We start from the raw sequence: 232,080 nt of genomic DNA, 5'->3' as shown, positions 1-232,080 counted from the left end.
GTCTTGGATGCGGCTCGGATCCCGTGTTGCTGTGGTTGTGGCAAAGGCTGGCAGCTGCAGCTCCAATCTGACTCCTGGGAATCTCTATATGCCACAGGTGAGGACCTAAAAAGAAATAAAAGGCGGCGGGGGGGGGGGGGGAATGGTCTCAAAACCAGATCACATCACTTCCATGCTCAAAACCCCTCCGTGGTCCCCACAGACCCTGCAAAACCTGGTCCCTGCCCACTTTGCTGGCCCTTATCCTCCACCAGCCCCAGCCTCACACGTGGGTCCACAGTGGCTGCTTTTGGCTATTTTCTGGAGAATGATGCTGCTCCCTCTCTGCCTCAGGACATTTGCACCTGTGCTTTGGCTTAGATCTCCTCTTCCCTCAGCTCTTGGGGTGCCAGCTCCTTGACATCATGCAGAGCTTAGCTCAAAGGCAGCTCTCCAAAGAGAACTTCCCGTTGCGGCTCAGTGAAAATGAACCCAACTAGTATCCATGAGGATGTGGGTTGGATCCCTGGCCCAGCTCAATGGCTTAAGGATCCAACTTTGCCGTGAGCTATGCTGTAGGTTGCAGACATGGCTTGGATCCTGCATTGATGTAGCTGTGGTGTAGGCTGGCAGTTGCAGCTCCGATTTGACCTCTAGCCTGGGAACTTGCATCTGTTGCAAGTGAGGTCCTGAAAAGCAAAAAAAAAAAAAAAAAAAAAAAAAGGATTCCCAGACCACCCATCATCCTTAGGTCAGTTCCCCCGTTACCTAGTCTTCATCGCTTTGTACTGTGTGCTCCTTGAGGATGCTCAGTAATGACTCTGCATTTTGTTTACTTGTTTATTTTCCTTCAGTCTGTCCCAGGAGGACGAGAGCTCCTGGAGGCAGGGACAGTGCCTGTTTTGTTCTCCCACAGTGTACACAGCTGTCTAGGAAATGATGGGGGCAGGTGGCTGATGAACACCCTGGTACCGTGAGCGGTCACAGGTTTAGGGCTCCTTAGGTTGGCCCCTCAGAGGCCCCTCTCAGGCTCCAGATGAAGGAGAGCCGAGATTCCAAGAGGGCAAGGAACATGCTCGTGTCTCATGGAGGCTTGGCTGGGGTCCCCTGCCCTTGGTTCCCTGCCTTCCTGCTTCTGGGTGTTTCCTGGAGGGGCGGACTTGCTGGGGCCCCAGAAGCTGGAATCAGGCTGGAACCTTCCTCGGCAGTGGCTAGATCATGGCCCTGGCTTCTGTAGACCTGCCTCTGATGGTTTTCCCCAGCTGCTCCCTAGGGCTTTAGAGCAAAGACTCTTCTGAGGGGCTGTGGGAGGTCTCCTGCTGCCTTCCCACTGCCTTGGGCGTGGTGGCCTGGCTTTTCGATAAGCTAATATTGCTGTATCGGGGTCCTGACACTTTCTGGACGATCTTCGAGGGCGGATCTTGCCCGAGTGGTCAGAGTGGAGGCTTTGTCACCATCCAGTGGTATCTGTTCCCCCATCACTTGGGGGCTGAGAGCCTGGGGGAAGTGGAGACTTGAACTGGTTGAAGCTATGACTCTGGACAGCCGTGACCCCTGAACTCCCAGGAAATCACCATACATATGGCTTTGTCAGATTCTGCCACAGCCAAAAGCTCATTCACCCTGGCCTTGCTGGCCTCCGATGGCCAGGGCATCCAATAAGGTAACTGTGAGAAGCCCAAGTCCCCAAAGACCCCATGCCTTGCCGTGGTCCCGATCCTTTTCCGGTGCAGCTCCTTCTGCCTCAAATGACTTTTTAGCTCCTGGGTGTTGAGACTCACTGCCATCCTAAGGTCCCCCGAGAAAGTCACTCCAGGCAGTTATGGTGCCAGGTCCCACTTGTCCCGCCCCCTCTGCCCCTCACTTCTACTGAAGCCCATTATTGCTCTCTGGTGACAGACACCCTGTTAGGCTGTTTGGTTACCAAGGTGGAGGGGGGGGTTCAAACTGCCTTTCAATCTGGGGTATGTGGTTCTAGAGCCCAGCACGGGGCCTGGCACAGAGTAGTGCTTGGCAAATGTTCCTAGGAGGTGACGGAAGGAAGCAGTGACAGTAACACGGGATGAGGAGTGTGGAGCAGGAGGTGCGGGGTGAGGCATGTGAGCACGTGATCCTCGGAGGCGGGGATGACCGAGAAGGCGGCCGAGGATCCCTCTCACTGCGGTGGGGGGAAGGCGTCCAGATATTCCTCAGACTCCCCCCCTTCCCAAGGAAGAGCAGCCTGGGCCACACCCACCTGCCTGTCCCTCCCCAGACAGGGAACCTGGCCCGGAGACCCCCACACAGGAGACAACTTCAGCCAATGCTCAGATGCAGCGTGAGAGACACAAGGAGAAAGCAGGGACCCTGCAGGACCGCTGGGGGCTTCAGTCGTGAGGCCGAGTGGGCTGTTTCTCTGGGGCTTCCTGCACACGCCGCTGAAGGCTTCAGCTTCCGGTGCAATAGGGCAGAGTCCCTTTTCTGCCACGTCACTGGGGGACAGTGTGGCTCTGAGGTCAAGCCTGGGCTTTGGAACCCCTTTGCCTGTGTTCCCGTCCCCACTCCGCCAATGTGTAAGCCACTGAGCCTCAATCTGCTTTCCTCTCTGTGGAACGGGTGGCTGATAAAAGTACCTGCCCCTGCTAATCTGAGTAAAGCCCTTAGCGCAGAGCAATGCGTGTCCACTAACGACACGCTCTCACTAAGTCCGTTCTTCTGAAACCCTGAGTGCCTTCACTCAGGAGAGCAATGCAGATGATGACAAGCAACTCTGTTCCGGGATCAGCGCAGCAGCGAGGAAGGCGGCGACCACGGCCACGGAGGGTGTGGGGCGGCCGTCACGCCGCTGGCGGAAGGAGGGCGACGTGACAATACATACCACAGTGAGAGACGTACATCCTCTCTGACTTAGTAGTGCAGCTTGGGAATTTAAACTCACACACGTGTGCGATGACGTCCTATGCGAGGATGTTCACTGCAGCCCTGTGACAGCCAAAGATCGAAGACAACCTCAATGTCCATTCAGGCGATTAACGAAATTGTGGTACAGCTTTGCAATGGAACCCGGCTATTAAAGGAGCAGGGGGACTCTGTGCATTGGGGAGGTGGAGATGGAGAGTGAAAAGCAAGGTGCAGAACAGAGGCCAGAATATGCCACCATTTGTGTTAACTATATTTTTATTCACCTGAAAACACCTAGGACTGCCTCTGGAAGGTGCACCAGCTCATTAGCAGGGGCTGCTTGTGGGGAGGGGCCTGGGGCGCCCAGAGACGCAGCTGGCAGGGAGATTGATGCCCTGAATCCCCTTCTGCACCTTGTGAGGTTTATGCCAAGGGCGTGTGGTGCCTAATCAAGGGAAAGGTGACGGGAGGAGCGCTTGCCATTTCCTCGGCACAGATAACGAAGGCCCACTGCTGTGATGCCAGCCACTTTCCATGTGTACCAAGGAGCAAGACAGATTGAAAAATGTGGCTCTGCTTTTACCTCTACTGTGGAGTTAGAAAATCTAATCAAGAAGTTTCTGCCTTTAGGAAAGCGAGTCTCGTCTCCCTGTTGACACGAAATTGACGCTCTTGGTAATGGCACAAGATGCCACCTGGGCACTGGTGCTACTGTGGGGGTGACTGAAGGAGGCCTTCCAGCTTCCCTGACAATGCATTTCCAGCAGATAAAGAAGGAATGCAGCCTGCATGCAAATCCCTCTAAATTAGACCTGGCCCATCTTGCCGCAGCGGAATTCAGGCCGACCACCACAAACAGAGCAGCAAGCTGTGAGGGAAGAGGAAGATGAAAGCCTCAGCCCTCGTGAAGAAATTCTGGCTAATATGCTTACAGGCTATTTCACTGCCATGTGTGGGTAGGAAAAGGGATACTGTCCCGCTGGGGCACAAGGTCCTGGACTCAGCTGTGGACCCAAGGATGGACACCAGGGGCTTGGTTGGGAGGGGAGAGTTTGGGAAGCTCCAGGGTGGCTGACGCAGAAGCCAAGTTCAAAGCCACAGGGCAAAAGGGGCCTTTACTGAAGCCCAGGAAGTCCTCCTGGAGAGGTGGGCAGACCCAGAGGGAGGACCACACCCCAGGAGGCTGAGGGTGAGCAGCTGAGTAACGAGGGTCTTCCCCTTGTTCTCCCAGCTTTTCTCAGCCTTGAGAGGCGGGTGGTTCAATCAGCAGGGGTTTAGAGATTTCTCCTCATCCCGGTGTCTTGGGTCTCCAGACCCTGGAACTGTCTACCCCCTTTGGATCCTAAGGGATTATAGCTCACGTTCCCTCCAAGCTCTCCAATCACAGAACTGATGGGAAAGATCACTTCCTTTCTTTTCTTTTCTTTTCTTTTTTTTTTTTTCTTTTCAGGGCCAAGGCACAGCATATGGAAGTTCCCAGGCCAGGGGTTGACTTGGATCCATAGCCGCCGCTGGCCTGCACCACAGCCACAGCAACGCGGGATCCGAGCTGTGTCTGCAACCTACACCAGCTCATGGCAATGCCAGATCCTTAACCCACTGAGCAAGGCCAGGGATCAAACCCGCATCCTCATGGATACTAGTCAGGTTCATTACCACGGAGCCATGACAAGGACTCCAAAGACCACTTCCTTCCTTGAAAGTGAAGGTGCACATCCAAACCTGCTTTTAGTACAGGCACTTATGGGAAAAACAAATCTCAGGAGGCAGCTCAACACAGGATGCAGGGCAAAGTGGGGTGACAGTATTTATTGATTTTTTTTCTTTTTAGGACTGTACCTGCAGCATATGGAAGTTCCCAGGCTAGCGGTTGAATTGAAGCTGCAGCTGCCAGCCTACACCACAGCCACAGCAACGTGAGATCAGAGCCGAGTCGGCCATCTACACCACAGCTCACAGCAATGCTGGATTCTTAACCCACTGTGTGAGGCCAGGGATCGAACCTGCATCCTCATGAATACTAGTTGGGTTTGTCTCCACTGAGCCACGACAGGAACTCCAAAGTTAAGGGAGCAGCTGTTTGATGCTTGGTAGCTGTTACAATGATAGAAAAGTGAAATAAAGAAATAACTAAATTCAAAATGTGACTGTACAGTAACTTTGACTTTGTAAACAGGCCCTGTGACATGCTCTCGCCCCCTCTGTGGGGAACACTTACCTCGTGGTGCTAACAGGAGCGCTGTCCATCTTCCTACCAGGCTGGACCTGGGCACCAGGAGGGCAGGTCTTACTGCCCCATCACCAGCCCAATCCATCTCATTCTGCGTTCTTGGTGGGGCGGTGAGGGTGGGGGGAAGGGCCCTGCCTGGGATGGCAAACAGATTTTGCTTGGCATGTCACCTCAGGCTCACAGGCCCTGTCAAACGGGAGAGGCTGTGATTCTGAAGGACAAAGAAGTGAGATGCAGGATGGTCCAAAGTCACTTATCCAAACTGCCGCAGGTGGTGAACACCGCAGCCGGGGTTTGGACCCAAGGCCTGTCTCCTCTAAAGTGGCGGCTCTCATCCTGAGTCTCAGGATCATTTGGGGGCTTAGAGCCATGCCAGCGCCTGGGTGGCCCGGGGACTCCGTTCTCTCCCTTCTAGGCTGGGGCCCAACATTGATCTAGACTTTTTTTTGGCCGCATCTGCAGAAGTTGCCAGGCCAGGGATCACACCTGCACCACAGCAGAGACCTGAGCCACTGCAGTGACAACGCCCCCGTCCTGACCCGCTGAGCCCCCACGGGAACTCCCCGATGTGGATGTTGAAGTCCCCCCTCCAGGCAGAGTGATTCTGACGAGTGGCTGGGGTTCAGACCGCTGCTCTGGGCACCGAGCACTTTGTGGCCGGCCTCGCAGCCACGGAAGCCCTCCCTGGGTTCCTCTGCGTGAGCCCCATGCCTCCCGTTACGCGCCCAGGCTCTGTGTCAGGGCTGGACGCCCCAGAAAGGCCCCCAGTCTGTGCCTTCTCCTTCCCAGCTGCGACGGACAGCCTCACTGCAACCCCCGGGGCATCCACAGTGGACACTTGACCACCGACCTGCCACCGGGCCTCAGTTTCCCCATTGGAAGGGTGGGGTCAACGACTAGCTTTCTCAGACGAGTCCCGTGAGCGTGGTTAGGAAAAGTACTGGGTTAAGGTTAGAGGGTACAAAGAATGCCAGTCCAGGAATACCAAAACTAGCTTTAATTTCTCCAAAAGTCATGTTGAGCTGCATAAAAACTGTTTCCGGGGGAGGCCCAGAGAGTCCCTGCCACCCAGGCCAGGTGCCCCTAGAAGTTCTCCAGCAGGCCCAGAATGCGCTTCTGCTCGTTCTCCCGGAACTCCGGGCTCCGGCCGTCCCCGATGTTCTCCGCATACTCTGGGGAGACAAGGGCAGGGTTAGGGGTGGGGTCCATCGTGCCCAGGTCACTTCAGACCTCTCCCTGAACCCCAGCTCCCATGGGTGCATGCTGTTTTAACGTCTCCGACGGTACCCACAGGGGCAGCTGTGGCCAAACTTGAGGCCCTCGGTGGAGGCGGCCCAGCTCCCCTCTCCTGCCCACATTCCTCCCCGAGCGCAGCCTTTATTCACTCAACACACACAGTGGATGCTGCTGAGGGCAGGTGCTGCCCAGATCAGTGGTTCTCAGGGCATTCGACCCCCAACCCACAGCAGCAAGGTCACCCAGGGACTTGTTAGAGACGCAGACGTGGGCACCCAATCCGGACTACTTATGAGGAAGTGAGGAGGAGGGGGCCCAGCAGGCCGGCTGAGCAAGTCCTCCAGGCAGTGCTGACGCTGCTCAGTCTGAGAACCACTGAGGCAATGCGGATAAAGCCTGATCAAAGCCGGTGAAAAGCTCTGAGCTTGTGGAGTCTACTTTCTAGTTGGGGAGACAAATGGAAACGTAAATAAAATACACAGGGTGGCTGTCAGAAGGCCTCACAGAGCTGGGGGATCCCACACCCGCAGCAGGCGCGTGTGGGAGCATCTGGGAGAGAGCGGCAGAGTGGCCAGCGGTGCAGGGGTTGAGAGGGGAGCAGGCCCGTTCCCTCGGAGGGTGAGCAAGGGGACTGGAGTGTGGAGTGCGGAGCCAGGGAGGGGGCGAGCTGCTGCCTGGACTTTGGCCTTTCCCCCGAGATGGGCAGTTACAGCATAGAAATGGCATGATTTGGCTTTTAACCAGCTCACTCTGGCTACTGCGTGGAAGATGCCCTGAAGGGGCCATGGCAGAGGGGAGCCTTCAGATTTGAGATGTATGCCGACAGACTGGAAACGGGGTGTGAGAGGAGATGCGGATTCTGAAGTCACCAAGAAATAAGTGGTGGAGAGGGTGGTAGTGAGCCCCAAAGTCCTCCAAGGAGTGGGGGGATCAGTGCCTGCACTACCAAGGAGGGTGCTGGGGTACAGACCACTGACATGGGATTCAAACAGATGGATTTGGGGGGGCAGGGAGGGAGAAAGAACGGGTCTGGAGAGGCTGGAGGGGAGCAGAGAGGAGCCCTCCTCTGTCTCCACTGGTAGAGATCGGGCGGGAGGAAAGAGGTACCAGGTGAGAGGGCCCGTCCCAGGAAGAGGCGGTTTCAGGGAGAGAGGAAGATAGAGGACATAGGCCCAGAGACGGTGGGAAGACAGGCGATGCTGCTGCTGCTGCTGCGGACAGGTTTCTAGAGGACACAGTCAAAGAGGGTCAAGGGGGGTAACTGTGCGGTCGCGCTTACCCGGCTGTCCCAGCATGATGCTGGACACCCCTCCGTTTTACTCTCCCAAGTGTCCCAGCCCCCGCCCCAGATTCCACGGTCACCCGGTTTTCGGAGGCAGAGAGGGGTGGGCTACGGCGCAGAGAGGATGTGTAGAGCTTGGGATGAGAGGGCAGGGCCTGAGTGGTGAGGGGGCCCCGGCTTCCTGCTTCGACCCCACGCACAGGAACACAGAGCCTGGTGGACAGGGAGGGAGGACAGCGACCCGGCTCCTCTGTGTGCTGACCCTGCCCTGCCCTCGCCCTCCGAGACGGGGGGCAACACCGTGGGCCCTGCTTGAACACTGACCGACTCACAGTCCTAGGTGGCCTTGCCTGGTCTCCTCTGAAAATGCACGTCAAGAGCCTAGAAACAGCACGCGCTCAGGAAACACTTGATCCCTCCTGAGCTTGCTTTGCTCGGGCCAGCAACGACTCTCACGAAAATGCCACACATCCCTCAAGGACCTTCTTAAAGGACACCTTCTCCTCGAAGCCCCGCCTGGTCACCTCTGACTCCTGCTCCCCCGTCCTCAGGCCTCTGTCCCCATTGCAAGGCTGACTTCTAGATCATTCTCTAGTCTCCCCTCTCCCGCTGGACTGGCAGCCTCATGAAGGGAGGGGCTTTCACCGGCCAGCTCAGTGCCAGCAGAGCCTGGCTGAGAGCCAACTCCAGGTTGGGTGCTGTGAATATGCTCTCAGAGCCTGTGCATCGCCCCCAGCTCCTTGACGGGGGTGGCCCAAGAAGGAACAAGAGAAGAGCTTTCTGCATAATAAAACACCTGCAGATCCACATCAGACCCAGACTGGGGGGAAGAGAAGAAAGTGTGCAGACCCTCCCCCACCTCCCGACCGCACCCCGCCCGCCGGGGAAATTATCTTGCTCCTGCCACTTCGTCATGTCTCCTCCATCCTCTTTATTACTTTGGACATGCGCCGGAAAATGGGATTTGGGTTTCAGACATGTGCCAGCTGTGTGTCTCCCCCCGGAAATCATCCCCTTCTGTGAGGCCCATCCATCACCTCCAGCAGCACGGGGCTGCGGTCCCTTCTATTAAGGCTCCTCAAAGGGCGGTCTGGGGGGACAGGAGAGTGGGAACTGGGCTGCAGGACAAGGTTAGGGGCTGTCTGTAAGTGCTATCTCTTACTGCCTGAGAACGATCTAGTCGCTGCCCCGGGAGAGAGAAATGACCATTACAGCATTTAATACCCTCAGAGGGATGGTCTGAAAGCAAGAGTCTTAATGGATTGAACTAACACTTTGTTCTCCTAATGTATTCTCAGACCCAGGAGAGAGGGAAGAGGAGAAAGAGTCTGATCCTTTGGGGCAGAGTGATTTTCCAAGTAAAGCCAGCTTCCCTGGAGGGACCTAATCTCTTTCGAGGGATGCGCAAAGTACAGAACCAAGGCCTGTATCCATCTCCTTGCTGAATCACCCCTCCCGAGGCCTTAGAAAAACACGTGCCACCACTGAAACCAGAGCATCCGCCCGATGGACGGGTCTCCTGTGTTGCTCCGAGTTCGGGGAACAAGACAGTCAGGTCACCCGCTGTCTGGAAGTGGGCCGTGAAGGAAGTTAGTCAGATCTGGGAGAGGGGCTGCCTTGTATTCGGTGGAGAGGAACTCATACGTAGTGAACACTGATTAGGGGCCAGGCATTTATACGTTTTTATATTGTCTCGTTCAATCTTTGCAGCCTTCCTCCAAAGCCCAGGCACCATCTCTGTTTACAGGCGGGGAAACGGAGGGCTTCTCAGAACTGAAGCCACCCGCCCAAGTCTAGGATGCAGAGGAGCTGAGAGTCAAACCAAGCCTTGTGTGCGGAGTGAAAAGGGCACCTCAAAACCACGGGAGGGCGGGGGAGCTGGTCCCTGCGGAGGCAGCCTCTCACCTAAGCAGTCTCCTACCCTGCCTGTTCCCCTCCTGGGAGGGGAGAAACCTCCAAAGCAGCCCAGCCCTGGCAGGGCATCTGGCTACAACACCTCATAAAAGGTAAGGCCCTGGAGGGAATGGCCAGAGGTAAAGGGGCCTCAGTGGTCAGAACAGATGTGGAGGGGGTTGCCGAGGCCACGGACCCTCAGGCCGGGTCACCAAATGTCAGGGCTGGTGGGGCCCTCAGAAATGTCCCACAGTGAGCCAGCCACAGAGCCAGGCCCAGAACCAGGTCTGGCGAGCCCCTGGTGCTCTGCCACTGGCCCTTCCTTTTCCACCCCTTACCCCGCATCCTCCACCCCTTACCCCAACTCCTTCTTTGTTTCCAGAGTAGAATCCTGTTTGGAGCAAATCTTGGTGGAGCCAGCCATGGCTGGTTATTATAGCTGCTGCAGCACTTTATAAATATTGAACAGATTCCTCCCAGAGGGGTTGGGAAAGAGTTCTCTTTGCTGGGTGTGCGCACACACATGTGCGTGTGTGTTTGTGTGTGTGTGTGTGAGACAGGGAGAGAGAAGGCAGGAGAAAGAGATGCTAGATGAAGGGAGAACTTTGGGGTTGGGGAGGGAGGCAGGCGAGTCCGGCCGGAGAGTGAGAAAGACGGCGTTCACATCAACTCCCGTCTCCACTTCCCCAGCATTTTCAAATGCTCTTATAACAAAGGCTTTGATGGAGCTCAAAAACAGGCAGCAGTGCTGAACGCATACATATTAAAGCAAACTTCAGACAGCAGGTTTACTCTTCAGACATGGAGGACAAGCTGTTCTGTTTATGTTAAGAGGGAGAGGGGCGCCCGGCTGGCGGGAGGGCAAGGACTGTCTTCCGGGACAGGGACTAGGACCAGGGCTCACACAAGCCCGTTTAGGGCCCTGGACCGTAAGCCTTAAACACGCACCCATTACATTAAAAAGTGCAGGGGGAAGAGGGAGCAGGGAGAAGAGGAATGCCCATATTTTTACACTGAAAACTGTGGAAGACATGGAAATAATCACAAAATACAAACGGGAAAGTAAAATCCTTGAGGTCTAACAGAGCTTCCTTAACGCCAGTGATGAACATGGAAGCGCTAAGGTCACTTCTCTAGGAGAAGGCTGTGTTGCGGCTGCAAGTGGGGATAGAGGTTTCACCAGGGGGGTCATTCAAATGAAACCCACTTAAAAAAGAGAGGGAAACTTACCCTTTGCTGACGATGCTAACAGGGCCACACTCCCAGAGTCCATTTTCCCAAAGACGCTTGAGCTGGTTGGAAAAGCACCACCCACCCCGCCCACCCCCCGCCAGGCCCCAAGGAGTGTGGTCTGGGTACTGGGCCACGGGCCTTCCTGCCTGCATCTGAGTCTAGGCTACTGCCAGCACTGGCGGAAGGATGAGGCCAGGGAAGGGAAGGAAGGAAACTGCCAGTAAGTATTCTGTTCCGGGCCCCAACTGTATCTCAAGCTCACCTGCCTGAGGGCAGCATTCACTTTGGGTTTGTTTTCCACAAAGGAAGAAACCGAGGCTCAAACATGTTATGTACTCACTCTCCCCAAGTTAGAGGGCCAGAATGCATGCTGGTCTATGCCTCTCAGCCTACTTCTTCCCTCAGGAACCGGACACGAATCCCAACAGTGAAGGCAGCTGACGTTATCGGGCGCCTATTATGTGCCTCATCTAATTCTCACAGCAACCTTCCAAGGCAGGTCATCCTCGCCTTACAGCTGCAGGGACCGTGGCTTAGAGAGGGGCAGGCCCAAGGTTAACACACAGGCCTCTCTCCAGGATCCTTTTCCTGCCTCCAAAACCCCAGAGGCCGTAGCAGCTGTGACCTGGTCCAAGGCACACACACACCCACGTGCCATCCAAAGGCAAATTCCATCAGCTTCTGCAGCTGTAAAATCTCAGGTTACCAACAGCCCCAAATCAATATGGAGGTACATGTTTATGAACTTCTCAGAGAAGACGTCGAGCCATAAAGCGCACACGGACATCAAAGGGCTGGGAGGGAGCCAACCTCTGAAAGCATTCCGGAGTCTCTGGCTCAGTCTTTTCGCCACCAGTCAAAGAGTTTTGAGTGGGTAATCCTCTAAGCGGTCCTCTGCCAAACAGCCCGGCACCACATGATCTTCCAACAACTTCCACCAGCGACTGAAACATGCAGGAGACGCACCAGAGGCTTCCATGGCAACCCCCTGGCACCAGAATTTGTACTAAAAGTATTCCCAGGTCACAGCTCCCACTCCTCACCCAAGGAGAGGACCACTCAATGTACACCCGCCTCTGTCTGCAGAGGTCCTTCACATGCTTCGAGAAGGCATGTCCTTACTCAAGACTCCTCCCGTCGTAGGGACAGAATGTACAAGGGTGGCTGCCCGGGGCTGAGGGGGGCGGGAATGGGGGGTAAGTGTTTAATGGGTAGGGTTGCGGTTCTGCAAGATGAAAATAAGTTCTATGGACAAGTGGAGGTGAGGGCTGCAATAGGTAAAATGTAAGTCCTAGGCATATTTTAAAAAAACAAAAAAACCAAGCACCTCCTTCTATGCAGCTTCTCTGGATCTTCAAGAGCCTTTTTTAATCTCCAGCAGAATGAACTGTGCCTTCCTGTCATATCTTAGCACCGACTTCCATCTCCTTTTTTTTTTTTTTTTTTTTGTCTTTTTGGGGCCGCGCCTGAAGCATATGGATGTTACCAGGCTAGGGGTCTAATTGGAGCTATAGCTGCTGGCCTACACCACAGCCACAGCAACTCGGGATGTGAGCCTGTCTGTGACCTACACCACAGCTCAAGGCAGCGCCAGATCCTTAACCCACTGAGCGAGCCCAGGGATCTAACCCACAACCTCATGGTTCCTAGTTGGATTTGTTTCTGCTGCGCCATGACGGGAACTCCTTCAATCTCCTTTGTGTTGTGGTTCTTTATTTCACCTGTGGTGGGACCATATTCCCCTGGGGACAGGGCTTCCTAAGTGTCTCATTCATCTAAGGAGCCCACCTAGTGCCCTGTGATGCCACTGGGTGCTCTGGTAAAGGTGCACACCCTGAATTTTCTTTCTTAAAAGGCTGTAGGAGTGTATCAGCCCACTGGCACAGTCAGAGCTTTCCTTTATGCCAGATGATAGACTGACTGCACACAGTCCTGAGTTTGGATCCAGTTTCCAGCACTACGGGTGACTTGGGCAACATCCCTTAACCTCCATGGGTCTTGGCTACCTTCTCTGCAAGCTGGAGACTGTGATCCTGCTTTCCAGGCTATTGTGAGAACCAGAGAACATACACCGAAAGCTTGGCACAGAGGATGTGTCTGGGAGTGACTGCTCTGCCCACTGTGGTCCCGATTTCTGGAATAGCACAAAGAAGCCTAAAGCACCACCCCAGCAGCATCCCCAATAAGCAGGAGCTGAACCCCTTCTCTGGGCCAGTTGTGGGCCAGGCAGGATGATTGTCACTGCCCGTGAGGAGCATACGGTCCTTCTCTGGCAGAGACTACCATCCCCGAGGTGGGCAGCACAGGCCTCAGGCCAGAGCTGCTGCCAGTTCCAGGCAAGGCTGGACTTTGGGAGCACCGAGTAAGCACTTTGCAGAAAGAGGCACTCTAATGAGCCGTCAATTATTCCCAGCTCTCTTGCCACCCCCAACAGAAAAGGAGGGAGGAAAATTGTGAGAAGGGGACCGAAATCTAACGGGAAGAGTCCCCTGCTGGGCTTGCCTCATCAGCGTTTTCCTGAGACCTCGAGGGATACATCAGCTGTCATCCTGCCAGCAAAACTTAGGAAATATGGAGGCCATAAAATCAAAGAAAAAAGCTTGCATCTAATTAGTACGTTAAAAAAAAAAAAAAAAAGGAAGCAACCCCAACTGAAAAACAAAATTAAAATCAAAGAGGACAGACTGATGAGCTGGTTTTCTTTATGAGGTTTTGTTTTTTCATGCATTTTGATGGAATGAAGGGTAGAGGGAGGAGGGGGAGGGAGTGAAGGCCATAAGAGGTGGGCCTGGAGCAGAGCCCAGCCCCCATCCGCCGGCCCTGCTGTAGCCTCAGCCCTTTGCAGCCTCAGCACCGTCCTGGGGCTGCTCAGAGGGGGCCCGTGGTCCAGCTCCACCACTCAACACCCCAGGCAGGGGGCTTCCCAGGGTCAGTCAGCGTGAGCCCCTTACCTTACCCTGCCTCCTGCCTCCTGCAGAGAACTCTCTCTGTCCTGTCTCTCTCTCTTTTTAAGCGGTCAGTGTCCTGTGAGGGCTTCTTTGAACCGGGCAATGGCATCCAATTCCCTAGCTTTAAATATCCCCTCTGTGCTAATGACTTCAAATTGTCATTAGTCACAATGAGAATGTCCACTCTCTGCTGGCCAGCAAAGGGATGAGGGCCTACCCGCACCCCAAACTCGCCATGTACCCACCAGAACTCGAGCACGTATTGCTCAGCAATACGGCCAACCCTGCCCAACTCTCTAGCCCTGCCTCCCACACCCCACTTGCCCTGGGCCTCTGCTCCCTCTGCGGGGCTGTGCCTTTCCTTCCCTGGATTCCTGGGTCTGGCCGGTGCCTCCATTACTGCCTCCTTATCACTCCCTTAACACCCTGCTCACAACTTTAAAGCAGCACTTATCACATTGTAATTAGCTTCGAGGATTTCTCCCCACTAGACCGTGAACCCTCAAGGATGAGGATCTTAGTTATTCTTCCTTGTATCTCTAGGACTGGATTCAGAGCCTGGCAGCCAGCAAGGCTAGCTGAGAAGTTGCTGGAATGTGTGTCTGGCTTGGCTTGAATGAGCGTTGGCCATTTCTGCATCTCTATCCCCCAGAAGAGCATGAGCTCCATGAGGGCAGGCGCCGTGGGACCTTAGCAGTACAGTATGTAGGGCCATGCTGAGCCCTGGGGAGAGTCTCAGCAAACATTTGCCAGTTTAACTCCACACGAGGGTGGGGTTTAATTCAACATTGCTGGAAATATTCACCAGGTGTCCATTATGTGCCTGGCATTGCTCTAGGTGCAGAGGAGACATGGGGAACAAGCCACACAATGTCCCTATGTCACAGAGCTTACATTTTAATGTATGAGACACACAAAACAAGTAAACAAAGACATAAATAATTACAGACTGTGATAAGGGCTAGGAAGGAAATAAACTGGGTGCTGTGATGGGAGATAACAGATGGAGAGAAGTGGATGATGGATTCAAGGCACAAATGGCAGATTTACTAATGGACTGGCTGTGAAGGGCGAGGGAGAGCGAGCTGAAGGGCTGGACCTGGTCTGGAGGGAGGAGCCCGAGAATCTGGACAGAGACGGGGAAGAAAGCAGGGGAGGGGAACAAGAGCGGGGCAGGGGATGAACGCGGCATCTGTGTAGGTTGCTCGCCTGCCCAGACAGTCAACCAACAGATGTCTATTCAGCACCCAGAATGTGCCTGGCACGTTAACAGGCACTCAGGGAATAACCCAGGATCTGAGTGAGAGAGAGTCTGGTTCACAGTATCTGGAAGGTATATGTGCTAGGATTTCTGAAAGAAAAACATCCACCTACTACGTGTCAGCACCTGTTAAAACACCCTTCCTTTCTTCAAAGATCACTGTTTTGATCAGAGGGATGGAGGTGCAGGGAGAAGCCTAAATGCAAGAGAATAGAGCTGAGAGTAATAAAAAGTTCTAATTGAACATGTGGGCGTTAAAAATAAATGCCATTTAAAGGCTGGGGTTGCAAATCACCACAGCTGCACCTTAGGGAGGAGATGGCATGACACTCTGAGGAGTAATTCATGCGAATGTGACACTGAGAATGAGACGGGAGCAGCCAGGATGCCACTATGGGGGATGCTGGGCCAGCTCATGAACCGGTTCCCCCTGTCCTCTCTCTGAGGGAGAGGACCACAGCTTCCAACGCCTCAGATGCTCCGTCTGCAAAATGGGCACAATGGACCCATTTTCCAGTCCTGGGGCTTCGCTCCCACTGTTCCTGGGTTTTGGGATGCCCTTGTGCCGGCCTCTAGGACCAGCTCAATGCTCCTACCGCCACAAGGCTTCCCATGGGATTCAGCCACGTCTCACTTCTCATCCTGATGATGACAATGGTGGTGTCACAGTTTATACTCACAAGCGCTAACGTTTACTGAGAACTAATTTAAGGTCAGACATTTTCCACGTAGCATCTCATTTAGTCCTTTCACCCCTTCTATGAGGTTCCAGGGCCACTGGGTCTCTTGCCTGTGGTATCACAGTAAATAGCAGAGCCACGATTCAGTTGCAGGAGCCGAAGCCCACAGCCCCTCTTCACTGTATCATATGTATCATTTATTTCCCCATTTCCTCTCCCACCTGTTGTGGGAGTTAGAAGCCACGGACAGGAGAACCCTCTGAGTAAATCTACCCTAATCCCTCACCTTAGAAAGAGGGCAGAACAACGGTCAGAGAGAGAAAGATGTGCCTGCCGCTCTGTCCATCACAACCCTCTCTGAACTCTGACGTTATCAGTACTGTAAAGTCCAACACAGGCCTCTATGTAGACGGCCACGGGAGTCTGTCTGTGCTAAAGGGCCTGGGGGAGGGCCTGCATCTCAGGGCTGATTGAGAGCTTGCTGGCTGACTGGAGGCCAACTGGGAACCATTCCAGCAGAGTCAGGCCCGGATCAAAGATGCAAGAGTGTTTGAGGGACTCCTAGGGTAGGTGAAGCAAGCTCACCTGAGCGCTTTCTGTGCCCAGGCACTGGAGTGGATGCCATCATGCAGTATATCAGGAACCTTTGCAAAATTCCTTCTAGACCAAGCTCACACGGCTGGGGGAAAGTAGACCAGCTAGCACTGGAAGGCAAGGGTGCTCTTCCACTGCACCACACCGCCTGCCTCGAACTCACTTCCTTCTGATTGCACAATTCCAGGGAGTTCTTGTTACTTTCTTGTTTTGTTTCCCTAAGAAAGCAATTTCCCTCCACTAAAAGCAGTTTGAAACTGGATTTTTTTGTTTCTTGTTTGGTGCGTTTTTTTCTTTTTTCTTTTCTTCTTCTTTTTACATTTTAACAAACATTTCCAAGCCCTGGGTGCTTCTTATTTGTTATGTGTTTTAAAAACGCTAGAACTGGAGGGTCAGAGGCAGAGAATAACTGGGCTAGTCACCAGTATTCTAACCAAGATGACCTGGTCACACAGTGAGCCGGACAACACACTTAAGCCTGCAGGGCAGAGAATGAGGCGCACCAAATTCCAGGGATACTGACAGAGACAGAAAAGTAACCATCGCCTAATTCTCTGGAGCCCCAGACACAAGCAAAACGTCCAACTCACCCTTAATGATGTGCCTGACAATTTTGATGGAGCTTCCTCGCATATTTAGGATTTGGTGAACCCTCTGGCGAATCTAATGGGAAAGGGAAAGAGTAGAGAGAGAAAGAAAAAGCATCATTTGTCCTGGTAGCTGCAAAAATATATCGTATCGATAGTATTCACCTCACCTTCATCCCCCAAAAAGAGGGACCGTGTAGAGTGAAGGAATTCAAGGAAAGTGTGATCCACCTCTTTCTATGGGAGTCTCTACTTAAGCAGGTGGCAAGGGAGGGGCGGGGATGCTGGGCCCATCCAGGGGCAGTGCCCGCCTACCTGGGGCACATTGGCATTGCAGATCTCTGCCATGATGTAGCAGATGTGCTGGAGAACAAAGAGCCCTGCATCCAAGCGTCGGAGGTAGAACTCATCCTCGATGTCGTTGTCTATGATTTCTCCACGTCGGACCATGTCCTACAAGGTAATGAACACGTGGGCATAAAAGCTGAACAGTGAGCAGAGGAAGAAAGAATAGGTTTCCAGTCTGCCCAGAAGACACAAAAGAAGAACAACTACAACGACAACAAAAGAAAACCAGTCTGCCTTGATTTGCCTCCTGCTCCTCCCATTACTCTACAAAGTACCTTTTTTTTTTTGTCTTTTTTTGTCTTTTCTAGGGCTGCTCCCGTGGCATATGGAGGTTCCCAGGCTAGGGGTCCAATCGGAGCTGCAGCTGCCGTCCTATGCCAAAGCCACAGCAACGCGGGATCTGAGCTGCGTCTGCCACCCACACCACAGCTCACGGCAATGCTGGATCCCCAACCCACTGAGCAAGGCCAGGGATCGAACCTGCAACGTCATGGTTCCTAGTCGGATTCGTTAACTACTGCGCCACGATGGGAACTCCCTATAAAGTATCTTTCTTGTTGTTAATGGACTAGAGGCCCAGGGAGTCAAGATTAAAGCCCCCCCCCTTTTTTTCCTATACGATGAGTCAAGGCCAAAACGGTCTCATCCACATACTCAACCTGAATAAATAAGCAGATGGGAACACAAATCTAAGCCATTCATCTGCTCGTACTCCTTCTTGACTCTTTGGTGCTGGCCTCCAGAAATAACCTCTCCACAAGACATGCTTAACACTCTTTCCCTTCCAAATCAAGCTAGTGCAGGGAAGAGAGGTCCCCCTTCCTCCACAATTCTGTCTTGGTACCCTGGTGAGGGCACAGGTACCCAATCTATGTGTCTCTTTTGTCTTACATTTTGGCAGATGCAAAATGCTGCCAACCTTTTCATCTCCTTCGATAAGTTCAACACTCCTTCAAGGCCAAAGTCCCTAATGAGTGACAAGGGCCTCTCTCCTAAACGTTTGTTACCCCAGAACTATGAGGTTTGCTGTCCCCATCCATGTCTATTCCTCTCTCGTGGATTCTCAAAAAAAAAAAGCTTTATTTCGATAACAGATCACCCACCATACAATTCACCCATTTAAAGTGTACACTGTAGCAGCTTTTAGTACAGTCGGTGTTGTGCCACCATCGTCACAGCCACTGTGGTACATTTTCTTCCCTGCCACTCCCACAGCCCCCCACCTCTAACAAAAGAGCTCCTCCCCCCAGCTCAAGGCCTTTACTGCCTTCTTTCCTAGAGATTCTGGGGTACCACTCGAGCCAACACTATTTTATTTAATTTTTTAATTAATTTTTTTTTTTTTTTTTTTGCTGCATCCATGGCATGTGGAAGCTCCCAGGCCAGGGATCGAACCCGTGCCACAGCAGTGAACTGAGCCTCAGCAGTGACACTGCCAGATGCTTAACCTGCTGAGCCACCCAGGAACTCCACAGTCAACACTATTATTATTATTATTATTGTCTTTTTAGGGCCACATGGGTGGCATATGGAAGTTCCTAGGCTAGGAGTCGAATCAGAGCTGTAGCTACCAGCCTCCACCATAGCTAGACAGGATCTAAGTCACGTCTTTGACCTACACCACAGCTCTTGGAAACATCAGATCCCTAGTCCACTGAGCAAGCCCAGGAATTGAACCCGCATCCTCATGGATACTAGTCGAGTTTGTTACTGCTGAGCCACGATGGGAACTCTGCAAGGCTATTTTTAAGGTAGTGCTAACCGCAAAGCCTTCTCTGATTATTTAAGGAAAAGACCTCCTCCTTTCCAAAATTCCTGAGAGCACCCTGGTGGGCCGTTCCATGACACAACCTCTTCTTGCGTATTCACGCTGCTTTCAGGCCTCATCAGCTCTCCTTGTATCTATCACCCCTTTGTTTCATGAGAGTAGACTGTGAGCTCTGTAAAAGGACTGGTTTTGTCTTCACATCCCCAGCTCAGTAAACATCCATGCAGTGAATGAAAGGAAAAAGACAACTCTGTTTTAGGCTGTCAGCTCTCAGGAGTCAGAACTGGGTGAGGGACTTACTCTGCACGACTAGCAGACTGTCTAGGAAGACAGGTGCTTGAATACACGCTTTTGATGACAACGATCCATTTCTTAATTCTGTCAGGGGGCTTATGGCCATGGTTTCCTGACAGCTCAGGCGCCCGTCAGCGATAGGAGCCCCTGGGACCCTGCTCTCCACTCTCCCGGACTGCAAGGACTTACCACTGTGGTCATCAATCTCCAACCGGAATCCCTCAGAGACTGTTTAGACGCAGATAATGGGCTTCTTTATTTGCCCAGGGGGCCAGCCTGTAGCAACACAGGCTACTTTTCATCTCACTCCTAAAGGCCTCTGTCTGTGAGGCAAAAGAGGGCTCTAGACTTACCAGGCCCTCTCCACGGCCTGGCGAGTCACCACCACTAATTCACAGCTTCATTTAGTAGCAAATTCCTTGGTAATCTGGCAATAGCGTTAATGTTCACGAGGTAGTCATGGAGCACTGGCCTGATGTCCGAGGAGTTTAAAAATAGAAGGGCCTCTTTAGTTTCTCATTTACTCGTAATCATAACTTCCTGCTCCAGAACTCCTAAGTGCTCAGCAGCTGGGGGCACAGGAAGGAGAATTACTCCTGACTTCCACTCATGCAAAAAAGCATTTGCTGCTAAGACTTCACATTTCTATGATGCTGTAGAGTCTAAAGAGTTATTATATATATGGTCCTTATTACCAAGTTTAAAGAGAGCAGGGAAGGGGTTATTAATCCCATTGTACAAATTAGAATCCAAGGCACACAGAGGTTAAGTAAGTTGCTCATAACTACATAATTACCAGTTACTAGAATACGGACTCCCAGGGGACAGAATCCTGTCTCATTCATCTCAGAGACGGAAACGAATACCACGAGGCGGAGTGTTCAGCTCCGGACACGGCTTGGTGTCAAGTGCTTGGGGGCAGGGACACCCTTCTAGGGATTGCGTTAAGGCAGAAAAGAAATGAAAATGGAGGTATGGGGATACCCTGGACTTCACTGCCGAGGGGCTAGCCACTCTGGAGGAACAGCTAATTTTTACTGAGGGCTTGTTAATTAAGTGTCAGGCATCTACCCCGACTCCTTTCCTGCTCACAGATAGCGGGAGGTAGGGGTTAATAGCCCCCATTTCAGGTGAGACAACTGACTCAGGTGGAACAACCTCCCCAAGGCTAACGGGTAGCAGAACAGGGATTCAAATCCAGGTCTGCTCTTTTCCTAACACCATGTTTGCGTAGGAAGATCTCAGAGCTGTTTGGAGAACACAGGAAGATACTAAATAAGAGCGGTAAGAAAGCTTAGGGATGGAGTTTAGCGAAATGAAGTTTCTCCAGTTAGGTCAGAAGGGCCCCGGTGCTCGTACCTTTAGTGCACTCTTCCCCACAATCTCCTCTTCTTTTAACCAGACATGCTGTACCTTCCAGTTTCTCTAAATACTGTCAATGTAGAAAAGATGGACCCAAGAGAGCACTGCCAAACTCTATTTTTTCCACTCTCCTCAGAACTTCAAGACTCTGACAACATTCAACTCGACATTCCACTTTTAGACACACGGCCACATGATTTGAAAGTGAAATTTTCAAATGCAGATCTGAGATGTGACTATAGCTCATCTCCAAGAAAGGCATCACCATCAGTGCACTAAGCATGCACAGAGATGAAACAGAGATTGGCTTCTGAGACGAAGTTTCTGCCCTGACAGTTTTAGGAGCATCACAGAAAGCAGCATGCAGAGAAGGTGACTGCTGTCAGGATAGCACCTCATCCAGCCTGTTACAACTCGGTGGCATGGAATATGTACTGCTGAGTGGGTTCAGGGAAGTTGAGCACAAATGCGTTCTCCATGTTTAAAGGGAAATACAAGAAGCAGGGTATGCATTATTCTGAGGGAAAATAAGCATGCTTGGGTACAGTTTTTTAGGCACATCTTCTCAAGTTTTGGTCTGTCTTAAATAGAAGTGGGGTGGTATGTCCCCTTTATTATCCACCCCTGTCTTACTATGAGTGACCAGAGTCAGCTTCTTATAAGCAAATGAATGAGTTTCTGGTTCCTGTTCTGGGTTTCTAAGACAAGAGGTAAAAATCTGATCTTGAGATAAGGGCGTGATGTGGTTCTTTGGATTTCGGAGTGTGAGGAAGAAGAACTACAGCTGACAGAACCAAGCGGATGGGATCAGATCCCAGCTCCAATACCACCTATGCGTCTTTAGACCAGTCATTTAACTCTTCTTGGCCTCAGCTTCTTTGCTTGGATATAAGAAGCTGAACCGGATCAGGGAAGGGAGAAAGGGCTTATGAGGGCCAGCTCTAACCCACGGCACGGCTGTGGAGGACCACGCCGGAAAAGGGTTGTGAAGCCAACTGAAGCTCAGTGGGCGAAGAACACTGAAATCACTCCGCACTGTTGACGCTAACTGCAGGTTGGGGAGTCTAGGGGGCTGACCTTTGTTTTCCCTAATCTAGTCTTCTGGAAGGCTCCTTTTAGCTTTGATAACCTGTGGCAAATCTAGGCCTGCGGCACCTTCATAACCAGATGGAGTGGGCTTTCGTTTGCATGTGAGTCAGTGGGTAGACTGAAGCCGTTGACGGACAGTGCCCCTAGACAGTCAGAAGGGCCACTGTGAGAAATGCCACAAGGAGGAGTCACAAACTGTCACCTCAACAGGATGTGACAGCTAGCACTGACAATTAGCTCACCCTTTCATCAGTAAATTAAACTTCCTTCTAAGAGACAACCTTTGGATCTGCTGTTACAGTAGACAGGCTATTTTAAAAACAATTTGGGCATGTACATTGAGTGCTCTTAAAATGGGAATAAGATTAATAGAGATTAAAGAGAAATTCCTGGAAGCTCCTGTAAGGCACAGCAGGTTAAGGATCCAGCATTGCCATAGCTGTGGCACAAGTTCATCTGTGCCATGGGTTTGATCCCTGGCTGGGAACTTCCACATGCTGTGAGTACAGCCAGAAAAAAAAAAAAGAGAGAGAGAGAAATTCTAAAAAATCAGTAACCTCCTTAAGTATTGCAAAGATATTGATTGTACTTTATAAAATTTCTAAGTGAAAATCTATATATACATTGAATTGCATTTGAAATAAGACAGGAGAGTTAAGATTTAAAGGATGTCTTCGACAAATTAATTCATTCAACTCTCAGCTTTGAGAAGATTGAAGGTGACGTCCTCTTTGTGAAGCAATGACAACTCAACATCCACATACAGCATTTTCCACTCTTCAAAGCAGAGTATCTGCATTAACCTCACTTGCCAGGTAAGCCCTGTGTTAGGTACATACAGCAAACATCATTTTCAGAAAAGTTGAGATAGATGTCAAATGACTGTCACTGAGTTTCAGTTGGAGATTTGACTGGAACATGCTTTCCTAGTCCAAGACCTTTATCTGTTAGCCCTTTCACTCTGACAAGGGATGGGTGGCGAAAATGGAAGAATAACAACAGCGAAATTTCCTGGGTGCTTACTCTGTGACAGGCACTGTGCTAAGCCCTTTCATGGATTTCTCCTTTTTCCTTAAATCTAAAGAGGTAAGAACCATTACTATGTCCACTTTCAAATGAGAAACTGAGGCTTAAAGAGGGGAAGACTCTCCTAAGGTCACAAAGCTCACAGCTGAGTAAGTGTTGGTGACAGGATAAAAACCCACACATAGGCTCCAAGTCTATGACAACCTCCATAGTTCAAAGAAGGAAAAAACCTTTGTTTTACAGACCTTTTCGGATATCAGCATGTGAGCAAATAGAGGCGATCTTTTTCTTTATGCCAACCAGTAGCATTAAATGTAAGGTCATCTAGCTTCTTGTCCTGTCTTTTTCTACATACTGAAAACACTTTTTTTTTAAATTTCATGGTTGCACCTGCAGCATATGGAAGTTCCTAGGCCAGGGATGGAATCGAGTCTCAGCTGCTGTGCCATAGCTGTGGCAACATCAGATCCTTTTAAGTCACTGTGCTAGGCCAGGGATTGGAACCCCCCCCAGCCCCCCCCCCACTGTAGTGACCTAAGCTGCTGGGTTGGATTCTTAACCTACTATGCCACAGTGGGAACTCCAAGAAACTTTTAAAAAAGAGGGGGGTGAGAATCTATAACTAGATCAGAAAATTCCACATGCAATTTGGAAGAGTTAAAAAAAATGAAAGATGCTCTGAAACGTTTTATTTTGTTCATTCCATAAGAGAGGGCTAGAATAAAAACTTAGATGGTAATTCAGTGAATAGCGCATTAAGCAGAACAGATTGCAATTCACAGCAGCAGAAACCTGTTTGGAGGCTGCTAAAATAAACAGATTCATCTCTGAAGATACACAAGGAGGTGGTATGTGTGGCTCAAGGTGCCATTTCTGCAGGGCTGTGTGTGTGTTTCTCCCCTCCCCCAGCCACATCCTCACTTTACATATTATCAGTCTTCGGGAGCACTAGCAAATCACTGCCTTTCCAGGCGCCTCTATCTCTCTCCGCAGGCAAGTTGCAAGCCTCCAAATGAGCGTGTGGATGCCGTCTCTAATCTGCCCCTGACAAGCAGCGAGCTGCTCCCGGCTGATGGAAGGAGACAGTCATAAAAGAAGCTGCTATGACGCCAACAGGAATCCCTCTTTTCTTAACAGGGGAGGGCAGACTCTGAACACCAGCAGGGGTCACAGTCACTGTCTGTAGTCATGGGCAGGAATTGCCCCACCATTTAGCAAAGACCAATTTTCTTTTTTCTTTCAAAGCATGGGGAGAATTTAAACCACGTGGTTTCCCATTGCCCCCCCCCCCACCTTGCTCCTCTTCCTTTCTAGTCTGGAAACACCCTATGTGTCTCTTCTTTTTAAGGTTCAGCTCAAATTATTCCTCATCCACAAAACTGTTAACACTTAACCTTAAGTGGAGATGGGGGAGACACACACACCGGTAAGACCAAATCTTCTGCCAAGAGCTTCTAAGACATGGCAGACTGTTGGAGAGGGCGCCTGGGGACTGCAGGCCATTTCCTGTGGGGAAACAGAGGCTGGAGAAATAGTCAAAGAGATTTTTCCTTCTTTCTTTTTTTTTTTCTTTTTGAGACCACACAGCTAACTGAGAGCATCTCTGATAAGAATCCAAGGATACAGGCCAGAGTCTGCCCACAGAGAAGAAAATGACTAGGTGTTATGCCAGCCTTAACGCACGAGCGTGTGCCAGGCTTTTACAAACAATCTCATTAATCTTCAAAACGACCCTCTAATAAAGCGACCATGAAAACTAACACACACAGGGCACAGCATTTCCCCCCACCAAAAAAACCAGAATTTGTATGGGGGCAGAGGTGGGACTTCATTTTCATGGGTTCATGTTCCTTCTGTGGTGCCATGATGCCTCCATCACAGATGTGCCTTCAACTTTTTTTTTTTTTGGCCTTTCTCTAGGGCCGCTCCTGTGGCATATGGAGATTCCCAGGCTAGGGGTTGAATCGGAGCTGTAGCCGCCAGCCTACACCAGAGCCGCAGCAACACGGGATCCAAGCCAAGTCTTGCAACCTACACTACAGCTCATGGCAACGCCGGATCCCAGATCCTGAACTCACTGAGAAGGCCAGGGATGGAACCCGCAACCTCATGGTTCCTAGTCGGATTCGTTAACCACTGCGCCATGACGGGAACTCCAGATGTACCTTCAATTTCTAAATTTACTTTAAACAAACAAACAAAACAACCAGACTACTCACTTGAATTCTGACAACATATATGCCAGCCAGGAGCGAACAGGGCTTCTGCAAAGTCAGAATTAGGGGTAGGAAGTGTGGATTCCACCGAGAGGGAATGAGAGAAGCTCAACCGAGGGCCCCAGGCCACACTGCAAGGTAGGTGGCAGAAGTGACAGACCAGATTCAGGTCTCCCAGCTTCTCCTCCAATGGTAGAAAGGATGACGTGAGAGGGAAAGGGGCGGGCAGACAGGCAGGAGAGAGGGAAACACTCCAGCACCGCCCCCCGCCCCCATCTCTGGCTTCGACTGGCTGTAAGCTGTGTTCTGCCAAATTCGCGGGCTGAGAAGTTTGAGAACCACTGTTTAAAGAACAGCTGAGAGGAACTCTCAGCAGGATTCCCCCTTTTTTAAGCTTGCCCCGGAGCTTCCAACGCAGTTAGCAGAAGAATAGATGGCAGTCTCACACGTCTTCTGTCACCACACCTTCCAGTGCTTCATGAGCACGTTTCCCACACGTTCATTCCGGAGCTTTACCCTCTTTGTGCAAATCTTTAAATGAGTTTCAAATACTAAGGAAATAGTCACAGTCTGTTTCAGACATCAAGTCCTGTGGATACTGTTTCATTACAAGGAGCCCATCTTTCTCTTTCCAGGATAAAGCCTGGGATGATTTGACTGTGGCAAAATTAGCATGCAATTTGTAAGTCATTACGGTGCAAAGTATGTGGCGAGAACACTTGATGGAACAAACCTGCTGAGAGTCATTTTCCCAGGAACTAAAAAAAGGAAAACCTCTCTCCAAGGCTGTCCCTTCCTCTTGTAAAATCCCTGCCAGTACCTATATAATTATGGCTTACTTCTGACACTCAGAAGCCTGGCATCTCCATACACTTAACCAACACAAGCCAGAAGGAATCCCTGCGAAGCATCTTCCCGCAAGGGGGACCTTGGTATTTTTTGGGCTTCATGTTGCTTGGAGAGTCAGGTGAAATCTGCTGAGACAAGCACCCTGGGTATTTACAGATCACAAAGAACTGCTGCTCACTAGAAGAGTTGTAAGAATTACATGCCCTTTAAAAGTTCAGGTCAAATCTTGTTAACTGGGAACCCCAAGGGTATGTTCAGATATGCTGTGGCCTTGCAGTCACATGGACACTGAATATAACATGAAAGCAGTGGGCAACTGCCCAAGACGTGCAAGTCTTTGCTGGTGACAGATTACGGCAGCAACGCGATTTGAACAGAGTGGGTATAAAATTATGAGTAAATCCTGTAGACTCTTCTAAAAAGGAGTGTTTTTCTGTTATACCATAGAATCTACATAGCTGTCTTTGAATATTTTTGATGATTGTGCTAATCACAGAGAAAATAAAAATTAGGGTTAAAAATGAGAGTTTAGATAAGATGTAAAACACCCAGGACCCTCTATTTTCTTTCATACTCATGGACAGATATTAGTTTTATCTCATTGAGTAGTAGTCCTTCATTTACTGCATGTTAATCACCATGTAAGTCCTACGAGTATGATGAACAAGAGAGATTACAGTCCCAGGGACGGAGAAAACAAATAAGATAATTACAGGTTATGCAGAAGCACGGGTGATGGAGGCGCTCACTGAAGAGCTCTCTGAGGGGGTGACATTTAGGCTGAGATCTGCAGGAGGAAGGAACACTGGCATGAAAAGAGGCAGGACAGAGGGAGAAGCGAATGCAGAGGAGGAAGTTAGCGCTTGGCAGCAGGAGAGGAAGTTGGAGATGACACCAAATCTTTTTTTTGGTCTTTTAGGGCCATACCCGGGGCACATGGAGGTTACCAGGCTAGAAGTCTAGTCGGAGCTGCAGCTGCCACCATAAGCCACAGCCACAGCAATGCCAGATCCAAATTGCATCTATGTCCTACACCACAGCTCATGGCAACACCTGATCCTTAACCCACTGAGTAAGGCCAGGGATGGAACCTGCATCCTCATGGATATTAGTTGGGTTTGTTACCACTGAGCCATGACGGGAATTCCAGATTACACAAACTCTTTTTTTTTGTTTGTTTGCTTTTTGGTCTTTTTAGGGCCGCACCCATGGCATATGGAAGTGCCCAGGCTAGGGATCTAGCTGGAGCTGTTGCTGCCAGCCTACACCACAGCCACAGCAACTCCAGATCCAAGCCGCATCTGTGACCTACACCACAGCTCACAGCAATGCCAGATCCTTAACTCACTGAGCAAGGCCAGGGATAGAACCTGCAACCTCATGGTTCCTAGTCGGATTTGTTTCCACTGTGCCAAAACAGGAACTCCAAGATTACACAAAATCTTGAGGTACCAGGGAAGTAAGAAAATATGTGTTTATGTAGTGGGGTGGTGGTCTAAACAGTCTTTACAGAGAAAAGAAAACTAAAGTTTCTCTGCCCACTTCTACAGGCCAGGACCTGTGAAGGCAGCTTTGACGTGTGTTATATCAATGTCAGCAGATTCCTAAATAAGTCATTTCTCACACTTCTGCAGCTTGGGACATATACCTTAGAAAGAAGGAAATAAGGCAAGAAAGCTGGGGTATTTAGGCTATCTGCCTGCAGCTGCAGAACTGAAGAAGCCTGGCTCTAAAATCCGTGTTGCCCCCTCATGCCTTCTGCTCCTGGGATGTAACATCACACGCCCCAAACTTAACGTGGTTTCCCATTGCCCCCCCCCCCCCACCTTGCTCCTCTTCCTTTCTAGTCTGGAAACACCCTATGTGTCTCTTCTTTTTAAGGTTCAGCTCAAATTATTCCTCATCCACAAAACTGTTAAGACGGCCTCCCCCTGCTCCCTGGATTCCCCTAGCTCTCAGCAGTGGCGGCGCTCCTGGGCCCATTCCTCTTTTGGCACGTCCACCTGTGCCCACCCCCAGCCTGTGCCTCGCCTAGGGCCTTGCACAGAGCAGGCGCCTGAGAAACGTTTGCCAAACGACTGGATTCTTTCCAGTGAATCTTGGTCAAGTGCAAACCACACTTGCACTGTGCCCATGGGGGTGTGAAGTTTACAGGGAAGAAAGTGGCTCTGAGACGCTAAAAATGCCAATACCCGATCGCTCTTATTGTGGTCAACACCTGACCTTGTTATTTCAAGGGTTTTTTGTCGTTGTCGTAGACTTGGCACAAAGTATCTGAGATATTTATTCATTGCTCATCTGACAGTCAATGTCATCAAATGCTGGAGAAATAAGTATTCAAAGTCAATGAATATTTGCTGACTCCCCAGTGGGTACAGGACATCCTGTGGGAGGTGGGGTGAGGCAACAAATTATTTACGACTGAAGAGAGAAGACTGCGTGAAGGAGAGACGGGAGAGAGGTTGTTTTGTTCTGAGTCACTTTATACCTGCGAGGTGGCTTCATCTGGCAGGATGGAGCCTGAGTGCTGGCCCAGAGCACTGCTCACAAATGCATCACTCACCCCCCACCTGCCCTGACTCTCTGAGCAGCACTGAGGCTGCTGAGTACTAATAGCCTGGGAATGTTTGCCAGGGCCCAGCAAAACGGCCTTGGCATCGAGGAGACAGATGTTTGTCAGGGAATGGCAGGGGCCCCACGCCTGTGGCACACAGAAGCGCCGCGGATGCTGGGGGGAGGGCTGCAGTGATTATTCTCCGTCAGTGCTAATCAATTTCACACCCTCTTCAATGCTGGTAATAGATAATCTTGTGGGAAGCAGGCCAAGTTTCCTAACTTGCTGCATGCAACCTGCTCCCTGACACCCAACAGTTTACTCTGGTCATCCTCAAAAAAAGAAAAAAAGAAAAGAAAAGAAAGAAAGGAAAAAAAACAAAAACAAACCAACAAACCACAACCAAAAAACAAAAACTAAAGCTGATTCCACCTTCACCTTACATGAGGCATCTGATGGTACCAATGCTCTGGTCTGCTAGGACAGCTCCTTCTGGGATATCCGGCAAGCAGGATGCTCTTAGGACTGCCCGGCTCACTTAAAAGTTACACAAGGCTCCAAAGGAAGCTAGGGAAATCCAGCAAGAGAAGCAGCTCTTACTTACGGAGCAAGCTACTTCACATACGTCATGTAGTCTTCATCACAGCTCTCAAAGGAGGTGTTATGTCCATTTTACAGATGATAAAACCAAAGCTCAGAGAGGTCGACTCATTTGTCCAGGGTCTCAGAGCTAGGAAGTGGTAGAGCTCAAATTCAAATCCAGGCTTGGGAGTTCCCGTCATGGCACAGTGGTTAACGAATCCGACTAGGAACCAGGAGGTTGCGGGTTCCATCCCTGCCCTTGCTCAGTGGGTTAACGATCCGGTGTTGCCATGAGCTGTGGTGTAGGCTGCAGATGCGGCTCGGATCCCAAGTTGCTGTGGCTCTGGCGTAGGCCGGTGGCTACAGCTCCGATTGGACCCTTAGCCTGGGAACCTCCATAAGCTGTGGGAGTGGCCCTAGAAAAGGCAAAAAGACAAAAAGACAAAAAAAAAAAAAAAAAATTGAGGCTTATCTGACCCCCTGCCTCACTCGCATCTTTTCTGCCAGGCTGCTGCCCCTCCACACAGAAGACAGTCGCTGATCAACCTCTCATTGTACTTCGAATCCATTCCATGTTCAAAACAGTTACTAAAGTGTGTTCACCTGAATCTGGGGTGGAGGGGATGGATCTGAGAGATCGCCTTTGCTGACACCGCGTTATAGCTAAGAACCGGGGGCCACGCCAGGCACGGTGACAAGGAGTGGCGAGGCAGTGATGGCGAGGTGTTGCCTGCACTAAATTCTAGTCATCTGACTCCTAGGTGTTCCTTCTACCACCCTGAAAAATTTCCTTTAGCAGACAACATGGGGGATTCCTTCAGAGCTGGAGTTCTAATTGTTTCATGGCTGTTTCCCTACAAAAGTCTAGGGAAAGTTCAATTTCTTTCTAATTATCACTCTGACAAAGAGAAGGAATATACTATACTACTCTGGCATTTTCACAAGTACTAAGTGTCCACCATGCACAAGTTACTGTCAAGGGAAGGAAAGATGGAAAAGGAAAATTTCATCAAAGAACAAAATGAAGAGGGAGAGGTGTGTGGAATGACAGGACTGTGTGTCAAACGTGCTGGCATCCGAGGTCGAGCCTCAAAATTGAGAGGCTCTGCCATTTACCTTGTAGTAGACTCACCACATACGAGAAGAAAGTCTCCATCAATCCACCAACCACGCAGCAAACATCTGAGGACTAACCAGGTGTAGGAGCACAGGGAAACCACGGGAGCGACCAGCATGGTTACCCATCTCCCGGCATTCATAAATGAAGGTCTGTTTTGTGAGAGGGGTGAGCGGATAAGAAGGGCACAGCCAAGCTCTAGTCTCTCACCCGGGCCTGAGGCACAGCTTGAGGGAAACGCGAGTGGAGTCCCCAGGGTACACAGCTCTGCTGCGGGGCTGGATGGCCCCAATATGGATGGGACGGGTGCGGAAACCGGCTCTCCCACCAGTGAGGTTCAAAAGCCTCAAGTGTATCTTTAAGGCAAGAGGAGTGAAAAGAAAATAGTGATCCAGTAAATGAAGACCACAAGGAAAATGAGGTCTGCTACAGACTGCAAAAGGCAAGAAAAGGAGCGCTTGCAACGTGACCAAAACTGAGGCATGTCTTGTAGGGAAGAGAATAGAAATCGGACATTAACCAATATGAAAACGTGCCCTGATTAAGGAGACAGATGAGAGAGCTACAGAGGCCAGAAAAGGCAGAGAACAAAACAGAAGCAGGTGAAAAATAGAGGCAGTAGAATAAGCACAGCCCCTCAAGGAAAAAAAACAACAAAACGCCCAACTAGCAGGTTTCATCTCCCTCAGCGACCATAAGCGGGTCAGTCACGCTGAACCTGGCAGGCAGGCTCCACCGCAATGCTGCGCTTCCCTCCCTGAGGTGCCCAGGTTTTGTCTGTAAATGGGGGAACTGGATTCGATGACCTCAGAGTTTCCTTTTAGCTCCTATACCTGTGGTCACCCTCCCTTCCCCGGCTTCACCACGACTACAGAAGCCAGCAAGCGCGTGTACCGAGCGCGCTCTGCCAGTGTGGGACCAAGTCACAGCACTGCACTGTGGTCGGATTTTCAAAGAGAGGTTCTTTTTGTGTTATCACCCAGACCCTGGGGCAGACCTGGCTTAACCTTCCACACCCAGCCTCTTGAGGGACTTTACTCCTGTTAGAAGAGCAGTTAGAACTACCAGCCGTCTGTCAGCTGCTCAGCTCTTATGACTTGTCAGGTGGCACACGAAGGTGGATGGCACCTTTGCCCTCGCCTGTCCTGTGGGGAGGTACGAGGGGCACAAGGGACCCAAACGGAGCGCAAGTCAATGGCCGGCAAAAGACAGGCAAGGATACGTACGTGTTTTTCCCCTTCAATCTTCTTGTCGGCCACCTGCATTGCATCCAGATATTTAAAATGCAGTTCCATCAGCCTGTCAACCTGAAAGAGAGATATTTCACAGGCATGAGTGAGAAGGGAAGAGACTCCCGAGGGCAGGAGAAGAGTGGAGCTCCCATTCATCTCACCATCACGGCTCACAAAGAGAGAGCCGTGCCACCACTTCTTACACTGGATCTGAGCTTCGCTTAGGAAACCACCTGGAAGGGCTCAAAGGGCTGGGCCAGAGCAAAGCAAACACTTAGCATGGATGCAGTCTGAACACAGGCCCATTCCCAAAGGACACTGTGCATTCCTGGCATTTAGGATGTCCACGAATTCAAGTTGTTAAACAAACAAACAAATAATAAAAATCCAAGTCCCTTCTTGCAAAGAGAAGGAGTTTGGAGTTACATACTTGATATTCACTTAGAACTTTACAGAAATTTCTTTTTTCAAACTGAAACCTTTCATGTTCAGGTTCTGCCCCGGAGCTGATCTTTTTTTAAAAAGGTCTGAGTAAAATCTCTTTAGTTGCTTTTGAGTCAGAAGAGACTGCAAGAGAAACTCCTTCAGCAACTTTAAAAAAGGCCTTGACTTTTGCTTAGCAATATCCTAAAAATAAGGTTTTGCTTTGTTTTTTAAATCAGTTTTAAACTTGGCAAAGTCATGCTTCAAACACGGCCTGAGGAACACTGTGTGGGTTTGAAAGTTTCATTTTCTGCCCTTAAGACTTCCAAAAGATGGAAGGCACACTGTGAAGCCAACCTGGACCTCTTAACCTACCTTTTTACCGGTTGGCACCGCCATGGTTCTTGGCAGCCCTGGTATTTACCCAGGGGCTGGTACTGATTAACAGCAGATGGTGCTTCAACATGGCATCACAGTGCAGGAAGACTGTGCCCCAACCTTCGCTGGTTAGCAATCATGACCCTAAGATCTTACATGTTTCAGTTTATGAAGTATTCTCATATCTATTATTTCCTTAAACTTGAGAAAAACGTGATAAGGTGGGCAGGGAAGAAAGAGAGCAGCTCTGATTTTAAAGATGAGGAAACTGAAGCACAGGCATTAGATGATGTCACCACAGTGACGTGACTGCTAAGATGTTCTGCATCCTAACCTGATGGTCGATGGCCTTTTCTTTTCTTTTCTTTTTTTTTTTTTTGGTAAATAAAACATGCATTTATTCATATTAACTACATGGTTTCACTGTATGTTGAGAATTTTTAAAGCACTGACTTGATCTTTTCCTCCTCATCTTAACAAACCATAATGGTATGTTGTTGCCTAAAGAAATAGTTTAAAAATAGTTGGGGTTGAGGGGGGAGGGATGCCTTTAGAGATGAGAAACAGAATAATCAGAGAAAACTTTGAGATCCAAAGCAATGGGGCCAGATACTGGAGAAGAAATTTTGGGGCGGAAATGCTCAAGCCAGCACCTGCAGATCACATCAGGTAGAGAGCCCTTCTCTCCCCGCCGGTCCTCGTCCTATCTTTACAGTCCAACAAGCACCCACCTTCTCGCTGTCATTTTCTGTGAATTTATTCAGAAGCCGGGTTCGCTGCTGCCCTCTCAGGTTCCGCAGGAGGGAAGCCAGGATCGAACAGACATGCTCTGGGTTGGGAAGGAGAAAAGAGAACATGCTGTGATCAGAGCAGTAATTATTACCTCTCTTCAAGCCTGGTCTGGTTCTATTGAAGGAGGAAGAAGTAGGCCTTCCCTGACTGCTGCTATTGATTAATAAGACACGAACCTAAATTGTGTCAATGGAAAACTCAACTGATTTTCACACACGGTGCCAGAAACATATTCAAAAGGGATGAGATCCTCAAGGACAACTTGAGCAAGTGAATCAAAACTAAGAAGTTCTAGTTTGCCTGGAATTAATTGAGTTTTATTGTCCACAACAGAACTTCAAACTAATCCTCCCATTTACAGGAAAAAAAAAAAAAAATCTGTGACAAGAGTATGAATACTAACCATGAGGCAAGCACATAATGAACAAATAAGACATGTTCTATAATATTCTCAGATTACCTTATAACTTTCCCAAGTAAATATCCCAGAATTAAATGAGAAATATGATAGGGTCCCGGTGTTATCTCTTACATTCCAGTGCGGCTAAAATCCCCACCTCAGGTTTAAAGGCATCTGGACAGTAAGTACTTCAAAATGATAATACTGTTTTTTTGAGTTCACATAATCCATGGGCTTCTATTAGGAGATACTATTCTTCTACCCAGAGAAGAAGAGGGTCATTGAAGAGTTTATTATGGGCTTCAGCTGTAAAGAGGTTCTTTTCTTTAAAAAGAATTTTTAAAAATCAAGAATAATAACCTTGAAAAGGAGATGGCAGAAGTCTACCCACGGAAGATGGGCAGACTTTCGTTTGGGCAACAAAAATAATTCTATTTGAAAACTGACTGAAGAACATTTTCACAGCAAAGTCCCCTTGAGTTCTCAAAAAGTCACTTGACTATTAAACCCACAAGTAGGCATTCCTATGGTAGCAAAGACATAATTTTGTCTTTTTCCCCCCGACTTTTATCAGAAGCATTCCCTACAATTTCATTTCCCCAGTCTCTTAATGCTACAGTCCTTCAGTCCTTAGACGTCGACCATTCACCTCCTTGGGGATCTCATCTAGTCCCACGGCTTTAAAAACCATTTACAAGCTGACAACTCCCAAACTTGTGTCTATAGGCCAGTCCTGCTCTCTGAATACAGACTCGTGCATGCCCCTGTTTACCCGCTCTCACCGGCTGGTTGCCTAACAGGTCCTTTAAACTGAACATGCCCCAAACCAAGCTCCTGACCCCCCTCCTCAGACCTGTCCTCAGTCTTTCCCACTCAGTTAACGGCAACCAGGTTCTCCAGTTTCTCAAACCAAAAACAGTAGCGATATCCTTGATTCTCTTCTTTCTCACTGTCCCAGAGAAGCCTTGACAGCTCTATCTTCAAACTGCGCCCAGAATTCCGTCTCTTCTTACTACTGCCCCACTGCCGTTACTCTGGTCTACACCAGCATCATCTCTTGCTTGGTCTGCTCAGCAGCTTGGTTGTGGGTCTCTCTGCTTCCGCCCTTGCCCCCTTTGGCCTGATCCCCATAGAGCAGATGACCCTTTAGAATAAAACCTAGTTCAGACTCTATCACTCCTCTGTGTAAAACCCTCCAATGGCTCCCCGGCTCATTCAGACTTAATACTGTTTCTAATGTCAGGCATGCTCCTGCCTTGGGGTTTGTACTTGCTTTTTCCCCTGCTGAGATGCTCCTCACCAAAATATCTGCATGGTTCAAGCTTCAAATTTAGTTTTACTCAGCCATCATCTTCTCAGTGAGGTTCTTCCTTGACCATCCTATTTAAAAATGCAATGCCCCCTGCCTCCCTGCAAAGCAATGCCCCTATTTGAAAATGCAATGCCCCCTGCCCCCTGCAAAGCAATGCCCCAACATCGCCTTTTCCCAAGTCTTATCTACTTAACTTTTTTCTTCAACATTCACTATCTTCTAAAATGCGGTATAATTTATTTATTTGTTTTATTCACTGCTGTCCTTCAATTACAATATAAGAGATTTTAGTCTGCTTTGTTCATTGGTATATCCCTGGTCCTACAACAATGCCTGGCACATAGTAGGTGTTTTGGAAATAATAAATGAGAAGAAAGCAGGCTCTCAACACAAGTTTTTGGTGGTGGTGGTAGGGGACTGGACAAACTACTCTTAAATACTGGGCATTTTTCAAATGTCTTTGAATAGCTTTCACCTTTTGTATGTAGTGCCTTTCCCAAGTTCAGAGTAACAGCATTTTTGCATTGGTAATATGCTCTCAAACTATCAATTACAAGATGGTCTTTAAAGATATTTTGCATTTGGGAGTAAATGGATGGCTCTTTCTTAGGGAGCCATCAGTTTCAATGAAATATATCTCACTGGTAAACTCATTTTTTTAAGTAGAAAGTTTTTCTTAAAATATGCTATAGAGGAGTTCCCATCGTGGCGCAGTGGTTAATGAATCCGACTAGGAACCATGAGGTTGTGGGTTTGATCCCTGCCCTTGCTCAGTGAGTTAAGGACCCAGATTTGCCATGAGCTGTGGTGTGGGTTGCAGACGTGGCTCGGATCCTGCATTGCTATGGCTCTGGTACAGGCCGGCAGCTACAGCTCTGATTAGACCCCTAGCCTGGGAACCTCCATATGCCGCAAAAGCGGCCCTAGAAATAGCAAAAAGACAAAAAACAAAAAACAAAAAACAAAAAACAAAAAACTATAGATATATATATCTATCTATCTATATATATATATATATATCTATATATATGTGCTGTAGAAAGAGGTATTATATACATTCTCAAGACCCCAGGGTCACCCTAATATCTTTCTCTTAATTTTTGTTGTGAAGCTAGGATTGAGGTGACATAATCTCCATCTTGAACAAAAGGAAGGGGTAGGGAACAGGAGTAGGATGAGATGAGGGTATAAAGTGGAGAGTGGACAGAACAGGATCTGTCTTCATAGGAAGGGAAAAAACATCGAAACCCACATGAAGGACCATGAACCAAGGCAGCTCAGCTCAGGGTGACAAAGAATAAAAAGGGAGGTCTTAGAGTTCCCTGGTGGCTCAGTGGGTTGGGTATCTGGCATTGTCACCTCTGTGGCTCTGGTTGCTGCTGTGGCATGGGTGTGATCCCTGAACCCCCCACCCCCACCCCAGATGTTGTATGCTGAGGGCACAACAACAACAACAACAACAAAAGGGAGGCTCTGGAGGCTCACGTCAGGCAAAGTCCTTTGACTTCTGTGCATATCAAGGAGTGAAGGTTAGAGGAAGGAAAAGTGGGGGAATTAATCAGTTCTGCAATCTTGAGCCAAGCAATTGGATGTGGCTCTGACCTCTTCAGCTGATGAACAGATGTGGGACAGGCAATAAATGCAGTGAATTTTAACAAGCTTAGTTCTGAAACTTTGAAATTACTCAGCATGACAAATGGTAACAACCTTCATGAGTATGTGTGTATATATATATAAATATACAACAATCTGACAACCATAAAGGAAAAAAAAAGTCTGCCAGAGAGTTCTCATAGATTATTTGGGCCAAATCTCTTACCGCATCCATGGAAAAATTGAGGCCCAGAGAGAAGTGACTTGTCCACACAACTAACTGGTGAAAGAGGCAGAACTCAAACTTCAGATTACTTAATCACTTACTGACCACTGACCACTTATTTCTGTGCCTGGCCAAGGACTTGATGGTCAGGGTCCCCAAGTCACACAGGATCCCTAACCTTAAGGAGCTCCTTATGTAACGAGGAAAACAAAACAATAATTACAGTGCAGTGTGACAAGTTCCATCACTGAGGTAGGCAGAAGGGAGCTGGAGAGCACAGAGGAGACATAGCAGACCTAGAAGGAGTCCCACTGGAGGTAATAAGCAACCAAAAATCTTAAAACAAAAAAGCCATGGCTGACAACGAGGTAGAGAAGGTAGAGCATTCCAGGCAGAAGGAACAACGTATGCAAAGGCCAGTTTGGATGAAGAGTCACATACGAGACGGGGAGGAGAGGCCAGTCAGGTGGGGAAAGGTTGGAGAGAAAAAGTGATAAGGATCCACCAGCACATTTTAAGCTGGAGAGAGACAAGATTAGTTATGAGCTGAGATCAGTCTTTGGCAGCTAGATTCCCTTTAGAGATCAAGATCAGGAAAATGTTTCTCTTTCTTGATTTTCGGTGCTATTTACCTGGGTTCCCTCTTTGCCTTGGCTATTGAGGAAGCTCAAGCCTTGGCTATTTATGCTCAACCATAGGAATCAATTTCTTTTATTGCTTCATTATTGATTTCTTCCATCCTCCACCAGTGGATTTTAAAATAAAAGCAACAGATGCATATGGTAAAAATTAAACTATACAAAAAAGTGTTCTCAACAAACATTTACTGAGCACATACTAGTATTTTTCTTTTCCCACACCCTTCTCACTACCCTATATACTCTACTGTCTCTTTCCATATCAGCACATATTTCTTTTCTTTTTTCTTTCTTTCTTTTTTTTTTTTTTTTTTGTCTTTTTGCCTTTTCTAGGGCCGCTTCCACGGCATATGGAGGTTCCCAGGCTAGGGGTTGAATTGGAGCTGTAGCCACCAGCCTACACTAGAGCCATAGCAATGTGGGATCCGAGTCATGTCTGCAACCTACACCACAGCTCATGGCAACGCCGGATCCTTAACCCACTGAGCAAGGCCAGGGATTGAACCCGCAACCTCATGGTTTCTAGTTGGATTCGCTAACCATTGAGCCACAACGGGAACTTCCATATTTCTCGTTTTTTAAATGACTATCTAGAATTCCACTGAACTTATTTATAATCTAACTAATGCCCAATCATGGATATTTTAGGTGGTTTCCAGTTTTGGGTTGTTTGTTTTGTTTTTGCTATTAGAAACAATGCTGCAATGAACATCCATGTACACATATTCTGGCATGTATACATTTATTTCTGGCACAGGAATGCTTTTGCATGCACAGTCTTATGGCAAATTCCTACCAGTGGAATTAGCGAGTCAAAATACACACTGACATAAAATGCTGTAAGACATAAAATGTTGTAAGACAAAAACTGTCTTCCAAGAAAACTACTAATTAACTTCCATTCTCGGTATGTGTGTATATGTGGTGTGTACATACAAAAAGCTTTAATGATTACCTTTGAAATTAGTCAGAACGGCTTGTGTTTTGGAATCAGACAACATGTGTTCAAATCTAACCTCTCACCACCTGCTCAAGGACAGTATGTTAATTAACCAGTATGTGTGTTTATGTACGTGTTGTGTGCGTACATATACCACATACACCTATATCATACATATATACATACATACCCCCCACACATACATATACATGTACTGAGAACAGAAGAATAATTTCGTATCCTTATTTTATTTTATTTTATTTTTGTCTTTTTGCCATTTCTTGGAGCAGCATATGGAGGTTCCCAGGCTAGGGGTCGAATCGGAGCTGCAGCTGCCAGCCTATGCCAGAGCCACAGCAACGTGGGATCCGAGCCGCGTCTGCGACCTACACCACAGCTCACGGCAACGCCAGATAGTTAACCCACTGAGCAAGGGCAGGGATCGAACCCGCAACCTCATGGTTCCTAGTCGGATTCGTTAACCACTGCGCCACGATGGGAACTCCCTCGTATCCGTATTTTAAAAGAGTACCTGTTTTCCTATATCCTCACTCAGACTGGATATTATCCAACCAAGAAATCATGAAACTTTGGTAGGTGAAAAATGGGATGTTTCTTTGGATTAGCATGTTTTTGTTCTTGTTATGAATAAGATTAAATACCTTTTTTGATGTTTACTGACCATTTAGAATGCTTTCTGTGTGAACTGACTGGCCTTATCCTTTGCCAATTTTGATTTCTATGTGCTCTTTGTAAAATTAGGAATATTACCCTTTTGTCTTAAACGTTGCAAATATTTCCCCCAGTTTGACATTTGTCTTTTGACAAATTCTTACTCAAAGCCAAGATTTAGTATTACCACATTGTTTTGCTGTAAGTTGTTTCAAATTCCTATTTGAAAGTAAGCAGGGTACAATAATAACTGTCATCGATTTATTGTGTATTGATGACAGTAGGCTTACTTGAGTCTGCACACAATTTTTTTCATTAAACCTTCACTACTAAGCTATGAAAAAGGTACTCTTCTCGTTTCTGTTTGATGTCAGAGCAAGTGGTGGTGGTAGCTTAGATCTGAATCCATGTTTTCTGACTCCCAAATGCAAGCTTTCCCACTAGGTTACATACTTCCCACATATAAAAGGTAATCGTTTCCAAGTATTTGATGAAGGAAGATAAAAGAGATCAGAAACTCAACCACACAAAGCCTGAAAATATGCTGCATGTGGGGGCTCACTGTGTCTGAAAAAGAGACCTTATATAAATGCAGATCAACAAAAAATTCACAGTTCTAATGAGAGGAAAAAGAAGAAAAAGGCCATCTGGAGGTAAGACATGAACAACCTCTCTTTTCTCTTTTACTGGTTTACTCCTTCCTAAAGCACTTTCTAGCAGAGTCCAAATAAAGAAGAGACTTTGAGTTTTGGGTAGTTCCACAAATACTGAACCAGAATTTCTCAAGAAATCTTCCTATCAATCTTGCTGAGTAAGACAGATGAGAAAGAGTTATAAGAGAATGTTCTTTATATACCTCAACAAGATGGGCTGTGGGGTGCTGTGGCAGAGAGAGGGTGGCAGGGGCTATAATTTTCAAAGAGGAAAATGTAATATACAGAAGAATCTTTTTTTTTTTTTCTTCCTGAACTAGATCATATTAGCATGTATTTCTACAGTTCGTTCCAGTCTGGAGCAGGAGACACCTTGGTCAACTGAGGTGGCATACTAAGAAAAAGTGATATTTCTTTATTTGTTTGGGATTTTAAGTAAAGGACAGATTGTCCATTTCAGGAGACCTAGCTCTGTCTATGTTCTTTCCATCTCTCTCCCTCTCTCTCTCTCAGTACTGTGGTTGGCTGTAGGTCACTGGTGCCTGCCAGAGAGGAAAACATTTCATCCACCCCAAGTTTTGTGTGCGTCAGCGCGTGCACACTAACACACGGTTTCATTAACCACTAATAAATGTAGCTTCCCTAGGAACAGATTTCAGCCCAAGGTGGTGTCAATTTTTCATGCACCAAGGAGATGGGGAGAGCTGCTGGCACAGAGAGCAGGGGAGATAACAGGTTTATCTGCTGGCCAACACCACTCAGCTGCTCTGTCATTTCGACAGGATAAAATGAAGGTGAGCGATGGCTATGGAGCTGTCAGTGCAGACAGGGTGGATGTGGAGGCTTCCACCGCAGAGAACAAGCTCTAAGGCAGGGAACAAGCTCTAAGGCAGGGCCCAGGAAGAGCAGAGCAAACGCGTACACACACACATTAAAGGAATCCCCAGGGTTCCTGAGAGGGGAAGGCCAAACAAGCTTATACTTTGAAGTCGCTACCTAAGGGGTCTTGGTGGAGTATTAGAGAGCCAGTAATGAGATTGTATGCCCTGTCTGCTGGGCGTCTTGCTCAACAGTCAGATCACTGGCTGCTTCAGACACTAATTAGTGAAACTGCCTAGAGGGCTGGTTCTGGCTTATTCTTCCCCTAGTTCAAATTTCTTCAGGGCCTCTCAAGAGTGATTAGCAATGGGTATATGCAAGGGGGTAAAAATTTGATTCTCTAGGGCCAGTTAGACCTCTGTAGAGTTAGAGTAAGAATCAGAATATTTCTTGGATTTCGAGTATAGACACAATAGCCCTGATAAGGAATGTGATTTGCTTCTCGTCAAAAGTAACTTTCTAGGAGTTCCCGTCGTGGCGCAGTGGTTAATGAATCTGATTAAGAACCATGAGGTTGCGGGTTCGATCCCTGGCCTTGCTCAGTGGGTTAGCGATCCGGCCTTGCTGTGAGCTGTGGTGTAGGTCGCAGACGCAGCTCGGATCCCGCGTTGCTGTGGCTCTGGCGTAGGCTGGCAGCTACAGCTCCGATTCGACCCCTAGCCTGGGAACCTCCATATGCCTCAGGAGCAGCCCAAGAAATGGCAAAAAGACAAAAAATAAATAAATAAATAAATAACTTTCTAGGCTACAGAAACCTAGATTTGCAATTTGTCTTTTTTTTTTTCAAATCATGATAAACACTTTAGAGAATGTGATGAACCCTTATAATGCTATCCCCTCCAAAACATGTACACAAATGTCACATTTCTTTTTTTTTTTTTCCTTTTTCTTGTTTTAAACAGCCGCATACTCAGCATATGGAACATTGGATCCACTGTAACTCACTGGGCAGGGCCAGGGATTGAACCCATACCTCTGCCACAATCAGAGCCATTGCAATCTGATTCTCACCCCACTGTGCCACAGCAGAAACTCCACAAATGCACATTTCCGTGGAATTTCAGAGTGTTTCCATCTCTTAGGGATGGCTCCTTGAATTAAGAACCCATAGTCTAGTTCAGCCAGATAAGAGGTCTTTCCAGAATGGCACAAGCAGGCTGTGGCAGTCACTCTAACCAGCCTCTTACAGCATGTGACGTTTTTGTGAAGAATGAGGTGGAACAGCATTTCCCATCCTCATTCCTAAACAAGCATGATCCAAATCCCAATAGGTTACCACCACTTTTCTGTGAGGAGAGCTATTCATCCACAGACAGGCCTGTAAACAACCAGGCCTAGCAACGTCCTACTGCTGAGGGGTACACTGACTCCCGGGACCTGCTCCAAGAATGCCAACAAGTGCATTCATACACTTGCAAACTATGCGAGGCTTTAGGATCAGACAGACTTGGATTCCAATCTTGCCTCTGACACTCATGAGCTGGTTAAACTAAACCTTGGGCATACTGTTTAATCTCTGAGGCTCAGTTCTCTTATCTATAAAATGGGGCTTGTCCCTTCCACTTATTAAATCCATTATATCAAGTGAGATATGTACACGGCAGACACTCAGACATTAGTCTGAGATCTGCCATGTTGAAAAGGAGCATCACAAGAGATTTCTCCCCGTGCACCTGCCAGAGACCGCCACCTCGCTCCTTCCATAGTGCATCCTGATCACATGGCCTCCACTGAACACGCTGTAGCTGGCCTTGGTTAGTCTCATTAGCCCCTGCTGAGAAAGACAGGAATGCAGATTGCTTGACTTTCTTAGCCGGTGGGGTTATTTTCTACAACTCCACATTTGTTCTAACCCTAAAATGGACCAAGGCCAACTTCACTCAGACTCTTTAATCCCATAATAAATTGAAATAAAGAGCTTATGTGTGGTTGCCTATAAAGCCAAATAATACAAGATTCTGGGAGACCTGCAGACAGCCCTGAGGAGGATGGTGCCTATTTACTAGTAAGGTGAAGGACACAGCACATCTAAGCAGAGATGGTCCTTCTTTTTAATAAAAATAAATGTACTCTGCCATGGTAATCATTTGCCTTTTGATCTTGCTGCGAGAACCAAAAACACAATACGTGATCTGCAGAGGAAATGAAAAAGACCTTCTCTTTTATGAGTTTTATAACCACAGGACAACTAATTACAGGACACCAGGTGGTATATACACCAGCCATCTTTACTCAGACTTCGGAGTACCTACTATGTGCCAGGCAATGCACTGAGTACTGAGACGGTAGAGATGAACCTGTGCCACGGCAGTGTCCTCAGCCACATTCGTAACCCACCGGGCCACCAGGGAACTCGGACATTTAATTCTTGAAGCACAGATGTGGACCGTATTCTCCAGTCCTGGGACAAACGGACTGCTATTTATATTAACAGGTCTCCCAAGGTGAGGAAAGGGGTGGGAGGTGGGAAACAGAGGGAAGGTGACAATATGCACAGTAACAACTCCCAAATGTGACCTCCTCATCCTTCTGTGCCAAGAGAAGTGCCCCCAGATTTCAGAGGTGTCCTGCCTGCGTCTCTGTTGGAGTTTGGGCCCCAGGAGGTCGGGGAAGATTACATCTGCTGGGAAGGAAGAGGAGGCCCTAACAAGCTGGGCTGGGCCGCAACGGGAGGCCTCCAGGGATCTCTGGCACAGGAACTGACACCAATTAATTCATTTATCCTTAAGATAGAATCCTACAACATTAAAGATACAGTTTGGAGACTGACACGGAGACTATCATCAGACACTGATCCTGCCTTCCAGGTGCTTGGGGTCTATTATGTCTAGACTTGCTTGACAGAAAGTGGAAGCGAAAGGGGAAAGGGGCAGAAGCTACTAATGAAGCAAATACTCTCCCAGAGAGGATACCTGGGGACACTAGCAGGCAAGATGGCACTTGAACTGAGCCTTGATAAAGAGAAGCAGGCAAGAGAAGAGCCGTGGAAGGAGAAAGGACAATGGGAACAATGGTATCCCAAGAAGATGGGTGAGCACGAAGCAAGGGCATCAGCTGGACTGCACAGGGTGCGGGCAAAGGACTGGGAAGAGATCATTGCGGCGGGAAGGAAAGGGGGATGAAAGGTGACCAGGCTGGGAAGGTGGGCGAAGAGTGCAGATGATGGATAAGTATGCACGCTGGACTAGGGAAAGCGGACCCTAACCGACGTCCTGATAGCCTGGCATTTAAATACTGGCCCAGCCTGGCTTGTTGGGGAATGATTTCAGCTCTGCTCTGCCCACTGAGCGTCAGAGCCTGCACCTGCCTTCCAGCAGCTCAAATGGTTAAGAAAGATATGGGTCAGCCCGAGTTCTATTCTTCGGATGGAAATGGTCTCTGTGCTTCAACCATCAGGGCCATGTTGCTGCAAGATCCTGCAGGGCCACTTTAAAATTCAAGGCCATGATGCAGAGCTGCCTTTGTTTCCATGGAACATTTAAGGCCATTAGCTCTTTTGTTTTAAGGAAATCATACGGAAGTGATCTTCCCTCATTCCTAAAATTAAAACCATCTCCATTATATGGCTGAACCTTGCTGCCCACCTCCCCCTGAGCTCCCCCAGATGGAGAGACATCCTGCTTTCTGGTAAGACTCTAGATGCAAACAGGATGTTTAAAATACCCTAATTAGATCGATCTTGACTTCAGCAGTGGTGTGTTGGAATACAGATTAATCTGCTCCACGCCTGGCATTGGCAGCTGAAGTAGCAGGAGGCCCTGTCAAATCAAGCCATAACATCACACTCCTCTGCCTTTATTATTATTTCTTCCCTTTTTACATTTCATTATAACGGACATCTGCCTAGCAGGGGATGTGGTAACCCAAGAAGAGACACGCGTGCGTGCTCAGCCACTCCAGTTGAATATTGATGCAAGTCAAATCGAACACTCTTCTCAAGACAGATGGATCTGTGTTAGCCTCTATATATAGCCCCCTTTCACACATACGCAAAATATATATATTCTGATTCTTCACAAACATTTACTGAATCCTGGCAGGCACTGGGGACCTAAAGAGGCAACATGCATTGTAAACCTACTATGTGCCTATGTGTGTTTTGCATGTATTATTTCATTCGATTTTGACAACAATCCTCTGAAACATGTTTATTATTCTCCCCATTTTACAGTTAAGAAACTAAAGACTCAGCCAGGAAAAGAGATTTGCATCCCAGGGTTTCATAGCTAGGAAGAGATCTAATTAGTTCCACGATAATAAAACTGGATTATTTTCCTCAAGAGTTAAAATAATACCCAACAAGCATATTTGAAAAAGCATTCAACCTCAATAGTACTAGAGACTCATGAGACAGCTTCACTTGTTAAAGTTTTCAAAATTTCTGATGCCCGGAAGGGACGGGGAGGTGAGCTCTCGTACACTGGTGACATAGTACTGGAGCCACTCTTGCCACGTGAATCTCCCCAGTGGATGGCAAATGAGGGTTTGGAAGCACAGGGATATAAAGGAACACAAGGTAGGTCAGGCTGCAGGGCGTGGGTGATGGGATGGCAGATGAGGAAAGAGAAGTGAGCAAGAACCTTGCACACTCAACTAGACTCTGGACTTGATCCCACAGGACCTACAGAAGAGTTGACAGAGAACAGGCAGCATGATCAGATTTCTGCTCCAGAGAGATCATCCTGGAAGATTTCTCGGAGTGTACACCAGAGGAGAAGCAGGACCAGATCCAGATTTTTATAGAAATATATGCCACAAACGAACACGATATAGTGCCTTCGGGTATATCGAACAGTTAACTCTCCCTAAGCAAAACCTGAAAGTTAATGATCTTTCAGAAAGAAGCTCAGGGAGTTCCCGTCGTGGCGCAGTGGTTAACGAATCCGACTAGGAACCATGAGGTTGCGGGTTCAGTCCCTGCCCTTGTTCAGTGGGTTAATGATCCGGCGTTGCCGTGAGCTGTGGTGTAGGTTGCAGACGCAGCTCGGATCCTGCGTTGCTGTGGCTCTGGCGTAGGCCGGTGGCTACAGCTCCGATTCGACCCCTAGCCTGGGAACCTCCATATGCCGCGGGAGCGGCCCAAGAAATAGCAACAACAATAACAACAACAACAACAACAAAAAGACAAAAAAAAAAAAAAAAAAAAAAAAAAAAGAAAGAAGCTCAATTTCCGTGCCCCCTTTCTGGGAGAAGAAGGGGAGTGTGACATAAAGAACACCAGCGTAAAGAGACATGAGTTTCCAGTCCAAACTCTGAGAAAAATCTTCTATGTGACTCTAAACAGGTCTCTTCTCCACCGACTCTCCGGGCCTCAACCTCCTAGATTGCAGAAGGAAAGAAGTGGCTTGGACAATACATTCAATTCAATGACAAGATTCTAGTTATCAAAAACAGATGCAAACAATTAACAAATGACCTAGCAATTCCTCTCCTCAATATTTACTCAAAAGACATAAGACTAGAAAAAGACTTACACAAGAACGTTCATAGCAGCTCTATTCCTAATGACTCCAAACTTGAAACTGCTGATCAAAAGGAAGAACAGAAAAATACATCCACACAACGGAATACTACGACATGGATGAATCTCCAAAACAGTCTGCTGAGTGATAGCTTTACCCTGAAAGAGTCTACACTGCTTAAGACCACTAGTATGAGGTTCCAGGTGAGGCGAATCTATGGTGAAAAACTTGGAACAGTGGATACCTTTTGAGATGGAGGGAGGTATCTGACAGAGAAAGGGCTTGAGGAACCCTTTTGGGAGCAGTGGCAACGTTCTGTACCTTGCCAGAGTATGTATTTGCTCAAATCCATTAAATGTTGCATTCAAAATCTGTGCATTTCACTTTCTGCAATTTTATTTAAAAAAACTGAACTCTAGGTTAATGATATTCATGCTGAGGTGCTTAAGGGTGAAGTGTACAGATGTCTGCAACTTACTTCATGCTTCAAAAAATAAACTGGAGGGTAAGAGAGAGGGATAGATACGTGACAAAGCAAATACAGTAAAACGTTAACAGTGGAATCTAGGTGGTAGGGACATGAACATTTGCTGGACAGTTCTTTCAACTTTTCTACACGTTTGAAAATTTTCTTTAGCAAATGTTGGGAAGGAGTTCTTGTTGTGGTTCAGCAGGTTACGAACCTGACTAGTATCCATGAGGATGTGGGTTTGATCACTGGCCTCACTCAGAGAGTTAAGAATCTGGCCTTGCCTTGAGCTGTGGTGTAGGTCGCAGACGTAGCTCGAATCCCGCATTGCTATGACTGTGGAGTAGGCTGGCAGCTGCCATTCAGATTCGATCCCTAGCCTGGGAACTTCCATATGCTGCAGGTGTGGCCCCCTCCCTCCACCCCCCGGCCTCCCCCCAGAAAAAAGAAAGAAAGAAAGAAAGAAAGAAAGAAAGAAAGAAAGAAAGAAAGAAAGAAAGAAAGAAAGAAAGAAAGAAAGAAAGAAAGAAAGAAAATGTTGGGAGAAAGAAGGTAAGGAAATCAGTGAAAGTCGTGAACTGGGAATATAAATGATGAGATTCCTAAAGGCTATTTTTTCCAGAAAGTAGTTTTTAATATGTTTGTTGTTTGAAATTTTGAATGCATTTTCCACTGAAACAGGCCCCCTGAAACCCATTTAGACTGAAATATAGCCACAATTAATTCAGGGTTCTCATTTTTCGGTTGTGGTGTGATTCTACAAAGTATCAAGCACCTACTGGGTGCAAAGCAGCATGATAGGTGTTGTTTTTTGTTGATTTATTGTCGCTTTCCCCTGGGATGGATTTCTTTCCTTCCTTTCAGAGCTCTAGCATCACTGTGAATTTAAGAAAGTGTTTAAGGGCTAACTTAACGAATTTATAGCCTTGTAGCTGAGGGAAAATGGGCCTTGTAGAAAGAAAGGCTTCTCTCTGCTCTACAATCACTCTCTAAGGATTTGGTGAAAAACCCAGAAGGATGTGGCATCTAACGCTCCTCTCAGGGCTTGAGCTGAAAGCATGACGTTCCCTAGGTCTAGTGTTCACACATTGGGGAAGGCCCATCCCCAGATGGGCTGAAGGAGTGTCCAGGAAGCTCTAAGTGCCTGCCACGTGTGCATGCACCTGTCTCCTGTGGAAAATGACTCCGCTGTGGCTCCTACAATGTGCTTTTGTCAGTGAAAGCAACCCTATCACTCCAAGCAGTGGCAGGGCGGCTTGGGAAATGATGCTGGTCCTGGGGGCACCAGAATGAGCTGGGCACTGGTGACTTCAGAACTCTGGGAAGGCCTGGGTAAGCTCGGCCCAAGAGAGATCTTCTATAGCAACTGGCAGCATCCTGACCGGCTGAGACTGCCCGTCCCCTGCCCTGTTTCTCCTCTGATTTCTTACTAATCACACCTATATTTATTTGATAATATGCCCAGCTTAAAAACAACAACCAACAAACCACTGCTTCTCTTATAGCCAGGTAGGACTGTGAGGCTAACTTTGTGTCAAGACTTAAGATGGTATTTGGGACATCCAGGAAGGGACATGCCCCCTCCGCCCTGCACCCTCCCCCTGTGCTCTCCTATGGTCTGGCATATAGACAATAATAACTAAAACTCTAGTAGCTATCTGAGACCACGAGGCAATCCTGAAAATAGAAGCCAGGCACTTTCACAGGTGCCTGGTGCATATTAACAAGCAAACAAACATGCCTGGCCCTGTGATAAGGAACAGAATGACAGAAGGAACCTGGGCCCCTGATGACACTGTGAAAGGGACAGTCCAGTCCTGCCAATCTTTGGACTGATTTTATGAGAGAACAAAATAAATCTCTATGTGCTCGATTTTGTTTAAACCACTGTGATTCCCAGTCTCTGTTACTAGCAACCAACTACAATCCCTAACCAATGCACTAATCCAGTAAGTTATCTTCCAGGAAGTCCAAAGGGAGACTGCATCCTGAGAGCTTAGGTATTTACCCCCAAGAAAGCTGAATGTACATACAGTCAGTCTCACTTGTTTTTGGAACCAGCCACCCATCGCCGTGGGGAGAGTCCTAGAACCAGAATACCTGCTGGTGAAAAGGGACAGTCCCTGCTTTTCACCGCACTGTCTTGAAGGATCTCCTTAGAACGCTTTTCCATTACATTCTGGAGAACTTGGCTGGAAGGACCAATATAGGTTTTGTTTTTGTTTTTTGTCTTTTTAGGGCCACATCCACAGCATATGGAGGTCCCCAGACTAGGGGTCAACTCGGAGCTGTAGCTGCTGGCCTACGCCACAGCCACAGCCACGCCAGATCTGAGCCGCGTCTGTGACCTGCACCACAGCATCCCTGAGTCCTTAACTCACTTGAGCAAGGTCAGGGATCGAGCCTGCATCCTCATGGATATTAGTCAGATTCGGTTCCATTGAGCCAAGATGGAAACCTCTTGTTTTGTTTTGTTTTTAATTAACCCACATCCTTGTAATGGCAGAAATAAAGTCTTGGCATTTCAGCACCTCTGTTTTCTCTCTGCATTCCCACCAACACTCACATCAGCAACACCCATATTTGGCAGCATTTTGAAGAACTGGTATGAGATGGCACAGATGTGGGCTTTCTGACTCACCAGGCTGAGTCCCTTAGTGAGCCCCCTTGATGAAGTCACCTGAATGTCAGGTGTGCCTGGTTACAGTTTACCTTCCTCGAGCAGCACAGCTCTTAGGAATATTTCCTCTAAATGCATTTAAACTGATTCTGTGGCCTAGAAGCAGGGTTAAAAGGTAAATTAAATAGTCACCACTCCTCTCCTTACCCACAACCTCCCCCAAACATAAAAATCTTCTGGATCCTAAAATGAGACAATCACCACGAATGTTAGCAACCATGATTTTTTAAAAGGGGTCCTTTTCAATAGTTAGCCTATCTATCATATTTCCATGAGAGCCAAAAGGTTAGGAACGCACAGCAGAACCCTGTCAGGGCTCGGATTCGGACACACCCAGGTTAAGCACAAACGCCAGAATTCTCCCCTTCATCAGTGATTTCTTTGCTCATCCGTTTCCCACTTTTCAATTACCAACCTGCCTTGGTGCAGGAGAGCTGATCATCATGGGCCCCAAAGCAAGGGAGGTGCTTGGATGCCTGCTTTAGATTAGAAATTCAGCTTAGGGGGAAAAAAAAAAAAAAAAAAAAGAAAGAAAGAAAGGAAAACGTGTTTCCAGGGCCTTTGGGGAATGATCTAAACCTGCCTCTTCCCTACTTTCATCTTATTCACCAGTCCTGCCTTTGCACTCTTCAAACAGCCACGGGCTCCTCCTCCTATTCTTCTCACATTTAGAGCAAAGTCCTCCTTGAAGCTGCCGCAGCCTCTCCAAGTGTTGGGCTCCACACACTCATCCTCCCGACTCCAGGGCTTCGGCTGATTTCCACAGAAACCAGAAAAACCTGCTCGCAGACACAAGGCGGCCTTATGTTCATTTTCTTGAAGTCTGACTTCTTGACCCTTCTCCCATCAGCTAGTAATACAGCAGCAGACTGAAAGGATGGAGGGAATTTTGGTGCTGCACTAACACAGTTCTTTGATTTCCAGTGTGAGACTAACAAACTCAACCAGTCTATAATCTGGCACACACGAAAAACTACTGGGAAAACAGGCAGTCATCTCTGGGAAAATGATCAGGATTGCATTCTAACAGGCACTGGGCTCATAATAGGTAGGAGATGAAGGAACCCGGTTAATCCCCAAAAACATACCGAGTTCGTGAAGACGGATGCTATATTCTGTTTGACTAACAGGCTATAATCACCAATTGGCAAATAAATACATGGAGTGCTTTGCTATCCTCACCTCTTGCAAGCTAATCCTTCCACACACCCAGGGCAACCAGTTTACAGTTTTCAAATAAAGAACTGAGGGCCTGAGAGATTTATGTGCCTTTCACAATGAGTCTTTCTCCAGAGGGAAAAAACACTGACAGCATCTCGCCAGTTACTGTGCTAGCTGCTCCACCTGCTCTTTCTCACCTTATGCTCATGACTACCCTTGGAGTGACTTCTGCCCATTTTACAGATGAGGAAAAAGGAGGCCCAGAGGGGTTATGTTATGTGCCTTGTCCCAATTCTCAGAGCTAGTAAGAGGCAGAGGCTGACCTGATCAGCTTTCTTTCCACAGCCCCAAATCTGCCTTTTTGGTGGTGAACTAAATTTACTAGCACCTAAATTTCCAGGATCCTCCCTGGCAAACTGAGTTGTGAGACATAAGCAGGGAGCCCATTTTGAACAAAGCTATAAATCGAATGCCCATGTCCCTTTGCTTTATAGAAAAGAGATGGTTTCTGGAAAACAAAAACAAAAACAAAATACTGACTTTGAAGTCGTTTCTGTGAAACAAATCCTACTTGTTTACCACTATGGAGAACCCAAGACGCATTCCCAAGGAAAGAATCCCCCCAGCTGCTTCATCATAAATATTTGGTAAAGGGGAATGATGAGCAGCCTCGGCAGATGCTGGGCATGGCTGCAAATTAGCATCAGTGTGTCCTCGCTGGCAGCAGTATTCCAGAACTCCCCTTAGCCTGGCTTTGTGCTTTGCCCTGCTCAGTGAGACTCCCCTGCCAGGACCACAGGAAATCTTCCTGCTCCTGGGAAGCCTCTGACATCGCTCTGGCAGCCCCCAGAAACTATGTGGAAGAGAGTAGGACACATACTGGCACAGGAATTGGAAAACAGAGATTTTTATTCTCCAGCACGATACTAATAAGCACGGTTAACAATGAGAAAGGCAATCTTCCTTTCTGGGACTTGGTTTTCTTCCTCAACTGTCTACCGAATAGTCCTTCTCAGCTCTCAACCTCTCTAAAATTCCTCCCTTTCTCTTTGTCAGTGGTTCTCAGCGGAGGAATGCGTTGGGAGAAAGATTCCACTACCAGAGATATTTTGCAATTTTTACGTGTGTGTTTGCAAAGTCTGGAGGGTGCTACTGGCATCTAGTGGGAGGAGGCCACGGATGCTGCTGAAGACCCCACAATGCATAGGACAGGCCCACACAGTTACATGGTCCAAAGTGGCAAGCGTGCCAAGGTTAAGAAACCCCGATCTACACTATTTCTGCCTTCTAATGGTATGAGGCGGAACCATGACCAGATAGTAACACCTACATTTAAAATGCCTAAATTCAAAGTTGTCATTCATATGTTATTAATTTCGTAAATTCAAAATTCCATATATGAGGTAAAATTATATGACGTCTGTCTAGAGTTGCCTAAAAATATTCCAGAGGGAGGAAAGGAAAGGGGGAATGAAACAAGCTTGGCAAATGTTAATCACTGAAGTTGGGTGATGGGTACCTAAGTGCTCAATGTCTAGCTTTCTCTGCCTTTTTACATTTTTGAAAATTTCCATAATAAAAAGTACTTTTTTCTTCTGGTTGAATCTGCCTAAAGGGATATAAAAATAAATAAATAAAAGGGATTCCCCGCCTCCCTCAAACACACACACAAAGCATTAAGACACAGTCCCTGACCTGGCAGAGCTCACAGCCGAGTGGAAACCAGCCAGTCAACCACCACCACACACAAGGGACGCTATTTCGGAGCATAAAAAAGGGACTGGTCTAAAAACAGAAGTGGAAAATGAAGAAAGGCTTCAAGGAGGAAGCAGGATAGGGGAAAATTCCAAAGAACAAGTAATCAGTCTCACAGCAAAGGGAGGGAAGAAGTGTCTCAGCTGAGGAAAGCACGGAAGTGTCAAGACCAGGAGGAAATATAAGAGCTCAGGCAGGAAGCAAGAGAAGGCAGGAAGACACGCAGGAAGACACGCCTGGGAGTCTAGACCCCATCCCAGACCTGAATTAAGAAGCACTTAAAGGATTAAGCAGCTTAGGTCGCTGCTGCAGAGGGGGTTTGATCATCCCTGGCCTGGGAACTTCTGCATCCTGCAAGTGTGGCCAACATAAATAAATAAATAAAAGATCCCCAGGTAGTTTGTCTGCAATATAAACACTGAGGAGCACTGCTGTAGATGAGGTATATTTGAGGTTAGTGAAGTTAATTAATGTGCCTAAGGTTACTGTGATACTATGATTTATATTAAGAATATATATTTTGTCTTTGTCCCCATTTCTGGCAGAAAGCTCCTAAAACCCTTAAAATTTCCTAAGTGATGAGAGCCATAAAGGTGTCTTTTTGTTATGTTAATGAGGTAACTTTTCAAGGATGGGGATTGGTTGCTAGGAGAACCACCCAAACGATTCGAGGATTCCAGTGATGAGAAGGCTGCAACTTAGAGTCCCAACCCCAGACCTGGGAGGGGAGAGGAGTTGGAGGCTGAATCCATCACTACTGGCCAATGACTATTAAGTCATGCATTTGTAATGAGGGCTCCACAAAAACCCAAAAGGATGGGGTTTGGAGAGCTTTCAAGGTGCTGGGAGGGATGTGCCTGGAGAGGGCATGGAAGCCCTGTGCCCATACCCCATGTCTCTCCTTATTCATATCTTCCATCTGCGGTTCCTGAGTTATATCCTTTCGTAATATATCAGTAAATAAAATGTGTCTCTGAGTTCTGTGAGCCACTCTAGCAAATTAATTGGACCCAAGAAGGTGGGGGGCGGTCTTGGAAACCTCTGATTTATAACCAGTTGGTCAAAACCTGGGCTTGCTAATGGTGCTTGAAGGGAGTAGGGGTGGGGCTGAGCTCTCAAGCTGTAAAATCTGCTGCAATCTCCAGGTAGATAGTTTCAGAAGACACTTTGCTGGTATCGAGAACTACTTGCAGGTATGTGGAAACGACTCACCTCAAGGTTGGAAACTTGAGTCTCAGAAGACCTAATTTAGTTACACAACCGGTACAAGCTGGGATCTGACTTCAAGTCTGCATGTTCTATAAGTGTTTTCCCCCTACACTGCTATTAAGAACCACGCCAAGCTTACAGCTTAGAAAAATACATCTAACTTAATGTAAAACATGTAGAAAATGTTTATTATAACAAGATTCATTATTTAAAAAATTTAGGTTGATGTTACAAAAAATGTTCACACCCCACATTACCAAAAAACCAAAAAACCAAAAAAACAAAAAACAAAAGCCAAAAAACCCCCCACATTCCACATAATACCAAAAAAGTTTGTAAGGGAGCTTTTTTCTGCCCTGCCAGTATTGTAAAATTTCCTACTTTGTTTCTAGAAATAACTAGAGGTTGCTTTGGTGATTAAGTTATTTAGCTTTGGTTTACAGATGACTTCCTGGAAGACCGGAGCACAAAGAATACAGGCTTTAGGTCCTAGCAGACGTGAATTTTGCACAATTTGAGAAAGTATTTAACTTCATGGGGGCTGTTTTCCCAGTAATCAAACAGGCTAATGATGCCCCGCAGAGAGCTGATGTTAGGGATAATGACATCATGGATATACTGGAACAAGGCCAGTACTCAAAAAATGTGGGACACCATTGCTGCCATCACAGTCAAGAGCAACCTCAGACTGGCTGGCACAACATCAGGAAAATCAGCTTGTTAAGGAGGCAAGCAAACACTGCGATTCCACAAGTTTGCCAGCCAGCAGGCATACTTAACAGAGACATGATTTATTAGTAATCAATACATTTAAGAAAGTTGTAGGCATATTTTTTAGTGATTATCAAAATGATACACTTAATTTATTTTATGGTCACCCCACAGCAAATATGGAGCAAATTAACCATCATTTTTGTTCTACTCTGGAGCCAGTGACAAGGACAGAAAGTGTTTCAAGGAAAAAAAAAATGTGAGGGATGCAGAATAGATCAGAGAAAAACACTGAATGTAAAACACACCATGACCGTATTGTCCAAGTGTCTACTTTTATAGTAGACAAAGCATCTCCCCACACATTACTTTATCCAGGTCTCACACGCTGTGCAATCTCTCTCTTTAAAGTGGGGAAACTGAGGTTCAGAGAGCAAAGGATTTGCCCGTGTCACGGAGCCTGGGGTAGAAACACAAAACCAAACCTTCTGATACCTGCTGAGGGCTCCTTTCTAATAGGCTACTCAAGAGATTTAAAGTTACTACTCGCAGAGGTGCTCAGCTGCAGAAAAATCAGCCCATGACGGTTCACGGCAAGGTTCTCCAACCCCATCCCCAGTGGTGACCTCCCCAGCCCAACACAAAGATCTTTTAATGAACCTGCATCTTAGAGAAAAAAGAGCTGCTTTTCTTTAACACCCCCCCCCCCCCCGCCCATACCTGAGAATCATTTCTGTTTGGGGATCCTTTGTTTGGCCACCTGAAAAGAATGTACAACATCTTTCCAACCTCCTTCTTATGCTAATTACAGTTCATCAGCATCTGGACACCCACAAGCAAAATCAATCTGATGATAAAAGCGAGCCAAAGACATTTTCTTACCACAAAAAAACCAAACAAGAAAGACTGCAAGTGATTAAATACATAGAACATTTCCCAGCAACCTGCAAGCTGCTGCATATAAAAATCACATCCAATATCACAACAGTCCAGGAAGGTGGACACTAACAAACATCTCCCACGTGTAATTGTATTCTTCATGACCAGTGAAATGTACACAGGTTTATTTTCAGTTTATCTCCCACATTATATCCACTGTTAGATGCCAACATGTCTAACGCAAAATATTCACGCATTAAAAAACATTTGAAAAGCATCTCCACTTCCTCTTATACTATAACCAATGAACTCAGATGCGTTAGCCTTCAGTCCGCACCTCCTTTCCTTACCATCCTCAAGTCCTAGCACATTCACAATACTGGGAAGAGCCAACATCACCATCCAAGCCCAGCTTCCTTTTACAAACTGCTGTCACTTCTACAACCTAATCATTTAACCGGGAAATCTATCCTGCCTTCTAAAAACAGTCCACTTTCCTAATTGTATTAAAAGACTCAACTCTGTCAAACACGCCCAAGACATAGTGAGTTACAAAACAGCAGGTTACGAAATAACATACACTATGGTTCTATTTATACAAAATTACATGTGATAGGGATGGAGGAGGATAGATACACAGGTAGCTGTAGAAGTCCCAATAGGAGACCACAGATAGAGAGAGAAACCCAGGGAACTTTGGGAGAACTCTGGAGGAAGTTCTTTGGGAGAATTTTGGAGTAAGTTAATAACTGCTCAAGAAAGCCATCAGAACGAAGCAGGCTTGCTTAACTATAAAACCACAAATAAAAGCATTTGCAAATAAATAAAAGGTCATTATGTGAAAGGTAAAATGAGGCCTGCATTCAAGATCAGCAAGACGATGACTCTTAGGACCAAGGGCAGGAGATTAAGGGAAAGATGACATACCAGAGAGTTCCTGTCCTGGCGCAGAGGAAATGAATCCAACTAGAAACCGTGAGGTTGCAAGTTGGATCCTTGGCCTCGCTCAGCAGGTCAAGGATCCAGCGTTGCTGTGAGCTGTGGTGCAGGTCGCAGACGCGGCTTGGATTGCTGTGGCCGTGGTGTAGGCTGGAGGCATATGTTACCGCCCTTCTGCTGATTTGAATAAATAAAGCACCATGACGGTCCTGGTTTGACCTTATGGTGTCAAATACTCTCTTACTGGATACAAAGGAGGAGCTAATGATGTAAGCCTGATGTCTACTTGAAGAAGAAAGAGGAAGAGGTGTTTTTTTTCCCTACTCCCCACTTCCTTCAGATTTTAAAACTGTAGCCCACCTAACATCGGGGCAGAGCCTTCTGGCCTGCCCGCTTGTATCTCTCAAAAGCATCTTATCTTAATAAATCTATTTCTTGCCTATCACTGTCTCTCACTGAATTCCTTTTGTGCTGAGGCACAACGAACCTGAACCTCAGTGAGTCACTTACCAGGTGAGTGATTCTAATTTAAAAACCGTGGGTTCCAGTCCCAATCTGGATTTAGGTTCGAATCACAAGTGTTGCCAGTTTCATATGCACATACATATAACCCCTTCCCCTTACACAGATGTTTCAATGGATGGCGTCCACCCCGCTTCCAGTAATTGGGTGGTGAGACTGGGAGTGAGTTTTACTTTCCCTCCCTTTTTTTCCACAATGCTTGAATTTTCCACATTAGGTTATTTTTATTTATGTTCAGAAAAAGCAATAAAGATATTCTTTTTTTGTGTGTGTGTTTTTGTGTTTTCTTTTCTTTCTTTTTTTTTTTTTGGTCTTTTTGCCTTTTCTAGGGCCACTCCCGCAGCATATGGAGGTTCCCAGGCTAGGGGTCCAATCAGAGCTGTAGCCGCCGGCCTATGCCAGAGCCACAGCAACATGGGATCCGAGCCGCGTCTGGAACCTACACCACGGCTCACGGCAACACTGGATCCTTAACCCACTGAGCAAGGCCAGGGATCGAACCTGCAACCTCATGGTTCCTAGTCGGATTCGTTAACCACTGTGCCACGATGGGAACTCCCTTTGTGTTTTCTTATAAAGATATTCTTAACAAGCTTTCCCCTAAGACCCATCGTGTCAAGAATCTCTCTTGGACCAGAGAGAAAGAAAAGTGCGCTTACCAAGGCTTATACTCTGAGCATTCTGGCCAGTGGGTCCCAGCACTAGCTGAGCAACAGGCTATGGAGCTTCTAAAAAATACAGATGTTTGGAGTTCTGGTCCTCAGCATTCCTGGAGGAGGGGTCCAGGCAGGTGTATTCTGTCAAAGCTCTTCAAGTGACACTGATCAATGAGGGGTGAAAACTACACATTCTCAAGGGGCCAACAGAGGGAGAAAATAGGCCAGAATGCTGAGTAAAGGTGTTCAAAGGCAGGCAATTGCAAAGTTAGCAGCTGGGAAGGTTCAGGAACAGAAACTGAAGACTAAAGCAGTGCTGAGCTTCAGGTACGAGAGGCCAATGAGGAGAGGAGACTCTCAGGGGGCAGCTACACCCTAAAACTGGAAACCAAAAAGGGGGGAACAAAGTGTGGCAGGGCAAAATGTTTGGAAATGACTTCATGCAGTACTGGGGGCAGGACTACTGATTACCTACAAGAAACTTAAAGCAGTTTAAATTAGGCCCACTCGTACTGAGCAACTTTATAATTAAAAGAAGAGGAATTAGAAGAGCACTGCATATGAGTCAATTTTCAGAAGCCATGGAAAAATCTTAGCTTAAAATCCTAGTAAGACCATGTTCGAGCTATGTCTTCAGAACACGGCAACTTTTTTATGCCTCAGTATTCTTACCTGTAAAATGTAGGCAATAACTCACAGGGCACAGGGTTGTTGAGGATTAGGTGAAATGACATAATGAATGTTTTTACCTGACAGGTTTTTGCCTATCAGTACCCAACAAAGCCCCCAAATGGTAACATTAGGAAGCATGTCACAGTAAAGATTACATGTTGAATCACAATAAACCAGGTTATTATAAACCAGGTTTAGCAAACCAGTTAATTTTGCCTAGCCCCTAAGATACTTCCTCATTTTGGCAGCACCTAATGCTAAAGAAATAACCTAAAAAGGTTTGGCTATTTCTTGACTGATGCTTCTGCATTCCTGGTACTCGCTTTTACTTCTATAAAGGAGATACACTGCATACTAAACTATTTCTATAAAATTTAATCAAGATTATAAATGAAAACTAACAGAGACATATTGACAAAATAATAAATGTACCAGTGGAAAATTCTACATCCAAAATAAGAATTCAGCTAATGCTGCCACCAAAGAACTAAGTTTCCACCTGGCAAAATGAGAAGCTCAAAGGAAAAACCGGAGTGATAAATGTTTCTCCATCCTTTCCACCCAGGCCTTCGCTATCAAGATTAGCTAAAATAGTCAAAATAACTAAAATTAGTACTATACCTACGACCCTTAAAAATTTGGGGGGAATTCTCTTTTCTACTACAACATAGTAAAATAACTATAACAACAGCAATAACTATTAACATTAATGAATGCTTACTATGTGCCAGGTACTGCCCTAAGCATTGTACATACATTAACTCTGTCAATCCTCACAACAGCTCCGCAGGGTCCTTCAAGGTCTGGCTTCTGCTTAACTGATCTAATCATCTGTGCCATGCTCTTCTCACCAAGGGCAGTGCCAGACTGGTCTCAGAGGGTACTCGTGGCAAGCTTAACAAAAACACAGATCCACCAGCATTATGCAGATTGGTGGATTCACAAACTCTGAGAACATGGTCCAGAAGACTACATTTTAAACAAGATTCCAGATGATTCTGAGCAGCTCACTGCGGTCTGCCCCCCCCTCCACCTTTTACTTTATACATGCTTTTTTTTCACTTGACATTCTTTCACCTAAGGTCTGGCTCAAGAGCCGCATTTCTAAGGTGGAGCTATTTCTCCCACCGCCCAGGTTAGACTAGGAGCCCCTGCTCCACGCCCACACCGCCTCTCACACTCTCCTCTACCATTTACCTTGTACTATAAAGACAGGTTTCTCTGTCTCCCTAGCAGGATTTGCCTTCCATCTACGACACCAAGCCTGGCACAAAGAAGGGGCTAGCGTATTCATTCTAATAAAAGACTGAATGAAGCCTGCTTGATCTACTTTTAGGGCTCTTATTCATAGCAACAGACCATCTGCAAGAGCATCAAACTGGCATCTTATTCAAGATGTGATGAATTTTGACATGACCAGCACATCCGGGATTGCAACTGAGGGTCCAGATTAGGAGGATGACCCATGATAAACAGTGGCTGACCCAGCTCTTCTTATGACCACACATGGACTCCTGATCTACAACTGGGCTTCCCACCCACAAAAGCCAAGGAGTTTGCACCCTAAAAACTGAGAGCAGTAAAGGATGACTATTTTTGAAAGGAAGCTGATATACAGTAACTTGTTTTTGTTTTTTTAGGGCCTCGGGCACATGGAAGTTTCCAGGCTAGAGGTCAAATTGGAGCTGCAGCTACTGCCCTGCACCACAGCCACAGCAACTCGAGATTTGAGCCACGTCTGCAACCTACACTATACCTCACGGCAACACCAGATCCTTAACTCACTAAGTGAGGCCAGGGATCAAACCCACATCCTCATGGATACTAGTTGGGTTTGTGGGCTGAGCCACAATGGGAAACCGTACAGTAACTATTTCAATTTTTTTCTTGGGCCATGGCGTGCAGTGGCTTGATGTGGGACCCAGTTGCAGACCCCGAACTGCAGCAGTAACAGCGCCAAGTCCTAACCATGAGACTACCAACTCCCTATTTTACCATTTTTAAAAATAGGAGACTATGTTAGAATGCTCATGATCATTATTCTTTACAACAACTTGAGAACAGTTTTATGAGGCTTGTTGATTGAAGAGGAATTCAAGGTCCAGAAAGAGTAACTTGCCTAAGGCCACCAGCTAGTTTGGGAGCAGAGCTGGGATCTGAAATCAGGTTTGTCTCTCACAAAGACAAGCCTCCTTCCCCTACTCTGACACCAGTGAGAAGACCACTGGCTGGTGAAGAACGCTTCTTAGAAGAAGCGTTAGACGCAGACCTAGGCTCAAATTCTCCTTTTGTCACTCACTTACTAAAAGGTATTTGGTAACTAACAAACTCTCTGAGACTCATCTGCAAAAATATGATAGAAGTGCCTAATTTATTAAGTATGCACACCTGTAAAGCCCTGAGTATATTAGTAGATGCCCAATAAAATGTGAGCCAGGCATTATTAAACTGTGTTCCACCTCTTTCCACAAGAGAAGAGCAGTGATAGCAAATACACCCTCAGTGGCCAATGACTATGCTGTGCTCTACTTGGGAAAGGCCTGGGGGTTAATCCTTAACATGACTGGAACCAGTTAGCAAACCAGATGTGCAACACTCAAAATCATCCCCTCAAGCTCAATGAAAGGAAGGAACCCTCTGAACAAACACATTGCTTATTTCAGCATCCTTACATTTTGTCATCTGTGGTCAGGGATGAGACAATCAGCTAAAGGGAGAGAAGAGAAACTGATCCAGAAGTGCTTCAGTTATAAGGTTTTCAGATAGCAACAAAAAACAACAGCCAGACGTTTCCATCTCTTTTTAACATAAAGTGCCTGTTAGTACATGGCTTAATATTACTCAAAATTAAATACCACTTACTCTTGACTTGCTCATTGTTCTGAGCACTATAACCAACTCTTTGGGATTTTCAAGCTTGGGCTTATGAGATATCGGTTTACGTGATAGGGAGTAGTGAAGACCTGGGGCCCCCTAGTATGTCCTCTGTGGGGGAGGTTTTTGTCTCACATTCCACGTAGGACTAGCATGTTTATGGTCCACCCCTACAAATGGCGGCTTCATGGAGGAACAGGATTTCTTCTGGTGGTACTTTTAAAACTGCCAACAAAGTAGAAGGAAGAGGAACACAAATGGGAAACCTCAATGGGACCTAATCAAACTAACAAGCTTTTGCATAGCAAAGGAAACCAGAGAAAACCCCAAAAGACAACCTAATGAATGGGAGAAAATCATTTCAAACAATGTACCTGACAAGGGCTTAATCTCTAAAATATACAAACAACTTATACAACTCAACAGCAAAAAAGCCAACAACCCAATGGAAAAAATGGGCAAAAGACCTGAATAGACATTTCTCCAAAGAAGATATACAGATGACTAACAAGCACATGAAAAAATGCTCAACATCACCAATTATTAGAGAAATGCAAATCAAAACTACTATGAGGTAGTCAGAATGGCCATCATTAATAAGTCCACAAAGAACAAATGCTGGAGTGGAGAGGATGTGGAGAAAAGGGAATCCTCCTACACTGTTGGTGGGAACGTAAACTGGTACAACCACTATGGAAAACAGTATGAAGGCACCTCAGAAAACTAAATATAGAACCACCATATGACCACCAATCCCACTCTTGAGCATATATTCAGACAAAACTTTCCTTGAAAAAGACACATGCACCTGTATGTTTACTGTAGCACTATTCTATTCGCAATAGCCAAGACATGGAAACAACCTAACTGTCCATTGACAGATGAATGAGATGAAGTATAAATACACAATGGAATACTACTCAGCCATAAAAAGAACAAAATAATGCCATTTGCAGCAACATGGATGGAACTAGAGACTCTCACACTAAGAGAAGTAAGTCAGAAAGAGAAAGAAACACCATATGATATCACATATCTGGAATCTAATATATGGCACAAATGAACCTATCCACAGAAAGAAACTCAGGGACTTGGAGAACAGACTTGTGGTTGCCAACAAGGAGGGGGAGGGTGTGGGATGGACTGGGAATCTGGGGTTAACAGATGTAAACTATTGCATTGGAATGGATAAGCAATAAGATCCTGCTTCCCAGTGTACAGCACTGGGAACCATATCTAGTCACTTGTGATGGCGCATGGTGGAGGATAACGTGAGAAAAAGAATGCGTGTGTGTGTGTGTGTGTGTGTGTGTGTGTGTGTATGACTGGGTCACTTTGCTGTACAGTAGAAAACTGACAGAATACTGTAAACCAACTATAATGGAAAAATAAAAATCATTATTAAAAAAACAGGAAAAGGAGTTCCTGTCGTGGCGCAGTGGTTAACGAATCCGACTAGGAACCATGAGGTTGCGGGTTCGGTCCCTGCCCTTGCTCACTGGGTTAACGATCCGGCGTTGCCGTGAGCTGTGGTGTAGGTTGCAGAGGCGGCTCGGATCCCGCGTTGCTGTGGCTCTGGCGTCGGCCGGTGGCTACAGCTCCGATTCAACCCCTAGCCTGGGAACCTCCATATGCCGCGGGAGCGGCCCAAGAAATAGCAACAACAACAACAAAAGACAAAAGACAAAAAATAAAAATAAAATAAAATAAAATAAAAAATAAAAAAACAGGAAAAAAGGGAAACCTATCTTCATCATACCTCTAATATTAGTGAAGCACACGCTGTGCTAAGCACTTGATTTATATTACTTCATCTAATCCTCACATAGCAACCTTATAAGGTAGATTCCAGTATGCTCCTGATTTTACAGTTGGGCAAACACAGGCTCAGAGAAGTTAGGTGACTTTCCCAAAGTTGTACAATTAGCAAATGGCAGGACCAAGACAGCAACCCAAGTCTTATCCTGTGCCTGTGGGTTAATTAGAGTTAAGCATGGTGTTAATTTCTGCCTTGGGTGGCGGAGTAGAGGCTGGTGCCATTTACCAGGACAGGAAGTGCAGAAGAGACCTGGGTGATGAAGGCAATGGATATGATATGGTTTTGAATGAGCTGAGTTTGAGTAGCTAGTGCAGTTGCCTTCTGGTTAATTAGCTACACTGGTTAGAGCTTGGGAGAGAGACAGGGCTGAAGATTTGGGAATCAGTGACAAAGAGATAGTGGTTAAGGCTGCAGGTAGCAGATGAGATCAAAGAGAGTATATGGAATAAGACAAACAAACAAAACAAAACTGGGCGAAGGCACCACCAATCCACACAAAAATAAATGCCTGAGAGACAGGGTGAGGCAAGGGATCCGGAGATGAAATGCCAGGAAAGAACAGCTCCCCCCAAGGACAGGCATTTGATTTTGTTCCTGTCACACATAGGTCTGTTCAATTTTACTGAACACAGTAGGAGCCCCAATAAAAGCCCCAAATGATGCCATGTCATAACCACAGCCCACCAGGGACACATTAAAAATGTTTATTTTCAGGAGTTCCCGTCGTGGCTCTGATTAACGAATCCGACTAGGAACCAGGAGGTTTTGGGTTCCATCCCTGGCCTTGCTCAGTGGGTTAAGGATCCGGCGTTGCCGTGAGCTGTGGTGTAGGTTGCAGATGCGGCTTGGATCCCGCATTGCTGTGGCTCTGGTGCAGGCCGTGGTTATGGCTCCGATTAGACTCCTAGCCTGGGAACCTCCATATGCTGTGGGAGTGGCCCAAGAAATGGCAAAAAAGACAAAAAAAAAGAGTTCCCATCGTGGCTCAATGGTTAATGAATCCAACTAGGAACCATGAGGTTGTGGGTTCGATCCCTGGCCTTGCTCAGTGGGTTAAGGATCCGGCGTTGCCGTGAGCTGTGGTGTAGGTCGCAGATGTGGCTTGGATCCCACGTTGCTGTGGTTGTGGTGTAGGCTGGTGGCTATGGCTCTGATTGGACCCTTAGCCTGGGAACTTCCATATGCCATGGGTGTGGCCCAAGAAAATGGCAAAAAAAAAAAAGTTTATTTTCATGCTTCTTTTGGTTAAATTCCCTTCTTTTCTGCAGGGAAGGTTTTCGGATTTCCCTCTTCCAACCCTGGCAGGTGGTAGGAGCTCTGGTCTGCAATTCCTCACTATTAAGAGTCCAAGAAGCACCAGGCAACTGCACGCCTCCTGACTTGAGTTCACCGGACTCACCTCCAATTCCTTGCCAACAATGTAAAAGTATTCTTTAAAGCAGTGACCTGTTATCAACTGCTGTCACTGTTGATGAGGTAAAATACGAGCATATGCCTAGCATGCACACCACACACCCACACACTGCTCGGTAGCTCACCCCCTTAAAGCTCATAATAGCCTCCAGGGGAACCATGTTAAAACAGCACAATTAACTAGAACTGCTATAAATTCAATAACTCACCTACCTAATGAAGCAATACAAGGAAAATTGGACCTATTTTAATAAGAATTTTTAAAAGAGACAAGAAGTAAAGGTCAAATGCCATTTCTGGATCCCAGCTCTTTTTCTCTTCCCTTCTATTCTGAAGTAGTTAATTCCAAGGAGACAAAATATACTGTGCTATTCTTTATAAAACCAAGGAGGCGGCCAATCATGCTATTGCACCCAAGGGCAATTTTTTTTTTCTTTCTAACCCATCCCCCAAGCTAAGTGCCTCCAGGATCTATTTCTGAAGGTTTTATTATGCAAACCAGAATGGATTTCAATTACAATAATTCTTTTTCTCCTCCATTCCAACTCACAAAAGAAGAACTAAATTACCAGCAATTCTAGGCTAGAAGGGTGGTTTTTGCTTCTTCCCTCCCCTCTAGAATCAGTTAAATCTAGAGCATCTCTTCTCGCTCCCCATTTGCTGGCTTTGGGAACACAGTTGTTTGTATGCCACCCCACTATTTAGCATATCATGACCCCTGACATTCCGGTCAAGATGAGTTTGTCCATTCTCATGTGACTATCATACAGCAATTAGACTGCAGGCCAGTCTGACCAAGGCCAGGGTGGGCAAAACTGGAGTCAGATTTCATAGAGGAGAAAACTTAAACCACCTACTCCATTCTGGGCTCTGTGCTACATTTATGTGTCAGCTCACCTGACCTCACAACCACCTGATGTGGCACATCTAGTCTTTTACAGAAGGGGCAAGTAAGGCTCAGAGAGTTTAGGAATCAATCCAGGATCACACAGTTGACAAGCAGTGGATCCATCTGTACTGCATGAGGCTGTACTGCTACCACAGCAGTTTGGGGGAGGTCCTGAGAGGCGACAGGGGCTGAGACTGGACCAGGATGAACTTCACACTGATAGGGGACAAGCCCCTGAGTTTGACAAGACAGGGAAGAGTGCAGGTCAGCCCTTCAGAGCCCTCTGGACTGACAAGCTGATTCCCAGCCCAGTGTGCTTTACTAGGAGTTGCTGGATTACCAAAAGGAGCTTGTCCTAGGATGGCCTCACCTATAAGGAAGTTCTGTCTATAACATGATTCTTAAGAGACAGGGAGGGGTTTTGCCATAATTTTGAAGCTCATGAGACAAAGAAAAATTGAAGGCTAGAGATCCACTTGTTTTGGCTTCCAGACAAGCTGGGTGAAAGACCACTGACCCCAGGCTTATGACCATCAACCACCAACTGTACTGACTCAACCATGTGGGGCTCTGGGGTGAGCCCCAAATCTCTGTTTGTCTTTTAGGGAAGTGGTTGTTCAGTCATGCAGTCAGTAAACATATACTGTGCATCTACCCCATGCCAAGCATGGGGCTAGGCCCTGGAACCTGCAGGTGATAGGGCCATGTCATTGGTTCCATAATCTTAAGGGCTAGGCCTGGGTCCAAGAATCCATTTAACAGGAGGCTCTATTCTAGCCTAGGAACTTATGCTATGCCTCCTTGAGAAAGTGACATCAAAACTAAGGACTTGAATGATGACTTAAAGGTAGCCAGGCAGACAGGTCAGAGAAAATTGTTACAGATGCAGGCAAGAGCCTGGTGGAAACCTGAGGCTAGATGTCTTTGCAAATACTCCTGATGGTCTGGGGCTATGTGGCTCTGGCTAACCCCACAGACCTGGTCCGCTTGCTTCAGGAAGGTCAGCTCACAGAGAGTCACCCAGGAGATAAGACAAAGAAATCCTGCACAATGTGCCCCTGCTCTGCCCTGCTCCACTCTCACCTACTACTCACAGCCAGGAGCAGCAGGAGCTAGAAGGGGTAGGAATCCGGCCAGGGCTGTGTTTTCCTCTTGGGGTTCACTTCTCTCGGGGTGCTGGTGTATTCAGGATGCAGAGCTCCTCCCATCCTCACCAGCCATTAGGGTCCAAACACGCCTTCCAGGAGCTGTCTTACCAAGCCATTGCCCTCACTAATACAATGTTATCGAATTCCTAACACGGGCACTCTAAAGCAAATGTACTGTTACCAGCATGCCACCGGGCACGTTTTTTCAGAAGGAAAACAGCTGCTCACCGAATCTGTCACTTCTCTTCTCAGCACCATGCACACAGAGCAAGAGCCTGCTAAATCAGGGCTGTTTTCTTTCACTTTCTTCAAGCATGCCCAAGATGTAGCAGCAAGCCTCTCGACAGAACCCAGCAGCTCAGCCACACAGTTCTGGAGGAGTTTCCTGGATTATAGGACAAAACCATGACAACTGAGGCCTGTGCCTCAGGATCTTAAGGTACGGATATCACAGCTTCTAGCTCACTGGTCTAGTTTCTGCATTTTACAGACTGGGAAGGAAAACGTAGTCTAGAGAAGTTAAGCAAAGGGTCTAAAGTCACACAGCTAGGTGGCTATAAAACCACAGCTTGGTTCTCTTCTCACCTGATTTTCTTTGTCCAAAAAAACAAGGATACCTGTGCTATACCAAACACTTGTGATAGAACATGATGGAAGATAATATGAGAAAAAGTATATGTACACGTATGACTGGGTCACCTTGCTGTATGTCAGAAATTGACAGAATAGTGTAAAACAACCATAATAAAAAATAAATAAAATAAAAAACAAGGACACCACCATTTACTTCATGGCTTGTGAGGCCCAAATCAGATAGCACATAATTGTAGCCGTGCTAGGAGTAGGCCAGGTTTTCAATGAATGGTGACCATCTCCAAAATTTTATCTACCAGATAGATTGCTAAGATCACCTTTTCCCTCTCCCATAGTCTCATTCTGCTGAGTTTCCATTGAGGAAAGAACAAAGACCAACAGTGGAGTTAACATGTCCACAGTTGGTGTTTGGTCAGTATCCAATTTGAGGTGAATTGAATTCTATGTGTGCTCAGATCTCCAGTCCATAATTCTCCCCCTGACAGACTTTCTGCTTCTCTGGAGAGGTGATTTGATCAGAGGAGATATCACTGGAGGTGACTGCTGAAGATATGTCACATCACCTTCCCTTTAGCCACTGCAAGTCGGAAGAGATGAAGCCAAGTCAATCTGAGGTGAGAGAGGAACTCTCAAACTTTTGTCTAGGAGGGTAAGGAATGCAAAAGATCCTGCAGATCTATGCTGTTCCACCAATTACTGGTGGGAAAAACCAGCCAAACCAAGGGATAGATGTTAACTTCTGACAAGACAACCAAAGTAGCCAGCCAATCAGCCCAGGTTCTCCTCTTTCACACAAGACTTCCTCAGCCCTCTCTCTGCCCCCTCCCCACACTTTAACCACCCAACCATGTAAATTCCCCAGTGCAAGAGTCTGTTAGCCTCCAGCAGAACTGCCAATGCTCATAAATCTTGGGCTTTCCCGACTGAGCTGTGGCTATTTACTGGGGGGGAGGGCTGCACCAGGCCACTGGACAATAGCAGGAAGAGTGGGGCCTCGCAGTATCCACTCTGCTCACTGCCCTGCAATTCATGGCATTTTGCTGGGAGGGTGCACCATCAGGGGAGAGAAACATAAAAAGGGGAACCTGGGCTGTAAATAGTTTATTTCGGCAATTCCTGATGTTGGCTGAATCATACTTTAATACAGAAATACATGAAAGCACTACTCTGGAGGTGACATGTGTTGCCACCTCATTACTCTTTTCAAAAGGGTCTTCCATCAGAGAGACACCTCGCTACAAATTATAGTGAAGAAAACAAAACCTTCACGCACAGACTTATTAACAGGCCAGAAGGGGATGGAACCGCTAGGATTCAAACAAGCAGAGAACCAGGGCAACAAAGGCCATCAGTGATCGGGAGTCTCTGGGTTACACAGAAAATAAGAAGACGAAAAAGAAAAAAGTAGCACTCTTCTGCGTCAGAGTCGACGCCTCAGCTGCACAACAGAGCTTTTCAAAGTAGCCCTCACTTTCCCCACTTCTCCTAATGCACCTAAATTAGGCTGCCTTCTCCCGTGAACTTACCTTCATGCTCCTTCTCAGTGGTTCCCACTTTCTTGATCTTCCTGGGAGACTTCATAAAAAGGGGAAAGATGGTTCTTAAGCCAAGAATGTCAACAAACTTATGGCAGTTGTCCGTGCCCTCAGGTCCAATCATGGCATGGTCCAGCACCTTCAGGGCACTGCTCCGGGAAATCTTCTTTTCTCTGGGAAGAAAAAAAGGTTTTACATAAAGCATCTCACTGGTATGTTAGTGTTGTTTAAAAAAAAAAAAAAAGTGTATTTACTGCAGTACTTACTATAATGGAAAAAAGAAAAATAAAAACAAAACAATTTAAATGTCCACCAGTGAGAAAATTACAATAGTATATCTACAAGGAATAGTACACACCTATCAACAACTAGCAGCGAGTGTAACAGGATGAACAAATTCTTATAGTCAGAATGGTAACCTCAAAAGATAATACCCAAAATTCCATATAAAGCATTACCTCAATTATGTAAAAATATGCATTAAGAGAGACTGAGAAGACGTAACATGTTACTTCAAGGTGGTAGGATTTTCGATCACCTAGTATTCCTTTTTCTTTCTTTTTAACAGCTCTGTCAAGCTGTACAATTCACATCCCATAAAATTCACCCACTTAAAATGTAAGAATATTCACAGGTATGTGCCCTAGCCAATGACAGGATATTTTCATAACCCTGTCAAGAAATCCTCTACCCACAAGCCATCGCCTGTCTACCTTCCTCCTCCCGTCCCAGCCCTAAACAACCACCGATCTGCTTTCTGTCTCTGCCTACTCTGGACATTTCAAGTAAATAGCATCATACCATATACAGTCTTTTGTGACTGGCTTCTTTCACCTAGTGTAATGTTTTCAAGTTTCATTCATGTTGTAGCATAAATCAGTCGTTCATTCTTCTCTAAGCTTGAATAATAGTCCACTGTGTGGATATGTCCCACTTTTCTACCCATTCATCCATTGAGAGACATTTGGGGTGTTTTTACCTTTTGGCTATTATGAATAATGCTGCTATACATATTCATGTACACATTTTCGTGTGGATGTATGTTTTCATTTCTCTTGGGTATATGCATACCTAGGAGTGAAACTGCTAGGATATTTGGTACTCTATGGTTTTTGCTTTTTTTTTTTTTTTTTGTCTTTTTGCCATTTCTTGGGCCGCTCCTGCACATAGAGGTTCCCAGGCTAGGGGTTGAATCGGAGCTGCAGCTGCCAGCCTACACCAGAGCCATAGCAATGCGGGATCTGAGCCGCGTCTGCGACCTACACCACAGCTCATGGCAATGCCGGATCCTTAACCCACTGAGCAAGGTCAGGGATCGAACCCGCAATCTCATGGTTCCTAATCAGGTTTGTTAACCACTGAGCCACGATGGGAACTCTGTTACTCTATGTTTAAACCTTTTGAGGAACCATCAGACTTTTCCAGTGTGGCTGTTCCATTTTAAATTCCCACCAGTAGCATGTAAGTGTTTTGATTTTTCCATATCCTTACCAATAACTTATCGTCTGAATTTTTGGTTCTAGCTATCATACTGGGTGTGAAATGGTATCTCCTGGTTTTGATTTGCATTTTCCTGACAACTAACAATGTCAAGCATCTTTTCATGTATTTATTGGCCATTTGTATATCCTCTTTGGAGATATGTCTATTCAGATCCTTTGCGTTTTTTTTAGGGCTGCACCTGCAGCATATGGAAGTCCCCAGGCTAGGGATAGAATCAGAGCTACAGCTGCTGGTCTACACCACAGCCACAGCAATGCAGGATCTGAGCCACATCTGCAACCTACATACACCACAGCTCACAGCAAAATTGGATCCCAGACCCTCTGTGGGAGGCCAGGGATCAAACCTGCATCCTCAAGGATACTAGTTGGGTTCATAACCCACTGAGCCACAAGGGGAACTCTCCTTTGTCCATTTTTAAGTTAGCTTAACTCTTTATTATTGAGTTGTAAGAATTCTTTATTCTAGATACACGTCCCTTAGATAAATGATTTGCACATGTTTTCTTCCACTCTAGGCTGTATCTTTTTTTTTTTTTTTTTGTCTTTTTGTCTTTTTGTTGTTGTTGTTGCTATTTCTTGGGCCGCTCCCGCGGCATATGGAGGTTCCCAGGCTAGGGGTTGAATCGGAGCTGTAGCCACCGGCCTACACCAGAGCCACAGCAACGCAGGATCCGAGCCGCGTCTGCAACCTACACCACAGCTCACGGCAACGCCGGATCGTTAACCCACTGAGCAAGGGCAGGGACCGAACCCGCAACCTCATGGTTCCTAGTCGGATTCGTTAACCACTGCGCCACGACGGGAACTCCTCTAGGCCGTATCTTTTCACTTGCTTGACAGTGCCCTCTGAAACACAAAACTTTCTATTAGTCTCTTCTGTTTGTGCTTTTGCCTGAGAAACCATTGCCAAACTCAATGTCACGAAGATTTACACCTACGTTTTTTTCTAAGAGTTGAATGGTTTTAGTTCTTACATTTAGACCTTTAATTCATTGTGAGTTAATTTTTGTATGTGGTGTGAGGTAAGGGTCTAACTTCATCCATTTGCATGTGTCCATCCAACTGTCCTAGTACCATTTGTTGAAGAGACTATTCTTTTCCCATTTAATGGTCTTGGTTTCTTGCTGAAAATCAGCTGACCATAGATATACATGGTTATGGATTCTCAATTGTATCCCATTAATTTATGTCACTACCACATTGTTTTCATTACCATTGCATTGTAGTAAGCTTTTTGTTTTATGGGCTTTTTTTTTTTTTTGCTTTTTAGGGCTGCACTCGCAGCATATGGAAGTTCCCAGGCTAGGGGTCCAATCGGAGCTATAGCTGCTGGCCTACGCCAGAGCCACAGCCACAGTGGATCCGAGCTTCGTCTGCAACCCACACCACAGCTCACGGCAACATCAGATCCTTAACCCACTGAGGGAGGCCAGGGATCAAACCTGCAACCTCATGGTTCCTAGTCAGATTCGTTTCCACTGCACCACAATGGGATCTCTGCATTGTAGTAAGTTTTAAAATCGGGACTTCTACATTGTTCTTTGTCAAGACTATTTGGCTATTCTAAGTCCCTTGCAATTCCACATGAATTTTTGGATCAGCTTGTCAATTTCTGCAATGAAGCTAGCTGTAATTCTCATAGGAATTGTGTTAAATCTGTTGATCACTTTGAGGAGTAATGCTATCTTAACAAACTATTTTCTCATCTATGAATATGGGATGGTTTTTTCCCATTCATTAGATCTTCTTTAATTTCTTTCAACAATGTTTTGTAGTTTCAGAGTAAAAGTTTAACATTTCTTTTGTGAAATTTATTCCTAGGTATTTTTCTTTATGGTGGGTGTGAATGAAATTGTTTTCTTGGATTCATTTTTGCATTGTTCATTGCAAGTGTAAAGAAATACGACAGATTTTTGCATATGAATCTTAGATCTTGCAACCTTGCTGAGCTCATTAGTTCTCATAGTTTTTGGTGGACTCCCTAGAATTTTCTAAAAACAAGATCATATCATTTGCAAATAGAGATAGTTTTACTTCTTCCTCTCCAATCTGGTTGCCTTTTATTCCACTTCACTGCCTAATTGCCCTGGTTATACCTCTCATACAATGCTGAATAGAAGTGGTGAAGGTGAACCTTCTTGTCTTATTGCTCATCTTAGGGGGAAAACACCCAGTCTTTCACAATTAAATATAATGTTAGCTGTGAATCTTTTGAAGATACTCTATATTAAAGGTTAAAGAAGTTCCCTTCTATTCCTAGTTTAAGTATTTTTATCATAAAAAGGGGTTGGATTTTATCAATGCCTTTTCTGCATCTTATTCCTTTTTCTACTTTTCAGTGGTTTTTGTTTTTGTTTTTGTTTTTTTTTTTTTTGTCTTTTTGCCATTTCTTGGGCCACTCCTGCACATGGAGGTTCCCAGGCTAGGGGTCGAATCGGAGCTGTAGCTGCCAGCCTACGCCAGAGTCACAGCAACGCGGGATCTGAGCCACATCTGCAACCTACACCGCAGCTCACGGCAATGCCGGATCCTTAATGCATTGAGCAAGGGCAGGGATTGAACCCGCAACCTCATGTTTCCTAGTCGGATTCGTTAACCACTGCGCCACGACAGGAACTCCCTGTTTTTCTTTTTTTCACAATGAACATGTAGTACTTTTTAAAATTAGAAAAAATTAACTATTTTCAAGAAAAAAATAAAGGTGATTTCCCCTTCAAGTCATAAAATAATCCTGCCACTAGCTACTCCTCTTATAAATACTTCTCTAAGGAATATAATTTTCTATAAAGTTACATTGTTTTAACACTACATGGGGTAGAGAGGAACAAATCAGTCATTTCATATCTTAGTGTAGCTGGTAAATTAACCAAGCCAATATTCAATGTTTACTGAGCACTTACTCAGAATTGTGGTAGATACAAGAGAAAAACAAAAATTAAGACATGGCTTCTGCTTTCAAGAACATTGAAACCTAGTAGTAAATGTCTTGGAAACAAAGCAATGTGAAGTAAGGACTGGAGAGGATAGTTTAGGTTAGGTTATTAAGAATAGCCTCTTTAGGGGTAACATTTGTATTGAGATCTGAGTAATGAAAATGAATTGGTCATACACATTGTAGGGGCAGAAGGAAGTGAGAGTACAAAGGCCCCAAGGTAGAAATGAGCCGGCATGGCCAAAGAACAGTAGGCTGGCATGTTCAAAGCATACCAAAGAGCAGTGTTCCTAGCTCAGATCAGAGAGGGAAACATGGGCTATATCAGAGGCCATGCCACCTGGTCTTACTGTAAGATACAATAAGGCTTCCAATTAAAAAACTGATTCTAAGAGTGGCGAAGATACAATCCAGCATGTTGGTTCTGAGACCTCTATGTGTTGGTTGCTTTAAAGAGAGACAAGGAGATTATATGTATTTTGGGGAATATGAGAAAAGACAGACACATATGTAATATTTGAAAGGATTAAGATGGCTGAGTGTGGGCTACCCATTAGTAAAGCCAAGAGAGTCCATCAGCTTAAGAGGAAAGATTTTTAAAGATTTTTTAAAATTATTATTATTGTTACTATTATTTTGTCTTTTTAGGGCCACACCCATGGCACATGGAGATTCCCAGGCTAGGGGTCAAATCAGAGCTGTAGCCACCAGCCTATGCCAGAGCCACAGCAATGCAGGAACCCAGCCATGTCTGCAACCTACACCACAGCTCACTGCAACACCGGATCCTTAACCCACTGAGCAAGGCCAGGGAACGAACCCATGTCCTCATGGATGCTAGTTGGGTTTGTTAACCACTGAGCCATGACGGAAACACCTTAAATTATTATTGTTAAGAATTCAGACAATTTAATTGTATTTTAGGGTGTCAAGAAGCCAATGGGAATGAGGAAATGGAAGATAGAGGGGAGAATTAATAGATGGAGCAAGGTAAATGGTCAGGCAAAAGGAGAAGCAAGTCTGATCAAAAAAGTGGTAATAACATAACCCAAAGCCTTTCATCCAATTTCTTTCCTGAAAGCCAAAGAAGAGGAATTAGAAATAATATCCCTTTGGATAGTTTTTTATAGAGGAAATGCTATTAAAATGCTTTTAAAATGTCAATGACGGCAAAAGATGCTATCGTGGGTCAGAATAGCCAGCCAGGATTGGGTTCCAACTAGAGAAGGAAAGGGGAGTAGATAAAAAGCTTGCTGACAGTGCCCTTGGGGACTGACGACCCTGGTTTACCTGAGATAGTTCCATTTTTAGCACTGCAAGTACTGCATCCTGGGAAACCCCTCAGTCCTGGGCAAACCGAGATAGCTGGTCATCCTACTACGTGCCAACCTCAAAAGATCAAGGATTATTGTGAATATTCCTACCTTTAGTCCCCTTGCTGTGGGACTAATCGAAACAATCCACAGATACTCACAAATGACATTCAACCCAATGACTGAGTTTAAATAAAAGAAAGGGGGAAAAAAAAGTGACTACTAAGCATGTGCCTCCATGCAGCAGGCACTGCACTAGTTACTAGGAATTGTGAGCTCCCCGTCTTCAACCAATTTAAGAACAGGTAAATAAAAATAATTTCAAAAGCCCAGAGCAACGGAAATTAAGTCCAAGGAGGTGAGAGGTAGAGATAATTAACTCTACCCAGGAGAAATGAGTGAAGGTGTCAAGTGAGATGACATCTGAACTGAGTCTGAAGAATGAGTATTTGCCGGGCAGAGAAGGCGGCAGTGGTGGGCCAGCCGCACGCGCAAAGGTTTAGGAGGTCTGTAAGAACCTGCCACCTGGGGGGACTATGAGTGAAGGGGGTGGAAGGTGACAGAAGGGAGGTGAGCAGGGACAGGTCATGACAGGCCCTGGATGTGCTGCCGGGGAACCTGGCTCCATGCTGTAGATGTTGAGAAGCCATGAAGTGTTTAAGAAGAGAAAGGCACTACATAGACAGATTTTAGAAAGCTTAATCTGGCAGGAGTGCGAGAAAGGGAGCAACAGAGCTTAGGGTCAGGGAGCGTATTTAAGAGAATAAGACAAAAGCATAGAGTTCTGACTCCTGGAGTGGTAAAAAGGCCTTGTTTGTGAGATATGAAATCTTAAGTATCAGGAGCAGGGTAAACAAATGTCTAAATTCAACAGAATGGGGTTTTTTGCACCAAGATGAAATTCTAAAAAGGAAACTAGACAAATAATATATTTGTTTTCACTGCAGCTGATCTTTAGCATCCTGTTCTACAAGCTTAAATTTACAAAGGTTATGACTAGGGCGGATAATCATGTGAGAAGAAATTAGGAAATGGAGATACAATATCCTTGGTGTGTAGCCACTCAGAAAAAGTCCTCTTGAAATGAATGACGGTCATGTAACAGGGCACCTTCAGTTACTGTTCAGCATACACTCAAACCATTTCAGGTATAACACAGAACTGTTTGAAATACTGAAGGTAAAGGACCCTGGTTTAGCCAAGTCACTCTCTTTTTTCCTCTGCCTAAGCAAATTCAACAAACAAAAGATTTTAAAAGTAAAACCCTTCTTCGGGTAGGCAGTGTGAGACACGTTTAAAGGGGGCAGTAATTGCATATTGATCACCATTTAGGCAAGCTGCATGGAGGTGAACTTTGGAATATTCATTGGGCTCAAGTTCAGGCTTTTAGCAATCAATAGCTGTTTGGCCTGACTTTCTTGGGTTGACTTTATTTGAAATATTTATTCTACTTGAGGACAAGTAGTTTATCTTAGTCTTGGCTGGGTACATCAGGTTGTCGATCATGCCAGGGCCAAATTGAACGCCAGCCTCCACAAAATGGGTGGTTGTGGGAAATGACTGAGAGTCACGAAATGCTCCCTCCTCTGCCAAAGTGAACTTTTTATTTCTTTTACCTCCGGCCGTGCCCATGGCATGGAGAAGCTCCTGGGCCAGGAAGTGAACCCATACCACAGTTCTGACCTGAGCCACAGCAGTGACAATGCCAGATCCTTAATCCACTGTGCCACAAGGGAGCTCCTGAACCTTCTGATGAGGAGGAAGGGTGAGGAGAGGGAAGTTTCCATTGAGGTTTTCATTAGCTTATTCTTTATTATACAAAAACTGCTGTAACGAACATGCTTTTGGAGTATAATTTTTTTTTGGTTCTTTCATCAGATATTTTTGAGGAACCTAACAGCTGCCAGATACGAAGTTGAGGATGCAGAGAGAGAGGCACAGCTCATACTCCCGAGGAGGAGCTCAGTTCACAGGGGAGACAGCTGTGCAGACAATGGTATTCTGAGAAGAGTCAAGCACCGCAGTGGAGACATATACCAAGCACAACATGAATGCAGGAAGGAGGGCTGACGATGAGGCAGGGAGGCCTCACAAAGGAGATGATGGCTGAACCAAGCTTCACTGGATGTCCTTCCCAGAGAGGTCAAAAGGGAAAGGGTATTTCACGCAGAAGGAAACAATAGCACATGCAAAGGCAGGAGTAAGCATGGGGCACGCAGGGAAGTGATGCTAGACTATAAAGAGCAAGAAGGGCAGCAGCAAAAAATGAAGCCTGCTGACTTTGTGTATTAGAACGATTATACTTGCCAAGTAGACTGGGCAGTATTGGGGGTGGCAGGGAGAAGAAGCAGAAGAAAGGGAAACTACATTAGAGGCAGAGACAAAGGTTAAAAAAAAAAAAAAAAAGGCAAAGTAACAGCAGACTAAGGATAAAAAGGGTTGTTTCAGATTGAATCTGAGGTGCACGTGGGATGTGGCAATGATATCCAGCTTAGACTTAAGGATTTGAAGTCAAGGAATGAGATTGAAAATAGGGAGAAATGTGTAAGAATGATGAACTCTATGGTTAGTAATCAATGACATGAAGACTAACTATCCTGAAAGGGTACAGAAAATATACAGAAAAGAGGGATTGAACCCTGGAGGAAACTTATTTGAAGGACAAGTAAAAAAAAGAGGTAAAGTGCACTCCCCCCCCTTGGCCAAAAGAGACTGAGGAATTAAAAAAAAAAAAAAAAGTGACAGGCATTCTTTAGAAGATACTCTGAACCATAAACTTTTCTTCTGGCAAAAAACTAGGATAAATCCATATGAGATCATTTTTGTTTGCTTTACAATGTACATGATTAAATTCATTTCCTTTTAGATCCCCAAATATACTATCACTTTTCAGGATCCCAGATTTCTATGAATTAGACTGTAAGATCAATATGACTAAGTTCATAGCTGCTCTCAAGCTACGCGCCAAAGAGCACTGTTGCTACGGCAGATGCTAAGAGAGATCCCACCACTAAAATAGAATAATGATGTCCTTTCTACACTGCCAGATACATTTTTCCATTTCTATTCCCATCCTTTTTTTTTTTTTTTATAAACCACTGGTATCAAGCACTACTTGACTGCCTATTCCAGAAAACAAAACAAATATGTAGAAAACAGAGGTAAGATTTTTTTTTTTGTTTCTAACACTATGGTGGGCTAGATATGCAGAGAAACCAATCAAGAGCATGGCTGAGCAGACAGTGAAGTAAGATAAATTAATCAGTGACCAATAACCTAAGACTCTAGGGAGTACAGGGTAGCAGGCTGGCAAACTTTATTTAAAGGGCCAGAAAGAAAATACATTAGGTTTAAAGGGCCGCATATGGTCCTGTGGAATCTTTTTCTTTGTGTGTGTGTTTTAAAACATTTATAATGCTTTTAAGGGATAAAAGCCATTCTTAGTTTCTCAGCTTGCTGGCCATAGAAAAACAGGTCTCAAACAGATTTTGTCCACAGGCCTTTAGTTGCCAATCCTTAATAAAGAAAATCAAAAAAGACCAATCTGGTTCTTCAAAAAGACTAGTAAAATTGACAAACCTCTAGCGAGAGTGATCAAAAAACAAAAAACAAAAAAAAAAAGGGAAAAAAAGCACAAATAAATAATAATGGGAATGAATAGAAAGAGGAAAAACTGCAGATAGAGCAGGCATTAAGAACAATAGAACACAGGAATAATTTTATGCCATAAACTTGGAAGACAGGTGAGATGGACAAATCCCTAGGAAAATATATATTTACCAACTGACTCAAGAAAAACAAAACAATCTTAATGGAGAACTAGTTAAAATCTTCTCTCAAAGAAAATTCAAGGTTCAGAAGGCATCATATCAAGTTCTACCAAGCATTCAAGAGGGAAATAATTCCAAGTTTACTTAAACTCATACGGAAAACAGAAAAATAAGAAACATTATTCAACTCATTTAAAAAAGCTACAACAGGAGTTCCCGTCGTGGCGCAGTGGTTAACGAATCCGACTAGGAACCATGAGGTTGCGGGTTCGGTCCCTGCCCTTGCTCAGTGGGTTAACGATCCGGCGTTGCCGTGAGCTGTGGTGTAGGCTGCAGACGCGGCTCGGATCCCGTGTTGCTGTGGCTCTGGCGTAGACCGGTGGCTACAGCTCCGATTCAACCCCTAGCCTGGGAATCTCCATATGCCGCGGGAGCGGCCCAAGAAATAGCAACAACAACAACAAAAGACAAAAGACAAAAAAAAAAAAAAAAAAAAAGCTACAACAAACAAACAATAAACAACCTTTGATACCAGAACCTTTCTCAGAGTGAAATTACAGGCCAATTTCATTTGTACATATAAGCATAATATTCCTAAATAAAATACAGAATTCTAGAAAATATAAAAAAAGATGGGCTCATCCCAGGAATGCAAGGTTAGTTCAACATCAGAAAATTCCTTAGTGCAATTTTCACTAAATTACAAAATACCATCTCAATAAATACAGAAAAGGCATTTGATAAAACCGATTGATTAATTATGTGAAATCTGTGACATTATAAAGAGAAATTTCCTTAATATGATAAATGCTATCTCCAAAATACTTAAAGCAAAATTATACTCAATGGTAAAATGCATTCCTTCTTTTTTTTTTTGTCTTTTTAGGGCCGCACCTGAGGCATATGGAGGTTCCCAGGCTAGGAGTCGAATCGGATCTGTAGCTGTTGGCCTAAGCCACCGCCACAGCAACACTGGATCCGAGCCTCGTCTGTGACATATACCACAGCTCACAGCAATGCCAGATCCTTAACCCACTTATCGAGGCCAGGGATCAAACCCGCATGCTCATGGATACTAGTTGGGTTTGTTAACCACTGAGCCACAAAGGGAACTCCATGCATTCCTTTTAATACCAGAAATAAGACAATTTTGCCTTTCATCACTACTCTTACTAGAGGTAAGAAGTATAGCTAGTAAAACTTAAACACACACACAAATACAAATTATTAAAATGAAATTTGATAGAAAATCATCTTTTTCTCAACTATTAACTGCTATTCTCTAAAAGAGGCAGATATCTGGTGGTTTGCAACTAAAAGTTTAGTTCTCCAGGAAGAAAGTACTGATTTGTTGTGTTTGACAAATTACATTCTGTAAATACTCCTGCCATAGTTGATTTTAAGTTACCAACATGATGTCACTAAACAGCGTTGGAAAGAGATGTGTACAATCAGCTCTCATGAGCCTATATGAACCAGCTCTAATATATCACTGCCTATACATCCTCCTCCCACTATAGACATCAGGTTAGCCCATGTGACTTTTTCTGGCCAATTAAATGGGAATGTAACATAAGTGTCTTTAGAGAAGTTTTAAGATTTACTGCATTATCCTATCTTTTTGCTCTGCCATAAGAGAGTCACATTCCATTAAACACTGCTCCTACAGCCTAAATCCCAAAATAAAGCTGTAAGGCAGAGTTCAGACAGCCAGGGACAGATGTACCAGGAGTAAAAAAGAAACATTCATCATTTGAAAGTCCTTGAGACTTGGGGGTTGTTACTGCAACAAAACCTGACCAATATATAACACAGCAAAGTGTTAATAAAAGATCAATACACAAAAGTTAAGTGCGTTACTATCCACACCAGTAATAAATGGTAAGGAAATACAGTTTAGAATGTACTTTTAAAAATATATAATACACAGTTGGACTTCCACTTTGGGCCAAGAAGGAATAACAGGGACTGAATTTACATCCCATCCCATGCCCTAAACAAACAAAGAACAAAATGTACAAAGCAGGAGTTCCCGTCGTGGCGCAGTGGTTAACGAATCCGACTAGGAACCATGAGGTTGCGGGTTCGGTCCCTGCCCTTGCTCACTGGGTTAACGATCCGGCGTTGCCGTGAGCTGTGGTGTAGGTTGCAGACGCGGCTCGGATCCCACGTTGCTGTGGCTCTGGCGTAGGCCGGTGGCTACAGCTCCGATTCAACCCCTAGCCTGGGAACCTCCATATGCCGCGGGAGCGGCCCAAGAAATAGCAACAACAACAACAATAACAAAAAGACAAAAAAAAAAAAAAAAGTACAAAGCAATGGTTTTCAGCCCCTTGACATCAGGTAGCACAGGACAGTGATCCCTGAGAGAAGGAAACAGATGCAATGAGCCCAAATGGCTACTAGGAGAGTTTCTAGGCTTTGGATTAGGGAGAAGACACAGTGGGAAGTCTGGGGAGACCACTGTGGCTGGAGTCACAGGGCACAGTACCAGAAACAAGAGCTGAAGAGAGTCTCCTCTGAGTCTTCAATTGAAAACTGATTAGAACACACATGTGAGGAAACCAACCGAAGCTGTAGAAAGGAACTACATAAAAGAAGAGGAGAAACAATCCCTAGAGCTCACCAGGGCCAGGAATAGTTTGTGATTCCACCAGTTGCAGTGGAAAAACCTTGTGAATTCCCAATGAGGCAGATAGAGTATTCAGAAGAGCATTGCTTTAGTAAGGAGTTATATTTGCCATAAACTAAATACTAGTCTCACCTAACAGAGCTTAAAAGTAAGCCTCAAAAGGAACAAACCATTTTCAATTTAACTACAACCTAGAACAAAGTTCAGGAATATTTATAAGTATACAAAAAAAAATCTAAGTTAAATTAACAAAATATGAATTTCAGTAAATACTTAACAAGCATTCAGACATTCAAAGAGGCAGGAAAACATTAACCATAAAGAGAAGAAAAATCATCAGTAATAACAGAAATGAGAGAATTAGAAGACAAAGACATTAAAACAGTCATAACTATATATGATCTGTTCAAGAAGGTAGAGAAAAAATTATGCATGTTAACTAGAAACAGGAAAGATACAAAAAAGACCTAAATTGAATACCTAGAGAAGAAAAATACAATGTTTGATGAAAAATACACTGGATGAGATTAACTGCAGATTACACACTGTAGAAGAAGACTGAGCTCAAATACATAACAATAGAAACTATATACAATAAAACACAGAAAGAAAAAAAGACTGAAAAAATGAAGAGATCACCAGTGAGCTGTGCTTGGACAATTCCAAACAGCCGAAAATACAGGTGACCCTTAAACAATGTGGAGGTTGGGGCACCAACCCTGTGCACAGTCAAAAATATGCATTTTATAGTTGGCCCTCCATATTCATGGTTCTTCCATATATACAGTTCCTCGACATCCAGATCATGCAGTACTATAGATTTAGGATTAAAAAAAAATCTGTGTGTAAGTGGACCCATGCAGTTCAGACCCATGTTGTTCAAGGGCTGACTTTACACATAATTGGAGTTCCTGAAAGGAGGATGGGGCAGAAAAAATATTTGAAAATATGATAATTAAAAATTTTCCATAGTTGATGAAAACTATAAATTCACAGATCCAAGAAGCTCAATGAATCCCAAATACAAGAGATGTAAAGGAAATGATACCAACGGACATCATAAATTCAAAATCAATGATACAGAGAAAAATTCTTAAAACATCCAGAAAAAAGAGACACATTACATACAGAAGAACATGTGAGAATGACAGCAGACCTCTCATTCCAAACTAAGCAATCCAGAAGTCAGTGGAGCAACATTCAGAGTATTCAAAGAAGAAAACAACTTATTAATCTAGAACACTATGCCTGGTGAAAATAAATAAAAGGTGAAGGCAAATACTTTTTCAGACATACACAAGTTGACAGAAGTCATTATCAATAAACCAGCACTACCAGAGATGCTGAAGGAAGGGAGTTCCCTTGTGGTCAATAGGTTAAGAATCTAGTGTTGTCACTGCAGTGCCCTGGGTCTGCTCCCTGGCCTGGGAACTTCCACATGCCATGGTGAGGCAAAAAAAGATGATGAAGAAAATCATTTGGGAAGAAAAGAATTGACACCCAGGTAGAAATCTTGATCTACACAAAGGAATGTAGAGCATTGGCAATGGCAAATACGTGCGTAAATATAAAAGTCTATTTGGGGGCATTCCCTGAAGGCTAGGATTTAGTGCTTTCACTGCTACAGCCCAGGTTCAGTCCCTGGTCTGGGAACTGATATCCCCACATCAAGTTGCGGCATGCCCCCAAAAGATCTTTTTCTTACTTAAAGAACAACAGTGTATAATGGGATTTATAACATACGCAGAAGTAAAACATTTGACAGTAGCGCAAAAATCAGGAAGGAGAAATGGAAGTTTACTGGAAGGTTCTTACACTATAGCTGAAATGGTACTACTTGAAGACAGTTGTGATAAGTTAAAGATGTATACTATAAACCTTAAAACTACCACTAAAAAGGCAAAGTGGAAGAGCTAACAAGCCACCTCAGAAAATAAAATGGAAAAACCAAAAATATAGTTAATCTAAAAGAATGCAGACAAGGAGCTCCCTTGTGGTGCTGTGGGTAAGTATCTGGTGTTGACACTGGAGCAGCCCAGGTCACTCCTATGGCATAGGTTTGATCCATGGCCCAGGAACTTCCACATGCTGCAGGCATGGATAAAAAAAATAGGAAGGAAGGAAGGGAGGGAGGAAGGAAGGCTGTAGCCCTAAAAAATAAAAAAATAAAAGAAGGTAGACAGAGCAAAAAAAAGGAGCCAGAAAAAAAAAAAGGGGGGGGGGAACCCCACAAGGGTAGATTTAAACCCAACCATAAACCACCATGTCCACAATCACGTTAAATATAAATGGCCTAAACAATTCAAATAAAGGGAAGAAATTGTTACTGATAAAAAAGAAGACCCAAATGTAAACTGTCCACAAAGAAACGTACTTTAAATATGAAGATACATAGGTAAAAATAAAGGATGGTGCGTTAGTCTGCTAGGGCTACCATAACAGAATACCAATGACGAGGTGGCTTAAACAACAGAAATATATTTCCTCACAGTTCTGGAGGCTGAAAGTCCAAGACCAAGGTCCTAGCAAGGTTGACTTCTGATGAGACCTCCCTCCTTGGCTTGCAGGTGGCTGTCTCCTCACTATGTCCTCATGGCCTTTTCTCTGTGTGCATGCACTCACATGTCTTTTCCTCTTCATGTAAGATCACCAGTTCTATTAGATTAGAGCCCTACCCTTATGACCTCATTTAACCTTCATTACTTCTTTTTTTTTTTTTTTTTCCTTTTTTTGGTCTTTTTTGCCATTTCTTGGGCTGCTCCTGTGGCATATGGAGGTTACCAGGCTAGGGGTCCAATCGGAGCTGTAGCTGCCAGCCTCCGCCAGAGCCACAGCAACGCAGGATCCGAGCCACGTCTGCGACCTACACCACAGCTCACGGCAACACCGGATCGTTAACCCACTGAGCAAGGGCAGGGACCGAACCCGCAACCTCATGGTTCCTAGTCGGATTCATTAACCACTAAGCCAAGACGGGAGCTCCTAACCTTAATTACTTCTTAAACGCCCTATAGCCAAATACTGTCATGTTGAAAGAGGGCTTCAGTATATGACTGCTGGGAGCAAGTAGTACAAAATTTAGTCTATTATCCACTGTAGGAGATATACTATGCTAACACTAATCAAGAGAAAGCTGTGATGCCTATATTAATATCAAAGTCAATTTCAGCTCAAATAACATTATCAAGAAAATAGAATCATTTCAAAATGATAAAAGAGTCAATTAAGCAAGAGAACATATATTCCTAAAACATTTAAGCACCTTAAAGAACCTCCATATGCATGAAGCTCCATATGCATGAAAAACTGATAGAACTCAAGAGAAACATATATAACCACAATTATAGTCAGAGGTTTCAACACCTCTCTCAATAACCGATAGAATAAGTAGACAGAAATCTATAAGGATACAGAAGCCTTGAACATTACAGCCAACTTACCCTAACTGATATTTATAGAACATACCACCCCAAAACAGCAGAATATACATTCTTTTCAAGTGCACAAGGATATTTAGCAACACAGACTATCTGGGCCAAAAACAAGTCTCAATAAACTTAAAAAGATTTGGGAGTTCCCTGGTCCTCTAGTGGTTAGGATTCATTGCTTTCACTCCTGAGGCTCAATCCTTGGTCTGGGAATTGATATCCCACATTAAGCTGCTGTATGCAGTGGCAAAAAAAAAAAAAAAAAAAAAGAAATCATACAAAGTATGTTCTTGTTTTTTGTTTTGTTTTGTTTTTTTGTTTGTTTGTTTTTGTGTTTTTAGGGCTGCATCTGCGGCATATAGAGGTTCCCAGGCTAGTGGTCTAATCAGAACTACAGCTGCCAGCCTAAGCCAGAGCCACATCAATGTGGGATCCGAGCCATGTCTGAGACCTACACCACAGCTCATGGCAACACTGGATCCTTAACCCACTGAGCGAGGCCAGGGATCAAACCTGCAACCTCTTGGTTCCTAGCCTTGTTTCCGCTGCACCATGACGGGAACTCCCAAAACATGTTCCTTGATGACAATGGTATTAAAGTAGAAATCAAAAGCAGAAAGATTCTGGAAATCCTCAAGTATCTGAAAACTAAACAACACACTTCTAAATAGCTCCTGGGTCAAAGATGAGATCAAAAGAGAAATCAGAAGGTATTTTGAACTGAATGAAAGTATTTTGAACTGAACATATAACATATCAAATCGTGTGTGACAAGGCTTAAAGCTATAACTAGAGGGAAATTTACAACATTAAACATATATTAGATAATACAGATTTCAAGTCTGAGATCTCAAATTCCCATCTTGAGAAATCAGAAGATAGCAAACTAAACCCTAAGTAATCAGAACAAAAGAAATAATGAAGATCAGAGCAGAAACCATTGCAATAGAAAACAAAAAAAAAGTAGATATCAATGAAAACAAAAACTGATTCTTTGAAAAGATCAACAAAATTAATAAACCTCCAGCCAGACTGATCACACACACACAAAAAGACACAAATGACCAACATTAGGAATAACTGAGGGCACATCCCTGAAGTATCAAAAGGATGATAAGGGAATATTCACAAACAACTTTATGCCAGTAAGTCCTACTACTTAGATAAATGAATTCCTTGAAAGACATAAACTACTCAAGTTTACTTGAACAGAAAAAAAAAAAAAAATCACTGGAACAAATGAAAAAAATTATACTTTATAAAAATTTAGAACTTTTAAATAGACTATGTTATGAAAATGAAAAGGCAAGCTATGGACTGGGAGAAAATATTTGTAAAGCATATCTAACAAAAGATTGTATCTATAACATATAAAGAACTGTTATAATTCAACACTACCCACCGCCTCAAATGGTTAAAAGATTTGAACATATGACACCAAAGAAGATATATTAGTGGTAATATGCACATGAAAAGATAGCCAGTATCATTAGCCACAAGAGAAATTTAAATAAAAACCACAAAAAGATACGTATACACACCCACTAGAATGACTAAAACAGATAATAACACTGACTTTCCGAAGTATTATCGAGAATGTGGAACGAAGGAAGTCCCATACACAGCTGGTGAGAATGTAAAAAAGGTAGAACCATTTTGTAAAACAGATTGGCAGTGTCTTAAAAAGTTAACCATATATGTTCCTATCATGGGATCCAGACATTCAACTGACAGGTATCTATCCAAGGGAAATGAAAAACATGTCTAACCAAAGATTTGCACATGAATATCAATAGTAGCTTTCTTCTTAAGAGCAAAAAACCAAAAATCTAAATGTCCATCAATAAGCGAATAAACAAGCTGTGATATATTCATAAAATAGCACACTACCCGGCAAAGAAAAAGGGAAAAATTGTTGTTGTTGTTTTTTTAAATTTCATTGTAGTTGACTTACAATGTTGTGTTAGGTTCGGGAGTACAGCAAGGTAAACTAGCTTTACATAGACATATATCCATTCAAAAGGGACAAACTACATGCGGCAGAATCTCAAACAATAATTGTAGTGAGTTAAATGGATCACACCATAAAAAGAGTACATACCATATGATTCCATTTACATAAAATTCTAGAAAATGCAAACTAAACTATAATAGACAGAAAGCAAATCAATAGTTGCCTGGAGACACTGAAGTAGGGAAAAGGAGTTATGGATTACAAAGGAGCACAAGGAAACAGGTATGATTAATATATTTGTTATCAAGCTTGTGATGATGGTGTGATGGTCTACACATATTGCAAAACTCATTTCATTGTACACTTTAAATATGTGCAGCTTAACTGGAATGATGAACGGCTATGAAGCTAAAGGAAGAGCTCACAGAGAGGTCCTACACCATTTCCTGCCCGGTAATCTGCCTTCTCTGGCACAGCCCTTTCCCATTTATGAAGAGGCAACATCAGCCTGGAGGGGTGTTGGAAGGTTTACTTTATGCTTTTGAAGCCTCCTTCTGGTTCCAAGAGAACAGGTGCAGACTACTATTATTCATATAAGTCAGAATATTCAGTGAGTGGGGAAACGAATGCCTGTTGGACAAACAGCAACAGGCAAGATCTGTATGTTCAACTTGGAGCACAAATTGGATACAGCTCCATCAGAAGGCAACGCTAACTTCTTAAAGATTTGCCTTATAATTTTGCTTTTGTAGTTGAATCTGGAGACTGAAGATCAGAAGAAAAGGTTCTAGCTCTTAAAGCAACAACAACAATGATACCATCATCACCAAAACAAAACTTTGGTAAAGGACCACAAGAATAAAAATGCAATAGAGTTTAGATCCTCACATGTTCATTAGGGACAAAACCAGTAAAGAACAAAGCCAAAGACATAAAATTTCAAGGTTAAAAACAATTCCCCAGGCTGGCCTACCTACCTATATGCTTCGGTACAAATTTACATGTCAGAATTGGGCCTGCAAAGACTTACTTTACGGATGGCATACATCACCATTTTATTCGTTTCCTTTGTTATAGATTTTTATTTTTTCTCCTTTTTTTTAGATTAAGGAAAATCTTACTGAAGAAAACCTCAAGGGAAGAAAAATTGGTGGTTCTTGCAATGGATGTATCTATGAACTTTTCACTTTCCTTTTTTTTTTTGGCGTGTTGGGGGTACTATACAGTTAATAATCAAGATGGGTGTTCACTGTATTTCTGCTACACAACCCCAAGCTGCAATTGTACACATCCCTTGGGATCACTGGTGGTCTCTTCTTTTTCTAACTGGAACAGGGTTTTACAACAGAAGTAATAAGCTTCATGTCAACAATTTCAAGAAAACTGACAATGTAATTCTCTGTCTCCCACTGGCTTTGTTGTTTCTTAAAGAACACTGAACCATCTGATATAAGAACATACTGTTAAAAAGGGCTTTGTGGAGGTAAGAAGCAAATGATCTGGAGTGGAATCTATAATTAAACCTGATATACTGAAATCTTACATTTGTAGCAACATCTTACCAAAGAGAAACATCTATAACTAAGAACATGGAAATGGCAAACCATTCTCCATCTGGGGGCAAGGAGGGCATTTTTATAGCTCCACCCTCATTTTCTGCTAAATTTTAAAATGGGCCATTCCCACATAAGTTTAATACAGCTTTATTTCTGTGAACTGGATACTCTAATAAATCCCATCACTTGTTAAACTGCACAATAAATTGTAACTCTCCTAAATTTCTCTCTACTATTCTTGACTACCAAAATACCATTCGGTTCACGCTCACATCTTACCTCTCCTGCTGCTATCCAAGGATCCAAGGATCCTCTCTGTACCCTGACTCTTGATTATCAAAACCAAAAGAATGAGGTCAGGCTGCCTGACATTCAGGGACCCTGGCTCTTTCTTCCTTTCAGTGCACAGTTCTCCACGTCCAGGAGGCTCTGGGGCTCCCACCCTCACCTCTTTTCTTTCCTTATCAAACACTCTGGCCAAATGAGAAGAGTCCCCCCCCCCCCCACCTTTTTTTTGAGTTCTTATAGTCTAGGATGGCTACCTGCTGCTTTTTTCTCAGCATGAGTTCCATTTTTAAATATCACTTCAGCAATCTCTTCTTCTTTCTTAAAATGTCTTCATCTGTCCGTTGGCAGAGAGAGAAAACAAACCAAAAAAATTGCCTTTTTTTTTTCTTATTGATTCTGTCAAGCACTGTGAAATCCAGATGCTCTTAACACGGGAATGGAAAAAAAGTCACCTGACAACTGAACTAACCCTGGGGTGCAAGAGAAAACCAGAGGGAAAGGCCTGTGAGGCAAGGGCAAAGCCGTATAGACAAACAATCCTCTGAAACAAAGGCAGAAACACTACAAACATGCACAAAGGACTTCTTTGAATCTTGAGTAGAAAGGTTGTAAAAAATGAGTACCTAGGGAACTATACTCAGTATTTTCTAATAACCTATAAGGGAAAAAATTTGAAAAAAGATATATGTGTATGTATAACTAAATCACTTTGCCGTATACCTGAAACTAACCCGAAACTGTACCTGAACTATACTTCAATTAAAGAAAAGAAAGACATGAATATCCAAGCCATAGCCATGAAATACCTAGGAGGAGGATGGAAGGAGACTGTGGAGAGGGTCAAGCGTTCTAAAGGGGGATAAGCTGAAGTGTGGACACTTGTGCTGGCTTCTGCCCTAAAGCCCAGCATGGGCACAGGCCAAACAGGGCAGTGAGCCCAGTGCCACAGCTGATGCCTGGCTTCCCTGGAGCCTTGAAGATCAGGTTCTCAATCACCCTGTGGCTTATGTTATGTTCTTCACACACTAAAAAATTTCACATAGGAAAATAGGACTAAATATCTCCAGGCAGGAGATTGCATTCTCATCTCCATGGTTTTTAAAAGTCACGCCTAATTCTTTGGATCTATTCACGGGATCTGTCAGGAATTCTATGATCCAATAATTGTAAATAGCAAAAATACCCCAGATTTTTTTTCCTATTCATTTAGAAAATACTTACTGGGGAGTTCCCATCATGTCTCAGCGGAAACAAATCTGACTAGTTTCCATGAGGATGCAGGTTCGAGCCCTGGCCTCTCGCTCAGTGGGTTAAGGATCCGGCATTGCCATGAACTGTGGTATAGGTCGCAGACAAGGCTCGGATCTGGTGTTGCTGTGGCTGTGGTGTAGGCCGGCAGCTACAGCTCCGGTTCAACCCCTAGCCTGGGAACTAAATAGACCAAAAACAAACAAACAAAAAAACAGAGAGAGAAAATATTTACTGGGAGCCTAGTATATATTATTACTACATTCTGGGGATATAAAGAGGAAAACCTGGTCTCTGCTCTCAAGTGTCTTACAGAACAGTCAGGAACAAACAGATGCTTACCACACAGGGTGGCAAGTGCTCTCACAGAGATGCATGGGATGCCAGAACCTAATCTCAAAATCTTGGTGGGATGGGTGTAAGGACAGGGCTAGGAGAACTGATATAGGGACAGAGGCTTCTTAAAGAAGTTTAGCCTAAACATCAAGGGTGAAGTCACCCAGAGAAAATAATAAAATCTGTTAAGGAATCTTAAATAGTTTAGAGAGTAGAATGTAAATGGGTGGAAAAAGGAGAATGAGAAGTGATGGCCATAGGAGAATTAGGCAGAGAACAAATCCTAAAAGGATTTGGTATTGTTTTGAACGTTGATAGACAAATAAATAAAGCCTCATTTTAAAAAAAGTAAATTTCACTAACAGAAAAGAAATAATTTCCATATTTCCACAGAAAAAGGAAAATGATAAAAGAATGAAAAGACAAAATAGAACTATCAAGGAAATCATTTGAACAAAATAAACAGGCCAATTATAACCGTTATTGCAACCGAAACAAGTGCATTAAACTCATCTACTTAAAGACAAACTCTCACATAAGACTAAAATCCAAAAAACCCAGCTACATGCTCTTAACAAGAGTCACATATAATAGAAAATGAGATAAAAAGTTAAAGATAAAAATGATAGCAGAGTTCCCGTTGTGGCACAGTGGAAATGAACCTGACTAGGAACCATGAGGTTGCAGGTTCGATTCCTGGCCTCGCTCAGTGGTTTCAGGATCCAGCATTGCCATGAGCTGTGGTGTAGGTCACAGACGTGGCTTGGATCTGGCGTTGCTATGGCTGTGGTGTAGGCAAGTACCTGTAGCTCTGATTAGACTCCTAGCCTGGGAACTTCCATATGCCACAGGTGCGGTCCTAAAAAAGGACAAAAGACAAAAAAAAAAAAAAAAAAAAAAATAGGAAGGGATACAATAGATAAATACAGAATTATAAATGAATTCAAGGCAAATTTATTACCTGTAACAAAGAGGGCTATTTAATATTGACAAAATATACAATTCAAGAATAAAATAAAACTAGCATTTATTTGCTGAATAAATGAGTTAGAATGTAACAAGCAAAAAATTAAAAAAAAATATGGAGTTCCCGTGTGGCGTGGCAGGTTAAGTGCTGAATGTTGTCTCTGTGAAGATGCAGGTTCAATCTTTGGCCTCATTCAGTGGGTTAAGGATCTAGCACTGCCACAAGCTACAACAGAGGTCACAGATGTGGCTCAGATCTGGTGTTGCTATGGTTGCGGCATAGGCTGCTGCTCCCATTTGACCCCTAGTCTGGGAGCTTCCATGTGCCATTAGGTGTATCTGTAAAAAGAAAAAAAAAATATTCAAGAAGTATGAAAAAAATTCCCACAATTATAGTGAGAGACTAATACTACTTTCAGAATTTGACAGATTCGTTTTTTTTTTTTTAAAGATACAGAAAAGCTAAAATGTATTTTAAAAATTGATTTAGGAGATACAATACTTTATACCCCAGGAACACAAACTCTAAATGGCCATGGAATATACTCCAAAACTAGCCATAAGGCCAAAAATATATTAAGCCTAAAATTCAGAAAAGCAGATATATTCCAGTCTATATACTCTATAAATATAATAAGAAAATAAGACTTAACCACTTTAAAATATCTGATAAAGCTAAGCAATTTTAAGAGGAAATTTTTAACCTTAAGTGTTTTTATTTTTAAAAGCATTAATCATTCAATTCAGAATTTTGGAAAAAAGGCAACACAATAAATGGAAAGAAAGAAAAAAGAGTTAAAGACAAAAAAAAATTACTGAGAAGGCAAAAAATGTACAAATAAACGAAATGCCAAACCAAAAGCAAAAACAATCTCAATCACTTCTACCTAACAAATCTGACTAAGGAAGAAAGCAGGGAAATTCAAATAGAAAGCATTAAGAATTATAAAACAAATATAAAGTAGAGAAAATGAAGAAGAGGAAATGAAATGGAAAATACAGAAAAGAATTACACAAATACAAGGACAAGTTGTATTAATAAACTTGAGAGTCTATGAAATTGAAAATTTCTAAGAAAATATAGAATATCAAATTGTCTTAAAAAAATCAGAACACTGGAGTTCCCGTCGTGGCGCAGTGGTTAACGAATCCGACTAGGAACCATGAGGTCGCGGGTTCGGTCCCTGCCCTTGCTCAGTGGGTTAACGATCCGGCGTTGCCGTGAGCTGTGGTGTAGGTTGCAGACGTGGCTCGGATCCCGCGTTGCTGTGGCTCTGGTGTAGGCCGGTGGCTACAGCTCCGATTCAACCCCTAGCCTGGGAACCTCCATATGCCGCGGGAGCGGCCCAAGAAATAGCAACAACAACAAAAGACAAAAAAAAAAAAAAAAATCAGAACACTGATGAACGAAATCAGACCTAAATAAGTGAAGAAATATACCATGTTCATGGACTAGAAGACTCATTACTGCAAAGATGTCCATCCTTCCCGAAAGAACCTACAGATTCAGCACAATACCAAGCAAAACCCCAATAGGGTTTTCCTACAAATTGACAGGATGACTCTAAAATTCATACAGAAAGACAAAGGGACTACTGAATTAGAAGTTAAAACTATCTTTAAAAAGATATTAAGTAAAAGAATACAGACCACGCAATTTCAAGACTTAACTATAAAGTCAAAATAGGGTTGTGCTGGAGTTCCCGTCGTGGCGCAGTGGTTAACGAATCCGACTAGGAACCATGAGGTTGCGGGTTCGGTCCCTGCCCTTGCTCAGTGGGTTAACGATCCGGCGTTGCCCTGAGCTGTGGTGTAGGTTGCAGACGCGGCTCGGATCCTGCGTTGCTGTGGCTCTGGCGTAGGCCAGTGGATACAGCTCCGATTAGACCCGTAGCCTGGGAACCTCCATATGCCACGGGAGCGGCCCAAAGAAATAGCAAAAAGACAAAAAAAAACCCAAAAAACAAAATAGGGTTGTGCTGGCAAAAAGATAAGCCACATAGATCAATGGAGCAGAACAGAAAGCATAGAAATAAACCCATACATATAAGATAATTGATTTCTGACAAAAGTGTAAAATCTATTAAATGGAATGTGGATAATCTGCAATAAATGCTGTCAGAACTGGACATCTATACGCAGAAATAATAAAACCAAGAACCTCAATTCAGACCTCACACACCATATACAAAAATTAACTTAAAGTAGATCATAGATTTTTAACTATAAAATCTACAACTGAAAACTTATAGAAAAAATTATGACACAAACACTTTGAGGCCTTGGTTTAGGCAAACACAGTTTTATATATCACATCAAAAACACAACTAAAAAAATTTTTTTAGACTTTATCAAAGTAATTTGCTCTTTAAAAAGACACTGCTAAAAAATGAAAAGGCGAGCCACAAACTAGGAAAAATATTTCCAAAACATGTATCTGACAAAGACTTGTATACAGAACACTTAAAACTCAATAAGACAAACCAAATAACATTTAGACAAAAGGTTTGAACAAAGGCTTGACTTTAACAAAAGATGTAAGAAAGGTCAATATGAACATGAAAAGACTCTCAACAATCTTAGTCATCAGTTACATGCAAGTTAAAGCTACAATACATACTCTAACGGCTAAAACTAAAATCTGCCAGTACCAAGTACTAAGGCAGAAATAGAGCAATTGGAATTCTCATGCCTTGCTGTTAAGAATATAAAATAATACTATTATTTTGGAAAACAGCTTGGTAGTTTCCAATAGTAAATTATATTTACTATATGACCCAGTCATTCTACTCCTGTGTACTTTGAGAGAAATGAAAATATATGTTTATCCAAAGACTTTTTTTTTGGGGGGGGGGTCTTTTTGCCTTTTTCTTGAGCTGCTCCTGCAGCATACGGAGGTTCCCAGGCTAGGGGTCGAATCGGAGCTGTAGCCACCGGCCTACGCCAGAACCACAGCAATGTGGGATCTGAGCCACGTCTGCAACCTACACCACAGCTCACGGCAACACCGGATCCTTAACCCACTGAGCAAGGCCAGGTATCAAACCCGCAACCTCATGGTTCCCAGTTGGATTCGTTAACCACTGTGCCACGACGGGAACTCCTATCCAAAGACTTTTAAGCAGCTTTATTCATAATAGCAAAACAATGGAAACAATCCGAATATCCATCAAGAGGTGAATAAACAAACCAATAGGCTGGAATGCAGAAATGTAATGGAATACTACTAAGCTTAAAAAAGAAACACTACAGAGTTTCCTCCTGGTTCAGTGGGTTAAGGATCTGGCATGGTCACTGCTGTGGTGTGGGTTCAATCCCAGGCCAGAGAATTTCCACGTGCTGTGGGGACAGCCAAAAAAGAAACACTACTCTTATGTGCAAAATGAATGAACCTCATAATCTGTTGAGTGAAATAAGCTGAACAAAACACATACAGTAGGATTCTACTTATATGAGATTCTAGAATGACAGTGGTTGCCTGGGGCCAAAGGTGGATTGGTGGGAACTGACTGAAAAAGGGATCAAGGAAATCGTGGAGGGTGATAAAAATGATCCATATGTGCATTGTCCAATATGGTAGCCACTAGCCACAGGCAGCCACTGAGCATCTGAAATGCAGAATTTCAGATTTAAATTGAGAAACTAAAATTTAAACTTAATTTAAAAAAATTTAAGTTTAAATTTAAAAATTGATACTTGATTCAGTTATTGGGAAACATTTAAGTATGTTTGGAGAAAACTAAGTATGGGAATCCACTTTTTCAACTGAAAACTGTATGAAATCTAAATACACATCAAATACTTTAATGAAACAGCACTGAACTGAGACGTAAATGTAATGTACACACTGGATTTCAAAGACCTAGTGCGAAAAAAAGAGTGTAAAATGGCCTAATAATATTTTTCATTGATTACATGTTGAAATAATGATTTATAATATCTTGTGTTATATAAAACACATTATTTTGTTTCTTTTAAACTTTTTACCATCGCTACGACAAAATATAAAACTATGTACTGCCAATTACAAGTCATCATTTGCCCTCTGCCTCTGCAAGTGGTCACTAACCACTGGAGTTGCTAACCTTCAACACACCCTGAAAGGAGTTCAGGGCAGAGGTAGGAAATGAGGCCCTCTGTGTGCTGGAAAGAACTGGCAGAACAGGAGATTTTTTTGTTGGTATTGAAGTAGAGCTGATTAGTTGATCTACAGTGTTGTGTTAGTTTCAGGCATACAGTCAAGGGACTCAGTTACATATACATATATTATTTTTCTGATTCTTTTCTACAAGTTGTCACAAGATATCGAATATAGCTCCCTGTGCTATACAATAGGCCCCTGTGGTTTATTTTGTATATAGTAGTATATTAATCCCAAACTTCTAATTTATCCCTCACCCAACCCTTTCTCTTTTGGTACCCATAAATATGTTTTCTATGTCTAAGAGTTGGTTTCCGTTTTGTAAATAAATTCATTTGTATCATTTTTTTGGGGTCTCCACAAAGAAGTGATATCTTATGATATTTTCCTTTCTCTGTCTGATTTACTTCACCTAATATGATAATCTCTAGGTCCACCCATGTTGCTGCAAATGGCAATATTTCATTCTCTTTTACAGTTGAGTAGTATTCCAGGTGTGTGTGTGTGTGTGTGTGTGTGTGTGTGTGTGTACATCACATCATCTTTATCCATTCATCTATCAATGGACACTTAAGTTGCTTCCATGTCTTGTCTATTTTAAACAGTGCTGCAGTGAACTCTGGGGTGCATGTATCTTTTCGAACTTAAGAGTTTTCATTTTTCCAGATATACGCCTAGGAATGGGACTGCTGGATCCTATGGTAAGTCTATTTTTAGTTTAACCTCCATATTGTTCTCCATAGTGACTGTACCAGTTTACATTCCCACAGTATAGGAGGAGTCCCTTTTCTCCACACCCTCTCTAGCATTTATTCACAGACTTTTTGATGATGGTCATTCTAATGGATATAAGGTGATACCTCATTTTAATTTGATTTGCATCTCTCTAATACTTAGCAATGTTGAGCATCTTTTCACATGCCTATTGGCCATTTTCAGAGAAACGTCTATTTAGGTCTTCTGCCCATTTTTTGATTGGGTGGTTTGTTTGTTTGTTTTTTTATATTGAGTAATATAAGCTGTTTGTATATTTTGGAAATTAATCCTTCGTCAGTAACATCATTTGCAGATATTTTCTCCCTTTCCGTAGGTTGTCTTTTTGTCTTGTTTATGGTTTCCTTGGCTGTGCAAAAGCTTTTAAGTTTGATTAGGTCCTATTCCTTTATTTTTGCTTTTATTTCTTTTGCTTGGGAGATTGACCTAAGAAAATATTGCTATGATTTGTCAGAGAATGTTTTTGCCTATGCTCTCTTCTGGGAGTTTTACGGTGTCATGTCTTATACTTGTCTTTAAGCCATATTGAGTTTATTTTCGTGTATGGTGTGAGGGCGGGAGAAGATTTTATGAGCATAATTTCCTGCATCTTCTCATATCTAGAAAAACAGTGAAATCATTAACAGAGACATCTGTTCCTCATGACTAACAGCAACCTTCTTGTGACAGGCAGCAACCCTCAGCCAAAATGTGTGCTTGATTGCACATAGCTCTCTTCACCAAAATACTGACCTCCCCATCCCCTTCGGAGCAACTGAAGATATAGTCTTCATTTTGCCCCAAATAAAACTTAACTCACAACTCTCATGTTGTGCATGTTTAAAAAATCAACAGTATCTTGCTTGCATTCCATTATCTTTATTGTGGTGGAAAACAAAGGTATAAGTTTGCCAAAATTAAAACTGTACATTTATTTATTTATTTATTTAACTTTTTTTTTTTAGGACCACACCCATGGAACATGGAGGTTTCCAGGCTAGGGATCCAATCGGAGCTGCTGCTGCCGGCCTATGCCAGAGCCACAGCAACACCAGATCTGAGCCGTGTCTGCGACCTACACCACAGCTCATGGCAACACCGGATCCTTAACCCACTGAGCGAGGCCAGGGATTGAATCCGCAACCTCATGGTTCCTAGTCGGATTCGTTTCCACTGCACCATGATGGGAACTCCAAAATCATATATTTAAAATGAGTGTTTTATTGTATATAAATTATGCTTCTATAAAGGTGAAAAAATATTAAATTGAGTAGTATATGTGTGTGATAATTTGTGTATATAAATGTATGATTATCTTATTGGTGACCTTTCCTTAGCAATAATAAGAAATGCAAAAATAATATTTCACAGGGTGTGGGCATTCAAAATTAACCATTCCTCTTAATAGTTAACACATTAAATATTACAGTTCTTTAATGTCGGCCTCCCACACTAGCTGCTGAGTTTTGTGATGGCAAGAATCCTGCCTTGCTCTTGTCCTTATAAGCCTAGTACTTAACATAGTAAGTTAACATAGCACCTATATCAATGTTTTAGTAACTGCAGAATTGTCCTAATTTATATTGTCTAATTCCCACAAAATCCTTGTAAATTTGGCACTGTTACTCCCATTTTTCAGATAGAAAAAGTGAGAGTCAGAGGAAAGAAAGGTTAGAGTAATGCACCAAATATCCAGAACTAGTAAATGAAAGAGCTATGCTCCAAATCCACATTTCCTTCAACTCCACAGTCCATTCTTCCACACTATATATACATACTACCACCTCTCCAGGTGGGTATCTCATAACTATTTGATGAATGCCGAAATCAAAATAAAGATTAGTATGGGGGCAATAGAACCACAGAAATTTGGTAAACTTCTCCTGTTTCAGCTTCCCAGTCTTTGAAAGGGTTCCCCCGAGACAGAGAGCAACCTTGCTGCTCTTGCTAGAACATCAGGGAGGATGAATCTAGCTGGAAAAAAAAAAAAAAATTCCTTCCCAATTACACTTTCCATTTGGGAGTCTGAAGAAGAAAAATAACACAGAACAAAGAGCACGGGAAAGAGAATCAAAGAAATGCTGAATCTGTTAATATAGCTAATTAATGTGAAAATTAATCTAACAGTAACTTTAGCACTCAAAAATGAAAAGTTAGGAGATCCTAGAGAGGCACAGTTTCTAAGTCTTTCGGAGCTCCCTTTTAATTAGGCTCCCAGAATCTCAGCATTCCTGTTTGAATAATCCATATTTCTGGTTATTTATTCAGCTCCCCACTGCTGCACATTTCCAAGCCATATGCTACAGGAATACATCACCTCATATTTGCACTCAACCATCCAAAGACACTGGCAGTTCAGGCCTTTAAGAAGTGTAGAGAAAAGTCCCTGCAGAGTATAGTTTTAAGGTTAGTAGGCCCAGGAAGCCACATGCATCTTCTTTATACGCTGTTTGCTTGAGAGAAGGTGGGTCATTTCAACAAAAGGACAGGCAATTAGAAGGGTAAAGAAGATAAACAAACAAAAGACTCCAGAGAGTAAAGCTGGCAAAAGTCAGCTGAACACTAAAGGCCTCTGAATAATTCCAATGTCCCTCTTTGCACTTTAAAATAAATTTTTTAAAACAATTCCACAAAGGAAGATTTTTCGATCAATCCAAGTTATACGCAGGACAAACAAAGAGGTCTACTGTGCCCCCGGGCCTACACAAGCCTTTAAAGAGCAGACAATTTGGAAACATATACCTTGATAATCTTAAATACGAAAATAGTTTTTTAAGCACAAAAATTCTAGAATTTATCTTTGAAGAATTGTTTATAACAGCAGAACACTGCAAATAACCTCAATATCAATAACAGAGGAAGACTAAGTAAGCTATATTCCTTTAGAGTCCATTATTTGGTTACTGAAAACTCCAATGAAGATTACATCATGGCATGGGAAACAGCATGTTAAGTTCAAAAAAAAAAAAAAAAATACAGAAAATTACATGTGTGGTAGGCCTAAAAAGCTGTTAAAAACAAGAAAACACCCAAAGCAATCTACAGATTCAATGCAATCCCTATCAAATTACCCATGACATTTTTCACAGAACTAGAACAAACAATCCAAACATTTATATGGAACCACAAAAGACCCAGAATCGCCAAAGCAATCCTGAGAAACAAAAACCAAGCAGGAGGCATAACTCTCCCAGACTTCAAGAAATACTACAAAGCCACAGTCATCAAAACAGTGTGGTATTGGTACCAAAACAGACAGACAGACCAATGGAACAGAATAGAGAATCCGGAAATAAACCCTGACACCTATGGTCAATTAATCTTTGACAAGGGAGGAAAGAACATAAAATGGGAAAAAGAAAGTCTATTCAGCAAGCATTGCTGGGAAACCTGGACAGCTGCAGGCAAAGCAATGAAACTAGAACACACCCTCACACCATGCACAAATATAAATTCAAAATGGCTGAAAGACTTAAATATACGACAGGACACCATCAAACTCCTAGAAGAAAACATCGGCAAAACACTCTCTGACATTTTCTCAGGTCAGTCTCCCAAAGCAATAGAAACTAGAGCAAAAATAAACCCATGAGACCTCATCAAACTGAAAAGCTTTTGCACAGCAAAGGAAACCAAAAAGAAAACAAAAAGACAACTTACAGAATGGGAGAAAATAGTTTCAAATGATGCAACTGACAAGGGCTTAATCTCTAGAATACATAAACAACTTATACAACCCAACAGCAAAAAAACCAATCAATCAATGGAAAAATGGGCAAAAGACCTGAATAGACATTTCTCCAAAGAATATAAACAGATGGCCAACAAACACATGAAAAAATGCTCAACATCGCTGATTATAAGAGAAATGCAAATCAAAACTACCATGAGATACCACCTCACACCAGTCAGAATGGCCATCATTAATAAATCGACAAATAACAAGTGCTGGAGGGGATGTGGAGACAAGGGAACCCTCCTGCACTGTTGGTGGGAATGTAAACTGGTACAGCCACTATGGAGAACAGTTTGGAGATACCTTAGAAATCTATACATAGAACTTCCATATGACCCCGCAATCCCACTCTTGGGCATCTATCCAGACAAAACGCTACTTAAAAGAGACACGTGCACCCGCATGTTCATTGCAGCACTATTCACAATAGCCAGGACATGGAAACAACCCAAATGTCCATCGATAGATGATTGGATTCGGAAGATGTTGTATATATACACAATGGAATACTACTCAGCCATAAAAAAGAATGACATAATGCCATTTGCAGCAACATGGATGGAACTAGAGAATCTCATCCTGAGTGAAATGAGCCAGAAAGACAAAGACAAATACCATATGATATCACTTATAACTGGAATCTAATATCCAGCACAAATGAACATCTCCTCAGAAAAGAAAATCATGGACTTGGAGAAGAGACTTGTGGCTGCCTGATGGGAGGGGGAGGGAGTGGGAGGGATCGGGAGCTTGGGCTTATCAGACACAACTTAGAATAGATTTACAAGGAGATCCTGCTGAGTAGCATTGAGAACTATGTCTAGATACTCATGTTGCAACAGAACAAAGGGTGGGGGAAAAATGTAATTGTAATGTATACATGTAAGGATAACCTGACCCCCTTGCTGTACAGTGGGAAAATTAAAAAAAAATAAAAAAAGAAAACAATTACAGAAAAAAGACTACAAGGAATATGCATCCAAAGATGGGTTGTGTTTGGGTGACAGAGCTGTTTTTTAGCTTCTTGGAGACAGGAATTCTGTCATTCATTTCTGCATAAGCCAAGCAGTTAACACAATATCTTATCAGTGTTTTACCAGTAGTTAAGTGATCTGGAGATTACCAACCTCCATGAAAAAGACTTTAGACTAATGGTAGTAAGCATGATTCAAGATCTTGGAAATAAACCAGAGGCAAAGATTGATAAATTACAAGAAACACTGAGCAAAGAAATAGAGGATTTAAAGATTAAGTAAGCAGAGATGCAAAATATGATAAATGAAATAAGAAATTCACTGGAAGGAACCAACAGCAGGATATAGGAGGCAGAAGAATGAAGAGTGGGAGTTCCCGTTGTGGCTCAGCAGTTAACAAACCCAACTAGTATCCATGAGGATGGGCGTTTGATCCCTGGCCTCAATCAGTGGGTTAAGGATCCAGTGTTGCCATGAGCTGTAGTATAGGTTGCAAGTGTAGCTCAGATCCCACATTGCTGTGGCTGTGGAGTAGGTTGGCAGCTACAGCTCCAATTCAACTCCTAGCCTGGGAAACCTCCATATGCTTTGGGTGCAGACCCCAAAAAACAAAAACAAAAAAACACAAATAAGCAAGGTGGAAATCACTAACACAGAACAAAAAAGGGAAAAAAGATTGAAAAGAAATGAAAACGGTCTAAGAGAACTCTAGGATAATGTTAAACACACCAAAATCTGTATTATAGCGGTGCCAGAACAAGAAGAGAAAGGGCCAGAGAAGATATTTGAAGAGATAATAGCTGAAAATTTCCCTAACATAAGAGAGGAATCACTCACTCAAATCCAGGAAACACAACGAGTAACATATAAAATAAACCCAAGGAAGAATACACCAAGACACATATTAAACAAACTGACCAAAATTAAAGACAAAAACACAGTATCTTATCAGTGTTTTACCGGTAGTTTTGCATCTCTTTTTTTCTAGGTTATATTTAATAGATATGTATCAATTCTAAAATTTTTCAAAGAAATAGTTTAACAGAATTTTCAGTATACATGAATATATTTTAAGACTGTGGACTCTGGCTCAATTTCATAAAGAATTAATCCCATAATGGTTAGTCTTCCAGACGTGCAAACACGCTCTCACATCTCTCAATTTATTTATTTATTTATTTATTTATTTATTTATTTATTTATTTATTTATTTATTTATTTTGTCTTTCTGCTATTTCTTTGGGCCGCTCCCGCGGCATATGGAGGTTCCCAAGCTAGGGGTCCAATTGGAGCTGTAGCCACCGGCCTACGCCAGAGCCACAGCAACGCAGGATCCCAGCCGCGTCTGCGACCTACATACCACAGCTCACGGCAACGCCGGATCCTTAACCCACTGAGCAAGGGCAGGGACCGAACCCACAACCTCCTGGTTCCTAGTCGGATTCGTTAACCACTGCGCCACGACGGGAACTCCACACCTCTCAATTAAAAAAAAAAATCTGTCCACTGACACAATTCCCTCCTCTGGTTAACCCTTCACCCCATTTCTCTAGTCCTCTTCCAAGCCAGGTTTCTCAAAAGAGCTATCAATGACAAGCTATCTCCTATTTACTTTTCACTTAGGATTCTGTGAAATATATTAACATGATAATCTACTTCAAAACTTTAAGGAATTAAAGCATACATAATAACATATACAAAGAAAGTACTATAAAGAAAAGTTCTAGAACTGTCAATACACTTTTATATCTACTATGCTACCACATAGCACATGCAGAATTCATTACCGAAAACCATGTATAATGAAAACTATGAATTATATTCTGCTGTCAATAATAAAAATATGGACAAACATATTGCAGATATAGGTCTGTCTGTGTGGCATATAAAGAAAATGGGGCTAAGTTTAGAAATTAACATAGGATTATGTTTAGAAGTTAATGACTATATTTCCTAAAACCAACACACTAAGGAGCAAAGAACATTCCCTTTGATGGAGTGGTCCTGCTACCAAATGATACAACAATAGGGCACAAATAGACAAAAAAAAAAAAAAAAAAAAAAAAATTGCTGAACCTGTGGCGCTCGCAAGTTCCCAGGCTAGGGGTCACATGGGAGCTGCAGCTGCCAGTGTACACCATAGTCATGATAACACTGATTCTGAGCCGCATCTGTGACCTAGGCCACAGCTTGTGGCACCACCAGATCCTTAACACAGTGAGGCCAGGGACTGAACCTGCATTCTCACAGAGACAACACTGGGTCCTTAACCTGCTAAGCCACAATGGGAACTCCCCAAAATATACCTTTTAAGACCACACACATACCTAAGACTTTCCTGTTTTATATATCTAGGAAATTCAATAAAAGACCATAGCTACATGTTCTGGAATTTAGGCTAACAGTGAGGAGTTGGGCAAAAAAAAAAGGAGAGCTAGGAGATAATGGGCCACAAGAAGCATACCTGAGCATGAGATTCATCAGCTGAAGACCCTCGCCCTTCAGGAAGCGCTCACGATTGGAACTGAGCATTAGGCAGGAACAGAGTGAATCAAACAGATTCTCCATCATCTCCTGCTCCTCAGCTGTGCTAGGATTGTGTCTTTTAAACACCTGTCAAACAGAGATGTCAGAAAGCATAGAACCATGAGAGAATATCTTTTCATCAACCAGCACTCAACAAGTTCCAAAGCCTGTCTACCCCAACAACCCTATAAGTGAAGAAATACAAGCTTACCAAACAAAATACTCATCTGTTTCTATTTCAGAGAAGTTGGACTTTCTGACTCACAGGTATTAAACTAATGGCTATCAGTTCATGCAAAAAACCCAAAACATTCAACTGACCGTTGGATCCATGAGCGATTGATAGCTCCAAGGAGCAGATTTAACAAAACTTTTTTATTGTGAAATATACTCCCATGTAGAAAACTCTCTAAAAGACATGCACAGCTAAATGAATAAGGTGAACACCTCTGAAACCACCATCCAGCTCAAGAAACAACTTTGCCAGCTACCTCCAAAGACTTCCACTTGCCCCACCCAACCACAACCCACTTCTTCCCCCCCTCAGAGAAACCACAATCCAGAAGGGCAAATCTTGGCTCAATATACGAGTTTCCTAACCATGAGGGCTACTGAATTGCCTCCTATACCAGCTGCAGCTCTAAGTCAGGGAAACAGCTGAAAGCAGAAGTCTTTTGTCTTTGCCAGAAATCTATGGCATGTTAAGAAGAAAGACTTTTAACAGTGTATACATACCCATGCAGTCTGCTACAAAATGATCAATAATCTTACAGGAACAGGATTAAGAACTTTCCCAGAATTGGAAGCAGATTCACATTTCAAAGCCCTATTTTTTGGGGTGGAGGCCAAGCCACTCAGGCTGCTGGCACCAAGAGGGAAGCTGTATGCAAACTGACATCTCAGACACTCCCAACACTCTCAACATTTTATCCAAATATCTATTTTCAGCCCTGGTTTTGGAATAGCACAGATGAGATTTGATAGAAGAAATCTTAACAGTATTTTCAGAATGCCAGCAGAACAACATTTCAATGAGATTTACGTTTCTTACAATGAGCAAATGGCAATTTCTAATTTCTTTTTCCAGCCTCCAGTGCCATATCCTTCCCTGTCCTCCTCTATGACCCTTATTCCACTTGACTTTGAACTTGCACTCCTGCAGCTGTGGATCCTAAATGAATAGGCTCCATTTTCGTGGCAGATGGACAGGAAAGAGTGAATAATCTTGGGAGTGGGTCAAACGAAAATGATATGTTATTCCTGGCCCAAGAATACACACTGAAGCAGGAAGCACACCTCTTTTGGACTGACAAATATCAGAAGACTCAGAAAGTCCACACCAGACACAGTGTGACATCTGGTCATAAAGAGCAAATGACTAAGAAAAGGAGGCAAACCTTACACTGCCAACGTGACCTCAACCTGCCAACATACTCCATATGGCTTGCATCACATGGCTTACTCCTTCCCACAATTTCCGGCTCCACCTCCCATTTAAAGAAAGCCATATATCTTCGTGGCAGACAGGAAGCCTAAGAATTACTCACGGATAACTGCTGAAGAAGCACATCGATTCCATCCAGCTCCCCAAGCAATTCCCTGTTTTCTAAAAGGGGAAAAAAAATAGAGGAAGAAAAAAAATGAAGCTAACTGTCAGATTTTACAGCCGTCTAACACTGATACATCAGCAAACAAAATCAATACAGCTTGACGGAGTACAAAAGCTGCACAGAGAGCGAGAGGGAGAGCAAGGGGATGCCAAAGGCAAGAGAGCTTGCTGTCATGATCTGAAACAAGCCTGGCTCCTATCCTAACAGAATATCAATACTGAGAGGGAGCCTCACCATCATTGTCCTGGAGCAATATGGCCAGCACTTCACTGCAATACAGTTTGTTGGCATCGAAAGGCATCTTTGCCTGTGGGGAAATAGGAGAAATGAGAAGAACGTGAGGGGCCCTGCTTCCTTCCCTAGGACACATTTTTCACAAGTACTAGAATCCGAGGTAGAGAGAAATACAAGTTAGAAAGGGAAAAGGCAGGTTAAGGGTTAAAAAACGAGACCAGACTCAAGTACTACATAGCAAAACAGCAAATGGCAGATGTACACAATGGCTCTCACACACCTCACACCCAGACAAGAATGTCACCTCCTCTGGGAAGCCTTCCCAGATTCCCCATTTTGAGTCCAGGGATTATTGTTTAGCACATAGTACAAATTCAAATGTGAACCAGATGAATGATGGAAAGTTTTGAACTTTTACGACTAAAATCCATCATGAGGCTTCATTCACAAGCTAACAATCATAAAATCAGGCTGTCAATTAGCTTATAGATGATCAGAGAAGGTGAAAAGAAAGCAAGTTCTTGTTTAGATTAGTTGAATGTCATCATAACAAAGTAGCTCCTTTTGGATTTTTTTTTTTAATGCTTAAAATTTAATTTGAAATAATAAACCTATCTGCTGGTGGGCCATAATCTGCCTACTATTTAAAAAGGAAACCACATTAAATATGCAGAATTGCGTTAATATTTTAACACCCAAATTATTACCCACAGTTCTTTCCCAGCCTGCGGGCTCTGCTACTTGGAGCTGCAGAGGGGACGCATCTACTGCAGAGCCCATCCTTCATGGTCAGCCACACTGCTGCTTCTATAGCGGTGAGACTCAAGTACCTCACCATGGAGAAGGCCCCTTGGATCACGGGACACAAAGAGGAGCCAGCTTCACTGATGTGTTTTTATTTATCGTACCCTTGATCCTTAATATGTAGGCATAGAGATGACTGTTAATCAGCAGGAGCCTTGCTGCCTATCCAGGTTTTTGAACTGACGAATAATTACTGTACCTGGAAAGGACAGGGGAAGTGTTTATCTTTCAGCTAACACCTCCATCACCTTAGCGCCATTCACAGCTCTGTTTGGACATTGATTTTTCACTTAAGAAGGAAGAGTGGCAACACCCAGCATCTTTTCCGTTCTCTCTGCACATCTTCCTTATCAAGCCTAAGTGCACCCCACAGGGTTTCAGGAGGCTGACCAGGTACGACCCATCTTAGGTTAAAAGATCTGTAAATACAAGGTCTTATGTGTGCTGACTGCAAGGTATGCTCCCTGGGCAAGCTTAAGGCCTTGTTTCAGGAAATTCAGTACAACAGCCAGGGTTTAAATGCAATCTGTGAAATTTTCATTTCAAGAAAAACAGTTTTATACCAGTCAAAACACAAAAGTGAAAAGCCAAGGGGTATCTATATCAGAATGAAGGATTTCCTAATAAAATCACTTAACTCAAATTATTTAAGTTACATGTATTGCTAGTTTAAATTATTTAAGCCACACCAACTTATATGCAGCTTTTCAAGGGTCAAGGTTCTCATGTGAAATAAAATGCACTTAAGTAAAGGAAGCCAAAAGGCATCAGGCCACTAAAGCAATAGCCTTTCTGGTGGTTCCAATGCCTCTTGTCTTTTATTTGATTTTATAAATTCCTGTCTCTAAGGTTTGGGGAGGTTTCCTCTTTCATCCAACAAGCATTTCTTGGGCATTTGCTATATGCAAGACAAATAACTAAACATGACAGCAAATGGAGGAGAATTTGACATGAACCTGGTCCACTGAGGTCATATAAAAAATTACACTGAATCAAAATTAATTCTATCAAGTAATACAGTCACAAAAAAAAAAAAAAAAAAAAGGACATGAATCTAGGCTCAGACATATCCGGATTTAATTCATGAGCTTGTACTACTTATGTGACACAAAGTCTGGAGTTCCCAAACTGTGTGCGAAAGTACCTGGGACATCATACTGAATTCACAGGAGATTCCAAGGATTCAGGATTGCCAAGGAAAGCACAGTGACATCTGACACTGTTCATAGCAAGTGCATTAACCATTACAGGTACTTTTGATGACATCCTTTTTTGGTGCGAAGCTGGGTTTTGGTGGTTGTGGTGGTAAAAGAACTGTGTGAAAATCACTGTGGAATAGGAATGAAGATGCTGATGTTCAATCTGATTCCGAGGTTTAACAGGGTTTGCAGAACTCAAAAGGCACACACATCTATCGGGAAGTAATTGTGGTGTTTCAAAAGGAAATTTAAAAAATATATTTTCTTTCAATTCATACATATTTTTTTCAAATGGCTATTAAATTCTTAGGACATAAATATGTATTGTTTGGACTTTACTTTAAATGGGACTATTAGGTTCTTTTTAGCATAGGAACCTATAAAAACAGAATTACTGAGACACCAATAGCACCATAAATTAAGAATGGTCATCTAGGGAGTTCCCGTTATGGCCAACCTGACTAGTTGAACCAACTTGGATGCAGGTTTAAGCCCTGACCTCACTTGGGAGGTTAAGGATCCAGTGTTGCTGTGAACTGTGGTGTAGGTTGCAGACACGGCTTGGATCTGGCATTGCTGTGGCTGTAGTGTAGGCTGGCAGCTGTAGCTCTGATTTGACCCCTAGCCTGGAAACTTCCATATGCTGCATCTGTGGCTCTAAAAAGCAAAAAAAAAAAAGAAAGAATGGTCATCTGTCACCAAAGTAACATTTCCTCAAGTGTCTTTATCTGTAAAATGGAAATAATAAAACAATATCTTATTTGGAGAGTTACTATGAGAATTAAACAATACAGAAGTACCTAACACATAGTAAGTGCTGCAAGTTTTTCTGATGACTGGTATCCAAAATATCCTGGTCAGAATCTCCATTCTAACAGGTACAAACTATGTGATTTTGGCCAAATTACTCTGCCTCCCTAACCTAGCCTAACCTCCTAACATATCTCTTTTGTTAAGTGAGACTGTGGACTAGATGGAAAAGGAGACTAATGCTTCATGTCTAGCCAAAGACAAAAGTCACCAAGAAAGTTTTATTTGTTTAAATCTCAGCTGAAGGTGACAGCCTTCAAGCCTGGAATACCAAATGGCCAAATTATAAGAACATTTAGTCAAAATCAGGAAAAAGGAGAATTCATTGAGCAGATATAATTGCTTGGATTTTGCAAAGTCAGCCAATGCGAGTTGGAACTTCTGGGGCTCTCTTCTATCCAGGAGCCTGGTGATCCTAAATCTTTCAGCTGTCAGAGTAATTACAGAGTCAGGCATAGGTTTGTACTCAGCATGTACTAGCCTTGAATAAAATTAAACTTCACCTTTTTGGAAGCTGCTGCTTTTTTGGAAAGTACAAGACAATTATGCTACCACCCGCAGCTAGAAGCTGCAGGTTATTTCTGCAGCTCACCTCTGGTACCTGGAACACATGGGGCAGGTTCAAACACATCTATAGCCCTGTACAACTGTCAAAGCAGACTGTGTCCTACAAAATCCTAACTTCTGGTCATAAGAAGCTAAGGCTTTAGCATCAACCAGTTGTGTGTGTAGTATAACGTAGCCAATTCTCCATTCATTAGCTCATACACTGAATATTGCAACTGTTTTTGAAGCAGTGTTTTAACTGAAATACAAAAAAGGAATCTTAATTTTGTTTCTTTAGAAAACAAAAAAGTTTTGGAGGTATTTTTAGCAGTACACAACATCGTTATAAGTTTGTCCTTCCCATTAAGAAGTGAACTACGACGCTGTCTCTCTCACACAACTGTTATCTGCTCACCTGTTAAACCACTGAGTGAAACCCTCTGCAATATGTTTTATCCTTATTAGCAGCACAAATTAGTGAGGTTTCATTTAGTGGATGAAGAAATCCATCAGTATCTCTACATCTGCTAGGCTACCGGTACAAAAAAGGAGACTCACCAGTGTGCCACTCACTGAGGAATTACTTGAGGACTATTGATTAAGCATGGACAGATCGGTTAAATGGCAAGGTTTTATCACGCAATGGAAATATAGGTACTCTAGGATGGGGATCTCAGACGTCAACCTGCATCAGAATCACCTACAGGTTAAACACAGATTGCTGGCTCCAACCCAAGCTGGGCAGATTCAGTGAGTCTGAGATGGGTCAAAGAGTCTGCATTTCTAGAGTCCGCTGTGGTGCAGTGGGTTAAGAATCTGACTGCAGCGGCTCAGGTTCCAGTGTTGCTGCAGCCGTGGCCAGGCAAATGTGCCCATGCCCACAGATGGTAGTATACAGGCTAGCTGAATATCCTCAAGGCATATTAACATATGTCCACGTTATAGATTTAATGGGAACAAAGGGTTAAATAAGTAGGCGTGGGGAAGACCTAGACTGTCAGAGAGGTGGGGAACCGTGGGGCCTATGATATCTTAGGCAGGGTCTTCTTCCTTAGTCCTGCCAAAATAGTGGGGGATAAATCTGACCGGATGCACCTCAGACTCTCTGGGTCTCTATTACACTCTGAAGCACGGCCAAGGCCAAGAATACCTAAAGAATCATGCAAGCAAACACGTGCCTCCTGCTCACTGCAAAGTCTGGAATCCTTCTTCACCAAGATTATTTCAGCAACACAGAAGTGGTCCAAACTGCCCCTCATCACACCTTTGGTGAACACTACTCTGAGAGACGCTCCTGCCTCTCCCCTTCCTCAGTCACTCTATGGGACAGCACTACATGGGAAAAAGATGGATGGCCAAAAGGACTATGTGAGCAAGGAAGGAGAATGAATGATCCAATAGAAATAGGAACTCAGGATAGAAATAGGAAGCTAAGAGATGAATACAAATGGCTAATAAACTGAAAGAGTTGATCTTAAAACTCTAAATTAAAATAAAACGCCAGTTTTCACTTATTACTTAAACAAAAGTAAGTTTGAAAATAACCAGTGTTGCTAGCGAAAATAGACCCTCTCACCTCAGAGGGGCAACCATAAAGGGAAATACTGCAGTATCCACCAGAAAGGCTAACGTGCATTCTGTACTTCTAGGAATTTATCCTATAGATAAACTGCCAAAAGTATGCAAGAAAAAAAAAAATGTGTTGTGCATATGGGGCTATTCACTGCAGCACTGTTTATTTGTTTTGTTTTGTTATCTGGCTACACCCATGGCATGTGGAAGTTCCTGGGCCAAGGATCAAACCCATGCCCTAGCAGCAACCCAAGCCACGACAGTGACAACGCCAGATCCTTCACCTGCTGCACCATAAGAGAACTCCACTGCAGCACTGTTTTAACAGTGAAAAACTCTCTTAAACACGAGAATGGTTAATTTTGGAACCACCGTAAAATGGAATACTAGGTGCCCATTGGTCCAGTGAAGAAAATCAACTTGCAAAAGAAAATCACATACAATTCTATTTGTTAAACATACACACACTCCTATTTACACAGAAGATTTCTGAAAGGATAGATAAAATATTGCTAAGAGTGGCTGTCTCTGAGAAGTGGAACCAGAAGGAATCAGCAGAGAGGAAATTTTCAGTATAAGCTTTCTGTACCACATGAGTTTGTCTGTACTGAAGACATGTTCATATTATTTTCAGGGGTATGAAAGGCTATTTTTAAAGCACATGAGAGAAGAGAAGCGAAGAAAGACAACAGCTTGCCAAAAGATTCCGAAACTAGATCACACTGCCCAGGAATAACCATCTGTGCCAATGACCCAGTGTGGGACGTGCCCAGGGCAAAGAGAGGTTTGAGCTGCTGTCCCACAAAGCCACACTTACCTTCAGCCGCTTCAGCAGCCACTGCAGAAGACCCTGCTGGGCGGCCTCCGTACACATCTCTGGCCGGAACTCTGCCATGTTCTCCACAATAGCTGAAGGGAGACAGACACCAGTCATTTCAGAGGGCAACTTGGTTTCCATTTGCAACTAGCTTGCTCCCCTGGGAGGCATTTTCTTTCTCTTCCCATTTCCCTGTATTCCTCCCAGCCAGATGCTGTGTTGTCATTTGTAGAGTAACCAGGGAGATGTTAACTTTTTTTTTTTCCCTTCAAGTTATGTTACAAGTAAAACTCATAACTGAAAGTGATGAAATTCACTAAAGGAACAAGTGAAAAAATTTCTGTTAATAGAACAACACCACAGCAGAACACACAAAAGTATGACTATCCGTCTACTCCAAAGGCCCTCTTAGTCTCACTGTGCTGGAGTCCCTGAGACCTGTGACTAAAGAGACAGGGGGCCAGGCAGAAGCCTTAAGGAAAGACATCAGACGATGAATGCACACCCTCTTTCTTTCACGACTCATCCGTTTTCAGTTCTCTTTCTCTGGACACTACAAGGGAAACAAGCACGATCTTCACTGAACAAAACAATGTGTATCAGGGGGAAAGGCCTGTATTGTCAGGTACTCAAGAAATAAATATAACCGGTCCGGCTATCTCTTCACAACAACCAAACTGCTGTTTCATAGAAACATTTTATTTTTTTTTTTTTGTCTTTTTTTGTCTTTTGTCTTTTTTGTTGTTGTTGCTATTTCTTGGGCCGCTCCCGCGGCATATGGAGGTTCCCAGGCTAGGGGTTGAATCGGAGCTGTAGCCACCGGCCTACGCCAGAGCAACAGCAACGCGGGATCCGAGCCGCGTCTGCAACCTACACCACAGCTCACGGCAACGCCGGATCGTTAACCCACTGAGCAAGTGCAGGGACTGAACCCGCAACCTCATGGTTCCTAGTCGGATTCGTTAACCACTGCGCCACGACGGGAACTCCTCATAGAAACATTTTAAATAAGGAGGCAAAAAAAAAGTGATTACATGATTATAATACCAAAAAAGGGGACATGAGAAAACAACAACTGGAGTTCCTATTGTGGCTCAGTGGGTTAAGGACCTGACGTTGCCTCTGTGACGTTATGGGTTCGATCCCTGGCCTCAACCAGTGGGTTAACAATCTGGCATTGCTGTGGCATAGGCCGGCAGCTGCAGCTTCGGTTTGACCCCTGACCCGGGAACTTCCATGTGCTGCAGGTGTGGCCATAAAAAGAAAAATAAAAACCCAAACCTCAAGTCCCATTCTAATACATCCGATGCTTTCATTTCCTTCAGGGTCCCTTCCGCTCCACACCCCAGGACATGTTATACCAAAAAGCAGAGGAGTCCTGAGCTCTCCAAGCACAATGACCAGAACAGAGTGGGTCTGAGCTCTGAGGACAAAGGGCTGAAGAAAGCACTCCACTTCCTATCTTCCTCCTTACTCTTTTGCCCGCATCAGCCTCGCCAACGGCAAGTTAAAGAATGACCAGGCAGCCCCTCAAGGAGTGGATGCAGAGCTATGGGAGCAGAGCAGCAAGGACATCCCCAAGAGATGAAGGTCAGTACAATACCTTCAATTACTTTCTTGTATTTTCTAAAAATTCAGCTCATTCATTTTAATCTCCCATGCCTTTATCTTACTCTTCTGCTTAAACTTTGGATGGCCTTCTATCATCTACTAGAATGAAATCCAAACATCTTGCCGTGGTTTAGAAGGTCTTTCACAACCTGGACAAACATACTCCTGGGGTCCCATCTCCCACCACACCTACCTCTTGCTGTCACAGTACCTCTCCAGTCTTTCGGCAAAGCCCTTGCCCATTCACAGCTTTACAAATGATACTGCCCTGCAGGAGGATCTGTTTCACATTTCTCCGTCCAAAGCACCTGTCTTCATACTCAGGCCCCACCAGCTACCTGCTCCTATCCAGCAATTCGGAAACCCTTCCTCTTCACTTCCACAGTGTTCCCCACTGTCTCCTATTATACCATTTGTCACCCTGTATCATCTTTCCTTTCTGTTCAAGACTTTCCCATCCGTCTGCCTCTTGAGGAATAGAACTGTGCCTAGTTCATCTTTAAACCACCCACTGCCTCGCACAGTGCCTGACAAACATCAGGTGCTTAATAAGGGAAAGAGGGATGACTCTCCTGAGCTGATGGTAAGGGATCAAGCAGAAACTAGGCAGCTCTCCATAGCCTGCCAGGCCTGTGCTTTTTCCATTACATCAGGCTCTTTTGATTAACAGTCAGTTAAGACTTTTGATAAGCTTGCTATTCAGCAAATTCAGCATCGGCTAACAGATGGCAATGCCAAATTCCGGCTGTAGACGAGAGCTAACCCCCAGATTACATATCGTTGTATTCTCTCTTCTCTGACTCCCTAGGTGCTATGTCTTCCTCCTTCTTTATGAAAATCTTCACAGTAGAGAGTATAAAACCACAAGAGAAATCGGTGGTAGACACAAAGGAGCTGAGAGAAAATTTAATCTCATCAAAATCTCTGCTTTTGCTGGGCCTTGTTCATTTCTCAAGCTCTGCTTGTAGATATGTCACCTTTGGTCTTATAAATAGCGAACAGTGATCAAGAGGACTACCCCAAAGCACAATTTTAAATAGGCTATTGGTTCAGCAACTTTGCACCAGGAAAGACTGGGGTGACGCAAGAAATAAGAGGAGGAAGGGAAATATTGCAGAGGAACCCACTTAAACGAACATATGATACAGTGGCAGCCAAGTTAACAGCAATATGTCAACTCACAGTTTTCATGGCAAAGTACACATAAGAAGGGAAAGAATCACTAACTCTTTTTCAAATAAAATGTCCTAAAAAGGTACAGGCACACCTCAGAGATATTATGGGTTCGATTTCAGAGCACTGCAATAAACAGCACAATAGAGTCATATGAATGTTTTGGTTTCCTAGTACATATAAAAGTTATATCTATATTATACTGTAGTCTATTAAGTGCACAATAGCATTATGTCTAAAAAAAATGTACATAACTTAATTTTAAAACACCGTATGACTAAATAATGCTAACCATCATCTGACAAGGCAGGGTTCAACCCTCAGTGTGTAAAAATGTAATACCTGCAAAGCACAATAAAGTATGATAAAATGAGGTACGCCTGTACTCAGTTGTTCAAGAGTGTGGAGTTCCACTGAAGGGAAATGGGAAGAAAAACCAAAAGAAGGGGGTTCAGAAGTTGTAAAATACACATTTTCCAAGGGGAAAAAAAAAAAAAAAAAAAAAAGATTTCATCCTGCGTAGAGTTCATCCTAACTTTCAGAGGCAAAGGCAAAGCCCTGCTCAAAGAAGTCAGCAGTTTTTTGTCCAGGAAGGTTACCTACTTAGAGGATTTCTACTTTTATTACCTGTAAGCCAAACCAAAGCAGCAGCTATATGAAATTTACACAAGGGTCTTCATTTCTGAAGAGGCAGTTTGGGAGCAGAAAAAGCGAAAACCTTCCTGCTGTTGACTCTATTATGAAGGAGGAAGGAAATGAGCACCAAACCCCAAAACAAACACAAAGAAACTCCGAGAATGCTGCCCACCCTTCTCCTTACCCAGAGTGTTGTGGACGCCATCTGCCTCTTCTTTCACAGACTCATCCAGGCGCTCGAGATTCTGCACGAGCAGCGCAACCACTTGCCCGTCCACCTTCAGCAACAGAGAAGCAAAAGGAGAAGGGGTTACATATCACAAAACTGTCCCCCAAATTCCTAGTCCCATACTCAATTCTTCACTGAGTGAACATAGTAAACAACCTGCCACTGTGGTTTACGATATGCCTTCCCATCCCAATAGCTCTTCCGGGTCGTGAAGGGACACCAAGGCAAGGAACGGCAGGCATCATCACCCCGAATTTTAGACCAAAGCTTAACTTTAGACAAGGTAAAGTTCAGGGTTACAAAGTTAGTGAGTCAGGTGCTAGCACTTGAACCTAGGCCTTCTGAAATCAAGTCCTGTGCTCTTTCTAATTCTAAGTGATTAAAACACCTGACCAAAATGCCATCTTAAGTCAGTCTTAAGTTCACTCAAGTCAAAAGCATACTTCCAGACCACAGCACCAAGAGATGGTCAGTTGGGAAGTTTCCTTGCCACAATTTTTACACTGACCTCAAAATGTAGGGCTAAACTCAAAACATTCCTAAGTTTCCATGCTAAACTTCTATGAAACTATTACTTTTTTTTTTTTTTTTTTTTTTTTTTGTCTTTTTGCCTTTTCTAGGACCGCTTCCGTGGCATATAGAGGTTCCCAGGCTAGGGGTCTAATCAGAGCTGTAGCCGCCAGCCACAGCCACAGCCACAGCAATGTGGGATCCAAGCCGTGTCTGCGAACTACACCACAGCTCACGGCAGCGCTGGGTCCCCAGCCCACTGAGCAAGGCCAGGGATCAAACCTGCAACCTCATGGTTCCTAGATGGATTCGTTAACCACTGAGCCACGATGGGAACTCCTGAAACTATTACTTTTGATGAACTTCTGACTCCTTCTTGAAAACAATATTAACATAATAAAATGCTTTATGTTTATATCACATAGACTGAATTAAAAAAGCAATCATATTTTTCTCTTATTTAATCTGATTCACATAACACTTATAAGAAACTTAAGTCATACAGATGACACTCGAGAAATTAATGACTTAGCCAAGACCACACAGCTACTAAGCAGTGGCATCAGAAGCAAAAACCAAAGTGAAATAATGCTTATGCCACCTCATGCCACCTTACAGAGACGGCCTTTAGGGAACTCTGAGGCACATCAAGGAAGACAACTAAGGGAGTTCTCATCATCGCGCAGTGGTTAACGAATCCAACTAGGAACCATGAGGTTGCGGGTTCGATCCCTGCCTTTGCTCAGTGGGTTAACGATCCGGTGTTGCCGTGAGCTGTGGTGTAGGTCGCACTCGGCTCGGATCCTGCGTTGCCCTGGCTCTGGCGTAGGCTGGCAGACCCAGATTAGACCCCTAGCCTGGGAACCTACATATGCCGTGGAAGCGGCCCAAGAAATAGCAAAAAGACAAAAAAAAAAAAAAAAAAAAAAAGGAAGATAACTAAGGAAACATCTAAAAATCCAGAAGCTATTATCTACCTGGTAATAAACGTTTAAGTCATAGCCAATAAGTAAACCCTCACTGGAAGGTAAGATCTGCTGTATGCTTGTGGTATATCCTTTCTCTCACTGCCTCAGTTTCTTCGCTTAGGAAATGGGAATAAGCTGTAAAGATTAAATGAAATTATGTGACATGCCCTACCCTGAGTATGGCTCAAAAATTATGTACAGAGGTTGAATCTAATCCTTTATTTCTTCTGATACCTGATTATTCACTGTTCTTATCTCCCACAGGCTAAGAAAAACTCAAATGCTTTGAAGGCAGGCATTGCACCCTTATTCATCTTGGCATATTTTCAAAGTCAAGTGTAATACTACATATAGCAGACATTCAGTAAATTTGCTAAATTTAAATAAACTGATAAAATACTTTTGTGTACAGTAATCCTATATATGTGTGTGTTCATATGTGTCTATATATATACACATACATGTCTATACACATATGTATATATATAGACACATACACATATGTGTGTGTGCATCTCCATTTACTCTCATGTAATCCTTACAGCTTTTACAAGTGAGAAAACAAAGGTCCAGAGAGGTTAATTAGCCTGGTCAAAGTCACAGAGCTTGTGATAGAAGTGACAACTCCAAGACTATTTTTTATCATACCCTGTCACTTCAATGGGGGGAAAAGGGGGGGGGGAAGGAGAGAGAAGGAAATGATCTCATTCGACTCATGATTCTGGAACACTTGTGTACAAGGCACTCTACAGACACAATTCAAACTGAGCCTGAGGATGGAACAATGGCGAGCGAGAGAGAGAGAGAGAGAGAGAGACTGTGAAATAAAGCCTCTTTGCTCTTTCTGGGGGGACCTAAGGGAAGCATCTGGATGGGGAAAAAGCTGAAATTAATTCGTAAAACCTGAATCACAAATGAATTTGATTCTTCTAGGCTCTCCTTTATGCCTGGTGTGAGGGGCAGTGAAAGACATTAGCTGCATATTTGAGGGGCTACTGATACCAGAATTGAGAGCTCCTGTAAATATAAGAAAGAGCTATTTCCCTCTCTTACATCAAGGAGATAGACAATCTTGCTCTCAAATCTCACAGCCAGCAAAAAAAAAAGCTTCACCAAAGAAATCCACTGCAATGTTTTCCCTAATTAATTGGACAATTTGGGTATGTGAGAGAAAACAGAAAAACATCTGGGGGAGAAACATGAGCCATGGCACAGTTTGTTTTTCCCTAAATCACCCTGATTGACTTATAATCTCCCGGAATCCTAAAGCAGCAGACACTGCAACTCCGCTGGGTATCACACTGCTTTGTCAGTTCTGCAAACTGCTTCACCAGTTTCAACTGCTTACTGCTGCATTATCTGCATTATTTCCACCCCCTCCTTCCTTGATTCTTAGTTATGTTACCCGTGTCTGCTGTCTGGGAAAAGTAGTGGAGACAGTGGCAGTAAGCAAAGCATTCAACTCCCAGAACTGAATGATTACGGGTAAAGGGTATCTGGCTGGAGGAAATCTTTTTTCTTGCTACAAAAATCTAACTTCTAACAGACAGCCTTTTTAAGCTTGCAAAGTGTGAAACTTTATGTTTAGCTGGGTTAAATGCAATTTTATCTGACTGCAGGAGGGTCAAAGCAGTCAAAATAGATTTAGCTGAGCGGACCCCTGGAAAAATATTTATGTTATGCATAGCTCTGGATATCATCTAGTGAGAAGCACAAATCAGCATTCTGTCCCTCTACACCCCTGGGTCTAGCACCTTCACGCCTATTTTTTTGGACCTGTGACCAAGTCTGAAACTAAAAACAAAATCCTGCTTAGGGATTAAAGCACCAGCTAGAGCAACCCTAGCCTTGGAAATCATGACTGTCTAAAGCCTGACGTTTTCTGATAAGTCACTGGTTATTTCCGCTTGTTAGCAGGTCTCCCAAACAATATTCCACCAGGTCCTACTGAAATTAAGTTCAAGGGCATGATCAGTCACACTTTTCCACTTGACCAGAGAGGGTAGATACAAGGAAAGAAGAGGAAATAAGAAAGGGACAGATGAGGAGAGATGAGAGGGTTTGAAGGATCCTTTTTTTGTCTTGTACAATCTGTCAATAAGCTTTCTCAAGAGTCGAGTTTTTCTACCTGCTATAGTTCTGGAGATTTCACATTTAAAAAACAATAACCTCCCTCTTTACACACTGAATCCTGACCAAGCAAGTTCTGAAAACACACATGGTGATAGGGTGCAACTTAACCTAATATAGTTTAGCTTCCACTCTTGTCCCTCTAGTCCAACATCTACACAGCTCCCAAGAGTGGTCTTTTTAAAATGTTAGGTCAGACTATGCTACTACTCCCTTGCTTATGATCCTCCAGTCGTGCCGTTCACAATTCCACCTGCACTTACTACAAGGCCTACAAAGCCCAGTGTGGTCTGGCCTCGACCAGCACGTGCTCTCTCCCCTCAGCCCTGCTGCGCTCTGATGGTACCAGCCTTTTTTCTGTTCCTCGGGTATGTCAAGATCACTCCTTGCCCTCGGTCATTTCTGAATGGCTGGTTTCTTCTTGTCATCCAGAACTCAGGCCTGTCCTGACTACGAGTCCAATGAGACTCTGCAGTTGCTCTACAGGACATCACGCTATGCTCTCCATAAACAGAGGTGCAGTTTTCTTGTTTGCTTACTTCCTGTTTCTCCCTACACTAGAACATGAGCTCCACAAAAACAGACTTTGCCAGTCTTGCTCACTGCTAGAGGCCCAGTTCCAGAATCCAGAACATAGGAAGCATACAATAAACATTTAGTGAATGAATGACCAAATGAATTTTACTTGGGAACAAATACAGAAGAAGGTGAGGATGTTAATAGAAACGAGAGGGGATAAAAGGGACAGGATCCAGAAACATACATAAGTACCCTTAGAGCAACTGAAAACCTGCCTGCCTGAGCCTCGCCTGAGTAGCACAGATGCACTGCCCACCAGCCCAAGCCAAACCAACATGGGGCTTCAAAGTTTCACATCTAGGTAGGGCTAACTGAGAGCAAGAATGGGTTTAGGGCAGTCTCCTGGCTCTCCACATCACAGCCACTTCTGCGAAACTTTTTTATAGCAAATGGTGGCTCCCAGCCACACTGCCACCTCCTCTGGCTGAGACGCCTCCACGTCCCCCACATGGAAGCCTCCCTCCAGAGGTCATGTCCAATGCCTGGGGATCTGCAGCCCTGCCTGGTTCTTCCTCATCAGAAGGGATGGCTCCCTCCTCACTTCCACAGACGCTCGCATCTATCACAGTTGTTCTTAATACTCTGCCTTGCATTTGCATTATCGTCATTACTTATTTCATTCTTTTTTTTTATACAAACATCTATCCTCCCATGTCTCATGTAGGCCCACACCCTTCAAATGCTTGAGTATTTGTTCAAAACCCTTTTTTTTTTTAATATTTGTTGAAATGGGAAAAAAAAATGTTGAACTCAAACATTCAGAAATATTTCACTGAGTGGCATGTGATACACATCATTTTAACTTGACATTTATTAAGTATTTAGTAGTCCCAGACATTAACACCTTTATGAAGATAATGGCCAACATTTATTGGGGGTTTACTCTGTGTGAGACACTATTCTAAAGACCAAGTAGCTCATCTATTCCTCACTTCAGCTCTGTGCAACAGGCTCTACTTTATCTCCATTTTACAGAAGAAGGAAATGAGTCCAGAGAGGTTAGGTAACTTTCCCAAGGACACACAGCTGGTAAGCGACAAAGCCATGACTTTGGCCACTCCACTGATGGGGCTCACATCTCAGGAAAGACAAACTTATAAACAGCTATCTTTAAGCCCACGCGGCAGGCGCCAAGACATAGAAAGTGGTAAGGGAACACAAATTCTGCTGAGGTGATGTGTATGAAAAAACTCAAGAGAGCTAAGGTTTAAGTGAGGCTTTAAAGGATGAGTAGGAGTACTCCAGAGAGCCCGGGGAAGCAAAGCTGAAAGCAGACGTGAGCAAAGATATGCAACTGCCAAGCACATGGCAAGTTTGGGGACTAGTGAGCAGGGAAGTGACTGTAATCTAACAACGCTTCTCAGGAGTCCCAAGTCTTCCTCAGAGAGGCATGTGGAGAACTGTCATCACAGCACATGTCCTTGTGTTTCCACTCTTCAGAAAAGAACTCATTCTCCAGGCTACCAAAACAACTTGTTACAAAGCACAAATATTCACCTTTTGCATAAGCAATAGCAGTGGATGTGAACCCAGTTCTAAACCCCAAAGATCCCTGAGAATACCAGGACAGCACTCTCTCCACACAAATGTGCTATTCTATTGCTTAGGACTTCCAACTGGGAAAAAGACCAAGGCAATAACTGCAAACTGCACATCGCAATAAATTCTGTTACATGCCCTCTAGCCTCTGCTCACGCAATTCCAAGCCTCCAATATTGGCCCCAAATTAAAACTACGAAGACAACTCAACCCTTGTAATATCAGAATACTTATCAAACTTCTTCCTGAATGCAGCGCAAGGGTAGGAAAAAAACAGATGGAAGACCACCGATCGGCTCTGCTCTCTGATATTTACTGATGGCTTCGGACTGGCTGCAGACAAGCAAATAATATAGTGGAGTCTAGAAATGTTCAATTGTTTGTGATTCATACCAGCTCCAGCAGTAGAAAGCTGTAAGAGTCAAAATCTTAAAATAATAAAAAAAGAAACTAAACTAAACAAACAGAAACCCCTGTATAGCAGCTACCTAATGGCTCCCCAGGCTGAAGAGGAACTGTTTCTTTCCAAACAAACAATAAAATCTGCAAGACCCAGCTTTTGTTGGTGGGCTTGGCAACACAGAAAACACAAAGGGGGTTTCTGTGTGAATTGCTGTCTCTGGGTTCGTTTTACAGGCAACAGACAGGCTAGCTGTTCCTCTCTCGTCTCCTCTATTCACACAGGCAAAGCATGATAATTAAAATCAGCCCAGGGACCAGGCAGGAAGGCTCATTCAGGGCCACTGTAATTAACCTCTGGAAGGTAAGACTACACAAATGACACTGTGGGGACACAGGGAAGGAGCAAGTGCCAGAGCCTTCCTTCAGATGCTCCTCCAAGCAAAAGGACACCGAGCATCATCTCTTTCTTTCTGCACAGTGGCTCAAAGGGAAAATAAAGGTCCCGAAGTCTGCAAAAGTAGTGGTCTGCTCTAAGAAGGAGCTTGAAAGAAAAATGGCCATAGAGGGAGTTCCCGTCGTGGCGCAGTGGTTAACGAATCCGACAAGGAATCATGAGGTTGCGGGTTCGGTCCCTGAACTTGCTCAGTGGGTTAACGATCCGGCGTTGCGGTGAGCTGTGGTGCAGGTTGCAGACGCGGCTCGGATCCTGCGTTGCTGTAGCTCTGGCGTTGGCCGGTGGCTACAGCTCCGACTGGACCCCTAGCCTGGGAACCTCCATATGCCGCGGGAGCGGCCCAAGAAATAGCAAAAAGACAAAAAAAAAAAAGAAAAATGGCCATAGAAATTTTCATCATACTCAGTCACAAATGGCCCTGCCAGACTCCAGCCTCGCTCTTTTCACATCCATGGGCTCTCAACCCATTCATTCACACCAAATGCCAGCTGCGAGCATAGCACATGGGAACCTTGAGAGAGGGGGTGAGAAGAGGGTGGGCAGGGTAGCACTGGGGTCTCAGAATCATGTAGGGCCCTAGCGCCAGTCATTCTGAGTTAGCAGATCTTGAATGGGGACAGAAAGTAGCCGAAAGAGCAACCCCAGGTGCTTCTAATACAAGTGGCTGCTTCCATCTTTGATGAACTCTGCAAACTGCATCAAAACCAGTACTTGCTAACATTCTTAACCAGAGAGAAAAGACCAGACAGCAGAGGATACAAGAAAGGAAGGAATATCGACAGAAACTTGAGGGAGATAGCATGGTGAGTGGACAGAGCTCCACAGGCGGTATCAGAACTAGAGGCGGGACCAGACTCACTCCGGCCACTGGCCAGCTGTGGGGCCTTGGAGCCCTCTCCTGTGACGGAAACTGCTGGGGGAAGTCAGGACTGCAAGAGCTCTGCTCAGCTGTGACAGGGACCAGCTCAGCGATGCAGGGGAAGGCTTCACTTCCGCAACTGGGTCCCCTCATGTGTAAAGTGAGTTGATGAGACTGCATCAGCTCACCTCACGTGTAAATCCCTTTTGATTGGCTGCTGCCTGGAATGACAGCTAGGAAGATTCCGAGGCTTTGCCTAGGCGCCACAAAAAGGAACAGAGAAATGGACTGACCCTGTCTTCTACAGCAGGGGCTGCTACCCAGCCTGGATCAGCTAGGTTTGTTCTTGTCTTTGACATTTCCCAATTCCCTAGCACTAAAAGCAGTAATAATGACACCTGTCCTCACCAGCGCTTGGGATTATAAAGCCCCAAGGAAAAAAGAAACCCTTTCCTGAAAAACTCTTTGTAAAAAGGTCAGAAGCAACACACTGGGGGCAGGGGAGCAGGAACATGGAGTCAAAGAGAACACGGATTCAAATCCCAGCTGTGTGACCGTGGGCAGGTTGTTCTGCCTCTCTCCACCTCACTTCACAGCCATAACAGAACAGAACAGCAATAATGCCCTTCTGAGAGGATATGGTGAGGATTCAGTAACGTATAAGGAAGGAGAAAAGGCCTGCCTACAGCAGATATTTAATAAATGCTAGGACTCGGAGTTCCCACCGTGGCACAGTGGAAACGAATCCGACTAGTAACCATGAGGACGCGGGTTTGATCCCTGCCCTCACTCAGTGGGTCGGGGATGTGGCGTTGCCGTGAGCTGTGGTGCTGGCGGCTGTAGCTCTGATTCGACCCCTAGCCAGGGAATTTGCATGTGCCGTGGGTGCGGCTCTAAAAGCTAAATAAACAAATAAGTAAATGCTAGGACTCTACAACCCCTTCCCTAATACAGTCCCATGTCGCCTTTTACTTTCTTACTCTCCTCATTCAGTCCAGCCTTGCCACAGAGCGCTCCCTGAGCTAACCCCGTGTCACTCACAGAGATGATGCGGATGATGCCAACACCTCACACACACCGGCAAGACCCGAGGGGGATGTGAAACTTACCAGAGCATCAATGAGTACTTCCGCGCCCTCTTCGCTCTCATGGAGGGTGTCTATGTCTGTCAATTCCTGAAGCAGATCCACCACAGCTATGGACACATGTGAACGATGTTAAGGATTAACATGTACGTACCAAAACCCTACTGACGTTTTATTAAAATATTTGGTTCCCTTCCACTTCCTGGTCAATCACTTCATAGTTTACCTTTAACACACTCTAGTTTTATTCACATCTCTTCAACGAGGTTCTACTCACAGTGGGCGTTCAATAAATGGCGGTCATTGCTTCACTGCATCTCATTCCTTATGCTGCCTTCCTGGCAACTTATTCCATATGTTCCCATATGTTTTTTATAAATTTCAAAACTTCAAATAGATCCCCTGAGAGGTTGCTTTTCCACTGAAAAATAGACCAACACTCTCAATCTTACCTCATAATTTAAATTATTGGAACTCAGTATAGTCTTAACTACCTTACACAGTTCACCTTCAAAGATGGTGATGATTTCTGAGATGAGATGGCTGGTGTGCACCACAGAGTCTTCAGAAATAGGGCATCACAAAACAGGTTTCAAACACAGAGAAAAAGGATTTACACTGGACTGTGCTGGACTCCACCAACCTCCCTTCCCCTTAAATACCATGTAGCTTTGGACATAAAAAGAATGCAAAAAATGATGATGCAACACTAGGCAAAAAATAGAGAGAGAGGTACAAATAATAAAAAGAAAACATAAAGGAGAGAAAAAAAGGAGTGATGTTTAGAATTTGGAAGCCAGAACTAAACTAAGTTTCCCTCCACTTCCCTTGGAGACACACACACACACACACACATCTTGCTCTGTCAACCAGCATTTACTGAATGCCTATGCTAAATAATGCACTGTGATGGTGATAAAGGCAAATCCATCCATTCTGGGTCAAGTTTCCTCATCAGTAAAATGAGAAGTTAAGATAATCAAAGACATCTAAAAAATTATATACCCCAGGCACTTACCAACATATAACAAATGAGGAATACAGAAAACCTGAACTGCAGATGTCCTGAAAAAGGAACAGTCAAACTGAACTGGGAAATTAGGGATCATTTGCTAGAATATGATTGGTCAGAAAATAGACAACTAGAAAGTTGAGGGCAGGTAGGCTAGAAAGCAAAACATCAGGAAAATGGACAGAGACATTAGCATGTACAAAGGCATAAGAAGAGAAGAAAGAAGATTAGGGAGGAGAGGGGAGGAGAGAAGGGAGGGAAGAAAATTATAACTAGAACTATATGAAGAAAACAATATTGTGAAAAAAATCTAACAACTGTGTGCAGGAGGCACTGAAGTATTGCTGAGTGTTGGGGTTGGGGGTGGGCAGATGGGGGTGTGGGGAAAATCTAGCCCTAATGGAGGAAGACCTGTTTCAAAGCTACCACACACAAAAGAAACCCGAAGTGGTATGACAAGGGTCAGAATCAGGGAAGTTTCACTACAAACTGGGAAGAAAAAATAAGAAAGATACAGGATATATTAACAAGAACAATAGGACTTGCTGATTGCCAACGGATGTTCTGGGTATTTTATGAATGTCTTTTGCTAAAAGGAAAACTATTTCAAGGTTCATCTTATTTATCTATAACTGACCAGCTGACCATCATGAATAAGTAATTAAGCTTTTTGTGTCACAGTCTTTCCCACTTCAAAGTAATATTTATCCAAAACATGGGAGTGCCATGAAACTCAATGTGTATAGAGCTTAAAAGTTCTTTGGACAAAACTCCTTCATGCTTATAGAGTCTTTATTAATGAAGTAACCAGAAAGCTGTTAACACAAAAGGCCATGTATCATATTTGACATTTAGTAAACAAGATACATAAATTGAGTTAAAAAAAAAAAAAAAAAGCTACCAAACTAACCCCTAGAAAATCTGACCAGTAGGAATCAAACACTCTCTACTCGCCATCATAATGACCACCATTTCTAAAAAGTCATCATTACACCAAGTGCTGTGCTACTGAATTCTCACAAGAGCATTATAAGTGTGATCTCCATTTCCTGGATAAGAACGCTAAAGCTCAGAGTGGTTAAGAGACTTACCTAAAGGTCACTGCAATAGTAAGGGAGAATGTTAGGCCCATTTGATTCCAAAAACGATACTTTTGTCACCACTCTTCATATTAATGCACGGGGACTATAGAACAGGTTTAAATATGGCTAAATTCTAGCTATCGACCCTTCTGTAATCACAGAGAAGAGGACTGCCTTTTATTTCCATCATAAATTATTAAAGGCCCAGGAAAAAGAACAAAATGACAACTCTCCCTCATACTCCTTACCTAAGAAGCTCCCATAGTTATTCTCTTGAAAAGTTCTTGCCTATGAGATGTAAAAATCTTCTTTATCCACATGCTTATTTAATATGCATAAATATGACCACATTTCATCCATCCACTCATCCATCATCCATCCACGGTACAGTTAGATGTCTACAGGACAAGGATGTGACTTGGGCATGCGGTAAGGACTATCATTATATCCCTTGGATAACAGCATGCACCACTAACTATTAACTAGTATGCAATGACTATTAATTAAACAATAGCCTCAAGAGACAGGTGGAATACATGTGAAAGAATAATAGATGAAGAGTTAAAGCAAACTTGAGGACAGAAGTTTACCTTTCCTTCCTATCTTAGTGAACTGAGCAATCTCCAAATTATTACCAGTTACGTAATCTTGCTCAAGCCCCTTTATTTCCTTATAGCTAAGTTTCCTCATCCGTAAAAAGGTAGCAATGTCTCTGCCCAACCTGTCTCACTGAGTGAGATATATCTCATTTATATAAGGAATAAATGAGGTCATGTACGTCAAAGAGTAAGTCAGTCAAAGTTCTGAGAAAAGAAGAAAGCACTATAATAAAGATTGTTGTTAGTCAAGTCTTCTCACAGAATGGCCAAGACCCTCACTGTTGCCTTCATTTTTTTCTAAAGCCTCTAAAATCTAAAATTTAAGCTAACAATAACAAGATCTGCTCTTTCTGGGTCACAACGGGTTGGAAGATCCGATTTTACATTTCAGCTATGCCACAGACATTCAGATTGATCAAGTCCTTTTTCAGCCTCCGAGGTCTTATGGGACAGGGATATTTTTCTTTGATTACTCTTATACCATGCTCACATATGGGTCACATTAAATCTGGGAACTTTAAAAAAAAAAAAAAAAAAAAAAAAAGGAGTTCCTGTCGTGGCGCAGTGGTTAACGAATCCGACTAGGAACCATGAGGTTTCGGGTTCGGTCCCTGCCCTTGCTCAGTGGGTTAACGATCCGGCATTGCTGTGAGCTGTGGTGTAGGTTGCAGACGCGGCTCGGATCCCGCGTTGCTGTGCCTCTGGCGTAGGCCGGTGGCTACAGCTCCAATTCAACCCCTAGCCTGGGAACCTCCATATGCCGCGGGAGTGACCCAAGAAATAGCAACAACAACAAAAAGACAAAAAGACAAAAGACAAAAAAAAAAAAAAGAAAGAAAAGAAAATTTTATAATGGTGGTGGTTTTATATAGGAATAGAATAAACATCTTTTACCAAGAAAAGTCATTTCATGTAATGATCTCTTTGCTATCTCTTTGCCTACATTCCTCCCTCAGTTGAGAAATCAAACAAGAAATCAGTTACCAGCTACCAGGTCTGGTAAACAAAACAACTCATCAATCCCATCGCTAACTGATTTTACATAAATTCCCAACTTTCACCAAATAGCATCTCAGCAAGGCAGTAATGAGTCCATAATTGTAATCATCAACTCCCAGGTAATGTAATCTGACTCAGAAGATAGAGGTCATCTGAAGGCCAGGAAGAGGAATAGGAAGCGAAACTAAAGATAGACAGATGAACTCACAATCTTGATGAGAAAATTCAGCATGGTCTGCCACCCATCCAGCATTTCTTCCCAAGAAGACTCTGGGCATGGGTGATAGGTTTTTCCACTGTAGTTACGATTTCATTTCACAAGGTAAAAGGCTCTCCCATCCAAGTGTAATAGGAAAACAGAGAGCCTGTCTCTCTGAGAATTACTAAAACACAGTTTTTGATAGCCTATTTTGTCATGTAGGGTAGAAAGGCCAGCCCACTCACTCTCTCTGTACCTGTCCACTTCTGGGGCAATAAGCTAGTACAATAAGAGTTGAAGTAGAAAAGACCAGTTGGGCACAAAATGGTCCATAACACAATGGCTTTGGGGAAAAAAAGAGAGAGAGAGAGAGAGAAATGTTTACTTTTATTTTTTGGTTCTAGATATTTGGTTTTTGGCCTGATCTCACATAGAGTCCTGGGACAGAAATAGAGCATTAATTTATTAACTCCAATGAGATATGTCCATAAGGAACAATTTTTTTTTTTTTTTTTTTTTTTTTTTTTTTTTTTTTAAGGGCTGCACCCATGGCATATTGAAGTTCCCAGGCTAGGGGTTGACTCGTAGCTGAGGCTGCTGGCCTGCCCCCCAGCCACGGAAACAGCAGATCCAAGCTGTGTCTGCAATCTACACTACAGCTCATGGCAATGCCAGATCCTTAACCCACTGAGCGGGGCCAGGGATCTAACCGGCATCCTCATGGATACTGGTCAGTTTAGTTACCACTGAGCCAAAACGGCAACTCCAGTTATTATTTTTTTTAAAAGATAAAGAGGAACAAAATGTATTAAGTAGATGGCTTTTTTAAAAAAGTCATTTCAATGAGGCTTCTTTAAGAAAAATGATGGGTCTAGATTCAGAGTATATAACTGATTTAATGAAACAAATTCGGGGTTTTTACAAAGCTTTTTTTTTCTTTTATTCCTACACTAGACGGTCATTAGATATAGTTCAATTAAAGCAGATGAACTTCTAAACACAGGCAAAATGATTTTTTTCCTTTTAAAACAGTTGGCATAGAACTATCTAGAATGAACTTAGACTCTTAATTTTATCCCAATCCCAAATCAAAAGACTAATGAGGGAAAAAATGTACTCATTCAACCTGTATTAAGTATCTACTAAATGTGAGTGGGCAATATTGTGCCACAAGGGAAATGTCCAAAGCAGGCCACAACCACCCTAAACGTCTAAAGATATGAAATTCAGCTAAAACTCAGTAGTAAGATCAAAAGTTACATTAAGAGGTCATTTTCCTAGATTGCTATTTTGGCACTTTTTACCTAATCTGACTTAGTTCAGAGCACACTTAAACAGCTCAAAAAAAAAAAAAAAAAAGGTGGCTGATCAATACAGATTATCAGAGAAGTTAGACTACTAGAGGAAAAGAAGTAAATTCTTTTCAGTGTAATTTTGAGTTTAGAAATATCAAGATGAGAATCGCTCTTAGCAAAACAACAACTTGAGATAGACAAGTCTCGTTAGTGCTTGCAGGAAAGCACTGGAGCAATAGCCGAGTCTCTCCCAGTCCAATTAGAAGAAAGCCCTTAGGAGGCTCAAATCCTATTCCTATTCTTGCTCATCAACACTGGGTCTCAAATGCAAGGCACCCCTGACTACCGTACACACCCTCTGGGATAACACGGTGTGTCACAGTCAGTTTGCTCCACATTAGCATTCTCGGACCCCAAACTGTTCCAGTCCAATTGATCTCTGCTTGACCCAAAAAACACCGAAACTGTCTGCTCTTTATTTTCCACTTCCATGGTAATTCTTCACACAATCAAACAGGATAATTCTGCAAGTCTTCCTGTCTTTATAGAGTCTGAGAAACCTAAGCAGTAATTTAGAAAAGAGTAGTGCTAACAACCACTCCCTAAAACTATTCCAGACAAAACAGAGCTGTCCCATTGGCACCCGATGACTAACAAACCTCTCCCTTCCTGCATCTTAGTATGCAGCCCACTGTACTGACGCCTTAAGTTAATAGTACGAGACCTCATTTTTCTGAATCACATATGGGTGGAGAGAAAGCAGACTTTGAAAAGCTTTGGTTTAGATTACTCAATATTTTTTATTAAAGAATAGGGCACTTAGCTGGGAAGCAGTAGTCATAATTTTAAAAATAAATAAATAAAGTCAAGGACCCAATATACTTTTAAGCTTATAGTAGCTACACAAGCACATCAGCTTCCAGCATGTGAGGAATGGCCATTTCCACTGCCAAGGCAGAGACTGTGAAAATAAACTTGAAATGCACACTAATCTCCACATCTATCAAAAGCTCACCCATCTCCAATGCCCAATTCCCTAATCACTGCCAAGCCAGAGATGACCTACGTTTTCTCAGAACTCCAATGGCACCTCCTGAGCATAACACTCCAAGGGCACTAACCACAGTAGTGTGAGTGTTTTTGCTATTAACTGGAGTTATTCTTTCTTGTTTCCTAACAGTACCTAACAGGGCTTATCACACAAAGGAGTAACCCAATAAATGCCATGATCTGCCACAAGGACGTTAGAAAGGATCCTACTGACTCATCACTCAAATCAAGAACACAGCAAATGACACACAAAATGAGCTCTTTATGAATTTCCTGCTGTGGTGATTTTTTTTTTTTCTTTTTTTGGTGACAGCAGAAGGGGTGATCAACCACCATCTGGGGTTCTAGCTTCCCCTTGTTTTATTCCCCCTTGTTCCTTTAGGCAAACTGAGTAAATCTGGCTTAAACTGGGCCACAGAACTGACGGCAATACCTTAAGAAAATATCTTTAAATGTACCTTTGATTTGATTTTTCTGTAGAAACACTCCAAAAGGTTCACAAGAAAAGGGCTCTAAACATGTTTGAATGATTTACTTTAAAGGGAAAATTGTGTTACAAAGCAGTATTTCTAAAATGCGGCAGCTGTTGGAGCCCACCTTGTTTTGTGTTCCCTCCTCGTGCATTCAGAGCGACTCTTCGACACTGCGTGAGGGGTGTGCCCCTCCCTCTCTGCCCCTCACCCCCAGAGGTGCTCTTCACAGACCAGAATTCCACTCCACAGCCAGCCGATGGCTGGGCTCCAGCCTCTCAAGGGGAGAGACAGGCACAGAAGCGCTGACAAGCCCTCACCAGCAGCAGTGATGCAGAGCGCCAGAATAAACTCTGAAGCTGCTTCTCACGGTTGAAAGGACGAGGCACAAGCTGTTTTCTCACATCCTCTGCCTCTTAAGGTTACAACAAACCAGACTCTGATCCAATTAAAATCCCTATAGTTTATGTTTTCTCAGAGAAGGACAAAGCAAAGATGACCTGTGTTCGCTGGGAATAGGACCAGCCATGTATGGTCTTGGGTGATAAATGAAGAGTTAAAAAAGATTAAAAATTTAAGTCGTGACTGCCATGAAATTGTTTATTCATGGTAAGGTGTTTCGGGCAGTTACAGCTGTACAACAGTAAATTGTTAACAACCGTTTCCTGAAGAAAAATTTCCATTATAGATCACAGATAAGACAAGAAGCAGAGTGCAGTGCTACCAGGAGATCCACGTTCCAACTGATGGAGGAGATGTTAGGTGCCAAGTTGAGAAGACCTACCCTTTCCTGAAACCACTTTCAGGAAAAATGGTACTTTGAGGAGGATGACATTTACCCTAATTGCTACGTCTAATTAAAATTAGGTAATTGAAAAAATTTCAAATGCACTTTAAATCCGACATAGGGCATAATTACAAATCAGATTTTAAAAAAATATCATTAGGGCAGCCGGGTGAAGGTGAGCAGACAAGAGGGGAAAAAACAGTTTAGCTAGCAGAAAACAGGAGGGAAATGGCAGTCTGTCAAAGTTATTATAGGGGGAGGTTTTGTTTTTTTTTTCCTCTCTCTTTTCCTTTTTAAAGACCAGAACTTAACAACTTGGAACATCTGTGCCCTTGCCTTTCCCAAGTATGCCGATGTCGAGCACACTTCTTGTGTCAGTCTTCTCCCCAGCAGGAACCAGGCTGGTGAATCAGCAAAATGTCAGTATCTTCAGAAAGCTGCCACTATTATTTTGAGTTAGCAGGAATAGAAAAAAGAATGAGAGATGTGTTTCCAGAAACAAAAGAGGTGATTTCTGGATTAATACAGAAGGTTAAAGGCGACTGTGCACCTCTGTCATCCTAGAGGGACGACTCGAGGTGCATTAGAAAGGACACTGGACTGGAAATCAGGGGCCTGGAGTGCCAGCCTCAACCTTGACAGCTGGCTGTCCAACACTGAGACCTCGGACTGACTTGTCACTAGGTGAAAAAACAAGGTACTGGACTAATCCAAAGGTCTGCTTGGGTTCTGAAAACCTATCACTCTGTAGGTGAACTGAAAGGTGAAGTCACAATAGAACTCTTGGTTACTGACTCTGTAGGACCAATTAGTACCCCGAATATGGCCAACCATATGCTAGATACCCACTGTTTACTGATGGATGCTGCTTGAGCATCAGTGCAGCCTATGGTTCCTCGGGGTCTCGCACGGTGCTCGATACATATAAGCACTCAAAGCATGTCTATCAAACGAATTTATGAAACCCCTACCGAGCTCACCCAGAAGCAAGCTACTTGACTAGGGTTCTCATACAACCCAGAACCTCATGGTGAAGCCTGGAGAACATATTTATCAATCTGGGGGCAGACAGAGTGATTTTTAACATTGCCTAACATTACATGAAGTATCAGAAATAGCTTAAGATCACCCGTCAAGAAGCCTGCATTAAAATTATTCACTGATTTATTTCTAGGAGAATTATCAGGCAGGAAAGAATCCAGTTAGACTTGCTCTCAGGAGAGAGATTACCAGAAAGATGAAAATAACATGAAGCAGCAGCAGATTCCCCATGAATATCACTCAAGCAGACTAACTACATTTGTCTCTTATCTTCAGAAATCTGGATTCAAACAGAACAACTATTGGAAGAGAATTTGCTTTAATGACCATAACCCCGACCACAGGCACATCAAAAACCTTTTCCACTAAAACAGTTGTCCCTTTGACAGCGAAGACAAAGTATAAAAAGGTTTTGGAAGTCATGATCACATTCAGTTAAAAGTACCATACGAAGTACCTACTACGTATCAGAAACTGCTCAGCACTTACATGAACTACTTTAATCCTCTTAAAAACACTGAAAAACAGAAGTTTATATGTACAGTTTTCTTTTTCTTACTAAATGCCATCCACGAATATACACCGTATCATTCCCACAGAAGAGTCTAGAGCATTTAGGTATTGAAAACAAGTCACCTTGTTTTAAAATTTTAAAAAAAGAATTCACAGGAGTTCTCTTGTGGCAGAGCAGGCTATGGATCCAGCATGGTCACCGCGGCGGCTTGGGTTGCTGCTGTGGGGTGGGTGCAATCCTGGCCTGGCATCTTTTGCGTATTGCAGGCACAGCCAAAAAAAAAAAAAAGAAAAGAAATAGAATTCACAATTTTCAGATCCTTCAATAATTTAATATTCTATGCCCTGTGGCTGATAAACCTTAAGGTATCCGTGTCTGGTTACACCCAGCAATATAACTATCTACTCTGCACATGAGAAAATGTAACTATCTACTTTGCACATGAGAAAAATAAGGGCTGGAGGGGCACCAAATTTCATATAAGAAATGAAGCCTGGAGTCGAACCTACAGTGTTGTTTAGGTCTAATGCTCATTCAACAAATACTAAATGTTATTGTGTGCCCACCTTTTTTTTTCTAAGGAATTGGGAATCTAGCAGTAGACAAAACAGATTAAATCCCTGTCTTCCTGGACATTCCAATGTGCTTTCCACCAGGGTTCACTGCCTCCTCTTGTCTCAACTCCACTGAACCATCTGTGTGCAGACTGATGTCTAAATCAACAGATCCAAATCCTGTCTGGCCCTGCCTAGATAATGGGCTCCCAAATCAAGATCCTAACAAAATTCATGTTGTTAATATACGAACAGATAACATCACAATGAATTCTAATATTAATAAAGAACAAATATGATAATTAAGGATTACCCAAGACTTATTAATAGATAAAAAAACAGACTTTCAAAGGAGTAAAGAGCAGTGTGTGTTTCAAGATGGGAGATAATCAGAATGAAAACAGAACACCAGACGTGACAGCAGAGATCAGCAGAGACAGACAGGAAAAGGAAGTAAACAGTATTCCCCCAACATGTTCGCCTTCTTACTGAAGACAGAGCTGAAAGGATATCTGTATTATCATGGCCAAGCAATCCAAGAAGAGACTGAACAGCATTCAGCTCTACCAGAAGATGGTACAGGTCTGGCATGGTGGCCACCACATGCATCTCCTGAATGATGTCATTTAGGTCCAGCTCAGATTCCATAAACCTAGGAGAGAAAACAAGACAGCTTCTTTGAAAGGGAAGGGGTACTATTAGCAGTGAACAGCAAACAGCAATATAATCCACACAGACGGACAATCTGTCAAAGTGTCCACAACAGACCAACCAAGAAGTAGGCTCATCCAAACATCATACTGTCACACAATTTCCTTGGGAAATCGATTTCCTCATTACAAAAATCAATCTTGGATTCAGAACTCATTACAGGGTTCCCCTTACTCTTGTAGTCACAAGTTGCCTTTTAGAGGCTCCCAAAGCATTTTGCGGCATTTAATGATCTGCCCACCGGTCCTGTGGATTAGCTACCATTACCCGTTGGTATGTATGGCAATTCCCTCTGCTGCCCTGAACATAGTTACTCTACTATTCCAGAAAGGGCTTCTCTTACTTGCCACTTCAGATCAAGGGCCAACTGTTCCCTTTACCCAAAGGAAAAAACAGATTCTGCTGCCATCGCGAATACCTCCCCCCACCCCGACACACCTTCCAGGGAGCTGATTAAGAAGAAGATACCAAAGTAAAGTAGATCTAGTCTGGCATCCTTCAGTCACCACCATACCTTAAATAGTGTGACATTTTACTCACATTTCCACACCTGAACCTTTCCTCAAACATATACCCAGGCACTAAGAACAGAACTACTTTGCATTCACCTCTGCATGTCCTCCCCCAGAATTTGACATAGAAGAAATGCCCACTAAGCCTTTGATGAACAAGACAGGTTTGTCCTGAGAAGGAAATGAGCTAATCCATGTAAAGCAAATGAATAATACCTGACTGAGAATAATCAGTAGTTAAGCAGGCTCTCCAGCCAGACTACCTGCCTTTGAACCTCACTTGGCCACTTACTTAGCCTGTCTATGCCTCAGTTTCTTCAACTCCATAACAAAGGGGACAATAAAGTTGCATAAAAAGTAAATGAGTATAAAGCATAAAGGACTTGAAAAAATGTCCGTTATACAAAAAGCACTATGTTTGCTTTCATTTCTACTACTACTGTTACACCTTCTACTATTATTATAATACGTCTGCCTTCACTTCTAGAATGTACGCTTCCTAAAGACAGGAATTACATCTTTTGTCTATATTTGTGGCCTCAATTCATTTTGTCCTGCTTAAATGAATTGAGGCCACAAAGAAAAGGAGCATAAGCAGGGACTCTTGAAGTCATGAAGGGCTTGTCAACATCCAGAGGCTGAGGAGCTGGGAAAATACCCCCTCTCCAGAACTCTACAGATTCTACCAGCACAAAATCTGGAGACAATAATGCTTCTTTAAAACATGGCCATATTTTAGACAATAGCCCTTACCATTGTTTTTCTCCATTACTATCTTTAATTTTACCATTTATATATTTTTTCTGATTATAAAATACTACTTTTTATAGAAAACTGGGAAAAGAAAGATAAGCCCTCAAAAAGTAAAGAGAAATCACCCATAATCTTATTAACCAGAAGTAACCACAGAGAATACTCTGGTATGTTTAAGTCATGTTTCTCAACTCAGAGCCTTCCCCCCAATCAAAACTCGCCTCGTGGTATCCAGTCTAAACACAATGTTTGCTGTTGTTAACATAGGCCGAACGATTCCTCTTATCATTAAACATTCTCCTACAACTGGGGAAGCTAGGATCTGACACAGCTGTCAGGCCTTCCTCTCCCAGTATCTCCCCTGCTGAGCCCAGACATGGCTCTAGAGTCCTTCTCGACCTAGTGTTCCAAGGAAAGACAACCCATCAATCACCGAGAGAGAACAGGAGACGAAGCCCATCGGAAATTCCTATTCTAAACAATACATTTTAAAAAGCTACATGGTACGTACGCTCTTGTGTAGATGTACTACAATTTACTGTACCAGTCCCCCTTGGTCAGCCATTCAGATGGTTTCCATTTCCCCTCTTACAACAAATGATGCCTGTGTTCGTAATTACGGTGGTAGGCTAAGTCCCGGGAAGGAAAAGACCAAGTCAAAGAGTGTGCATAACTTAACAGATTTTGATATATCCCGCCAGAAAGGTACCAACGGTGTATGAAGTCCCTGTTTCCCTTCTTGTCCTCTTCAAAACACAGTTATTATCTACATAAAAGCTCCAATTAGAGATGGGAAATGTAACTTTTAAAAATTTCACATTTCTGATACCATGATGGTTAAAATTTTGTTAAGTTTTACCAGCTACTCGCATTTCTCCCTTGCCCATCTTTATAGCAGGGTGCTCATCTTACTTACTGATTTACATGCACCCTTATATATTAAGGAAATTAATCTCTGTCATATGTTGCAAAAAAAAAAAAAGAGAGTGAGAGAAAAGTATCTGCCCTTTAATTTGTGCATTGTGCTTTCTAACATAAACGTTTTAAATTAGTCAAATCTGTGTCTTATGAACTCTATTTTACATGTATTCTGGATAAGGTTTTTTAATGCTAAGATCAGATATATTTTATGGTGTATGTTTAGGTTTATACATATTTAAATGTTTAGGAGTGATAAAACTGAAATTTATTTCAGCATATACTATAGGGTAAAGATCTAACTTTATTTTCTGCAAATGCCTGGCCAAATGCCCCAATACCATAATCTATCTTTTTTCCACACATCTGAAGAAAAGCCACCTCAATCATATACTAGATTTTAATGTGTACTCTAATCTGTTTATGGGCTTTTCATCCCATTTCATTGATTTGTTGGCAAATTCCTGAGCCAGGCCCACACTTCTGTACTGTTGTTGCAGTATATTTATGTCTGTTACTGCAAAGTACCTCCATGTTAACCTTTTTTTGACTGTCTCCTTGTCTATTCTCCCCTGCTTATTATTCCAAGTAAATTTCAAAATAATTTTTGTCAAGACCGCCTTTTTTTTTTTTTAATTCTACAACTGTGCTTACAAATAGATTACCTTTTAAGTCGCTAGTTTCCCATTACCTAAAGTGTGGAAGCCAAATCAGAATCATGCCTTGGAAGGGCTGGTGCAAAATTCAGATATTCCATGGGGCAGTAGATCTATATAATCTTTGAATCTAATTGGCTCAGCAAACTGCTAAGGCTCATTTACCTTACATAGGCAGTTTGAAAAAATATCTGATTTCTTGAGAGTAACTTGACAAAAGATGTTTACAGTTCACCAGGAAAAATTAGCGAGGGAGACTGGGAACCAAACAGTAATAAAATCATGCTGAATCCAAGGAAGAGATCTGGAGACCTGAGTGATAATCAGTGAATGAATATCAGCCTGGAGAGAAGTTCCTGGTGAGTATCCTGTAGGGCTCCATCCTTAGGCCTGTTTAGATCAACTATATTATCTCGTTGTTATTTTTTGATTAACCACTTGGGTGAAGACATATAAAAGCGAACTTAACAAATGTCATATAACAAAGCTTACAGAGAACACAGCTGCTGACAGACTTGATTCAAACAGTCCCTGACAGGCAATGGTGATGGACCAAATCTAATAGGAGGAAAATTATCTAGGATCCAGGTGGAGAATGCACTGAACCAAAACGTCAAGTACAAATGGATGGAGCAGGAAAGATGGAATGTAAGAAAGAGGACATGTGTAGAAAGGACTTGATGGTTTTAATCAACTGGAACCACAATACAAATCAGACTATAAGACGGTTCAGCTAGGACAGAGACTAGCTCTCAGTGTCTCTGGACACCGAGCGCTGGGCATAGTCCCTGGTCCACTGCAGAAATTTAGCAGTTGACTGTCAAATGAAGGAGCAGGGGAAAGGAGCTGCCACAAATGCTGCTGTGCTTTTAGGCTGCTTAAAGAAGACAAGATAAGAGTTATGATGATTAGATGACCCTAAAAGTTTGTGACATTTGCTACAGGAACCATACTTTAGGAGGGACATGGAAACTAATTCAAGAAAGCAATTGAGATTATATGGAGTCTAGATATCCTCTCGTGTGAGGATTTGCTGAAATTCTTATTTCATTCTAGGTTGAAATCTTAAGAATCAGAGCTGCCAAATGATGAAATGGGTTTCTTTGGAAAGTTAGCTCCTTGTCACTGGAGGTAATTAATAAAGGGTGATATAAAAAACCAAGAATTAGATAGGAGAAACGGACCATTCCTTTCAGTCCCTTCCAACTTGGAAATTCTTCTCCCATTAAATATGCAATCTTAACCAAATATCTTTAAGTTTAGGAAGTCAGAAAATCACTAAAACAAAACAAGCAGAACGTCAGCTGTGAGCAGGGAAATATAAAAATACCACTGAGGTCCTGTGTTACATGAGCAGTGGGATATAGTGGGAAGCGCCTGGATTTGGGAATGAGGTTGACCTGAGCTGCACCCCAGTCACATGATTTACTGGCTGTCTTACCCGTAACAGTGTGTCAGTAAGTACTTATGGGCACACACTACGAGCCGGTCACTGTGCTAGGTACTGAGGATATAACAGGTAACGAAGTAGGAGTTCCCGTCGTGGCGCAGTGGTTAACAAATCCGACTAGAAACCATGAGGTTGCGGGTTCGGTCCCTGCCCTTGCTCAGTGGGTTAACGATCCGGCATTGCCGTGAGCTGTGGTGTAGGTTGCAGACGCGGCTTGGATCCCGCGTTGCTGTGGCTGTGGTGTAGGCCGGTGGCTACAGCTCCGATTCAACCCCTAGCCTGGGAACCTCCATATGCCGCGGGAACGGCCCAAGAAATAGCAACAACAACAAAAAAAAAAGACAAAAGACAAAAAAAAAAAACAGGTAACGAAGTAATCCCAGCTGCTCCTCACCAAGCTCCTAGCGTCTGGCACAAATATAAACAACCTATTACCTATAATTAATTGCAAAGATATCCAGTGTTGCCCAAGAAAATTGTCATTGGAACACAGAGTACTGGCCTCTAATCTTGTCAAAGGAGACAAAGAAAATTAACTAACATCTCTAAAACTCAATTTCCTTAATCTTCCTAGTTGAATTATATGAGCATTAAAAGAGATAATAAATAGGAGTTTTCATTGTGGCTCAGGAGGTTAAGGACCTGATGTTGTCTCTGTGAGGATTTGGGTTCGATCCCTAGCCTCACTCAGTGGGTTAAGGGTCCAGTGTTGCCACAAGCTGAGGCATAGGCTGCAGATGCCTAGCTGTGGTGCAGGCCTGCAGCTGCATCTCCAATTCAACCCCTAGCCCGGGAACTTCCATATGCTACAGGTGCGGCTGTGGGAAAAAAAAAAGAGAGAGAGAGATAATAAATAAAGTGCCTAACAATTGTTGGCACATAGTAGGTAATCAATGAATCTAGAGACCCTAAGTTTGCTATGGTAAAACAAAGACAATTCTCCTTTTGCTGACAAAAGTATAAACCTACTCATTTAAAGCACGCACTACAGGAGTTCCCGTCGTGGCGCAGTGGTTAACGAATCCGACTAGGAACCATGAGGTTGCGGGTTCGGTCCCTGCCCTTGCTCAGTGGGTTAAGGATCCGGCGTTGCCGTGAGCTGTGGTGTAGGTTGCAGACGTGGCTCGGATACCGCGTTGCTGTGGCTCTGGCGTAGGCTGGTGGCTACAGCTCCGAAGACCCCTAGCCTGGGAACCTCCATATGCCGCGGGAGCGGCCCAAGAAATAGCAACAACAACAACAACAAAGACCAAAAAAAAAAAAAAAAAAAAAAAAAAAAAAAAAAAAAAGTAAAAGAATAAAGCACGCACTACAGTATTTGCAGAGGGCTAGCCAGGGATTAGGCATACCTTCAGCAACAAGATGACTCTCAGCTGGAGGGAAGGATCAAGTTAGAGGTCAATGGGAAAGCAATAGAGCAACATATTAAAACAGTAACCCAGGCTGAGATGGGGTCAGTGATTCCATCTGGTGTGAAGGCGAATATTCTGCTGGCCTGTCCGTGTACAATTTGCTTCAGACCAGCAGGATGTTCTCCTTCAACTGCAAAAGTGAATGTTAGCAAATGACCAGCAATACTCAAAAATAGCATAAAAGCAAAAGAAACTAATGAATGCTCCTGCAGTCACAAGACCAGCTATAAGTGCCCAGAGAACAGGATGCTTCCTCCACCCAGCTAAATCAGTTCTCAAAGTGTGGTCCTGGAAAGACAAAACAAAAACAAAAACAAAAACGGAGTTCCGGTAGTGGCTCAGCAGAAACAAATCTGACTGGGATCCACAAGGATGCAGGTTCGATCCCTAGCCTCGTTCAGTGGGTTAAGTATCTGGCATTGCCAGGAGCCGTGGTGTAGGTCGCAGATGCGGCTCGAATCCTATGTTGCTATGGCTGTGGTATAGGCAGGCGGCTACAACTCTGATTCGACCATCTAGCCTGGGAACCTCCATATGCCGCAGGTATGGCCCTAGAAAAGACCAAAAAAAAAAAGTGTGGAAGTGTGGTCCTGGAACTACAGGGGCAGGGTAGAGGTGGCTAGAAATCCTGTCAGGGATTGATAAAATAAAAATTATTTTTATACTAACTCCAAAACATTGTTTGCCTTTTTCATTCGTATTCTCCCAGGAGTGTATAGCAGTTTTTCAAAGGACTATACAACATGTGATGATATCACTGCTCTAATGGCTAATGAAATGCTTGCATGTATACTCTAGAATTTTCTAAAATAAGCACTTTGGGGTACTCAATAATTTAGGGGTGCTAAGGGGTCCTGAGGCTAAAAAATCTGAGAACCACTAAACCAATCCTGCCCCTGCAAAAATGAAGAGAAAAACTACTAAAGGACTTACTAGGGAAATAGCAACTCTACTCAATGTGATGTGTGGGAGAAAGATCACACGGTGCAAAGTAGAGGCTGCATAAGGAGAATTGTCAATTGAATCTGAAACGCAGCCAAATGAAGAGAGGCACTTTTTGGTATGCAATCAAAATGACAATTGCATATATGGGAAAATAAATTTGAATGTTTCTGATCTCAACCGGAAAGTTTCATTCAAATATGCTCTAGCAATTTTCATCTTAATTGCACCTCGCTGGTCTAGAGAATTATAAAAAGACACTGCATCAGTAAGAATTCAAGAACTCAAGGTTAAAACACAATGTAGTTTCCTAACTGCTTTTGCACATTGAAAAGAAAAATGTTCCTTATGCATAATTTCAATTTTCAAATGTTTAGATTTAAAAACTAAAATAGTACATAAATTTTGTCTGAATGGAAAACACTGTAGATATTTTTAAATAAAATAACATTTTCTTAAAATCCATTCATGAATTAGAACACTCGAACATCGGTGAATGCAGAAATATTTTTATGATTATAATCTATTCATTTATTACTTATATAATCTAAAGTGACAGAAGTGTACCCACCAGGTGGGCAAAGGCAATACTGGCATTCCAAGAAGTAAACTGGATTTCTTAAAGTTCCAGTGCCATCAACCTATGGCATAGCTGCCTCATAATGTATCCTTAGGTTCCAAGCAGCAGGAATGTAGTAAATATCACATCAACTCTGTAAGATCTCTCATGGTTACTGAGAACCTACAGAATGACAGGTACTGTACTAGGCACTATAGAGACAATAAACAGTCCACCTCCTAAAAGGAACACAGTGTCTAATGCCAAAAGACCGCTGAGTAAAGAAATATCAATCAAACAAATGGCAAAGATGTTAAAGACAGATCGAATTCATTGTGGGCAACAACAGAGGGAAAGAGACCTGCTCATGGGAGAATTAAAGGACACAGTGGGGAGTGTGGGGAGTGTGGCAGTAGCTATCAAAGTTTAAAATGCGCATGCCCTTCAACCTGGGAAGTCACCATTTAGTACGTCTCCTATAGAAATACATGCACATTAAGACACACGTACATGGAGATTTGCTACAGCATTGTTCATAAAAGCCAATATTTAAAATAGCCAAATGTCCTTCTATAGAAAAAGAATAAATAAATCATAACATCTCTATACCATCAAACACTATGCACTGGACACAAAACATAAGGTAAATATGCATGTTACCTATTACATTATTAACTCCTTTTTTTTGCATTCTTCTCAAGGCCCAAAGAAAATTGGCCACGGCTGCCATTTCAATTACAACATTGAAAGATCTTCTGTTATGTAACCAAAAAAATTAAGGTGCAGAATATGTATAGTATGATTGAGGTAGGAGAAAAATTGTATATTTACATATATATGTAAATAAATGTACAGAAAACAATTAAAAAGGATATTCTGGAGTTCCCATCGTGGCGCAGTGGTTAACAAATCTGACTGGGAACCATGAGGTTGCGGGTTCGGTCCCTGCCCTTGCTCAGTGGGTTGACGATCCGGCGTTGCCGTGAGCTGTGGTGTAGGTTGCAGACACGGCTCGGATCCCGAGTTGCTGTGGCTCTGGTGTAGGCCGGTGGCTACAGCTCCGATTCAACCCCTAGCCTGGGAACCTCCATATGCCGCGGGAGTGGCCCAAGAAATAGCAAAAAAAAAAAAAAAGGATATTCTCAGCAGTGTTCAAGGTGCTATCTCTAGAGGAACAGAAAGCGGGTCAGTGCACCGAAGGAGGGCTTTCCTTTTTCATTCTACTAATAGAATACACATTGGTATTTTTTATGATTATAATCTATTCATTTATTATTTATATAATCACACACACACACAGAGAAGTATGACAAATTCAATTACTGTATGGTAGAGGTCAGCACAAAACCTGATAGGACTCTGGTGTTAGAAAAGCTGAGCTCTGATCCAGCTACTCCTACTGTCTAAGGGGGCTGTGGCCCTGGGTCCAGGAACCAGGTTCTCCTCTCCCCACCTCCTCATCTAAGGTACAGAGAGAACACAGTGGACCATACCAGGTTGCCACGAGAACTGTATGCCCTCTGAAACCTCTGTGCCTTTGTTCACGCTAGTCACATTGCCTGGCATGCCTTTCCATGTTTTTCTCAGCCTAAGGACCACTCTTCAAGGCCCAGCTCAAATACCACCTCTTCTGTGAAGCACTCTCCCCTACCTTGGTATTCATGGCTTCTTCCTTCTTGCTCCCATAGAGCTCTACTTATATTTCAGATAGGAAGGGAAAGAGAGATTTAGGACATTAAAATTTGTATAAATAAGAAAATCCAATTACTTAGAATTCAAAACTGATTGCAAGTTATCAGATTCCTCATTAGAGCACTTGACAGTGGTTACAACCATATCAACTATCATTTCCTGAACATTTACTATATGCGAGGTACTGAGCTAAACACTTTCCATTAATCTTGCTTATTCTTCACAAAATCTCTGTTGGGGAGGTACTATTTCTTGACACGGATGAGACACCCAAGGCTAAGAAAGTGATTTACTCAAGGTCATGTGGGAGTCACACCCCTATCTGTCTAACCCCAAAACCTTTGACATTTTTTCCACAGTCAAGCTATCACTAATGGCAGCCATGGTTTTCTTTGGGCCTTGAGAAGAATGCAAAAAAAAAGGAGTTAACATAATAGGCCTGATGTTTAGAAGGGCCTGGTCCTAGGCTGGGACCCGGGACCTACCTGGGACACTGAACATCTGCCTTCCTTCTGTGAGTTTGGAATTTTGGTAGTTACTCCGGGCAGATGATGCCATGATCTGTCTTCAAGAGATATACCCTTGTCTCAGAGTCTCAAATGGGCTTCCCTAAACAGAAACACTGCACTTGTGATGATGTATGTCACTGGTGGAAAAAGTGGCATGTCTGCCTGACTCCTCCCAGTGGGAAGGAGAAACCCAGGAAGCTTGTACTGAACGTCTCCAGACAGCCTGATGTGTCCTTTCCCCCTGCTGGTCCTACTGTGTACCCCCAAGTCCTGTGAGTACTTCCAGTGACTTCCCTAACATGTGGGTCATCCTGGGACTCCTGAGCCAAATCACAGAAACCGAAGCAGACAAGACACACAAAGAGCCAAAGGAAAATAGCAAACAAAACACCTCAGAGGGGAAGGGGCAAAAACAGCAAAACTGAGCCTTACTTCTCTGGATTGTCTGGAAACTTGATCCGTAACTCTTGGTTTTTATACGATCGTTTTTCAAATGTAAGGATCATTTTCTTCACTGAGCTTTCATCCAGTGGTTCCTCCTGGTGCAAAGGGACAAATGCAACAATTTCAGTCCAAAGTGATTTCTTCTTCACTATCACTACTCCTTTCCCGCGGCTCTTACGAGCCATGCTCACCTTTCTGGGTGGAGTGCACAGTACATGCTTTATCTCCCCCATTAGGAAGAGGCTCTACATCACAACGACTTTGCATCAAAACTTTATCTGGAGTTCCCATCGTGGCACAGTGGTTAACGAATCCGACTAGGAACCATGAGGCTGCGGATTCGGTCCCTGCCCTTGCTCAGTGGGTTAACGATCCGGCGTTGCCGTGAGCTGTGGGGTAGGTTGCAGACGAGGCTCGGATCCCGCGTTGCTGTGACTCTGGCGTAGGCTGGTGGCTACAGCTCCGATTCGACCCCTAGCCTGGGAACCTCCATATGCCGAGGGAGCGGCCCAAAGAAATAGCAGGAAAAAAAAAAAAAAAAAAAAAAAAAACTGTATCTCACGTCTAGCACAGGAAGTTTAGTTTAAGGTATTAAAGATGCACTCATTCAACAAATATTTCTTGAGCAGGCTGTACGGTATGGAGTGATCAATAATATTACATGTGTATTTAACTGTTATCTCGTCCTTCTCTTTTGTTGTACCTGTAAGATAACCAGAGGTTTAGAAGAACTTGTTCAAGGTCAAACCCTCCTGAGTCAGTGGACAGTGGGCCACAATCTTTTCCCCACACCAAGGGCTAGCAAACTATGGTCCACAGGTCAAATTCAACTTACAGCCCATTTTTGTACACTCAAAAGGTAAGAATGGTTGTTAATTAGCAAGAGTCACTGCTTTGTGTTTCTTATACATTCCTGTATCGAGTCCTTGCTAGCTGCTGAGAAGGGAATCAGACAGCTACCTGGAATCCCGATATAACAATAAGAGTTGAGTAACTTCATCCAGAGGAAGCATAAAAAAGCTAGTAGACCAAACAGAGTTTTCTTGCTTCACACACTGGAATAAAATCTATAAAGTTTAAAAAAAAAAAAAGTGATTTTTTTTTTTTTTTTTTTTTTTTTGGAAAACAGAATCATTCCCCCCCCAGAAATCTACACTAAAATTTTAGAAATGATTTCTTCTCAGTTTATTTTCCAGTTTAAAGTACTATGCTGTACTACGCTATATACTAGAAACAACACTGTAAATCAACTGTACTTCAATTACATATACATTTTAAAAATATTCAAAACACTACTTTGCAAAATACCTGAGTGCAAGCAAAATAAAGCCAAGATAAATTTTAAATGGAAAATAAAGCATTGTAGCAAAAAAAAAAAAAAAAAAGTAATGTGCTCTAATGCACTCTGACTCTTCAACACTCTCCCAACTCCTAGCTTCACAGCTTCATAGTCACTGACCATAACTCACACCTAAAAGCAATCAAGAAACTGCTATTAAAAGAACCGGAAATAGAATCTTTTCGAAAGCAGTGAATCATCCCATAATTTTTTAAGCACCCCAAAATGCTAGCTATTATTTTACTAAATTTCAATTTTCATATGTTGAGTTAATGGGAGATCCTATAAATTCATTCTAGCCATTCGACACATTTCTTAGATTTTATCAATGACTCCTGGACCTAAGGCACTCTGCTGGACTCTCACTCACTCTCCAGTATCTACAGCTTTAGAGAGAGGATCCCTGACCTGATAAAAACTGAAGTCAGCGCCCTCCCTGGCTCAGGACCCCAGGCTTAGCTGCACTACTTACTAGCCACAAAGCAACATTACTTTGCTGAATATCATCTTTAAATCCTCACCAAGGCTAATTAATTCTACCTCATCAGTCCTCCTGAATTCATCCACTTGGCATTCAGAATCAAATCCCAAGCCCTTCAAATGACCTACAAGAGGAAGATCTGGCGGGATTTGGCCCAGATAACCTCTCCCACCCCAGGCCCCTGGTGGTGGCCCATGTCGACTTAATCACTGTTGACTCTCCAATGACACTGCCTGGTGGAAGGAAGGAAGGGAGAGACGGGAGAAAACATTTCTATCTTTCAAGGTCATAATGATGACTTAAAGAGATGAGGTACATAAAACTTTTATAATCTATATGACACAATTAATGCAAACTCTTACTGTAACTACTAGCACTACTGTTAATGTACCAAACTTAACCACTGGGATTTAACTAAAATAATTCAAATTTCTAGGAAAGGGTTAAATCACTTTCCAGCAACCTCTCAATATCCACTGCTCTTCTTTCCCCTAGCTAATATCCTATCCCCCCTGTAGAACAGGGGAAAAAAAAAAAAAAAACACCTTATTCGTGTTAATAATACAGCTCTCATAGGATTCCCAAAGTCTCAGCCTCTCCAGGGTTTGGCCTTCCCTCCTTTAATTTCTCTCCAGCACTGAGGAAAAACTGAATTATCAGTCTTAGTCATCGGCCACAGCAGTATCTCCAATAGCTCAACGTCAGAAACCAGAGGGAGATTTCAGAAAGATGAATGCTGGTGATGTAGCACAAAAAGGACAATAATATTTTACAAGCTCACGTGACTTTACCAGGGCAAACATCACTTGTTTTTCATCAAATGGGACTTTGGTGGCAGTGAGAAAATAACTCCTGGACTTGTAGCCTTCCATGTGTCATTTTTACAAAGCGATCTCTTTTTCCCTGTCCCTTAACAGAAGGGCTGGTCCCACATTGCATTTCTGTCTCCCAGGCTAGAAAGCATTTACCCATGACAGCTACTATCCTAATCCTCCAGTACCAGCCTTGCCCGACACGGGAATTATACCTGCCAATTAACTGCTGCTGCAGGGCTAACAGATTGAGCAGAAGCTGGGGAGGAGGGAGGGAGGAAGCGAAGAAGGGCTACACACACTGTTTGTCTACGGCTGGCAGGGCTGCTGCCCTCAGAGAGGTGATTCAGGACTGTCTCCCAGCACAGATTTCCAAAGTGCCACCATCTTTTAGGGGCAGACCCCCAAATGAGCACTGGTGCAAATCCTAATGAGGAGAGAGTTACTGTCACGACACAGTAAAGACCTTTTTGGAAAATGAACAATTTTTTCTTTCCTTCTCAAATTCACATTCCAGCTTCATTTTCTTGATCCAAACTTAGCACTTAGCATCATGTCTTTGAGGAAACCAAAAAACAGCTGGCTCTTAAGAATCTATTTCCATAATTCATACTGAACAAAATGCCAGAGTGAAATAACATACAAGTTGCGGAAATAACATCCTTAAGGATTTAACAAGGCACAAAGGTAAGGTCATGTTAATCACGGATAGTTTATCTCCATTCTTTTCAGCTTCATTCATTTATTCATTCAATAAATATTTGTTAAAGGCCTACACCAAGAGCTAGGCATTGCTCTGAGTGCTAGAGATATAACTGTGAACAAAACAGAGCCAGTCCCTGTTTTCAAAGGAGGTTGGAGAGAGGACAACAAAGGAGTGAAATAAACAAATAGGAATTTCAGATCATGATAAGGGCTGTGAAGACAATGTACAGAAAAAAGGGATAAGAGAATGAGAGAAAGACTTGCAGAGCTACCTCAGAGACAGCAAAGACTTCTCTGAGGAGGAAACGTCTCAACTGAGACCAGAATGAGAAGAAACCAGCCATGTAAAGCATTAGGGGAAGCAGAGCACGCCAGCAGAGGGCACGGCAGTGAAAAAAGGGTCCGGGGGAGTTCAGCGGAAACAAATCTGACTAGGATCCATGGGGATGCAGGTTCGATCCCTGGCCTCGTTCAGTGGGTTAAGTATCTGGCATTGTCGTGAGCTGTGGTGTAGGTCGCAAATTGGGCTCGGATCTGGAGTTGCTGTGGCTGTGGTGTAGGCCAGCAGCTACAGCGCCAATTTGACCCCTAGCCTGGGAACCTCTGTATGTTGCGGGTGTGACCCTAAAAAGACCAAAAAAAGAAAAGGTCCAGGGGCAAAAGTGAGTGCAAAGGCCCGAAGGCACCTTGAGGGACAGCAAACAGAGAGGGCCCTGGGGATCTCCTTCCCTAAACCGTATTTTTTCAATCACATCTAAATACCTAATCCCTTAGCTCCTCCTTGAACTTCAATTTTGTTCCAGGGCTACAGCCATGGCCATTCCGACTGCCTGAAAGGCCTTTCTTCCACTTGTTTGATAAAAGTCTAATCCTCTTTCAAAGACTATTAACTGTACTTAAAAATGAGTGCCCTCTACGTGTCCTCAGTACAGGTTAGGAAGCCTCCCTGACCCTCCTCAGCTGACACCAACAGCCCCAGAGTTCAGCGCTTGGGCCTCGGTTATAACACATAATCCGGAATTATTTAAAAACTCTATCTGGAATGGTCTTTATACTTTGCAAAACGCTTTCCCAACTTCATTATCCCACTTAACCTCATGTCAACACTGAAATAAGTATTCTTAACCCCATTTACAGATTAAGTTGGTAAGCTCAGAGAAATTAAGTATTTAGCCCCAAATTACACCCTATAGATACTGTGTCAGAGCCAAGCATCTCTGCTCCCAGCCCATCCCTGCCACCTTACCTCCTCCTCTTCCTCCTCGCCATCTCGGTCAATAATCTGAAGCAGCCTTTTCTTGTCGTCATCCACTTCTTCCACCACAGTCAGTTCTTCCTCCCGGTAGCGGCCCCGCTCTCGAGGACCAGCTTGTCTCCGACGCATTTTTAGTTCTTCCTCTTCATCATCCCGGGGACGTTTTGTGCCCCTGTTGGGCTAAGAAAGAAAAAGAAAAAAAAATAAAATAAATAGGATTTTAGAGCTGAAAAGGATGTAAAAAAGGACATACACACGAAATATTCCAAAAGGTTTCAAGAATTTCCTGACAGAAAACATCAGAGCATACAATTTCTCCCCCCAGACGACGTAAAGCTCTAACTGGTTATTTTTCAGACCCTCAATGAGTCTACGCATGTGATTTCAGTCATCTACAAGGTAGCTGACTTTTATTGGTTACAGAATTTTTTCAATACCAAAGTTTAGCACTTTACAAAAGGTCTCTTATATACAGAAATCACAGGAAACAAAGCCACTTTGAGACGGGGCCACTGGGTTAGGCTCAATTTACTAGTTAGGATTCAATCCCCAACACCAATCCCTCAGTACAGGGTTTTAATTCAGGTCAAAGATTATCGTCACTCACAAGTAGTACACATAGAGAATTTTGCATATATAACTTCCGAGGGTCTATAATGCTCTGAATTCCTACTTTACAGAAGAGTAGAGTAAGGCCCAGAGGCCAAATATTACCCAAGGTCACAAAACCAGCAGCAGCACTGAAAACAGAACTGCTACTTCCTGACTCCTTGTCCAGGGCTTTTTCCACCATCCTGTTAGCATTTGGCTTTGCCTCTGACGGTGCAATCCATGGGGGAGTTTTTACAGTCGCTTGCTATTATATCGGCATAAAACCAGGCACTACTGAAATGGGCTTCGGAGCTGAGAAGAAAGAGCTCTGCACCAGACATCAAACAGCCCAGCATCCCCACTCTTCCCACGGATACTACTGTGGGACTTCGGGCATGTCATTCAACCTCTCTAAGCTTTACTTGCCTCATCTGCAAGTGGAGATTATAACCCTTCTCTCCCTGTGAACTTCAAAAAAGATGCTTTTGTATGTATTTTTAACCACTTTTCAACTGTCTTGAGATATAACTGACGTATATCGCTGTGTAAGTTTAAGGGGTACAGCATGATGATTTGACTCACGTATGTACTGCGAAATGATTACCACAATAAGGTTTGTTTACACTTCTACCACGTCCCATCATTACCTCCCCCCACCCCTGATGGTGAGACGATTTAAGATCTTAGCAACTTGCAAGTAAACAATACAGTATTATTAACCACAGTCACTCTGCTACCCATTAGATTTCCAGAACTTATTTTTCGTATAACTGGAAGTTTATAGCAAACGTTATAGAGTTCTTTCACTAAAAAAATATATAAAATCATTACTGTGAGTTAGTTAATCTGCGTGATTCTGTCTTCCCCAACACAAAATATTCATGTTAGGCTCTTTGATGAGCTTTTTGTTCTCTGTTAAAATCACTGCACACACCAACAGCGTACTAGGTGCAATGTGGTACGTTACTACCAAAGCAAAGAAAATGCTGCATTCACGGCCAGCCTGCTAAGCGGTTTGGTGATAACAGACACATTTCTATTATACACATTACGCATCTCACCTTGTGACTTACAACCCACAAAGTTACTGAACACCACTGTCCCAGGGGTGCAAAGTCATTCCCCTCTATGTTCACGCACCCTGCTGGTTCCACATACCAGGTGCTTCTGTAAGTCTAAGCATATGACATTGCTTAGAAAACTCACATTAGACAATTTGGCTTGTGGGGTACCACCTGCTATTTTTCACTCTGTTCCTGCATCTCCCTGGGGTAGACTATAATTTCATAAGATCACACTCTATTTTCACAAATATGAAAATTACAAAAATCTACCATCACCATTACTGGTATATACTCTAAAAACAAGAAGAAGAAACAAAAAGAAATCAACATGCCAGTAACCATGGAGTACAAGCAGAAAGGAGGCAGCGGTTTTTATGGGAGAAGGGGAAGGAGGTAGCTTGTTCCTAAAGGAGGGCAAGCTTCAAACTAGAAATCTGTAGCTCCCCAGCAGGTGAGGAACTTCAGCCGCCTGGGAACACTAATTCTTTCGGGCTCATAAAACAAGCCCTGCTGTGGTTCTGATTAGCGTGAGCCTGCTGCAGCAGCCAAGTCAAAGCATGAGCTCCACAGTTCTCCACGGAGAGGAGATTTCTGGATTGTTTATCTCAGGGCAGAGGGAAAAGACAATGAACCACAATTAAAAGGAGAAAGCTAAATATTGCCACATTTTAAGAAATACAAAACAGACTGAACAATGCCAATGTCTCTTTTGAACACATCTTCTCATCTTCTTCTGTAAAACATTTCAAAGGTGGGGAGGAGTTTCATCTCTACCACAAATAATTTCCAATGAAATAGCACTTTCCTTCTGCAGAATGTGGAGCAGCTCTTTTAATCTTCGCTCCATCTCTGGAGATGAGAAGTAGTTAACAGTTCTATTCTGTAAGCAGTGAGATGGGATGTCTGAGATCCTTTAATAAACTCTTGCAAAGACAATCTGGTGCCTTCTAAAAGTTGAAACTGATCTCTGGAAAGGTGGCCAATTTTCACGATGCTAGGACCCTGAGACAGACCTGTGGGCTTTTCAGGCAAGAACACATACCCATACACACTAGTCATACAATACCTGGGCGAAGTCAAAATAATATTTGTTAAACCATTTGTTTCATTCAACAAATAATTTATTAATGAATGCCAAGATTAGAAGCTTCCTCAGGTAATCAGCTGGGCCCAGTACCAGTCCCAGGCTTCCATTAGAGTAATGGCTAAACATGGACACCAACAGGAGTTCTTTGGTGGCCTAGAGGTTAAGGATCCAGCATTGTCAATGTCAGGTCACTGCAGTGGTGTGGGTTCCATCCCTGGCCTGAAACTTCCAGAGGCCTTAGGAGTGGCCAAAAAATAAATAAATAAATGGGGACACAGGGATAGAGAGGACCAAAATGGATTCCTGAGACAAGAATAGCTTTGCTAACCTTTAGAAAGACTCTCCGCACATCCCTAAGAGGGCAACCTTCAGGTTCAGCCATTGGGTCTCCAATTTCCTTCCCCCTCACACAGCACATTCAGGTTCGCTCCTCTATGGAGGACGACTCCGTGGCAGAGCACAGCAAAATCCACTGGGATGTTCTGACACGGCTCCTTCACAAGCACTTCAGCTCCCGCCTCCTTCCCAACAGATATACATCAGCTGCCAAAAGGCCGTGATACATTTTACTTCACTGTTTTCCTCCCGCGAAGTAGAACTTCTGTTCTTTACTTCTCGATTCTATTCTTTTTCTGATACTAACCCTCCAAACAGAGAAGGTCCCATTCATTTCTGAAATCTGACCATTTTGAATAATAAAGGTTAAAATTCATTTCTCTAATGAATATAAATTAAGTGCCAACTATATAAAGGCATTGAGCTGGGGACTGGGGAAAATATGTGTAAATAAGACAAACATTGTTTTGCTCTCAAGGGGCTGAATCGTCTGGGACACGGCATTCCAATCAAAATATAATGCAAGCCATAGATGTAACTTAAAATTTTTAGCAGCCAAAATGCAAAAATTAAAAAGAAACAGGCAGAATTAATGTTAATAATATATCTAAAGTATTATCATTTCAACATGTAATCAATATAAAAATTACTAATGGGGTATTTTACCTTTTTTTTTTTTTTTTTTTTAATACTAAGTCTTTGGAATTTGGTGGAGTATTTCACCCTCATGGTGTATCTCAGTACGGACCCAGCCCCATTGCATGTGCCCAACAGCCACATGGGCCAGTGGCTACCATAACAGACACCCCAGACCTAGGGACTTGTCATCTGAAGGAACTTTTCCCTGATAACTTAAAATGAAACTGGCTTTCTGGCAACACAATGAAACATGGACAAAGCTGAAGTTCTATTCATGAAAGATCTCCATGAAAAACTGTGACCCAGAAATAAACTTCTAAATTATATTTACCAATATGCACCACTGAGAAAATGATCAGTTATATAAAACAAGGCACGAATACATTAAGTGGGAAAGAAACTAGGAGCTGTCAAATTGGTTTCACTACAGAAGAGCTCTGGATCCGGAAAGGGAACATAACACTCACAGACTGTCAGAGAGGTCAACAGCTCAGGCCTATGCTCTCCCTGTGTCTTGCACAACCAGTCCCAAGAGGATTAAGCCATTCTCACCAGTCACCTTTGGAGATTAATTTGTTTTGGTATCTGAAAGGTGCTTGGAATCCCTCAAGATGAAGAAATGACAAAAGAAACTGTTCCTAATAAAGTCATTTCTCTGCTTCTGCTGCCCACAGCAGAAATAAATAACTCTTAACTTCTGATGTACTAGAACATCAGCCTTTAAGGATTTTCACAATTTTCTACATCCCCTGCCTTACTCCCAACAGATGGCGAGCAGAAAAAAAAAAACGCTCACTACGCATTTGCCACCATCCATCCACAAAGCTAGTACCCCTTCTAGGATACGCAAAGGAGTCTCACTTGCTCAAAAGCCTATAGGAAGCTCCAAGAATCTATAGATACAGATGTATCGATTTACCTTTACTTTCCAAAAATCTTGAAGCCTAGTGTAGGTGTGATGGATGGTGTATATATAACTATCCCCCTAGAAACAGAAATCAAGCCATCTCCGTGAAAGCTTTGAAAGAGTTAAAAAATTAAATAAGCAATCTGCCTAGGACACTCCCTGCGTACCCAGACAATATCCAACCTAAGCTTTAGGTTTCATTTCCCTCCCTCTCTCTCTCTCTCTCTCTCTCTCTTTCTCTCTCTTAATTAAAAAGCAGTGAGAAGCTATAGCTATAATGAGGGGCTGTGGGGAAGTGCAGTTATATTGGGCTCAAAGCAATGTACCATAGGAAGAGGCTACATCACCAGAACGAATCCTAAATTAAAACTCCACTACGAAACCAACTCCATTTCCTCTGAGCATGCAATCTATATTATCACATTTATGGTCTGTCTCGACCTCAATTAGACTTGGGGGTGGAGGGGAGAAAGGGGACATCTATAATAAACAATAATGGTATCATTATGATAAATTATGAAAATACACAGTGCAATTATTAATGAGAAGAGCATATTTGTACCAGGCTATAACAAAGTAAATGTGTATTGTGGGGGGAATATCTAAATTTAGCTCAATATTCCAAGATACATGGCTAAGACATGGAGTGATTTTCATGAAATGTACTTTCACGTTAGTGGAAGGAAAAAAAATATGTTCAATTTTATTAAAGAAATGCACAAAGTCAAAGGAAATCCTCTATAAACTTTATAATAAACGAGGAATTCTTCTTCTAGCACCAAGCAGCTCACATATCTTCAGAAAAGGGCCTTCCAAGTAGGAGCATGAAGTGCTGTTTCCTAAAAATCAAAAATGGGAAAGACTCAGAAATCTGAGCTGAGAGAGATAATCTAGTTTATCCCTCTCTTTATAGAAACAGAAATCTGAGCTCAGTGGGTTTAAGCAACTTGACTGTGGTGGGCAATAATTCTAATTCCCAATATACTGCTCTTCCTTCTTCGCCATAGTAACTAGTCATTCCCAACCTGTTTGCAATGGTAATATCCTGTTTGGAGAAATGAGTTTTGGAGTCAGATTCTCCTAAATTCAAATCCTGGTCCCTCTACCTAGCAGCCCTGGAGAGTAACTTATGCATGCCAGGCTTGAGCTTTCTCCACCTATAAACTAGGAACAACAATCACTTTCGTGCAGACACATATGTATTTTGCACAAAGGCCAATATTTCTAAAGTGCTAATCACGTTTAGCACACAGAAGACAATACGTGTATCTTGACACACCTGACTCAAAATCAAAGAACTGCAAGGTTGGAAGGGTATTGACCATTAATAAGTTTCAAAATGAGGCTCCCTTTTTTAATGTCAAAATATTTGACAGGCCCACCCCCAGCTGCACCTTTTAGTAGCCAACGATTTAGAAAAGACATAATGACAACAAATAAGCACATTTCTATGTAATTGGTAATACTTCTCTTTGAATTGGGGTTTTTAACTCCCACATTTATGAGAGAAAGAAGACAAGACAAAGAGAAACTAAGAGATTTGATTAACTGATTTTGAGAGAAATTTTGAGAGATTGAGATTCATTCTACAGAAAATGCCTGTCGATATCTGGATTCACAACCTCTTATAAAAACTCTGAGGCACTAGAGACATCCAGACTTGTAGGAAGCCTTGAGGGAATTCAATCATCTTTCTGAGGTTTGAAACACCTTTAAAACATTTCTGCTAGGCAGACGCTGCGGCTTTCCTAACACTTTCGGTGACCAGGACTCCAGTAACCTCCTCCCTAAATTGTGCCCCTCCATTTCTGGATCATTCAGAGAATTCATGAGAAAACTTTAAATTTACAATTTTCTTCCCTAATCCCTAATCTTCCTCATTAAAGTGATATAAAATAGGTTTAGTCTCACTCTCACATTAAAAAAAATTTTTAGATTGTTTTAAGACAGTAATTCTATTTCATTCTTCCTCTCTCACTGCCTTTTCTTTTTCAAAATAAACACTTTCAAAGATTAGGGGGAAAAAGTGCATGCAACACAGGAAAGAAAGGGAGGTATTATATATATATATAATTAAATTCCTCCCTACTTTTATTTTGGGATATCATCATTTTAAAGCTTACTCATACCTCTTCAGATAATCAGACATACGGAATGTCACAAACCCAAGCTTGTGGACGGGTTGGTCTAACCAATTCGAAGTGCTCAGAAATCATCTGCTGTTAACCTCGCCTGATTACATTTTGTCAGAATAAAAAGGAGTTTTCAAACATTCATTTTTACCAGATGGTAGTGAGTGGCCTGACCCAGAAGTTACAGATGAGCTGCAGTAATGAGTTTCCCTTGCCTTTGCGGGCTGCACATTCACTGGTGACATTTTACAACTAGGGCTTCTGGCTCAATCAATATTTGCAGGCATGAAACCTGCCAAAGTTAACATCAGGGCTGCCTTACAAATTTGCTTAAGGCACCAAAACTGAAAAAGCTCACAATCTCTAATGCTGCAACTACCATCAGCCAAAGTTCATAATTAGGGATCAGAGTCATCAGAGACAGAAAATTCTCCCTGCCTTAAATGGTTGTTGTGATGATTAAACCATCTTACAAAGGGGCCTTACATGAATTATAAAGTGATGTATCAATAAAAGGGATCATCATCATATTTTTATAAAATGTCTGAGTGACAACTCCAGATATTCATATACAATTATATATTATGCCTCGGCAAGATTTAAAGCTTTAAAAAATTAATCATGGCAAGTTACCACCTTTTTTTCTGGAAGTAAAACCAGGTACTAAAAACACCTTAAAATCTCGACGCAAAATCATTGCAAATATAAAACTGAACCCTCATTTACTTAATTCCCAATTTAAAAAATTACAAGTACTAAGACCACAGTAATTACTGGAGAATATGGTTTTATCAGTGTCCCCAATTGGGGGGGAGGGAATAAATGTATCAAAAACTAACATCACCAAAGGTTTCACTTATGATCTATAATCTGATTGGCTGCCAAGTAACATGGCTGTGATTTATGATTTAAATCACTAGTCATGAAGACTCTACTTAATCAATTTTCGTAACAAAAAAATTCTTACTCCTTGTTCAAGCCTGAATATATATTCGTCTCACTTCCAAAGGGTGTGGAGCTTTCCTTTTTGGAAGTACAAACTATTCTTTAGCGTCCATGATTTACTCTGACATCTTCTCTGATTAATTCTGCAGCTGCATCAGAAAGCTGAATGTTGATTCGGTTTCTTTATTTTTCAAGCCCAACAGAGGCAGGTACTCGTAAAATCATTGTAAGGTAAAATACCTCCATTTTAAGACATTATGAATGTTTTGTCAGCTACACCAGAACCATGATCATTCATTCATTCACTTAGGAAGTGTTTACTAGGCTAATAGAAGCAGAACATCACTCTGTTAGGTGCTGGAGGGAACATTAGACATCAATCCAAGAACAACAGCAGAATTGCAGTGATCTAAAAGAAGCAACATAGTACAATGCAAAGAGCAGCTGAACAGGAATCAGAAAAATCTGGGTTCAAGTGAATCACTTAAAAGTCACATGATCTTAGATAAGTCATTTGACTTACCAGGACTGCATTTATACAAATGTTCTGCCCCTGCTCTGCTACCTCACAGGACTGTCTTTAGTAAGATAAAAGAGAGTAAGATTAAATAAAATAATACAGCCCTTTGAAAAGAACACAGAGTCTTGGGTTCAATCTCTTTTTAATGACTGCTAACTGCAAAGTCCTATATATACAACAGACTTTTAGAATTACTTAAAATCAGCTTCTGACAAAGAATATAATCATATTTATGATTACAAAAGAAAAAATATGGAGTAGCCCATAAACAGGTAAAAAGGGACCAATCTCATTACAAATTAAGAAAATGCACAAACAAACCATGAATATCATCAGATTGGCAAAAAATAAAAAAGTGAAGTCCGGCAATACCACGTGTTGGTTAGGATATGGAAAAACAAACTTAAAACATGCTAATAGGAGTGTAAATGAGTACGGAGCTAATTGGTGTTACCTAATAATACTAATATTCCATGACCATCACAGCAATTCTACTCCTAGGTATATACACATTAGAGAAACTCTCAGACATATGTACAAGGAGGTGTTTAAAGAATGTTCACTGGAGCATATTAAAAATTTCAATGATCACTGGATGTACACATAAGCAGTAATCATTTAAAAAAATCCATGGTAATAATAATCACCAAATTCAGGGCAGTGGTTGCTTCTAAAAAAGGTAATATATTGGATTAAGGAGGGGTATACAATGAAATGGGACTAGGGAAGGATACACAGGACACTTCAATGGTATTTATAATATTTTTCTTCCTTTAAAAAAAGATCTGAAGTAAATTCGGCCAAATAGTATGGTTATGCACACACTTAGGGGGGAATAAAGGGAGACCATTGGGGGAAATAAAAGGAGACCACTAGAGGCTAGCAAGGAATTACGTGAAACAAGTCAGGCCCAAGTGGTTGTAGTCCCTTGATATTGTTACTGCTGACTGATAAGGTTAAGGGTTTGTAATACCTACAGGTCAACTTCTTCTCAACAAGATCTTTCACAAAGTCATGGAAGCAGGCAGATGGAGAAATGTGGGTGAATGGTAGTACAGATAGGTAGATCCACAATTGGCTGGAATAAAAGAGTATGAGCAGTGCAAGGTCCTTTGTTTAAATTCAAAACAGCAAACAAAATTGGGGTGTAATGATTGCTGTACAACTATAAATGTAATAAAATTCATTGAGTAAATAAATATAAATAAAAAAACTAAAAAAAAAAAATAGAAAATGTACAAAGTCCCAGGAGATACGACTTTAAAATAATTCATTCAGGAAGGAGCTGATGGTTTTAGTAAACATCAAATTCAACAGGATGGCCAACTTATTTTTTTTAAAACCTACTGGACATAAAGGGTGCAATATCAGAAACATAATATCCAATTTGGCTATAATCCCGTAGCACTGAGTTAGCCACCATGCTTTACAGAAATACAAAAGACCATAAGAGACTACTACAAGCAACTATATATCAATAAAATGGAAAACCTAGAAGAAATGAAAAAATTCTTTTAAAAGTACAATCTCCCAAGATTAAACCAGAAGGAAACAGAAAATATGAATAGACCAATTACAAGTACTGAAATTGTATCTGTGATTTAAAAACTCCCAACAAACAAAAGTCCAGAACCAGAAGGCTTCACACAAGAATTCCACCAAACATTTAGAGAAGAGTTAACACCTATACTTCTGAAACTATTCCAAAAAACTGCAGAGGAAGCAACACTTCCAAACTCATTTTTTGAAGCCACCATCACCCTAATACCAAAACCACACAAAGATATCACAAAAAAAGAAAAATACAAGCCAACATCACTGAGGAACGCAGACACAAAAATCCTCAATAAAATACTAGCAAACTGAATCCAATAATACATTAAAATGATCACATATTATGATCAAGTGGGATTTATCTCAGAGATGCAAGGATTTTTTAATACCTTCAAATCAATTAGTGTGATACACCACATTAACAAATCAAAGAATAAAAACCATATGATCTTCTCAATAGATGCAGAAAGCTTTTGATAAAATTCAACATCCATTTATGATAAAAACTCTCCAAAAAGTAGGCATAGAGGAAACATATCTCAACATAATAGAGGTCATATATGACAAAACCACAGCTAACATCATACTCTACAGCGAAAAGCTGAAAGCATTTCCTCTAAGATCAGGAACAAGACAAGGATGCCCATTCTCAATACTTTAATATAGTTTTGGAAGTCCTAGTTACAGCAATCAGAGAAGAAAAAGAAATAAAGGGAATCCAAATTGGTAAAGAAGAAGTAAAACTGTCATTTTTTTAAACAGATGACATGGTACTGGAGTACCATTGAGGTGCAGCAGAAAGGAATCCAACTAGGAGCCATAAGGTTGCAGGTTCAATCCCTGGCCTCACTCAGTGGGTTAAGGATCCAGCATTACCGTGGCTGTGGCATAAGCCAGCAGCTACAGCTCTGATTAGACCCCTAGCCTGGGAACCTCCATATGCCGCAGGTGCAGCTGTTAAAAGACAACAACAACAACAAAACAAACAAACAAACAAACAAAAACAAAAAAAAAGAAAAAGAAAGAAAGAAAAAGAAAATCCTAAAGCTACCAGAAAACTACTAGAGCTCATCAATGAATTCAGTAAAGTTGCAGGATCCAAAATTAATACATAGAAACCAGTGTATTTCTATACACTAATAACAAAAGAGGGAGAAATTAAGGAAACAACCCCATGTACCATCACATCAAAAAGAATAAAATATCTAGGAATAACCTACCTAAGGAGGCAAAAAACCTATCCTCCAAAAACTCTAAGATGCTCATGAAAGAAACTTTAGATTACACAGATTGAACGATGTACTGTGTTCTTGAACTGGAAGAATTAATATTGTTAAAATGACTATACTACTCAAGGCAACCTACAGATTCAATGCAATTCCTATCAAATTACCAACGGTATTTTTCACAGAACTAGAACAAAAAAAAAATTTTTTAATTTGCATGGAAATACAAAAGACCCTGAATAGCCAAAACAATCTTGAGAAAGAAAAACGGAGCTGGAGAAATTTGGCTCCTTGACTTCAGACTACACTACAAAGCTACAGCAATCAAAACAGTATGGCTACAATAATCTACGTGGGAAAGAATCTGAAAGAGAATGGATATGTGTATATGTATGACTGAATCACTTTGTTGTACAGTAGAACTCATCACAGCCTTGTAGATCAACTATAGTTTAACAAAAATTTTTTTAAAAATTTAAAAAGATTTTTAAAAATCACACAGTAAATAAAACCATGAAGATGAAAAAACAACAACAACAACCACCACCAGTACGGTACTGGCACAAAAACAGACATATAGATCAATGGAACAGGATAGAAAGCTCAAAAATAAACACACACATCTATGGTCAATTAATGTATGACAAAGGAGGCAAAAATATACAATGGAGAAAAGAAAGCCTCTGTATTTTTTTTTCTTTTTTTTTTTCCGTCTTTTCCAGGGCCACACCTGCAGCATATGGAGGTTGCCAGGCTAGGAGTCTAATTGGATCTGTTGCTGCCAGCCTACGCCACAGCCACAGCAACGCCAGATCCAAGCTGTGTCTGTGACCTACACCACAGCTCACTGGGCAAGGCCAGGGATCAAACCTGCAACTTCATGGTTCCTAGTCGGATTTGTCAACCACTGAAACATGAAGGGAACTCCAAGACAGTCTCTTTAATAAGTGGTGCTGGGAAAACTGGACAACTACATGTAAAAGAACGAAATTAGAACATTCTCTAACACCATATACAAAAATAAACTCAAATTATAAGACCTAAATTTAAGACTGGATACTATAAAACTCCTAGAGGAAAACATAGGCAGAACACTCTTTGAAACAAATCTCAGCAATATACTTTTGGATCTGTCTCCTAAAGTAATGTAATAAAAACAAAAACAAACAAATCGGACCTAATTAAACTTAAAAAAGGCTTTGCACAGCAAAAGAAACCAGAAATAAAATGAGATGACAACCTACAGAATGGGAGAAAATACTTGCAAACAATGTAACTGAGAAGGGATTAACTTGAAATATATAAACAGCTCACACAGCTCAGTATCAGAAAAATAAACAACCCAATTTAAAAAAAAAATGGGAAGAAGATCTAAAGAGACATTTCTCCAAAGAAGACATACAAATGGCCCACAGGCACATGAAAAGATGCTCAACATCACTAATTATTAGAGAAATGCAAATCAAAACTATAATGAGGTATCACTCCTCTCTGGTCATAATGGCCATCATCGAAAAGTCTACAAATAATAAATGCTGGAAAGGGTATGGAGAAAAAGGAACCCTCTTCCTACCAAGGAACCTATTGGTGGGAAAGTAAATTGGTACAGCCACTGTGGAGAACAGTATGGAGGTTCCTCAAAAACCTAAAAATGGAGTTACCATGTGATCTTACGATCCCGCTCCTAGGCATATATCTGGAGAAAACTATAATCTGAAAAGATATATGGAGTTCCCATTGTGGCGCAGTGGAAACGAATATGACTAGGAACCATGAGGTTGTGGGTTCGATCCCTGGCCTCGCTCAGTGGGTTAAGGATCTGGTACTGCCATGAGCTGTGGTTGTAGGTTGCAGACGAGGCTCAGATCTGATGTTGCTGTGGCTCTGGCTAGGCCGGTGGCTACAGCTCTGATCAGACCCTTAGCCTGGAAACCTCCATATGCCATGGGTGTGGCCATAGCAAAGACAAAAAGACAAAAAGAAAAGAAAAAAAGAAAAGATATATGCAGCCCAGTGTTCACTGCAGCTCTATTTACAGTAGCCAAGACATGGAAGCAACCTAAATGTCCACTGACAGATGAAAAAAAGATGTGAGGTTACTTACATACACACACACACACACACACACACACACACACACACAAACACACGGAATATTACTCAGCCATAAAAAGGGATGAAATACTCCCATGTGCAGCAACATGGATGGATCTAGAGATTATCATATTAAGTGAAGTAAGCCAAAGACAAAATCATACAATATTGCCTATATGTGCAATCTAAAAAAAAAAAAAAAAAAAGATACAAATGAACTTACAAAACAGAAATTGACCCACACAAACTTATGGTTACCAAAGAGTTAGGAAGAGTAGGAAAAAATTCAGAGGTTGGGATTAACATATACATACTACTATATATAAAACAGATAATCAACAAAGACCTGGTATACGGCAAGGGGAATATATTCAACATTTTGTAATAACCTATAAAAGATTCTGAAAAAGAATATATACATATATATATATAGTTTTTTTTCACACACACAACTCAATCACTGTGCCGTACACCTGAAACTAACATAACATTATAAATCAACTATACTTCAATTAAAATAAATAAATTTTAAAAATAAAAGAAATATTACAATCTCAATACTGCATGAGCAGCATAGTATAGGGTCTGGAATCTTGCTATAGAAAAAAACCAGTAAGGGAATAGAGAAGATTGGGAGAGGGACCTAAGAGTCACCTTCAGTTATTCAAATGATGCCTTGGAATGGAGAAAACACATTTAGTGCTACCATGAACAGATCACCTTCCTTTCCCCTTTTACTCCAGCTAGAGGAGTCCTACTCAGCCTTTTAAAAATGCATACTACACATGCATTAATAAGGCTCCATTTCCTCTACTAAATCATAAGCTATGTCTTCAAGGGTAGGCGCCATGAGATCTGACCTTTGCTGCTAACACCCAACAGTGCCCAGCTCATAGCAGTTACTTAACCCAGGTTCTAAATCAATGAGAGACAAGGAAAGAGGACAGCCAAACCAATGAACTACCCAAGAATCATAATTCACTATTAGCAAATGTAAACAATGCATACATATCCTCAGAATTCCCTGGATCATTAGATAACTGCAAACAGGCAGAATTTATCTGTTCTGCATCTACATATTTAATCATATTATGCCACCCTGGGCTATATGGCTTAGCAAATTTTCTAATGGTGACACCAAGTGATATTCAGAGGATAAGAATAGTAAAACTCAGGTTCAAACAAAGACCTCATAATTACAGATGAATAAACTAAGACTCAAGGAAGTAACAAGACTTGAGCCTGAGGCCATACAGCTGGGTCTAGAATCTAACTCTCGCTTTTGCAGGAGCAGTCAGCATATACAACCTCCCAATCTGCTTTCCTTAGTCACAACTTCAGAAACTATCATCTCAAAGGCATGATTTGTATTATTTCCCCTGGCCATCATCTTTCAAAATCCCTCCTGCCATTTTTCTGCCCATGCCGTTAGCCAGGAAAGCTCTTTCCTACAGTTATTCTGTGCCCATTTAGAAGTTCATGAGCCAGAAGAGCCTACTGCCATCTGTCTATATGGAGATTTCAGTAAGATCTCCCTCACTCGGATCATCTGGGGAACCCACACTGAACCCAGGGGTACCTACCATGAATACTAGTCCACTTTGAATCTTTAAATATTAAACAACAAATTAATATGGCAAAGCTATTTTAAATTATTTCTATTTTTAGATCAAGGCTCAGACACAATAAATTCACTTTACTATTTAGAGTAATACAAAGGTAAGATATTTTATAAGTGTATGTCACAGAAACTAGGTAAAGGTGGACTATGCATACAGCCACTAGCAGCTCTGCCAGTTACATGGACATGGCATACCTGGTACATGTAATTACGCTGACAGAGGATGTCCCAGCCAGTGGAATATTGCCTCTAGCAATGGGCAATTTTATTAAGACTAAAGTGGGGGCAAGGAAATCTTTAATTATTTTTTTCTATAAGTTGCCTCTGAGGTCATAGCCAAGACTCAAAACTGCATTCCCCTTTCAAATAGGAGTGGTTGAGGGAAAAACACTAGCAGGAGGATAGAAGGGAAAGAAGAGAGTGAAGATTTAAAAAAAAAAAAGCAAGGGGGGACTATTCAGAGCATACTGAATGGTTTAGGACTGAATGAGTGAGAACCAGATGGAAAGTGAGAGTGAGTCATTGCATTTATTTACAAAATCTATGTCTTCCACAGCCGCTCCTTAATTCTTTAAAGGTTCCAGCATGGTTTTGATCTCTGGAGCCTAGGACATCAGCTGCTACATTATTTCTTTTAAAGCTTAAAACTTACCCGCACAAGTCTGCTACACAATAGCTGCCACATCAAGGAGGACAGAACTCACATAAAACTTTACCCTGAGTATCTTGTTAAAAAGAATATTTTTTCAACAGTAGGGGTAACACTTTAAAGTGTGAAAATGCAGCATGATTTTTATAACATACTTTCCAGCACCAGAGTGCCAACTGACCTATCTTTCTGAGCTTGAATGAAGTATATGGTGTTAGGGCCTCAATACATGCCTGTTTGATGAGTCCATCAAAACAATGAAAAGAGATGGCTTTATGTCTGCTTTTGCCTAAGATGCACTTTATTTTCCTCAACTCAGAGGTCTGACTATTTCTAGAAGCTTTACAAACCCCTACAGTTAGCAAAATACTTCTCTTCCCAATAAGGACAAGGATGGTAAATGAGTTACTCTTAGAGTCAGAAATATTTCCTCCACCCAGAAAACAGAGAACCCCGAACATCTGGCCAAGTGGAATATGATCAAAAGGAATTCTCTGGTAGCCTAGGTGAATGCCTCTTGCCCACCTACAAATTCTACAAGCTCTCTCCCCACAACTACAACTCTCTCAGGAGGGTTATAAAATTGACTATAGGAGCTCCTGTCAATGGCTCAGTGGTTAATGAACCTGACTAGTATCCATGAGGACGCGAGTTTGATCCCTGGCCTCACTCAGTGGGTTAAGGATCTGGTGTTGCTATGAGCTGTGGTGTAGGTTACAGACACGGCTTGGATCTGGCACTGCTGCGACTGTGGCATAGCCGGAGGCTACAGCTCCGATCTGACCCCTAACCTGGGAAACCCCATACGCCACAGGCGTGGCCCTCAAAAGACAAAAAAGAAAAAAAAAATTGATTGCAAAATGACTTCAAACTAATAACTGCTCACTTCAAGATCACTTTAGGATACTCAGATTCCTAGCAATAGCATGTAGTAGACCAAATAATGCAAAATGCATAACTTGCTGGGCAATAAGAAAATCTACAAAGGGTTAAGATAATTAAAATAATTGTCTTATACAGAAAAAATTAGATAAATAGAATAAAATCATTGTTTTGAACTATCTCTCTCCTTTTTAAAGTTTCCTTTGAGGCTTGGCAGGCTTATGGCATCAAAAAAACCTAATTGACTGCCTTTAAAAAAAAAAAAGTACCTTAAAAGAGTGTAAAGACAATAGTTTTTTGCACATGCAAAGACACTGTTACATGTTATAATAGCTTTACTTTCTTATAAATGAAGGCAAAGTGAATTTTCATAAGCAGATTTCCTCTGTGGGTGCATCTCTAGTCAGTTACAACCAACTCAGAGAGAGCCATCAAGACAAACTACCCATTAGCTGTCAATTTAGAATAACTCCAGAAAGCTTGCCCCAGAGCTCCACTGATATCTTTTCAACAACCTCTTAATCTTGTTTATAACACCTGTGTTAAAGCAGCCAGACATCAATCCTACTCACTTGTCTCAGGCTGAAATTACTTAGAAACCTGAGAATCTCAGTAAACACCAAAAAACAGAGAGACACTGAATGAAACACCTTGTCCACAAGGGAATTCAGCCACCTCTTTCAAACAAGGTTGCATAAGCAAGCCAGGATGGGCCTCAATAGGTAAAGTCAGATATAAATCTCACAGAGAGCTTCTTAGGAGGCACTGAGGTCAGAGAATTGCAGGATTTAAAGAAACCATAAAAAATTCCTCCTACAGCTTCCTCACCAAGTGATTACCCAAGCTATATAACAGTGACATTAACGGTGTGCCTATTACATACCTGGAACTTGACATTTCATTACCCTTTTAATCCTCACACAACCCTGCCAGGTAGGTAACACCATTCCCTGTTTCTTCAGGCGAGGAAACCAAGGCTCAGGTGTGGTGGTGGCTGGCTTAGTGAAGGGCCTGAGGTCAAAGAGCTAGAAAATAGTAGAGATGGGATTCAGTCAGCCTAAGCCCACAGCTCCTGCTCTTGCCAGGACACCACACTACTACCACGTGACTGGGAAATCACCCCACCCTAACTGGTTTCTGAGCTTACTAAAGATCTGTTTCCCGAGGCTGCTTACACAAACTTTTAGCAGCTCTACCACTTTCTGCTTTAGAAACCCACAGGGGCTCCAGGCCCGTATAAAACAGAAACTACCTAAGAAATGACGCTAAAGTAGTCCCATTCACAGGGGAGCATGATGCAGGGAGAAGAGGATGGATTTTAATGGTCAAGCACCAAAATTTGTTGTTACCAGTGTGTGACCTTGAGCAAATCACCATTGCCTTGTCCTTGGAAAAAGCTCTCACAATGAGAAACTGCCTAACCCCAAAATAGTACTTAATAAATGTTTAAGAAAAAAAAAAAATCAAATGGAAATGGATGTGCCAGATATAAGCAACATGAAACTAAAACTGATTCTGTTGTATTACCTCTTATTTTTTGCCTATAAGGCTGGGTAAAGAGAAAAGGGCAATTATAGCCCACAGTAGACTTGGCGTAAATCTTTGGCAAATAAATGGATCAGTCAATCTCTCATTCTGGAGTCAGAGAGAGCTCTGGTCTTTAAAAAAAAAAAAAAAAAAAATTCCAACCAACTCTCAGGTTATTTCAGGATTGGAACTGGGCGTTATCAAGATCATCAACTGTTTTTTAAGACAAGTTTTACCGAACTCAGGGTCTCTTATGAGTAGGGTCACTCTCATTGACAAACACAGCTTAATCTCCTCTCCATCAAGAAATAAGAGACAAGAAAGAGAAGGCAAATGTGGAGGTGCTAAGTACTAACATAAAAAGATACCCAGAAGAACTGCAAGTGAATCACTGATTCACTGCTTCATTTGTTCATTCTTCATGCCTTCCTTTCTTCAGTCAAGAGACACTTAAGTATTTGCCATACGGCAGGTACTGATCTGGTCACTGCCCTAGAAAAACTTAAAGTCCCATGGGAAGAAAGATATAGAACCAAGTAATTCCAATAAAGAACTGTTGGGAAAGGCCGTCTCATGCACACAGTATTTCAAACCCTACTCAGCCACAAAGAAATGGGCCTTGAGCCTGGACTACTTCCTTACAAGACATAAGGAGCTCAGACAGCCTATGCCTGGTTTATCACCTTGTATAGGAATATCTTTTCCTGTTTCATGCTCAAACAAGGGTTCCTTTGTTCTGCTTACACATGTGTGTCAATTGCCCTTATGATGCCACTAGCTTTCAGGTATGGGTTCTTCTACTGCTGCAAGAGAGAGAGAGGGGAGCATGCAGGCCAACTGGCTAGCTTTGGAAGGGGGAGGGCCCGCTGGCCACAAGGGACTGAGGTACACTACTGGAGCTGACCTTGCTCTGTCTCTTCTCTGAGTAAAATACTGTTCCATGCAGTGCTTGACTGTGTTGTGTTTTCCTGGGCAACTCCAAGACTAAGATGCAATGGGCAGTGTTTGAAGTTCTCCCCTGGGCTTGGTAACTGATGCACAGTCTTGATCCCCTGGAATTGATAACCAATGTCTGGTGTTCTAGTGAACAAGAGTGATATACATGGCAGGCTAGAGGCAAGTACAAGGTAGGGTGACAGTAGCATTCTGCTGCATTTTACTCTCTAGGCCATTTCTTTTTTAGGCTACCTTCATCCACTGGAGCCCTCTATTAGGAAAAAGATTCTACCACCTACTTCCTGGGTAGCTTTGAGCAAGTCACTAAACCTCTGTGAACTTTCTTTCCTCGTTTATAAAATAGGAATAAGAATACCAGCTTCCCGGGGTTGCCTTTAGGCAAAGGCATTACTGATGGAATAATGTATCAAATCAAACAGCACAATGCCTCCCTCTCAGTGGGCTTCAATACTCCATAGTTCCTAGGCTTCTGTTTTGTTCTTTCGGCTGGGTGACACGGGGAAGAGAAAACACATATTCTTTTATTTCATTAAAAGTATGACAATTTCTACAAGCTCCTCTCTGAGCTGTTTTTCATTAGCTTCAAATCAGGCACATACTAACCCTATGAGTGACCCCCTTCTCCCGCCAACACAATCTGTCAAGTGAAGGCACGTCTGCCATTAATGCAGAGGCAATACTTCAGGCCTAGCTGCACACCTACCTCCTGATATTACCCTTTTAGGCTTGGCGTTATGCTCCTGACAAAAAGCTATACTCGCTGCACTCAGCAATTGAAAGTTCACGTGGTCAGAAGTGCCTCTGCCTCACACAAAGTGAACCAAGGCTAAAAATTGCTCTTTTTTAATTAAAATAGACTGCCTCAACCTCTTGCTGACAATCCCAACTAGAACGTGGAGCCCAATTTCAGTTAACCAACCTCCATTTTGCTCAAATGGTGGTTTTAAGCAACCAGGAAAGGGAGAAGGGAAATTATGAATTTAAACAAAATGTTTAATCATCTGATTATGGGACAGGCTCCATGAAGATAGAAAGTGATTTGCGGTCTTCACTACAGAATCACCACCAACCACTGGCACAAGTCACGTCAGCCAGAAGGTAGACACTATCTCTTCCCCCCCTCCCCCACTGAGCCTTCTGGGTCTTTATGAGTTCTGTGGGGATGGAAAAAAGAAATCTTTGGAAAAAGAAAAAGTGAGGCACAAGAATCAGAATTTGGCTCCCCAAGTTCATTATGTTGCATGAGGTGTAAAGTTCCCCGGTGAGAAGCCAGGGAGATAATATTCAGTGACTGCACTGGCAGGCTTAGCAGCCTGAGGGTCTTTGAAATTCTAAAGTCTTGTAAAAACTGCCCAGCTCAGGTGGTGCTTAAGCAATTCTTTTTATTTGCTGAAAAGTCCTGTCATCAGAGGTAAGAGATGCATAGAAAATTAGGTGGTGCCCACCGATGGCGCCTCTGGTCAGAAAGAAATCTGTTCCTCTGCAGATATGCTTGTACCATTGCTAATTTGTGTTATCTCTGCCCGTTCAGATCTCTATGTGCTAACTCAGGAAAAAAATGGCCCTGCCAACTAACTCTGACAAGTCTGATGGCAGAACTCCCACTGGAGAATCAGCGGAGACAGCAAAGGCAGGCAATTATTCCTTTTCATTAGAGAGAGTTCATTTTCAGTTTGGTTGGTTTTGTTTTATTTTAATTTTGAAAACAAAAAAGTAGCCATGCAGAGCCACTGCTCACTGCAATCACTTATACAACTGGCAGAAACTGAAATGTCCCCCTCAGCCAACTGAGAAAGATGTCCTGGAAGGAACCAGAAATGGCTGTGCCCCTTTAATTACCCACTGTAATGTAAAACCAGACAAGGAGAGGATGGCCACAGCAGATCTGGGCAAAACAGTGCTGATATTTAATCATCAGTCCAGACCATCTGCAACTGTTTTGCAGAAGCACATAAAGTTTACAGATTCCAAAGCTTCCTACAAGTGACCAGGTGCTGAGGGTCAGCTGCATTGTCCTCAGGTCCACTGCAGGCTGCTTTCTCCATTCTCTCCAGGCCAGGGTGCTCAACGAAAGGCACCATGCCCACGTTTTCTGTGCCAAGCCTGGCACTAGGAGAGTGCTGCTTCTTGATTAAGCCAGAACACAGATTGAATGTTTAGAACTGGGAGATTCTGAAAACAATCTAGGCGGGAAAGCAATTATCCGAGGGCGAGCACAGCTTCAGCTGCGGCCCTCTGCAGCACAAAGGCGACTTCTACCCTCCTTGAAGAGCTACCCCGTCAGGTTGCTCCCCTACAATCTCCGGCCATTCCACAGACACAGTGACATTTTAAAACAACCAAACTGTGCCACTCCCCCAGCTTAAAACCCCTCATGGCTTCCCAATGTACTTACTGACGATAAAAGTGAAACATTTTAGGGTTTCCCATCCTTCCCCACAGCTGACCTCTCTGCCCTTATCTCTGTCCCCTCCTCACTGACCATGCTCTAGCCACACTGCCTCAAACATGACAAGCTTGTCCCCACCTTAGGGCTTTTGTAGTGGTTTTTCCCTTTGGCTTACTTTGCTATTCCCACGGCTCCTCAGATGGCTAGATCCTTTTCATCATTCCTTCTCAGCTCAAATATTACCTCCTCAGAGAGAGAGGCCTTTTGGAACCTTCTGGTGAGCCTCCATCACTCGATTACATCAGCCTACTGTTTTTCCTTCACATCCCTATTTAAAATTAACTTGGTTTTGTTTATCTAGTATTATTTGTTTGCACATTTAGCTACTCTCATTTTGTTTTACTTACTTTTTCTTATTTACTGTCTGTCTTGCCTCCCTCGATATAAGTTCCACAAAGACAAGGGACAGCCACTTTCTGGTGTATCACTCTATTCCCAATGTCCAGTAAAACATCCTGCATTCAGTAGGCATTTAATAAATTTGCTGAACAATTAAAGAATGAAAGCCTCAATACGGATTACTAGTTCGAATGAAATATATTAGTCCTCAAAAATCTGGATTGGCTCACAGCCTGACTGTGAGCGTGTGTCATAATACCCTAGAAACATTAGATGGCTCTTCACCAAGCCCTGGTGAGTGACAAGGAAACAATGGCAAAGGGAGGGGAGACCAAGATGAAGAACTGTAGGCTCTCAAAGCTACAGAACTAGAAAATCTGCAAGCCTTTTGGGGAGGGCCTTGCCAAAACTGTCCTTTCACAGGAGGATCAGATGGGCTGGCAATGGTATTACCAATGGGCTGTGGCCATCAGTTGGGTCTTGAAGGTTCAGCTAAGGCAGGGTACATCATATGAGGCACACTGTAAGAGGCAGTTCCAGGCCCAGGCAGCCAGGGTCCTTCTGGATGAGGTAGCAGTTGGAAGCCAGAGAGCAAATGTATATACTAAGCCGAAAGGAACTGCATGTGTGTGTGTGTGTGTGTGTGTGTGTGCGTGTGTGTGCGCGCACGCACGCACGCACGCGCATGTTGGAAGAGGAGAGGGTGGGGAAAGGAGACACAGGAAATGAAAGACAGAGCTAAGAGCCAAGCACAGGACAGGGACTGGGCAGAGGCTTGAACAGGTCAGGAACAAGCACACAGGATCTCAGGAGATTGCTACAATCTAGATTTCACGGGCTGGTGGAAGTGTGAATTTGGATATAAGACTAGCTTAAAGATATAGGGTCAGGGCAATCAATAAGACAGGTAAATGGCTCCCCTACGGAAAGATACGCAGCCATGAAAGAAAGAAACACTCCATAGAAGGCCAAATAAACCTCTATTTGTGAGTACTAGTTTCTCCTGAAAGACTCCTGATTAACTAATTAGTGATGGTAATTCTCAGATATTCTTCAGTCCCCCAGAGGGTAGAGGTGAACAAAGAGAAGAAATGCAAGATGGAAAATGAAGACAAGTTACACTAATGCGATCACTGGTATCATACAGACTTTGATATCTAACAGAAGAGCCCTAAAGTTTTAGAGTTTATCCAAAGATGATCAAGGATTCTGCCTCATTCATCCAAAAACCTCAACTTGCATGACATCGTTAAAAGAAAGCAAAAAAAAGGCCTCAGAGGTTAGATAAAATCCTATCAAACAGTAACACTAAGGAGTGACAACTGACACCAAAGTGAAGCAGGAAAAACTGGAAGTTGGCACAAGAACTCAAAATCTCTCTAACACTCCAAAGTGTTGTAACACAGGAGTAAAAGCTTTCCATACCTCAGGAGGTCATGAGAGAATCTGAGCATATTAACGTGTGTTCATAATAATGATCCTGAGACAACAGTGTGACCCACTGAGAAAGACAAGAATGTATATGTTTTAGAAAGAACTCCATACACAGTGAGGAAAAATTCAAGTTTTAAATATGTCCAGGAGGTGAGAGACCTGATCATGAAAAAAGCACGGCTCTAAACCCCATTTTATCACCAAGTAGTTGGGATTCTGAGGCAAGTCACTTTCCCTCTCTGTGCTCTGTCTTTCCCATCAGTAAAAAGAGGAGGCTGGAATAAATCATGTCTAGGTCCCTCTTGTTCTAGCACTCTCACTCCACTTCTGAGCTTCTAATCTGCTTGTAAGGGGCACCACATTTTCCAAAGACACCAGATAAAAGAGGAGTTAGGGCAATTCAGTGCAACCTATATCATCGTTTTAAAAAAGTAAACTCATTATGGGTTTCTTGCAGCCACAATTCCCAATGCCTTAACGGTACTATCCTTTTCTTGCCCTCCTTTATTGCTGAGTTTCAGCCTTCTGTTGATTCTTGGGAATCTCTATCTTCCCCTACCCAACAGAGCTACCCTGCCAGAGCCTCCTTTCCATGGTTCAGCTTCTCTGTCAATAATCATGTAACTGAAATGCTCAAGTGTCCCTTATTATTAATATGAGGCACTGTTAGCTGTTCCCATGGAAGCAGTAAAGTTGAAAGAGGTAAAAGAGATAACATGGCAGGCACACTGTAGCTACAATTCTTTTCTTTTTATCCAAAGCTGTAGAGGAAATGGTATTCCAACATGATACACCAGCAGAGGACTGATGTTAACTGTTAATGTTTAAGTCTATTAAAGATCCCCCAAATAATTTTAAACTTAGTTGCTCTAAACTGGATGGAAGATCAAATTAAAATGCAATTAATTCTCAACTTTAGGTACTAATAGAATGAGCACATGAATAAGGCCAAAGTGTTCAATAGTCAATCAAACCTGCCTTTGGAATATAGCCAGACACAGCCAGAGAGAACCATCATAATACTCTGTGCTTGATTTCAAATCCTGCTCAGTTTGGTGCATGACATTGGACACTGCTGGGTAGTAGAAGGGAAGTCGTAAGGAGCCACAGTAGACAATCTGACTACGGGCAGCTGATAATCTAAAATGAGTTAAGAGATGAAAACACAATGCAGATTCCTCACTAGATCTTTCACTGAACTAAGGATGAAGATAACCTAGTTTCTGTTTACCAACTCACAATGGAGTGGGTTCTAAAGTTTAGGCCACCACACTTTTAGATGAGTCAGTCCTGGAACTCTGTGGAAAAGAAAATGTTTTTGAACTATTCAGCTGAAATACTGGAATCAAATGGTTGACCTTGGAGGAGGTAAGAGAATTCCTACTGTACCTTTTCCTAATGCCATTTTCTCTACAGCTATACAAGACTCAAACCAAAGCCAACCACTTCCTTCAGGAACCTTAAGGAAAAAAAGAAAAAAAAAAGAAAGGAGTGATTTGTAAATGAGATTCCTGGCACTAGAAAAGAGGAAATATCTTAGTAATATTAAAGAGGCCTGGGGAAAAGAATTAGCATGTTGATGACATAATTCTTGATGTCAATGACTAACTGTGGTAGAAGAGGGTTATACTTTAATCTATTGAGAACAGTTCTATGTTGCGGCATGTGTGGGTGACAAACTGTTCTCATTTCCTTTTATAGCATTCTGAACCTTAAACTCCAAGGGACCAGTGACCTTGGGAATACTCAAGCAGCTTTGTAGAATTTGAGGAAAACATTTTTTTCTTTCTCTGCACCATATGCGTTGTTTATAATTATACCAATAATAAAAATTAGCAGCTAACATTTACCAGGCACGAACTATGTGTCAGACACTATACTACTTAGCACTACCCACACTGTCTCATTTAATCCTGTACCTTAAAAAAAAAAAAAAAAAAAAAAGATGGCAAAGATAGATACTATTATATCATCTCCATTTTAAAGATGAAGACCTGAGGCTTAAAGAGGTTAATAAACTGACTCCAGGTCACAAGTTACCAACTAGCAGAGGTGGGATTCAAACACAGGCAGTTCGTCGGACCCAGAGGTAGTGTTCATCCACTACGCCACATCAAAAGACATCCAAGATGGGCACACTCAGAGGGTACTCCTTTGAATTATTTTCTCCAACAGTGCTGACAAGCTATTTTGAACCATCCCCATTCTCCAATGTAGTCATTTTTCCATGTGAAAACTTCTCTGTTGGGGTCTTATACATTCAACCCCCCAATTTAAACAGTGACACCTAGCGAGAGACTGCAGAAAGGTATGGCTATCTTCCTCAAGTTCACCTCCAAAATTAGGCATCTCAATAAGACCAGTCTCTAAGGAAGCTGAAATAGGTAGGACTGGAGTCTCTGACCAGAGAAGGGTGTTCTGTTGGCACATGTAGGAAATAAACCCATGTTCCTTGTGCCAATATGAAATCCACAAAGATAAAAAGTAAGACAATCTAGAAAGCTACTTATTTGACAAAGTCCCAAGAGTCTAAACTAAGATGGTGGTGGTTGGAACAGAAAAGAAAGGACTTTCCAACTTCCTGACGGCAGAGCTACTCCTAACTCTGCGCCACCACACCCTGCTCATGCCTCCCTGACAGCAGTGGCACTGTATACTGGATTGTCAGTTTCCCAATCTGTGGGATGTGCCCCATTGGACTGCAGGCTCCATGAGCACAAGAACTATAACGTAAGCACTGTCAGATCCTAACACCTTCTTGCCACCTGAGAGAAAAGCTAGCTCTCTGCTCAAAGTCTTGTATTATCCATGAGGAAAAGAAACTTTGAGGCCCTTCATCTTTGAGAAATAGCTCCAGGGCTTCTTCCAAGTCTGCTGAACATCTACACCCCTGACTAAAATGCAAAATCAGGGGTAGGTGATGAGGGCGTGGGAGGAGAGATGCAGAAAATTATCTGATACCAGAATATCTGGCCAGAGTGTTCAGTAAACACAAGAAACCTAAATCATGGCTAGTGCACTAAGAGTTGTCTATATAAAGGCTCTGAAAGACAAAAGAATGGATGAGTTCCTCTAAAAAGATGAGAAACAGGGTTACAGAATCAAATTCTTGTGAAAAGTCAAGAATAATGAGATTCAAGAAAATCTTTGGCAAAGAGGGGATTTGGCAATCTTCAAGAATGTAGGTTTTAGACAGTCTACAAAATAACTAGTCAGTGCTCTTCGAAAACATCAAGATCACAAAAAACAAGGAAAATAACATTTAAATGCAATGTGGGATCCTTGAATAGAAAAAGGACATTAATGGGCAAGCCAGTGACATTTGAATTAGGACTATAGTTTAGTTACTAATATATGAATACTAACTTCCTAGTTTTGATCATTGTACTATGGTTATATAACCTTAGGGGAAGCTAGGTGAGGCGCATATGGAGGCTCTCTTTACTACTTCACAGATTTTCTGTAGGTTTAAAGTTAGATCAAAATTAAAAGTTTTAAAAAGGAGTTCCTGTTGTGGCACAGCAGAAATGAATCCGACTAGGAACCGTGAGGTTGAGGGTTCAAACCCTGGCCTCGCTCAGTGAGTTAAGGATCTGGCGTTGCCACGAACTATGGTGTAGTTTGCAGACATGGCTTGGATCCTGAGTTGCTGTGGCTCTGGTGTAGGCCAGCAGGCAACAGCTCTGATTCAACCCCTAGCCTGGGAATCTCCATATGCCGTGCTGTAGCCCTAAAAGGACAAAAGACAAAAAAAAAAAAAAAAAAAAAAAGTTTAAAAAAAAAAGAACGTAGATTTCATAGCAAAAGGAACAAGACCTGATAAGGAAGAAGAGGACAATTCAGTAACTGAGATAGCAGATTTGAATCAAACTTTCATGAAGTCTAACATGAAAGCAAAGAAATACAAGGAGTTACCGTCATGGCGCAGTGGCTGACGAATCCGACTAGGAACCATGAGGTTGCGGGTTCGATCCCTGCCCTTGCTCAGTGGGTTAACGATCCGGCGTTGCCCTGAGCTGTGGTGTAGGTTGCAGACACGGCTCGGATCCTGCGTTGCTGTGGCCCTGGTGTAGGCCAGTGGCTACAGCTCCGATTCGACCCCTAGCCTGGGAACCTCCATATGCCGCGGGAGCGGCCCAAAGAAATAGCAAAAAGACAAAAAATAAAAAAAAATTAAAAAAAAAGAAATACAAGCCAGCAAAGGAGATCGTAGAACAACAGCTTTCCAAAAGAGCATATCGGAACTCATGTACTGGTTCATTCACTCAGTCATTAACCAACCATTTATTAGGCATCAACTGCAGGTGAGACGCTCCACTAGGTGCTGCTCCTTGCCTCCAAATTCACTGCCCAGTGTGCAAGGAGGTACATAAACATATTTTGTGACTATGAAAAGAACTCACCAGGGGAAAGGGAGAGGATAAGAAGGTTGCAAAGGGAGGAAATGAACCTAAGAAAAAAAGTCACTCAGGAGATGAAACAGAAAACACTTTGAAATGGAAATATCAATGAGAAGATTTCTTTTTTTTTTTTTTTGTCTTTTTTGTTGTTGTTGTTGTTGTTGTTATTGTTGCTATTTCTTGGGCCGCTCCCACGGCATATGGAGGTTCCCAGGCTAGGGGTCGAATCGGAGCTGTAGCCACCGGCCTACGCCAGAGGCACAGCAACGCAGGATCCGAGCCGTGTCTGCAACCTACACCACAGCTCAGGGCAACGCCGGATCGTTAACCCACTGAGCAAGGGCAGGGATCGAACCCGCAACCTCATGGTTCCTAGTCGGATTCGTTAACCACTGCGCCACGACGGGAACTCCAGATTTCTTATTTACAGTTCCACTAACAATAAGTAATTTCGAAAAGCACTAATCCTAAACAATGATGCAAAAAGAGCCTATTTCTTTTTTTCTTTTTTTAGGGCCACAGCATATGGAGGTTCCCAGGCTAGGGGCCAAGTAGGAACTGTAGCCACTGGCCTACGCCACAGCCACAGCAAGCCAGATCTGAGCTGCACCTGTGACCTACATCAGAGCTCACGGAAACGCCAGATCCTTAACCCCCTGAGGGAGGCCAGGGATTGAAACTGTGACCTCCTGGATACTAGTCAGATTCATTTCCACTGAGCCACAATGGGAACTCCAAAAAGAGCCTATTTCGTGATGCTGTAAAATGACATCATGGTTCGGATAATATTCTCAGAGATATAGGTAAAATGGGGCCACCACAGAATGAAAGATATATTTGTGCACAAGTATTCAGGCTTCCAATAATGCTTCTTTCTTTCTTTTTTTTTTTTAGGGCCACACCCGTGGTACAGGATCTGAGCCACATCTGTGACCTACACCAAAGCTCACAAAAATGCCGGATCCTTAAACCAGTGAGCCAGGCCAGGGATTGAACCTGCATCCTCGTGGATACTAGCTGGGTTTGTTACTGGTAAGCCACAATGGAAACACCCAATAATGTTTCTTATACACACACTATCAATAAAAAACACAACAGAAAAGCTCAATATAAAATACAACAATACCTTAAAAAAAAAAGCAGGTAATAAGAAATATAAATGATAAACCCATGAAAAAAATGCTTATTAAAGCAAAGGAACTAACACTTTATGTACGTACTAAATTAATGAGAAAAAAATTAGATTATGACAACTAGTAGTATCAAGACTGCAGCAATGAAGTTCCCATTGTGGCGCAGTAGAAATGAATCCAACTAGTATCCATGAGGATGTGGGTTTGATCCCTGGCCTTGCTCAATGGGTTGGGGATCCAGCATTGCCATGAGCTGTGGTGTAGGTGGCAGACACAGCTCAGATCCCGAGTTGCTGTGGCTGTAGTGTAGGCCGGCAGCTGCACCTCCCATTTGACCCCTGGCCTGGGAACTTCCTTATGCTGCAGGTGCAGCCCTGAAAAAAAAAAAAAAAAAAAAAAAAAAAACTGCAGTAAAATTGGAACACACACTACTGTTAATATCATAAACTGATAAAGGGTTACTTTCATGTGAGCACCACGTATTGCCTGACATACGTGCAGCTGAGGCAACCCCATCATCTCCTCCACTCCCTCCCATCACTCAATGCTCTGAACTCTTCATTCCCATGCTTTTGCTCTCACTAATCCTAGTCAAGAATGACTCTCTTCATCCTCCTTCACTACCCAGAGAATTTCTATCCGTTCATCAGGGCTGAGATTCCAATGTCATTTCCTTTTCTACAATGACCAGACCAAATCCACTGCCATCAATACATCTCCTCTCCAGTCATATCCGAATCATTCCTTCCCTTGTGCTTCCATAATGCTTTTTCCACACAGTTAGTTGTTGAAGGTCTGTCTCACTCCTTAAATTAGGTATTCTTTAAGATCCAAGACCATATCTTAATAATTTTAGTCCATGCAATACTTAGCACAGAAGATGATGGCATATGATAATTACTAATGACAGATGTGAAGGGGGAAAAAAATACCACAGGAATAAAGAAGTCCACCGCAATATTATCGCCAAGAACAAAGCCTGGAAACCACCTAAATAATTTTAGAGGAACAATTTAGGGGAAAATGGCTGGTCTATTCTTTGAGCAAAAAGGATGCAGACATTAAAAACAACATGAAGACTATGTAGAAACAAAATATTTCTGGCAACGGTAAATTAAAACATAGAACACAAAATGGTATAGGAACAATGGTTACAGCCATGCAAAATACATAAGGACTGTGGAAATGCGAAAATCTTTATTAGATTAGGGTGGTACTTCCCTTTTCTCAAATATTGTCTTTTAATACTATTCCTGTCAGATTATTGTTCTGGAAATCCTTTATTTCAAAAGAAGGAAATAAAAAGGGGAAAGGAGAAACATCCTTCCTACAAACTCCTGCAATCCAAGGAAATGCTATATTACTGACTGATAGGTGACAAGAGAAGTGGGTGTCTGCAATATTACCAAAACCAAGGGTCCCTGACCCCAATCTGCCTCAAAGAGAACACTTCTCATGTCATAAAGCAAGTCATTCCCAAGGAGCCAAACTGCACTAAATGTGAATTCTTTACTGCAAAACTTCAGAGGTAAGAACTTTTTCCAGACATCTTTGGAATTAGCATTAATGAGAATGCCCTGGAGTTCATATACACGCCTATGCAGCAGAAACTTCTCAGCCAAGGTACTGCTGGGCACGCTTCTTGATGAGATGTCTAAGCCTGAAGGCATCAAAAAAGTACATTTCCATATTGGGAACATAACTGGTTTCCTCTTTAAGCCTTTTTCCACCACCTCCTGTCCACATTGTAATTCTCCTGTCTTCTCAAATGAATAGTTAACATATGTCAAGGATATAAGGCATATACTGAGGTGCTTGCTGCTTAATTCTATTACTGGAAGAAGCAACCTCAGCAGAAAACTGGAATCTTTCCACCAGATTTCCCCCAAAGTGAAATTCACTAAACACCCTAAAACTGTTAACATGTTTTGACATTATATATTTTCTTTGTTTACTTTAGTCTCCAAATTTTAGGAAAGAACTGGAAGTCCTATAGTTCAATCTCCTCATTTTACAGGTGATAAAAAATGATGTAGAGAGAAAGGAAGTGACTTGTCCTGAGTCATCCAGATAAATAATGATAAAGGTAGGATTAAAACTCAAATCTCCCAGATTTTCAGCCCCAATTCATTCTTCTACATCAAGCTTTTTTAGCCCTTGAAATCTCTGGAGTTCTTTGCTGAATAATTAGTATCACAGAATCTTAAAGCTAGAAGGGACCTCAGAGAAACTTACCTAATAATCCTCTCATTAGGCATATGAGGAAACTGAGGCCCAGAAAGATTAAATGATTTGTACTCAATATCTTAGGTGGCAGGGGAAAAGTATAACTTAAGCTCAAAATACTGCAGACTAATAGCCATGCGGAGAGAGGAAGAATGTCTCAGTTGGAAAAAATTCTAAAAAAAAATTTAGCTCATTCTAGACCAAGGGGTCTTAAAGTGTGGTCCCTGGGCCAGCAGCTTCAGAATTTTGTCAGAAATGCAAATTCCAAATCCATGAAATACTCACTGAATCAAATTCTGTGGGTGGGGACGTTCAAATGAAACCACTTTGTCCCTGAGAAATGAACTTTAGTGGCTGTACGAAATGATCTTTGTAAATGACAACTATAATCAAAAGCACTGAGAATTTATGTATTCTTCTATACATGTACTATACTTCAGATTTTAAAGTTTTTTAAAATCTGAAAACTAGATTTGGGTATCCAGTTGGTTCCAGTTCTGGCTCTGCTCCTTACTGGCTGTTTTATTGTGGGCAGGTTAACCGACCTCTCTGGCTTGAGTTTCCTCTTCTATGAAATAGGCATGCTACCTATCTCAAAGGGCATGGTGAGAGTTACATGTAAGAACATATCTGAAAGCCCGTTAGCTCAGCCTCTGGCACAGAGCAGGCAGGCAGTACCGCACCATGGCTACGAGCTCCAGCTTTGAAACAGGCACTTTTTTGTACCTCAGTTCCCTCATTTGTGCAACAGGGTTTTAAAACAGTCCCTTCTTCATAGGGTTGTTAGAAGGATTTAGAGGGATGTTGTTAGAAGGATTTAGAGGGATGACACAGGTGTGCAATGCATCGTTCACATCTGTAAAAAGTTCCTGTTCTCAAAGAGCTTTGGGATCTGTTAACTTAGGATCATCCTCATGACTTTCCATCAGAGGACAGGCACATCTGATTTACTATGGACTGGATTTCAGACGGTAACATCTTTTAGGAACAGGAGGAGTGGTCACTGATCTGACAGAAAGAAAACTGCATGAACGATGCACATGGGGAACGAACAGAGCTGGAAATAAGATCAAGATTCTGGTTTCGGTGCTGCCATGACCCCACAACCTCAGGAAAGTCCCTTTACCAAAATGGGATTCACTTTTCATTTGTAAACATAAGGGCTGAGTGAGGTAATCTATAACATCTCTCAAAATTCAAACTCTTTACCATGGCCCCAGAGAAAGGCCTACATAGTCTGTCATCTGCTACATCTCCAACTTCATCAGTTATCATTCCCCTGCTGGTTCACCCAGGTGAGCTACACCAATCCTCCTTCTGATCCTCTAACAGGCTGCATCAGCTTCTACCTCATAGCCTATGTTCTTGGCTATTCCCTCTGCCTTGATCATTCTGCACTCTTTCTTTTTACAGGCACATCTGCAGCACATGGAAGTTCCTGGGCTGGGGGTCGAATTGGAGCTACAGCTGCGGCCTGTGCCACAGCCACTGCAACACCAGAGCTGCCTCTGTGACCTATGTTGCAGCTTGAGGCAACACCGGAATCTTAACCCCACCGAGCAAGGCCAGGTATCGAACCTATATCTTCATAGAGACAACATTGGGTCCTTAACCTGCTGCGCCACAAGGGGAACTCCCATTCTGCACTTTTCACAATGACAATGCCAGATCCTTAACCTGCTGAGCCATGAGAGAACTCTGTCAACTATCAGTCCTTTAATGTCCATTCCACAAAGTCCTTCCCAGACCATATTACCTAAGATAATACGTCCTGTCTCCTACTCCCAGGGGTTATTTTCTTTGCAGCGCTGTACAATAAAAATATATGAAAAGCCACAAACAACCCACATATGTAACTTTAAATTTTCTAGCAGCCACATTTTAAAAGTTTTTAAGAAAATGATATTAATTTTAGTAATTTTCTTTAAGCTAATACATCCTAAATATTATCACTTCAGCATGGAATCAATATAAAAATTAATATATTTCAGTCATCTTTTTCATACTAAATCTTGGAAATCCAGGGTACATTTTATGCATGCAACAGGTCTTAATTTGAACCATCAGCATTTCAAGTGTTCAATAATCACATGTCCAGTAGCTAGCTACCACACCAAACAGTACAGTTTTGCAGTATACCCCATATATCCTTTATATATAACTCCATTCCCGTATATCCTTTAAAGCACTTGTCACAATCTGAACTTCTCATTTACTCTCTTATCTTGTTACTTCCCCACCAGACTATAAGCTCCACAAAAGCGAAAACCTAAACCTTGTCTGTTTTGTTCAATGCTGTATACTCAGTGGATACAGTGCCTTGCCCAGTATATATTCAATAAATATTTGTTGAGCAAATGAATGAACCTCTTCTACTTTTAATATTCTGAGTTAATGGGCTCATCTGTAGGCCAAACAGGCATATACCACTCATTCAACAACGCTCCTATATCCTTTCTTCTTCTCCGTGCAATTTCTGCCTTAAAAAGGAAATCAGAGTTCCCGTGGTGGTGCAGTGGTTAATGAATCCGACTAGGAACCGTGAGGTTGTGGGTTCGATCCCTGCCCTTGCTCAGTGGGTTAACGATCCGGGGTTGCCGTGAGCTGTGGTGTAGGTCACAGATGTGGCTCGGATCCTGCACTGCTGTGGCTCTGGCGTAGGCCAGCGGCTATAGCTGCCATTCGACCCCTGGCCTGAGAACCTCCATATGCTGCAGGTGTGGCCCAAGAAATGGCAAAAAGACAAAAAAAAAAAAAAAAAAAAAAAGGAAATCACGTGGCTGTACATCTCCCATTGCTTACAAGTTCTTTCCCACAATGTCTGGAGTCTCCGCAGTCAGTTCTATGTATGCTGGCTGAAGGGAACTGCGTGAATATAACTGCTAACATTTAGTGAACGTTTCCTTTTTGATAAGCATTGGTCTAAACACTTTACATTTCATAATAGCTTCACAACAGATTTATACGGTAGGTACATACCATCAGTGCCCCCATTTATAAGATGAGGAAACCAAGGTATAGAGAGGTTAAGTCTTTTGTTCAAGGTTACACTGGCCAGTTAGCAGCAGAACAGAGATTGTGAGCAATGTGGGACTCCAGACTCAGGGCTCCTAATTACCCATACTCTACTGCAAAGTTGTCCAATGTAAATGTAATGCCAGATATATGTGTAATTTTAGTAGCCACACTAAAACGCCAGTAACTACATTAAAAAGTCAACAGAAACAGGTAAAATCTATTTCAAATACTTTTTACTTCACCTTTACCTAAATATGATTATTTAATCAATAATCAAAGTAACTGATCTGATCAATATGATCATGTAATCAATACAAAAATTTTACCTTTTTTTTCATACCGAGGTTTCAAAGTCCAATGTGATTTGACAAAAGTAATTCTCAATTCAGACCAGTCCCATTTCAAGTGTTTAATAGCTATATGTGGCTGATGGCTAACAGACTAGACATTCAGGAAGTCAAAAGAGGGGGGAAAAAACTTTGAGCAGGGAGCCAGAAGACCTCAACTCTAATCTCAACTCTTACCTGTTGAGTGACTCTGAACAAGTCCTTCCTACCCTCTGGGCCACCGTTTCCCCACAAATAAGTACTTTGAGCAAGCAGAACAAGAAGATTCCTAGGGACCCATTCCATGCTAATATTTCAAACATCTCCCAACAACTGCAGTTAATATGGTCCAGCTTTCTGGTCCTACGGGTCCAAAGGCCTCAAACAACCCTAATGGGTAGTTATTTACTGTCTCCATTTTATTCATGCAAAAGCTGAGGCTGGAAGAGGGTGATATGACTCGTCCCAAAGCCACAGAGCCAGTCAGCGGAGAAGCTAGGGCTCAAATGCAAGACCAGTGCACTCCCACCACGATCACCAACTCAATGACTGGGGTGAAAAGAGCTCAAGGAGGATGGTTGTGAAGATAGTCTGGGGCCTTCCTAAGAGTTGAAGGGAACCAGGCCCCAAGGCAGTGTGAGAAGGGACCCAGGCTAAAGTTGAGAAGAGGCTGAGGCCTTGAGAAGAAATGAATTGAAACAGCCCAGGAGAAACTCGAGGGAGTGACGTGAAATGAGAAACTAGGACCCAGGGTGACAAAACTGAGAGGAAAATCTGGGCCCGGGGCTGAGGTGGGAGGAAGTGTAATGAAGGGGCTCTGGTCCTGCGATTCAGGCCCGGGTGAGAGTACTGTCCCCCAGCCCTCCTTGTCCCTCATACCTGGTAGCTCAGAAGTTCGCCCACGTCCATGGTTCCAAGTTCTGCCAACACGGGCTACTCTGATTCCCTCCACTCACTCCCAAACTGCGGCCCGCTCAGCAGCGGGTCCAGCCACACTGCCGTAAAGCGCCTTGATCAGGAGCAGCAGAGCCAATGAGGTAAAAGTGCGCGCGACGTGTGAGCCGACCACACTGCAGTAAAAGGCCGCGCTACCGTAAAGCGCGCTGCCTTTGACAGTACTACTTCCGCCCGTATCCTAAAGGGGGCGGGTAAGGGGGCGGAGACTTGAAGGAGGGTGGTGCGTAAGAGAAAGGAAACTAATCAAGATTTTTTTTTTTTTGGAGTTTTATCATATATTTTTTTTAATTTTCTTATTGTTATTTCCCCAATATGATTTTTTTTCTACTGTACAGCATGGTGACCCAGTTACACATACATATACACATTCTTTTTTCTCCCATTATCCTGCTCCATCATAAGTGACTAGGCATAGTTCTCAGTGCTACACAGCAGGATCTCGTTGCTAATCCATTTAATCAAGATTTATTAGCCCCCCCCCCCACACACACACACCCCACCCCTACTTCAGGGCAGCATGGAGGGTGTTTCCCTCTCGAATCCATTCAATGACCTAAGTGATTTTATCCTCTTTTTACCCTCATTTCAAAGATAAGAAAACTGAGGCCTAGAACTACAGAGTCCGTACTATACTTACTAACCACATGTGATAACTACTGAGGACTTTAGTATGGCTGGTGTGTATTGAAACATGCCATAAGCGTAAACAAAATTCTCATCAGATTTCTGAAACTTCTATTGATTATACACTGAAATGATATTTTGGGTATATTGGATCAAATAAAATATAAAACTAATTTCACCCATTTCTTTTTAAATGTGGTTGGTAGAAAATGTAAATTGAACCTGTGGCTCTCTTTGTGGCTTCCATCGTATTTCTGTTGGACAGTGCTGGCTCAGAAAGTTTATTCTCCAAAACCATACCGCTATAACTGGCTGTGAAACCACGATCACATTTCCCTCTCCAGGCTTCTGTTTATTCATCTGTGCAATACCCAGTGGGAAAATGGATGATCTTCTTTCTGCCCAAGTAATGCAAAAAGGCTTTCTATAAGAAAAAAGGTTTTCCCTCATTGGAAGAGAACCATTAAAAGATTGCATCTGAGCCTGAGATTTAAATAAGGCTCTATCTTCAAAGAGTGTTAAGCCTCTCCTTTAGCCCCCTTAGACATTAGCCTCTTGCTCTTCATGTTCATATTTGGCTTAGTCCATTCAGGCTGCTATGAAAAAAAATACACACTGGCTGGCTTATAAAAAACAGAAATTTATTTCTCTCAGCTCTGGAGGCTATGAAGTCCTAGATCAAGGTGCTGGCAGGTTCGTTGTCTGGTGAGGGTTTGCTTTATGGTGCATAGACAGTGCCTTCTCCTTGTATCCTCGAATGGCAGAAGGGGGTGAAGAAGCTTTCTCCCATCTCTTTTATAAAAGCACTAACCCCATTCATGAGGGTTCCACCCCTATGACCTAATCACCTCCCCAAAGCCCCCCTTCCTAATACCATCACCTTAAGAGTTAGGATTTCAATTTATGGATTTGGGGTGGGGGAAGGGGAGCCACAAACATTCAGACCATAGCAGTAGGTATAGTCATCCTCTCATCTCATCTCCACTGTCGGCAATTGTACAGAAATTATTTTTATTCTTCAAACTGCCGAATTCTCTCCTCTTCTGCCTAGCCGCTAGCCCCATACCTCAACCAACTCTGTCTCATCCTTCAGGTCTGAAATGTCACTTTCTTAGCCTAACCTTCTTCAACTCACCTTCAGTCCAAGTAAGAAACCTCTCCTCGTATCCTCTTTCCAACATCTCCTCTACCACACATGTATTTCAATCTGTACTTAATGGTTGATTACTTGTTTACTGACAGCCTCATTTACTGGACACGGACTCCATGAGAGCAGGAACTGTGTGTCATGTTCACTACTATATCTTAGTACAGAAAAATAATGCAGTGACTGGTACAGGGGGAAGTCCCACAAATGGGCCTTGGTGGGTCATGGTAAGGAGATTAGATTTTATGCTAAAAGCATTGGGAAGATGTGAAAGCTTTTAGCGGGAGGGTGGTGTGATTGGGTTTATGAGGGTTTTTTCCAATTTTTTTTTTTTTGGCTTTTTGGGGCTGCAACCATGTCATATGGAAGTTCCCAGACTAGGGGTCTAATCGGAGCTATAGCCACTGGTCTATGCCACAGCCACAGCAACACAGGATCTGAGCCGTGTCTTCAACCTACACTACAGCTCATAGCAACACCAGACAATTAACCCACTGAGCAAGGCGGGGGATCGAACTCGTGTCCTCATAGATAAGAGTTGGGTTTGTTAACCACTGAACCACAATGGGAAATCCTGGGTTTATGATTTTTAGGAATCAGCTATGCAGTCTGCTTTGAACTGAGTTATTTGAGTGTCTTTACCTTGCCTACAGCATGAGCAAAGACATAGATGTTGGACAGGGCATAGGGGGTGTAGAGGGACTTGTGGGAAGTAATGCAGGAGTGGGTGGCTACTGAAGATCAGTAAAATTGCCAGATTTAGCACATAAAAATATAAGACATCCAGTTATGTCTGAATTTCAGCTAAACAACAAAAATTTTTAATATAAATATGTTCCATGCAATATTTAGTAACATACTGAAAGCTCTGGGTCGTTTTCTCTGAAATCCAAATTTAGCTGGGCATCCTATATTTTATCTGGCAACACTCATCATGGAGGATCTTTTTGTTTGTTTTTTTCTTTTTAGGGCTACACCTGCAGCACATGGAGGTTCCCAGGCCAGGGGGCCAATTGGAGCTACAGCTGCCAGCCTAGGCCACAGACACAACAACACCAGATCCAAGCTACAACTGTGACCTACACTGCAGCTTACAGCAAAGCCGGATCCTTAACCCACTGAGTGAGGCCAGAGATAGAACCCACATCCTCAAGGATATACTGGGTTCTTAATCCACTGAGCCACAGCAGGAACTCCAGTGGAAGATCTTGAATACGGCATTAAGATATTTAAATTTTACCTTGATGGGAAGGTCCGTTAATAATTCTTTGGGAACCTCCCTGGAATGAAGCTTGGGTCATTCATCCTCCAGGTCTCAACTTAATGTCTCCACATCAGAGGTGTCTTCCTTGACTGTGAGATCTGTGATAGACCTACCCCTCCCCTCAAGATTCTCTATCAGCATTCTTGACCATTATCTTCAGAACAATTATGATTTGCATTTATATACTTTTTTTCTTTTCACTCTATAGGGGTCTGTTTTCCTTTCCATATTCTAAACTCCGGAAGGCCAGGGATAGCTGCATTGCTCACCAGGGATAACCTTAGAACCTAACACAATACCTAGCACTCCCCAAAGTTGTTGATTTAATAGATGAACCAATCAATCTACTGACTGACTGATACATTTTTGGCAATAATGCTGTCAAACACCTTCGGGGAGTTCCCGTCGTGGCTCAGTGGTTAACAAATCTGACTAGGAACCATGAGGTTGCGGGTTTGATCCCTGACCTTGCTCAATGGGTTAAGGATCCGGCGTTGCCAAGTGAGCTGTGGTGTGGGTTGCAGACGCAGCTCGGATCCCCCATTGCTGTGGCTCTGGTGTAGGCTGGCAGCTACAGCTCCAATTTGGCCCCTGGCCTGGGAACTTCCATATGCTGAGGGAGCAGCCCAAGAAATGGTAAAAAGACAAAACAAAAAACAAAAAAATGAACAAACAAACAAAAAAACCACCTTCAAGTCCCTACCCCAGATCCTAACAGGACGTTATTCTAATTTTAAAGATGAGGAAATGGAAGTTCAGAAAAGCTGTGTAGCAAAGTGAAATAAGTCAGACATAAAAAGATAAATAACATAAGATGGCACTATGTGTACTCTAAAATGAAACAAAAATGAGCTCATGGAGTTCCTGTTGTGGCTCAGCAGTAGCGAACCGTAGTATCCATGAGGACGCGGGTTTGATCCCAGCCTGCTCAGTGGGTTAAGGATCCGATGTTGCCATGAGCTGCGATGTAAGTTGTAGACACGGCTGGGATCTGGCGTTGCTGTGGCTGTGGTGTAGGTCGGCAGCTGCAGCTCCGATTGACCCCTAGCTGGGAAGCTCCATATGCCACGAGTGGTACCTAAAAAAAAACAAAACAGAACAACCAAAAAAACTGACTTGAGAGAGAACAGATTGATGGTTGTCTGAGGTGGGGATGGAGGAGCTGGCAAAATGGATGGAGAGGATCAAAAGTACACATTTCCACTTATGCAGTGAACCAGTCATGGGGTTGTAATGTATAGCATAGAGGCTATAATTAACAACATGGTTTTGCTTATTTGAAAGTAGCTACTTGAGTGGATCTTGAAAACTCTCATCACAAGAATAAATAATTTTTGTAATTATGTATAATGATGTTACCTGGACTAATTGTGGTGATCCTTTTGCAATATATACAGATATTGAATCATTATGTTGAACATTAACTAATATTATATAAATAATACCAAATTTTTAAAAAGCTAACAAGGAAAAAAAAAAAAAAAGAAGAGCTCTGTGTTATTCACCAAACAGCCCCAAAACATATGATAATGATGATGATTTGAGTGTGGCATCCAGGAGAGAAATGGGAAAAGGGCACCACCCAAGAGACCAACTGCTGGGCTGTAACCTTTTTAAAAAATGTAATGTGGAAAAATTATTCCTTCTAGAAAGTTTTAAATAGCTGTGGGCTGCCTAGCTTCCTTAAACTTCAAGCTCTATGTGCTCCAAGATGTAATCAGACTTACTTCCTCCATCTTTCATTGCCCCAGTAAATTATTTATTGGAACAGCCTGTAAGAAAATCTCCTCCAAAAAATAAAAAAATAAAAAATAATAAAACCACTCATAAAATATATTTATCACTAATATTGAGCTCCTACCCTGCAATCATGGGCTGATTAGAAACATTTGACAGTGCTGAAGAACTCCAGACTCCTCCATCTGGGCACTGAATGAGTGGGGAAGAATTACAGGGTAGGCAGTGGCAAGGGGGGAATTTTTTCCGGGGAGCAGAATGCAATTTCTGGGGTTCAAGACGAGTCCCTGTTCCTCTGCCTCTCACTCCCCAAATCCAGGTCACCAGATCCCCTCTACCCTAGTATTTTAAAACAGCGAAAACTGAAATGCAGAGGGTTTCGTTACTTGCCCACAGCCATGGTATCAGTAACTGGCAATGCTCCAATCCAAGCCTATCTGCCCATACACTGCAAAGTAGGGATCTGGGCTCAGTTAACGTTCCAAACAGTGCTGACACTTATGATGCAGGCACAGATGATTATTGAATGCTGAAGAGTAATTATCTCTCCTAGCAGACCCTGGACACAAGGAGAATTGATGTTCTTAGACACACTGTGAGCCAAGTAGGAACTCAATAGTCAGCAGTTCCCATTGTGCAGTGGGTTAAGAACCTGACTAGTGTCCATGAGGATGCAGGGTCGATCCCTGGCCTTGCTCTGTGGGTTAAAGGATCCAGCATTATTACCATAAGCTGCAGTGTAAGCCACAGACTCGGCTCAGATCAGGCGTTGCTGTGGCTGTGGCATAGGCCAGCAGCGGCAGCCCTAATTTGACCCCTAAATAATAAAAAAAAAATCAAAAAACAAAAACAAAAACACACACACAAAACACAGGAATTCCTGTCGTGAAACAGTGGTTAACGAATCCGACTAGGAACCATGAGGTTGAGGGTTCGATCCCTGGCCTCACTCAGTGGGTTAAGGATCTGGCGTTGCCATAATCTGTGGTGTAGGTTGCAGAAGCGGCTCGGATCCTGAGTTGCTGTGGCTCCGGCGTAGACCAGTCCGATTAGACTCCTAGCATGGGAACCTCCATATGCCGCCGGTGCAGCCCTAGAAAAGACGAAAAGACAAAAAAAAACCCAAAAAACGGAAACAAAAAACAAGGACTTAGTATATAGCACAGGGAGATCTACTCAATATTCTGTAATAACCTATATGGGAAAAGAATCTGAAAAAGAATGGAATCAGTAAAACTGAGTCACTTTGCTGTGTACTTGAAACTAACACAACATTGTAAATCAACTGTACTCCAATAAAATTTAAAAAGAAACAGAAGTATGGTGGCAGAGAAGCAGCTCATCCCAGGTGGCTGTAGGGACAAATACATTCCTAATGTGGCTCCCTTGACAAATAGCAGGCCCTGCACTCATGAGAGCCTTGGTGCTGTCCCCTCCTTACTCAATGCCAACCAATAAATCCTACTTTCCTTTAAAAAAAAAGTCCTAATCTTTTAAAGATACATACAACAATCTTTGTATGATGTAGTATGATGACTAAAATTTGTTTCAAAATAACCAAGGTGGGGGTAGGTATGGGTGTGAGTGACAGGGTTATTGACGAAGAGGTTATTGGTGAAGGGGTTACTGGTGAATTGATCATTGCTGAAGCTGGTGATGGATGCACTGGAACTCATTTTATCACTCTCCTGGCAACAGAATGATGGCAGCAGTTCCAGGCACGATAGCATCCAGAAAAATAAAAAAGGACCATATTTTCCCAAGTCTTTTTCTTGGGAGGAAGGGAGAAGGAAGATAGGATGTGGGTAGAGACCAGCTTTGTCCATTGCACAAAAAAGGGTTCTCCGGTCAAGATCGTAGGGCTGGGAGTTCTGACTATGGCTCAGGGGTAACAAACCCAACTAGTATCCATGAGAACGCGGGTTCAATCCCTGGCCTCGCTCAGCGGGTTAAGGATCCGGCATTGCCCTGAGCTGCAGTGTAGGTGGCAGATGTGGCTCGGATCCCACGTTGCTGTGGCTGTGGCGTAGGCCAGCAGCTACAGCTCCGATTCAACCCCTAGCCTGGGAACTTCCATATACTGCAGGCGTGGCCCTAAATTAAAAAAAAAAAAAAAAAAAAAAAAAAAAAGAACATAGGGCTGGAAAAGTCATGACTACCATCACTCACAATGGTGCATAAGAATGTGTTGAGTCTCATAAACCCTAATTCTGAGGGGCTCCCCTCATCAATGCCCCACACCAATGATCCTCATGAGTCAGACCTTCCAGAGACGCTTTAATAATGAGATGGAGAGAATCATTTTTTTTTTCTTTTTACAGCTGCACCTGTGACACATGGACATTCCTGGGCTGGGGGTGGAATCAGGACTACAGCTGCTTACCTACACCACAGGTTGCAGCAATGCCGACACCAGATCCTTAACCCACTGAGCGAGGCCAAGGATCAAACCCACATCCTCACAGACACTATGTCAGGGTCTTAACCCGCTAAGCCTCAACGGGAACTCCAAAATGTGCTTTGTTTTTGTTTTGGGCCATGGCATGCAGTGGCTTGATGTGGGATCTCAGTTGCCAGATTAGGGAATGAACTCGGGCTGCAGCAGTGAAAGCTAAGTTCTAACCACTAGACCACCAGGGAACTCCTGAGAATCATTTGTGCGGTCACTATTTGGGGTCAATGAAAGGACATTGGTCAAGACCACTTCTAGCCAAGGAAGTAAGCAGGCTCCTTAGCCAGTAAGTTGAAGAAACTCTTTATTACCCAGCCTTAGCCCTAAGGATGTGGATTAATAATCTATTGCCGTATAGCAAGTTACCTAAAAATGCAGTGGCTTAAACCAACCAGGAACATTTATTATCTCACATAGTTTCTGTGGATCAGGATTTGGAAGCAACTTAGCAGCACCGTTCTGGATCAAGGTCACTTTTGAGATTGAAGTCAAGATGTCAGTCATGTCCCAGATGGCTCAGTTCTACACAGCAGGCTGATGCTGCCTGATGGCCAGAGACCTCAATTCCTTGCCAGGCGGATCTGGCCACCCAAGTGTTCTCAGAACATGATGGCCGGCTTCCCCCAGAGCAAATGATTCTAGAGAGATCAGGGTGGAAGGCACAATGTTTTTATTTTATAGTTTTTTCTCTTTTTATGGCCGCATGCACAGCATATGGAAGTTCCCAGGCTAGGGGTCAAATCAGCTGTAACTGCCCGCCTACACCACAGCCACAACAACATGGGATCCGAGCCACAACTGCAGTCAACACCGCAGCTCACAGCAACCTTGGATTGTTAAACTGCTGAGCAAGGCCAGGGTTCGAACCCTCGTCCTCGTGCATACCAGTAAGGTTTGTTACCACTAAGTCACAGTGGGAGCTCCCACAGTGCTTTATTTTATTTATTTATTTATTTTTTAGGGCTGCACCCATGGCATATGGAAGTTCCCACGCTAGGGATCAAATCAGAGGTGTAGCTGCCAGCCTACGCCACGGCCACAGCAATGCCAGATCTGAGCTGCATCTACAAACTTACAAACTTCAGCACAGCTCACAGCAATGCCAGATCCTTAACCCACTGAGCGAGGCCAAGGATCGAACCCACATCCTCATGGATACTAGTCAGGTTCTTAACCTGCTGAGCCACAATGGAAACTCAGCCACAATGTTTTTTGCTACCTCATCTCAGAAGTCACAGTCCACCATTTCTACAATATCCTGTGTTGTCCTGGTCAGACCCACTCATTGTGTGTGGGGGGGACAACACAGGGCAGGAGGGCCAGGAGCTGAGCATCATTGTTGTCCATCTTGGAAGTGCAGCCTCTGATGTCAGTTCCGCTTTTGGAGGACTGTAACCCTGGCTGACATCTTCACGGCAACCTCATGAGATGCGGGGAGCCCGAATCATCCATCGAAGTTGGTCCTAACTTCCTCATCCACAGAAATAGTGAGATCATAAAGGCTTTGGTATTTTAACCTCCTGAGTTTTTAGGTAATTTGTTATGCAGCAATAGATATACAGAATCGATGCAGGTTAGATGCCAAAGAGTGACATTCCCGTCACTGGCTGCCACTGGGACTTATTGATAAACTGAGTATCTGGATTGATACCCATTAGACTCCCTGAACCATTCCTGGCAAATATCAATGAAGGCAGAGAATTGGCCCCACACCCTGGTGGGCTGGAGGGAAAGATGCTAAAAGTGCACCTTCTCTTAGAGGATCACGATGCGCATTAGCATTTTAAAAGCTCCAAGCAATCTTGCAGGGGAAAACCTGTTTAACTATTTCACTCAATGTTTTCCAAGCCTATTTGACCACAGAAGCCATTTTTCATGTGACATCTGTAGAAGCAGTGTTATGAGAAACACCTTAAAAAAAAAAAAAAAAACCTGATCTATGTCAACTTCCTCTGAAATTTCGGAAGAATCCTCTACTCAGAGTGAAATCTCAAATTTTTCCTTAGAAAAACAATCTAGGCATACCGACGAATATATTTAAAAGACTTAGGATTTCCCTGGTAGCCTAGTGGTTAGGGATCTGGTATTGTCACTGCTGTAGCCCAGGTTCCCTGGGCCAGGAACTTTTACATGCCACAGGTGTGGCCAAAAAAATTAAACATAAATTAAAAAATACAAATAATAGACCTAAATTTTTCCAAGCCTGACATCGTGAGCATGTAATTGATGGTCCATTGACTCTGACTAACATTCTCTGACTCAGAGCTTCTCCCTGCACCAGGAAAAGCCCAGTCCTCATAAATGACTGAGTTCTTCCTGAGCGTGCATAGCCCCATGGATACTCCTGGCTGGTCCTCTCAAGGGACCCTCTATTCTTACTTCTTCATTGGTACCTGCTGCCCCCAAGTTACGTAACAGGAAGCCTCGCCATTGCCGCTGGTGCCCTGCCCAGGGCATTGCTCTCTGGCACTCCAGAAGTTGCAGGACCCTGGAGGTGCAGGACCCTGGAGGTGCCATGGCCTCCTGACTGGGTCCTCACAGCAGAGGCAGCAGAGCCAGACGGTGTCCTGCAGAGATAGGGTGGAGGGTGGCCCTTGCCATGTGGGTCCCAAAGCAGTTCTGCTTGTACCCCACATCTCACTTCCTCTCTGTCTGCGGCATCCCTTCCTAGGAGGGTCAGACTTCATCCCTGAGTCAGACCAAGCAGTAGACACTACCCTGTTCTCCCAATTCCCCATCTACCCTCAGATGCCCACATGTGACACTTCCAAGATTCTTTCCTTTCCCATTGCTCCCCTCCTCCCTTCTCATCCTCCTCTTCCTCCTCTTCTTCATCGCCTCCGCCACTTGGTTGGGGGTGTTCATTGGTCCATCAGACTCTAAGCCCTATTAGAGCTGCTGGGCTTCCCACTTCTCTGAATCTTCCATGAAGAAAATACAAAGGTTCTGTGACTACGTGTTGGGGATGATGCTCTCTGAGCTGTGGGCCATGAGCGGCTTTGATTTTCTTCTTTCTCTTTGTTTGTATTTTCTCCATTTCCATTCTGAGCAAGTATTATAGAATTAAATAAAGTAAATATATAAGACATATAAATATCTATAAAGATAATCAAATAGAACCTTTTTTATGTAGATGCTATTCATTAGTTATTTGTAATGCCGCATCGTGGGCTTTGTAAAATTACATACATCTGTTCCCTTCGGATGCCCTCTGTCCCCCCTCCCCAACACAACTCTAATCATCCTATTTCTCTCCATGATAAAAAACTACTGTTGGTATTTTAAGAATAAGTTTTTTATAGAGCTTGTTACATTTAATATTTATGTTTATTTATATGATTTGAGCACAAAATTATATATTTACTCATTTAAAAAATTAATTTGGAGTTCCCATCATGGAGCAGCAGAAACAAATCCAGCTAGGAACCATGAGGTTGCGGGTTCGATCCCTGGCCTCGCTCAGTGGGTTAGGGATCCAGCGTTGTGGTGAGCTGTGGTGTAGGTTGCAGACCTGGCTCAGAGCTGGCGTTGCTGTGGCTGTGGTGTGGGCTGGCAGCTGTAGCTCTGACTAGACCCCTAGCCTGGGAACTTCCATATGCCATGGATACGGCCCTAAAAACCAAAAAAAATTTAAAATGAATTTGTCACGATTTTGTGGTATTTTGCAAGAAGGACAATGATTAAAAGGTATTTCTCCACCATGTGAAAAAGTTGGGGAAGGCCCAGTTGGTGCTATCTATAAGAATTCAGTTGAGTGGCCTTGCTCTGACCATTGGAACATGCTTTTCTGTCTGCGGAGCAGGTCAGAGGTGCCAGAGAACTAAGACCCCACCCCACCCCCGACTCCAGAATATCCCTCAACCTGATAGGACTTAGTAGATAAACATAGCTACTCACTCCCCAGGTAGGATAACTCTGAGCTACCTGGTGTTCACTGGCTCCCAGAAGTCCTGCCAGTGTTTCCTGGGGTCATATCCCCAAGAAACCCCATACACCTGAGTCCTTGTCTTGGCCTTTGGGACGATCCCAAATAAGATAGTCTATCATAAAGACAATGGGTTGGAGCTCAGCAGGGTTTGGGTGGGTAGACCAGTTGTCAAGGCAGGAGATGCTTGGGACTTGGACTGAGTGGCCTTGGGCATGAAGAAAAGTGGAGGGAAAATCAGCAGGACCAAGCTGTAGGCTGGCTATGCAGGACAATGAAGAGGGCAATGTGAAGGCTGCCTTCTGGGCTTTGTCCTCCCTGGAAGTGGGGGGGCCAGGGGAAAGGTCAAGAATACATATGTTAATATTTTTGTGCGTGTCACCGAACAGCTTGTAACCACCAGATTTTCTGCAACTCTCTGCTGTCTTCTCGCCCTGCCTTGACTCATCAGACTCTAGAACAACCTGGCTGCCATCAACGGGGAAGCCAGCATTTTCTCCTGCAGGGCAGGATCCAATAACAGTGTTCTCATCCAATAAAGGAGGCTGGCGCACAGGGACAAAATATTGAATTAAAAACAATATCAGAGCCGCTGAGCTCATGCCACCCCTGAACTGCCTGTGCGTGCCTTTGCTCTGCAAATTGGTAACGGGACCCCCAGGGAAATACTGTCCAGGAGAGCGAGGAGGAGGGAAGGTGGAGGAAGCGGAGAAGCAAAGTCAACTCTTAGCCACAGTTGGCTGAGCCAGCACCTGGGACCTAGGAGTCAGCTGTTAGAAGCTCGGCCCTGAGCTGTAGGCTCTGGCCTTGGTCCTGTCTCCATGAAGCTACATTCAGGGCAGAACTCTGAGATCCTCTGAGATCAGGCAGTCTTGGGTTTGCAGGCTGCCTCGCCCGTGCTGCTTGACTCTGTGATCTTGGGTAAGGCCTTAGATACTCTGAACTGCAATTTGTTGGTGGTGGTGTTTCAAGGCCTAGGACATGCCCGCACTGTGCTTAGCGCTCATTTAATCCTAACAACGAATCTATTCACATTTTACAGATGAAGGATCCAAGGCTCAGAGGAGTTCGGTAATTTGCCCAGGGTCACACAGCCATGAGTAGCCAGATTTCAGATAAAGCCATGCAACCTTGCACGTGACTTGTTAACCACTTCGTGCTACTCTCCTTCAGATGAGCATTCTCCTATATTTACGGTTGGGGGATCCCCATGCCACTGGAGGTAGGAGGTTCTCTCTCTTTCCTTAACACAGCATCTAGTCTTACTACACCTAGCGATGCTGTTTCTCTCCCTCCTCCTCTCCCCTCTCCTGACTCTTCGTTTCTTTCCTCCAGTCCTTCACTAGCCCAAATTACAAATTCCCCCCTTGGCCCTTGGCCAGAAGTTTCCCACAGCCCTATCATCAACTTTGAATGACCTCACTTGATCTCTTGGGGCATGCTCATATCCACACCCTAAGGAGACTCTTCTGCCTCCAAGGAAGCTTCTCAAGGTATGGCCCCCAGGAGTTCCCGCTGTGGCATTGGGATCTGTGGTGTCTCTGGAGCACTGGGACCCAGGTTCAAGCCCTGGCCCAGCAGAGTGGGTTAGGGATCTGGCATTGCCACATCTGAGGAGTAGGTCACAGTTGTAGCTCAGATCTGATCCCTGGCCCAGGAACCCTGTATGCTGCAAGGTGGCCAAAAAAAAAAAAAAAAAGTATGCCTTCCCAAACCAAGCAGGTGTTTTTAGGAAGGATTCTGATGCCCACTGTTAGCGTGAACCATGAGTCTCCACCATGTTTCAAAAGCCTGAAGCTCAGACAGGGTCCAGCACAGAGGAAGGGGTTTGGGCATTACAAATATACTGGGGTTGTCGAGGCTGAGCCGTGAAAGCGACTGAGGCCGCCCAGGGACAGTGAGTGGGGTAAGGAGGGCTGAAGCCCTGCCAGGGCCTCCGGAATGGGTTTAGACTCCTGGACAAGATTGGAAATGAGAAGATGGATGTGGTTGCACAGACCCTGAAATGGGGAGCGCAAGTCAGGCCCCAGGCAGCACAGGGGCTCGGGAGAGTGGTGGTCAGGAGTTTCGTCACTGGGACAGAAACTCAAACTCATCAAGGCCGAAAGGAGAATGTATTGGCTGCTGACATATGAGAAAAATTGGCTACCCTAGGCTGAGGCCAGGCAGTGGTGCCCTTGGGCCTCAGAAAGTCAGGCATGTGGGCTCAGAGGCTGCTCGGACCATCTTGCCCTCATTTGTTTCTACTTTCCTTGTTCTCTGACACTGCATCCTGACTCCTTCTACACAGCAGGAAGCACAACCACCTGCAGCCTCTAGATTGAGGTACAGCCACAACTCGTACCTCGATAAACGATTGGCTCTGCCTTTAGGTTTAAAAATCCAATGGAAAGTTTTTGGTTGGTTTGGCTATAGTCTGGTGCCTACCTCTGGCCCAGTTAACAATGGCCAGGGGGCAGAGCCAAGTTAGAGGAAGGAGGCATGGATAGAGGAAGGAGGGCCGTGTGGGGAAGGGGAGCAGGTATGGCAAGATGAAAGGAGGCTCAATATGGCAATGGCATCCTTGACACCAGGAAGTCACGGCTCCAGCATTATATCTAAGGGGTACCTCTCAGAAATGAAAACCACCATCGTGGGGAGCCAAACAGAGAATCAAGCAGATCAAGGAGGGAAAGCAAAGGCTCAAGCCAAGCCAAAGAGCCCGCAAACAGTGTGGGGCGGGGCCAGGGCTTAGCTTCTTTGTCCGCTGGCTGCATGGTGGGTAAGGGCCAGATTGGGATGGAGATGCTGCTTTTCTGCCTGGTGTATCCTTCTCCTTTAGTGACACCTGCTTCTCACTGGTACCAAGGCCCTTGGGATGCAGAACAACTTCGTTGTTTGAGGTGCGAAATGTCCCAGCATCCCTGGCCAAGGGGAAAGCCCCTTGGTCCATCCAAGGCTGATCTATGGCCACAGAGCCTCAACCCCACCCATGATATTCCTGCCAGAGCATGTCTTGATACAACAAGTACAGTGACCTGACCCCAGCACCTCCCTTCTCCTCCTCCTGACTCAGCAATGCAATTCCAAGACCTTGAAACCTATACAACCACCAGTACTAAGGGAACTGGATTTGGGTGAGTAGGGATCAGATTGAGTCTAATGGGTATGGATGAGTATAGAGGCTTCCACAGAGGCCAAAAAATTCAGTTATGACCATAGCAACAGCCACCATCAGTATGAAATAGTGAGTACTTATTATACACCCTGCACTTGTGCCAAGCCGCCCTTTGTGTGCATAACTTTATTTTATCATCAGGAAACCAAAAAAAAAAGACAACTTACAGAATGGGAGAAAATAGTCTCAAATGACGCAACTGACCAGGGCTTAATCTCTAAAATATACAAGCAATTTATACAACTCAACAGCAAAAAAAGCCAACAACCCAATGGAAAAATGGGCAAAAGACCTGAATAGACATTTCTCCAAGGAAGATATACAGATGGCTAACAAGCACTTGAAAAAATGCTCAACATCCCTAATTATTAGAGAAATGCAAATCAAAACTACCATGAGATACCATTTCACACCAGTCAGAAGGGCCATCATTAATAAGTCCACAAATAACAATTATTGGAGGGGATGGGGAGAACAGGGAACCCTCCTACACTGTTGGTGGGAATGTCAGCTGGTACAACCACTATGGAGAATAGTATGGAGGTACCTTAGAAAACTATGCATAGAACTACCATATGACCCAGCAACCCCACTCTTGGGCATATATTCAGACAAAACTTGCCTTAAAAAAGACACATGCACCCGCATGTTCATTGCAGCACTATTCACAACAGCCAAGACATGGAAACAACCCAAATGTCCATCAACAGATGAATGGATTAGGAAGATGTATATATACACAATGGAATACTACTCAGCCATAAAAAAGAACAAAATAATGCCATTTGCAGCAACATGGATAGAACTAGAGAATCTCATACTGAGTGAAATAAGTCAGAAAGAGAAAGACAAATACCATATGATATCACTTATATCTGGAATCTAATATATGGCACAAATGAACCTTTCCACAGAAAAGAAAATCACGGACTTGGAGAATAGACTTGTGGTTGCCTAGGGGGGAGGGGGAGGGAGTGGGATGGCTTGGGCGCTTGAGGTTAATGGATGCAAACTATTGCTTTTGGAATGGATTAACAATGAGATCCTGCTGTGTAGCCCTGAAAACTATGTCTAGTCACTTATAATGGAGCATGATAATGGGAGAAAAAAGAATGTATACATGTATGTGTAACTGGGTCACCATGCTGTACAGTAGAAAAAAAATTGTATTGGGGAAATAACCAAAAAAAATTTGTGTGTGTGTGTGTCTTTTGTCCTTTTAGGGCCACACCCGCAGCCTATGGAGGTTCCCAAACTAGGGGTCTAATCAGAGTCATAGCTGCCGGCCTACACCAGAGTCATAGCAACGCCAGATCCAAGCCGTGTCTGTGACCTACACCACAGCTCACGGCAACGCCAGATCCTTGACCCACTGAGCAAGGCCAGGGACCGAACCCACAACCTCATGGTTCCTAGTCTGATTCGTTTCCACTGTGCCACGATGGGAACTCCACAAAGAAAAAATAAATAAATAAAGGGGAAAGGACAAACAAACAAAAACCTCCAAAACTTTATTTTATCATCAAAGTCCTATGACATGAGTATTCTCCTCCCCCAGAACTGAATCTCACAGAATTAACTGACTTGTCTGAGGTCACACACCCAGGCAACAGCTTTGTAACTGCAAAGCTTGTAACCCAAGCCCTCCCAAGCCTGAGCTGTGAAAACCTCCACTTGGCTTGGCATCCTTTTTATCTCTTGTATCAGTCAGAATGCTTTGGGCTGCAAACATGAAACCACCAGAGTTCAAGTCCTGGCTCAGCAGTAACAAACCTGACTAGTATCCATGAGGACGCAGGTTCAATCTCTGGCCTTGCTCAGGGGGTTAAGGATCCAGCGTTGCTGTGAGCTGTGGTGTAGGTGGCAGACGTGGCTGAGATCCCGTGTTGCTGTGGCTGTGGTGTAGGCCAGCAGCTGTAGCTCCGATTCCACCCTAGCCTGGGAACTCCCACATGCCACAAGTGCAGCCCTAGAAAGAAAAACAAAGAAAAGAAAAGAAACCATCAACTTTAGCTGATTAACAATGAGAAAAACGTATCAGCTCAAAGAGTAAGTTCCAAGGTTGGACGGCTTCAGGCATCCTGAGTTCAGCAGCTCAGTCCCTTCCATCCTCCCAGAGCATCACCATGAGTGTGTCGGTTCATCCACCTGGTCGATGGCTGCCACACCTCCAGGCATCATGTACAGATGTGACCATATACTGCAAAAGAAGGACTTTCTCTTCCTGATCAAAAAAACCTTTCCCAGAAGCCCTTGAGAAAGCATTTCTAATATCCTCATTCCTGTTTCCAAGCCAATCACTCACAGGGAAATGGAAATTTCACAAATGGCTTGAAAGCGCCCACAGCCACTTATAGGAGAATGGATTACCCGCAAAATCAAGGTTCTATGAGAAAGAAGAAGGCACTGACCAGTTTGGGGTAAACAAACAAAAACGAATGCTACTCTCTTTTCTCTTCCCAACCCCCGATACCCTCTTTCTCCACCAGTAAACATTTTACTCTCCTCTCAAGAATCAACTCAAATATCATTTCTTCCAGGCAGTCTTCCCTGACTTTTCCCCAGCAAATTAATTGTTCTCATTACTATGCTTCCAAGGAGCTTGCAACATGTTACTTATGTGGCCTTTATTCCATCCTCATGGAGAGAGGTCAGGCTTTGGAGAAATCGGACCCAAGTTCAAATCCCAGGTCTGCCACTTCCTTCGCAGGGCCCTTTGGGTATATTACTCCCACACACCAAGCCTCAGCTTCCTTGTCTATAAGAGTATACCTTCCATTTTAGACAGTCTTGAGGATTAAGGCAGGTAATGGGTCTGGGATTATTCAATAAACTCCTTGGGAGGAAGAAAGGGAGAAAGAAAAGAAACTCTCAGGTTGGACTCGGCAAAACTCCGCTCAGCCAGAAAAGCAAAAGTCATTCCAAGGTGCTGACCACACGGCCTCCTTCCCCTAAAGTTCCCCTCCCCCTGGTTCTCCCAAGAAAGTCATTTTTCATCCCCAAAGTCATTTGGTTTAGAGAGAAGGGGGAGATGCAGTGGCAGGGTCTGCATTGTGCCTGCCCTGCTGCCATCCATCACCCAACTGACAGAAGCTCACCTCCCACAAATAAAGTTATGACAAGCGTCCCCAACCCATTCTTTCAGCCGTAGCCTCCCTGTTTCCATCATCCCTGACATTATAAGCCATCAGCCAAGCTGTTTGTCACGCCTCTGACAGGACCTTGGCATCGCAGGCAGGGGGGCTTTGCTAAGGTACAGCTGGACCCACCCCCACCTGCCACGGGTGCTCTTGAGCTATTTCACATGTGATCTCAGAAAGCCTTTCTCCCGTGAGGGGCAGGGGTCCAGAGGTGGAGAAGAAGAACTGGAGGGGAACTGAGCATTCATTCTTCTGTCCATTCACAGCAAACATTAGTGAATATGCCTACTATCCTGAACCTGTGTTAGGCACAGCCACAACCATGAGGAGGAACCGTGAACAAGCCTTGCCCTTGAGCAGTGCCCAATCCAGTGGCGGAGTGGAAAACAAGCCATATCAACAGACAGTGCCAGCACAGTGATGGCAGAGGCAGTCCAGGAGATTATGGAGACACAGAGAAGGGTGGGAACAGAAGGAAGCCTTCCTGGAGGAGATGGCATTTGAGCGGAGACCCGCAGGGGAAAGACAGGGGAGGGGGCAGAGTGAGGGATTCCTTAAAATGTTCTCTTTCTCTTCTGCAGCTCTGTCTACTCATAAGCCTCAAAGGGCATAGGGGAGTGGAGGTTGGGGAAAGAGAATCGTATTCCTGGCCAACGGCATGGCATGTGCAAAGGTCCTATAATAGTTTCCTAAGGCTAGTTACCCCACACTTGGTGACCCCAAACAACAAATTCTCTCACCGTTCTCGAGGCCAGAAATCTAAAATTAAGGGAAGGGCAGGGATGGCACTTTCTGGAGGCGATGGGAGAGAATTGGCTTCATGCCTCTTTCCTAGCTGCTGGTCGTTGTAGGCAAGCCTGCTCTTCCCTGCATTGCAGATGCATCATTCCAATCTATGTCTTCACATGGCCTCTGACTCTGGATCTCTGTCTCAAATCTCCTCTTTTCTTTTAGAAGAACACCTGTCATTGGATTTAGAGCCCATTCTCATCTCATGATCCTTACATTAATTATACCTACAAAGACATTATTTCCAAATAAGTTCACATTGGCAGTACCTGGGGTAAGGACTTGGGCATATCTTTTTTAGGGGGTGCGTTTACTCCAGTACAGACCCGAGGCCAGAGAGTATGGCATATTCAGAAGACAGAGAGTGTCTAAATGTGGCCGGAACATTTGAGACCAGGCCAAATTCAGATCCCATCTCTGCTGCTAATGAGCCAGATGGCCTAGACCGAAGCCCCTTAACCTCTCTGAGCCCTAATTAGCTCACCTGCAATATGAATTGCCCTCTGGGCCTCTAAGGACACTGGTGAGGGTGGAAGGTAGTCATTGTTTAAAGGGCCAGCTCTTCAGTGGAAGAATATCAATAAGGGAACTTTGGGTCACAAGAGACAGAAGCCAACCCACTGCGCCCTAAGTAAAAGAAGGCTTATTCACTTATATAGCTAAAGAACCCAGAAATAGAACTGCTTCACGCTTTGCTGGATTCAGGGGCCCAGAAGATGCATTCAGGGTCCAGTTTCAGTCCACCTTGCCCATCTGTCTTGTGCTGTCCTGCTTCATTTTCAGGTTTCCCGAGGCCAGGCCGCTGTGCTGAGTTTCCTCCTTGGGCCCTGCAGATCTGCTCTCTACCCTGGTTCACTCTGCTCTGTGGCCTGGAGGCTGACTACATCAGCAAGATGCCTTGCCCTCTGGCTTCCAGGAGGATTCTGCCGGTGGGAAGCAAAGGCAGACAATCAGAGGGAAGGAAACGAAGGTGGTAGACTGTTTCTTTCTTCCTTGTCAGCTCCTTCTACCAAAGGCCCCAGCATCTCCTGCCTCTTGGAGCCACAGCTACTCTCCCTGGATTCCAGTAACCACACACCGTTCTTGCCCTTCAGACCTAGGGGTGCCAAAGGCTCCCCAATGCCTAGCCCAGAGGAACTGCACCATCCTTTGCTGGATTCCCTCAACACTCTTGGAATTCCCCCAATACCTTCGTAAAACCCCCTTTCTTTCACTCCCCTGAAATTACAGCTTGAGTACCTCTGTTTCCTTTAAGGACCCTGCCTGATGCACCCTGGCAGCTCATGGCTCGGCTTAAAAACCCTCAAGTGGGAGTTCCCATCACAGCGCTGTGGAAACGAATCAGACTAGGATCCATGAGGATGCAGGTTCGATCCCTGGCCTCGCTCAGTGGGTTAAGGATCCAGCGTTGCTGTAGCTGTGGCATAGGCCAGCAGCTGCAGCTCTGATTCGACCCCGAGCCTGGGAACTTCCATATACCTCGGGGGCAGCTCAAAAAAGCAAAACAAAAACAACATTAACAAAAAAAGAAACCTCACATGGTAGATTGTAACATGGGTGGCCCTCGGTGAACCATGTCTCTTAGTGCTCCTGCCCTTGTGTGTCCATCCTACATTGAACACTGGACTTGACCATGTGACTGGCTTTGACCAATGGAACATTAGCACATGTGAGTCACAGAGAGGCTTTATATAAGCACTTGAGCCTTCGTGCTCAACGTCTTGGAATGCTCCCTCATGCTGAAAGGATCACTAGGGTATCTTGCTGAAGAGGAGAGACCACGTGGAAAGATCCAGGAAGATGACCTGCCACATGGGAAAAATGGCAACATAGGGGAGAACAGAGGTTCCCCAACTAAGAGTCATCACAAAGGTAATGGGGAGATGGTGATCTGCCTGGAAGGGTGAGGTATTTAAATAACACTAACGTTGTTTAGAATTGCCAGCATCAGGTGATAAAAAGAAAACTGACCTTTTAGTCAGTGTTATTATCATTTTTAAGCTTGCTAGAAAAACGCTGCTCCCATTGCCAGCACCAGGAGTGGGCCATGCCCACCTGCCCCCATCCCAACTCTATTGCTTCCCGGCCCTTCCAGTCTTGCCAAAGGCAGCCACATGAGAGACCCCAGGCAACATCGTGGAAGCAGAAGCACCGCTGTCAACCTGCAGAATCCTGGGAAATGATAAATTGTTGTTGCTTTAAGCCACTACATTTGGGGGTGTTTTGTTACACAGCAATGAATAACCGAAACATACCAGCAGCTCGAGGTTCTACATTGTTGCATGTTCCAGGGCAACTAGAAAGACCAAGATTTTTTTGGCAGCTCCTGAATGAGTCCAGGATCACTCTGATTGGTTTCCCTTGGATCATGTGCCAGCTAGGAACTAATCGCCTGGCCAGGGGAATGTGATGCTCTGATTGGCTGAGTCCAGGGCATAAGCTTTATCCTGAAGCCCGACATGGAGCCTCTGTTGGACCACTGGACTGACCGTGCAGGAGGCTGGTTCCTAAAGGAAGACGAGAGAAAAGGAGGCTGGCTCTAAGGATGCTTTATGGGGGTAAAACTCGGGGAAGATTGATCCTTGGTGCTCCCCATCCAGCTACCATATGTGTTTATAAGAAATGGATTAAAATGGATCCCCAGTGTAAAAGACCCCCAAAGAGGTGACAAGGAGACCATAAGACTTTGGCCATGGACAGCCTTGGCTTCGAACTCTCACTTCCTTTTTGGAAGCTGTTTGGGTAAGCTCAAACCTCTGTGAACTCATCTGTAAAAGAGGGTAGTTCATTCCTGTGCTAATGCGTGGTGGTGAGGCTTCAATTAGATCATGGCTGTTGTGGTCAACAAAGAGAGGAGCTGCCCAGACACCCCTTCAGGAAAGGGTGTGCTGCCCAGCACGGGGAGTGTGGCAGCAAACAGCCTCCAGCTGTCAACCCTGCGAGTCTGCCTCAGCTGCAGACAGCCACCTGGCCTGAGGTCACACCCTCCCCAGGGCAGTATTTAGTCACTGGGTGAGCCAGAGTTTAATAGCTTGGTCATTTTGGCTGATGCAGAACCACCCTGCCAGGCAATGCTCACCCCAGAGTTCCCTGCTGGGCTGGCTGAACCTGCAACAGTTGACTTCTCTCCCTGTCCAATCCTGCTTTCTCCCCTTTTTCTCACAGGTGTTGATCCCTAATAGATACCTTGCACCCCAAACTCTACTTACGGAAATCCCAATCCGTGATAGATGCTTCAAATGCTTAACCCAGAACTTGGCACTTTGTAGCCTGCTGGTAAAGGTCTGCAGAGTGAAAACTGGCTCCTGGCTCAGGAGAATGAGAAATGGGAAATAAGAGCAGGGGGTGACAGAGGCTGGTGTGGGGACGCCAGGTGTCAGGCAGCTGCTGTGGAGGAAGGGGCCTGCGGGCTGGCGGAGGCAGCAGCTTCCTCAGAGGGGAGAGGAGGTCTCCCACCCCCATGCACCTGCAGCCCCCTGCTCACCCAGCAACTGCATCGATTATGAACAAGGTGGCTCACAACCTGGAGGGCAAGTCAGGGCTTTCCTCCAGGGCAGTCCCTGCCCCAAGTGGCCTGTCTGGGGTCCTGAGGACTGGAGGCCCTTGGAGAGGTGGCAGAGACTACTCAAGTCCTAAAGCAGAGGCCCCCTCCTCTTTTTGTAGATTCTTAAGGGTTCTAGAAACGTGGAAGAGGAGTTCCCATCGTGGCTCAGCAGTTAAAGAATCTGACTAACATCCGTGAGGACGCAGGCTCGATCCCTGCCCTTGCTCAGTGGGTTAAGGATCCGGCGTTGCTGTGAGCTGTGGGACGGGTTGCAGATGCGGCTTGGATCCCTCGTTGCTGTGGCTGTGGTGTAGGCTACAGCTCCAATTTGACCCCTAGCCTGGGAACCTCCATATGCCGCGAGTGCGGCCCTAACAAACAAAACAAAACAAAAATAGAAACTTGGAAGAGGATAATCACATTCCAGGACCATCGTCCTGGAAACAATTCCACAGAGTCTGGAAATAAGGGAATCTCTGGTTTAGAGGACCCCAGTATTTTCGGGCTGCAAAGGGCCATGCAGGCTCTTCATCTGAGGATTTCTCTCTCTGAGAACAAACCCTCATCGTGTAACCTGGAGGCAATTACTCCCTTCCTCTAGGTGCACAGAAGAAAAAAAGGACACACATGAGGAAAAAAACAGACCATGCAGGAGGTGGGGACTTTGGAGGGAGGCTGTCACAGCTGGAAAGAACAGTGTGTAAGGTTGGAATGGGGAGCAGCAGTGGGGGGGGGGGGGACTGTCTTTATGAAAGTGAGGATTTCAAACAAAACAACACATGTAAAGCACATGACAGGCACATCATAGATGTTACCTTACTTCCATTTTCCTTCTGCTCACAATTCTCTGTTCCATATATTTCTGTATTATCCACATTCACACTGAAGAGGCGGGGGGAATTACAAGGTTATCTGGAAGGGAGACACTGGACTGATTTTCCCCCTGCCCAGAATGTATGGAGATATGTGCTCAGTACAGGCCAGAACTCTCTGCTATGGGAGCGGGAGGGTGGATGATTGGTCACAGAGAGAAATCAGGAGGGGGATATTTGACCAGGGTTTTGAGGGTAAAAGAGGAGTTCACCAGGCAGAGCATGGTGGTGGGAGGAGAATTTCAGGTACTTTCTGTGCTTACAAAATGAATTGCTAAGGTCTCTGCTTTCTAATTCATACCTTAGAGAGGAATTCAGGCAGCTACCCACTCCAACTTTACAAATGGAAAAAAAAAAAAAACTGTTGGACATAGGCATATCCAAGCAATCTTCACACTTATTTCCTGTTTTTAAATCCCTAAGTCAGGAAGACAAAGAGAATAACAATGTATACTGAGCCCAAGTTTGACCTTGAGATGAAGAGAAGTTTCCAAGAATCAGGGCCAAAATGAGGACATTTTCAATAAAACTTAATTTATTTCACTTAAAGGTCTGTCTTTATTCCAAGATCATGTCCTTTCTACCTCAGGAAGCTCCTTATCCTACGTTTCAGCTTCAGCCATGATGCACGCATGCTCACTGGCAGCATCCCCCCACCCCCACCCCAAGTGCCCACTCAGTCTCTTAGCTTTCCCTCTTCAAGGCTTTCTTGGAGACCTTGGTCCCTTGCTCAGCCCACCCACAGGCACAGCCCAGAGGTACAAGGGAGTTCATGCGCCCTGTGGTGACGCTTAAACCCTGGGGAAAGGGAGCTGGTGGAAAAGTGCCCCAGCCTCCCATCCTTGGGGTGAATGATTCTACCAAGTGCACAGAGGGGCCCAGAGCTGAGCTCCAATTGTCCACAGCAGAGACCACCTCCTTCCCTGTCTTCCCAGCTCCCTCACTCTGGCTTGCTGTGCTCACCTCCAAAGTCCATGACATGTACCAAGCCCTTGCCTCAGGCTCTGCTTGGGGGGAACCAGTCCAAGACAGGCTGGGTCACTCACTTGCATCTCAGTAATTCCCTTTCACTCATTCGCCTCTGAACCCCAAGTTCCAACTGCCCTGCTGTTCCCAGGTGACTCCTGAGAACCACTTGCCTTTGTCAGGCAGACAAGCTGCAGGTCTTAACCATCTTCCAACCTGGCCTTTATTCTGAGAAATTTCAATGAAGGGCCTTGGCACAGCTCGCGGTGGTCCAGGTGCTTTGGAGGAAAGAGGGGAGGAAAAGCCTCTCTACATGAGTCTGTAATGATTAAATTATATCTGCTGTCCCTGTGCTCCTCCCGGTCTTTTGTGCTCTGGCTGAGATGATACATCTAATCCATTATCTTTCCTTTCTTCTCTCAGCCTCTTCAGCCCGCAGGCACCTCAGCAGGAAGGCTGAGCTGCGCTGAAACAGTGGGACATCCCGATGTGGCTCCAGAACTGGATAGTTGACAAAGAACTTTACAGGCCTAGAGCTATTTATAAAGACTTTTCTATATTCATTAGTTTTATTCTCTATGTTTGTTTGCTTGGCCGAGCCTACAGCGTGTGGAAATTCCCAGGCCAGGCATTGAACCTGCACCACAGCAGCAGTGATGCATGCTGGACCTTTAACCTGCTGAGCCACCAGGGAACTCCAATCGATTGTTTTAGGGCCACCCCTGCAGCATATAGGAGTTCCCAGGCTAGAGACTGAATCAGAGCTACAGCTGCAGCAACGCGGGATCTGAGCCACATCTGCCAACTATATACCACAGCTCATGGCAATGCTGGATCCTTAACCCACTGAGCAAGGCCAGGGATCAAACCCACATTCTCATTGATACTAGTCAGTTTCATAACCCATTGAGCCACAGGAACGCCCAATGTTTTGCTTTGTTGTTGTTGTTTTTTTAATACAAATGTTTATTAATCTCAGGGAGAAATTCCCTTTATCTTGCTAAACAAGAGTAGAGCGTGGCTAAAAAAAGAAAAAAGTAATGTAATCATAATGCATTCATTCATTCATCCATTCATTCTCCTTTTGGTAACTTCTCTGTGTCCAGGCCCTGGGGATACAGGATGGAGTCCTTCCCACCAGGAGCTTGCAGCCTGGTAGGGAAGTGTATGTGCCTGGGTTTAACTGGGAAAAACTTGAGTATTTACAAAAGAGGAACTTTAAGGAATGGAAGGCGATGCAAGAGCTGAGAAGCCAACTGGACACAGGAAGGAACCCAAAGCTGAGTAATAGCCGGTGGCTGCCACCCGCCCCCAGACCTGAGGCACAGAAGGTAGATGTAGCGCCAACAAAGATTTGTTGGGCATCTCCTCTGTGCTGGGCGTTGCTGGACACTGGAGCTCCAAGAATGACCAAGAAAGCATGGGATTCGCTCCCGTGGAACTGGCAGTCTACCAGGAGAAACAGACCCTAAAAAACACATTAGAAATGCTTGTGCGAATACCCATAGTAGGCGAGGTGCTGTGACCAAGCCCAAGGGATGTGTAATAGCAGAACCTAACCTAGTCTGTGGGGCAGGGGAGGCTTCCCGGCGGAGGTGACAGTTAGACTGAGGGTGAAGGATGAACAGGCATTATTCAGGCCCCATGTCACAAACTCTTTCCCCTGTGAGGGCCTGTTGTGATCAAGTGCTCAGCCAGGTTGCAGGTCAGCATCCCCCAGAGGTCCCATTGCTGGCCAGCCACGCACAGACACTCTCCGAGATGGCCCCTGGCCCACCACTGGGCCTGGCGATACCTCCAAGGCCATGGCTGATGAGTGATTCCTGCCAGGGCTAGACCGCCTGGAATGCATTCAAGCCCAGCACAGCCAGTGCCTTCAGGAACAGCCTGAACTGCGCTGAGGCTTGTCCTCCAGGCCCTGCTTGGCAGACAGTCAGGAGGAGGCGGCTGGGAGAGAAAGACAAAGAGAATTCGATTTCCATGTTGCTCCTGGTTCCCTGTTTCCAGTCCAGATGCCTCCAGATCTAATTCCGAATAAATAATTGTACTGAGTAACCCAGGTCCCTTGGTGATTAAGTAAACACGCCGAGGCGGTGGAAATTGAATTAGTGCGGTGTGCTCAGCCATTATTACCCGCCCCTTCTCATGAATATTAATGAGGGGTTATTAAGAAATGTAAATGCTGCCTCAGGGGGTGGGAAATGGGGAGGGGGTCAGGGTGAGAGGACAGACCGTTCAGAAGGCAGCATGATTGAAGGCATTTTAAAAATTATGTCAGATCTTTCTCTTCCATACCATGGCAATGTTTCCGGATGCTTCATTTTTATTAAAACGAGGGTAAAGGAACAAATTTTAATTCGAGGATAAAATTAGCATTTTCCAAGCAGCGTTGGCGGCAGCAAGAACATATTTTGCCAGAAAATGGACATTCGGGGCGGGATAGTGCAGGGTTAGGGGAGCCGTGGCTGATGGACGATTAGTTCTCTCAGTTCATCTCCAGGCAAGGGAGTAAACAAATTAATCTCTGGACGAGGAGCAGCCTGGAAGATGATGGAAGCATGGAGGATCCAGCAGTGTCTTTGCTGGAAAGCCAGGAGGCATCACTGGGGCCTAGGATCTTTTTTACTGTTGTTCAGAGAGGTTAGGCACTTGTCTGAGGTCACATGGCATGGGTGGGCACTCCAGCTGGGTTCTATGGGCAAGTTGGGAACAGGGCTTCGGGCAGAGAGGCAGCCTCTCCTCCCAGCCTTCACTTCCAGGACCCTCTCATTGTCTCATCTCTGAGGCTCCAGTTTCTGCCCTCATCATTCCTTCTCCATCTGTGCTGCCAGGTTCATCTCCCCACTTTCACTACATTTCATTTCTGTTCCATAACCTTCAATGGCTCACAACTGTCCTCAGACTGAAGATTAAACTCCTTCTCTCAACATTTAAGTCCCTCTAAGATCTGACCATAAATCCACTTTTCCCCTGCCCCGACAGCTGCAATCCAATGCCTCTAGGAAGGTAAGACGGTGAAAAGAAAGGAGAAGAAAGGAAAATGGGAGGTAAGAAAGAAGGGAGAAAGGAAGAGAGGGAAAGAGGAAGGAAGAGAAAACTGGCATTAAGTATCAAAATATTCTGGGGCGTTCCTGTTCTGGCTCAGCAGGTTAGGAACCAGACCTAGTCTCCGTGAGGATGCGGGTTTGATCCCTGGCCTCACTCAGTGGGTTAAAGGATCCAGCATTGCCTTGAGCTGGGGATCACAAATGCACATCCTTCTTTGCTGTGGTGGGGGTGTAGGCCAGCAGCTACAGCTCCGAATTGACCCCTAGCCTAGAAACTTCCATGGGTCCGGCCCTAAAAAAATACCCAAAAAAAAAAAAAAAAAAAACCTCTGGATTTGCTAAATAGTTTATATAATAACGGTGATGATAACGGTGATAATGACTATAGTGATTGCTCTCATCTGTTGAGGGCTCCCTCTGCGCCACTCCCTGGCTTAACACCACCTACTCCTCCCATTGTCACCGTGAGGTAGGTATTGTCTCCATTTTACAGAGGAGGAAATAGACATCGCACCCATTGCAAATGACAGAACCAGACTATTGCACATCAAAATCTGAATTCTTTTTTAAAAATCTGAATTCTTTGGGAGTTCTCATCATGGCTCAGCGGAAGCGAGCCCGACTGGCATGCATGAGGATGCAAGTTCGATTCCTGGCCCTGCTCAGTGGGCTAAGCTGTGGAGTAGGTCGCAGATATGGCTGGAATCTGGCATTGCTGTGCCTGTGGTGCAGGTTGGCAGCTATAGCTCTGTGTTGACCCCTACCCTGGGAACTTCCATATGCCACAGGTGCAGCCCTAAAAAAAAAAATAAAGTAAAATAATTTAAAAATGAAAATCTGAATTCTTAAGTATTATACCTCCTGCATGACAGGGCAGTCATCATTATCCCCATCTTACGGAAGTCAAGGAGGATCAGGAAGTTAAGTGATTTGTCTTAAAAGAAACAAACAAGCAGAAAGGAGAAGGATCGGAACTCTCTAAGCCAACTCACTCCATCTTCATGAGCTACCGCTCCTGGAGAATACAGGCAAAATACAGGGAAAATGCACTGACCAGCCTGGTCCCTACTTGCCCTGGTCAATGGTGTCAGGCACTGAAGAGGAAACTCAAAGGCTCTCAAAGACCCAGCCGAGCCATGCTGCTAACAATGTCCACTAGGTGAAGCCCAAAGATTGGTCGTGCTGGTTCTCAGAGGTGTCCTCACCCAGGACCACAAACCCCAGGCCTGTGGAATGAAGCCCAAGCACTCAGCCCCCTACGCTCTGTTCTGCACAGGAAAGAGTGAATATGATCAAACTCATGCATTTTAACGACTTCCTCAGCATGCCTCGCTCCATGTGCTCGCAGGAATAAAGGCTGACAGGTGCAGCTGAGTTAATCAGAGTGGATAATAGAGGAAAAGACAGGAATCACTGGCCAAATTGCAGTAGAGAAAAATGCGGCAAAATCATGAGAAGCAAGTCAAAAGCATCCAATTAAAGTGTGATGATGTTTAAAGGGCAAGAACTGAATTTGCAGTCCCTTGGAAGTTCAAATTCAACACTTACCATGAGGATGTGTGGACCAGGGTTGTACAGGAGATAATTTCTGGCAGTATGCAGATGAACAATTTTTTAATTTGAATAGGTATGTTTGATGTGTGTTTGGAAAAAAATATAACTAGCACATAAAACCTATAATGAGCACATAAAATTTGATGTATATTATTGCCTAAAACCTCACCTGAAGAAGCCATTTCGATGCTAGTCGATTAAAAGAAAAATTATTTTACAAAATAGGTTAGATGGAAGAAGAGAATGGCAAAAAATATGAAGTTAGCATTTACATGACCAAAGTTTGGGAAACAATGTTCTAGTTTTTATTAATCAAAGTCGGGGTGGGGGGGTCCATGGATCGGCAGCATCAGCATCACCCAAGAGCTTGTGAGAAATTCAGAATCTCAAGATCCTCCCTAGGCCGAGGAAAACAGCATTTTCATTTTAACAAGATTCCCTGGTGATTTATATACATGTTTATCTATACTTTGTTTTAAAAGCTACTGATCTGGAGTTCCCGTCGTGGCGCAGTGGTTAACGAATCCGACTAGGAACCATGAGGTTGCGGGTTCGATCCCTGCCCTTGCTCAGTGGGTTAACGATCCGGCCGTGAGCTGTGGTGTAGGTTGCAGACACGGTTCGGACCCCGCATTGCTGTGGCTGTGCTGTAGGCTGGTGGCTACAGTTTGGATTCGACCCCTAGCCTGGGAACCTCCATATGCCGCGGGAGTGGCCCAAGAAATGGCAAAAAGACAAAAAAAAAAAAAAAAAAAAAAAAAAAGTTCTAAAAGCTACTGATCTATCTTATTTATCAATGAGGGCAATGAAGACATTTTCAGACTTAGTCCCAGGGAAAGAGCCCTAGACTGGGATCTATTCCAGCCATAAGACTCTATGACTCTAAAGAGTTTAAAATCTCATAATTACAGGAGACTGAGGTTCAGAGAAGGTAAGTTCAAGATTGCAATGTACAATTTTGTCAACTTTGGGACCAATCAAGGTCTCCAAACATCTTGGCTGGGGCAGGAAGAAACTGTTGACAACAAAATTGCTGTCAACGATGTGATGTGACTTTAAAAAAAAAGATTGTTAAAGACAACACAAGGAAAGAAAACGATCGCACAATATCTTTTACGAATAGAGATGTTCAAATCCTCAATAAAATACTAGCAAACCAAATCTAGCAACATATACAAAATATTATTCACTATGAGCAAGTGGAATTTATCCCAGGAGTGCAAGGTTAGGTTAATACATGAAAATCAATTAATATAATACACCATAGCAATAGAATAAAGGACCAAAACCATGTGGTCATCTTAATAGATGCAGGAAAAGAATTTTACAAAGTCTAACACCCTTTCATGATAAAAAGACTCAACAATCTAGGAATAGAAAAGAACTTCCTCAATCTGACAAAGGCCATTCTTCCCCCCCAAAAAAGAAAACAAACAAACAAAAACCACATCTAATATATCCAATGTGACCAAATACATTTTCTTCCTAAGATCAGGAACAAGCAAGGATGCCTGCTCTCACCACTTCTATTCAAGATTATACTGGAGGTTCTAGCCATGGTAATTAAGCAAGAAAATGAAAGAAAAGACATCCACACTGGAAAGGAAAAAGTAAAACTATCTCTATTTCCAAATGCCATAATCTTAAAAATAGAAAATCCTATGGAATCCATATTTTAAAGAAACTATTGTAATCAATAAATGAGTTCAGCAAGGTCACAGGATACAAGATCAATTTTCAAAAGTTAATTGTATTTCTCTACCTTGGCAATGAACAATCCAAAAATGAATTTAGAAAAACAATTCCCCTTACGATAGCAGCAAAAAGAATAAAACGCTTATGAATAACTGTAACAAAGGAAGTTCAAATCGTGTAGACTGAAAACTACAAAATATTGTTAAAATAAATTAAAGACAATCTAAATAAACAGAAAGACATCTCACGTTCATGGATCAGAAGACTTAATGTTGTTAAGATGGCAGCCCCCAAACTGAAATATAGATTCAATGCAATTTCTGTCAGAATTCCGGTTGGATTCGATTCCTTTTTTTTTTTTTTTTTTTTTCTCTTTGTAGAATATGACAAGGTGATTCTAAAAATCATATGGATTTTAGGGGCCTTCATATAGCCAAAATAATTTTGAAGAATAATAAAATTAAAGGAGTCATACTTTCTGATTTAGGAACTTACTCTAAAGCTACAATAAAGACAGCATAGTACTGTGTAGACATATAGATCAATGGAACAGAAATGAGAGTCCATAAATAAACCTTTACATTTATGGTAGATTGATTTTCAACAAAGGTACTGATGGGAAGGAAACATCTTTCCAAAAATGATGCTGGAACAACTGGATATTCACATCCAAAAGAATGAAATTGAAACCTTACCTCACACCATATGCAAAAATTAATTCAAAATGGATTACAGCCCTAAGTGTAAGTGCTGAAACTAAAAATTTTAGACTAATTCAATCATAGAACAAATCCTCATCACTTTGGGTTAATCTTTTAGAGCACTGAAAGCACAAGTGACAAAAGAAAAACAGATACATTTCATCAAAAAGCATTTGTGCTATAAATTACAACATCAAGAAAGTGGAAAGACAGCCCATTGAATGGGAGAAAATATTTGCAAATCTTATATCTAAGGGACTTGGTTCCAGAATATATTAAAAAAAAACAAAAACTCTTAGAGTTAAATAATAAAAAATGACAATTAACTCAAGTCTGTAAATGGGCAAAGATTCTGAAAAAAAGATATACAAATAGCTAAAAGCACATGAAAAGATGCCAAAAATCATTACCCATTATAGAAATGTAAATGAAAACCAGGAAATACAACTTTACGCCTACTAGGATAGTTATTTTCCTTAAAAAGACAGATAATGGATGTTGGTGAGGATGTGGAGAAATCGGAACCCTCATTCTGTGCTAATGGAATGTGAAATGGTGCAGCTGCTTTGGAAAAGAGTCTGGCGGTTCCTCATGTTACAGAGTTACCATGTGACCCATCGATTCCAACTCTATGTATATGCTTAAGAGAGATGTAAACATATGTCCACACAAAAACCTGCCCACAAATGTTTATAGCAACATTATTCATAATACTCAAAAAGTGGAAACAACCCATATGTCCATCATATGGGTTCCATGATGAATGGATAAATAAAATGTGATATATGTATACAATGGAATCTCATTTGGCAATAAAAAGGGATAAAATTCTGATAGATGTATCATGTTCTAAGTGGAAGAAGCTAGTCTTAAAGTACTACCTATTGTATGATTCCGTTTATATGAAATGTTCAGAATTGGCAAAATCTATAAGAGCCAGAAAGTAGATTAAGGGTTGCCTAGGGCAGACTTAGGGGAGGGTTTGTGTGGAATTGGGACCAAATGGGAGCAACTGCTAATAGGAACCCCATGTGTTTCTTTGAGGGTAATAAAAATGTTCTAACATTGAAGTGGTGATTTTTTCTGATTACTCTGTGACTATGCTAAAAATCATTGAGTTGGAGTTCCCGTCGTGGCGCAGTGGTTAACGAATCCGACTAGGAACCATGAGGTTGCAGGTTCGATCCCTGCCCTTGCTCAGTGGGTTAACGATCCGGCGTTGCCGTGAGCTGTGGTGTAGGTTGCAGACGCGGCTCGGATCCAGCGTTGCTGTGGCTCTGGTGTAGGGCGGTGGCTACAGCTCCAATTCGACCCCTAGCCTGGGAACCTCCATATGCCGCGGGAGCGGCCCAAGACCAAGAAATAGCAAAAAGACCAAAAAAAAAAAAAAAAGAAAAAAGAAAAAATCATTGAGTTGTACAGCTTAAATGATGAATTGTATGGTATGGTGGTCCCTCAAAGATGTCCTATTCCTGGGAATCTGTGAATGGGTTAGGTTTCATGGCAAACAAAATTAAGAATGCAGGTGGGATTAAGATTGTCAATCAGGAGTTTCCATTGTGGCTCAACGGGTTAAGAACCCAACATAGTGTCCATAAGGATGTGGGTTCAATCCCTGCCCTCACTTAGTAGGTTAAGGATCCAGCATTGTGCAAGCTATGGTGTAGGTCGCAGATGGGGATCGGATCCAGTGTTGCGGTGGCTGTGGTGTAGGCCTCAACTACAGCTCAGATTCGACCTCTAGCCTGGGAATTACCATATGTCACAGGGTGCAGCCATTTAAAAAAAAAAAAAAAAAAAAAAAAGATTGTTGATCAGCGGACTTTAAAATAGAATAGAGGAGTTCCCTGGGGGCAGAGGTTAAGGATCTGGCAGGTGTCATTGCCTGGTTCAGTCCCTGGCCTGGGAACTTCCACATGCCATGGGTAAGCACCCCCCCCCAAAAAAAGGTTCAGTCCCTGGCCTGGGAACTTCCACATGCCATGGGTAAGCACCCCCCCCCCAAAAAAAGGTAAAATAGAATAGAATAAAAGAAAAATAAACCCCTGAGTGTAATCTCGGGGGACCTTAAACATTGGAAGAGGGAATCAGAGGAGAGAACCAGAGAGATGGCATTGTGAAAAGGACTCATCCCAACATCGCTGGCTTTGAAGGTGGAAAAAAGGTAACTACCATCCAGGAAATGCAGCAAGGTTCAGAGGCTGGGAAAGGTAAAGAAACGGGTTCTCCCCTAGAGTCTTCAGAAATACAGCTCTGCTGATACCTTCATGTTAGCCCAGTGAGATCTGTGTCAGACCTCTGATCTACAGAAGTGTAAGATCATGCATTTTTTAATTTTTTAAGCCACTAAATTTGTGGTAATTTGTTGCAGCAATGGTAGAAAATGAATGCATGTGGCACGTGAGTTATGTCTCCATAAATCTGTTTTTAGAATGAGTATTGTCTTAGGCTACATAGACAGAAGCATTATGTCTAGAGAGAGGAAAATGATGGACCCCTTGCCATCTAGGTGAGGCCAACTCCACCTAGAAGTCAGGCCTCATTGCCACCCTAGAAGAGGAATGTGGGAAAACCAGGGTGGGTCAGAGGAAGGGTCCCTGCGATGGTGTGAGGAACACAACCGATGTTAGGTAAGGAATCATCCACTGAGCGGGGGTATGTTTAGTGAGAATGAAAAGACAGACCCAGGAGTTCTCGCTGTGGCTCAGTGGTGGCGAATCTGACTAGTATCCATGAGGATGCAGGTTCAATCCCTGGCCTCGTTCAGTGGATCAAGGATCCGGTGTTGCCATGAGCCGTGGCATAGAGTCACAGATGTGGCTTGGATCCTGTGATGCTGTGGCTGTGGTGTAGGCTGGCGGCTGTAGCTCTAATTTGACCCTTAGTCTGGGATCCTCCATATGCTACAGGTCCAGCCCTAAAAAGACAAAAAAAAAAAAAAAAAAAAAAAAAAAAAGACAGATCCAGGGACAATAGAGTATGTTACCTACCAACAGGGTTCAGCTTGAGATGAAGGTCTTCTTCTTCTTACTTAAAATAATTTTTTAAATTTAATCCAAATTCATGTTTACTTAGAAAAAAATTAGAAAGTACAATTAAGAAAGAAGAAACAAAAACAAATATTCCCATAACATTTTGTTGCAAGTTATCAATGATTCTAGCCGACCTGCTCTGGGAAGGTACAACCATGTCTGCCTTTTATTGTCATATTCCCAGAGTGTGGTTCAAGGTAGATGTTCATGGAATGCTTGTTGAATGACTACATAATGCACACACTCATTTTTAACTTACAAAAATGGGATCCTGCTGCCCATATTGCTTTAAAACCTTCTTTCCCCCCATTACCAGTATATTATGAGCTTCTTTCTAGTTCAATAAATACACATTTACATTAGGATGTAATAGATACTGCCAGACTGCAGATAGAATTCAGGGGTTCTGTGAATTTGACTGAGGAAAAAAATCCCTTATTTTCACTAACCTCTAACTGAAATTTCTCATTTCCTTCAACTCGAACGTAGGCTGCAAGCCATAGTTGTATTAGCAGTATCCTTGCCATCAGCAGCGATCACGGACATTTTCATAGCAAATTACCATTGTTGCTTGAAATACTGTTCATGCTCATCACTCTTCTGCAATGACACTGGTTGTTACCCCTGCTGCTCGATCTTGTTAGTGCAAATAATAAAGAAGCAGGAATACTACTGTATCAGAAATATTCAAATATTTAAACAACTGTATTTTAATATAATTGGTCTTCTAGGAAAGCTTAAATGTCTTATATGTTTAAGACCATTACTCTGAGACGGGATCCATGGGCTTCACCTAAAAGGTCTATGGTGCAGCAAAGGCTAAGAAGATCTGATCCACACGGTCAACTTTTTCCTTAATTTTTATCCTGAAATAATTTTAAATTTACAGGAAAATTGCAAAAATAGTACATGCACTCCTCGCCCAGCTTCCCCTAGTGTCAACATGTTACACAATCATAAAATAATTTTTTTGGTCTTTTTTAGGGCTGCACCTGCAGCATATGGAGGGTCCCAGGCTAGGGGTCAAATTGGAGCTGCAGCTACCAGCCTACCCCAGAGCCACAGCAACTCAGAATCCAAGCTCGCGTCTGTGACTTACACCACAGCTCAGCTCACAGCAACACCAGATCCTTAACCCACTGAGCGAGGCCAGGGATCGAACCCGAGTCCTCATGGATGCTAGTTGGGTTCGTTAACCGCTGAGCCACGATGGGAACTCCATAAAATAATTATTAAAGCAGGTAATTAACACTGGTACAATGTTATGATGTAACCTTCAAACTGAATTTGAATTTTGCCTGTTTTCCCACTAATGCCCTTTTTTTATTTTTATTTTTTTCTGTTCCAGGATCTAATCCAAGATCCTACATTGTATATAGCTATCCTGTTTCCTTGGTCTCTTTCAATCTGCTGTAATTTCTCAGTCTTTCTGTGTCCTTCCTGATCTTGACACTTTTTAAAAAGTGTCGGTCAGTTAATTTGTAGACTGTCCATCATTTCAGATTTGTCTGATACCTTCTCATGTTTAGATGGAAGGAGTGCATCTTTGGCAAGACTAGCACAGGAGGGATACTGTGCCATTCTCCAGGCACCACATCAGGGGTACACGATGTAGACGTGTCTTAGCACCGTGCACCATGGCTGCAGAGTATTCATTATATATTTAGTTGCATGTAACATGCAGTTTACTTAATTAGTCCCTTTCCAATGGACTTCTGGCTTATTTTCCATATAGGGCTGTTACAAATAGTACTACAAACAAAAAAGAAGTACTGGATGATATGGGCAGGGCTGCCTGGAGGAGCAACGAGCAGCCAGGAGCAGTGATGAGTATCCTGTCCCCAGAGGCACACAACAACAGAGTGGCACCAGATGCCACTTCCATTTCCCCACCAAACAGCATCTGGTGACCGAGAAGACTAACAGAATGCATGGGGGCAATAACAAAGGATGCTCCCCTGCCCTGGATCTCCACTCAGGAACCCCACCTGCAAGACGAAGCCTCAGTCCAGGTGGAGGGTAAAAAAAAATGCTCCCCAGAATAGACCAGGTCTAGTTAGTATTCTGAGCTCCCTGCTCCACTGACGGCTAATTGCCCCCTAAGAGCTGAGATCATTGGAGGGGAAAATGTGAGGCGGCCTAACCTTTGCTGGGCTCAGGGAGCCCGCCTCCCAACAGAAAGGTCTGCGCTGCCACTCAGCTCGACCCTCCTTTCTCTGCTACGCTCGTGCTAGTGGAGCGGGGTGGCTCGGGGCCCAGCGCCCAGCAGAGGAGGAGTTTTTGTGACCCAATCTCAGCAAGTTTGGGGGCCACGAGGGAGACGGTGCTGAACCTTCCAGCTGCTGGGTTCCTAAAATGCACAAGTTATGCCTAATTTGGAAAACTGTTTGGCAGTATCTAGGAAAATGAACCACCATATTTATTCGGCTCGTAGGTATGTACTGAACAAAATAAATGCTTATCTCTACTAAAGAATGTTTCGAATAAGCTTTATTCATAATCACCAAAACCTGGAAACAACTCAAATACCTGTCAGCAGAATGGATAAACAACTCGTGATATATTTACACAAGGGAATCCTACATGGCAATAAAATTAAAAAAAAAAAAAAGCTACTGCTACATACAACAACATGCAGATAGATATTGTTGAGTGAGACACAAGATGATACTGAATGAGTCTATTTACATGAAGTTCAAAAACAGGCAAACTATGGTACTAGAGATGAGAATAATGGTTCCCCTTGTGGGGGGTGGCATTGACTGGGAAGGGGTCCGTGGGGAGGGGACTTCTAAGATGCTGTTCTACATCTCAGTCTGAGCGGGGGCTGTGTGAGCGTACACATACGTAAAAATTCATCACATGTATGCTTGCAAATTTATGGTCTGTAAGTTTTGCTTTAAGTTAACAACAATATCAGTGTTCCCCGGCGGCTTAGCAATTAAGGATTCGGTGTTATCCCTGCTGTGGCTCAGGTTCGAGCCCAGGCCTGGGAACTTCTGCATGCTGTGGGCAAGGCCAGGAAAATAAAAAACAAAAAGAATTCAACAACAATATCAACAAAAAGATGAGAGAGAGCCAGCAGCAAGTTCTGCTGTCCCAGGGAGATGGGAAAGGGGGCAAGAAGGCGGTGACAGGTCCCAGTTCAAATCTCAGGTCAGGACTTGCTATATGACCTGGGCCACCAGATCAGCTGCTTCGGGATTTTCCGCTGGGGAGGGGCTGATGCCATCTGTTGTGCCTGCCACGGTATTGTGAGGAAAATTGAGGAGATATGTGAGAAAGCAATTTCTTCTTCTCCTTCTCCTTCTTCTTCTTCTTTTCTAATTTTCAGGGCTGCTTCTGTAGCACATGGAAGTTCCCAGGCTAGGGACTGAATCAGAGCCGTAGCTGCCAGCCTATACCACAGCCACAGCAATGCCAGTTTCAAGCCGCATCTGTGACCTACACTGTAGCTTGTGGCAATGCCAGATCCTTAACCCACTGAGCAAGGCCAGGGATGGAACCCATATCCTCATGGATACTAGTCAGGTTCTTAACCTACCAAGCCAGAATGACAACTCCTGAAAGCAACTTCTTTTTTTTTTTTTTTGGTCTTTTTGCCTTTTCTAGGGCCGCTTCCACGGCATATGGAGGTTCCCGGGCTAGGGGTTGAATCGGAGCCGTAGCCACCAGCCTATGCCAGAGTCACAGCAACGCAGGATCCGAGCCACATCTGCAACCTTCACCACAGCTCACAGCAACGCCGGGTCCTTAACCCACTGAGCAAGGCCAAGGATCGAACCCGCAACCTCATGGTTCCTAGTCAGATTTGTTAACCACTGCGCCACAACGGGAACTCCATGAAAGCAACTTCTATATCAAAAATTGATGCCTGTACTGACTCCAATATGTATTAAATACAGGCATGTGCCAAGCACTGGACAGGGCACCTAGGACATGCAGACCCAGTCCCTGCCCTGGCAGGAAGTCTCAGACTAAGCAGGGATAAAGGCCACCACCCCCAAACAAGCAATTACAACCCACAATGAGAGGAATAGAGAGGCCAGTGGACATGGAGACGGTAAATGATGGAGAGCAGGGATGAGGAATCCATTGGGGTGGGGGGATGGGGTTAGATTCTCCAAAGAGATGACTTAGAAGCAGAGACTTGAAGGATGGGAAGGAGCCAGGCCTGCGGGAGGATCTTTCAGGCAGAGGATTCCATGAAGGCAGAGACCCTGCAGCTGGAAAGAGCCACGTGTCTCATAGAACTGAAGGGAGTCCTATGTGACTGGAGAGGGCCAGCCAGGGAGTGGGGTTCACTGCAGGGCCAGACCATGCACAGCCTGGTGGGCAAGGCAAGGGTTTGGGGTTTTGCTAGATGTTTATGGGAAAAACGTTAAAAGGCCTTTAACTGAGAAAGGACATGATCTGATTTGTGTCTTTAAGAGACAACTTCAATAACTAGATAGGAAGCAAGCACGAGAGATGACATACTTGATAAAATTCAATTTGTGTGAGATCCAGATATGTCCCCAAAGAAACCAGTCATAATGATAATCAAAATAATGGTCAACTTTGAGAGCTGTGGTCTTGGTGCTGAAGGCTTAGAAGTGTCCCATATCTTGATGTAGATGGGATGCACAAACATGTAAAAAGTTGTCACAATATACCCATAATATTGGTGTACCTCCGTGTGTATGTGTGCTGTGACTCAAAAAAAAAAAAAAAAGCAAAAGACAATTTAAACTGGCTAACAATTTTATCGGCTAACATTCGTTTTTAAAGTAAGGTTTGTTGAGATATAATTTTCATGCAATAAAATGCCCCCCTTTTAAAGTATGCAGTTGGAGGCATTTTGACAGACATGTACAACCACCACCACAATCAAGATAGAGAACATTTCCATCCCCTGCTCAACGTTGTCTGGGGCCCCTTTGCAGTTGATTCTCTCTCCTAAATGTAGCTCCCGGCCAATGACTGGTTGCATTTCTGTGCTTAGAGTTTGGCCTTTTCCAGACTGTCATTAAATGGAATCACTTAGCATTTAACCTTTTGAGTCTGCTTCATGAGCCTGAGTTGCATCCATGTTGTTGTGGACGGCAACTGTTTGTTCCTTTTTATTGTCAAAGTGGTAAGCTAGGCATGGATGTACCGAACTTTATTTATTTATCCATTCACCAGCTGATGAACCTTTGGGCTGTTTCCACTTTGGGGGTAATAATGAATAAAGCTGTTAGCAACATTTGCAGTCAGGTCTTGGGTAGATTTCTGTTTCATTTCTCTTTTTTTTGGTCTTTTTAGGGCCGCACCTGCAGCCTATGGAGGTTCCCAGGCTAGCTCTAATCAGAGCTGTAGCCGCTGGCCTATGCCACAGCCACAGCAACGCAGGATCCAAGCCACATCTGCGACCTACACCACAGCTCCTGACCACACCGGATCCTTAACCCATGGAGCAAGGCCAGGGATCAAACCCGCATCCTCATGGATGCTAGTCGAGTTCGTGAACCACTGAGCCAAGACATGAACTCCTGTTTTCATTTCTCTTGAATAAATATGTTAGTATTGGGATTGTTAGGATATATGATAAGCATACATTTGATGTTATAAGAAAATGCCCTGGTGTTTTGCGAAGTGATTTCCAAGTACTAAATATATTATCCCATTTCATTCTCAGAACAGGTGAGGAAAGTGAGGCTCAGAGAGGCTAAGCGACTTGTCCAAGGTCCCCCACTAAGTGACAGTGCTGGTCCCCAGAGCCCCCACAGGTACACCCTGCTCTCTAGCTCCCCCAGAGTGAATGGATGAGGGCTGGTTTTGCCTAGAGCCAAGCTCAGACAAATTCCAGACTAAAAATTAGGCCTGTGACAGAGGAGACTGTGGTGGACCGTGTAACCCCTTCGAGTAAGAAAATAATGAAAGAAGAGAGAAGAGCCAGGCGACATGAAAGCAGAGAAAATTGCCAGCTACAAGCCGAGTATTAATTCATTTGAAGTCAGCCGTTTCCCTCTGATCCCAAAGTCCCTTGGTCCCCTGGCAAGTTTTCAAATTAAAGTGCCGAAGAAACCCCTCTCTCCCCTGACCTCCCCCCACCCCTGCCCCCATCCCCCCAGCGCGGAAGGCTGGAAGGGCTCAGGGCTGTGGCCAGAATATTGTCTGGAACCTGCAAACAAGACCCCTCACCCTACCCCCAGCCTCAGGCAGACCTGGACCCTGGCTTGCTGGGAGGTGGCTTCCCCCAGCCCGAGACAGGTCTGACCCCTGCAAGGCCACAGGGGGAATGGAGGTTAATGAGATTTTGATGAGCCTGCAGTTTCCATTTTGCGAGGGAAAAGGCTCAAACCCCGACTAATTAAAGGGAACTGACCTGTAAAATGAGTCTAGGGATGGACGGCAGGGCAGGAGAGCCAGCTGAGGAAGGGAGAGAGGAGAGGTGGGACCTCAGCAGTCTTGTCAACACAATCTAGCCTGATGGAGGGAGCAGGCCCAGAGACTGGAAGAGATCTGCTCAAGGACACACAGCAAATCAGACTAGACTTGGGTCCTGAAAGAGGTAGGGAGAATGGAAAGGGGGGAAACTGAGAAACAGGGAGATGGATAAGGAGATAGACCAAAAGAAACAAAGAGAATTCCACTGACTGCAGATTCAATAATACCATCGAACATTCACTGCAGGCTATGTTAAGTACCATCATCCCATTATCTCATTTAATCCTCACAACTCCAGGAGGTAGGTATTTACAGCCATACATGGAAACAAGCTCAGAGAAGTTAAGTGACTTTCCCATGGACACTCAGCCAGCCAGGTCTACTTGACCCCTTAGTCAGCTTCCCCTATGCTTAAGGTGACCCTGGGCCCCGTTTACATGTGCTGTCCCAGTTTAAATATTGACATGCCGCTTTCACTGCCTAAAACGACCTAGTTTAAGCAAAATATTGTAAAACTACCCTATCTATGCTGCATCTTATAAATTTGCTTCCTGTGTGAAATGCTTAGCCCAGGATCCAACACAGAGTCGAACCTAGGGAGTTCCCACTGTGGCTCAGTGGGTTAAGGACCCAACATCTCTGTGAGGATGTGGGTTCGATCCCTGGCCTCACTCAGTGGGTTAAGGATCTGCAAGCTGTGGTGTAGGTCACAGATGCATCTCAGATCCAGTGTTTCTGTGGCTATGGTATAGGCCTGCAGCTGCAGCTCCGATTTAATCCCTAGCCCAGGAACTTCCACATGCGCAGGTGTGGCCATGAAAAAAAAAAGTGTCAAACCTAGACACAGACTCTATTCTATCACGTCTCAGATACGAGGCAGAGAGCACAGTGGTAAAAAACTTTAGCTCTGGAGTTAGCCAAACCAAGGCTCAAACCCATACTGGTGGTATGACTTTGGATTAATTCCTTGACCTCTCTGGGTCTCGGTTTACTCATCTGGAAACTGGGAATAACTATGGCCACTTCCCTAAGTTGTGAAGTTGATATGGAGACAGGAGTGTAAAGTGCCAGCATGTTTTCTATAACCACACAGCAGGTGTAGGATTTTAGCCTATGTCATTTCTGCTGCACCCTGTGGATCTCCACCGTATGTGTTTGGTTTGTGTTTGCCCTCAGATAAAGCTTCTTTACAGACCTTTCTCCCATGACTCACTTTGTAGTTCCCTGCCCCAGGGCCTTGGCATATACTGGGACTTTTCATCTGCCTCTTTAGCTAAAAATCATGTGCCACCATATACAATAGCCAACACACGGAAGCAACCTAATTGTCCATCAACAGAGGAATGGATAAAGAAAATGGGGTACATATACACAATAGACTATTACTCAGCCATAAAAAAGAATGAAATAATCGGATGTGCAACAACATGGATGGCCCTAGAAATTATCATACTAAGTGAAGCTTGTCAGACAGAAACAAACAGATGATATCACTTATATGCAGAATCTTAAAAAAAAAAAAAAAAAAGAAGAAAAAGAGTTTCTTTTGTGACACAGAGGAAACAAATCCAACTAGTAACCATGAGGTTCAATCCCTGGCCTCACTCGGTGGGTTAATGATCCAGTGTTGCCACGAGCTGTGATGTAGGTCACAGGCATGGCTCAGATCCCGCGTTGCTGTGGCTGTGGTGTAGGCTGGCAGCTGTAGCTCTGATTGGACCCCTAGCCTGGGAACCTCCATATGCCATGGGTGTGGCCCTAAAAAGCAAAATAAAATAAAAATAAGATAAAAAATAAATAAATAAAAAGGATGCAAATGAACTTATCTGCAGAACAGAAACAGACTCAAGGACTTTGAAAAACGTATGGTTACCAAAGGGGACAGGTTTAGGGGGTGGGAGGGATGGACTGCGGGTTTGGGATGGCATATGCACACTGAGGTATATGGAATGACTGGCCAACGGGGACCTGCTGTGTAGCACAGAGATCTCTGCCTAATATTCCGTGATAATCTACATGGGAAAAGAATCTGAAAGAGAGTGCATGTGTGTGCATCTATAACTGAATCACTTTGTTGTACAGCAGAAATTATCACAACCTCGTAAATCCACTATACGTCAATAAAACTTAAAAAAAATTTTTTTTAATCATGTGCCAGGCATCATTCTAAGTACGTTACATACGTTAACTTAATGAGGAAGCTGAGCCATGGCAAGGTTAGTCAACTTGTCCAAGATCATACAGCTAGTTAGTGGCAGAATTGGTATTTGAACCCAACGAGCTGGCTAAGGGTTAACTGTATATGGTTATTTCCTTCTGTCCTGAAGGTGCTCCCCCCACTCCCACCACCGATCCTTCCTCTGACTTTGCCTGAATAACCCCTACCCTGCCTTTGCTGAAATGTCATTTTCTCCAGGAGACCCTCCCTGACTGCCTGGTCTAAATCACATTTCCCACCCCCGGCCCGACCCTGCCCAAGGAGTAGTCATTTCATCCCATGCTTCCCGATCTTTCAGAGCTGAATTCAGTTTGTTATTCTCTATTTATTTGCCCACGTGTCTTTTCCACTAGACAGTATATTCCGGAGAGCAAGGGGGATTTTTACATCCCGAGCATCTAGAACAGTGCCAGACACACAGTAGGTCTTCAAGAAATATGTGTTGAAGGAAAGACTAAAGGAAAGTGGGAAGGGGAGGTTTAGTAGCCCCCTAAGGACAAGAGCTGCCACTGCCTGTGTTTTATTGTCCTAGGAGCCTGCCCAGTGTCTCAGGCATGCAGGAGGGGGTCTCAGTAATTGTTCACAGACCACATCAGCAGCCTGGCTCACACAGCCCACGGGGCCCTGTGGTTGTGGGCAGCCCGATGGCGGGGCTGGGACCCAGCCAGTGCCAGGCTTCAGGCAGGTGGGCTCTCAGCCCTCTGCAGCCCACCAGCCTTTCCCCTCTGGTACACCCACCTCCCCCCATACCCCACCCCTCCCTTCTCCCTTCTCCTTTCTGAGATGAAGCGGTGAAATGATTTTTCTACTTGAGCAGTTTTCAATTTAGATTAAGAAAAATGTGGTCTGCAGTCACTCAGCAAAAGGCCCCAGCAGCCCGTCTCTTCAGGGACTGGGGGGTTTCTCAGCAAGTGACGGCAGGACTGGTTTTGGAGTGGGGGCAGTGTGAAGGGGACCTCCCAGCCCCTCTGTGTCCTCCTCTCCACATTCATGCTCACAACTTGGCCTCCTCCTGCCTTCCTGGGACCAGAATCTGTAATCAGATAAAACTTCCTGGGACCAGAACCTGTAATCAGATAAAACTTCCTGGGACCAGAATCTGTAATCAGATAAAACTGGGTGGATTCAGGCTCTAACCCATGCAAACTGTGCGACCTTAGGCGGGTTTTATACCTCTCTGAGTCTCCTTGTCTCATCCATAAAGTGGGTCAATGGTAAAGCCTCTAGTTACTTCCTTGCCTCCACCCAGATCAAGAAATTCCTTCTTAGTCTTCCAGACGGTGGAAGAATAAGTAGCTAGGATGACACAGGGACGTTTAGCTGGGATACGCCAAGGTGGGCAGAGCCTCAGAAACCCCAGGGCCAGAGCAGAAAGCAGGAGAGACAGACTGATGGCGAGGGAGGCTTAGACCAGCACAAGAACAGAAAGAAGTTTCCAAGGAGGCCCTCAAGGGGCCAGAGGTTAACTGGGGCCAAAGACAAAGGCGTCTGCGTGGGTCAGGGGGCAGAGGAGGGAGGGGGCAGGATCTGGGACAACTTAACTCCTTCCTAATTCTGAAATCTGTGGGCCTGGGATAGATTTTGTGCCGTTCGTTAATGTCGCCTTTTCAAACGGAAGTGCTTTTGTTCATATGGGTAAATAAAGGGCCTGTGTTCATCGCAGTTAATGACACCAATTCCGGAGTCCTACCAGGGCTCATTTCCTGCTCCTCCCTCAAAAGCTGTGTGATCTTAGGCAAGTTACTCAACTTCTCCCAACTGTGTACTTTTCATACTGTTCTGTTTGTTTGTTGGCTTGTTTGCAAATCACCTTGACTGAGATGTACCTTACAAATGAAAAAGGGCACCCATTCTAAGGGCACATTTCCACAAGTTTTTGACAAACTGATACACTCACGTAAGCATCACCACAGTCAGGAAAATGAACATCGTTATTACCCCCAAAAGTCCTTTTGTGCCCTGTCTCAGTCCTTCTGTTGTTTTTAATATAAAAGTAATAGGTTCACCGGGCCCCATGACAATAATTCTTGGCATCAATATAAACATCCCCAAAAAGTGTGCAGTTTAGGCGGGTACTCTGCTTATCTGCTCCCACCCCCACCCTCATACACATACTGTCGCAGAGACCCTGGGACACTCGTGTTCCTTTTCAAAAACCCAGCACCACGGGATTCAAGGTGGATCCTCCCAGGCCAACTGGCCATGGCGAGCCATCAGACAGCCTGTCTCTCCCTACACAGACAACCAGCAGGCAGCTGGCCTCCCCGGCCACACGTCACATGTCCATCTATCGGACACCTCCAGGAGCCTGTGAGCTGCTCTGGGGAAGGCATGTGGCTGCCCCGTGTCACCCACCAGTGTGTCTTCAGTACCCTGGAGGGGCCTGGTGCACAGTAGGTGCTCAATAGCTAGGTGTAGAATGAATGAAGAGGGGGGCCGCCAGCCAAAGAAGCCCCCTGACAAAGAGTGAGGATTATCATATACCTGTCCAGGGGCTTCCCAACACCTATCCTTCAAATCTACTCCTACAAGTACAGGGCATGATGATGTAACATTCTTTAGGTTTTTTATCTTTTTATTTTTTTGTCTTTTTAGGGCTGCGCCTGTGGCATATGGAAGTTCCCAGGCTCAGGGTCGAATCAGAGCTGCAGCTTCGAGCCTACACCACAGCCACAACCACAGCAACGCAGGATCCGAGCTACATCTGCGACCTACATGACAGCTCATGGCAATGCTGGATCCTTAACCTGCTGAGCAAGGCCAGGGATCAAACCCGCATCCTCATGGATACTAGTTGGGTTCATTACCACTGAGCCACAACAGGCATTCCCCTCAGTTTGTTTTTATCCTGCGTTTGCCTTGCCTTAAGCAGCCATGAAATCATGGTTTGATCTGATACACATATACATATATACATATATATAATATATATTATACATAAAATATATATAATTTAAACGTCAGTTATTTATATGTAACTTTTACTTTTATTATGATTTCGAACTTTATAGCAAAGTTGCAAAGAACATCCATACAGATATTTTTACCCAGATTCACCAGGAGTAGACATTTTGTCCCATTTGACTTACCATTCTCTCTCTCTCTTCCTCCCACCCCCATTTTTCTAGGACACCTTAACATACACACTATACTAGATTGTATTACCATTTAAAAAAAAACAGTGTTTCCCTCCTTACCAGGTGCCTCCCTGCAAAGGATTGTCCTTGCCATCAGGTTTGGCCACATGGCTTGCTTTCCTTAATGACATGTTGGCAGAACTGTTGTGTGTCACCTTTGGGTGGACGCTTTAAGAACCATCACGTGGTTCTGTCATTGTTCGTCTTTCCTGCTGTCATGTAACCAGCAGCACTGCAGGCGGCGGCTGCCCCTTTAGCTTGGTTCTCTGAATGATGATAGAGTAGAATCAAAGCAGACCCAAGACTGACACGCAGTGTGGGCAAAAAATAAAACCTTACTGTGGAAAGCCATTGAGATTTGAGGAAGGGTCATTTATTACCACAACCGAACATTATCTAAGCTGACTGATATAAATGGATCACTATTAAAATGAAAAATGTTTCTGCACCACTACAAAGGCACAACAAATTCAAACACTGTGGTGTTGGCCATGGCGACCCCAAATGATATGGGTGACTAGCCCATGGAATAGAGAAGCCGAGGCTCCCAACGGTTAAGTCATTTGCCCAAGACCTCTCAGGTAGGGAAGGTGGCCAAGAAGATTCTGGGTGCTGCTGTCTGAGAGCTCGTTAAGGAAGAAGCAACTGAATTTTCCTTTGGCAAAATGGCTCTGTCAGGAATACCTCTCCTGGACAATCTTCTCTTCTCTTAGAGCCTCTTTCTTCTGCCCCATGTGCCCCAAGACCACCAGGAGCCCCTCCTGGCTCCATTCCTGGCCCCATTCTTCTCGCAGCCGAATGCCAGATGATTCCCTTTAAGGAGTTAGCTACTAACTAAAGGTGTTAACTGCTAATGAAAGTGCCAGCACTAACGAAGGTATTAGATAATAAGCATTAACACCTCTCAAGGTGTTGGCACATTAATAAGGAACTGCGGGAAGACCCAAACGATTTCAAGAGTCAGAGGCACAGAGCTCAAAAGGCGGCAGAATAATTTGGTTCTACGATTCCTCCTGCCCCTGTTACAAGATGGCCCTGAGCTAAGACTTGCAGCTAACACGTTGTGTATATATAAGGCTTTCTGGTCTACACAGCAGTCTGCAAGGCACTTAACAGTTTACAAAGCACTTCCTTATCCATCATCTCCCTTGCTCTTCACATCAGCCCAGGGAGGTAAGCTTTGTTATCTCCCATTTGCCAAGGAAGGAGCTGAGGTTCAGAGAGGGGGAGAGAGTTGCTCAAGGTCACATACCAGTGGGTGGGGGGATTGGGCTTGTTTCCAGGACGGTCACATCCTGAACCTGGTGCTTCTCCCATGAATCCCAAACCCCTAACACAAGTCAAAGAGTAACAAATAGAGGCCAGAGCATTTCAGTTCACATCTGCCTTCCTCCTGGGCCTCAGGCTGACTCTGACCCCAAAGAGTCAGGGCCAAGGCCAGGCTAGTTCTTAGAATATTTGTGTCTCTAGGCCCCCTCTTCTCTGCTAACTACTAGTCACCTTTCTCAGGCATCACCTCCTCCTGGAAACCATCTCAGATGGTCACAGGCAGCTTCTCTTTGAGCTCCCTATATGTAGGGCATATCTTGAACCTACATGTTGCATTTCTTAGAATCACCTCTTTCCAGGTTGGAGCAATCTGTATCCCCGTGCAAGGCATGCAGCACAGAATGGAGGAAGTTGCCATAAATGCTTGTTGAATGAATGAATGAACAACTCCCTATGCTTGTTAAGAGGAAACTCACTAAAGTGAAGGCCACTGCTCATCCTCCCAGGATGAGATTTACACAAAATTTGGTCATTTTAAAGTAAAGCAAGAAATGAGCTAGTCTCAATTCCTTAAAGCCCAATTAACAGTTTACCATCCAGCAGTAGTAGTTATTTGTAGCTTTGAGCATCTGTGTGTGAGTGTGTGCATAGGTCATGGTTGGGGGGGCGGGGGAAGAGGGAGGTTTAAAGTCCAAAGAAGTTTGGAAAACCCTGGGGGTCTACGGAGTTCCTGTCGTGGGTCAGAGAGTTCCTGTCATGGCTCAGTGGTTAATGAAACTGACTAGGATCCATGAGGATGTGGGTTTGATCCCTGGCCTTGCTCAGTGGGTTAAGGATCTGGCATTGCTGTGAGCTGAAAAGAAAAGAAAAGGGTTCAGATTCAAATTGAGACTGAAAATGCTAAGTGCAGGAACTCCATCCTGCAGATCTTCCAGGCCCATTAGGTACCACCTTGAAGACTCGTAGCAAAACAGTGGTTAAGAGCCCAGGCTCAGTAGTCAGACACAGGTTGCAGATGTGACTTGCACCCTGTGTTGCTGTGGCTGTGGTGTAAGCTGGCAACTGTAGCTCTGATTCTGCCCCTAGCCTGGGAATTTCCATTTGCTGTGGTTGCGGCCTGAAAAAGACAAAAAAAAAAAAAGTGGGTCTACGGCAGGGCTTTTCGGAGCCTATATGGGGAACATTTATTGAACATTTACTATATGCCAGGCACTGTAATAAGTGCTTTACATCATTTACCTCATTTATATTCCAATCAACCAATAAGCTTCTATTCTACTAGATTGTAAGCTCCTTGAGGACAGGAGTTCGTTAATTAATTAATTACTATGCCCATTTGATAGATGAAGGAAGTGTCTGACTACTGAGCCTGGGCTCTTAACCACTGTCTTGCTACGAGTCTTCAAGGTGGTACCTAATGGGCCTGGAAGATCTGCAGGATGGAGTTCCTGCACTTAGCATTTTCAGTCTCAATTTGAATCTGAACCCTCTTCTTTTTTTCTTTTTTTTTTTTTCTTTCTCTCAAGAAGCATCTGGAAGGACAGTATCTTGAGGAACATACTCTATGAAATGATACTCTAGGCTCTGCAGGCTTTCGGGGCAGGTCCTATAGCCTTTGCTTTGTCTCCACATATCACAGCACATAGAGACTGGAGGGTAGGAAGGAGGGAGAAGCCAGGGTATTCTTTCTGTTCTTGGTACCTTTTTTAGGAAGGAAGAAAGTGGAGAGAGAGAGAGAGAGAGAGAGGAAGGAGGAGGAGAAGGAGAAGAGGAGGAGGAGAGAAAGAAAAAAAGAAAGAAAGAAAAAAAGAGAGAAAGAAAGAAAGAAAGAAAGAAAGAAAGAAAAAGAAAGAAAGAAAGAAGAAAGGAAGGAAGGAAGGAAGAAAGAAAGGAAGGAAGGAAGGGGAAGGAAGAAAGAAAGGAAGGAAGGAAGGGGAAGGAAGGAAGAAAGAGAGAGGGAGGGAGAAGATGAATGGATTGGAGGGAGCAGGGATGGACATATGGATGGATGGATAGATGCGTGATGAAAGTATGGATAAATGGGTAGATAAGAAGATGGATAGAGAGAAGGATGGATGGGTAAATGAATGAGGGTCTGGATGAATGGATGGGGAGACAGATCAAGAGCATATAGGGACCATGAGGTACCCTGCAGTGACTGCTTAATAACTTCTATGCAGGTGCAACACACTGCTTGGAAGAGGGGCTTGATGCTGTGTATTTGCAGAACACACTACATAAGATTGAGAAACTATCAACCGTCCACGTGAAATAAAGGAGGAAGAAGTGGTGGAAACTACAAAGTTAAAGCCTTCCTAAGCCACCTCTTAGTAGTCCCACTGCAGGTGTGACTGTTAATAGTCTAGAACAGTGAGATTCTGAAAATCCACATCCTGAGATTTCACGGTTTTAAGGTTCTGTGTCTCTAAGACTGAGAATTTAAGACTCTGTGTCTTTAAGAGTGCTTCATCTCTGCCAACCCGAGAGATGTACTATGTACCAGGCAATGTTCTAAGCACTCTACAAGTAGCTTCTTTAATCCCTACAACCTCCCACAGTGTGGACGTTATTATCCTTATAAAGCGGCACAGAGATATGAAGTAATTTGCCTTGGCTCACACCGCTAGTAAGTGGCAGAACTGGGATTTGAACCCAAGAAGGCTAGGCAGCATCCAGAGTCCATGCTTTTAACTGCTGCACGGTCTTGACTCAAGGAACTGAGGATTCTATGCATCTAAGTTTTGAAGATGCAGTGCTCAAGGTTTGGAGTCTGTGGCTTTGAGTGTCTCCACACCCAGAAGAGCCAGCCTTGCTCTTGGGGAAGGCAGGAAGGAGCCTTCAAAGGCTGAGGGAGAAAGGGAGGGAGGGCCCTGGCTGCTTCCTGCAAGGACCAGCCCTGCTGGTGTCAGGTGCCTGGCTGTCACTCTTCCTGTTAACCTTGGGGGAAAAACACATTTGTGGCAGATAGCAGGCACGAGGGTGTGCCGGCCCTCCGCCCGTTCCTGGGCCTGATGGATGGGCTACACGGGGCCCCCCTGACCTGTGTGTGTACCGTTATCTGCTCGGCCAAGGGAGGCTGTTCATCATGCCGACAGCTTGGCAAGGCACACCTTCTGGGGCTGCGTCAGCCAGAGCTGCCAGCGTCCCAGGAGGAGGGGTGGGTATGAGAGACGTGGGGCAGGAGAGACACAGAGAGGAGAACCAAGGACCCTAGGACAGCAGCAGCCCTAGGCCCAGGATGGGCCCAGAGGATGGCACTGACTGCTGGGCATGATTTGGTATCTGATGGTACCATGGATGTGCTGTGTGACTATAGGCTGGTCACTTAACCTCTCTGGGCTATAATATGAGATTAAGATTCGCCAGAAACCCGAGGGCCCTCTTCTTCCTCCTTCTCCTCATGCTTCATGTCCAGGTCCTAGGTTTGTCAGTTCTTCCTCTGAGTCTGTCAAAACCCTGTCCATTTCTCATCATCATCTCCACGGGGACACCCTGGTTCAGGCCACCATCATCTCCTGCCTAGGCTCCCTGCCTCCTTTCCTGCCCCCTCCACTCCATTCTATACACGGCAGCCAGAAGGATCTTTATTGCAGAATCAGATTCTATCACTCCCCCCACCACCACCCCAGTGGCTCCCTATCACACTTAGAAATAAATCCAAAATCATTGCCGGGGCACTGTGAAAGCTGGCCTCCCCTCCCCACCCGTCATCACATCATACCTGCTTGCCCACTTGCTCACCAAGTTCCAACTACACTGCTGAGTCCTTCCCCACCTCTTAGTCTTTGCACATGCTGTTCCCCCCAATGGAAAGCTCTTTCCCCACTTCCTTGCATGACCAACCTGTTCCTTCTCAGCCACAGATCTCAGCTCAACTGTTACCTCCTCGAAAAGGCCTTCCCAGCCTGAAATAATACCCCAGCCTCTAAGTGCACTCTATTACAGCACCAAAGGATGCTCTTCTCAGCACAATCCCAAATTACATTGTTTATTTGTGTATTTATTTATTGTCTATCTTCCGCACTAGAAGGTAAACTCCGAAAGGTCATGGATTTTTGTCTCATTCACCACTGTCTCCCTCATGCTTTCTCAGTACCAAGCCAGATATTCTCCTCCACCTCACAGTCTTTGTACCAATCAACCCTCTGCTTAGAACCTTCTTCCCTCTCTTCTTCCCCTATTTAGCTCCAACTCATCCTGTAGATCTATGGAAGATTGTATTTTCCAAAGAAGGTTGCATCCTACATGTTCTTCATAAAATATAACCTTGACATTC

At 43.7% G+C, this 232,080-nt stretch overlaps 1 protein-coding gene and 3 long non-coding RNA genes across 9 annotated transcripts; all 4 read right to left on the bottom strand.

Moving 5' to 3' along the window:
* Positions 1-5,979: 5,979 nt before the first annotated feature.
* CTNNBL1 (catenin beta like 1) lies at positions 5,980-181,168 on the bottom strand. Of its 6 annotated transcripts, none has more exons than XR_014831781.1 (16): positions 181,046-181,145; positions 146,102-146,290; positions 141,507-141,613; positions 131,473-131,612; positions 121,383-121,480; positions 112,788-112,881; positions 109,184-109,275; positions 103,436-103,508; positions 103,139-103,197; positions 101,530-101,678; positions 67,525-67,706; positions 32,773-32,870; positions 28,748-31,315; positions 17,119-17,256; positions 16,807-16,879; positions 6,072-6,261 (listed from the first exon to the last, which is right to left on the bottom strand). XR_014831781.1 is itself a non-coding variant. In NM_001444303.1 (16 exon segments), coding segments are annotated over 16 exon segments (1,692 nt in total). In that variant the 5' UTR covers positions 181,076-181,168; the 3' UTR covers positions 6,074-6,172.
* LOC146395302 (uncharacterized) lies at positions 86,385-91,407 on the bottom strand. The gene is made up of 2 exons (XR_014832315.1): positions 90,862-91,407; positions 86,385-90,576 (listed from the first exon to the last, which is right to left on the bottom strand). It is a non-coding gene; the product is annotated as an uncharacterized LOC146395302 (long non-coding RNA).
* On the bottom strand, positions 151,412-163,357 carry LOC146395301 (uncharacterized). The gene is made up of 2 exons (XR_014832313.1): positions 163,241-163,357; positions 151,412-151,573 (listed from the first exon to the last, which is right to left on the bottom strand). It is a non-coding gene; the product is annotated as an uncharacterized LOC146395301 (long non-coding RNA).
* LOC146395300 (uncharacterized) lies at positions 167,638-174,997 on the bottom strand. The gene is made up of 2 exons (XR_014832314.1): positions 174,150-174,997; positions 167,638-172,763 (listed from the first exon to the last, which is right to left on the bottom strand). It is a non-coding gene; the product is annotated as an uncharacterized LOC146395300 (long non-coding RNA).
* Positions 181,169-232,080: the final 50,912 nt, after the last annotated feature.

Source organism: Sus scrofa, chromosome 17 (genome assembly GCF_054392235.1).
Source record: "Sus scrofa isolate SSC_HxYL_T2T_F1_AM1 chromosome 17, Sscrofa_HxYL_maternal_Yorkshire_Landrace_v2.0, whole genome shotgun sequence".
Classification (NCBI taxonomy): Eukaryota; Metazoa; Chordata; class Mammalia; order Artiodactyla; family Suidae; genus Sus; species Sus scrofa.
The sequence above is the reverse complement of the archived record's forward strand: the minus strand, read 5'-3'. Positions and strand labels throughout refer to the sequence as shown.

Coding starts and splice junctions, on each gene's coding strand:
- CTNNBL1 (XM_085002829.1), bottom strand. CDS start 181,075: ATGGACGTGGGCGAACTTCTGAGCTACCAG. Junction 131,613..141,506: donor TTTCCAGACAATCCAGAGAA/GTAAGGCTCAGT, acceptor TTTCTCTCCTAG/GTTTATGGAATCTGAGCTGG. Junction 31,316..32,772: donor CAGAAAATGACAGCGAGAAG/GTGGGTGCTTGT, acceptor TCTCTCTTTCAG/GTTGACAGGCTGATGGAACT.